The sequence below is a fragment of the Equus przewalskii genome, chromosome 2, assembly GCF_037783145.1.
Source record: "Equus przewalskii isolate Varuska chromosome 2, EquPr2, whole genome shotgun sequence".
Classification (NCBI taxonomy): domain Eukaryota; kingdom Metazoa; phylum Chordata; class Mammalia; order Perissodactyla; family Equidae; genus Equus; species Equus przewalskii.
The window spans coordinates 24,086,432-24,293,012 of record NC_091832.1 but is presented as its reverse complement, the minus strand read 5'-3'; the positions used below and the strand labels follow the sequence as shown (position 1 = coordinate 24,293,012).

At 42.3% G+C, this 206,581-nt stretch overlaps 5 protein-coding genes and 1 long non-coding RNA gene across 27 annotated transcripts; 4 read left to right on the top strand and 2 right to left on the bottom strand.

Annotated features, from left to right (window-relative positions):
- Positions 1-23,499: 23,499 nt before the first annotated feature.
- Positions 23,500-48,956, top strand: ZBTB8B (zinc finger and BTB domain containing 8B). Its single transcript, XM_070595753.1, has 4 exons — positions 23,500-23,611; positions 28,903-29,924; positions 38,376-38,554; positions 41,589-48,956. The coding sequence occupies exons 1-4, from the start codon at positions 23,550-23,552 to the stop codon at positions 41,904-41,906; spliced, it is 1,581 nt and encodes a 526-aa protein (XP_070451854.1). The 5' UTR covers positions 23,500-23,549; the 3' UTR covers positions 41,907-48,956.
- A 30,153-nt stretch (positions 48,957-79,109) lies between these two features.
- ZBTB8A (zinc finger and BTB domain containing 8A) lies at positions 79,110-141,158 on the top strand. 6 transcript variants are annotated; one of them, XM_070610377.1, is made up of 7 exons: positions 79,110-79,167; positions 79,428-79,526; positions 80,617-81,180; positions 90,996-91,098; positions 127,663-128,486; positions 131,834-132,003; positions 136,981-141,158. In XM_070610377.1, exons 3-7 carry the CDS (start codon positions 81,138-81,140, stop codon positions 137,311-137,313), a joined length of 1,473 nt encoding a protein of 490 aa, XP_070466478.1. In that variant the 5' UTR covers positions 79,110-79,167; positions 79,428-79,526; positions 80,617-81,137; the 3' UTR covers positions 137,314-141,158. The 6 variants fall into 6 exon arrangements, with proteins under 6 accessions (XP_070466478.1, XP_070466479.1, XP_008520087.1 ...); XM_070610379.1 differs by lacking the exon at positions 79,110-79,167 and adding an exon at positions 81,828-81,922 and having other exon boundaries at positions 79,208-79,526; XM_070610378.1 differs by lacking the exon at positions 80,617-81,180.
- On the bottom strand, positions 88,149-165,970 carry ZBTB8OS (zinc finger and BTB domain containing 8 opposite strand). 12 transcript variants are annotated; one of them, XM_070610382.1, is made up of 9 exons: positions 165,753-165,968; positions 155,402-155,426; positions 155,012-155,133; positions 154,711-154,793; positions 154,095-154,154; positions 153,754-153,806; positions 152,334-152,370; positions 97,746-97,777; positions 88,149-89,324 (listed from the first exon to the last, which is right to left on the bottom strand). In XM_070610382.1, the coding sequence occupies exons 1-9, from the start codon at positions 165,883-165,885 to the stop codon at positions 89,258-89,260; spliced, it is 612 nt and encodes a 203-aa protein (XP_070466483.1). In that variant the 5' UTR covers positions 165,886-165,968; the 3' UTR covers positions 88,149-89,257. The 12 variants fall into 12 exon arrangements, 11 of the variants coding, with proteins under 11 accessions (XP_070466483.1, XP_070466486.1, XP_070466487.1 ...); XM_070610385.1 differs by lacking the exon at positions 154,095-154,154; XM_070610386.1 differs by lacking the exon at positions 154,711-154,793 and having other exon boundaries at positions 154,095-154,177.
- Positions 165,971-166,361: 391 nt separating this feature from the next.
- On the top strand, positions 166,362-193,588 carry RBBP4 (RB binding protein 4, chromatin remodeling factor). 3 transcript variants are annotated; one of them, XM_008521857.2, is made up of 12 exons: positions 166,362-166,656; positions 167,237-167,384; positions 170,942-171,087; positions 176,763-176,936; positions 177,271-177,386; positions 177,504-177,664; positions 177,767-177,893; positions 178,025-178,102; positions 179,355-179,431; positions 179,541-179,598; positions 179,688-179,798; positions 191,519-193,588. In XM_008521857.2, the coding sequence occupies exons 1-12, from the start codon at positions 166,641-166,643 to the stop codon at positions 191,519-191,521; spliced, it is 1,215 nt and encodes a 404-aa protein (XP_008520079.2). In that variant the 5' UTR covers positions 166,362-166,640; the 3' UTR covers positions 191,522-193,588. The 3 variants fall into 3 exon arrangements, with proteins under 3 accessions (XP_008520079.2, XP_008520078.2, XP_070466482.1); XM_008521856.2 differs by lacking the exon at positions 191,519-193,588 and adding an exon at positions 184,111-185,089; XM_070610381.1 differs by lacking the exon at positions 191,519-193,588 and adding an exon at positions 184,111-185,089 and having other exon boundaries at positions 166,558-166,656; positions 167,237-167,540; positions 170,892-171,087.
- Positions 184,905-200,927, bottom strand: SYNC (syncoilin, intermediate filament protein). 4 transcript variants are annotated; one of them, XM_008521859.2, is made up of 5 exons: positions 200,701-200,927; positions 195,547-196,726; positions 187,688-187,812; positions 187,424-187,509; positions 184,905-186,292 (listed from the first exon to the last, which is right to left on the bottom strand). In XM_008521859.2, exons 1-5 carry the CDS (start codon positions 200,751-200,753, stop codon positions 186,282-186,284), a joined length of 1,455 nt encoding a protein of 484 aa, XP_008520081.2. In that variant the 5' UTR covers positions 200,754-200,927; the 3' UTR covers positions 184,905-186,281. The 4 variants fall into 4 exon arrangements, with proteins under 4 accessions (XP_008520081.2, XP_008520082.2, XP_070466477.1 ...); XM_008521860.2 differs by having other exon boundaries at positions 187,433-187,509; XM_070610376.1 differs by lacking the exon at positions 187,424-187,509 and having other exon boundaries at positions 184,905-186,299; positions 187,695-187,812; positions 200,701-200,885.
- Positions 200,928-203,491: 2,564 nt separating this feature from the next.
- LOC139081944 (uncharacterized) lies at positions 203,492-205,265 on the top strand. Its single transcript, XR_011537475.1, has 2 exons — positions 203,492-204,731; positions 204,844-205,265. It is a non-coding gene; the product is annotated as an uncharacterized lncRNA (long non-coding RNA).
- The last annotated feature ends 1,316 nt before the right edge of the window (positions 205,266-206,581 follow it).

Genomic DNA, 206,581 nt, shown 5'->3' with positions numbered 1-206,581 from the left:
GGTAGCTGGAGTGGTCAAATTCATAGAAACAGAAAGCGGAATGGTGGTTACCAGAGGCTATGGGGAGGAGGGAATAAGGAGTTATTTTTGAATGGATATAGAGTTTGAGTTTGGGAAGATGATAAAGTTCTGGAGATGGATGATGGTGATGGTTGTACAGCAATGTGAATGTACTTAATGCCATTGAACTATACACTTATACACTCAAAAATAGTTAAAATAGTAAGTTTTATCTTACGTATATATTACCATAATAAAAAATCTATGTAAGTCAGATCATGACCCTCCTCAAAATTCTCCAGTGTCTTCTTATTTCACTCAGAGGAAAAGCCAATTGAGTCCTCACAGTCTCCTTTAAGGTCCTACATGGTTGACCTGATCTCCAACTACTGGCTCCCTTAGTCCCCCTCCCCCAACTGTGTTGGCCACTTTGATGTTCCCTCAAAATTCCCAGCGATCTCCTGTCTCAAGGCCTTTGAACTTGCTGTTCCCACTGCTTAGAATGTTCTTGTCCCAGATATCCCCGTGCTTCAACCCTTCATCTCCCTCAAATCTTTACTCAGATATCATCTTATTCACCCTGACCACGTTATTTAAAATTGCAACTTGCGCCCCCAGCATTCCCATTGCTTGCCCCTGCTTAATATTTTTCTCCACACCACTTATCACCATCTGACATAGTACGCATTTTGCTTTTTTTTTTTTTTTTAATATCTTCCTCCCTCTGACTAGAGATGTGACTTCCGTGAAGATAAGGATTTTAGTTTGTCTTGTTTACCTAGCTACCACTAACACCTAGAACAGAGCCTGGAACATCATAGACACTCAATGTTTGTTGAGTAAATGAAATAAAAATGTAAGGAGAGCAAGGACAAAGACCGGACTAACTTAATGCAATCTGGAGTGGCTAAATTGAAAAGGGAAAAGCGAAGATGTTGGTGAGGCTGTAAATGTCGTTAACATCTAGATTCCTGAGAGCCTTGGATACAGGGCTAATCCATGGACAGAGGAGAGTCACCAAAGGTTTTTTTTTTTTTTTTTTGAGGAAGATTAGCCCTGAGCTAACATCTGCTGTCAATCTTCTTTTTGCTGGGGAAGATTGGCCCTGAGCTAATATCCATGCCCATCTTCCTCTACTTTATATGTAGGATGCCTACCACAGCATGACTTGATAAGCGGTGCGTAGGTCCGTGCCTGGGATCCAAACTGGTGAACCCAGGGCCGCTGAAGCAGGGTGCGCGAACTTAACTGCTGCACTGCTGGGCCGGCACCCAAAGATTTTTGAATAAGGAAATGACTTATGCTGTGAAGATGATGTGACCAAGTGACCGTGCGCTACTGTGAATAGGTCTAATGGTGCCATTCATTAAACAGGTGAGCATTTTACACAGTGTACCTTGTATGATCTTCCCAGTAGCCTTATGAAGTAGGAACTATTTTTAATCTCCATTTTATAGTTGAAGAAGCTGATATTCAGAGAGACAGAGTGACTTTCCCATGGTCACACAGCTAGGAAACGGCAGAACTCTAATTTGAACCCAAAGCTGTCTAATAAAATCAAGTTTTTGCACATCTCATTTGACTTAACTCCATCCAGCCTCGTGTCCTGCTTCTCCACCCAGACCATAAGCTGCAGACCGGCAAGGACTGCATCCCGTCCTTGACTATATCTGCCTTATGTCATTCTAGCACTCCCAGGGCTTGCTCATGAGGTCTTCGGTGCGTGTGGACTGAGTGGGACCCTCTGCTTGGATCTCTTCGGTCTTCCCCATCTATTCATGCCCACACCTTGACTCTTGGCTCCCTTCACTGGTATGACCACTGGCATCAAGCAGATGTGGATTCAAATCCCAGCTCAGCTGCTTCCAAACAATGTGGCCTTGGTCAAGTTAACTTCCCCTGGCTTTAGTGTCTTTGTTATTAAAATGGGGATACTACTGGTTGTCGTGAGGATTGAGTAACATAAAAAGTGTTTACCTAGCACATCATATGGCATAAAGTCTTTGATGTGGTAGTTATTATTGTCTTAGCCTCCTTACCCCTGCCCTCAGAGCCTAACACAATTTTCGGCACTGGCAGAGGGTTCATAAGCCTCTGTTGAATTAAAAGGCATGTTGAAAGAACACTGGATTGGGAATCAGCAGAGGTGACTTTAATCCTGGGTTCTAGGCATTGGTTACTTTTTCTCTTTGGAACTATTTCTTCACTGTCCTCAGGATCTCTAAGGTCTCATTTAGCTCTTAGGTGAAGTATGTATGCATAAATTCACCCCATCCCTGACCCTCAGACCCTCCTTTGATCCACATCTGCTGTCCTGCGCTGTTGGACCCCTCTTGGCTGGTGATTCTTGTCCCAGGATCCTCCTGGCTTTGGCTCCCAGGGTGCCCTGACACCCACGTGCCACCAGGTGGGGCTGTGGACTCATTGAGACTAAGCTGGCTCCCGGGTCTCCGGGCAGAGCTGACAGGAGAGGTCCTAGGATGCCCTTCTGGCTCCTCTGGAGAGGTTGGGCTTCCTCAGTGGAAGGCAGCCAGGCCTGGGAGATCCTGGGAGGTGAGGTTTCCAAAGCCTGCCCTAGTTCTGCTGTGGAGATTCCAGCTCAGAGTTGGCAGCAGGACCAGCTACATAATGTGTGGAACCCAGTGCAGGATGAAAATGCCTGAGTTGCTGGTAGAGGCAGCACAGGACATGCCTAAAAGCCAGCAAAGTGGTTCTAGATCAGCCTTCTAGAGCTGACTGTTAAAACTTCAGGGGTTTATGAGCTGGCTATTGAACACAGCCATTATAAAAAATTTAAATGATGTAAACTTACAATTAAATTATATAAAAACAAAGATACTAAATATCCCAAACTCATCACATATAATTATTTTTATACATATCACTACCATCTATGCTTTTGTAGTGACTTACACTTATTGTATCTGTTTGGTGGACATGCTGTGTGATGGTGTGCTACTTACTGTATATCTCTTCCCAACTCTGCACTCAGTGATGTCACATTGGTAGTTTAAAATCGATGAAGGTGGGGGCGTCTACATCATCAAAATCTACCAACACTACAAATCATGTTCTCTCTACTCAAACCAGTTGTTAAACTTTTACCAGTACACCCCTGGTCCTGGTCGCACTCCTAATGTGCCACGCCATGTGATCTTAGCAAAAAAGCCCTGTTCCTTCCAGCCTCCCATAGGTTTTGCATCACCCTTATAATTTGCAAAAGAGGAGCATCCTTTGTGTGCTGGGCGCTGTTGTCTCATGTAACTCACTACCATCCAGGAGGTAGATTATTGTGATCCAAAGAGAAAGGATACGGCTGCAGAAAAGCCGATGACTGGCTCCCCAGGGTGGCTCTCACCAAGGTTCCCAGAAAGTGGTGCAGCGGACTGGCTCAGGGAAGCAAGCCACAATAGCTTTCTGTGCCTCTCTCTGCATTGGGAAAATGATAATGACAATAATGTCTTTCTAGCCACCTCCAGCATTGTTCTTGGAACTTGTGCATCATAAGCCTGCTCCTTGGCTGTATCTGAGAGTGGGTAGAGGAAAGATCTAGCCCCCTCTGCTTCTGTAGAAGGACACAGCAGTGGGAGGTGAGAACTGGCATTTCCTTCTTACTGTGACAACAGACGTGAGGGTTTTTCCCAAAAGGGAGACTGGGGTTGGATGCTTTAGGAGTTCAGGAAATGCCAGCCCCGAAATATCCTGCTTTGGTATATTGATTATTTTGAGCTGAAGGCATTTGAAAAATAGCAAATTCAGGAAGATGCTTTCTCTGAATTCCCCTTATCTGCTTGACGACAGATCCTCCAAAAGGAACTCAGCTGTCCTAAATCCCCTCCCCTGGAGTTTCATCAACCAAGGAAGATTGACTTTTATCACAAGTGAGACTAGAAGTCGACACCACCCTCAGACAATTTTATCACAAACTATCATACCTCCCATCTATTCTTCTAAGGGCCCATTCATCTTTCCTAAAAATCATTTACTCTCTCCCCTAAGTGGTCCACATCTCCCTTCCTCTTCCTCTATTGAGATGGCATGTAAGCTTTCAAATCCCACCACTTTTTTGAGTATTTACTTTTTCCCCTGTGATGTCCCCATGCACGTAATATTAAAAATGAATAAATTTGTCTACCTTTCTCCTGTTAGTCTGCATGTTGTCAGTTTATTTCATAGACCCAGGTAGTGAATCTAGGAGGGTAGAGGGAAAGTCTCTCCTCCTCTACAACGTGGATGGCCCAAACATTGTGTCCTATGTATGCCACTTGCTGCCAAACACATACGCCCTGTTTCCCAAACTTAGACTTGCTTCCCACTTAGCAGAAAGCAGCTGTCGCTCCTATAATTACAAACACCCTTACTCCCCAAGGAAGGCACCACAATGCCTTGATGTTCCTCCTCTAGCTTTCTTGCAATCCCCTCTCAAAAATCTGCATCTATGACTAAACGGCGAAGTTAATGTCCCTATACAACCACCAAGAGACGATCATAGGGGAAAGGGAGAAGAAAGAAAAGGGGAAGTATTTAAAATACGTAAATATATACATCGAGGAAGCAAGTTCAAGTAGAGGCTACAATCCTCAACTCTGTAACCCATTCTAAGGCTGATCTTGTATTTATGACTTTCCTTCCTGACTATCTATTCCAGGTTCCTTCTGCTTTCAGTCAGCAACAGATGGTCAGTTTCTTCGCCCATGAAAGAGACGGAACCCTTCATTGCCCAGCAATCTGTGCTCTGGGAGATCCTCTTGTATAGAATTGCGGTAGTCTTGCAGTAACTTTGATCACAGGATTTGTGGTAGGAATAGGACCCTTAGGGAATACAGTTGAGTCTATTACTGAGCTTCCTTGCCCCCCACGGTGTGGTAACAACTTATTTCCTCTTGCCAGCCAGCAATACCCCAACAATACCTGGATTTCTTTTTTGCTTGTCTGTTCAGTGGCATGAGGTGTTCAAAATGGTTGAATGGCTGTTTTAACTTTCTGAAAGATGACATGAAAGGAGCCATATTAAAACAGAGCCGGAGCAGCCGTTTCGGAGGAATTGTCTTGCACGTCTTGTTTTCTTTATCTTCCAAACTGGACCAAACCACTAACATGCCAAAGAAGTCAGTAAGGACAAGAATAACCGGTTTGTAGGACTGATGAGACTAGACTTTGCTGGTGACCAATCACTAACTAGTCAATGAAGTACAAGTCAGGCCTTTTGCCTGATGACCGAATCTCGAGCCAATCTATGAAATACAAGCATAGCCTTACCCCGTGCAGGACCCGTGAACACTTCTTTAACACAGCTCGCCTCATCCTCCATTCTCCTCATAAAAACCCTAAGCCCGTCTCCTGTAATTGGGACACAATGTGGGTTTCTACCTGAATCTGTGCTCCCGGAATCGCAGTTCTTTGATCCCAAAATAAACTCTCCACTGCCTCTCATTTTGGCTCTTTATGTTTAGGTTAGCAACTTCCAGTTTGGTGGAAAAACTGTGTCACTTAGTGGAGGCATTCCTCCCTTGGACAGTAAAAGCTTTTCACTTACCTCCTCTTCCTGCAGTCATGGGGCCAAGAAGGAAATAATTTTTGAGTGAGTCAAAAGTTTCATTGTGAGAGGAGCCACTCCTACAGCCAGCCCCTTGGTCCCTGAGCTATATATCTGGCTAAAGGAGAAACAGCACACTGATTCAGAGCATTACCGCATCCTGTAGATGGCTCTCTATCTCACAAAGTGTTGTCTGACAGCTGGGACCTTACCTGGGCCTTCAATAGGCCTTTCCACTGTTCTAGAAGGCTGGCTGATGGAGCGCTCAGTAAGATGGGTGAATCCTGCAGGTGTCAGCTCAATGTCTCACTTCTTTTCTTGTGCAATGACTTCCATGTCAGAAACAATACCGAGACTGTGAATTAAGACTACAGATGGAGGTTCTGGCAGAGATATGTGAGGCAGGGGAAGCACAGCTAAATCCAGAGTAAATGCCCCTTCTAGGGAGACAAATTCCTGCCTCCTCCATGAGGGACTTGGTCTTATGTAATCAATCTGCCACCACGTGGTTGGCTGGTCCCCTCAAGGTACGACACTGAAGGAAGGGTCCAGGGCTGGTTGCTGCTGCAGGCTAACTGGGCATGAATAGTGGTGGTTGCCAGGTTGGCCTTGGCGAGGGCATGTCCTGTGCCTGAGCCCATGCATAGTCTCCACTTCCACTTGTTTCATCATAGGTCTTTGTCCATGAATCCCTTGAACAAGAGCAGGACTGGCTGGGGGAGGAGGGGAACGCCATCTAGTTAACATCTGCAGAACATCCTATTTGTTGATTTTTCTTTTTTGAGAAGATTAGCCCTGAGCCAACTGCTGCCAATCCTCCTCTTTTTGCTGAGGAAGACTGGCCCTGAGCTAACATCTGTGCCCATCTCCCTCTACTTTATATGTGGGACGCCTGCCACAGCGTGGCTTGCCAAGTGGTGCCGTGTCCACACCCGGAATCCGAACCAGCGAACCCTGGGCTGCCAAAGCAGAACGTGCGCACTTAACCACTGCGCCACCAGGCCGGCCCCCTATTTGCTGATTATTAAAAGCTTCCCCTACAGAGGGGTCCCATGGTCATCATTTATATGGCATACCTGCTGTCTCACTATCTAGAACCATTGTAAGAAATCTATCTTTCCTAAACCTCTTTGTCATGAACTTCCAATCTTTGTGATTCTGAGCTGCCCGCTGCCTGTGTACTGGTGTAGATCCTGACCTCAGGCCATCTCTTCTTCTAGGCAAAGTGGACAATGAGACATACAGCTTACAGTTCTGCCTCCTGAGGATTTTCCTTCTTCACTATCCTTTGGGGCCATATCACCATTTCCATGAAACCATTTCTTATTCTTTCATAATCTGCCATCTGAAAACCAGGCTCTAATATTTTTTCCTTCGCGGTGGAGCCTTGTCACGATCACTCACATAGCTGTGAACATTCTGACAGTCTGGGCTATTCCAGCAGATCAAGCCTCGTTCCTCTGACCCAGAATTTTCATTCCTAAACCTCTCATCCTTTTTCCTTCAGTAGCCACTGCCTATGATTCAGTGTCGATCCTGATTTCAGGCCATCTCTCCTTTGAGACAAAGTGGAAACTCACATGCCCTATTCAAAGTTCTGCCACCAGGGTGATTTCCTTCCTCTGCTCTCCTTCAGGGTCGTCTTGCGTGGGGTGCTCAAGCCACAACAATCCATTTATGGCTGGTACCAGCGCATCATATGGAATGAGGCATTAAGAAATTCCGCATTTTTTCCTTCTCAATCACCTGAGTTGAAGTCACTGTAACTGTGTGGCAAGAACTGGGAGTGAGTGAGAACAACCTGCTCATTGTCCCTTCAGGGCTGTTTGGGCCAGGTTCTATGTGGACCTTTTCCCCTTGAAAACTGCTGGGCGTAGGGGTCTGAAAACATCCAGTTCACAATGAGCTGCTCGGGCTACAAGGTCACCTGGTGCCCTGCAGTCAGGTGTGCAGTCTACTAGAAGCAGTGAAAATCCAGGAGCTAGTTCTCGAAAGAAAAATATTCACTTATCAATGAAGCATGACTTTGCTGCCAAACGCTTAAGGCCTGTCTGCAGTGATCCCTCGACTAGTGTTTTCAACAGGGTCTATGTAGCATCCTAATTTGCCTAAGGCACTTTGAGCCACAGATCTGTTCAGTCATTAGGGCCAAAAGGATGAGCTACTTGCACTGCAGCCTGGACCGGTTGGAGGGGGCTCTCCTGCCCTCTCTTGCTGCGTGCCTTCCTCAAAGCTAGGAACTGGAAAATAGGTAGGAGTGGTGCACCAATTATGTCGTATGTTGCCTCCAAAATCCAAAGAGACCCGCCACACATTGTGCTTCCTTCTCAGAGGCCAGAAGCCCAAAGTGCAGCAACCTGTCCCTTGCTTTGGAGGGAATGTCCTGATGTGTCTCAGACCATGTGACTCCCAGAATTTTAATAAAGTGTCAGGGTGCTATATTTTCACCAGATTTATCTCCTACCCTTTGGCACCATTCTATTAGCACAGAGCCTCCAGCGTGACACCCTATGCAATGAAGTGACAGATCCTTGGATTGACTCTTGACCTCTATTCCATCTCCATCTGTTTGAGGAGTAGTAAAGCTAAAAACAACATTTCCTGTGGCTGGCCCCATGGCTGAGTGGTTGAGCTAGTGCGCTCCATTTTGGTGGCCCAGGGTTTCACTGGTTCAGATCCTGGGCGTGGACATGGCACTGCTCATCAGGCCATGGTGCAGCGGCATCCCACATGCCACAACTAGAGGGACTCACAACTAAAATACACAACTATATACTTGGAGGATCTGGGGGGAAAACAACAGAACCCCCCCCCCATTTCCTGGACTCCCTTGCAGCTAAGGTTCTGGATGTGAATTAAGTTCCTTCAAGTAGATGCACCCACATGAGATTTGGAAAAACAGAAGTTAAGGCAGAAGTCAACTTTCTGCAGCCATGGCTGCTGGCAAGCAAGATCTGCTTGAAATACTTGGAGTAGTTTCTCTTTCCTGCACTGAACTGACTGCCACAGATCGGGGCAGGGTCAAGATTCCTGCAGACTAAGTTAGGGCACAGAGAAGAAGGGTTGGCTTTTCTTTGAGGCAGGATTATGAAGCTAATTGTTTCTTATATTCTCTGTCATAATAGAGACAAATGCATTTGCCTAATCACGTTTTGGGAGTTGTACTAATATACTCCCCCCCAAAAGCCACAGTGGGAACAGAATTTGCAGTTGAGGGAGTCACCGTTTGATTAAGTCAATAATATTCCTCTGCCTCCCTCAAGACCATCTGTCTTTTCTACTGTCCAAACAAAGACATGGATATGGATGTAACAGAAGTCACCATCTCTGCATATTTTAAGTCTTTAATGGTGGCATTAATCTTTGCAAAGCTCTCAGGGGTTTTTATTTTAAGTTACATTCTGGTAGGAATAAGGAACTTCCTTAACTTCTACTTTGTTTTTCTTGTAATAAAAACTTTAAGCGTAAGGTCTTGGAGCCAAGGTAGGATTCTGCCAGTAGTTTAAGATATTTATTCCAATTATACAAATGAGGACAAAACAAGCAGGTGGATTTGGGGGCTAGACCCTTGATGGACATTGGTCAAAACTCCATTTATCTCCTGACTCCTTATGCCTCATAATTGTCTCTTGGTACTTAGCCTCTCGACTGTCCCTCTGTCATCTCCCCTATACTGTCAGGGCTAGAAGCCCGCAAACTACATTTCCCAGACTCCATTGATAGTTGGGTCCCAGTTAGGTTCTGCCAATGGGAGCACTTGATTATATTTGAAGGTGGGAAGAAGGGAGAAGCCTTTCTGCTTCAGGAGGTACCTTAGATTTGGCAGCAGTGGGTCCTCCAGCATAGTCAGTAGCGAACGTGGGGTTGTAGGCTTCAGCCCAAGTGTGGTAGAAGTTTCCTGAGCTCTGGATAATACTAGCTTTTCCCCTTTGCTCCTCAGCATTTCCACTATCTTTGTGACCAAGTCCCTGCATTAAACTCCTCTCTGCTTGAAATATACAGGGTGGGCTCTAATTTCCTGACTGGACAGTGATGCGTCCGTTTCCATAAGCCCACTCTCTAGTGCAGTACAGAAGCATTCTGGGTGTCCAGAAATTAGTGTGGCCAGTATCTGATTGTTCCCAAAGGGTTGTGTTTTTCCAAGCCCAAGTTCTTCGGAGAAAGGCAAGAGAAAGACTCACAATATGGTCTTGTAGTGTTATTGTTGCATCTTTCCTTAAAGGTCCTTAACTTTCTTTTTATTCAGTGGTCTGTGAACCTGTGAATTGGTTCAGATATGGGTATTGGATGAAAGATCAAAATTATCTATTTTGTCAAGATAGGCCTTTGTTCACTGGGTATGGAGGTTTTTCTTTGTTTTTTCTGTTATTGTTACAAAAGTTAAGTGGGAACTTAATAGGCTGTCCATGATCATTTAGTTGATCCCAAAGATCTCTGTGGATCAGACCACTCTGATTTCATGCCAACTCTGCTGATCATTAGTAACGCTCCCCACTTTGTATTTGTTGGGTAACTGCCACCACCTGGGATCTACCACCATTGAATCTTCCCATCCTCCTTGAGATGAGAGTCCATTCAATTGTAGATCCATCTGCCACAAATCCTGGCTGAGAGAGGATGGCCAACAAAGTATTTTTTAATAATTTTGGCACTTCCTCCATAAATCACCATTTAGCTTTGCTAAAGGAGGTAAATTCTGGGCCTTTCCAAGGAATATAATTATATGGTTGGTTGGTCAGCAAGATGCATATATAGATTCAATAAGTCATTCTGCCTCCTGAGATCTTTGAGTTTATTTTTCTAGTTTATGCCAAGAGATTTCCACTCTTGTACAAATTAATGATGGGTCAATATTGTCCCCAGCTGTACATGAACTCACACTTCAAATTGCTTGAATAACAGCTGCCAACTGTCAGAGGGAGCACATTGGATGCAGACTCTCCAGTGAGTACGCTCAGATTAATAAATTCATTTTGAGCTGAAATTATATTCAGGCTTTCCTTAGTTAAGTACCCTTCAAATCCACCTCCATAGATATTCGCCTGCTTTTTCATTAAATAAAATAGGAAATTCCTGCAATTTTTTCTTTGGGAAGACCTCATTTTCCCTATTTTTTGTCTACTTTTCATCCTCCAGGACGAGTTAGGTTTGGACATTGGTTCTGGCCAAGGGGCAAGAAGGGACTTTTTAGTTTTCTCCAGCAATGAGGGTTCAATCTTCTCAGTTAAGGGAAGATCAAATTCTTCGGGTAAGGGAGGAGGGAACACTTCCTTGGAACTCAGTAGACAATCCAGTCTCATAACTTGGATTAAATTTATTAGAAGAACCTCTTTTTTTTTTTTTTTTTTTAGGAAGATTAGCTCTGAGCTAACATCTGCAGCCAATCCTCCTCTTTTTGCTGAGGAAGACTGGCCCTGACCTAACATCCATGCCCATCTTCCTCCGCTTTATATGTGGGATACCTACCACAGCATGGCTTCTCAGCAGTGCCATGTCCTCACCCGGGACCCAAACCACCCAGCTGGCCCCAAGAAAAACCTCTCTTAATTGATCTACACCTAAGTGATGTGCTGGATTAACTGATATCTCCATGACCACTTTTTTTCTCCACACCTCTTTAAAAAATTGAGGTAAAATTCACATAATATTCAATCAACCATTTAAAAGTGTATAATTCAGTGGCATTTAGTGTATTCACAATGTTATACAATCACCACCTCCTTCTAGTTTTAACACTTCCATCACCCTAGGAAACACCTCATCTTCATTAGTTACTCCTTATTTCCCCTCCCTCATCCCATGGTAACTACTAATCTGCTTTCTGTCTCTATGGATTTGCCTATTCTGGATATATAATATAAAAGGAATCATAAAAAATGTGACCTTTTGGGGCAGCCCAGCGGTGCAGTGGTTAAGTGCTCACGTTCTGCTTCTCAGTGGCCCGGGTTTCGCCAGTTCGGATCCCAGGTGTGGACATGGCACCACTTGGCATGCCATGCTGTAGCAGGCATCCCACGTACAAAGTAGAGGAAGATGGGCACAGATGTTAGCTCAGGGCCAGTCTTCCTCAGCAAAAAGAGGAGGATTGGCAGCAGTTAGCTCAGGGCTAATCTTCCTCAAAAAAAAATAAAAAAAGAAATCCTTTGTCTCCTCTGCTGGAAGCAGCCCCGGACACAGGCTGATGGGAAAATGCTGACCAAGAAGGCCACTGCCCCCTCCCTCACCTAAAACCCCAAATGAAAACCCTTACTTTTAGCTTTTCAAGGAATTTGGGATTTCAGCCTTAGCTGCCTTTTCTTCTTGCTCAGCACCTGTGCAATAATAAAATGCCAACTTTCTTCCACTATGCCCAGTGTCAGATACTGATATCAGGTGAGCGAACTCACTTCAGGTTCGATATCAGTATATGTACTTAAAAATAACTTCAAAACCTTTTGGCATCTTGAAACTTTAGAGTTTCGTTAAATTAAAAATAACTTCAAAACCTTTCAGTAACTTGAAACTTAAGAGTTTTGTTAAGTTAAATTAAATGGTGGGAAATTCACTGAATATCTAGATCATTTACAGATAAGATAAAATAGTAAAATGTTAATTACTGAACAGACATTTATCTACTTTTGGCTTCTTAGTAGAAAAAAACTAAAAGATAAATTTGGGTCTGTTAATAAACATGTTTTGTGATTTATTGAAAGAATGCACTATGAAGAAACATGTTTCTAGAAATTACAAAATGTATTCATAAATTTGCCAATCTAAAGAATATGGGTATAATACACAGTTCACAATTGTTTTACTTCTTAGTTTTCACTAGAAATTAAGATTTCTAAGGGTTAAGAATTCTAAATTAATATATGTAATTAAAACTGCTAAAAATAATAAGGAAAAAATCTCTGTAGGCAAGGAAAATAACATGTATATTTTTGGTAAGAAAAATTATGAGGAATGGAAATATACACTTCTGTTGAGGGAAAGAAAAATAATTTTGTCCCAAAATAAAGCTAGTTATTTCTGAATGAGAAAGAGAACAAGGGACAAACTAAAATGGAAATAGAAAGTTATAGAAGGTTTATAGAAAAGGAACCCCGAGAAAAGAAGTTTTATGCATAGTCAAGCTGGCTAAGACTGGAATGAATTTAATTAAGTAAATGCATTTTAATATCAAAAGTAAGCTGGTGCAAAATTAGAATTCAGTTTTCTCTCTGTTATAAGGACAAGGTTTTCTTGGGCCTTTAGTCTGCTTTGATAAAGAGATTATGAAAGATTTTTATTTATTTTTAAGTAATATGCCTAAAAAGCAGGGATTTTATCAAAACAATTTCCTGTGTTATTTTTATCAGGTTTTTAATCACAAGAACTAAGGTTTTTCTTACAGCCATTTAACTTTCTGTGTTTGCCTGAAAGTCTTTAATTGTCATTATGGTTAAATGGATAACTGAGTATTATTTCACAGTGACTTGTGATCCTATTTCACCAAGAGTTTTAAAACCTCCTTTTGGTATTTTTTGACAAACTTCCCCAAATCAGATTCTAAGTGACGTCTTTCTGACCTCTAGCTAACGCTGGGATTTTTTGGAGGATCCCTGAAACATCTCAAAAGATTTGTTCTCTTTCTTATAAAAAGATGGGTATTAAACTAATTAGGTTTGTTTTATATGTTGAATTATATGGGAAGCACTGTCAAATAAAAAATAACATTGTCTTTTTTATGTTGTACCTGTATATGTTTTAAGAGTTCCAGAAATTTTGCGAAATTCTTAGAAGTCTAATATGTCCTGATATAAAATGTTATCTGTCATCAAAATTGAGGGTCACACTGAAAGGACTGAATCTGAATATCAGGGAAATACCTTAGCTGATAGTCATGTAAAGGCAGCAACAACAGAATCTATAAAAATTGGCACGTGTGGATAAAGTCCATTCTGCTTCTGCAAAAAAAAAAAAAAAGACCTCTATTGCAAGACTTTTGCCATCCTGATATCCTTGTAACATGGCAACAGTCTGCTGAATCAGAGAAATTAAGATGAGTAGACAATGGCTGTAAATTAATTGAACAGTCAGTGATATGGGAAATCCAAACTGGCCACTTGGCTCTTCCTGGCTCCCTGGCAAACCCCATTTTTTGTTTTTTTGCATTCCTTCACTCACCATAGTGCTAAGAAAAGCTATTTCTGTCCCTAGATGCCTCAGACCTCCTCCATCTGTGTCCTTTGACCACCTGCTGCTAAATTTCATTCAATTGACACTTAATATGGGTGATCAATATGTTCTTGTTATTAGATGTCTGCTTTCCAGATGGGTTAAAGACCTCGCTTGTCACCAAGCTGATGCCCTCACAGTGACAAAGAAACTGTTAGGGTATACCTTCCACAGTCTGCAGTGATGGAGGCACCCACTTTACTGGGTAGATCATATGAGCCTTAACGAAAACTTTGCAAACTTCTTAGAATTATCACTGTCGCTTTTATCCTTAATCATCAAGCAAAGTAGAGAAAACCAATGGAAAAGCTAGATTCACACAGAGCAAGTGTTGATTACATGGAACTGTGTGAACTGAGGAGGATTCTCTAATTTTTCCAGATTTAAAGAAATCTTTTCTCTTTGGTAAGATAACTTTGTGAACAAAGATGAAACATTTACTTTTTCTCTCTACTTGATCCTTCCAAAATTCAGAAACTCTCATTTATATACATAATCAAGCTAACAAATTACTTTTACTGTGACTATCCTTGGTAAAAAAAAAAAAAAAAAAAGCGAGGGGGCAATTATAGAGAAAAGAATTATGTTTGCACCTTTGTGGGTATTAGATTCTAGTCTTGTTAATTGTCTTTGAGGTTTTGTTATATACCTATAGGCTGGACTCCCCTGGCCTAAGGTATTGCCTTTGGTCTTGCCGACTGTTCACAGTACCCCCTTTGGAAAACATAAGCTCATTCCATATGAGATAATCACCAGCAGACCAAAGTCTATTGGTACACAACCTTCTGCTGATCCCTTGTTGTCTTATGCTAGTATGACTAGCTACTGTAAGTCTCTAATGTCCTATGCTCAAGCCTATCATCAACAGGTTAAAGAAGCTTTCCCAGATTCCAATTTAAAGAATCCTTTTGCTCACAGTCTAGTGATTGGGTATTCTAGAAACATCATCAGAGGAAGACAGCCCTTGAGCCCCATTGGAAAGGACCTTCCCAGGTGCTCCTGACCACTGACACTGCTACAGAACTAGAAGGAGTTGCATACTATATGCCCCTTCTGGGAACACCTTAGTGTGGTTGCAACAGGGAACCATGGGCTTGTGAATGTCTAGACAGCTGGCATATGGCAGGACAATGCCTCTTAGGATAATATTCCATTTCAAGTTCTTGTTAAAGAAGAAACCCAACTGCAATCTCATAGGTCTGGGCGAGACTTGGCAACCCCCTTTTTATATCTCATCTGCTCTCCATTGATTACCATTACCATTGCCAAAGGATTTGTCCCTTGGATTGGTGTAGTCTATAATGACAAAAAATTGATAAAACATTTAACTCTAACTATAGCTAAACTGGCAAATTCTACTGCTGGAGACTTTGCTCAACAACCATGATCCCTGGATTCCCTAGCGAGGGTTGTATTAGATGATTGAATGGCACTTGATTATCTCCTTGCAGAACAGGGTGGCATTTGTACCATAGCCAACACCTCCTGCTGTACCTGGATCAATTCTTCTGGTGAAGGTGAGTTAGAACTTGGAAAAGTTAGAAAAATAGCACAGAGCCTCTCTGGTCCAATGTCTTTTAATGACACCCTCTGGTTCCCCATGGATGTTTTCAGCTGGTTTCCTTCAAGTATAGGTACTTGGATGAGGTAAGGACTTCAAATATTTTTTAAGATTATTATTAGAATTTTGCTATGAGCACTTTTATTTAAACCTCTTATGCTACTACTCACTCAGATCTGCTCCAGAACTTCCACAAAGACCAAGATTATGGTCACTCAAGATACTGAAATGGTAGATAAGGCTTACTCACCTGAGCCTTCAGGTAACCGGATGGAATTCCTGGGTGAGGAAACTGCCTGAGTCATTTCCTGAATGCCTCTTTGTTGCTCAAATGTGGCCTAACCCTTATGACACTGACTCCTTGGAATAACTATCAGAAAAAAAGAAAAAAATTTCCCCCCCTACATGGGACAGGACTTACTGGGTCAGGTCCATCCCAGCGATGTGGGACTAAACAAATCTGTGGTTGATTAGCGATGCTTTCAGAGAAAGATCTTGATCGAAAGGGTAAAATGTGAAATGTGAAACAAAACAGAGTCGATGATGTCCACGGGCTTTAAAATGGAGCTGGGGAGCCGTTAAACAAATGGATCTTATGCACATCCTGATTAGGCAGACTGCGAGCTTTTGAACTGAGTAACCCTGCAAGAAACCTGTGGCTTATGCCAGTGACAGACTTTTGCCCCCTCCAGCTAGCCTTAGCAATCCATTATGTTTAGCCAAGATTAGCTTTCTGCTGCCAATCCCAATGAACATTCTTTGTCTTTCGAGCCTCCCTCCTTTGCCTTTAAAAGCCCCTCCCTCTTACTCCCTAGCGAGATATTATTTGAGTTGCTCCCCAAATCTGTGTACCCTGAATTGCAACTCTTTGGTCCCAAAATAAATGCCTCTCTGCCTCTCATTTTGGCTCTTTATTTTTAGGTTAACACCTTGCACAGCTGAGGAAGCCACCTGCTTCTGTATCCCAAATTTGACAGGCTATCTGTGATGGCAGCAAAGTGGTTACCTTGGAAGGAGATAAGACTATGGCTCCAAGACTTTAAAGTACCTTTCACCTGCCAGCCCTCCAGAGTGAGCTCATATGTTGTTTCTTTGGCGGTGGCCATTAAGAGAGGGGTTGTGGGCAGAGCTCAGAGGTCAGCAACACAGAGCCAACAATTCTAGAGAAGAGTTTGGGCTAGAGCTGTTTATATATGAAGCAAATTTACTGGAAGCCAATTTGAGGGCCTTTATCGCCAAACAACATGCTGGGCCTGGCTGGTGCAAGCCCGTGTAACTCTTTAACCTTTAAGGCCATTCCTGGGTCCCGGGAATCTACACCACCAGGAAGTATGCTGTGCTCGTCTATCAGTCAGGATCCAATCAGGAGACAGAAAATGTATCAATCATTTTAAGACGGTTTAATACAAATAATTATTAACCAGGTGTTAGAAAACCGAAAATGTGTCAACAAGTAAGAGGCATAAACTGCAAGAGAAGCAAAAAGTTTATCTGGAGTCTTAAGAATTGGAATTCAGGAGACACAGATTTGAGTAGAAACTCAACTGTGTTCTGATTACAGGAGAGGAGCTCAGGGTTTTTATAGGAAAAAGGGAGGAAGATAGGTAAGTTGTATTAAGAAAGAGTTCATTGGTGCTAGATGCGGGAAGGCTAGGTTTGTACTTCATAGATTGGCTTGAGAGTTGGTCATCAGGCAAAAGACTTGAGTTGTACTTCATTGATTGGTTAGTGATTCAGTCATCAGCAAAGTCCAGTTTTATCAGTCCTTACAAACAGGATATTCTTATGCTTACTGACTTCTTGAAATGTTAGTGGTTTGGTCCAGTTTGGAAACTAAAGAAAACAATTCCTCTGAAATGGCTGCTCTGGCTCTATTTTTAATACGGCTCCACTCATGTCATCTTTCAAAAAGGCAAAAAGAGAAACTGAAGTGTCACCAAGAGAATAACTGCAAGAAGTAGCTACCACCTGTACTGCTGGGGGTCACAGGGAAGAGGGTGGAATTATTTCAATTTAGAAACTGGTTGGGTTTCAGATTTAGCAAAGGAAAACACTGGACACTCATGAAATTTGAATTCCAGATAAACTATGAATAATTTTTTAGTATTTCTTATGCAATATTTGGGACATATTTATACTAAAAAAAATTCATTGTTTATCTGAAATTCAAATTTAACTGATGTCTTGTGTTTTTCTTGCTAAATCTAGCAACTCTAGCTGGAACTCAGACCTCTGAGGAGAGGAGGCAACAACTGGTGTCTCAGAGCGGGGCACAATGAAACAGATTCTGTGAATGTTAGAAAAGTACAAACTGAAATCAGTAGCTTCTGTTGGAACAAACTGCAGCTGCCAGGGTGAAAAACTATTGCTGCGGTGATGTCGGCAGGAAGAGGAGCTAGACAGGAAGAAGGATATCCCTGTTCCCTCTTCCAGCTTGCCATCTCCCTCTGATGTCCCATATTGACAGTTGGCAATGAGAAAAATCTCAGCTCCGGTATCATAAAGCAGAGCATAGAGGGTGGGTTTGAAGCTGAGAGACAATAGATTAATAACCAGAACAGCTGGGCAGCTGCCAAGAAGGACATTTTCTTCAATGCCCACCTCCAAAGTGGACACAAAGAACAATGGACTAGAAAGATCCTTGCAGAGAAGAGGTCCAGGGGCTGGCTGACGGGCTGATCAAGAATTTACAGTACTGCCTGGGCAAGGAATCCTCAGTATTCCTGCCCCAGAGGTTTTGATAATTGCCATGGACAATGACTTCTAGGGGTTCACAATCTTTCCTCTTTGAATGGCAGTTTTTCTGTTTCTTCTTTACCGTTGTATATCAGGAGAGTTGAATGATAGGCAGACAAAGCTTTCTCATCTGGACTTGAGAGAGAAGATTGCACGTCACATGGAGACTTGAGCGAGATGCAGTATCTGGATTGTCTCTCGGCGAGGAGGTGAGGGTGTTTTATGTTTGAGAGGGAGTGTGGATGAGGGGTAGCCAAAGAGGTGGACTATGCAGAGATGGAGTAATTACCATCGTACACAGGTTGTTCCAGAGAAGAGGAAATGTGCGAACATTCTCCAATGCATTTTATGAAGTTGACATAACCATGAAGCCAAACCTGAGATGGATAGGACAAGAGTAAAAATAAAGATCCATCTCAACCATGAATATGGATGCAAAAAGCCCTCAAGAAAATATTAGCAAATCAAGTCCATCAATTTAGGAAAAAGAGAAGAAATCATGGCCGAGTTAAGTTGATCCCAGGAATGCAAGATTCATTTGTCTGTTAAAAAATCAATTAATATAGCTTACTGTATTTGCAAATTGTGAGAAAAATAATACATTCATCTCCTTTAAGGTAGAGAACATGTTTGCAAAATTGAATATCCATTCACGATAAAAAAAAAAAAAACTGAAGGGGTGATAATATGAGGAACTGAATTGTTGAATCAGGGCACCAGTAGTGTGGCTGCTCAGTGAAAGCTTGAGTATCATAAATTTTTGGTAATTGCCAAGGCTGTCTGAATGCTGATTGGAGAGGTTTTATTGGTGGCCTCTTCTTGACATCAGAACATGCTCTGTGACTTGCCAGGGTAGCTCCAGATATGGTACATTTGCAATTGTTCCAGCCCCTCCTGCTCTGGGGAGAAACATAGATGGTCTTAGTGAGAGAGTGTAGCCTTTTTTCATCTTCTCAAAACAGAAATCGAATATAGTTAACGTACAATCTAATATATAATCTAAGTAGCTGAGTATGTCCAGATGGGCTCCTTGGTCTTGCACATGCAGCCATGGTTGTCACTCTTTATTCTGTCTGGAGGAATATATATTGTCCTGTGGTTACTCTGTTCAGTGATTTCGTTGTACCCAGACTCTGGGGGTCTATTGGTCCCTGTGCATCTCTATCCACAATCCACATGGCACCAAGTTAGGAAAATGAACATCTTGCAAATGTATCATCCATAGAGAAGACAATCTAACTATAAAGGACCTGGGGGAGAAAGTTCCTGGATATCATCATAAAATGCCACCTTTACATTCCTTCCTAGAAATCTCTTTTTCACAGCCTATGGATCAGGCCACCTAAGACAGGCAAAATGTTGTTTTTAGTCAGCTGATAATTCCTAACCAGACATCTCCTGAGGGATACTCACAGGTCAGAAAAGGAGGCATCATACATTTCTCTCCTAGTGTGTTTTCACGAAGCATTGACATGCATTAAAAGGAAATCTGCTTCTCACTCTACTTGGTGTCCATCTAGGTGAAGTATGAAACCCTTGGCCCTGTGCATATACTAGTGGGAGGAGTATTGTGGTTCACTGAGGAATAAGTCTACAGTGTCCTATCCTGGGCCAGGCACTTGCACCATTAGTTACTCGGAGCCAGCCAGCATCATGACACTGTCCCTCCACCCAGCTGGAGCAAGTGCTTCTACAGGGCACCATCAGGCCAGAATACATCCTGATGTTAGGCGCAGGGATTTGCTTTTTCCTTTCTTATAGAGCAAAAGACACCCTGTGGGTATTCACAATTTGTCTCTAACCACTAGAGGTTTTCATGAATGTACCCTTTGTAGCATTCAAGAAAGAGGTCAACTTCTTGGCAGAAGCAGTCTCCCAACATCAGACGGTGCTCAATATCTTGTTAGCTACCAAAGAGGGGGCTCCATGCTGATACTTAAATCAATTGCTCTGGTGTGGTAGAAACTAGTAACAATCAGCAGCTCAAAATATCCTAATACCTTTTAAATCAAAATGATTAAGGAATAGGGAAGCGAAAGAAATGGTGCCAGCAGCATCAGTTTCTAATATTCCTTTGGGAAGATAGGGTCAATTGTCCTCTAGGAAATAATCATTTGGGAGTTTTTAAGTCTATATTTTTGCTTTAGAACTCCTAGGTTTTAGCTTCACGATCACGGTGCTATGCCATTCATGGTGCTGGGTGTGCTGGATATTGTTGATTGTCACTCAGCATCCTTTTCCGCCTCCTTTTAGTTTCCATTCCTGTGCTGCAAAAACTAGAAAGCTAAAACACCCATTTGGAAGACGAAAGTGAGGTGGGGGCATCTTCCTGCTCATTGTTGCTAATGGTAAGCTCGGCAGTGGAGGTGTGAGGAGTTTCTGTGCCAGGGTTCCAAGGTACCAGTCACCAGCCACGAGAGGCTGTTTTGGAGGGAGCAATGGTGGTGGTGACTTCCTGATCCCTGGATTACAGCCACAGTGGTTGCACAGGATTGCTGAACTCCACAGCTACGGTGGTCGCCTCCTGACTTCTCTCTTTTCTGATTGCAGCAAAGATCACAGCTACCCAGGTGGGAGAGTTTGGAGTCATTCCTACAGGGTCGACTTCTCTAGGCTTCACGGTAATTTGTATCACCTAATTCCTTGTATGAATCTTTTCCAAAAAAAAAAAAAAAAACCAAAAAACTAGCCAGGGCGGTTTCTGCTTCCTACAAGTGAACCCTGAATGATATACCAAGGTTGAGGGCATTTAATACCAAAGGTTTCCTTGGTCTGCATGGAGATAATGAGCCCCACAACAGACTAGATCAAATCTAGAGATCATAAGAATACCCCCTATGCCCAGTTACTAGGGATGTCCCCTACTCAGGCCACCCTAAAAAGCCCATTTATTTTAGCAGTCTGCAATGTTACCAAGTTATCTAGCACAGGGCACATGTGCCACAGTCATGAAATTCGATATCTTAAATTTGGATCCTAGATGCAGAAAATGTGGAATTAATCCATGGAATTAATCTCCTTACTCCTGATGACTTCTCCACCGCCATGAGGATCAAGCGTCCCTGGGACCTGAGCTAGACATTGAGAACTGGGTGGCAGTTTACTGAGAGTAAAGATATGAATGCTGTTTTCTCTCTCTGGGTATCTGGCTTTGAAAGAGATGAGTAAACTGCTTTCCTTTGGTGGACCGTACAGTGGTGTTTGGCTCACATGTTACCTCCTAAATTACCTTTATCTAAATTATCTAAGTTATCTTTAGAGTAAACTGCAGTTTAGTCTTTGACAAGCTCTAAAATATATTCCTTTTTTTTTAAGATTTTATTTTTTTTCTTTTTTCTCCCCAAAGCCCCCGGGTACATAGTTGTATATTCTTCTTTGAGGGTCCTTCTAGTTGTGGCTTGTGGGACGCTGCCTCAGCGTGGTTTGATGAGCAGTGCCATGTCCGTGCCCAGGATCCGAACCAATGAAACACTGGGCCGCCTGCAGCGGAGCGCGCAAACTTAACCACTCGGCCAAGGGGCCAGCCCCTAAAATATATTCTAAACCAACCTTCTCCAACTCTATCACCTCGAGGTGACCCTAACCCCAGCTATCAGCATCTTCCACTGGGACCACTACTGTTCTATCTCTCCCCTGCTTAAGATCCTTCAAAGGCATCTCACCACTTAAAAAAAAAAATCCAACCCTCTTCACTTGACCTACAAATTCCTTTGTGATGTGGCCTCTGCCTCTCTATCCATTCACATTTCCTGTCACCTAGACTGGGCTACATAATTTGTGGGGCCCAGTACAAAATGAAAATGTAGAAGTCTCTTTGTTCAAAAATAATTAAGAATTGCAAGAGGGTTACAGCAGAACATTAAACTAAGCATGGGGCCCTTCTGAGTGCAGGGTTCTGTGCAACTGTGCAGGTTGCATGCCCATCAAGCTGGTCTGCCTGTTATCCACCCCCTCACCCCAGTGGTCGTTCTCCTGTTTCTTCCACACATACCAATCTGTTTCAGAGCCTTTGCACCAGCTCTTCCTCTGCCCGGAATGCTCTTCTGTTTAATCTTAGCATGGCTCATTCCTCGTCATTAGGGTCTCACTTGAAAGGTCACCCACTGAGAGGGGTCATCCCTGACCCTCAAGCTAACATAACCACTAAATCACTTTGTTTCTTCACCACCTTGTTTTAATTCTTTGCCAGACATTTCATGTATTTTCTTTTTTTTTAGTTGTTTATTTATTTATTGGCCATCTTCCCCTGTTATGGATTGAAGTGTGCCCCCCTCCCCGAATTCCTATGTTGAAGTCCTAACCCTCAGTACCTCAGAATGTGACCTTATTTAGAAACAGAATTGTTGCTGGTGTAATTCATTAAGATGAGGTCTACTGGAGAAGAATGAACCCCTAATCCAATATGACTGGTATCCTTATAAAAAGGGGAAATCTGGGGGCTGGCCCCGTGGCCGAGTGGTTAAGTTCGCGCACTCCGTAGCAGGCGGCCCAGTGTTTCGTTAGTTCAAATCCTGGGCGCGGACATGGCACTGCTCATCAGACCACGCTGAGGCAGCGTCCCACATGCCACAACTAGAAGAACCCACAACGAAGAATACACAACTATGTACCGGGGGGCTTTGGGGAGAAAAAGGAAAAAATAAAATCTTAAAAAAAAAAAAAAAAAAGGGGAAATCTGGATACAGAGAAGTGTACAGGGAGAATGCCACGTGAACGGGGAGATGGCTATCTACAAGCCAAGGAGAGGCCTGGAGTGCTCAGAAGGAACCAACCCCGCCAACACCTTGATTTTGGACTTCCAGCCTTCAGAATTGTGAGACAATAAATTTCTGTTGTTTCAGCTAGTTTGTGGCACTTTGTTACAGCAGCTCTAGCAAACTGATGCACCCCTCATTAGAACTAAGCTCCCTGAGAGGTAACCCGGTTTGGCTTGTGCACAGCGTCCCAGAACGTGCCTATATGGACTGTTACTCAGCACCTTGTAGCGCTATTTAATTGTTTCACTTGTGTTTATAAACCTGAAAACCTCTCAAGGAAAGAGAGTATTGCGAGTGTTCAGTCAAAACCTGTTGAGTAGATTAAACCCTTTCACTGGTTTCTGGATTTTTTGCGGAGAGTTCTGGCAAGTAAAATGTGTGCGGACTGATAAGTCATAGCTCTTATTGCATTAAGATGCACGACGCGCTTTTAGTCATGCGGACAAAGAGACTAATACTTCGCAGGTCCCTCAAGTGGGGCTCAGAAGACCGAACCAAGCTCCAGCTTTTACAAGCGCTGATTCTTGTCCCTTTTGGCATCTTGGTACTTGTAGTTTTGTTCAGTATATCGTTGTCGGAAAAACGAACGCTGAGACTACAACTCCCATCACCCCGCGAGCGCTGGAGCCTTCAGAGCGCATCCTCGGGAGGGGGGGCGAGCACCATTGACTAACCTGCTGGCCGAAGGGCCCGCCTTCCTGAGCCCAGAAACCCCCATGATTGGTCAGCTGCCCCGCCTCTCATCGGAGGGGGCGACAGGTGAATGAAAGGGGGGCGTGTCGGTGCGTGTTGCTCGGCGGCGGCGCGGCTGGAACCCGCTGGAAGGTGAGAGCTGAGAAGCGGGTTCACGCTGACGCTTTCATTGGTTTGGGGCGGATTCAGGGCATCCAGGGAGGTCGGCCCAGGGGGCAGCGGGCAGGGATGCCCCCTTTCTGTCGACCTCCCTCGGACTCTGGGGACCCCCGCCGAGAGAACCAGTGCTGGATGACCGACCCCCTCCCTGCCGTCCAGCGTGGGGAGGGGTAGCGCGGCGGCAGATGCCCCCCACTTCCCTGGCGTTGGGTTGGTCCCCTGCCCCCGCGTGGTCCAGCCAGGTGGTCCCCGCACCAGCTCATTCTGATGGTGCCGGGTGCGAGGGCTCAGCCAGGCTGGGGCAATGCCCGCCGCAGCAATGGTCACTTTGTCCACGGGAGGCCGTGGGAGGGGCAAGGCCTCGGTTCCCCACCCTCGGGAGCCAAAGACCATCTCCAGTAACTGGTTCCTGTGATCTTCTCAGCGTCGTCTGGCTCTGGACGGGGGAGGATCCCCTTGTCTTGCGAACAATTTAGCAGGTGAAGCAAAGATGCAAATGACCCTGAAATTCTTTCTGTGGAGATGGAAATTCTCCCTTGTCGTTCACCTCCACTCCATGCGCTGGGGAACGGAGTGACATCCCCAACCCTTCTCACTGTGTCCTGGAGGGTTTGGGGAGTCTGGTTGGCATAGTGGTTAAGGAAGTCAACTTTGTGATCAAACATCTCAGTTGCAATCCTAGCTTGGGCGTGTTATCTGTAAATTTGAACCTCAATTTCCTTCTCTGAAAAAGAGGATGTAATGATCGTATCGACTGCACTGGGTTATTGTGGGGTTAAAATTAATTAACACTTGAAAGTACTTGGGACAGTGCTTCCTGAGGAGTAGTGCTTAGTAGATGCTGACAACTGAGTAGATTTTCATTATTCTCAGGTTGGTGAGACTGGAGGAGTCTTGTCAGAAAGAGTGGGTAGAATTCAAGGCTGCTTTTGGCGCCTGTATGAAGACAGCCTTGTGATCTGGCTAAGATTCCCTCGGGGGAATGTGAGAGTTTATTGCAAGTGGTAGTGTTGGCATCTGCCCTCTCCTGGAGGACATACACTATACTTGGTTTATTTTTCTATTCCTGGCATCTTCCTTGTGTCAGGCATTGTATGTAGCCAGTAACTGTTGAATTGAATTGGAACTGTGGGAAGGCTGGCAGGGTCCCTGCCAGAGTGTGGGTAAAGGCTGCAGAGCCCAGAGGCAAGCAGACTTGATGTGAATGAATATTTCCATGTTATGTATCAAATGCAGGATTGGGGAAAGGTGTGAAGAAAGTATGTGGATAGCCTTTTTGCAAAGTTAGGGAGTATTTTTACATGACCCAGTAGAATCTGGAGTATTTGCAGAAAGAAAGCCAAAGGAAATCAGTTTGGGGTGCTATTGCTGGAAAGGAGCATTTTCCAGTGAAAAATGCGAGTGCCCTAGGACGAGACCCTGTAGATAAGACTGTTCTGCAAGTTAAGAGTGTTGTGCTGGGCTGGCCTGGTCGTGTAGTGGTTAAGTTCGAGTGCTCTGCTTCTGCGGCCCTGGGTTTACTGGTTCGGATCCTGGGTGCAGACCTATCACTGCTTGTCAAGCCATGCTGAGGTGGCGTCCCACATAGAATAACTAGAAGGACCTACAACTAAGATATACAACTGTGCACTGGGGCTTTGGGAAGAGAAAAAAAGAGGAAGATTGGCAACAGTTATTAGCTCAGGGCCAATCTTCCTCACCAAAAAAAGCATACCGTTAAAGAAAAGAAAAAAGAAAGAAGTGTTGTGCCTACTTAGACATTTGTTTCCCTAGTTTGCTAACTCATTACTCCTCTGCCTCTCCTCCTTTTTATTTTTTGTTAAAAAGGAAAAAAAAAGAGCCATACATGCACATAGTAAAATATCATAACAGCACAGAAAGGTTGAAAATGAAAAGTGAAGGTCCCTCCACACACCTCTTACTCCTAGTTCCTTTCTTCAAGGATATCTGCTGTTAACTCTTGCTTGTTAACCTTCTAGAAAAAAATTCACACGTACACCAGCAGAAACATATACACAGATGGGATCATACTGTATATTTGGTCTTGCATCTTGCCTTTTTTCTCTTAATATATCTTGGTGACCTTTTCATATGACCACACAGAGCTCTAGCTCATTAAAAACGTAGTTGCATAGTGTTCCACTTGTGAATGTACCTCATTGATTTAACTTGTCCCCTATTGTGGACATTCAGATTGTTTCTACTTTTGTGCTAGTACAAAAATCTCATGCAATGGACATCTCTGAATTTACAGTTTGATGTATTTTTGCAAATACATCCAAAAGGGTAAATTTTTAGCAATGATATTTCTGGGGCAAAAGATGTGTATCTTTTAAGTTTTGATAAATATTGCCAAATTCCCCTCTAAAATGGTGTTCCAAACTACATTCCCATCAGCAGTGTGATAAATAAATGAAAAGCAGTAGGATATATTGGAGTATATGAGGAAGCCATGTGATTTAAAACTAATTTGACCTGACCTTGTTTTTCCAAAAGGGCCTGACGTGGCCTGTTGAGCATGCATTGTACATCTGCTTTACACGTTTACAGTGCCTCAAAGGCAAGAATGATGCCCTTAAAGATAAGGATGTATCTTCCCCCTTATCGGCATTCCCTTAAGGATAAGCAAGCAAACCGACAATCTTAAAAGTGAGGACAACTAGGAAAAGGTATTAGATTATTTAAAAAATAGACCTAGGAATTTTTTCGAAATATCAGCCTGAGGCCATTTAGCTAAAGATATTAAATGGTCCTAGTATTCAAAATGGCCTAAGGACATCACTAAATCATAGCCCAGGGCTATAACTGATGGGCCTAAGTCATCAAGAAGATTCTTATCTTTTTATGCTCCTTTCTAATTCAAGGAAGTTATGTCATAATTTTGGAAAATTTTTCATCCAAAGTAGGTAAAAACATTTTGGTTCTGCAAGGAAGAGAGCTGTCAGATATCCAAAAAGTTCTACTATTCCCAAATAAATCAACCCTGAAAGTTTTCCCAGGACTAAGCTTTCACCGCCATTCTCCCCTCTTCCAGCTGCTCCAATCAAGCCTCCCCAGCAGTTGCTACTACTGCCTTTGGCAATCAAAATATTAAGGGAAAATCAAGATACAGGAAAATGCTACATTTAAATGTCACATTCTATCCTTCCTCAGAACGAAAGAAAAACTATCAGACTGGTAAAATCACATTTTTCAACGTGATAATATCTACTTGTCAACATAAATAATCCATAATCAATCTATAAATCAAAATTGGGGTGAGTTTATTATGAGGCAGGTTCACTCTCCACTTCTCTCCCTAATTGGTTCTCACCCGTCTAAACTTAATGCATCACTTGTTAGAAATACTGTACGTATTAAATAGGTGTAACCTGCCGTTCAGTAAGGTTGTTGTGGGTCTTTTATGGGTAAAATTCATGCAGTTAGTACACAGGCCTTGGGGAATCTATTTTGCCCATGGAAGGACGCTTTTGGGGGCAGGGGATGCCTGTTTTCTGCGGGGGTGGGGTATTGTTGGTGCTCCATTTGTAGAAAGGAAGCGTGCTAAAGAGTAGTTAGCCGTGGTTGGCAGCTCTAACTAGGTGTTTCGTGATTCCAATAGAGGGAAATGATGTACTTGGTTGTAGAAACTTCTCTGAGCTCAATGGGTCAGTATGTAAAAGGGGTAGTTGGTGGATGGCTGTGTGGGTGGTATGACAGGAAAAGATGGAGGAGAGAGCCCGGGAAGAAGGTCAGTGCCTGTCTTCCTCACTAACAGAAGGATTTTAAACTTGATTTATACTTGTTTTACTTAGCAGTTAAGAAAGTATTCCTTTGGGGGCTGGCCCGGTGGCCGAGTGGTTAAGTTCGCGCGCTCTGCTGCAGGCGGCCCAGTGTTTCGTTGGTTCGAATCCTGGGCGCGGACATGGCACTGCTCATCAGACCACGCTGAGGCAGCGTCCCACATGCCACAACTAGAAGAACCCACAACGAAGAATACACAACTATGTACCGGGGGGCTTTGGGGAGAAAAAGGAAAAAATAAAATCTTTAAAAAAAACAAAAAAACAAAAAAAAAAAACAAAAAAAAGTATTCCTTTGTACTTAGCAAACCTACTTTATCCAAAGCACTCTGCCAGGTGCTGTGGGGCATATCAAATGAAATAAGGCATGGCTGATTCCTTCAAAGGAGTGACTGACAGACAAGGGCCGGGACATAAAAATACGGAGGAGTAAACCAGAGGTGGTGGCATCAATCAGTTAGGAGTCTCTCAACTGCAAGAGATAGAAAACCCAACTCAGACCAGCTAAAGCAGGAAGGGACTTAAGTGGTGTCTAGCGCAGCATGAGTTGGGGCTCAGATGCTATCCCCGGGGCTCTGTCTGTTGCTCCTGCCTGAGCTGGGCTGTCATCCTTGTTAGGCTGGTTCCCCTGGAGGTGTGGCAGCGGCATTCCTCACATCCCACAGGCCCACAGAGCAAAGACGGCTCTTTTTTGGAACCCCCAGCAAACGTTTCATGACTTTTCATTGGCTCTGACCAAGCCACATGGCCATCTCTGAGCCAATCGCTGTGATCAGAGGGTGGCCTGTGTTACATCTTACACACCTGGAACCTGGGGATGGTACCAGCATGATGCAAAGCACGTGGGCCAAGAATGGGGGATGGGTGGTTCCACCAAGACGAAAAGTGTGCTAAACCCCGTAAGAATGGTGAATGTGTCCTGGCTAGCCCAAGAATCCACCAAATTTTTCCACAAAGTGATGATAAGAGGTGTGAGCTGAGATTGCACTTGCCAGTCTCTAACTTCTGTATCAGGAGCCCGGAGACTAAACAGTAATTCTTAGATTTGGGTATTATCTATATTTTGAGGCTTCAAGAAAGTAGAGTGTAGTGCATAAGAGCACGAACTCTGGAGGTTCATAGACCTGGTGTTGAGTCTTGGCTCTGGTACAGCTGGGTCCTCTCCTATCTTCTCTGAGTCTCAATTTCCTTATCAGACAAATGGGGACAATATTAATGTTTTATCCTAGGGTTTTTATAAAAATTCATTGAAAGAATCCATATAAACCACTACATACAGGAGTGCAGTTAGCTCTAGTTATTTTTGTTGTTTTTCGTAAATTAACCCAGTTGGACAACCTCTAATTTTTGTAGCTCCAAAACAGCCCATATCATAAAGACACCATTGACCCATGTGTTTGGAAGAATTTTTTTTTAATTAAAAATGAGCATCTTATTTGTAAAGTTGGGATTTGTGAATTAACTTGAAAAAAATCTTGGCAGAGTTACAGGCTACCGCAGAACAGCAGCACCTGGTGGAGAAATGGAGATGCAATCCTATTATGCCAAGCTCTTGGGGGAGTTGAATGAACAGCGAAAGAGGGACTTTTTCTGTGACTGTAGCATCATCGTGGAAGGGCGGATATTCAAGGCCCACAGGAACATCTTGTTTGCCAACAGCGGCTACTTCAGAGCCCTGCTCATTCACTATATCCAGGACAGCGGGCGGCACAGCACTGCCTCCTTGGACATTGTCACCTCCGACGCCTTCTCCACCATCTTAGATTTTCTCTATTCTGGGAAGTTGGATTTGTGTGGGGAGAATGTGATTGAAGTTATGTCGGCTGCCAGCTACCTGCAGATGAACGATGTGGTGAACTTCTGCAAGACCTACATCAGGTCGTCCCTTGATATCTGCCGAAAGATGGAGAAGGAGGCAGCGGTGGCTGCAGCGGTGGCGGCAGCAGCTGCAGCGGCGGCGGCTGCAGCTGCGGCAGCAGCTCACCAGGTTGACAGTGGAAGCCCCAGTTCAGGCAGAGAAGGGACCTCCTGTGATACCAAGAGCTTGGTCTCCTCTCTAGTGGAGAGTGTGGACTGTCCAAGAGAGTCCCCTTGTGGTGACTGCAGAGGTTGCCACCCCCTAGAACTGGTGGCGAAAGACAGCCAGGGCAGTAGCTCAGCTGACAGTGACCTCTCTACTTTGCGCAAACAGATAGAGCCCAAGGTGGAGTTTGATGCTGATGAAGTAGAGGTGGAGGTTGGTGAAAGGCTGCAGCAATATGCTGCCCCACTGGGCCTGGCCCACATGGAGGAGGGTTTATCCAGTGGCCAGGCCGTCGACTTGGCTTACAGTAACTACCATGTGAAGCAATTCCTGGAGGCACTTTTGCACAACAGTGCTGTCCAGAGCAAAGATGATGTGGACCATGGCTTTTCTCGGAGTTTGGAGGGAAGACCAGATGGTGCAGGAGGAGCCATGAGTTCCATGATGGATGTCCAGACTGATTGGTATGGAGAGGACTCAGGTGAGCTCCATTAGCACTCATCATCTCTGCTGGTCATTTAGCACACACATCTGTGCCTTATAGTCTCCCACCATCATGAGCATGATCATTGTCATTGTCACTACCATCATCATTACCACCATCATCCTCACGAGATCGCCACCACCATCATCAACATATTACCACCACCACCACCACCACCACCACCACCAATAGGTGTTAATTGAGCACCTGCTGTGTCCAGGGCATTGTCTCTTTGCATATCTTAGTATTTTTACCTTTACAACTAGAGTATAATGGTGTTGAGGGCAGTTTGAAGACATAAAAATAATCTACTGTCTTCCACTAACAGCAGTGGAACTTTGGTTAAATCATTACATCTCTTTGAACCTGTTTTGTTCAGGAGATAATTATCCCTGAGTTGCCTTTCTCACAGGGTTGAGGACCAAATGGAAGGTTTTCAGAATTTTTTCTCATGTATGATAACATGGTCTAGACAGGTAGGAAATTTATACTTCTTTGTGTCAACCATGGTGTCTAGCACATAGTAGACACTCAGTTAACATGTTGTGGTTGACGGTGCTATCTACTTGAGAATATTTGAGAGTTGGCATTTGGCTTCATATGAGTAAATTTCTTATATCCTTTGGTAGGCTTTTCTGTTCTAGGAGAACTTGGTTGTTTCCCTGAACGATTCTGAGAGATGAGTTAACATGGTTAACTCTCTTAACAGGTGAAGTAATTGTGTTATAAAGTGTCTTATAGGAGACAGAAATAAACATGGCTAATAAACGTACCGTGTAGCTTCCAGAACCTCAAGCCAAGAAATAAATGAATCACATTTCTAATTCACCCTTCAGTTTTGAATAGTGAAAGTTTTTACATCAGAGGAGATCAGCTGCTGTTATTTGTTACTAAATGGCTGTCTTGAGACTTTTTAATTTCATTTTTTTTTTAAGCAAGAATGTTCTGTATGTCTGATTAAATCTGGACTTGAAAAACTGGAAAATGCTGTTTCTGGTCCTCAGAGACACTGGCTTAACCAGCGATTAGAAGGTAGTGGCTGTTTCAGTGAACACACTATGGGAATTTGTTGAAATCTCATTTCCGTGTATGTAATAGCACTTTCAGACTGTGACTGCCCTTTCACGTCCATTAGGTGTTGTCACGCCCCATGAATTTGTCAGAGGAAGTGTGGAGAAACTGAAACCCAGATGGGTTTAGTGAAGTCCCTAAGATTGCAGAGCTGGTAAGTGGTGCAGTTAACCCTGGAAACCTGGGCTTATTTCATTCATTAAACAAACTGTAAAGGCAGCCCACGTGGATAGAGGATTTCGGTGCAATGATTTTACCTTTCAGCCCCTCTGCCTGTCAGTACAAGTATCAGGAAATAGTAATTCAGCTCTGTGCCATCTTCATTCACGTCCGGTCTGTCAGTGTGTAAAGTCAGGTTTCCGACCATAGGTGGCTGTGGCAAGGCAGCCACCGTGGCCCCTGGCCATGTCTGTTGTCTGCCAGGTTTTGATTCCATTCACATGGCTTCAGGGTAAATTTATTCCAAGTGCCACGGCACAGATTAGGACTGATTTGTTTGGTCATTCACTTATTTGCTCAACTATTAAGCAGCTTCCTTGTGAAGATACAAAGATAAGTCAGACATGAATCCAGCCCTCAAACTGATGGTGTCTTAGAGGAGACAGGATGTGTGTAATTGGCAGCACATGGTGGAAAGGTACCAGGGCTGGGAGACAGACGGAGATGTGAGTTTCAGAGTAGCCCCAAAGCAGGAGAACCGGCTTCTAAACCCTGGGAGATAGGAGGGGACTTTATGAAACTGGCTTCTGAGGGTAAGAAAAGGAGACATTGATAGAAATTGATAGGAGTCAGATCATGGGAAATCTTAAATGCTAACAGGTAAGCTTTCATCTGTAGGCATGGGGATATTTTGCGTAGTTTCTGAGCTTAGGAGTAGACAGGATCTGTGCTTCAGGGAGATGAACTTGGCCTCAGCGCAAGATGGTGCGGAGATGGGAGACCAGGGCAGGGAGACCATCCGAGGCTGCTGCAAGAGTTCGCTGTCCGTGTTGCTCATCGCTGACATTAGCAGACACTGTCAAAGCAGAGGGTGCTCCTGTCATTGTTCCCCGAGACCTCCCAACCCCAGCTCCAGCACCTCCCGTTGCTTCTTGGAGAGTTCATCCACATTGGCTGCCTCCACTGTCTTGCTTCCTACTCTGTTCTCAGCCCGCAGCGGTCTGCCTTCTCCCCCCTACGCACCACTGAAACCACAGTCATGAGGTCGGCTATGCATTTCTAGAGCTGTTCCAATGAGTGGTTTTCCAGTGTTATCTCACTTGACTTTTCTTAGTAGTTGACTCTGACCTTTCTCTCTTTTTTGAAATTCTTTCTTCCCCTGGCTTCTGACATCACGAGTATCCACAGCTCTTCCCTCTGCCCATTCCTTTTCAGCCTCATCATGGGGTTATTTAATGTCAGTGTGTCCAGCATTCCATCCTTGGCTTGCTCCTTCAACATCTTATCATTCCTGTTTGTTCATTTATTTAACAGATATTTATTGAGCACTTACTACATACCAGACATGGTTAATCACAGTGAACAAAAGACGGTCCTTGTCTTCGTAGAGCTGACATTCTAGTGTAGGGAGACAGACAATAGAGAAATAAGTAAATATATAGTATGAAGAAGAACTAAAAGCAGGGAAAGCTTGATAGAGAGTGAAGGGGATGGTATTGTATTTACTGTTGACCAGGAAGGCCTTCCTTAAACCTCAAGGGAGTAAGAGAGCAAACTGTGCTGGTATCAGGGAGAAGAACATTCCAGGCAGAGGGAAGAGCAAGGCGCAAAGGCCCGGGTATAGGATCACACTTGGCGAGTGAGCTAAAGGAACAGCAAGGATTCTGGGGTGGCTGGCGTGCAGTGAGCAAGGCAGAGAGTGTTACAGGATGAGGTCAGAGAGTTTGGGTGAGGTCCTTGAAGGCCATGAGAAGACCGTTTGATATCACTCTGAGAAGGGAAGCCACTACAGGGTCTCAGCAGAGAGTGACTTGAAATGACATATATTACAAGGATCCCTCTGGGTACTGTGTGCAGTAACTTCCTAAGTGGTCCTCTTGCTTCTGCCCTTGCAGGAGGAATCACTTCGGAGTTACTGCAATAACCCAGGGGAGAGATGCGCTCCCCGAATCAGCGTGGCAGCAGCAGAGAGGTGAGAAGTGGTTGGATCAGGACTATAGTGCCTCTCAAAGGTAGAGCCGACCAGACCTGCTCATGGCTTACATGAATGGTATAAGAAAGTGAGGAGCTAAGGATGACCCTAAGGTTTTTAGCTTAAGCAATTGATTTAAACATGTTATGTTTGTGATGCCTATTGGATATCCAAGTGGAGATGTTTGGTAAGCCATTGCATCTGTAAGTTTGGAGTTCTGGGGAGAAGTCAGAGCTGAGATATAAATTTGGGAGTCATTAGTGGGTCCGTGGAATTCAAAACCTCTATATTCCAGGAACTTATAGATCTAGAAGGAGAAGATAAGAGATCTAAGGACTGAGCCCTGGGGAACTCCAACATTTAGAGGTCAGGAAAATAGAAGCCAGCAAAGGAGACTGAGAAAGGACAGCCAGTGAGGTAGGAGGAGAATCAAGAAAGAGCGATGGGTGCCAAGAAGAAAAAGTGTTTGAAGAAAAAGGAGAAATCAACAATGTCCAATACTGCATACAGGCACTTTGAGAACTGATCACTGGGTTTAATATTGGAGAGGTCATTGATGAGCTTAAGAGCAGTATCAATAAGTGGTGGGGCAAAAGCCTGGATGGGGAAGGCTTGAAAGAGAACTGCAGAAGTAGATGTGAAGATAGTGGGTCCAGATGCTTCTTTCAAAGAATTTTGCTGTGAAGAGAACAGAGAGATGCATTGGTGGCTGAAGGTGGATTTTAGGTCAAGGTTTTTATTAAGGCAGAGGATCTAAAAGCAAGTTTATTTACTGATGGGAATGGTCCGGGAGAGAGGAGGATAATTGCTGATGGAAGAGAGAGGGGCAGTTGATAGAGCAAGGGGAAATGGGATGCTGTGTACAAGTGGAGAGGACAGTCTCACCTTGGGAAGGACGAAGGACAATTCACTCATAGTAATAGAAGTGAAAGCAGATCATATGTGTTCGCACAGGAGGTTGGGGGATGGCTGGGAGAAGGTAGACGTTCTCTTCTGGTTGTTTCTCCTTCTCAAAGACATAAGAAGCAAGACAGCAGCTGAAAGTGAGGAGGGGGTTGGAGGTTTGAGCAGAAGGAAGACGTGAAACAGTCATGGAGAAGAGTGGGAGCCTGAATGACAGGGGAACAGTTAGGATGCCTGGGCAGAACCAAGGGCTCTTTTGATATCAGTGGTCAGGTGTGATGGTTGGATGGATGTAAAGTGAGACCGGAACACGCAGTTGTGTATTTTTCTCCAGTGATGTTAACTTACCTTCTTTCAGGTTTGGAATAGGCAGAGTTGTGTTTAACCAGAGTTTAGTTTTAACCAGGTGAATGCAGATAGAGGGAGAGAGAGGACCGAGGCAGTTGAGGGTCTATGCAAAGGAGTGATTTCATTGATGGACCATAGGCAGTAAACTGAGGAAGGCGGTGGGGAGGGCAGTAAAGTGGTGATATAGTCCATGGCTTGGAGGTCCTAGCAGAGAAGGGACATTTGGGATGAGCTGGAAAGATATGAGATGTTGATTGGTAAATGGATGCTTGAAATGTGGGTTATGGAGTGAATACAGTTATTGGCAGTATCTAGATATGGGGCCGTGATTCTCATCCCTGACTGTACATTAGAATGGGAAGGGTGCTTTAAAAACATGATGCTTGGGGCCGGCCCCGTGGCCGAGTGGTTAAGTTCGTGCGCTCTGCTTTGGCAGCCCAGGGTTTCGCCAGTTTGAATCCTGGGCGCGGACATGGCACTGTTCCTCAAGCCATGCTGGGGCAGTGGCCCACACACCACAACTGGAAGGACCCACAACTAAAAATACACAACTATGTACGGGGGGCCTTTGGGGAGAAAAAGGAAAAATAAAATCTTAAAAAAAAATGATGCTTGTGTGTGTGGTGATGGATTGTAATTAGTCTTTGGGTGGTGAACATGATGTAGTCTATACAGAAATTGGAATATAATGATGTACAGCTGAAATTTGTATAATGTTGTAGACCAATGTTACCGCAATAGAAAAAATTATGATGCTTGGGACGGGGATTGGACATTAGTATTTTTTCGTCATTCCTCCTGTACTTGCCTTTCCTCCTGTGTTCCCTGCCTCAGTTTATTCCACCATCATCCATCAAGTCAGCTAACCCAGAATCTGTGTCACTTAAAATCTTATCTTTCCCTTCTCTCCCTTCCCCCACGTGGTCATAGAGTCCTGTTAATTTTTTTTTTTCCTTTTTGTCCCAAAGCTCTCCAGTACGTTGCTGTGTATTTTTTTTTTTTTAGTTGTGGGTACTTCTAGTTGTGGCATGTGGGATGCCGCTTCAGCATGGCTTGATGAGCGGTCCATGTCCACGCCCAGGATTCGAACTGGCGAAACCCTGGGCTGCTGAAGCAGAGCACGCGAACTTAACCACTCGGCCATGGGGCCGGCCCCAAATCCTGTTGATTTAACTTCTCTCAAATGTATCTCCTCCCCTCCACCTGCACGGCCACTGCTTTAGTTCATGTCATCTCTCACCCCTCCCACCTGGACTTCCTGCCTTTAATCTCACCTCTCTCTTAAATCATTCCCTTGTCTTGTCCCCAGAGGGATCTTTCAAAAGTCAGATCTGACCATGTACTTCCCCTGCTTGACATCCTGGCTGCTTATGGAATAAAGTCCTTATTGCTTATCATGTCAGCGCACAGAGGCAGGGATGTTTGTCTTTTCACTGCTGTATCCCCAGGGCCTAGAACATAGCCTGACACATTGTAGGTGCTCAGTATAAATTTGTTCAATAAATGAATGAAAGTGGCCTTTACAGTTTGGCTCCTGCCCCTTCCTAGTCCTCATTCCCCTCCAGCCCACTTTATATTCCATAGTCTCATTTACTTCTATGCCTAAGCATGTGTTGTTCCTCTGTCTGAGATATCTTTCTCTGTCTTGGACTTCTGGTGAACTCCTACTCATCCTTCAAAACCTTGCTCAAAGATCACCTCTTCTATGAAATCTTCTCTGAACTCCTAGAGAGAATTCATTACTTTCTTGTCTATATTTCTTCATCACTTTGAACTTTGCATGTGTTACATTGTATCAGATGAATTTGTTTATGTGTCTTTCTCTCTTCCTAGACTTAACTTCTTGAGGGAGGAAACAGGTGTCTTGGTAAAGATGGACCTTGACAGTCCCTGGTGCATTAGGCACTCAAGTGAACTGCTGTGTTGTGGGGAATCACATCATGAGAGAGGAAGCAGAGTGTTGCAATAACTCATACATTTCTGATGGAGAAATACTTAACAGTTGGTTTTTCCAAGTACTAACAGTGGACCCATTTTATTCCGTTTTTATAGGTAGTTGGGAAGAAGATTTAGTACAGTGCCAGGCTGATGGGGATGAATGACCGTGACATTCCACAATGCCAGAGGAGTGAGTAGGGACCTGGCGTCTCGGTACCAGTGTGATCAGTGAGAAATAATCCAACACGTGTGCAGGGATGAGCTGTGAGCTGCTGCTTTTATTCTAGGAAACAGGTTTTGGAGTCACTATAGATTAGGCAGAGTGTTAGGCATTGTCAGGATGGGAGCTGGAAACCAAAGACGACCATCCCCACCTTTACACAGAATGATGGGTTCTCACCTGGAGTTCAGCTCGCCAGACTTTTTTGGCAGCCCCTCAGGAAAGACGAAGCCCATTTAGGTGTCCAGAGAAGGTCCCAGAGAAAAGGAGGTGAGAGAGACCGCAAGTGTGGTCTCCAGTGTTGAGAGAGACCACAAGATCCTGGCCTGCTTAATCAGTAAAGAAACACCGAGGAGATGATGATGGTGACAAAATGGCTGACATCTACGAGAGCTCACTGTGTGCCAGGTGCTGTATTTTATGTATTACTTCCTTTCATTCTTACCCCAATCCTGTAAGGTGGGAACTATTATCATCCCTATTTTACAGATGAGTAAAGTAAAGCACAGAGAAGTTAAGTGAGATGTCCAGGGTCACACAGTTGGTAAATGGTAGAGCCAGGACTTGAACCCAGGTTTCTGTGCCTGGAAAGTATGATCACTAGTGGCTTTATAGATGATATGATATGAACAAAGTCTGTAAAATCCTGAAGGGCATGAATAGAAAGAGCAAATCTTGGAATACTGCAATAAGGGTAACTCAGAAAATTTGAAGGAAAGGAATAGTTTCTGTAAATGTGGATGACAATCGTTTTGTCACCTTAGTGGTTGTATGAGCAAGGTAAAAAAAAAAAAAGGAGTTGGAAAAAAATTTAAGTGAATTCCTAGATATTTGATGATGTCTGATATATAGAGTTAATATGAATTCCAAACAGTTTAGGGTCTGCGTGATAGCAAACCTCTTCTACACATGCCTGGAAGCTCATCTTAGAAACTACTGTCACAGAAAGCATGAATCCTGGTCCACCGGTCGGCTGCGTCCTAACAGAGGTTTTCAAATTTTGGAGGATCTGTATTCACTTCCTTTGACAGGAGGTCTGTATTCATCAGCTCAGGCTGCCATAGCAGAATATCACAGACTCGGTAGCTTAAACAATAGAAATTTATTTTCTCACAGTGTTGGAGCCTCAGAGTCCGAGATCAGGTGCCAGCAGGGTTGGTTTCTCGTGAGAGCTCTCTTCCTGGCTTGCACATGCCTGCCTTCTTGCTGGTCCTTGCGTGGTCTTTCCTCTGTGCACCAGCAGAGAGAGAGAGAGAGATCTCTGGTATCTCTTCATCTTATAAGGAAGGCTACCAGGCCTATCAGATTAGGGCTCTACCATTACGACCTCATTTACCCTAATGACCTCCTAAAAGGCCCTATTTCCAAATACAGTCCCATTAGAGGTTAGGGCTTCAATGTCTGAATTTGGGGGGGAAGCAATCCAGGCCATAGCAGGGTCTCAATCAGTAGCGTCTTAAAATGAAATCAAGTAGAACAGATGCTATCAGAGTGAGCCCTGTTTTGGGAGGCTTTTCCAGTTGTCCACATGAAGGCACGTGTGTTCTGAGGTGGTTGTGTAAGCTGTGTTCCTAACTGTGAGTCACAGAGAATCTTAAAGCCAGTGCCTTATGGCATTCCTTGCAACTTTATATCAGAAGCCTGCTTTACCCTCTGGCTGATTGGGAGCCCGACACAGTTGAAATTTGCAGACAATCTCTTGCGGTTAGTTGGCGGTTGATACCCTCCCTCTCCATCTGGATGGTGGAATTCCCCAGCTCCGGATCCCATCCGTCGGAGGGTGGCTGGTATTGTCGCTGTTTACGGTATGACTGAATCAATCCATTTGGTTCCCCAGGTGATGTGCTGGTGGTCCCCATTAAGCTCCACAAGTGTCCTTTCTGCCCTTACGCTGCCAAACAGAAGGGCATCCTCAAGCGGCACATCCGCTCACACACGGGTGAGCGGCCCTACCCCTGTGAGACCTGTGGCAAGAGGTTCACTCGACAGGAGCATCTGCGGAGCCATGCACTGAGCGTAAGTGTCTAGGCTGGCAATTTTCTCGTGGTGGGTGGTGGGAGGGGGTGGTTCATAATATTTGTCTCATGTGAGGATAAAGCCAGCCTGTCTTTCACTTCTCTGTCCAGTCGGGTATTTTCAGAGAATTTTAAGCATATGTTTCTATTACTAAATTAAAGCTGGGTTGGTGGCACTTAGAGAAAGTGAGAATTTATATGGTAACAGACTAGTTTTCTTAGGAGAAGAGTCAAGAAAGTTTAGATCCTAGTTAGGGATGGTTGTCATATGACAGAGAACACTGGAGGTTGGACATGGGATTGGGGGTCTGTTCCCATCGGTGTGATGCCAAAGGTAAGCTGTATGCTTAGTTTCCCACCCAGCATCCCAGCACCTGGGAGTGGAGGAGGGCTAGACTGCCATTTATAGTGCTACCTGTGGGCAGCAAAGAGGGCCCCAGCCCAAGGGGACCTCCCCTCCCACTGGCTGCCCCCTAGGATTCTGTCTCCCATGTGAGTGAGTGATACCCACAAACTTAAAAAGCATTTAGGCCGTTTAGAAAGGCATTGCATTTAAGATCATCTTTGAGCAAGTCAATCAGTCTTTGGGAAATCCAACATAAACATGTGATTGGACCACAAAGGATGCTACCAAGAATGTGAAAAGACAACCCACAGAATGGGAGAAAATATTTGTGATTCATTTATCTGCTAAGGATCTAGTAACCAGAATATATAAAGAACTCTTACAGTTCAACAATAAAAAGACAACTCAACTAAACAATGAATATGAATAGACATTTCTCCAAAGAAGATATACAAATGGCCAATAACCACCTGAAAAGATGCTCAACATCATTAGTCATTATGAAAATGCAAATCAAAGACACAGTGAGATGCCACTTCACACACACTAGGGGTGTTATAATCAAAAAACAAATAATAACTGGGGCTGGCCTGGTGGCATAGTGGTTAAGTTCCCACGTTCTGCCTCGGTGGCCCAGGGTTTGCAGGTTTGGATCCCGGGCACAGACCTACACACTTCTTATCAAGCCAAGCTGTGGCAGCGTCCCATATACAAAGTAAAGGAAGATTGGTATGGATGTTAGCTCAGGGCCAATCTTCCTCACAAATAATAATAATAATAATAACAAAGTGTTGGTGAGGGTGTGGAGAAATTGGAACCCTCATACATTCCTGGTGGGAATGTAAAATAACGCAGTCCCTGTGGAAAACAGTTTGGCAGTTCCTCAAAAATTTAAGCATAAAGCTACCATAGGACCCAGCAATTCCACATCTAGGTATATACCCAAGAGAGCTGAAAACATACATTCACACAAAAACTTGCTCTTGAATGTTCATAGCAGCATTATTCATAATAGCCAAAAAGTGGAAAGAACCCAAATGTCCATCAACTGATGAAAGAATAAACAAAATGTGGTATATACATATAATGGACTGTTATTCAGCCATAAAACAGAATGAAGTTCTGATACAAGCTGCACCATGGATGAACCTTGAAAGCGTTATGCTAAGTGAAAGAAGCCAGTCACAAAAGGCCACATTTTGTATGATTCCATTTATATGAAATGTACAAAATGGGCAGACCCATGGAGATAGAGAGTGGATTAGTGGGTTCCAGGGGCTGGGAGGATGTGGGAATGGGAGAAGGATGACTGTTAATGGGTATAGGGTTTCTTTATGGGGTGATGAGAATGTTCTGAAATTAGACGGTTGCACAACCTTGTGAATATACTAAAAACCACTGAATTGTATACTTTAAAAGGGTGGATTTTATGATATGTGAATTATGATTTTGAAAGAATCCAGATTTAAGATAAAGCACGACGTTACCGATTGCCTCTGCTCTCGGTGCTCGCCCCAGCACACTGAGAATGGCCTCATCCTAAGCCCTTAAGTTTTTGTCTGTCTTTTTTTTCCTTTTCGTTTCAAATTATATTTTCAGTCTGTCTTGGAAGCAGTAGGTCCCTGGGTACCTCTAAGATGTTTCATTGGTTGGAATCCTCATTCCCTCTGTCTTTCCACATTATACATAGTCCAGTCTACGGCAGCCCAAAGAGGTGGTATTCAAAGGCCCTGTCAGGTTGCAAAGGTCAGATAGACACTCAGGTTGGCTCAAGTGTTGGGAGTTCAGTGTAGGAAGCCCAGGAAACCTCATGGAAAGGAGGGACACTGGTCAGGATGTAATGGCAGCTCCAGCAACCTGGGTATTGTGTTGCTGGCCCTTCTGCACCAGTTTCTCTGTGTCTCTGCCTCTTGTGGGTATCCTGCATCCAGAGCTCTCTAAAAGAGAGGCTCTGATTGGCTCACAGATCCCCTGTTGGCTGCAGTTCCTGAAGAGTGCATACATTAGAAGGAGAGGTCTTTATACAGAGGGGACCCCTGGAGCTGCTGAAAAGAGATCAGGCTTTCTTCCCTGGTATGCAGAGTTCTCATAAATAAGGAATGCATTTATCAACAGAAAAGCCAAGGATGAAGCATCTGCTGGCACATTTGGGGAATACATTATCTAGCAAATCTGCCTTCCTAGTAACTGACCAATCCAAGGTACATAAGCCATGCCTAAAATTCTAATCAGTTCACTGAGTGCCTTTTATATGCCAGGGACTAGGGATATAGTAACACATGTGACAGAAGAGAGAGAATGTGAGTAAGGAAGTCCCTGCCCTCTTGGAGCTTACAGTCTAGTGAATTTTACCAATGATTTGTTAGAAATACAGCAAAGGATAGAGTATAGGCGAGAATACATAGCTGGGGGACCTACCTGGTCTGGGGCATCAGAGAAGACTTCCTTCAAAGGCATTAGTAGGGGAATGAGTTGGCGATGGGGAGGAAGGCACGTTCCACATGTGTCCAATGGCCCTGGGGTGGAAAGGACCTTGGTGAGGCTGAGACTTGGTGAGAGAGAGCAAGGGGGAGAGTGGTGAGACGTGATGAGGCTGGAGGGTCAGCCAGGGGCCAGATCATGTGGGGCCTTGAAGACCGTGGCTCAACCCCCTTTCTGTGACATTTACTGTGTCTTCTTGGGACTTTAGGTCCACAGATCCAACCGTCCAATCGTCTGCAAGGGCTGCAGAAGAACCTTCACGAGTCACCTGTCACAGGGGCTGCGGCGCTTTGGGCTGTGCGACAGCTGTACCTGCATTACAGACACACATGATGACGAGGACGATTTGATACCCATCAACCTTAGCCTGGTGGAGGCTTCGTCCGAAAGCCAAGAAAGGAGCGACACAGACAATGACTGGCCCATCTATGTGGAGTCTGGTGAGGAAAACGATGCTGCCGGAGATGAATCTGACGACAGACCACAAATTCGGCCCTATTTCTCAGATCGAGAGACACTTACGTAGCAGTCGATGGATGGGGAAGAGGTTTTAAAATTTGCTTTTACTCATTCTGTGGTTGAAAGCCACCGTTTGTCCAGTTTTGTGGAACCCTGAGAAGAACATTCTTTCACTGTTAGTATCTTGCTTTTTTGTTAGACGACATGGCAGAGGTTGGATTTTGACTCAGAGGACTAATGACTTGTTAGTGTGGTGCCCTTGTTTCTGAGAGCTTTCTGAGTGAATCAAGCCGGCCCTGAGGCTTCCTGTTTTTTCCTGCTGTGCATCCAAACTCTGGTTTGGAAAAAGAGAAGAAAATCTTCATACTTTTTCTCACATTGTCTGAATCCTCTGCATTCCTTTGTCATCATCCTCTTTCTCTCAAAAGGTGGGCAGGAGTATATTACGTTTTGAGATCCATCTTGCCTCTGCCAAGCCTCTCCTGATGAATTCCGTATTTTAATTTTCTGGTGAAGTTTTAAAGAGAAAGCTTCATTGATATAAAGCAAGCAGGGCTGTCTGGCTACATGATTGTAAAAGCTAATTTCTAAATCTGAGACTGTAATTTTAAAGGCTGGAGGTATTATGTGCAGACAAGCATGGAAATGAGCTGAAAGACTCCTTATGGCCCTCTGACTTGCCCTGTTGAGTTAAATGTCAAGTTAGCCCTGGGAAGGGAGCCTGTGATCCCAGGTCTGGGTGGTTTCCCTGTCTGGTTTGATATTTGACAATTCTACACACATGGATAACCTGTTTTATGATGATAAAACAAGTCATCTGGGCTAAACTCAAAATGGTCCCCTGCTTTTTCCAGCCATTTCCAAGAGCCACTGCTGTGTAACCTGGAAATGTAGCCACTGCTGATGTTCTTTAACTGCATTTATAAATAGAACTTTAATTGGAGAGAGAGAGTAAGCGTATATAAACAAGTTATATTTCTAAATTGTTTACCTTTTAAAAGATCCTCTGGAGGGAAAGAGAAGGTTAGTAGAACAGGTTTTTAAAACCAGTCTGCTTTTTACCCGCTTTGTAGCTATACAATTATTCTAACAAAAGAGGTTATACTTCTTTAAGGGGCTAGAGCAGGAAATATTAGAGATTAAGGCTATTTAAGGCACTTTCTTAATTCTGTCTTGTGTTAAAGTATCCAAAGTGGCTTTTAAAAGAAATCCCTCTTCCTTTTAGCATAGTTTTATTTCAAAAGGTGGTAAAATCAGTTTTCTTTCTGCCTCTTGAACAAAAAAGATAATCAAAAACCTTATAAATTGGCTTGTGAACGTTGACCATTGAAGAGTTCAGAAGGTGTATAAACCATACTTCTCAAGAGGAGTTAGAACTCCAGAACAGTGCTCCTCAAACTGTGGCCGGTGGACAGCTGCTGGTTACAAACTGAAAATTATTGAGGACCAGAAACACTTTTCTTACCTGAAGTGAAAATATTAGCTATTGTTTTAAAAGAGGGATCTTGGCGAAAGGGAAACCTAAATGGATGCGTAGAAGATATACTTTGCCAGGAAGTTATGTTTGACATTTTTGCTCTGTTTTCATTCACTTCTGATGTTTAATGTGACTTTTCTACCTCACAGTTCAACTTCTCTGCCTGCTTTTCCAGCAGAGCAATGACCCTCTTCCATGACCTATTCTGATCACTGGGTGCAAAGTAGAAATTTACATTAGAGATTTCTCTGGAAGACGGTGATTCTCACCTGGGGTGATTTTGTCCCCCAGGGAACACTTGGCAATGTCTGGAGACATTCTCAGTTGTTATAACTCAGGGCAAAGTGCTGCCGGCACTAGTGGGTAGAAGAAAGGGATGTTGCTAAACTTGCTGAATGCATAGGACGGCCACTTACAACATAGTATGATGTAGTCCAAAATCCCTGCTGTCACTTAATTTTGTGTTATATTTTAGGCTACTTTTTACCTTCATACTGTTTAATAGGCCCTTATATTCCCACAAGTTTTGGAAAATAGTGGGGAGCTGAGGCCATACTGTTCACAACTTGCCCAAGATCTGATCAGGTTTGTGATGTGGAAACTTCAAATTCTGACTCTGATTCATACCCCTAGAACCATTTACTAGGCTCTGATCACTTTATTAAAGATTAAAGCAGCAGGATCCAGGGAGGAAAATGGAACATGAAGCCTAATATTTAAATGATTGTCTTTTTTCCATAATGTCTCAGATTGTTGCATTCCTGGTTGGCTGTTTGGAGTTTGTGTGCTGGCATTGGTAATAACTGGATCACTGAATTCTCTCATTTTTAAAGGAGATACTTCCTTTGTCTGGACTGTCCTCTGTTTTAAATTTATGTTCACATTTGGTGGTCAGTATTTATAATCACAGTGTTTTGAGGTTTAATTCATGGAGTTGGTGATATTTTTCTAAGTAGATTCACAGTTGGGCCCAACACAGACCATTAGTGATTTAGTTTATATTCTGGCATCTTTCTGGCACATTCAGTCCAAGTTCACAATGGGATGCTTCTGTCTTATATTAGATATATTGCATGGATGGGAACAGGATTCTTACTTGTAATGGAATTAAAAAATGGAATCCTTGGGAAAATGTTTCTTTTGAGGGTAGGGAACAGGCTTTCATAGCAAGGGTTGGGAAGGAATGTAAATAAGGCCCGTATCTGTAATAAATTAAGAAATGACATAGAGCATCATGACTTCTGGTCATTTGGCAGAAAGATGCCATTCTGATGTAAATACTCTGGTGGTCGCTAGACTTTGAATATCCCTTAAGAAAGCTACTGACCTAGTGGTCTGAAAAATGTTGTGAAATTGAGTATTCTGGAGGTTCAGACATACTGTGATGGGTTTCGTGTTCTTGTTGTTAATTGATGTCGTGATAAAGCCCACGGAGAGAAAGGCTACACAGAGGGCTGCATGTGCTCCTTCTGAGGGCAGCGGGGAAGGCTGCAGTGGCCTTCGGTCAAGTGAATTCAGACTGTTTCATTTGGACGTCTAGGTTTTTCTTGTGTGTCCCTTGTGCATTGACAATAAAATTCTCTCTGTGAAGTCTAGTGCAATGGCGTAGATGGGCAAAGGGTTGGGGTGGGTGGAAAGTTCCTATTAACTCTGTTTTAAGCATTACCACTATACTTCCTGTCGTTGGTGGTCTCTTGTAGCTTGCCTTGTGCTTTCACGTGGTCACACTATCTTCTAATCCCAAAAAGGAGGCACTTTATTCACTTGCTTATGATGGGCAACGTTTTCGTTGGATTTTGTTCAATATTTCCACCAAATATGACTATATTCCTCAAACCTCTCATTATAGCACTGGGAATTTGGATTCTTTTCTTCAAATAATTCTTCTGTAGAGATAAGTGAGAGCTTTTTGTTTGGCGGGAGTAGTTTGGTTGGTTTCTAACGTGCTAGTTTTAAAAGGTGACACTGACTCACTCCATTGTGATCAGATGACACGGAACCTTCATAACTTAGGGAGGACGTTTAGCATCTGTTCTGACCCTCCAGGTGGATAATTTTACTACTGCCAGTTCTTCATTGACAACTGTGGTTTGGGAGAGCGATTTTTATAGTCATCATTTGATTTTTGCACCTTTGTCAGTAAGCATATTAAAAATCAGTGGGGGTTGGGGTGGGGATTATGTGCTTGAATGAAGAAGGTTTCGTGGTAACAAGCCTGGGGATTTTAAGGGAGGGCATCGATTTGAGATACATGTCTTGGTGATGTGCAAAGGATGTGGATTATCTGTCATGCAGACAGTGAAGGGTATGATCAGGATTTTTTTGGAAGCAGAAAAACACGCCAGACCGTTTCACATCTTTCTACTATCCATAGTCCCCGTGGAGTGTCTACTACCACCAGAAAAAAACAAGCAAATAGCACAACCATGTTCTCCAGAGGTCTACTTAGGCTCAACTGACTGTTTAGAAACATTCAAACTTATAAACTGCCACACATGGTGTCAGATTCACTTAGAAGGATATAGGATGGGAAGCAGAGGTTGCCTGCAGGACAGAACCAAATGTTGCTCTTCTGTCAGTCTCTGCAGCTGTCCATGTGTCATAGCTCAGGCACAAGGAGATAGACCCTCATCAGGCACATATGGAAGCTATCCTGACTTAAAAGCCTCTTGTCCCACGGGAGCAAGCATCTCTTATAACAACTCCATAGACATAGTTTCCAGGGTCCCCGTAAGAGACATGTCTCTTCCAAGAGTCACTGTACTCAGGGAAGCCAGAACTGTGGCTTCCTATCAGGTATTTATAATTCTCCCAGTCCGGATGGAGTTTACCAATTAGGGGTCATTTCTACCATATGTAATGTTGCCTAGCAACGTAGTTGATGTACTACTTTTTATAAGGTTGCCAGGGAACAGAGCTAGAAAGATAACCAAAGGTCAAATTCTCACACAGAGGGGGAAAAGGTTCTGTTAATCCTTTACCAAACAGTATGCGAAGCACTTGCACAGTAGATGCCCCACCTAGTTCCTATAAAATATAGCCAGAGGAATTTCCTATTGAAATATAGCCAAAACTAACTCATTCCTCCTCCCTTGAAAAGTTGTCATTCTTTGTGCTTAGCTGCTTGTGATTAATACATTGTTTGCAAATTTTGCAGAGGTCCATGTAAGAGTTGGATAAATAGTCGAAATGGTCCCATCAAAATGTCATGTATCCTTTGGTGCCACTCATAGTAGGCTGGTATAGTATGACATACTGTAGGGACATTATTATTTTTTTAATTGCTTTTAAATGTTTCCTTTTTCTCCCCAAATTCCCCTGGTAAATAGTTGCATATTTTCAGTTGTGGGTCCTTCTAGTTGTGGCATGTGGGATGCCACCTCAGTATGGCCTGATGAGCAGTGCCATGTCCATATCAGGACCCGAACTGGCGAAACCCTGGGCTACCAAAGCAGAGTGTGCGAACTTAACCACTTGGCCACGGGGCCAGCCCCTGTAGGGACATTACTGAATGGAAATTTCTTTGATGGGAACCTGTGCCCACCTGGCAACCAGCAGACACTAGGCTCTTGGTAACAGTCCCTCTTATTGCTATGTCATGTGGTGCTGCTCTTGCCTGCTTCTGTTCCCCTTGGCAGATCAATAAGTGACAATAGCTGGTTATTTATTCAACAGTTATCCAACAATTACTTGCTGTGTGTTAGGCTCTAGGGGTACAGCAGTGAACACGCACAATCCCTGCCCTCAAGGCACTTGCAGTATGTCGTCAGGGACAGTAGCAAATAAGCTGATACAACACAGTTTTGGTTGTGACAATAGGGGCAAGGACAGGGTGCTCCGAGAGAGCTTGGGCAGAGCCCCACCCCCAGTCGTAGAGCCTCAAGAAGGCTTTCTTGTCTAAACTACTGTTATCGTGGTCCTTCCCATCCAGTAAACTTTTAGCTTTGGAATACAATTTATAAGCAACTTAAATAGCTTCTGACATTTCCTATTTTTCCAAATATGGTGGCTTTGGACCTTAACACTGTTTAAATTACCTGTTTTATTCAGGTATGTAAAAATACTATAAACATTTCAGAATATCCTTGTCTTTATAAAATATGCATTAGATGCTATGGTATTTTCTGATTTAAAAAACAACAACAATAATAAATAACTTCCCATTATCTTGATCCAATCTAATAAGACAGAACAAAGGTATTGTTACTATGACAGATGTGAAGAAGCTCCACTGCATCTGGATTGGGTCTTGGCTGGCCATGTAGACTAGTTAATACCCCAGAAATCAGGTAGCTATGGAACAGAACCACTAAATCAAAGGATTTGAGAAATAGAAGGGACTTTCGAGATAGTCTAGTCCAACTCCATTTTACAGAGAGATGAAATGACTGGTTCCTAATTCCCATACAGCTAGTTAGGATCAGAAACAAGATCCTGCCAGGCCAATGCCGATAACAAACAAACATGTTTGGGCAGGCAGCAAAGACCATCCTTAGGTGGCATTTGTTTCCTTGGGTGCCCATCAGACTAAAACCACGGAAGAGGAAAATGCTGTTTTAGCCCCATGTGGCTTTGCATGATCATGGCTTGAATTCTTGTAATGCTTGGACAGGGAGGGGGAAAATCACTTGTTGAGTGTGGAGGAGTCAATTTAAATTCTTTGCCTATAATACCCACACACGTTTGAAATAATATACACTACCATCAACACGCACATACAACAAATCGAAATCTTTATTGTCCACTTATTATGTATCATGTATTTGATTTTAATATATTCATTTTGTTTGTTAAAAACTTTCAAAATGAAAAAGTATACAACATTATCTTGAAATTACTTTTGCCAACCTCTCTAACTGATTTTTGATATAAATTTGGCATGATTCGGGGAAGCTGACAAGGATAATCTTATTTGAAACAAAAAGCTACATATTTTTAAGTCCACGGTCCATATCATATTATGGTATTGAGTGAAATGTATTTTAGGTATTTCTTGACTCAGTGGAAATAAACTTACTATGAAAAGCTAATTTTATTTAAAGGTCTATGATAATATATAACAGTTATCAGTAAAACAGATTAGCCACTTTACGATCTAAAAATACCTAGAAGCAGTGATCCTAGTTGTTAATGAAATATTTATCGTTTGGGATTAAAATGAATGCAAATCATCTTTAATTTGGTTAAATCAACCTGGGAGTAAACAAGAAATAGTCTCAAGCTAAATTTTTGTTTGATTTACATAAGTGAGACTGAGACATCCTAGTGACAAATTTAGAATTTTGCATAGGAACAGCCTCAGCCAAGATCAAGAAAGAGTCTTTTGTTCACTTATTGCTCATTTTGTCTTCAGCAACAAGTGCAATTGAACTATTTTCTGCACCTTCTGGAATTTAAAATTGACCTAAATTAGAAAACGGCAAATTTTAGAACGGTTAAGATCAAAATGGTTAAAACAGTTGCTTTGGAATGAATGAAATAAATTGAGGATTGATCACATGGATGAATTAATAATCTTTCATAATTTAAATTCAGTTAACTATTTTTCTCAGTGCAGTTAATTTACAGGAACTTCTAATGAGGAATTTTATTAATCAGATATTGGGTAACAACAACAACGAAAAAAAAACACAAAATAAAGAGAACTATTAAAGAGAGCTCTAAAGAGAAACAGCTTCCATCAAATATCTTTTCCCTCCTCTCTGTCCCGTGGTGTCAGCACTAATTATTTCCTTACATGAGACAGTTTCTGGGCAGAGTATCCCAAGCCAGGTTGTTTTAGATTCTGTGAAAGAAGGCTGACCACTGCTTGATGAATGGGCAATATTCGCAAAAAGAGATGGCAGACAACACCAAAATCAGAAAAGGCACAACGATTCTAAGCTCTGAGCTCTACAGTCACTTTCCAACAACTCTTACAAGAAAAATAGAAACTGGCTTTATCTTTGGCTCCCAACTTTCCAAGTAGATTAATTCCTCTTACAAAGGCACTTGTCAAAACTGCTATAAAAAAAGAGAGAAGATAAAGTTGGAAATGATCCTGACCGTTAAAACAATAGCAACTTGTACCTTTTTTAAGGAGTGGGAAACTTTCTGCTTTTTGGAACTGAGTTAATTTTTATGTCAAAGTGGTTATGTACCAAATCTGTTTATATGGTTCAGTGTTGTCCAGGTTGTGTGGTGTTTTGATATTTTTACTTTTTATATTTAAAGAACTAAAAATAAGAGAGAATAAAGTAATAAATTAGTGGCTATAATGTATATAATCTAGACCTGACTTCTCATTTCTGTTGTCTTGGCATCCCATTTTAAATATAAATCTTTAAGACATATGTGCATATTTTTGCTTTAAAAATTATTTCTGCTTAAATAACAGTTTGAAATATTTATCTTTTGAAGATAGGAAGTTGGTTCAGTTTTAGCAATATATTGATATAATTTTATATTTTTAAAAAATGTCGAGGCTGGGTTTATTTAAGATTGGCTGGGCTCACTGCCAGCTCTTGAGAAAAGCATTTATAGCCTATAGATTTTTTAGAGTCCCCATAATAATAAAGAACTGCTAAAACTAAATACACTTTCCAATTGTCTGAAGACTCATTAACTTCATTTAGTAATAGTAACTTTTTTTTCTATCTAAAATGGAGATTGGACCAAATCCTGCTTGCTGCCTGATTTTTGCAAATAAAGTTTTAGTGGAACACAGGCACACCCATTCCTTTCCATATCGTATATGCACTACAATGGCAAAGTTGAATGGTTGTGATAGACATCTTTCATCTGCAAAGCCCAAAGTAGTTACTCTCTGGTGCTTTACAGTTTGCCCATCGGTGATTTAGAATCTTGGTTGAGACAAGAGATCTGTTTTTCCTTATGTAGGGATGATGGAGGTGGGGTGGGTCTCACCAATTTGGTGAGCATCGCTAGGATTTAAACCAAGCTGGTGTATATGGACTGATCCGTGAGCATCCCTAAGTTTTAAACACGTCTAGTATGTATGAGGGTCAGTGGAGGGGCACAGCTGATCTGTATTAAGTTTTGGGGAGTTGCTAGGAAGATCTGACCAGGAGAAAAGGTGGTCACTTGGCTCAGCTCCAAGGAAGTGTGCCTGAGCCTTCAATGTGAACCTACAGGCTGGAACTAAAGGAGCCTGATCCAAAATCTTGGTGAGATGCTGGAAGCTCAAACTGCACTGCTCTGAACACCTCATGCCAAAGCATGATGCAGAGTGGGAGGGCAGGAGTACTGACTGCCCTGCACTTCTGCAGCTCTGTCCTCGGTGTATTCTCAGCACAGCTGGGGCTCACAGGCAGCAGCAAGAGAGGTTAAATTCTGCTGGATGGGCTCTAATGGTGAGCACGGGACACAGCTAGGATTTCAGTTTTTCCAGGCACCTGCGAATTGAGCAGCAGACATCAGAGCACCTGTCTTGGTCAGGGCACTTTTGGCTTTAAGGAACAGATACTCAAGCAAGCTTAAGGCTGCTTAAGACCAGCAGCATCCGCGTCATGCCCTGGGGGATTCTGATCCAAACTGAAATTTGAGAGCAGTTTTAAAAGGACTCGTTTCAAGATTGAAATGAGTGATTTTATGAGCATCCTAGGAGAGGAAATCAGGTCACCTGGAATTAGAAAGTAAGGACTGAGGCTGCTCCTGGTCTCTCGTGGTCCTTGTCCCTGCTCCTTGTCCACTTCTCTCTCTGCTTGTGCGACGTTCCCCAGCCACTTGCAGAAGACTAGCTTTCTTCTGCCCATTCATCAGCTCTAAATGGCTGACGCAGCCCAGACTTGACCACTGCCCTGAGCTTCAGTTAAAATCCTCCTAAGGCGAATACCTCAGTTTCTGCCCAGCAAAAGATGGGTTCTCTTGGGTCACATAGCACGTTGGGTTAGGCAGCAGAGGGCTCTCGCCAGAGGTGGAGGTGTGGAGGGGGAGGAGAGTGTTACTTGGAAGTTGGGGCTGGGTGGTGGGATGGGAGACAGATTTCCTGAGAAGGGGCCCTGGAGAGGGCAGGAATATTGACCTACATATCTCCTATATCAAGAAAATCACGGCAGACAGGAAATTTTTCGGGAGCATGCCTGATACACCTCCAGGAGTTCCCAGAGTGGGAGGAAAACTGCAGACGGCTGTAGAATTTTCCATTAGTAAGGAAGCCAGCCTTGGTGGCCTAGTGGTTAGGATTCTCCTGGTCAGGGAACCACACCATCGTCTGTCGGTTGTCATACTGTGGTGGTTGCATGTTGCTATGATGGTGAAAGCTATACCACCGGTATTTCAAATACCAGCAGGGTCACCCATGGTGGACAGGTTTCAGCGGAGCTTCCAGACTAAGACAGACTAAGACCTGGGCACCCGCTTCTGAAAAAATTGTCCGTGAAACACAGAATAGTCTGATAGAGCGCTAGAAATTGAGAAGATGGCGTGAAAGGACCAGGCAGGGTTCTGCTCTGCTGTACACAGGGTCGCTAGGATGGCGCTAACAACTAGGGGAGCAAAAACCTGTTTAGCTACATATACACAAAAGAACTGAATTTGAAAACAGGTGTTCGAACAAAAACTTGTACACAAACGTTCATAGCAGCTCTATTCACAATAGCCAAAAGGTGGAAACAGCCAAATGTCCACCAGCTGATGAATGGATAAACAAAATGGGGTAAATGCATATGGTGGAATATTATTCACACACTAAAAGGAATGAAGCTCTGATACATGCTGCAACATGAACTTTGAAAACATCATGCCAGGTGAGAGAAGACAGTCACAAAGGACATCATATGGTATAATTCCATTTATATAAAACATCCAGAACAGACAAATTCATAGAGACAAAAAGCAGAGTGTGGTTGCCAGGGGCTGGTGGGCAGGAGGGAATGACTGCTAAATGGGCACAAGTTTCCCTCTGAGGTGATGAAAAAGTTCTGGAACTAGATAGTGGTGATGGTTGCATAACACTGTGAGTGTATTTAATGCCACCGAGCTGTACTTTAAAATGATAAATTTTGTTATATGTATTTTACTACAATTTTTTTAAAAGTCTATTTTTTCCAGTTTTATTGAGATATAACTGACATATCACTGTGTGAGTTTAAGGCGTACAGCATACTGGTTTGATTTATATGTGTTGTGAAATGATTACCGCTGTAAGTTTGGTTAGCATCCATCATCTCATATAGATACAATAAAAAGACAAAGCAAAAAAAAACGTAAAGCAAAACATTTTTTTCCTTGTGATGCGAACTCTCAGGATTGATTCTCTTAATTTTCATACATGTCACAGAGCAGTGTTAACTAGAGGCTATTCAGTTACCGTTCCTGGGACTCCCGGAGGCATTCACGGGCGCAGGAGGGCCGGGCGGTCGCGGCACCCCCTGGACGTCCCCGGCCTCCGCGGCCCACGGGGAGGGGCGGCGCGGAGTCCCGGAGCCGGTGCGCCCCGGGAGGGGCTGCGGACAATGGCCCGCCTCGCCGCCCGCCCGGCCCGGCCCGGCGCGGGGAAAGGCGAGAAGGCGCGCGGAGTCTCCCGGCGCCGGCGCCGGGCCTGTCTGCACCCATCGGGCGCCGCGGGCTCCCGAGGGTCGGCGGCCGGGCTCGGGCTCGGGCTCCGGCTGCGCGGCGAGTGACGGGCGGCCCGCCCAATGGGGCGTCGGGGGATGGGCCAGCTAATTTGCAGACTCTCCCTCTATTTGTTTCATCTTGACCAGATTCGGGTTATGCATCACCATCGCAAGAGCGGCGCTGCGTTCTTCTCAGCGCATCATATCAGGTGGCACCCAATTTCAGCTTGTCAGCCTGCCTCATTACTGATGATGTTCACTTTGATCGTTGGTTAAAATGCTGTCTGACAAATTTCTCCACTGTAAAGTTATGCTTTTTCCTTCTGTAAAGAATTATATAGGGAAGTACTTTGAAATTACTTGTCACCCGTTTCTCATCAAACCTTTTAAATTTTATTTATTTATCTTTTTATGTCATATGGACTCATGGTTTCCTGTTTTGTTCATTGGGCTATAATCTGTTGCTGTCATTTATTTTAATGCTCAAATTGCCCCAGATTTGGCCAGTGGAAGCCCATCCAAGCCAGCCTTTGTGTCCATTTGACATGTCTCTATCGTTACTGAAAGGGTTCCTTTCTTGCACAAGACGTTCCAGGCTATCTTGTACTTTATCCCTGCCCCAGCCCTGGAATCAGATACTTCTCCAAGGAGTCTTGGTTCTTTTTAGTGGAGAGCAATTATTTAGAAACCAAGATCTGGAGGCGAGGTGTGCTCATTGCTTTTGAAATGTTGCTGCTTTCATGCGGTCTCAGTGGACATTTCCATAGATAGATAGAGTGATAGATTGATATCAAGATATAGATATCTAGATAAAGACTGATATATAGATAGATAACTCCAGGTCCAATCCCACACCACAGGATTCACTCTGATTTTCTCCCTCTTCATGATTTTTGGTATATGTGCTATTAAGGTGAACCCTACTATATTTATTCTTTCAAAAATTTTATTTCCATCATTAAAATAAAATATTTCCCTGAATAAAGTTTGAAACTACCAACAAGTAAAGGGAAGAAAATCAACCATGATCTCAGCATAAAAATACAACCACATTTTGTAGATTTACTTTCAGTCTTTTCTTTGTGTGTAGATCTCCTCTTTTGAGTTATAGGAAATCACACTGTAAATACAGTTCTGTACTCTTTTTTCACTCAGTTTGGAGGGGTAGGCAAATTACAGCCCACAGGCCCAACCTGGCCCACTGCCTCTTTTTGTCCATGAACTAAAACTGGTTTTTAAATTTTAAATGGTTGAAACAAAATCAAAAGAGGAATAATATTTTGTGACATGTGAAAATTGTATGAATTCTAATTTAAATGTCCATTAATTAAGTTTCATTGGAACGCAGTCATGCATATTCATTTATGTATTGCCTACAGCTGCTTTTCCCTACAACAGCAAAGTTGAATATTGTAAAAGAGACTGTATTGCCCGCAAAACATAAAATACTATTTGGCCCTTTACAGAAAAAGTTTGCCAACCCTTGAAATATTGTATCTTATCCATGTTATTAAATTGGCTGGTAATCTTTGAAATGTTATGGGAGTGACAATAATAAACTTAGCACATTTTAGGTGCTTAATGAAGGAATTTCTTCCAAATAATTCAGGAAGGGGAGGGAATAGGAGGAAGAAGAGGAAGAGGGATAATGGTTCTTAGACATGTATCTTTTCAGGCACCTGCTGAATTTATTATTCCCAACCAGTGGGAAAGACATTTTCTCACTAATCATTAAAAAGGAAGATGTCTTTTATCAATCTTTCATGGCTAAAACAATAGCTTCTGAAATGTGCTTTTAAAAAGTTATTTGGGGGGCCAGCCCCATGGCCAAGTGGTTAAGTTCATGTGCTCCACTTTGGTGGTCCATGGTTTCACTAGTTCAGATCCTCATCAAGCCATGCTGAGGCGGCATCCCACATGGCAGAACTAGAAGTACCTACAACTGGAATATGCAACTATGTACCGGCGAGAAGAAGAAAGAAAAAAAAACAAAAAAAGGAAGATTGGCAACAGATGTTAGCTCAGGTGGTAATCTTTAAAAAAAAAAAAAGTTATTTGAGAGCTGGCCCTGATGGCCTACTGGTTAAAGTTCGGCACACTCTGCTTTGGCAGCCCAGGTTTGGTTCCCCAGTGTGGAACCACATCACTCATCTCAGTAGCCATGCTGTGGCAGCAGCTCACATGGAAGTAGAAGGACTTACAACTAGAATATACAACTATGTACTGGGGCTTTGGGGAGGAAAAAAAAAGTTATATGGGGCCAAAATAATCTTGTGGCTACCAAATTAGTAATACATCTAATTTTAGTTAGCTTTCCCTTAGCTTTGCAGAAGCTTTGGTGAATTTTAAAAATGGCTCCATAACAAACATGGGAAGATGGTAGGGAGCTGCAGAGGCCTCTCCTACCTTGGTCCCTCCCCCAACCCTCAGCTGTGTGGTCTAAGCAGGGATAAATGCTGAGACACCTTCTATTTAGATCTCTTTGAACAAAGAATAGTCATGAGTTGATAATTTTCATTGTTTATGTCTGTAGTTTTTGAAAGTGGCAATAAATCATTTTAATACTTCCCCTATTGAGAGGTAGGGTCTTTGTCGTCTCCTTGAACCTAGGTGGGTTTGTGCCTGCTATACCCTGTAGAGTATGGCGGAAGTGTGACTTCTGAGGCTAGGAAAGGCCGTGTACCTTCCACCTCGCTCTCTTGGAATGCTGGCTCTTAGGATGCTCTCTCTGGGTTTGCTCCCCCATAGAACCCACCCATGTATGGTGAAGCCATGTCTAGGTGCTGTGTAGGACAGTTCCAGTTGAGCCCAGCCTTCAGCCTTTCCAGCACAGGCTCAGCCATGTGAGTGAGGAAGCCACTTTAGAGTGACTCCTGCAGCCCCAGCCTTTCTAGCTCCTAGCTGTTAGTCCCCAGCTGAGGCTCCGGACAGGGTGGAGCAGAGAAGAGCAGGCCTCACTAGGCCCTTTCAGAATTCCCAACCCACAGCATCAAGAAGCGTGATAGGGGCGCGCCTGGTGGCGTACCGGTTAAGTGCGCATGTTCCGCTTTGGCGGCCCGGGGTTCACTGGCCCGGATCCCGGGTGCGGACAAGGCACTGCTTGGCACGCCATGCTGTGGTAGGCATCCCACATATAAAGTAGAGGAGGATGGGCACGATGTTAGCTCAGAGCCAGTTGTCCTCAGCAAAAAGAGGAGGATTGGCCGCAGATGTTAGCTCAGGGCTAATCTTCCTAAAAAAATAAATAAAGCCCAGAGCTTTCAATTAAAAAAAAAAAAAAAAAAGCATGATAAAATGGATGTTGTGCAGCAGTAGCAACTGGAATAATATCCTCTCGATAAAGAACCTTATATATGACTTTATATTGTGTATAAAATAAATATGAACAATAAAAAGCCATGGAGAGTGGAGGGATAATTAAAGCTAAAGGTAGTTAGTATAACTGAATATTAAATATGGTTCTGAGTTTTCTAGCAACTAAAAGTATAAGCAGAAAGATTGCTAAATATAATAGTTCTCATTGTATAATAATAGGAAAGATGGCGATTTGTCAAGAGAAAGGAAGTTTTTCTGGCACTAAACTTTAAATTTATTAAACAGTTCCCTCTGTAAGGGATATTGAAAAATGTAATGGGCAAGTTCTTTATCAGCAGTTTTATAGAATTCACAAGGGCTGTTTCTGATATGGCCCATCAATAAACTCCAAGCACACAACACTAAATCATAAACTCATTTAGACTCATCTAAGTGTGTAGCTTCATTCAGGGACAGAGCTTGTACAATCTAGAGGAATGAATGGTTGTACATTCCTTTGATCCTATAAGCAATCCTATCAACCAGGCTTTTGGCAAGGGCTTGTCAGCAGCCAATTAATTAAAAGATAAGTTTTCTGGTGAATATCTGGATTGCCAGAATTCTCTCATGTTGATTGAAGGTAGTCCCTTACATGCTTTAAAACACAAGAAAAGAAGGTGGCAGTGCCAACAACACCTCAACATGGTGGTGGGGGGCGCCACAGACTGGAGCCAGATTAAAAAATAATCTTGAGGGGCGCGCCCGCTGGCTGAGTGGTTGAGTTCATGTCACACACTCTGCTTCGGCAGCCCAGGGTTTTGCCAGTTCGGATCCTGGGCACGGACATGGCACCGCTCATCGGGCCATGCTGAGGTGACATCCCACATGCCACAACTAGAAGGACCCATAACTAAAAATACACAGCTGTGTACTGGGGGGCTTTGGGAGAAAAAGGAAAAATAAAATATATATATAAAAAAAGAAATTATTAACAAGATATTTTACATTCTTTTCTTTTCTTTGTACTAAGTCTCGGGAATTTGGTATGCATCTTACACTTCCAGGACAGCTTAATTTGGACTAGCCACATTTCAAGTGCTCAATAGCCGCATGTGGCTAGAGACTATCATATCAGACAGTGCAGCTCTAGACCATGATCTGAAAAAAAAGTAAGGGTAGGTGTTTCCAGCCTTGAGCAGCTGTCATCAAATAAATAGTATAATATTTCCACCAAGTAGAATATACTACTTAATATGAGCAGACTTCTAAAAAATCTTAAAACAATCATAATGAGCAGTTGTAAAAATATTAACTCAAGGGACTCATATTCTTGCTAATGCATCCAAACTGGCATCATCTTCAAAGGTGACCTCACCCCCTCACTTGCATCTTCTGGAATACTCCCTGAAAATGCCATTCCCTTTCATGTTGCAGTTGCTCTCGTTTTCTCCTGCTCTCTTATCTCTTCCTCACTCCACACACCCATAAACACTTCATCCTGCTGAAAACTTACTTCTCCTTTAAAACTCATTCCCAGTGGACTTCCTTTTCTCCAATCCCTGCTCCAAGAGGGTGGGAGCCATACTTTATTCTTTGCGTAGTGGGCCCTCAACACTGTTCTTTCTTCTAACATTTATTGAGTATCTCTAGGTGCTGGGGATACCTGGGTGAATGGGATACAGCTCTGCCCCCAAGTATCTTGTGGTCCGGTGGGGATGATGGACAGATTAAAGAGGCACTTTAATACAGATTGCTAAATGCCGAAGCACAGTGCTTGGGGGCATCTAGGAGGGGAACCAAACCCAGTGCTGGGGAAGCCAATTTTTCTTTCACAACCTCTCTAGTCCCATCCTGTTTTCCTTCAAGAGGTCACTGTGGAAGTCAGCACGGGGCGGGCCTCCCCCTGTGCTTACTCAGCCTCAGCCAGCCATTGGCTGAGTTTTATTTTGGGGGCACTTAAGCAGAGCTCACTGGGAGAGTGAGTACAGATGTTAGGAACCCTTTCTCTCTTTTCCCCTAATACTAATAGTGTACTGTTAGTGCATCCCCAGCACTCTCGTCCCTTGCTGAAAACTCCCCAGTAGGCTCCTCCCTTGGTAACCTCTGCCTGTGTCACTCTGAAGAGACAATTCTCCCACAATAGCAATCCTGGGGGCCATGTCCCTGGGTGAGCAGCCCCATCTGCCAATCCTCTCAAGGCCTGAGCCATCGAATGACATACACAGAAATCAGCTGTCCTAAGCCCCAGGAGCCCCAGATTTGGTACTTCTGATATTCTTCCCAAGTTTGCTTTGGAAAGTGGGGAGATGCAGTAAGACGAGGCTGCAGGCTAAATGCACATACTTTATCTCTAACTCCGAAGGAAGAAAGGGCGTTTCTGAAGAAGGGAGGAAATAGTGTTGGAGATCGTCCTGGTGGTTGGCAAGAGTGCTCATCCCACCCCTCTACCAATTTCAGAGTGATTTGTGTTCAAATATCTCTTCTTTTAAAATGCAAATAAATTTGCGGGAATTTACTCATCATTCCTAAATCGATGTGAAGCATTATGGTGAAATATCCTGAGTTAAGGAATGAGAGTCCCACCCGTTCCTATTCTACTCTTGCAGAGACTGAGGCTCATTTGAGAAAGAGATCTCGATGAAAATATTCCAGTCATCTTCGTGGCACTAGTATCTAGCTTAGTGCCTGATATATAAGAACTGCTTCATAAATGTTTATTGAATGACTGAAAGACCTCCCCATGCTCACCACCACAGAGCTGAGAAGAGTGATGTGGCAGACGTGGAGAGATGTGCCACTGAGATCCCCCTTCATGAAAGTTAGTGCTTTCAACAGCTTTCCGGAAGCCCAGCCCAAGCGTCGGACTCCTCCATCCAGCGATGTTTGCTCTGGGGATTCCGAATGGGCTGACACAGACTTTGTCACTGACTGCTCTCTTTCCTCAGTCCTGCTTCTGCTCGCTTTCCTTCACGGGTGTTACTACCCGTTAATTCTTTTATACTCCCAACTCTGTCTCAGCATCTGCTTCCCGGAAAACCCAGCCTGCGACAAGGGACTTTAACCACTGTAGACTAGTGTAAAAATCCCACTCAGTGTGGCAATAAGCCTAAGTCGGTTGACTGCATAGGAGGTAATGACAATAGTAAACATTTTCTTGGTGCTTTTGTATAAGGTTACTTGCTGAAATTATAAATATTAATTTTAATGTAAAAATGAGTACCAAAATGGCCAGAAAAGGAAATGTACATTATTAAGCCTTAATAAAAAGCTTATTCCACTTAAAATTAATGTTGTAAAATATAATACAAAGCTACAGTAATTAAAAGAAGTATGGTGTTAGCACATCAATGGATAATAGAGGTATAGAACAGAATATCACATCCAGAAAAAGACTCTTGAATATATGTAAATTTAATATCTGATAAAAGTGGCTTTTTAAATGCATAAGGAAAGGATGACTTATCATATAAATATCATTGGGACAACTGGATAGCTATATTGGAAAACAAATTAGATCCTATACAGCAAAACAAAATTTAGATGGATCAGAGTTCTAAACACAAAAAGACAAAGTTATAAAAGTATCAAAGGAAAACAAAGGACAATATTTTATAATCTTGATGTGAGGAAATCTTTCCTAAGGAAGCATACAAAATCCAGAGACCATAAAAGAAAAGGATGGACAGGTTTTGCTACATCAAAATAAAATCTTTTGTAGGGTGAAAGATATCAGGAAAGCTAAAAGGTGAGAAAGATTGTAGTCATATATTTGCCATATATAACAGAAAAAGGATTAATATCGATAACACATAAAGAACTCCTTAAGAGAAAGCCCAAATATCTCAATGAAAAGAAAAGACAAAGGCTATTGACAGGAATTTACAGAAGAAGAAATGTAACATCTGTTATCATATGAAAAGATGTTCAGCCTTACTGATCAGCAAGGATGCAAATCAAAACAATAGATAGTTACTATTTTTTAACCAACTTAGCAAGAATTAAAATGATTCAGAATATCTAGTTGTGAAGAAGATGCAGGAAAATGAGCAAGCTGATACATCATTTGTGAGAGTGCAAGTTGGTAGAGTCTTTCTGAAGGGCAATTTGTCAGTATGTTAAATTTTTAAATATGCACCCCCTTTGACCTAGCAATTCTCCTTCTAGGGAATCTCTTTTACAGAAATGCTGGCAGGCAATGGGGAAGGGAAGATGGATGTAAATGGGGAGATCAGGAGCAGGCTGAAGCCTGCTTCACCCCACAGAGCTAGCAGCCCACAGGGATGGGATGGAACCCACATCAGTTTTCACTGCTTCCAGTCTTGCTGACGTGGGTGTCATGCAGAAGCCAGGGCCCTTTGTCAGAGAGCAAAATACATGCAGGGGACCCAAGAGATGGAGAAGCTGGAGGAGGATCCGGGCGAAGGTAGAGACGTTGCAGGTCCAGCTGCTGCCTCACCTCCAAGGTGGTGAATCGGCAGATCACCACACTGTGTGTGAACCACAAAACGCTGCTGCTTCCCTCTGCCCTCCAGATCTCTCCCAAATCTCCCTTATGGCTCACTCTAAAGGAAACACACAAGAAAGGAAATTCTGGAAAATGTAGTTTAGCCGAGCCAAGTTGACACATTACAAATTAGACATATGAGTAGATCCATGTCCATGCAGCATTGCTTGTGATAGGAAAAATTGGAAACAACATTACTGTCCATTGACAGGGGAATAGTCAAGAAAGTTATGGTATACATATACCATGGAATACTAGGCAGCCCTTAAAAGTAATGAGAACCCCACAATGCATTATCCCTACACACCCACCAGAATGTCTAACATGAATAAAAACAACACCACCAAATGTTGGCATGGATGTGTCATAACTGGCACCCACGTATGTTGTTTTTGGATAGTATATAGTATAGCCACTTTGGAAAAAAGCACAGTGGTTTCTTACAAAACTCAACATACACCTACCCTATGAACCAACAATTCTATTCCTTGGTATTTGCTCAAGAGACACAAGAACTTATGTGAATAAGAAGACTTGTACAAGAATGTGCATAGCAGCTCTATTCCTAACAGCTCAAACCTGGAAACAGATCAGGCGTCCATCAGTAGGAAAACAGTTATGTAAACTCCTGTATTCGTACAATGGAATACTACTCAACAATATAAAGGAGTGAACTACTGCTTCATCCAACAAGAGTGAATCTCAGAAACATTATGCTGAAATAACTCTTACACAAAAGAGCACGTGTTTTATTATTCCATTTATATGAAGTTCTAGGACAGGTAAACTAAACCTTGATGGAGTAAAATTGGAACAATTATTGCCTATGGGGGATTAGGGGCAGGAATTGACCTGGAAGGGGCATGAGGGAACTTGCTGGGGGTGATGATAATGTACTATGTCTTTATATGGGTTTTGGTTATACAAGTGTATGAATTTTTTAAAACTCAGCAAAAGTAGACTTAAGATTTGTACATTTCATTCTATATAAATTTTACCTTGAACGAAAAAAAGTATACGATATTGAACTCTAATTAATGATATATATGCTGATTTTTTAAAGGAGGAAATGTACTGATGCCTGTAATTTACATTGGAATGCACTGAAGGAAAATGAATGGATGAATGGACAGAGGGATAGGGAGATGGACAGATAAGAGATAAAGCAAGTCTAGTAAAATGTTAATGATAAGGTCTCTCTCTCTCTCAACCTTTCACTAGTTAAAAATTCTTTTTTTTAAAGGACTTTTTATTTATTATTTGTGTGTGTGTGTGAGGAAGATTGGCCCTGAGCTAACATCTGTTGCCAATATTCCTATTTTTTTCCTTTTCTCCCTAAAGCCCCAGCATAGTTGTACCTCCTAGGTTAGGTCATTCTAGTTCTTCTATGTGGGATGCTGCCACAGCATGGCTTGATGAGCGGTGCACAGGTCCACACCCAGATTCCAAACCAGTGAACCCCGGGCTGCTGAAGAGGAGTGGTGCAAACTTGACCACTCGGCCACGGGACTTGCCCCAGTTAATAATTCTTTATACTAAAGTTTCCATGTTTAAATTTGTGATAATTCATACATGATACAGGGTACATCCATGAAGATGATTATAGTAAAACAAGATAAAATGCCTGCCCTGAGTAGTCGAAAGAAGTGGACAGAGGGAAAGTTAAACATTTCATGAGAACAGCAATGGAGATGTTTGTTGAGGGCCATCCAGCAGCAGAGAGGCAGGAGCACTGACCTCTTGGGCTATCATGAGGCTTCACAGGAGAGAAGATGTCTGAACGGAATCTTGAGGGAAAATAGGAGTTTTCCAGGCAAACAAAGGTAGAGAGTAGCATAATGCAGATGGGGGGAAGAAAGCATGTGCAGAGGTGAGAGGAAGCACATTGCATTTTGCAGAGTGTAAGTGGGGTGGTTCCATGAGGCTGGGGGAGAGGAGGCTGGAGAGTGTGGTAAGGAACATGAAAGACCTTGTGAGCCACTGTAAGTGGTTTGGATTTAGGGCTCTAGGCCAGAGATTTTCAACCTACTTTGCACCAAGACACTCATAATAGATAATGGTCATATTTATAACAGTTCCATTCCTGTGCCAGGTTTTTGCTGAAACACCCTCCCTTAATTTGAGAGTGTAGCAAAGCATCTGTAATTCATAGTTCCTGCAATGATAAAGGAAACCTCAGTAATGGTTGCTCATTACCATCCATGGCATAGATAAGACAGGCTGTATGTTACACAAAATTCATGGATCTAACTCTAACTCTCTCTCCCATTTAAGAAAACATATCAGGATGCATACATTCCCCTCTACCTTCTCTGACTCTCTGCTGGGACAGCCAAACCACTAAATAACTAACCAACTATTGGAGTCTGGAGGAGATCTCAGGTACATCTAAGACCCTGAGTTTTGGGGAAGAAGGCATAGACCATCAGTATTTGCAGAATGGAGTACAGCTGGGGGAGAGGTCAAAGGATGCAAGGTTTGAAAACAGAATTTCCTCTCAGGAGGCTGCCAGGACAAAGATACTGACACCTGCTTGCTGCATGCAGCTCTGGGAGAGGCTTGCTATGGCCCAGGTGCAGGCAGCATGGAGGAAGCTGCTGTATTGGGCTGAGCTCAGCTCTTCCTGCTGGCCCCCAGCAAGTAGAAAGAACGCCTCCACATACTTCAATAGAGAGATCCCAGATTGCCAACTGTTCACTCTAAGCCCACTGGAGAAAAAACCACACACCTTATATTCCACTGTTACTCGTTCATTCAAAAAACACTTGATAAGACTTGGCCTGTATGCAAAGGATACAATGTAATCAAGACAGACAAGGCGTGAAACATACATTTCAGTTGAAGATAGAGAGGAACTAAACATACGTAACATAATTTTCAGATGGTGATAAGCTTAGAGTATTCGGATAGAGACTTACCTGATAGGGGAGTGCTGCTTTGGTGAGGTGGTCAAGGAAGGCTTCTCTGAGGTGGTGGCAATGGAACTATAACCTGAATATGAAGAAGCCAGGCAGAGGGAACAGGAGTAAAGGGCCCTGATGAGGTATCTAGAATAGGCAGATTCATAGACTAGAGGTAATTAGATGGGGCGGGGGCAGTGGCGGGGGGAGGATGGAGAATTTTTGTTCAATGGGTACAGAGTTTCTGTGTTTCTGTTTGGGATGATGAAAAAGTTCTGGAAATGGATAGTGGTGATGATTGCACAACATTGTGAACATCCTTAATGCCAATAAATTGTACACTTAAAAATGGTTAAAATGGTAAATTTTATGTTGTGTGTATATTTACTACAATTTTTAAAAAGAGTGAGTAAAGGCCCCTGAGGTAGGAACTGGCTTTTCAGACTGAGGGCTAGTATGGTGGCTGGAGTCAAGTGGATGAGGAGAGAGAGGAAACAGACAAATGACAAAGGACACACATCCAGACCAATTCTGGTGAAATTTCTGACCTCCAAGGATCAAAAGGAAATTTTACAAGCTTCCAAATAGAGAAAATAGTTTTCTTACCAAGGAAAGGGAATTTAACTGGCATCAGACAACTCATTAGCAAAACTGGAATCTAGAAGACAATGGAACATTACAGTCCATGGCGAAATAAGGACTGTAATCCAAGAATTCTAGACCCAACCAAGATACTATTTATATGTGAAGGCTCATACATTACCTTCCTCCTGGTCTGTTCCAATACCACATTTTTATTCCATTTCCACCATTTGAATTTTGTTTCCCTGGCTTAGTCTTGAATGTTCTCCAAGGATTTGGCTTGGAATCATCTTTGACTCTTTGTAGCTCCCTTGGGTGGAATGACCTACCATAGTTCTGGATCCTGGAGCCCAACCACAGGCACCACCATTGCTGGCTGATGGTCTGGCCAGCCTTCCACCGAGACTTCTCTACAACCAGTTACACTGGGCAGTGAGGTCACTCATACAAGATGCCTGCTTCTTCAATGATGACATCGTAGCAATAGGACCTGGTGAAGAGAAAGGAACAAGGACCTAGATGCGCTGGTAAACCACTAAAGGCCCAAAGGATGCAAGGTAAACTCCATGATAATTCACGCCACTTCGATGAACCTTCTAGGTTCCAATGGCCTAAGGCATGTAAGGCTATTTCCTTTAAGTAAAAAGCAAGTTGCTGCACTTTGCAGCACCTACCATTAGGAAGCACACTTGTAGGAGTATGAATTTCAGAGGCAATGTGTAGCATATTGTGGTCCTGCTCTGATCCATTTACCAAGTAACCCAAAGGACTGCCAACTTTGAGTGGGACCTGGAGAAATAAAAAATATTTTCAACGGGTTCAGGCTGCACTACGAAGAGCAAAAACCCAGGCTGCCAGTACTGACCAACTAAATATCTGAGCAGCGCCAAGTCCTGCTGGGGGATTCAAGATGGGAGGCGGGCCTTCTCTCTGCTAGCCTCTCCTCCAGATACTCAAGGCTAAGAAATTACAAGGTAAGAGACCAACACTTCCCCGTGCTGCTTCTCCCAAAGAATTGAGAGGTAAAAGCTCAGAAGGGCCACCAGTCTACAGTGACAGCAAATGGGAATGATCCAGAGTTAGTTCCGTGGTGCCTGGCACTCCCTTCTCTGCAGCTACTCCCCTCTCTCTCCTTAAACTCATCTTGACCACATTAGTCATTTTTGCTGACTAACCTCGGAATCTCTGTAGCTTACTACAGAAGCTGGCAAACTTTTGCTGTGAAGGGCTAGACAGTAAATATTTTGGGCTTTGTAGGACATATGGTCTGTATTGCAGCTACTCAGCTCTGCCCTTGCAGCATGAAAGCATCCACAGACAACACGTAAATGAATGAGTGCGGCTGTGTTCTGATAAGGCTTTATGAACACTAGAATTTGAACTGCCTATAGTTTTCACATGTCACAAAATATTCTTCTTCTTTTAGTTACTTTTTTAATTGAGATATAATTGACATATAACAATATATTAGTTTCAGGTGTACAACATAACTTGACATTTGTATACATTGCAAAATGATTACAACAATAAATCTAGTGAACATCCATCACCAAACATAGTTACATTTTTTTTCCTTGGGGTGAGAACTCTTAAGTTCTACTCTCTTAGCAACTTTCAAATATACAGTACTGCATTATTAACTATAGACACCATGCTGTACATTACATCCCCGTGACATTTATTTTATAACTGGAAGTGTGTACCTTTTGACCCCCTTCACTCCTTTCACCCACTCCAAACCTCCCCACCTCTGGCAACCAGAAATCTGTTGTCTGTTTTTGTTTTATTTTGTTTTGATTCCACATATAAGTGAGATCATATGGTATTTGTCTTTCTCTGACTTATTTCACTTAGCATAATGCCCTCAAGGTCTGTCTGTGTTCTTGTGATTGGCAAGATTTCCTTCTTTTTTATGGCTGAATATTATCCCATAATATATATACCACATTTTCTTTATCCATTCATCCACTGATGGGCACTAGGTTGCTTCCATGTGTTGGTTGGCTATTGTAAATAATGGTGCAATGAATTTAGGGGTGCATATATCTTTTCAACTTAGTGTTTTCATTTCCTTCAGTTAAATACACAGAGGTGGAATTGCTAGATTATAATGTAGTTCTAATTTTAGTTTTTTTTTCTTTTAAAGATTGGCATCTGAGCTAACATCTGTTGCCAATTTTTTTTTCATTCTTCTCCCTGACGTCCCCCAGTACATAGTTATATATAGTATCGTAGGTCCTTCTGGTTGTGCTGTGTAGGACACTGCCTCAGTATGGCCTGATGAGTGGTGCCATATCCGCGCCCAGGACCCAGACCAGTGAAACCCCGGGCTGCCAGAGTGGAGCGCATGAACTTAACCACTTGGCCATGGGGCTGGCCTCTATTTTTAATTTTTTTTTTCCTTCTGTTAGTTTAGGTAAATTATATTTTTATTTTATTTTATTTTATTTTATTTTTTATTAAGATTATGATAGTTTACAACCTTGTGAAATTTCAGTTGTACATTATTGTTAGTCATGTTGTGGGTACACCACTTCACCCTTTGTGCCCTCCCCCCGCCCTTTCCCCTGGTAACCACCGATCAGTTCTCCTTGTCTGTCTATATGTTAACTTCCACCTATGAGTGGAGTCATATAGAGTTCGTCTTTCTCTGTCTGGCTTATTTCACTTAACATAATACCCTCAAGGTCCATCCATGTTGATGTGAATGGGACGATTTTGTCCTTTTTTATGGCTGAGTAGTATTCCATTGTGTATATATATACCATATCTTCTTTATCCAATCATCAGTTGCTGGGCACTTAGGTTGGTTCCACGTCTTGGCTGTTGTAAATAATGCTGCGATGAACACAGAGGTGCATGGGACTCTTGGAATTGCTGATTTCAGGTTCTTAGGATAGATACCCAGTAGTGGGATGGCTGGGTCATAAGGTATTTCTATTTTTAACTTTTTGAGAAATCTCCATACTGTTTTCCATAGTGGCTGCACCAGTTTGCATTCCCACCAACAGTGTATGAGCGTTCCTCCCTATTTTTTTTTCTTATGTGTTGTTCCTGCTCAATGTCAACAGAAACTGTCATGGCCTGTATACACACAGACGCGCACGTGCACGTGTAGAACACCAGCCACCCCCGCAGTGAGACAAAATTGATACTGCAGTGGTCCTAAGAGCGGAGGTGAGGCAGACATTGGTAGCTGGTTGCCTACTCTACATGCACTTCCTCTTCTCCCTTGTTAACAGAACCCCATTTTATTCGGAGTGACAAGGTATGCAGCTAGAAGGCAGCCTCCCAGCTTCCCTGGGAGGGCTCGGCTCCAGCCCATGGAATGTCAACAGTAGTCTGTGTGGAATGTTCCAGAAGGCTGCTAAAGGAAGCCTGACTCCATTGCAAGGTCTGCTCCCTTTGGCCGTCCTCCCTTCCTTCTTCCCCTAGATGAAAGTCATCTTGATGGCTGGAGCTCCAGTAGCCATCTCGGAACTTGCAGTGAGCTTGAGGATGGAAGCCACAGGCCAGGGTGATGGAGCAGAATGAGAAAGAGGCTAGGTGCCAGATGTCGGAGGAGCCACAAAATCAGCCCCAAGGCTTAGTTTCCAACTGCTTCCAAAAAGGTGTACTGGTGTGCTAGGGCTGCCATAAAAAAGGACCATGGACTGGGTGGCTTAAACAACAGAAATTGTCTCAGTTCTGGTGGCTCAAGTCCAGGATCAAGCTGTCAGCAGGATTGGTGTCTTCTGAGATCTCTCTCCTTGGCTTGTAGACAGCTGTCTTTCCCTGTGTCTTCACATGGTCCCCTCCCGTACACGACTATGTGCAAATTTCCTGTTCCATGTCTGTGTTTAGTCTTCCGAGATTTCGACCGGAAACGCGTGCTGGCTCTTCTGTGTGCCCTTCCATTCGCAGACGGTCTTTACAGCTGGAACAGCATCCGTGGAGTTTTCTGCTCAGTTTTCATTTGAGATGTTAAGCCTGTTCCTCCCTATTTTTAATTTTTTTTTGAGGAAGATTAGCCCTGAGCTAACTACTGCCAATCCTCCTCTTTTTGCTGAGGAAGACTGGCCCTGAGCTAACATCCATGCCCATCTTCATCTACTTTATATGTGGGACTCCTACCAGCTTGGCATGCCATGCTGTGCCATGTCTGCACCTGGAATCCGAACTGGCAAACCCCGGGCCGCCAAAGCAGAACACACACACTTAACCACTGCGCCACTGGGCCAGCCCCTATTTTTAATTTTTTTGAGGAAACTCCATACTGTTTTTCATATTGGCTGTACCAATTTACATTCTCACTAACAATGTATAAGAGTTTCCTTTTCTCCACATCCTTGCCAACACTTGTTATCTCATCTTTTTGACAACAGCCATTCTAACAGGTGTGAGGTGATATCTCATTGTGGTTTTGATTTGCGTTTCCCTGATGGTTAGTGATGTTGAGCACACTTTCACGTACCTGTTGGGTGTCTGTATGTCTCCTTTGGAAAAATGTCTATTCAGATCTTCTGTTCATTTGTAAATTGTACTGTTTTTTTTTTCTATTTGAGTTATGTGAGCTCCTTATATATTTTCGATATTAATCCCTTATCAGATATGCCATTTGCAGCTATTTTCTCCCACTCAGGAGGTTGCCTTTTCATTTTGTTGATGGTTTCCTTTGCTGTGCAGAAGCGTTTTAGTTTTTGTAGCCCCACTTGTTTATCTTTTGCTTTTGTTGCCTTTGCTTTTGGTGTCAAATCCAAAAAATCATCACTAAGATCCACGTCAAAGAGCTACTGCCTATGTTTTCTTCTAGAAGTTTTATGATTTCAGGTCTTACATTAAAATCTTAATCTATTTGAGTTAATCTTTGTGTATAAGATAGTGGTCTGGTTTCATTCTTTTGCATGTGGCTATCCAGTTTTCCCAGCATCATTTACTAAAGAGACTGTCCTTTCCCCATTGCATATTCTTGACTCCCTTGTCATAAATTAATTGACCACATATGTGTGTTTTGATTACTTTTCAACCTTTCAAAAATGAAAAAAATTCTCAGCTTATGGGCCTTACAAAAACAGATAGTAGATTGAATTTGGCCTGTGGACTATAGTTTGCCCACCCTTGTTGTTTTACAACAACTAACATATATTTCTTGCTGACATTACATGTTGGTGATTGCAGGTCAGCTTCTGTGGCTCCCTGTGCCTCACTCTAGGACCTGGGCTGGGCGTAGGAGCAGCCCCTATTTGGGTCATAGTATTCTTAAAGCAGAGAGGAAGAACAAGAGACCTGGTAGAAATGCATGATGCCTCCTAAAGCTCCTGCTCAGAACTGGCATTGCTGTCACTGCCCATATTTCATTGGCCCAAGCAAGTCACCAAACCAAGCTAGACAATAGGGTAGGGAAGTGCACTGTCTCCAGAGAGGCACTGAAAGTCACATAGCAATGGCTGGTGACGTATAATCCTCTCAGAGTGAAGGAAAGGAATAGTTGGAAAGGCTAGTACAATATACAACCCTGAACTAATATCCTTTCCCAAGATACATTAGGACAATACTAGTCAAAGTGTGGTTCAAGGACTGATGTCCCTGGTCTATAATAAGTACAGAAAGTGAAAGTAGGCATTTAAAAAGTTTTATACAATAAACAGGCCTGCAACAGATTGGGAACAAAAGCAATCTGGTTCTTCACCACGGTTTGGGAAGCACTGCATTAGCAGATGGAGTTCACAGGCCAAAATAGAACCACCGTGAGAAAAACAATAAACTATGTACCACCCACACACACACACACACACACACACATTACATTAATCTAAGAGTCATTGGACTAGAAGGATCAAACTTACAATAAGAATGATAAATATACTTAGAGAACAGATTATATTAACAATATGAGGCAATAATGAGAATTCACAAAAAAGAATCATGAAGAAATATTAGAACTGAAAATGTAATAGTTGAAAGAAAGAACATGGAGATAGAATAAATGGAAGGATACATATGACTGAAGACAAAATTAGTAAATTTCAGGATCATGTTGAGGACCCTTCCCATGAGATAGCAAGACAGGACAAAGACATAGAGAATATAAAAAGAAAAGTCAAGAGATATGGAGGATAGGAGTAGAAATCTTAACGTCTGGAAAATTAGGGGTTCCAGAAGGAAGGGGAAAAAATAAAAGAGAGTAAACAATATTTTAAATAATGAAGGTAACCATCCCAGAATTAACGAAGGATGAGGGGCCAGTCCTGTGGCCAAGTGGTTAAGTTCGGACGCTCTGCTTCAGTGGCACAGGGTTCGGATCCTGGGTGCAGACCTAGCACTGCTCATCAAGCCATGCCGAGGCGGTGTCCCACATGCCACAACTAGAAGGACTCACAACTAAAAATACACAACTATGTACTGGGGGGCTTTGGAGAGAAAAAGGAAAAAAAAAATAAAATCTTTAAAAAAAAAAAGAAGGGGGCTGGCTCCGTGGCCGAGTGGTTGGGTTCGCGCGCTCCGCTGCAGGCGGCCCAGTGTTTCGTTGGTTCGAATCCTGGGCGCGGACATGACACTGCTCGTCAGGCCACGCTGAGGCGGCGTCCCACATACCACAACTAGAAGGACCCACAACCAAGAATATACAACTATGTACCGGGGGGGCTTTGCGGAGAAAAAGGAAAAAATAAAATCTTTAAAAAAAAAAAAAAAAAAAAGGATGAAAGGTCTTAGATTAAAAGGCCCATAGAGTGCCAAAGAGGAGCATTAGGGAAAAAAATCTACACTTAAACATATTATAAACAAAATGTAAGAATATAAAATGTAAGAATTTCAAGGATAAAGAGAAAAGTATAAATGTTCCTATAGAAAGAGCAAATCGATATCATGATACTCAGCAGCAACACTAGATGCAAGATAAGAATAGAGCAATATGTCTTAAAGAAGAGAACTTTGATTCTAGAATTTTATATCCAAATTGTCATTCAAATGTTAGAGCATAATAAAAAATATCCTCCATCACACAAAGCCTTAGAAGCTTTGCCACGCAAAGACAAACATTGAAAACAATCTTGTAACAAGGTACTCAGGATGAGAAATAAATCAAGCAGATGCTCCAAGAGATAGGAGAAATAAGAGTGTTCAAATAATTTGGTAAAGTTTATCTTTGTCTTTAAAGAAAAGGTTTAAAGAAAAAGGTTTGTAGCAAAGAAGATAAAAAGAGAAAACACATTCATAACAAATAATATCAATATTGGATCAGGGTGGAGAAGAAGAGACATGAGTATGCTTAAGTACTTGTTAAGGGGAAGAAATAGATATTGACACTTTTAATTATCCATAAGGGTAAAAAAACGTGAATATAGGTAATAAATTAAGGGCAATCACAATACAAACAAAATAAAAACATACATCTTTTAAATGAACAGAAGAAAACTCAATATAGCCAACGGACGATAGGGAAGGACAACAACAGCACAGAAGGCATAAAACTTGAAGCAAATGTAAAATATAAAGTAATATGACAGGAGTAAATCCCAGTTTAATTGTAAATACAATAAATGTAATTATGTTAAATTCAAAACCAAAAAGGCAAGACTCAGACCCGTTTTTAAAAATCCGACAACATGATTTATTAAAGCAGATAGAAATGGAAAGGTTGAAAAGAGAATAGAAAAAAGCTACGCCAGGCATATACAAACCAAAAGAATTCAGAAGATAGTAATCCTAATAGCTAAGAAAATAGGATTTAAAGTAAAAAATATCATGAGACAAAAGATACTATGAAACATAGAATAGGGAGTAGAGGAAGGAAATTATAAATGCCAACTACTGCCTTGTGATCAGTTTTAGAAACAAGGATTGTGGTTACTACCCGCATTTTCTTTCTTTTTTTTTTTTAAGATTTTAATTTTCCTTTTTCTCCCCAAAGCTCCCCAGCACACAGTTGTGTATATTTTTAGTTGTGGGTCCTTCTAGTTGTGGCATGTGGGATGCCGCCGCAGCATGGCCTGATGAGTGGTGCCATGTCCTCACCCAGGATCCGAACTGGCGAAACCCTGGGCAGCTGAAGTGGAGTGTGTGAACTTAACCACTTGGCCATGGGGCAGGCCCCTCTTTTTTTGTCTTTTTAAGATTTCCTTTTTTTCTTTTTTTTTTTTTAATAGCCACTCTTTTTTTTCTCCTCCCCAAAGCCCCAGTACAGAGTTGTATGTTCTAGTTGTAAGTTCTTCTAGCTCTCCTATGTGAGCTGCTGCCTCAGCATAGCTACTGACAGACAATGGTGTGGCTCTGAACCCAGGCCACTCAAGTGGAGCATGTGGAACTTTAACCACTAGGCCATCAGGGCTGGCTCGCACATTTTCTTTCTTGATTACAGAATGTCATATCATGACCGAACAGATGAGACATGAACATTTCCCAGAGATTGATGCAGTCCTAATGAAACATTTGGATTCCCTTTCACAAAAAGGGTGAAAGATTTTTTTTCCTATAATGATAGTGGAATTATATTACATGGGAACATTTTGTTGCTATTGTTTTTTGAAGTTTAAGTGTGGAAAGTTTGTATGGATAAGTAGTATACAACATGATGGACCGTGGCATATACTGTGTATTGGATCACTCAACACACTTTCCAATTCCCTTCTAGTATGCCTTCCTATACTGCATAGGATGGAAAGCTAAAAACTACATTTCCCAGACTCCCCTGCAGCTATAGTTCAAATAGATAGATCCACATGAGACTGGAAAGGAGGAAATAAGAAATGTGAGGCAGAAGCCACGCTCATGGGTAGATCAGTTTTTCTTGCAAGCATAGTCTGAAGGTACTTGGTTTTTTGGGGGCAGCTCCAGCAGAGATGTCAGTGTCTATTCCTAACATCAAGTATCAGGAGGTGGTAGCATTGGGGGTCCTATGACAATAGCCATGTGATGTGTTTGGGAACTTCTCCTGGCTGCTTTTGTCCTGAACTTCCAGTATCTAAACATGATTCTCTGGAGATTCATAAGCCACCTAATATTGCCTAATAAAGCTCTTTCTGTCTAAACTACCTAGAGTGGATTCTATTCTCTACAAGTAACAATATTGACCATAGAAGATTGTTAGCTATCCTTCAATACCTTTTCTCTTTCCCCCTCAGTAATAGAACATTTAGCTATACTTATTACTACCCCATATAAAGATTATATTTCCCAGATTCCCTTGCAGCTAGATGTGACCATGTGACTAAGTTCTGACCAATGGGATGTAAGTAAAAGTGTGATGTTGCAGATTCCAGCAATCTTTGTTAAGAGACAAGTACATGTTGTCTCTTTACTCCTTTACTCCTTCTTCCCCCTTCCTCTATCCTTCTGCTTGGAATGTGGGGTTGGAGGTCCATTTTAGAATAGGAGCATGAAGGCCACACATAGGGATGGTGGAAGAGAAAGTTGGTAACAGCCTGGATTCCCAAGGGCTTCATAGAACAGAGCTCCTATACTAGCCCTGGATCATTTACTTCTGCATTTTTACATGAGAGAAAAATAAATTTTTTGGTTTAAAATTTCCTATCATTCAGTCTCTGACCACTATAATCCACATCTCACAATAACTCCCAAGGGTATAGTTTCTTATGTACAGCTCCTTGAGTACAATTCCTCTTGATCTGAAGACCTAAGGACTAAAGATACAAGTTATCTACCTTATACACACCTGAAAGACAATGATGGAACATGTAGGATAACAACTATAGACATTCCTGTTCAAAAAGGGCAGAAATGAAGGTACTCATGAACCACTGGTCCATAGCAATTCTGAAATCTAGCAGGGCAAATGTTAGAAATTCCTTGACTAGGACTCAAGACCTGGGGATAATCATCCATGGTTCTTGGTTCTACCCTCTGGGCCCTTGGTTCTGCCCTTTGGGTCATCCTTCTTTTTGTATGAAAGACAGCCCATATTTGCAGTAGTGTAGTTTTCACAGATTGCATCCTACCAGTAGGATTTTGGGGGTCACAAGACATCTTTTAATTTTGTATTGCCTTTGACCCCTTCAATCCAAGCTGGCAGTGTTCCTCTGAACCCTTTCTTAAAAATGTTATGGGTCTCTTGTGAATCTTCCTGGGGTTCACTCCATTAGAAAAAAGCCACCCTCACAAAGCTCTTCAAGATAAGCCTTTCTCTATCTTGGGCTTCTGCTGAGAGTCAATGCTCTGAAGCTTCTTAGAACTCTACTGTTTGAGAAGATCCATGAATCATATCCTAAAACCTTTAGAGGACTTTTAATCTAACTGAACAGTACTCTGAGGTAGCAACTTAGATCTTTCTTAGGTCTTAACAAAAGGTTTCACAGCCACTCTCCTGACTTCGTCTTTAGACTGTGTTTTCCTTGCATTGCCCTAGATTTAATCTTTGCATAGAAACCATTTCTTGACTTTAGCATCATTTGCCACCTAGAGAGGCTGGGAATTTTCAAAACCAGTAAGTTCTGGCTTCCTTTCGTTTAATAGTCCTTCCTCTAGCTTATCTCCCTCCTTTCACATTTTACTACACGCAGCAAGAAGAGACCAGGTGACCCCTTCAACACTCTGCTTGGAAATCTCCTTAGCTGGATCACCCAATTCATTAGGGACAGTTTCTACTTTTCCCCTTACTGCAGGAAATAGTGTTGCTAAACTTTTGACAACACATAAGAAGGAACCTCTTTCCTCCAGTGTCCAATAAGAATTTTATGATTTTCCTTTAAGCTCTCACTTGCAGCTTCCTCAAGGGCTATCAGGACTCTACTATTTTGTGTTTTTTTTTTAAGACTGGCACCTGAGGGGCCAGCCTGGTGGTGCAGCAGTTAAGTTCACATGTTCTGCTTTGACAGCCCAGGGTTCGCCGGCTCAGAACCTGGGTGCGGACCTATGCACTGCTTGTCAAGCCATGCTGTGGCAGGCGTCCCACGTATAAAGTAGAAGAAGATGGGCACAGATGTTAGCTCAGGGCCAGTCTTCCTCAAAAAAAAAAAAAAAAGATTGACACCTGAGCTAACATCTGTTGCCAATCTCTTTTCTTCTTCTTCTTCTTTTTCTTTTTCTTCTTCTCCCCAAAACCCCCCTCACGTATATAGTTGTATATTCTCATTGCAGGTCCTTCTAGTTGTGCTATGTGGGACGCTGCCTCAGCATGGCCTGATGAGCGGTGCCATGTCTGCACCCAGGATCTGAAACAGCAGAATCCTGGGCCAGCTGAAGCAGAATGCACAAACTTAACCACTCGGCCATGGGGCCAGCCCCAGGACTCTCCTATTTTTTGAATGGCTCAAACTTTCACTAACACTCATCTCAAAGTCCTTCCAGTTTCTACCCAATGCCCAGTTCCAAAGGCACATTTTTAGGTTTTTGTCATGGTAGCACTTTTAGGGACCACAATCTGTAATAGCTATCTATGGCTGCATAACAAATTACACCCCTCCTACACACAACGGCTTAAAACAACAAACACTGATTACTTCACAAGGTTTCTGAGGGTCGGGAATCAGGGAGCAGCTTAGCTGATTGGTTCTGGCTCAGAGTTTCTCGTGAGGTTTCAGTCAAGCTGTTAGCTGGGGCGACAGTCAGCTGAAGGCTTGTCTGGGGCTGGAGGATGCATTCCAAGATGGCTCACTCATATGGCTGTTGGCAGAAAGCCACAATTCATCTCCACATGGCTGCCTGAGTATCCTCAGGCAGCTGGCTTCTCCTAGAGCAACTGATCCAAGATAGAGAAACAACAAGCAAGAAACTGCTTTGACTTTTATCACCAACACTCTGAAATCACACACCATCATTTCTGCCTTATTTTGTTCTTTAGAAGCACTAAGTCTGGCTCACACTCACATGGAGGCGAATTAGGACCTACCTCTTGAAGGGAGCAGTGTCAAATAACGTAGGCATGTCAAAGCCATCAGGCAGACCTATGCTCTTCTCTTTGCCCTCCAGTTTCAACGGGGATAATGGAGTTATCACTTTTCCTATTTAGGGGCTGTTTGTCTATTTGAGATTTTGATCTCCTTCTCCCTGAATTTGCAGAAATTAAGCCACTATCAATTATTCCTCTGATGTATTCAATATCTCCCTCTCGTCTTCATACTTTCCATCAGCATTTAAACATTTTTAAGTCTTTTATCCGTATCTCCTTCTAGTTAATACCCTCTCTCTTTGCCTGTAGCAGTTTTAAACATAGCCTCAAATTCTCTGACATTTTTCTCATTAACAGATAGCAGCTATGCGCCCTTCTCCTTGAATCTTAGTAGGCTTGTGACTACTTTAACCAACGGAATATGGCAAGCTAGGCGACACAGCTTCTATAGATGGGTATGAAAGATCATGCAGCTCCTTCCTAGTTCTCTTGGAATACTCCCTCTTGGTATGCTCTCTCTCAGGACACTCTGCCTCAGGATCCAGCCACCATGCTGCAAGAAGCCCAAGCCACATGGAAAGGCCATGTGTATGTGCTCCAGATAACGGTGACGGCTGAGCCCATCTTTCAAGTGATCCCAGTTTTGGTGCCAGCCCTGGGAATGAACAAACCTCCACGTGATTCCAGTTCCCAGCAGGTCAAGCTATCCCCACCTATTTAAGTCTTCCCAGCTCAGACTCCAGACATCGTGGAATAGAGACAAGGCATCCCTGTTGTGCCTTGCTAAATTCTTGACCCACAGAATCCATGAGCATAATAATATAATATAATAATAATTTTGTTTTATGCCACTAAGTTTGAGTTGGTTTGCTACACAGCAATAGTAACTGGAACATTTCATTTATAACTAAATCTCTCAAAAGAGTTGTCTATTCTCATCACCTCTATTTCTTCATCCTCCACTTATTCCTCTAATCTGGATTTTGCTCCCTTCTTTCAAGCTTAATAATGTTCTCTGAAATCAATGATCTCTAAGTTGTTAAATCTAATAGACATTTTCCCTTAGACTGCTAAGAGAAGGATTTGACACTTGTCCAATTCTTCTTTCTTCTTCTTCTCCCCAAAGCCCCCCAGTACATAGTTGTATATTGTAGTTGTGGTCCTTCTGGTTGTGCTATGTGGGACGCCGCCTCAGCATGGCCTGATGAGTGGTACTAGCTCTGCACCGAGGATCTGAACCAGCGAAACCCTGGGCCGTCAAAGCGGAGCACGCAAACTTAACCACTAGGTTACTCAGCCAGACCCTAATTCTTCCTTCTTGAATTACTCTCCTCTCCTAGTTTCTATAGCACCACATTACCCCAGGTCGCTTCCCTCCTCTCTAGTCACCTCTCAGTCTCATTAGTAATTTCACTTTCCTCTAACCAGCCACTAGATGATGAATTTCCTCAAACTTGGTTCTAAGCCTTCTCTTCTTTATATTCTCTCTCTCTCTCTATCCATATCCATGGTTTTAATTCCCACCTACAGGACATCGATGACAACATCTTGTCTCAAACAATTTTATCCATTAAGCTCCAGGTCCTATGTCCAAATACCTTCTTACCATTTTGCACTAGTTAGGGTTCTTAGTTGGACAGAGACTGGCCTTGACAGATTCAAGCAGAAATGAATGTATTAAAAATTCACAGAATCGCAGCAAGAGCAGAGCACAGGGGCTGAGCTTGTAGAAACAACAGCCAAAGTCATCACACAGAGCTGCCTGGTGAGGATATCAACACTGCTTTCCACAAACAGAGACATGGCGGCAGGCACCACTGACCGCATTGGCACTGCACAGTGGATGCTGCCACCAGCAGCACTGCCCCTAGGGCACCTGGAGATATTATCTTGCTGCAACTGCCAGAAAAGATCCTTTGAGGTTCCTGCTTTCTGGTGTCAGAGCTCTCTCTTCAAAATCCCTGGGCACGTGGATCTGATTATCAAAATGCAGACCATGGCCATTGTCCTAGCTGCAAGAGAATCTGGGAAATCAAGTCACTAGCATTTCCAGATTCTATTGCAGAAACCTCCCGTCAATTAAGGGAGGAATTTGTAAGGAATTCTTCAAATATATAAATGAGCTTCAGAAGCTAGGAGGGGGAAAGTGAGGAAAAAACTCACATTATTTCTTCCTGGCAACACTGAGTTTATCACCAATCTGATGTGCTCTCTTGAGGAACAAGTTTATAGAACTCTTTTGCATGATTTTAATTAACTAAGGCTAAAATAAAACCTTTTGCTAGAACAATGCCCAGGTCTTTCTGAGTGAATTCTCAGTGCAGATGCTAGCAGAGGAGCCTGAGTACCTCAACACTCCTGATACCCAGTGGTTTTCAAACGTGTTTCCACTTACCTGTTCAGAATGTGAGGAAATGCCACTCCAGAGGAAAACACCTCAAGAGTAACACAAAAGTGACACTAAGAGAGAGTTCTGAATATTTTGTATCCTTCTGATAGACAGTATGATCTTCAAAATGCATAGCTAATTACTGACGATACCAAAGTAATGAACTTTATCTAGAATGACTGAGTACGACATAGGAGAGGAATCTATCAAAGAACTAAATGTTTTGAAATTTTGAGTCTTTTTTTCAATTTTACACTATCACAGTACTTTTCAGTACCTGACCCTAGCATAAGGAACCAGGAAACTAACTTGGTTTATAGAATTAATGTTTCTGTAGTAACAGTGAAAATTCGGCGATTTAAGAGTTTAGCAAATATACAACCTGTTTGTACTCTAAATATTAAGGACATAAATATGTCAGAAGAAAGGCTTGATGTACAATGAATTTCGGTGTTTGAAAACACAAAACCTGCTATTTTTACTAGTTTTATACTTCCTCTGAACTTAACCAAGATTTATTTTCTCTCATCTCAGCCTCTCTGGATTTTCCTCTTCAGATAAAATGCTTGTGGCCTGTAGAGGTTTAGAAAAGGTTATCCCAGACTAAAATAAGTGTCGCAATAAAGGGAGCAATTCGGTGGAAATCTCTTACATTTGACGTTGCTAAACTTAAGTACAATAATGTCACATGGACTTATACAGTAATTGTGGGCACGCCTAAGTCCCTCCCTCTTTCCTAAACCAAATTCCCCAGATCCTAGAAATCCAGCCCTTCTGCCCTCCGGAGGCGCCTTTCCCAACGTAAAGTACAATTTTAAATTTCAGCTCCTGACTAAATGATGATTCCGTAGTCAGCTGCCGGGGAATCCGGGCGCCCCGGGGCCTGCGGAGGGTGCCGCGCGGGGTGGGCACGGGCAGGGGGAGTGGGCGACGCCGCTGGTTGGTGCCTGAAATCTGTGCGTTGCCCCTTTAATTGTGTCCCCAGCCCTCGGGCGTTTCTGTCCAACGCCCACGTCAGCAAATACCTTTTGTTTCTCTCACGTTGGGGCTACTTGTTTTAGGGCGCCAAGGAGCGGCTGCGAAGCGGGCTGCCTCGCCTGCGGGGACCGGGATCGGCCCCCAGCCCGCGCGCGCGACCCGCCGGAGCGCCGCGGCCCGCGGTGAGTGCTGTGCGGCGCGGCGCGGCCGGAGGGCGGGCGGGGCGTCGGGGCTGCTCGGGACCGGCCGCGAGCCCCGCTGCGGGTGGAGGGCGGGGGGCGGCGGCGGCGCGGGCTGCGAGCGCCCGGGCGGCGGGCGGCGGGCGGCGCCCCGGACGTCCCCGGGACGCGAGAGCCGGCGGGCGGCGCCGAGGCGCGCGGGCGCCATTTGCAGCCGCGGGCGCAGCGGCGGTGGCGCGCCGGCTCCGAGGGGCTGGAGACGGTCACAAAGGAGGCGCGAGCGGCGGCGGCGGCTGCGGCGGCGGCTGGCGGGCGCGGGGAAGGGGTGGCGCGGAGTCCCGGAGCCGGTGCGCCCCGGCGCCGCCCGCCCGGCCCTCCTGCGCCCCGGGAGGGGCTGCGGACAATGGCCCGCCTCGCCGCCCGCCCGGCCCGGCGCGGGGAAAGGCGGGAAGGCGCGCGGAGTCTCCTGGCGGCGGCGCCGGGCGTGTCTGCAGCCGTCGGGCGCCGCGGGCTCCCGGAGGGTCGGCGGCCGGGCTCGGGCTCGGGCTCCGGCTGCGCGGCGAGTGACGGGCGGCCCGCCCAATGGGGCGTCGGGGGGCGGGCGGGCGGGGGGCCCCGGGCTTCTCCCCCGCCGCCCCGGACGCTTCCTCGGGAAGCTGGCTCCCCGGGCAGTGGTCCGAGTTGTCGGTGCATGCTCCATGCTTCGGTTTTGTATCAGGATGCGACAGATCCGCGTTAGAACCGAAGACGGACTCAACTGCACCGAACAAATACTGAGCTATAATTATTTCATGACAGGAGCGCACAGGCGCCCCTTCTACCCGTGTAGACGGCCCCTTTTGTAAGTTAGCGCTTTGGCTCCTTCCCCTTCAGATACGCTCATTTATTCTCGATTGTGCCAGGAGCCAGACTCCACATCTTTCAAAGACGTCTTTTCCTTCGATTATTGCTTTTTTTTAAATTGAGATGTAATTGACATATTGCGTTAGTTTTAGTCCAAGACGTGTTTGGAAGCGGGAGATTCCCACCTAGTGGGCTTTTAACCACACACGTCAGTATTACTTCTATTCTTAATAAACGTTTATATTTGCAGAACTTTATTTAGTAAACGGAGTGCTTTCGCCTGTATGAATTGTTTCACATAAAACAACCTCCCAGTCAGACCGATGGTTGTTGAACTTTCCAGATGAGGGAACTCGTTAAGCGCCGAGTTCAAGCCTTAAGCCAGGAGGTGGACGATGGCAGCCTCCCAACCGCCTTGCTTCCTGGTCTTGCTCTTCATTCCCTCCTAAAGGCACCTCCGGAGTCTTATGCAAAGCAAGTCGGTCACATCGCTTCCCTGCTCTGAAAACCTTAACTGAGCTTTATCAGAAAAAAAGTCCAAAATCTTCATCAGAAGAACCAAGGCCCAAACTTCCTCTCCAGTCTAAGCTTCCGCAAGCCTCAGGTGTGGATGGGTTTGTGGGAGCCCAGGAGCAAGAGCCATTCAGTGATCACCGGGGATCTCATGTCTTTTTCTTGGGAACCTTCCTGGCCACACAAGCAGTAAATGGAAAGTGAGGATTTAACCTGCAACCCTTGGCCAAGCGGGTACATGTCGGTTAGGCTGTATAGATGTCAGCAGGAGGCATCACGAGTGCCTGGACTCCCAGGTCAGGTAAATTTCTGACACCGTTGAAGAGAGCACCTTGCTAGACCTTATCTCATGTCCTTGAAATTACCAGCCCTGCTGTTGATAATGATTTGGACCCAGCAAAAACTTTGTAAGACAGGGTAATCCTTGATTCATCCTCTATCATTTAAATTGTATTTTCTAGATAAAACAATTTCTGTCTAATAGGCTTAACCCTTTCAGTGACATAATTATACATTTATAGTATTTAAAGGATTGGATGTAAGTTTTTTGATTCCCCTTGAGGGAAGTTTTTGTCACTTGTTAGCTCGAAATTAGTCAGTGGCTTCCCATCTTACTCAGATTAAAAGCCAAAGGCCCCCAGATAGTCTACAAGGCCCTACAGAAACTGGTCCCATGATGTCCTGCCCGCCCTGTCAATCTGCCCTTCCTTTCTGAATCTATCTCATTGCTCTTCCCAGCCCTCTCTGGTGTTCCTCCAACCCTGCTTGCCTGCTGCATCTCAGAGCCTTTGCACTTGCTGTTCCATCTGCCTGGAACACTCTTCCCCGGGATACTCACATGATTGTCTCCTTTGGACTTTACTTAAATGCCATCTTCTCAGTGAGACTTTCCCAACAATGGTTTTGATTCTCTTAAATGTTTTTATACTTAATTCTAAATCTTTCCAGGGTTAAAAGATGTTTATCCACGAAAGAATACAACTCCCGTTCAGTTAGCTGAAGTTGCTTCTGACCCAGGGATTTTTGCTAAGGAGAATAACAAGGTTTGTTTTGGTGACCCTGATGGGACACACTAAATTCTAGATTAATGACTATATATTTTAAAAGAGATGGTTTTCTAGCGCACAGCCTTAATTAAAGTTACACTTGTTACCTAAATCTTCAGTCTACTCATAGAAATACTTGTCTTTTCCAAAGGCTTTTGAACTTAATGCTTTTTAAAATATGTAATTGTCTTTTCCATTTACCTTTTTAAAGGTCTTTGAAGTTGATGAGGATCTTGATTTCTTTAATATTCTTAGGATTATTGTAGATATCTAGATCTTACAGATATTTAAAGTGTTTCTGATTGAATTTTGGATGTCCCACATGAATTAGGATAACTTGCTGTTTCAATTTATAAGGCCAATCTATTGCAGGAAGAAAATTTGAAACTATGAGCCATTTCCGTGACCTAAACACGTATTTTGAGAATAACCTTAAACCTAAACCTTTCTTGATGACTCAAGAGTACTACTATGAGTGCAAGTTATGTTAATACCCAGTAGATGTAAATGTTATCAAGTTGTAAATGACTCCCATCTATAGGACAGTTCCTATTTTCTTGGAAAAGTTTCTATTTTTGCTCCTTCCTCTCTCTGCGCAATCTATCATAGTTCAGTTTCTCACCATTTCTGCCTTGGACAATCTCATTAAGGCTTTAATTGGTCTCCTTGGCCCTGCCTCTCCCACCGTTTCTCTTCCTCCGTGCTGTCTCAGGTTTTCTTCCAGGTATGCAAATTGAACCATCATCACGATAATCCCTAATATTTATTGAGCCCTAGCTGCATGCCAGGCATTGTGCCTACATTATAGCCAGCAGAAGAGTGCGAGACTTAGGAGTCAGCCTGAATTCCAATCTGTTCTCTTGCTCCTCGTACAATCTTGGAGATTCTCTTTTAATTTCTCTGTGCCTCAGTTTCCTTTTCTATACAATGTGGATCACAGCAGCAATTACCTTCTTAGGCTGGTAATATCTTAGGTATATATCTTAGGACTGAAATAAGATGAGTGTAAAGTGTTTAGTACAGTGCCTAGTAAACTTTCAAATATTAGCTATTTTGATTGAGATATAACTCATATGCCATAAAATTCACCCTTTTAAAGTGTACAATTCACTGTTTTCAGTGTATTCACAAAGTTGTGCAACCATCACCACTATCTAATTCCAGAACATTTTCACCACTTCATAAAGAAGCTCTGTACCCAGGTATTAATTGTCACTCCTCATTCCCGCATCTCCTTGGCTGCTGACAACCACTAATCTACTCTCTGTCTCTATCCCCTGCCTGTTCTGGACATTGTGTATAAATGAAATGATAAAATATATGGTCTTTTGTGACTAGCTTCTTTCATTTAGCTTGAGGTTTTTAAGGTTCATTCGTGCTGTAGCATGTGTCAGTACTTCATTCCTTTTTGTGGCTGAATAATGTTCTATTGTATGGATATACCGCATGTTGCTTATCCATTCACCAGTTGGTGGACATGTGGTTTGGGACATTTTTTGGTTACTATGAATAATGCCTCTATGAACATTTGGGTACAAGTTTTTGTATGGACATGGGTTTTCATTTGTCTTGGGTATATATCTAGGAGTGGACTCAGAGAATCATATACCGGTTTTTTGAGCGGCTTTATTAAAATATAATTCACATACCATGCAGTTCAGCTATTTAAAGCATACAATTCAATGGTTTTAGTATATTCATAGTTAAGTACAGCTATCACCACAGTCAATTTTAGAACATTTTCATCACCTCGAAAGGAAACTCTGTACCCTTTAGCTATCACCTCCCGCCATCCCTTCCCCCTCCCCTCATTCTTTCCTCCCTAGCTCTTGGCAACCACTCGTTTGTTTCTATAGATTTTCCTCTTGTGGACTTTCATATGAATTGAATCATATAGTATGTGGTCTTTTGCGATTGGCTTCTTTCACTTTGCATAGTGTTGTCAAGGTTCATCCACATTGTAGCATGCACCAGTACTTCCTTTTCACGGCTGAATAAGAGTCCATTGTGTGGATATACCACATTTTATTTATCCATTTTCCCATGATGGACATGAGGTTGTTTCCACCTTTTAGCTAATATGAATAATGTTGCTATAAACATTTGTATACAAGTGTCTATGGGGACACGTGTTTTCATTTCTCTTGGATACATACCTAGGAACTGAACTGTGGGGTCCTGTGGTAACTCTGCCTTTAATCGTTTCAGGAACTGCCTGACTCTTCCTAAATGGCTACACTGTTTTACATTCCCACCAGCAATACATGAAGATTCTGATTTCTCCACATCCTGGTCAACACTTGTTATTTTCTTTGTGTGTGTGTGTGTGTGTGTGTGTGTGTGTGTCTGTGTTTATTTTACCCATCCTAGTGGGTGTGAAGTGGTATCTCATTGTGATTTTGATTTGCATTTCCCTAATGACTAATGATATTAAACACCTCTTTATGTGCTCATTGCTATTTGCCTTACTTTATTTCTTACTGCTTTTAATCTTATTTATCTTAGCTATTATCTTATTTAATCCTCTTAACAGACTTCCTCTTAACTGTCACTATCCTCATTTTACAAAAAGGAAACTGATTCTTAGAGTTAAGTAACTTGACTAAGTCACGCAGCTAGTCATTGGTAGACCTATAATCATGCCACCCTTCAAATCCTTTAAGAGTACCCTGAACCTACAAAAGTTGGAGGGGCCCCTCAGGATCTGGTTTCTAAATACTTTTCTCTTTTCATCTTCCACTGTCCCTCCACGGGCCCTAAGTCTCTAGGCATGTACCAAATTTTTTAAAAAATTATTTTATTGAGGTCATATTGGCTTGTAACTTTGTGTAAATTTCCCCAATTTTTTATCATCCCTGAAGAGGTCATGCTGTTTAATACCTGTCTGTGCCTTTGCCCTTGGTGCTCTGTCTAAAATGCCCTTTGTCCTCTTTTTCATGTATGAACTTCTACTCATCCTTCAAGACCCAACTCAACTGTTACTGCCTTTTGGAAACTTCTGGACAGCTGTGGATACAATCGTTTGCTTGCTTTTACAATTCCCTTCTACTATGAGTGTTTTCTTCTTTGTATTGTAACTTCGTTTAAAAGCCCATCTCTCTCCCTTTCTGTTTCTCTCTTTCTCTGATTCTCTCTCTCCTGATAGACATTGAGGTGTTGGAAAGCGCTGACCTTTGACATGTCATCATCTTTGTATTCCCAGGGCCAGTGATAGCCTGGCACAAAGTAGGTGTCCAATAAATCCATATTGAATGAATATATTTCACCTTTCAGTTTGAATATCTGCCCTCTCATAAAAAATAGAATAAAAGATTTTTGCTTTAAAAAAATAGGAAAAGAAAACATGTATGGCTTATGAAATTCATAGCAGTGTAAAAGTAATTACTGAATCAAAGGGTGAAGTTGCTTTCTTTCAGTTGTTTTACTCACCCTTCAGAAAACCTCCACTGCTTCAAGTCGCTGGCTCTCAGCAGCATCTGAAACATCAAAGATGTAACAGACACCTTTGTATCAGCTTCAGTTCCCTCTTTCGCACTGGTGCTGATGGATAAGGTGCAACCTATGGTTCTTACAATTTCACAATATTTGGGGGAAGCTTTATTCCAAAATCTACAATGTATTTTTCATCATCAGAAGACACTTAACTGATGTATAATACTGTACATCTGAAATTATACAATGTTATAAACCAATACAACCTCAATTAAAAAAAGCCAAAAATATACCATCTTTAAGAGAGTAAAAAAACCAAAACCCAAAGAATAATTTTTTATATTTTTCCAATTTTGTGTGACGAGAAATTATGACTTTATAACTAGCTGAAAAGAAAGAAAAGTGCTCTTTTCTTTCAAATGCCTATTGTCCAGGCCTATTTCCAGTAGCATTAAATATTCAGTTGGGGAACTTTCTGAATGATTTCTCTGATCAAAACAAAACATTTAGAGGCAAGCCCAGTGGTGCAGCCGTTAATGTCGCGCACGTTCTGCCACTCAGTGGCCCGGGGTTCGCCGGTTCGGATCCTGGGTGCGGACATGGCACCACTTGGCACGCCATGCTGTGGTAGGCGTCCCACATATAAAGTAGAGGAAGATGAGCACGGATGTTAGCTCAGGGCCAAGTCTTCCTCAGCAAAAAGAGGAGGATTGGCAGATGTTAGCTCAGGGCTAATCTTCCTCAAAAAAAAAAAATTAGAACCACCCATGAAAATATAAAGTAGGACGACTCTAATTAAGCCTCCTTCCCAATTTTTTCTTTAATGAGTAACATTGTACTAGTGATGGTGGTGGTTTGAGTCATCACATTGACAGTTCCCAATAACTCTTGGAGAGTTCTATTTCATTCAGCTTGTATACCTTTCCACCTGATCAGGGTCATGTGTATTTTTATCTAATTGGTGAATTTTTTTTTTTTTGAGGAAGATTAGCCCTGAGCTAACATCTGCTGCCAATCCTCCTCTTTTTGCTGAGGAAGACTGGCCCTGAGCTAACATCCGTGCCCATCTTCCTCTACTTTATACATGGGACACCTGCCACAGCATGGCTTGCCGAGCGGTGCCATGTCCGCACCCGGGATCCGAACTGGCGGACCCTAGGCCGCCAAAGCGGAACATGTGCACTTAACCGCTGTGCCACCGGGCTGGCCCCTAATTGGTGAATTTGATTCTCTTTCCTTTTACTTTCTGCATTGGTCAGAATTGAGTAAATATTTGAAATTACCAAGAAAAAAAAAAAAAAGACACCAGCAAACCAAACCAGGTCAGAATTTTATCAAAGACCTTCTTAATATGTACATTAGAATAGTATTCTAATCCTAACACTAAAATTTTAGACTTTCAAGATTTATAAGATTACAAATCTTACAGACTACAGATTCCATTCTCATGAAATCTCCTCTGTCATAACACTTTAAAAATCTGAATAACGAAACAACCTAAGTGTCTCAAGGGATGAATGGGTAAAGAAGATGTGATATATGTGTATAAACTAATGGAACGATATTCACCCATGAGAAAGAAAGAAATCCTATCATTTGCAACAACATGGATGGACTTTGAGAGCATTATGCTCAGTGAAATAAGCCAGACAGAGAAAGACAGATACTGCGTGATACCACTTACATGTGGAAACTAAAAAAAAAAAAAGTCAAACTCATAGAAACAGAGAAGAACAGTGGTTCACTGGGGGTGGGGAAAATAGGGAGAGGTTGGTAAAAGGGTACAAACTTTCAGCTACAAGATGGATAAGGTCTGAGGATAATGTAAAACATAGTGACTATACTTGATAACACTGTATGGTATAATTGAAATTTGCTAAAAGAGTAGAACTTCAATGTTCTCATACACACACGAAAAGATAAATATGTGAGATGATGGATGTGTTAATTGACTAGACAGTGGGAATCCTTTCATAATGTGTCAAATCACCACGATGTAGACTTTAAATATCTTTATCTTAGGATTTTATATGTCAGTTACATCTCAATAAGGCTGAAAAAATCTGAATAACAAACATTATTTGTTATTTGTTACGTTATTACTTGTTCATAGAGCATAATTAATGAGGTAGCATTTTTGAAATGGAAAAATGGCAAAAATTGCTTCTAAAGAATAATTCTTCCTTAGAGTGAGGTCTACCATAACTAGTTAGAGTAACTCCAACTAGCTGACTAGTTAGAGCAGAGCTTTGCTATCCTCTAGTACACTGCAGTTTGAAGGGATCACACAAATAGGATGTAAGCAGTCGATTTTTTTGTGTGTTCACCTTTGTATAAGTTAGCATTCTACAGGCTACAAGAAAATGTGTGGTAATAAAATTCTAAAATGTTTACATTTTGTTCTCAGTTAAAATAGTGTTTTAAAGGGGTCTGCATAATTAATAATAATAATAGTGATTATTATTATTACTATAATGATTGCTAACATTTATCAAGGGCTTGTTATGCGCCAGGCACTATTGTAAGTACTTTACTTAGATTTTCTTTCCATTTACTCTCTCCCACACCTCTGTCAGGTATTATTACTATTCCCATTTTACAGATGAAGAAACTGAGGCACAGGAACGTTAGCTTCCCTTGCTACCCAGGCAGGCTGATCCCGGGGCCTGTACCCCTGAGCACACTGCCCAACACTACCACTCACAGACTACTCACCCTTTTGCTTAGATTTTGAGGTAAATGATGTACTAATATGTTGTCTGGATCTCGCTGCAGGAAAGAGAAACCACTCTGGTGTTTTCATGTGTTTACTGAACGGAATTGAGTGCTTACAAAATCATTGGAAGGGCTGGGAGGAGAGGGCTCCAGGCTGGGCCTTCAGAAGTGCTTCCCAGAACCAGACTGCCAACCAGGCCTTCCAGGCGAGGGAGTCAGGGAGCCACCACTGGCACTGCCTGAGTTCCAGATGACGTTGTTAGCTGTAATTCAAGGGTCAAGAAATTGCTGCCCCGAGACTGCCCCTGAACACCCACCAACTAGTGATGGTTGTCTCCAGCAAACTTGTCTCTTGACAGCCGTGAGGCTCTGGACACTGGAATGCTGCTGCAGAGAAACCCAATGTTTCCATAAACGTGCTTGCCAGTATTAACAGCCCAAACAGCAGAAAGATGGTTTCCGCCTCGTTTCTGCTTTCCAAATCTCACAGAAGAACGTCTGGTGGTTGGACCCCATTTCCCATGAGGAAACTTAACTGTAAAGGAGTCTGGGAAACGTACTTTTAAACTTTCCAGAAGGATGTTAGAAAGGTTGCTGAGGGTTGATACACAAATCTACCCTGATATCTGCTAGGGTAGAACTTGGTGGTTATCTCTAACAATGACATTTCATCCGTATGTGAACACTGTTTAAGGCACAGACTGTGTTCAGAAAGCACGGAATTAGCTCTTGCTTGCCCCTGCACAGACCCGGGACACTGGATGGTTCTAGTTCTTGGGAGCACTGTCAAAACAGTGAGGCTGAAGCTATCAAAGTGAATACCCTTTCCCCAGTGTGCTCCTAGCCACTGGGGCTACGTGGTAGATGAGCAAAATTACTAATTTTGTTTTCCCAACTACAAAATCTTAGTTTATCCCTAAATTTGATCCTGCTGTTTTAATTACGGGTGTTTCTTAAAATCCTTTTCATAGCCAATTCTCCTCTTTATTGTACTTTAAATGTAATACTTAAAAAGTGTTGGTAGGGGCCAGCCCAGTGGCGCAGGGGTTAAGTGCGCACGTTCCAATTTGGTGGCCCAGGGTTCGCTGGTTCGGATCCCGGGTGGGGACATGGCACCGCTTGGCAAGCCATGCTGTGGCAGGCGCCCCACATATAAAGTAGAGGAAGATGGGCAGGGATGTTTGCTCAGAGCCAGTCTTCCTCAGCAAGAAGAGGAGGATTGGCAGCAGCTGTTAGCTCCAGGCTAATCTTCCTAAAAAAAAAAAAAGAAAAAAGAAGGAATCACATTACATTTTATGGAATACTCAGAATACAGTATAGAATTCAGGTCATCTTGGGTATTTTCTCTATCGATTTTGAATGATTTAAGTTGCCAGAATTCACACTGCGTTATGAGTGGGTGGTTGACACATTTGTTTTCCTAATTTAAGTATATTTGAGCAGTTCTCCTTTCTCTGCTGGTGTTTTCAGGATGCTCATTTAAAAGTTATTTCAACTTGTTTTCTTCTTTACACTTGCCTATATTTTCTAAATTTTCTATAAGTGTATAATACTTGTGCAATCAGAAAAAAATACACATTATTTGAAAAGGTGATTCCATTAATTTAGTCAAAATTATTTTGGCGGGAAGTCTTAGCTTAACTGAATTGGTTTAAAAGCATCAAATTCATTTTTCCGCTGCCAGTTGACATACAGCCTTAACAGTTTCTATGTTAACAAAACTTCATGGTCAATGAAAAAAGTACTTGAATAGATTTTTTTTATTTTTGTAATTAAAAAAATTTGGAATACGTGTAGTAGAAACTGAAACTTCTTTATAACAAGAGTGAATTGTTACAGCTGCTGTTTCAAATTGTGGTAGACTCTGGGACAATTTGGCAAATCGAATAAGAGTCATAAAAAATTGGGTGACTGCAGTGTTCTGCACATACATAGTAGGATTTTTTTTCCCCACTTCCTTCTTTTTTTAGGGGGGCGGAGATTAGCCCTGAGCTAACACCTGCTGCCAATCCTCCTCTTTTTGCTGAGGAAGACTGGCCCTGAGCTAACATCAGTGCCCATCTTCCTCTACTTTATATGTGGGATGCCTGCCACAGCATGGCTTACCAAGCGGTGCCATGTCTGCACCCGGGACCCAAACTGGCGAACCCCAGGCCACTGAAGCGGAACGTGTGAACTTAACCCCTCTACCACCGGACCGGCCCCCCACTTCCTTCTTAACCATACAGTTTTAAAGACATGTTGAATTTTTCAAGTTGAATCTTTAAAGCTATTCTGTTTGGTTTTCTTGCAAATCATATTGATGCTACTTGCAGGAAAAGGGAAATAGTACGTATGTTGCTGTCTTGGTATCTCATCTGCTAGCCTGCCTTTGAATAGCTGTTGTCTTAAGAAGTCTATGTTATTGTCAAAGTTAAGAAGTATGTTTGCTTTCAATTTGCCATTATATATTTTAATATCAGAAACCTCTTCTTGCAGATTTTAATATTGAGGTTCAGGTTAAAAATAAATAAATGTCCATTAACTAATAATCTGTGCCAGATTAACTATTTTTACATGCTAAAAAATGATACCTGATAAGTGGTCCCATTTAATTTATCTAAATAAATATTATGGGGGCCCGGCCCAGTGGCGGAGCCGTTAAGTTTGCACGTTCCGCTTCTCGGCCGGCGGCCGGGGGTTTGTGGGTTTGGACCGCTTGGCACGCCATGCTGTGGTAGGCGTCCCACGTATAAAGTAGAGGAAGATGGGCATGGATATTAGCTCAGGGCCAGTCTTCCTCAGCAAAGGAAGGGACTGGCAGTAGTTAGCTCAGGGCTAATCTTCCTCAAAAAAAAAAATAATAAATATTATGTACCTTAGCCAATGTTTCTGTCTTTTATTACAAAAATACATTGTAAATAGCTATTTTCTCTCTCTACAGGACAATCCTTCACACACAGACTGTGTTTGACTTGGAATCTTCCCTTTTTCACTCCATTCAATTGGCTTAGCAGGATTTCAAGAGCAGCATTTGTAATTTCCAGGTATGAAAAATTTTCATTCTTGATATTACATCTAACTTAAATACATAGATAAAAAGTAGAATTTTGCAGTTGTAGATTTTATAGAGCAGAGAATGGATTTATTACATGCAAATTCACTATAAAACATTCAGCATTCTGATCTTCCTGGCCACGTCTCCCAGTTTGCTTATTGCTACATTTTTATTCATTGCCTCTCTTGTGTATGTATCTCTTCCGTTCTACCTTAATCAAAGACTCATATTACCTCAGGGCTGGAGACTATCTAGACCAATCCCCTCAATTTGCAGAGAAGGAAAGTAAGCCTAGAAGGGTAGATACTGGTCCGTGGATGGATAGCTAATTTAGTGGTAGAACCACCGTCAGAGCTCTGATCTCCCAGCTCTCCCCGCGACAGTGGTGACGGAGTATCGCTCAGCAGTTACGTCCTGCAGCTTTGGACTCACTATCTGGGTTAATACCCTTTTCTGTAAGATGAGGCTAGTAATACCACCTACCTGATAGGTTGTTGTGTGGGGGGATTAAAGGAGACAATGCATATTGCCACTGTCATTGTTGCCTGTGGCCCTTTCCTTTCTCACCGTGTTGACCCCGTCACTGCTTCTTGAGACTCCCCACCCTTGGCTGACGTGTCACGGTGCTCTCCTGAGTCTCCCTGTAATTCCGTGTCTGTGACACTGGCTTCTCTTCCCCATCCTGCTCCACAGCTGTGGGCGGTCCTCCAGGTCTCGTCGCAGCCCGTGTTTCCTCTGTGCCCCTCATCTCTACTTGCAGATATCTCCCATATCTGCATCTTCACGTCTGCCTTCCCCTCTGAGCTGCAGATCAGCATTTCCAGTGGCCCAGTGGCCATCTCTACCTGATTTCTCACTCACCTCAAACATACTTAAACGAAATACTTAAAACAAAAGTCATCGCCTTTCCTCTAAACCAGTTCTTCCTCCTGACTTCCTAATTTCTGTTAGTGATACACCTAGGCTTTAAAAATCACTGTGTTCTCTTTATATCTCCCTAGCCTTCCATAGCCCATCAGCCATGAAGACCCATGGATTTATTTCCCATTCAAGTCTTTTGCATCTTTTTCTTCCTTTCCATTCCTGCCGTCATCACCGTGTTCATTCAGGCCACTAACCAGACTGACAATTGCAATAGAATAGCTATTTGGTCACCTGGAAGTAGCTTGGTTAGTTCTCTTTCTCTCTTTCTCCCAAGAAATACAACCCTGTTGATTTTTCGTAATGGAATGTCAACTTGTCACTTATTCATGTTGCACATGAATCTTGATTTAAGTAAAGACACAGAATATCATTACTCTGGGAGCTCCCAAGATATGTTAATCTTGAATTACAACCTAAATCTGGCTAAATGTGAGACTGATAGTTAATATTTCACCCACTTGTTTGACAAACTTTAAAAAATTTTATTTTTAAATATAGTCATATGACTCAAAACTCAAAATATTGAAAAGTATGCCATGTAAAGTCTCCCTCCCGTCCTTGTCTCCTGTCTCCCAGCTCCCACCTCACCTCTAACTGGCAACCACTGTTCTAGATTTCTTGTTAATCCTTCCAGAGTTTCCATTATTTTTTCCCTTATATTACATATGTAGATATGCTCTATTTCTTGCTTTTTAAAAAATTAGCTATGTATCATAGCCATCTTTCCATATAACTATCCCCCATTGATGGTCATTTTTCTAATCCTTTGCTATTGCAAACAGCGCTGCAGTGAATAACCGTGTACACGTGTCATTTCGATCATGTACCAGTGTACCTGCAGGATAAATTCCCAGAGGTGAAATTGCTTGGTCAGAGAATATAGGCATTCATAATTTTGAGAACTATTGCCAAAATTGCCCTCCATGGGGTCATACCAATTTATACTCCCACCAGCAATGATTGAGAGTGGCTGTTTCTCCAGTCTTATCAATATTATCAAATTTGGGGATTTTTGCTGACTTTGAGAGGGGAAAAACGATACATCAGTGTGGTTTTAATTTGTATTTATGGGGTTTAGTGGTTGGGTTTGCGCACTCAGCTTTGGCGGCCTGGGGTTTGTGGGTTCAGATCCTGGGCACAGACCTACGTACTGCTCATCAAGCCATGCTGTGGTGGTGTACCACATATAAAGTAGAGGAAGATTGGCACGGATGGTAGCTCAGGGACAGTCTTCCTCAAGAAAAAAGAGGAAGGTGCACGGTAGATGTTAGCTCAAGGCCAGTCTTCCTCACTAGAAAAAATAAAATAAAGTAAAATAATTTGCATTTGTGTTTTTATGTCTGAGGTTGAACATCCTTTCAGATGATTAGGGACATTTGTATTTTTCTATGAACTGTCCTTTGTCTTATTTTGTCTTAGGTTATTGTTCTTTTTCTTGCCAGTTTCTTAGAAGCTTGGTGTATAGGGAGATTACCCTTTTCCCTGATAGATATTTTTGCCATATTTTTCATTTGTCTTTTGCCTTTGTGGTATTTTTTTGCCATAGAGAATTTTGTTTTATCTTTATGTAATCAAATGTATCAATCTTTCATTTTGTGGCTTTTGTATTTTGAGTCATGGTTATAAAGCCTTTTCCATGCTGAGTTTATATTCTCTCTTAGAACTTTTATGTTTTTGTTTTCATATTTAAGTCTTTGATCCGTATGGAATTTATCCTGGTATAAGGTGGGAAGTGTAAATCGAGCTTAATTTTTTTTCTAGAAGGCTAAAAATTGTCACAGTGCCATTATTAAATTGCTCCACTTTTCACCACAGTTTCATCATATATTAAATTTCCACATATATTGGGGTATATTTCTGGATTTTCTGATATATTCCACTGGTCGGTCTTTGTTACCAGCATCACAGTTTTAATTTTTGAGGAAATATAATTTTTTATCTGTTGGTGCTAATTCCTTCTCTTTATTCTTCTTTTTCAGAATTTAACTGGTTGTCCTTGTTTATTTATTTTTCCATAAAAACTTAGCATCAACTTTTATTGATCTTAAAATAACCTGGTGGTATTTTTACTATGATCATGTTGTATTAGAAAATAACTTAGAGGGGCCGGCTCCATGGCCGAGTGGTTAAGTTTGTGCGCTCCGCTGCCTCGGCCCAGGATTCGGATCCTGGGTGCGGACATGGCACCGCTCGTCAGGCCACGTTGAGGCGGCGTCCCACATCCCACAGCTAGAAGGGCCTGCAACTAAGATATACAACTGTGTACAGGGCGGGTTTGGGGAGATAAAGCAGAAAAAAGATTGGCAACAATTGTTAGCCCAGATGCCAATCTTTAAAAAAAGAAAGAAAAGAAAATAACTTAGAAAGAGCTGACATCTTTTTTTTTTTTAAAGATTTTTTTTTTCCTTTTTCTCCCCAAAGCCCCCCGGTGCATAGTTGTATATTCTTCGTTGTGGGTCCTTCTAGTTGTGGCATGTGGGTTTGATGAGCAGTGCCATGTCCACGCCCAGGATTCGAGACCAATGAAACACTGGGCCGCCTGCAGTGGAGCGTGCGAACTTAACCACTCAGCCATGGGGCCAGCCCCAGAGCTGACATCTTAATATGTTGAATCTTCCTTTTCAAAGGGCTTGGCTTTCCATAGTCTTCTTTTGTGTCTGTTTTCTTCATGTGACTCTTGTGCATTTCTTGTTAAATTTATTCCTAGGTATTTTATATTTTTTATGCTATTATAAACAGGAGTCTTTTATTCCATTATATCTCTTACCTAGTGTGGGGTATTTTGTATATATGAAGGTTATTGATGTCTAATATTCTATGAGCTCCTTCCCCCTGTGAATGCTGCTCTTGTTTGTGGTGATTTTGCAGTTGATTCTCTTGCATTTTCCAAGTATACAGTCATATTATCTGCAAATAATGATAATTTTACCTCCTACTTTCCAGTAGTCCTTTCTCTGATTTCTTTCTTAAGTCTAATCGCATTAGCCAATGCCTCCAAAATGGTGTTAAATAATGGTGGTAGTAGTGGGCATTTTTGTTCTGTTGCTAACTTTACTGGAATGCTTCTGTGAAGATTTTGGACTTAAATAGATATATTTTATCACCAACAAGCTTTTATTGAGAACAGATTATAGACGAGATTCTATGCCATAAAATAGATACTAAGAAAAGAAAATGGGTATGACTCCTCCTGCCTTCAAAGAGCTTACAGGAGAAGACAGACACAAACATTAGTGTTACAGGTGTCACAGTAAATTATGTACAGGATACAATGGAGACACCAAAAAGGAAGATAGCTAAGCAGCTTGAGCCTCATGTCAAGATAAAATTCCAAAGAATGATGTACTCGAAGCATATTAACTTAGTTTGCCATTGAAATGTTTTCATTGAATTAATTACAGAATGACCTTGACTTTAGAAGCAACATACAGGGAAAGTCATATAAAGAGCCTTTGTTAGTTCAGTAAGGACACTGGTGAAGACATTTATTGAATGCCTCTGACGTACCGAACATTAAACAAAGCCTGGGCGTACACATAGACATGGTCTCTGCTCATACGGATGTTATAGTGTAGCAGGGGAACATACATTAAAACAGGCAGATGAAATGCAATCCAGCGATTGCCATGAAGTACATATAGAAGGTGCAGTGGGGGAAATAGCAATTAACGTCAGCCCAGGGAAGTCAAGGAAAGCTTCCCAAAGAAGGCCCTGTTTGAGTGGACTCTAAAGGAGGACTAAGGGTTTCTCAGATCGAGAAGGATGGAACAATGTGTATAAAAGCTTGGCAGCATGAAGAGTATAGCATGCCTGGGAACTGCCATATAGTTTAAGAATGGGAGGTGAGCCCAAGCTCCCGACTGCTTCTCAAACCTTTGTGTTTGTCTATGCTGCCGCCTTTGTTCTTAGTGGCTCCCAGGAGATTAGGGTGTGCCAAGACCCATCAATGTCCCAAAGGCATGAGAATGCCCACACACCTGTTCGGGCTCCCAGAGGACTACTAATTTGCCTGCCCCTTCAGCTCCCCATGCGGACTAATTGGAAGCCTGACCTTCAGGCAGCCGTGAAAGTTGGAGTGCTAGATATGTGGACAAGCTCCTTCTAGGGAGAAGCTGGAAACTTGGTTTTTCTATTGTAGCAAGCCAGGGGAGAAGGTGAGGGCTGTGCCCACCAGCTCTTTCAGGCTGCTGGGAGGATTCCAGGCAGCACCCACATGCTGATTAGAAGCTGGACCCTCAGGCAGCAGCTGGGAAAGTGTGAAGTCAAATCCCTTCCAGGGAGAAACTGGGAGATGGGGGTTTTTCCTGCTCCCTCTGCACTGGGCCTGGGGAGTAGGGACGCAAGGGAAGTGCTGAGTGCCTGTTTAAAAACTGCTTCTTTGTTTAGTAGAATCCTGTGGGACTCACGCATGCAAGCCCCTTTGACCATCAGAGCTAGGAGATTTGGGGGCCCCTCCTTCAGGTGGCAGCCAGAAAAGTTGGGGTGCTAGATGTGTGGACAAGCTCCTTCCAGGGGAAACTTGCAACTTGGTTTTATTAGTGGAGTGAGCTAGAGGGAGACAGAGGGGGAAGTGTTCACCAGCTCTTTGGGGCTGATTTGGGGGGCCCAATCCTTGGATGGCAGACTTAAAAGTTGGAGTGCGAGATGTGTGGTCCAAATCCTTTGTTCCTCCGGGAGAGTCGTCCAATATGGAGTCACTAACTCGTTTCTGGATTTCTGTTGGGGGAATTGACCCACATGTAGCTGTCTATTTTGTGCACCTGTAGGAGGACGGAAAGTCAGGCGCTTCCTCTTCTGTCTTGGTGACCTCCTCTGTAACTTCTTTAGCTTCGGGCTGCAAAGGACTTTTTTGCTTTAAGTAGGTTTTCACTCCCTAGAAAATGGTGCTACCAGAATGATTCATCCCTAAGAATTCTAGACAAATGGGATTTTACCATGCCTACTCCATCACAGTGCCAGAATCTTTACTGCTTTTTTAGTATGATTGGTATGTTAGAATTTTTATTTTATAAACTGTGATGCAACCATAATACCCTTTGGCCCCTTTAAGGCTGGAGCTCTGTTAGCTAAGTGGAAATGCAACACAGATGTCTAAGTAAATGAGGCAAAGTGCCTGTTTTCAACAGAATTATTCAGAAGCAAAATGAAAATCTTTCTTTATTTGCTGTTTGCCAGATATATCTGACAAATCCCCTAACCCACCCAGGCCTTTGGCCTATACTTCTTTAGGAAAGAGGATGCATTCCTCTGTCTATAATCTCTTCACATCCAGAAAAGGCTAAATATATCATAAGTACGCATGTTCAACAGCAAAATATACCTAAAACAGTTGACACGTACAGTGAAACCAATAGTTTCTATCATTTTGAGAATGAAAAAAAAACTTATACTGACATCTTATAACTTGATTTATTTCAGGATCTTATTGTAAGAAACATGAACATATATAGTATAATATTTAATTACAGCAAAATAGTTTATAAGTGTAGAAGTTGGAACAGTCCTCAGAGATCCAGTCCACCGCTCCCCGAGTGCAGTCACCCTAAATCAGTGACATTCTGCCTCTGCTGCGACAGCAACATAGAACTTGTTACTTTGCGAGGGGGCTTATTCTGCTGTTGACCAGCTTGACTCAGTATTTCCCAATTTTTTTTTTTTACCAAAACTCACAGTAAGAAATACATTTTACCTCATGACCCAATACAAACATACCTGTGATTCTGCATGTTAATCTCTCTCTTTATCTGAAACAAAAAATCATGCAAAAATTCTTATACTTGCAATATAAGCTCTAATATTTCAAATTTTAAATTTTATTTTGTGTTCTTTAAAATCCTAGTTGTGGCCCACTAACCTGATTTCAGAACCCACTAATGAATTGAGGCAGCACTGTGATAACTGTTGACTTACAACTTACCAAACCTTAGTTTGCTTGCGTATACATGTGAAGGGCGGCTGAACTCAAAAAATCCCATTAGGTTCTCATTTTTAAAAAGCTGTCCTTGGGGCCATCCCCATGGCTGAGTGGTTAAGTTCATGCCCTCCGCTTTGGCGGCCCAGGATTTCAATGGTTTGGATCCTGGGTGCGGACATGGCACCGCTCATCAAGTCATGCTGAGGCCGCATTCCACATGCCACAACTAGAGGGACCCACAACTAAAAATATGCAACTATGTACTGGAGGACTTTGGGAAGAAAAAGGAAAAAATAAAATCTTTAAAAATAATAACAATAGGGGCTGGCCCCGTGGCCGAGTGGTTAAGTTTGCGCGCTCCGCTGCAGGCGGCCCAGTGTTTCGTTGGTTCGAATCCTGGGTGCGGACATGGCACTGCTCATCAAACCACACTGAGGCAGCGTCCCACATGCCACAACTAGAAGGACCCACAACGAAGAATATACAACTATGTACTGGGGGGCTTTGGGGAGAAAAAGGAAAAAATAAAATCTTTAAAATAATAATAATAATAACAATAAAATGAAATAAATAAAATAAAAAGCTGTTCTTTATTTTGAGCTAACATCTGTCTCCCTTTAGTCCAGTCCGTTGGTCCATTTTGCTTTTCAGAATCACGCTGAACATTCATTCAACAAATAGTGATTGAGCACATGTGCCAGACATTATGCTCTGTACTAGGAATGCTGAGGTGAGCAAAACAGAGTCACGGCCTTTGTGGAGCTTACATGCTAATGCTCAGGCCAGAGGACTAGTCTACTGAAGCTACTAAAAGAGTAATTCTGCTTCCTCTTCCACAAAACTGCCCTGCAGTATGGAAGAGAACTATCATGTTTCCTTTTAATCCTTTTCCTCGATTTCTAAATGATGCCTCATATGACATAGTTTCTATGACAATAGCTATTGAGTTATGGGGATCAACTAAAACTTCCCATGTTAACCATGAGGTTGTCAAGATAACCTCTGATGAAGTGACATGGAAGCAAAGACTTGTATAAAGTTGGGGAATAAGTTATGTGAAGACCTGGGTGAGAAGTGTTCCTGACGCAGGGGCCATCAGGGGTTAGTTTGGTGCTGTGGGAAACTTCAAAACTAGTGAGGTTAGGGGCTGGCCCGGTGGTACAGCGGTTAAGTTCTCACGTTCCACTTCGGCTACCTGGGGTTCACTGGTTCGGATCCCAGTGCGGACATGGCACCGCTTGGCAAGCCATGCTGTGGCAGGCATCCCACATATAAAGTAGAGGAAGATGGGCACTGATGTTAGCTCAGGGCCAGTCTTCCTCAGCAAAAAGAGGAGGATTGGTTGTAGATGTTAGCTCAGGGCTAATCTTCCTAAACAAAAACAAAAACAAAACAAAACTAGTGAGGTTAGAGCTGGGGTCAGGGAGAGGGGAGGAAAGGAGATCTTGCAACCCTTTTAGACCAGGGTAAAGATTTTGGATTTCTTTCCAAGTGAGGTGGAAGCCATTGGAGGTTTTGTGTAGAGGAATCATGTGGTCTGACTTACATTTGAATAGATCCCTCTGTGAAAGCAGAGACCAGTGAGGAAGCTCATACAGTAGTCTGTTTACTCAAGTGTTCTTTTATGATTCCCAGTAGATTTTTATCATTTTCTTTATAAAGTTCCTGCATATTTCGTATTAAAATATTTAATTTCAACTATTTTTTGTAAAAGGGATCTTTGACTGTATCTGCTGACTAGCTATTCATTTTTGTGTATTAATTTTAGAACTGGCTATAATACCAAATTCTGTTGTTTCTAGGTGTTTTATTTAATTGACTTTATTAAGGTATAATTTACATACAATAAAATGCACCCATTTTAAGTGTACAGTTCAGTGCACTTTGATATGTCTTCATGTGTATCACCATAAATAAGATAGAACACTTCTATCACCCAAATTTCCTTTTTTTTTTTTTCTTATGCCTTTTTGTAGTAACCCCCATCCCTATTCCCAGCCTCGGGCAATTACTAATCTCCTTTCTGTCACTGTAGATTAGTTTTGCCTGTTCTAGAATTTCATATAACTGGAATCACACAATATGTATTCTTTTGTGTCTGGCTTCTTTTTTTGGGGCTAAAGCTTTTGAGATTCATTCATGTCATTGCGTGTGTCAGAGGTTTGTTCCTTTCTATTGCTCAGTACTGCTCCATGTTATGGATGCCCCACAATTTATTCACCAGTTGATGGACATTTTCTTTCCAGTTTGGAGCTGGTATGAAAGAAGCTGCTATGAAAATTCTTGTACAAAAAGACTTGTACTGGGTGATAGGGTAGATTTAACTTTATTGGAACTACTAAACAATTTTCCAAAGCTATGGATTGTACCATTTTACATTCCCACCAGCAATGGATGAGATCCAGTTTCTGTTTTTTTTTTTTTTTTTAAAGATTTTATTTTTTTCCTTTTTCTCCCCAAAGCCCCCTGGTACATAGTTGTATATTCTTCGTTGTGGGTCCTTCTAGTTGTGGCATGTGGGACGCTGCCTCAGTGTAGTTTGATGAGCAGTGCCATGTCCACGCCCAGGATTCGAACCAACGAAACACTGGGCCACCTGCAGTGGAGCATGCGAACTTAACCACTTGGCCACGGGACCAGCCCCGAGATCCAGTTTCTACACATCCTTGTCAACACTTGGTACTGTCAGTCTTTTTAGTTTTAGCCATTATAGTGGATATGTAATAACATTTCATTGTGGTTTTAATTTGCATTTCCTGGATGACTAATAATGTTGAACATCTTTTCATGTGCTAATTTGTATATCTTCTGTTGTGAAATATCTGTTCAAATTGTTTGCCAGTGGTTTGTTTGTCCTATTATTGGGTTGTTTTGAGTTCTTTATATATTCTGGATACAAGTCTTTTGTAGATATATATAGCAAATATTTTACCCTAGTTCATGGCTTGGCTTTTCATTTCCTTAATAGTATCTTTCAAAGAGCAGAATTTGTCAAATTTTTCTTTACGGTTGATGCTTTTTGTGTCCTAAGAAGTCTTTCCCTACTCTCAGGTCCTGAAGATTTTCTTCTGTGTTTTCTTCTAGAAATTTAACTTTTACATTTAATTCTATGATCTATTTTGAGTTAAAATTAGTATGTGTCAGGGTTCTTTTTTTTTTTTTTCTATAATGGATATTCAGTTGTTCTGGCACCATTTGTTTGAAAATATTATTTCCTGCATTGAATTACTGTGATACCTTTGTCCAGACAAACCTGATAAGGGGCCAGCCCGCTGGTGTAGTGGTTAAGTTCTCATGCCCCACTGTGGTGGCCGGGGGTTTGTGGGTTCAGATCCTGGGTGCAGACCTACACACTGCTCACCAAGCCATGCTGTGCTGGCACCCAACATACAAAATAGAGGAAGATTGGCACAGATGTTAGTTCAGGGTTAATCTTCCTCACCAAAAAAATCCCACAAAAAACAAACCCAAAAGCCTGATAAAATGAACCTGACTAGAAAAATTGATTGATAATATATTTGTGTGTCTATTACTACACTCTATTCTATTCCATTGATATAACACTGTCTTGGTTACTGTAGTTACAGTAAGTCTTAAACTCAGGTGTGGTAAGTTCCCTTTATTCTTCTTTTTCAAAATTGTTTTGGCTATTCTAGTTCCATTGCGTGTCCTATAAATTTTAGAATCAGCCTGGTAATTTCTTTTTTTTTTTAAAGATTTTATTTTTTTCCTTTTTCTCCCCAAAGCCCCCTGGTACATAGTTGTATATTCTTCGTGCTGGGTCCTTCTAGTTGTGGCATGTGGGACGCTGCCTCAGCGTGGTTTGATGAGCAGTACCATGTCCGCGTCCAGGATTTGAACCAACGAAACACTGGGCCGCCTGCAGCGGAGCGCGCGAACTTAACCACTCGGCTACGGGGCCAGCCCCCAGCCTGGTATTTTCTAGAAAAAGAAACTTGTTTGGATTTTGATTGGAATTACATTGATTTTATAGGTCAATTTGGATAGAAGTGACATATCTAATTCACATACACGGCCTGTCTCTCCATTTAGTTAGGTCTTCTGTATTTCTCTCAGCCCATTTGGGAGTTTTCAGTATACAGAGTTTACACATATTTTGTTAAATCGGTCCCCAGGTATTTCATGTTTTTGATCCTTATGAATGCATTGTTTTTTAAATTTCGTCTTCCAATTGTTCCTTACTAACTTAGAGAAATAGAATTGATTTTCATATGTTGACCCTGTATCCCATGACCTTCTTAAATTCAGTTTTTAGTTCTAGAAGAGTCTTTGTAGATCTCTTGGGATTTTCTATGTGCACGATCATGTCATCTATAAACAGTGACAGTTTTTCTTCTTCCTTTTCACCCTCTTTGCCTTTTCTTTCTTTTTCGTTTCTTTTTTTTTTTTTTTTAAAGATTTTATTTTTTTCCTTTTTCTCCCCAAAGCCCCCTGGTACATAGTTGTATATTCTTTGTTGTGGGTCCTTCTAGTTGTGGCATGTGGGACGCTGCCTCAGCGTGGTTTGATGAGCAGTGCCATGTCCGTGCCCAGGATTCGAACCAACGAAACACTGGGCCGCCTGCAGCGGAGCGCACGAACTTAACCACTCGGCCACGGGGCCAGCCCCTTCTTTTTCGTTTCTTATTGCCCTCACCAAGACCTCCAGGACCATGTTGAATAGAAGTGGTGAGAGCATAAATCTTTGCCCTGTTCTCTATCTTAGGGGGGAAAGCGTTCTGTCTTTCACTACTAAGTATGACGTTAGCTGTAGGCTTTCTAGAGATGCCCTTTACCAGGCTGACAGAGTTCCCTTCTATTCCTGTTTTGCTAGAGTTTTTATCGTGCCTGGGTGTTGAATTTTTCAAATGCTTTTTCTGCATCTGTTGAGATAACCATATTTTTTTTCTTATTCGTTCTGTTAGTACGGTGAATTGTACTGATTGATTTTCAACTGTTAAACTATCTTGCATTCCTGGGATAAACCTTACTTGTTATTATCCTTTTATATATTTGATTTGCTAATATAATGTTAAGGATTTTTGTGTCTGTGTTTACAAGGGCTATTACCCTGTAGTTTTCTTTTCTTATAATGTCTTTTGTTTATGTACCAGAGTAATACTGGCCTCATAAAATGAGTTGGGAAGTTTTCCTCCTTCTCTGTTTTCTGCGTGTTTGTATGGGACGGATATTATAATGTCTTCCTTAAATAAATGTCTGATAGAGTTTAATGCTGAAGCCATTTGGCCCTGAAGTTTTCTTTATGGGCAGGATTTTAAATTACATTTTCAATTTCTTTAATGGATACGTATCTATTCAGATTTTCTATTTTTACTTATATCAATTTTGATCATTTATATCTCTTAAGGAATTTTTCCATTTCATCTGAGTTGTTGAGTTTATTGACATAGAATTGTTCCTAATAGTCTGGGTTTTTTAATTGAGGTAACATTGTATATGTTTTTTCAGTGTCTCTAAGATCTATGGTGATAGTTACCTCTTTCATTCCTGATACTGGGAATTTCTGTCTTTATTCTTTTTTTTGTGATTGATCTAGCTAAAGATTGATCAGTTTTATTGATACTGATATGACTTTTATTGCTATTGATCAATTTATTGATATTGATGTGGAGAACCAGCTTTTGGTTTCATCCATTTTTCTCTGTCATTTGCTCGGTTTCTATTTCGTTCATTTCTGATCTTGTCTTTATTACTTAATTCCTTTTACTTATGTTGGGTTTAATTTGATCTCCTTTTTCTAGCTTCTTAGCTAGAAACTTAACTCATTGATTTTAGAACTTTTTCATTTTCTAATATAAGCATTTAAAGCTATACATTTCCCTCTAAACGTTGCTTTAGCTGCAAACAACAAATTTTGATATGTTGTGTTTTCATGCAATTCAAAACATTTTCTAATATCTCTTGTGATTTCTTTTACACATAGGTTATTTAGAAGTTTAATCTTTTATTTCCAAATATTTGGGGATTTTCATTTGCTTTTGACTTCTAATTTAATTTCACACCATCAGAGAACATGCTCTGTGTGATTTCAACCCTTTAAATATATTAAAAACTTGTTTTATGGCCCAGCCTCTGATCTAGCTTGGCGAATATTTGAAATGCACCTAAAAATAATGTGTATTTTTTTGTTGTTGTTTAGAGTGTTCTATAAATGTCAGTTTGGTCCAGTGGGTTGATAGTATTGGTCAAGTGTTTTATATCCTTATTGATTTTTCCATTTATTCCTTCTAACAATTACTGAGAGAGGAGTGTTGAAATATACAATAATAATTATGAATTTTAGTATTTCTCTTTTCTTTTCTGCCAGTTTTTGCTTATGTATTTTGAAGCTCCGTAATTAGGTGCCTACATACTTATGGTCGTTATATTTTCTTGATGAATTAATCCTTTTATCATTATAAAATATCTTTTTAGCTCTGATATTGTCTTGAGCCTACTTCATCAAATATTAATATAACCATTCCATCTCTCTTACAATTAGTGTTTTCATGGTATACTTTTTTACATCTGTTTACTTTTAACATATTTGTATCTTTATATTTAAAGTGCATTTCTTTAGGACAGCGTGTATTTTAGTCTTCCTTTTCATCCAGTCTGATAATTTCCTTTTTAAATGGTGTTCAGAGTGTTTGCATTTAATATGATTATCAATAGAGTTGGATTTAAGTGTACTATCTTGCTGTTCGTTTTCTATTTATGCCATCTGTTTTTTGTCCTTTTCCCACCTTTTCCTTATCCTGCTTTAATAAAAGAATATTGAGTAATTTTTAGTATTCTATTTTGTCTTCACTATTGGCTTTTTTTTTTTTAAAGATTGGCACCTAAGCTAACAACTGCTGCCAATCTTCTTCTTTTTTTTTTCCTTCTTCTCCCCAAAGCCCCCAGTATGTAGTTGTATATTCTAATTGTGAGTGCCTCTGGTTGTGCTATGGGGGATGCCACCTCAGCATGGCCTGATGAGTGGTGCCATGTCCGCACCTGTGACCTGAACCGGTGAAACCCTGGGCTGCCAAAGCGGAGCACGCAAACCTAACCACTCGGCTATGGGGCCAGCCCCTGCCACTATTGGCTATTAATCTCTTTGTTTTATATTTATTGGTTGCTCTAAGGGTTACAATATGGATTTTCCTTCATCACAATATGCATTTCACTTGTAACTCATCACATATTATAGCACTCAGATATAGCAGGGGTTGGCAAACTATTGCCTTCAGGCCAAATGTGGATCACAACCTGCTTTTATAAATGTTTTTTTTTTTTTTAAGGAAGATTAACCCTGAGCTAACTACTGCCAAATCCTCCTCTTTTTGCTGAGGAAGATTGGCCCTGAGCTAACATCTGTGCCCATCTTCCTCTACTTTTTATGTAGGACGCCTACCACAGCATGGTGTGCCAAGAGGTGCCATGTCCGCACCTGGGATCCGAACCGGCGAACCCGGGGCACTGAGAAGTGGAATGTGCACGCTTAACCACTGTGCCACTGGGCTGGCCCCCCTACAAATAAAGTTTTATTGGAACACAACCATGGCCATTCATTTACATATTGTTTATGGCATATTTTGTGCTACAGTGGCAGAGTTGAGTAGTTGCAACATAGACCACTAGCCTGCAAAACCTAAAATATTTACTATCTGGCCTTTTACAAAAAGAGTTTGCCAACCTCTGATATATAGTGCAAGTACCTTAAAACGTATATTTCTGTTTCTCCTCTTTTCTTCAAATATTTTTTCTGCCCTCCCCTCCTTTTCTGGAACTTCACTTACAAACATATTAGACCACTTGATATTGTCCTGTATGCCATTGTCTCTGTTAATTTTTTGTCAGTCTTTTTTTTTTTAACTTCAGTTTAGAAATTTCCATTGCTATATCTTCACATTCATGGATTATTTTTCTGCAGTCTATAATCTGCTATTAAGCCCATCTAATGAATTTTTAATTTCACATATTGTATTTTTTGGATCTAGAAATTTTGTTTGATTATTTTTTATATCTTCTATTTCTCTCAGTATGTTCGTATTTTTCTTTAAATCTTTGAATATATGTATAATAACTGTTTCTACAGCTATTTTGCTAAGTCTAGCAGCTCTTTCATTTCTGGGTCTATTTCTATTGACTGAATTTTCTTTTGATTTTAGGGTGACTTTTTTTTTTCACATGTCGAGTAATTTTTGGTAGAATGATGGACATTGTAAATATGTGTTTTTGTGTGTCTGAATTTTATTATCTTTCTTTTTTGAATTTTGGTTTACTTGTTAGTTAAGTTGCTAGTGGATCAGCTTGATGAATTTGAGGCTTGTTTTTGAGCTTTGAGGCAGTTCTAGAGTGATCTTCACTGTTGAATTAGGTTAGTCCTACTACTAAGGTGTTACTCTTCTGGGGTCTCTGCTAAATGCCCTGGGTGTTCAGTGAAGAATCTTTATTCTGGCTATTCAAAACTTAACTGTCTCCCAACCCTGCGTGTTCTCTGGGAATTTTCCCCAATAGTTCTTTACCCAGACTCCTGAAGTTTCCCTCTACCCATGCACAAATTAGTGTTCAGCACAGACTCTGGAATACTCTATGCAGATATATTGATCTCTTTGCCTATCTAGTTGCCTCCTCTGGTGCTTTGCTCCACAACTTCCAGACACCTCAGCCTTCCTAAACACCAACTCTGCTCAATCCAGTTTGATTTCCCCTCCGTGTGTCACAATCCAGAAAGCCAAAGTGATAATAGGCTTACCTCATTTGGTTCCCCTCCCTCAAAGATCACAGTCCCGCTTTGCATGTTTTCATTGTCTGAAAACAATTTTTTCACGGTTTTTTCCAGTTTTCTAATTGTTTATAGCAGAAGGCCAGGTCTAGTACTAGTTATTCCAACATGGCAAAAGCCTAAGATTTTACTTTAGTTATCTAATTTTACTTTTGCATTTTAAAGATATATAATATTTGCAATAGCAGTAACTGTTTCATTCTTTCCAATATTCATACTTCATATTTAATTATCTTGCCTAATTCATTGGCTAGTACTTCCAGGACAATGTTAAATAATAGTATTGATATTTTCCTGATATTTTTCCCTAAGTGTAGATGGGAAAACATTTTAAAGAGGTAATTATCAGAGTTAATGAAAGTGTTGGAGGAAAAGGGCACTATCGTATGCGGTTGGTGAAGATATAAATTGATATAACAATTTGGGAAGGTAATCTGTCAGTACCCACTTAGCGAGTCTATTTCTAAATCAAATTATTTCACAAATGCTCAGTAATCTATGTGCAAAGTTATTTGTTGCAGCATTATTTATAATAGCAAAAAATTGTAAAGTCATCACCCACTACCAGGTTTCAAATGAGAACAGAGGAATTATTAAATTTTAACTGACAGGATATGATAATAAAAGATTGCGTATTGATTTGATTATTCTCTAGCAATATTCCCAGATGTCTTGCTACAGAAGTTGTCTGACATAACCCTGAATGTATTTTACCCCTGTTAGCATAGTATCTCTGGTTTGTCTGTACTCAGGAGACATGGTCATATAAGGACTCAGCAAAATCTAGGTCTTTGGGCACATAATGAGACTCTGCAGTCCCCAGTCTCTAGCCAAGTGATTCCATCTTTTTTATATAATAATTTCTTGGAGGTTCGGGATTTTGAAGCCTACTATTAGCTAGAACCTGGATTACATTAAACATGGAAGAAACTTCATTATAAACATAACTCCTTGAACACTAATTTATTATAGTGCTCTTCATCTCTCTATATGTTCATATTTATAAATTTGATACAGTACTGAATTGTAGTTAATGCATTTTAAAAATAACTGCTCAGCCAGTTCAATCCAATTAGCACTAATGAGAGCTGACTTAGCAAGTTGTATGTTCCTGAATCTGAGGGGCCTCGCTAATCTGTTTGTGTTTCTAGGCCAGGATCTCACTTTCTGTTATTATTTATTTTCTACTGAATAATGTTCATCCATAATGACTTATCCCAAGTGTGCAAGTGTTCAGGCGGAAGTTACTAAACGAAATTATTACTTTGGAGGTTAAAATCGATATTTTACGGCGGCTTGAACTAGGAAAACACCTTCAAAAAACTGATGGGCTGTTAATTAGAGTTTAGCGGAAGACTTCTGACTTCATGAAAGGTATCATAAAAGTTATTTAGCCTGAGAAGAAATGACTCACAGCTATCTGAATGGGCAAAGTTGAAAGAAACTTTTGCCTGGAGGCATGCCAGGACTTGAGGGTATGAAGGAAGAAACACCTGCAGTATAACAACAGAGAAACTCTGCTTTAGTGATAGGATGACCTTAATGGCACTCCGCTGAAGTTCCCCTTTATAAAAATGTGTTCTCCCTGCTAAATAGAGTATTCTGGAATGGACGATAGTTGGAGCTGTGAGAGTGTCACAAATCAGGAATAAATGACTCTCGGTCACACATAATAGAAATCCAACTTAAATTTAAGCAGAAAAGGAAATTTATTTTTTCACATAACTAAAAATCCAGAGCGAGCATTGGCTGTAGGCACAGCTGGAGCCAGGAGTTAAAATAATGTCATCAGGACTCTCTCTAAAACAGTTTTGTCTGGCTTTCTTCTGTGTTCGCGTCATTTCTAGGTGGGCTTTCTCACTTGTTGAAGGTAACATTTTGCAGTTCTGGGCTTATATGACTCTTAAGGCCCATGTTCTCATGGAGCGAGACCTTCATCTCTAGCGTCCATGACACACCCCAAAGAAGGACTCAGACTGCCAGTGTAGGTCATGTGCCCATGGGGTCATGGAGGCCAAGGGATGAAGAGCACCTCCAAATTCTAGAAGGCAGTTCCCAAAGAGAAAGAGGAATCCCATGCTGAGGAGGCGGAAGGGATGCCGTGCAGGCAAAAGACAACAGAGGTCCAGCTGTGTGACAGAAGTGCAAGGAGGCTCATGTAAGAAGCACACCTGAAAGATTGTGGGTGAAATAACCTGGTGCCTGGGATTCAATTTTTAAATATTCTTGGGGGGAAAAGTGGAGGCAGATGGAAGACACAAAATTGACAAAAGTGATCAGTGTTAAAGCTGAGTCACAAGTACATGAGCATTTCTTATATTATCTCTTCTGCTTTGGTGAGTGTTTAAAACTTTGCTTAAAAAGTTAATGACAAAAACAGAACACCAACAATAGCAGAAACAAAATTAATTCAGTTTATAATTGTCTACGATTGTTTACAGGAAGTAAGAGGTAAGCGAGAAGCTGAGAGGGAAGATTATATGTCATTTGTCCAGAAGGGCAAGTCTCAGGATAGATCCTTTTCATAGAAAGCTAATTTATCTATTTGTGGTGCTGGAAACATTATCAGTCAGTGTCTACTCAGGAAAAGAGAGCACTCTGAGTATTTCAAAGAGAGGGAATTTAGAATATGAAATTGGTTCCAAAAGTTTAAGAAGGGCTGGAACAGCAAAAGGGAAAAGAGGGGCCAGTGGGAGCTAGAAGCATTCTAATCATAGATAGAAGCTTCTGTAACCCTGAGCTGGAGCCACAAGTCTGTGCCAGCTGCTCTGCAGTTGGAATTTCAGTTATGGATCTGCCAAAGAAGTACCACTTCTATCGGTGATAGAAAGCCCAAAGGATGGAAAGGCTATTGGAGCCCAGATCACCCCACTCCTGCTGCCACTACACCAACAGCCAGCAGCCACCAGCAACTGTGGCATTTCCATTGCCCAAAGCAGGAAACTTCTTTTCCTTTTTCTAATCTCCACTTAGTGCCTTCTATTGATAAAATCTAATAGGAAGCCAGCTGCAAGGAAGGAAGCCTGGGAAATATCATTTGCGTTATGATTCCATCAGTAGAGGGTAGACTAGAGTGTGGCGGGTGTTGAGCTGAGAGACAATAGGTAAATGACCAGCATAGTCCACCCTTTTGGCTACTTGGCATCTACACACACCGCTCTTCCCATATTTAAAATTCTAAACAACAAGTTTGTGAGTCTACCTTACAAAATGCAACTATCCTTCATACAACCAAGGGCATCCTCCCCTCTCACCAAAATGGGTGCTGTTAATTCTTCTTTTAGGTCAGTCACAATCCAATTTAATGGAACCATGCAATGTTTTCCTGGTGCAAGCATTCCTATCTTGGGAGCTAAGACCTCTGCAGGGACAGAAAACAAAAATTCTGTGAGTGGGTTATTAGAGGTAAAAGTGCAAGGAAGCACTGCCACCTTCATCCCTTGATTTCTAGAAGTGGGTATTCTATCTATGGGGAAAAATAGCGTCATATATTGGTCAGTGGTTAAAAGCACATACCATATCCATTTGGACAGCACCCCAATCTCTCAAGGTCTTATCTCTCAGATGGGGCCATGATGGAATATTCAATTGGTTATTCTACCATTTTAACAGGCAAGTTGCTTCTGGGTGATGGAGTACATGGCAAGCTTCGTGGTGGCTAGGGAAAGAGTCAGCTGACATCCACAGAACAGGTCATCTTGTCCAACTGATTTCTCAGAACCCCCTCTGCTTTAGGTACCCTTTATTAAGTATTCACATGGGACACTAAAACCTTGTACCCTGTTCCCATTCTAAGAGGAATATCCACCTGCCTCTTCCCCATATGCCTTTTGGCTACCAATCTTTCTATCTGGTTCTTTCTGAATCTTTGACCATTTGGCCAACTTGTTAGCCATTGTCCTTGAATCAGAGTAAAATCTACACCTGTGTCTATCTCTATGCAAAGCAGACAACCAGATACCCAGTGGGGAGATTTCCCTTCCCAGTGTCTTCCAGAAACACTCCTGATTGGAACTGTGATGTTCCAGCCATCCAGTTCCAGCTGGTGCCAGCATATCGTGCAGAACCATCTCTAAATCAGGCCTTAACTTTTTCTTCCTCGGTCAGCTAGTTGTAGCGAACTCACCATGGGGGCATATGTGCGAGTTGAGGAAAAGCAGCAGTGTACGAGGAATAGGTGCTGTGGGAACTGTGCCACCTGCTCATGAACTTATTTGTGGGTTCAGGACCTGTTCAGTCCAGTCTTGTTTGTCACACTTCCTCTTGATGATGGAGTGCTGCTGCACATGCCCACATGTCCCATTTGATGCACTAGTAACACCCATGACAGGCAACTGAGTCGTGGCCACTTGGTGTCCCGTGGTCAGTATCAAGCTCTAAGAGAGCCTGGTAGCATTCCAAAAGCTTTCTTTCAAAAGGAGAATAGCTATCTGCGGGGGAGGTATGATGATTAATTTTATGTGACAACTTGACTGGTCTACAATGTGCCTAGTAATTTGGTCAAACATTATTCCGGGTGTTTCTGTGAGAGTGATTTGGGTAAGTTTAATGTTTAAATCAATAGACTGAGTAAAGCAAAGAGCGCTTGTTAATGCGGGTGGTCCTCATCCAATTAATCGAAGGCCGGAATAGAACAAAAGGCTGACCCTCTCTTGAATAAGAGGAAATTTCCTCCTGCCTGACTGCATTGAGCTGGGACATTTTTTTTTTCCTGCCTTTGGACTCAGAACTGAAACATTGACTTGTCCTGGGTCTTGAGCTTGCCAGCCTTCTAACTGGAACTACACCGTCAGCTCTCCTGGGTCCCTAGCTTGCCAACCAGCAGATCTTGGGACTTTTTTTCTCCATAATCACGTGAGCCAATTCCTTATAATTAATCTCTTTTTATATGTATGTGCATCCTATTGGTTCTGTTTCTCTGGAGAACCCTGACTAATACAAGAGGTCATGGATTTTCTCCCAAATTTGGGTTATCATTCCCCTATTTGGACTTGCCAGAGGCTCCATACAGCATCCCCTATTTACCACAGACCTCTAACATCTTTGGAGTTACTATGTCATAAGATCTGTGTAGCAAAGCAGTTTTCACTGCAACCTGGACCTTCTGCAGAATCTTTTCTTGCTTTGGGCCTGTTAAAACTGGCCATCTTATGAGTTACTCAGTATATACGTTGGAATAGCACACCCAACTGAACTATATAGTTGTCTCAAAAATCAAAAGATTCCTACAACTTGTTGTCTCTCTTTTTATGGTGGGTGGTACAGGGTACAGCAGTTTCTCTTTTGCTTTGGATTGGACTAATCCCAACATATCCCAGATCATTTGACCCCTAAAAATTTCAGTGAGGAGGCAGGACCATTAATCTTCATGGTGTTTATCTGCCACCTTCTAACATGCTCTGTCTTACTAAGGTGTCTAAGATAATTGCTACTTTCTGCTCATCATGTCCGGTCAGCATTATGTCATCACTGTAACGAACTGCTGTCCCTGACAGGCAAAAGCAAACTGCTGCTCGTGTGTCTTGCTAATCCATATAGAGACAAAAGCATCTCTCCAGGTCAATGGCTGTATTCTAAGCGCCAGGTTCTATGTGGATTTGTTTCAATAGAAGGATCATACCTAGAACAACAGCTACAATGAGAATTACCCACTGATTAAGTATACTGTAATCTGCAGTCAGTCTCCTAAGACCCATCCACCTGCGGCAGGGGCCAAATAGGCGAATTAATTGCAGAAGTGATAGGAAACACCACCCTAATATCTTTGAAGCCTTTGGTGGGAAACTAATCTCTGCATATCCCTGAGAGATGCAATATTGGTTTTGGTTCACCCTGGTAGAGAGGGGAGGTTAAGAACTTCTGTCTGTTCCTTTTTACCATAATAGCCCTCACACCATGATCAGGGAGCAAATATGGGGCTTCTGCCTGTTGCTAAGTAGGACTTTCGGACCTGTACTTCAGAAGCTGTGGAAATAGCCATAGGGTGAGATGGACTCAGACCAGAACTCTATCCGTCACTTGACCTTGATAAGCCGCTACTTCGGTGGATCCCAGTGGTGTCTTGGGTGCCTGGGGAGTAGCCGCAATTTACAACGAATGTCTAGCAATCCCTGAAATGTCTAGATATTTCCCTTTTCCCAGTGTTCATTCATCCTAGAAAATGGCTTCATTTCCATTCGTTTAGTAATGACTTACTAGGACATTATTTCAGGTCCCTTTGAGGAAGACTTGAAGGAAATTTTCCAGTATGTACTTGTGGTAGTGTACACAATCAAAGGTTCTAGAAATTCAGTTCTGGGGCCAGCCCCAGTGGCCTAGTGGTTAAGTTCAGTGTGCTCTGCTTCGGCAGCCTGGGTTAGGTTCCCGGGTGCAGACCTACACCACTCGTCTGTCTGTGGCCAGGTTGTGGTGTCGGTTCACATACAAAAAGAGGAAGATTGGCAGTGGGTGTTAGCTCAGGGCAAATCTTCCTCAGCAAAAATAATAATAATAATAAAAATTCAGTTCCATAAATTGGCTTAGATCTGAGGTATGGATGACAGGCTCTCATGCTCCAATATGACAAATCAAGTCAGATTCCTGCTCAGTAGACCTAGAGTTTCTGTTTGTTTTTGCTTTAGTTTGTTGGTTGGTTTTTTGGTTAAACAATCAATTTCAAACTTTAGTTGGATGTTCATCTAGACAAGTCCCAGAAACAACGCGATCAATTAGCCATCACCAAAGATGCACACCTCCTATACCTATGGTAATTGTGTATAGTTGTCTCTGGCATTTAACCACTGTCACCTGGCCTTTGCCATGTGGGGATCTCGTCATCCCCATTTTAGTGAGGACATCTGCCTTTGTCATCCCCATCCTACAGATGAGAGCCACAGCATCTCAGTGAAGGAAGTGTCCTCTGGACATGTGAGTTTTTTCCTCCACATTATACCAGAAGTTCTGACATCTCAACCTCATTGAATATTTTCTACCCTTGAGTTCAAGTTACAGTCAGCCAGTGAAACAACTTTTTAGAGCCATTCCCAATTGAACTGACACATAAAATCCAGAATGTCTGGTCAGCGCACCCGTATCAGTAAACCCAGCCTATTTCAGCATTCTATCCATCAGAATCCGTTACCAAACATATTCTCATGTTTGTGCCAAGGTAAATTAGAAAAATCTAATTTTGATGTATAAATTATCTCCTCTTGCATGATATTTTTGCATTTTCCCCCCTGGAAAATACTGGGATCTGACTCTGGTTATAGTCTCACGGCAATGAGGGGTGGTGACGTGTGTCTGGAGGGAAATTGGCCTCCCCTTGCAGGGTAATTGTCTTAGGTGAGTTATTACAGAGTCTTCAAGAAGAGGAAAGCTAGTCTCCCCAGACAAAGAAGGAGAGGCTGCTCCTCTGGCAAGGGAGGCTCATGGGAATTTAGAGGTGCGAGGTTCTCAGATTGTCTGAAACTATTCAAATATTCATAGTCCACATCTCAGGGTCTCCTTCACACAAGAGATGCGGTCAGGATGTAAAATCCACTTATGCTGTAATCTTGCAACCCACACAATTACATTTGGAGTCTAATTTTTTACTATATCCACACTGTGACTTCACAAAGAGGTTCCTTTAGGGCCACCGTCAAAGTTCTCGGTTCTCTGATGGTGACTTGAGCTGAGAGTTTAAAGCCTGGAGCTTGTCGTCTCCTTTTTCTAAGTGCTGCAGCACAATCAGAAGCAGCTAGCCTCCCGAGTCCTTGTAGTCATCGTTACTATCACGATGGTCCATTGCAGCAGCCACTTGGTCTCCCAAAGCTTTGCCTTCAATAGGAATTCATCCTAAGCAAACTCTGGTGATAAGGTAAGTAATCATAATGCTGCTATGTGACACTGATTACCAGTATTTCCATTTTCCATTGGCAATAAGGCCATCACTCTCTTCAAGCTCAGAAAATCAGCAAACCATTCCCAAAATTTTATTTTGCAGAGTCTATTTCCTGGGACCTTTTCTGTCACCACGATTATGTAGTAAGAGTCCTATTCAGAAAACAGAAGCCATTCTAGATATTCCAGACAGAGATCATTTAATACAGGAAATTACAACGGTGTGGGAAGGCCTGGAGGAGCACAAATGAGGCTGGGGTCTAGAGAAACAAAGAGAAAGAAGGAAATGATACTCAGAGATCACAATTTGCAATGCCCCTTGAAGCTGGAGCCGTTGAGCCTGTACCTAGTGCCACACTGTTGGAGACATGGTCAGTCTTGGATCCGCTGAAGAGGTGCCACCTCCATCAGAGGTGGAACCACCAAAAAGATTCTGCATCTGCCAGAGCTGCTGTGGTCCATTCTGCTGCTACTCCAGCAATCACCAGAGCTAGCAGCAGGAAATTTCCCTCTTTCTTTGGTCTTCTGATCTCCCACTACTGACCCATTCAGCATATCTTACAGGAAGCCAGCTGATGAGAGATGCTGGGTAATGTAGTCTGCAGACTCTCGGCCTCATCAGAATAGAGGAGAATATAAAAGGGCAGTTGTGGGGCTTAAAAACAATGAGTAAATAAGAGTACAGAAACCAAAACCAAAATCAGTTGCCTTATTTATGAGAGCCCTGCTTCCTTACAAGAGCAAAGAACAAACTTATTCAGCCATAGATGGGCAGGTTAAAGAAAAATGGCACCTTCTGCCTGTCAGCTGCTATAGTCTATCAATGAAACAGTTTCACTAATAGAAACCCACTGAATATTTATTGAGTATCTGCTGTGGTTCAAGCTCAGCTTGTGCTGTGATACTTGTATGATTTAAGTGAAAAGTATAAATCAGAGTAGATTAAAGTCAGATATACACTTTTATATTAACTACTGTAATTCTACTCCGTTTTCCCCATCCTCATCATTTTCACAAATAATTATATTTTACGTAGAGATCAAAGGCATCTGAAATGAGCTTCCATCTGAACAGCCCCTTCTCTGAGCTATCTGTACACGTTTTCATTCTCTCTTCTGGTTGCAAAGAGGGTACCCTCTCCTCCCACCGCTCACTGATCCTTTCTAAGGGTAACCGTTTTAGTTGTGTTCTTAATCTCATCCCTTCTTGCTTCATTGGAAACTTCTTTCTTCAGCTATTTTTTGATTTTTTGGTCTTGATCCCACTTCCCCTTACTTCCACCTCCTTGCTTATTCTCTCTTTACAGTAAAACTCTTTGAAATGAGTTGTGTGTACTTTTTTCCCATGGTTTCTGTATCCCATTCTCCCTTAAATCCACTCTAACACACACACATATCCCACTAAGTCTGGTGGTCAACTCTTGGTCCTCGTCTTACTACAAAACTAACACAATTGATCATCCCTTCTTCCTTGAAGCACTTTCTTCAGTTACAGGATATGTGTTTCTTCCTTTCTTTCTGGCTTTCCTTCCAGGTACCTTTGCTTATTCCTCATCATCTCCCTGCCCTCTAAATGTTGGAATGCCAGGGACTCATTCTAGTCTAAGCAGCCAGTCTCCTTTGGTAATCACATCTAATCTCATGACTTTAAACACCATCTATATGCTGATGATTGCCCATCTTATATCCCTAGCCTAGATCTATTTCCTCAACTCTACTCATATATTCAGCTGCCTACTCTTTATCTCTTATTGGATGAATAGCAGGACGTGTTAATCTTAATATGTCCACAATTGAGCTCCAGACACCAGCTCTCACAACCTGCCCCTCTCCTCCTCTTCCCCATTTCAATACATGGCAGCTCCATTTTGCCAGTACTCAGGCCATAAACTTTAGGGCCATTCTTTTTCTTTTGTTTTGTTTTCTGCTTTTTCTCCCCAGATCCCCTCAGTACATAGTTGTATATTCTAGTTGTGGGTCCTTCTAGTTGTGACATGTGGGACGCCACCTCAACGTGGCCTGATGAGCGGTGCTATGTTCGTGCCCAGGATCTGAACCAGCAAAACCCCGAAGCAGAGTGTGCGAACTTAACCACTCAGCCATGGGGCTGACCCCAGGGCCATTCTTGATTGTTCTCTGTCTCTTCCCTGCCGTACATGTGTTCCCTAGTTGTTTGTGTGTGTGTGTGTGTGTGAACCATACGTTTGCTCCCAGTTGTTCTCTCTGTGTGTGTGTATGTGAATTTCCTTTTCCTTTTCCTCTATTGGAGTCCTTCCATTAAGCCCCTTAAACTCACTCTTAATCCTATCTTGAAATTGTATCCTCCTTTTCAGGACTGGAGTATATAGCACTAGGAATTCAGCTGCCAATTTTGGGTATTTCACTTTAGGGAATAATCTTGTGACCGCTGTTGGACATAGCCTGCTGCTGATGTCATTCTCCACAGCTCTCAGCCTTTCCCTTCAGAGGTCCTCTGTTGCTCCTTCCCCTTGTCAAAGGCAGCGCCCAAGTCTCTCCAGTCAGGAGAAGATAATTTTCTATTTTGCTTTCACTGTTAAACATCCTCCCACTCCCTATCAACTCTCAGTTAGAAACCTGTTTAAATAAATTTGTACACACGGACTACCGTTTGTGACTCTTAACAATACTGATGCTCACTTAGAACTTCTACAGATTGCCTGGAAAGCAAATTCTTATTGAAACTTGAGCTAAAAAAAAAAGTCTGTGTTTTCCCCCAACGAATTACTAAAACTTCTAAGAATAGAATTAAAGTGTTTAAATAGCAGTTTTATGTCTGGAAAAGAATTGGCAATGACTTGGACATCAATTAATCATTCCTCTATGAAACAGACTTTGTTTGCTTTCAGGGTTAGGAGTAGATTTTCAAAGAAAAGTTGCTCTAGTAATTAAGATGGAAGTTACCCCCAAAACTTCAGAGTCTTCAGAAGTCACTTATAAATTGGGATTCTCTGTTTACAAGTAAAGGGTAAGCCAACTCAAATTGGCTTAAGGAAAAGGGCATTCATTGGTTTGAGTAACTGAAAAGTCCAAGCTTAAGGCATGGCTGGTTCTGGGGCTGGAGTTGGCAAAAGGTGGCCTGTAGCTGTTTTTGTAAATAAAGCTTTATTGGAACACACCCATGCCCATTCCTTCTCATCTTGTCTGTGGCTGCTTTTGTGCTACAGTGGCAGAATTGAGTGATATAGTGGAATCGAGTAGTTGTGAGCGAGATCTATAGCCCACCACCATGTGTGAGTTTTACCCCACACCTAGCGATTCTCCAACACTAATTCAACTCAATTCTGACATTAGTTATCTGGAGATAGCATCTGACTCCATAGGTTAAGGGCTCAGTCCCGCAAGTCTGCTCCACTTCAGATGCCAGTCCAGGTTGGTAGCTGTGCTTCTGACTGACTGGCTATGATCAGAAGTTCCCACAACCCCCTCCTTGGGTTTGATTAGTTTGCTAGTGTGGTTCACAGAACTCGGGAAACCACTTTACTTACTAGATTATTGGTTTATTACAAAGGATATTAAAGGATATGAGTTAACAGCTAGATAAAGAGACACACAGGACGGCGGCTCCCACGCGGGAGGATCTGTCCCTGTGTAGCTTGGATGCATTCTGGTTCGCCAACCTGGAAGTTCTTCAAACCTGTCTTTTTGGGTTTTTACATAGGGTTCACTGCATAGGCATGATTGATTAAGTCATTGGCCATCGGTGATTTATTCAACCTCCAGCCTCTCTCCCCTCCCCAGAGGTCAAGACTTGGGACTGAAAATTCCAACGCTCTAATATAATCTCATCTAATTAGTCTGATCTAATAGAATGGTTGGTTTCCCTGGCAACCAGTCCACACCCCCCCCCCCCCAATCTTTAGAGGATTTCCAAAAGTCACCTCGTTAACATAAACACAGTTATGGTTGAAAGGGACTTCTTATGAATAGCAAGACACCCATTTCACCTTTAAGGCTCTGAGCATTTCAGGAACTGAGGACAAAAGACCAAATATAACGAAAGAGGCTCCCATTGCTCTTATTGCTTAGGAAATTCCAAGGGTTTGGGGAGCTATGAGCCAGGAACCATGGATGAAGTCCAAAATATGTATTTATTATAAATCACAATTTCACACACTCACAAATGCTAAAATATTTCCTGTCTGGCCCTTTACAGAAAAAAAATGACCAACTTCTGGTGTGGGGAATAAAACAATGTCCATGGGATCTTCTGGCCTTTCTCTCTTTCTCTGCTCTGCCTTCCTCAGTGTTGGTCCTTTTACATGTAGGCTCTCTCCTCACAGTGGCAAAACAGCTACAGTTAGCCACAGGCTCCCATCCTCACACCTGTGCAAGAGTGGTCTTCTTGTCCAGTTGCTCCAATAAAAATGCTAAGATTCACTTTGATTGAACCTCCTTCACTTGCCTTGCTTGATGTGTCCATCCCAAAACCAGTAACTGGCCATGGGAATGCAGTGCTCTGATTTGTCAGGTCTAGGTCACAGGTCAGCCTCTGGAGTGATTACTTGAGTCAATATCTCCCAAATTATCACAACCCAAAGAGGTGAAGGGGTGATCCTCTTAAGAAAAGTTGGGGAGCTATTACCAGAGAAAGCCATTGAGTGAGTAGAAGGAGTATTACGAATAGAATAATGAATAAACAGAAGGGAAATTATGTAACAGGCTGGCAAACAAAAATGTCCACTGAAACAAAATGACAGCTTTTAAATAGCAACAGCTTCTGTTAATACAGAAATAAATATTTTTCCCTTTCACCTATTCATTTTAAGTCGAGATTTTGGGGGCCGGCCCCGTGGCGCAGCGGTTATGTTCGCACGTTCTGCTTCGGCGGCCGAGGGTTCTCCGGCTCGTATCCCAGGTGTGGACATGGCACCGTTTGGCACGCCATGCTGTGGTAGGTGTCCCACATATAAAGTAGAGGAAGATGGGCACAGATGTTAGCTCAGGGCCAGTCTTCCTCAGCAAAAAGAGGAGGATTGGCAGCAGATGTTAGCTCAGGGCTAATCTTCCTCAAAAAATAAGTAAATAAATAAATAAAGATTTTAGGTCAACTATTTGAAATTACTATTTTTATTGGTCAAAAACAGTTGAATGTTGGCAATTACATGCATTTTGTGTTAGCTTCCTAGGGCTACTGCAACAAAGTACCATAAACTGGGTGACTTAGAAACAACTGAAATGTATTCGCTCAGTTCTGGAGACAGGAGGTCAGAAGTCAAGCTGTGGGCAGGGCCTTGCTCCCTCTGAAGGCTCTAGAGGAGAAGCCTTCCTTCCCTCCTCCAGCTTCTGGTGGCTCCAGGTGTTCCTTGGCTTAGAGCTGAATCATGCCAATCTCTATCTCTCTCTTCACAAAGCTCTCTTTCCTGTGGGTATTTGTGTGTCCTCTCCTCTTTTTATAAGAATACCAGTCATTGGATTTTAGGGCTCCCCCTAATCCAGCATCTCATCTCAAGCAGTTATAGCTGGAACGATGCTATTTCCAAATAAGGTTACATTATGAGGTTCCAGGTAGACGTGGATTTTGAGGGGATACACAGTTCAACCTAGAATTACTGGAGAATTGAAAAACCAGAAAATTTACCTTTTTAGTCTATGAATAAGTAGAAAAATAAAGGTAAGGACTGGGTTAGAGTATTTCAGGAATGCAGAGATCATTCAACATCCAAAAAATCTATTAATGTAGTAGAGCATTTTAACAAATTATTATGGATTGAATTGTGTTCCCCTCAAAAAGATATGTTGAAGTCCTAACCTTCAGTACCTTATTTGGAAATAGGGTTGTTGCAGATGTAATTCGTTAAGATGAGGTCATCCTAGAGTAGTAGGGTGGGTTCTTAATCCAAGATGGCTAGTGCCCTTGTAAGAAAACATTATATGAGGAGAGAATTCTTTGTGAAGACACAGAAACACACAGGAAGAAGATGACCACGCGAAGATGGAGGCAGAGATTGGGGATATGCTGCCACAAGCCAAGGAATGCCTGGGGCCACCAGAAGGTAGGCAGAAGCAAAGACGCATCGCTCCCTTACGGGTTTCAGAGGGAACGTGGCCCTGCTCATCTTAATTTCGGATATCTAGCCTCCAGAATGTGAGACAATAAATTTCTATTGTTTAAGTCACTCAGTTTGTGGTCCTTTGTTACAGCAGCCCTAGGAAACTAATACACAGATTAAGAGGAAAAAACATACAAATACGGAGTAAACATTTAATAAAATTTAGCACTCATTTATAATAAAAAATTTAGCAAATTGGAATTAAAAAGTACCTGTCAAACTTCTACACTAAACATCATTCTTAATGTGAAATTTTAGCAGCATTTCCATTCAGTCGATGATGCCTGCTATCGTGGTTTCTATTCCACACTTTATGGGAGATCCTTGCCCATGTGTTAGGACAAACACAAGCAATAAGATGAAAAATGGAAACAGATGAAATAAAACTGTCCTTATTGGCAGGCATATAATTATCTATAGAGACTATTCCAGAAAGTCTTGGATAAATTATTAGAGCTAATAAGAAACTTTAGGAAGGTTGCCAGATACAAAATTAATATACAGCTATCAGGGGCCGACCCCATGAATGAGTGGTTAAGTGCGCACCCTCTACTTCGGCAGCCTGGGGTCTGCTGGTTCAGATCCTGAGTGTGGACCTACATGCCTATCATCCAGCCATGCTGTGGCAGTGTCCCACATAGAAGAACTCGAATGACTTACAACTCTGCACTGGGGCTACAGGGAAGAAGGAAAAAGAAAGAGGAAGATTGGCAACAGATGTTAGCTCAGGGCCATTGTTCCTCACCAAAAAGCATAAAAAAATTTTTTTAGAGGCAAAAAAAAAACCAAACCCAGATATCAATAGCAAGCCTAGAAACCGGTAATAATGCAGTAGAAAAAAGTACCCATTAACTATAGCAATAAAACCTATAAGCAGTAGAAATAAATCTACCAAAAACATGCAAGATCTTGATAGAGAAAATATGGAAACACTACTAAAGAATATGAAAGTAGATGTGAATAACTTGAGAATTATACCATGTTCATGGATGGTAAGACTCAACATTACAAAGATGTGAGCTCTCCCTAAATTAGTCTATAAATTCAATTCAATTCCAGAAAAAAATCCCTATAGAGTATCTTTTTATTTTTTTAGGGAAACTTGATAAGCTTATCCTAATATTTATATGGAAGAACAAAGGACCAATCAGAATTTTTAAAAAATGTTATTTGAAGAAGAACTAGGTAGGGGGATTTGGTTTTTTTTGTTTTTTTTGTTTTTTGAGGAAGATTAGCCCTGAGCTAACTACTGCCAGTCCTCCTCTTTTTGCTGAGGAAGACTGGCCCTGAGCTAACATCTGTGCCCATCTTCCTCTACTTTATATGTGGGATGCCTACCACAGCACGGCCTGCCAAGTGGTGCCATGTCTGCACCCGGGATCCAAACCTTCGAACCCGGGCCGCTGAGAAGCGGAACATGTGAACTTAACCACTGCACCACCGGGCCAGCCCCCAAGGGGATTTGTTTTAAAGTTTTGGTAATTAATACTGTGAAGTATTGGTGCAGAGATAGGTAAATAGACCAACGAACTGAACAGACAGCTCAGAAATAGATCCATGAATTTGTGGAAACTAGATGTATAACAGAGGTAGCAGTTACAAATTAGTGGGGAAAGGATACACTGTTCCATAAATAGTGCCAGAAAAATTGGTTATCTATGTGAAAAAAATTAAATACCATAAGCAAAATAAATAGTAGATTAAATCTTCAAAAGTGAAAAATAGAACTTTAAAAAATATCTTTGTGGGGCCAGCCTGGTGGCACAGCAGGTAAGTGCACACGTTCACCTCTGGTGGCCTGGGGTTCGCCGGTTTAGAGCCCGGGTGCGGACATGGCACCGCTTGGCAAGCCATGCTGTGGCAGGCGTCCCATATATACAGTAGAGGAAGATGGGCATGAATGTTAGCTCAGGGCCAGTCTTCCTCAGCAAAAAGAGGAGGATTGGCAGCAGTTAGCTCAGGGCTAATCTTCCAAAAAAACAAAAAAAAAAACTTTGTGTCCTGAAGATAGGGGATTTCTTAAACAAGATACAGAAAACATATGCTATCAACAGATTGATAAATTTGACTATATTAAAACCAATCTTCTTTTTAATGAAAACTACCTTAAATAAACTTAAAAAGACAGAGTGGGAGAGGATATTTGGAAGGCGTATAGTGATAAAGGATTAGTATATAGGATATATAAAGGATACCTGTAAGTCAATAAGAAAAAGAAAACCCAATTGAAAAAATAAGATATTGTGTAGATAGCATTATTGGCCCCAGTTCATCACCCCTGCTTATATTCACACCCTCTCTTGCGTGACTTTTCAGTTCTTCCTGCTAACAGAGCAGAGGATCTTTCTTCTTCCCTTGACCTTGGATTTGCCCTGTGATTCGCTGTAGTCTAGGAGACTATGTAGGTACGGCAGTGTGCCAGTTGCAGCCTAAGCCTTAAGAGGCCGCATGTGTTTCCACTTGGTCTTTTGTACTTCTGCCATTGTCGTGAGAAGAAATTGTCCAGGCTAGCCCCACTGGTCCCAGGAGGAAGATGTGAGGCTGTAATAACACAACCACCCTAGACGAGCTGTCCCATCAATGTCCAGCCTAAATCAGCTGACTCCTAGAGATGCGAGTGAGCCCAGGCTAGATTAGCAGAGCTGCCCTCATAAGTCCAGCCTAAATCAGCCAACCCACAGGCATGTGAGCTAACTAAATATTTGTTATTGTAGAACATTGTTTTTGTGGTTAGTGTTATGCAGTGTTAGTTAAGAACAATGTAATGAGCAAGCAATTCACTGAATCATGATCAACAAACATTAAAAGTTGTTCAGTCCGTGCAAATAAAAGCAGTGATATACCGCTTACACATCCTTAAGACTGGCAAAATTAACAAGTCTGCTAACACTAAGTGTTGGTAAAAATGAAAAAGTGAAAATTAATATATACTATTAGTGAGTGTGAGGGCACATTTAAAAATCAGGTGACATGGTTCTGAAGATTGAGTTGCAAGTGTAAGTCCCCTGGATGAGGCATTCAGGCAAGCTTTTTTTTTTTTTTTTGGCCTGATAAAAAAGAAGACAGACTGGGCTGACAATTGCCTTTTGTCTTTTTGTCTTTTTCCCGCCAGGATTGTGAACATGAGGCTGGAGATGGGCAGCCATTTTGCAACATGAGGCATTTTAATTTCATTAATTATATTTTTCATGTATTAAATACATTCAGTTCCTCTTCACACCTGCCTCTTCTTTTTTTCCTGGTTTCTTTTCTTGTAGATAATAATAATAAAGCAAAGTAAAAGGAGAATGGCTAATGTTTGTGGAGTGTTTACTACATGCCCAACTCTGTTTTGAGTTCATTCAGTCCTCACAATAATCATATGAAATAAGTGCTGTTTTTTGTTTCATTTTACAGATGAGGAAACAGGGATACAGAGGGTAAATAAATTGCCCAGGTTCACACAGCTAGTAAGTGGGGGAGCTAGACTTGCAAATCAGGCTACTTTTGTCTCGTGTCTATGTTCATAACTGTGTGCTAGTCTATATCAACTTTTATCTCTTTGACCATTTTAAACATACTTATGTAAGAGTCTATCAGATTTTCGTTCTGTTTTCTGAAATTCTTGGGGTTCTAATTCTCCTGTTATGCCTGCTAATTGTTCTTCCTAAAGAATGGTTTCCTTGTATGTTTTAACATTTTTGATTTATTCATGCAACAACGTTGGCTGAGCATCTACTGTGTGCTCAAGTGCTGTTCAAGGAACTGGAGACATATAACTAAACAAAACCTTTGTTTTGCCAAGAGGCAAAATCTTTGCTCTCTTGGACCTTAAATCCTAGTAGGAGAAAACAGGCAATAAACAAATCAATAAGGGGATAGAGAGTGGGAGGGTGCTTATACAGGATGGTAAAGGCAAGGCTCTCTGATAAGATGACATTTGAGCAGAGACCTAAAAGATGTGAGAATGTGAGCCACATGTATATCTGGGGGAAGAATTTCCAAGCAGTGTGAAGGGTGAGTACAAAGGCTGCGTGGCAGGAACACGCCTTGAATGTTCAGGAATGAGCAGAAGGCCTTTAGCTGGAATGCAGTGCATCAGGGTGGAGCAGAGGCTGTGAGGACAGAGAGGTACCGGGAGGGGGGAGATGCAGGACATGTAGGGCCATCTAGGTCATGAGAAGAGCTTCAGAGTTAGGTGGGGAACCAAGGGAGGGCGTTGCATAGAGGAGTAACGTCATTTCACTTGTTTTAGAAGGGTCGCTCTAGACTGAAGTTGCGGGGAGACTAATTAGGAGGCTATTGACGATAGGTGACGGTGACCTGGGTCAAGATGGTAACAGCAGTAAGGGACAGAAGTGGCAGAATTTTGTATTTGTTTTGAAGGTAAAGCTCACAACACGGAGTCAAAGATGACTCAGTGTTTTTGGTGTCAACAACTGGAATGGAGTTACCATTTCCTGAGATGGCTAAGAGATAAGAAAGGCAGGTTTCAGGTGAGGGTGAATGGAGTATGGTTTTGGATATGTTGAGCTTTAGGATGCTTCTTAAACGCCTAAGTGGAGAAGCAGGTAAATAGACACATGAGTCTGAGGTTCAGGGAGAGGTTGGGGGTAGACATGTAAATTTGTGAGTCATAAGCTCAAAGATGGTATTTAAAACGGTGAGACTGGATGGGCTCCTCTAGGGAGTGATATCAGTAGAGAGGAGGAGGTCTGAGGCCTGAGGCCTGGGGCGTTGCAGCTGCAGAGGAGGAAAAATTTTCTTTCACTCTCTTCCTGGCTGGGTCTGAAAATTAAACTAACAAAGACAGATTAGCAGGAGAAATGCAAACAGATTTACTTAATATAAGTTTTATGTGACATGGAAGCCTTCATAAGGAAATGAAGCCCTGAAGAAACAGGTAGACCCGAGTATTTTTATGCTAGGTTTGAGGAAGAGTCGACAGTCGTGGAGGAATGTGGTAGGTTAAGGAGTATGAGGTAAGTTTAGTAAACTGGGGGAAACTCATCTGTGTTTGTTCAGATTCTTCTCAGCATCCCTTTGTCTCTGAGATAAGGATGCTCCTTCCTCTGGGTATAAGGAGGGCACCTCTCACAGGAGAGATTGTGACCTGTTGCAGGGGAGAAGGGTGGAGGGTGTCAGAGTGACCTTCCTGCTTCTGTTTTCTCAAACTCCTTCAATTCAAAATATTCAGTATGCCAAAGTGCCACATTTTGGGGTAGCATGTCCTGAATCCCACAGCACTTAGAGATTAGGAAAATGAAGAACCAGCAAAGGAGACTGAGAAGGAGTGGCCAGTAGGAGAAGAACGGTGAAGAAGTGGTGTCCTGGCAGTCAAGTGAAGAAGATGTTTAAGGATGAAGAGAGTGATCCACTGTGTCAGTAAAATGAGGACAAAGAAATGGCCAATGGATCTGACAACATGCAAATTACTAATGATCTTAGAAAACTGGTTTTGATGCCTGGGGATGCAAACCAGATTGGCATGGGTTCAAGAGAGAATGGGAGAAGAAGTGAAGAGGGCAAATGAAAACCACAAAACAAAAAACTCTTGCAACGAATGTTGTGTGAAGGGAGCAGAGAAATGGAGTAGTAGCCAGAGGGAGATGTGAAATCAAGGCAAAGTTTTTATTTGCTTGTTTGTTTTTAAGATAGGAGATGTTAGACATCATGGTGGTGCGATGGTGGAAACGATCCACTTTGTATAAAGAGGGGAATGATTTTGAGTTCAGCTTAAGCAGAGTGTATTTCCTACCTGGCTTGGGTTCTGAGTGTCCCTCCTGATAGCTTTGGATTTGCTCCTGCAAGGTGCCCCAGGGACACCCCCAGCCCAGGACTAATTCTCATGTTACTTTTCAGCTTGAGGTTTCCCACATCAAGCAGGTAAATACATTGGCACTCCAGAACCTCACAGAGTACAATCTGGGGTTTGAATATCTCATCTAGGGACTTTTTTTTTCCACCGAAGACCCTGCAAAGACAAACTTTCTTTACCCTTTCCCTGGACTTACAGGCAAAGGGTACTAGTCCCTTTTCATTAAGGTTGTGGTCCTTGGAGCGTTCCAGCTTGTGTTACTGATATAAACCCAAGCCCATGTTGCTCCTCCAGCTCTGTTTCTTCTCCACTTCTGGCACCTAGAGATTTCTTTTCTTTTTTTTTTCTTTTTTTTCTTTTTTCCCCCAAATCCCCCCAGTACATAGTTGTATATTTTAGTTGTGAGTCCTTCTAGTTGTGGCATGTGGGATGCCGCCTCAGCGTGGCCTGATGAGCGGTGCCATGTCCACGCCCAGGATCCAAACCAGTGAAACCCTGGGCCGCCGAAGTGGAGCGTACAAACTTAACCACTTGGCCACAGGGCCAGCCCCACCTAGAGATTTCTTATTCCTTCTTGCGAGCCCAGCCATACATTTAAAAAATTTTGCTTATATTTTAGCAAGCATCTCTAGAGATTTGTGGCAGGAAAGTTTCAGCACTTTCTAGACCACCATTTTGCTGGGACCGAAATCTTTCCCTTCACTCTTCATTCGTTTAATTCCTGGTCATCTTTGAGGTCTCAAGTCAAATGTTACTTCTCAGAGGTATTCCTTAACCCTCTCCATCCCAATCGAAACTAGTTTACCCTTGTATACTGCTCATAGGCCCTCTTTCTGTCTTAGCACTTCACTTGACATTTATAACTTCATCTGGCTATTTGTTTAATCCCGATACCCCCTCTAGATTGAAAACTACACAAAGGGAAGAATCAAGCCTGTTTAGTTCAGCATACAGCCACAGGCTCGATTGATAGAAGATGCTCAATAAAGTGTACTGACTGAACAAATAATTGTCTAACAATCTAATAACCACTGGGGTAGTCTTAATGATATCTTGAAATCTATTGTCTTCGTGTCTTGGAGACTATATTCTCTGAGAAGAAAGTGGTTTTAATGGAGAAAAGATAGAGGTTTCTGATGATTACTTTAGTTGACTCGTCTTAGAAGAACACTGTTGCTCCGTTTGGGTAACCACGTGTGTCTTCCTCTGCAGAATGGAGATCTCCTCTCATCAGTCGCACCTCCTGCAACAGCTGAATGAGCAGCGCAGGCAGGACGTGTTCTGTGATTGCAGCATCCTCGTTGAAGGGAAGGTCTTCAAAGCGCACCGGAATGTATTGTTTGCCAGTAGTGGCTACTTTAAAATGCTTCTTTCTCAGAATTCAAAGGAGACGAGTCAGCCAACCACAGCTACGTTTCAGGCTTTCTCCCCTGACACTTTTACAGTGATCCTGGACTTCGTCTATTCCGGCAAACTCTCTCTTACTGGTCAGAATGTCATAGAAGTGATGTCAGCTGCTAGCTTCCTTCAGATGACCGATGTCATTAGTGTATGTAAGACCTTTATTAAATCTTCATTAGACATTAGCGAGAAAGAAAAAGATCGCTATTTCAGTCTCTCCGATAAAGATGCCAATTCTAATGGTATAGAACGTTCCTCTTTTTATAGCGGTGGCTGGCAAGAGGAAAGCAGTTCTCCGCACTCTCACCTAAGCCCAGATCGAGGAACAGGTATAATAAGTGGAAAATCTTGGAGTAAGTATAATTACCATCCAGCCTCCCAAAGGAATACTCAGCAGCCGTTGGCCAAGCATGAGCAAAGGAAAGATGCCATTAAAAAGTCCAAACATTTGAGGTTGTCCCAGCCTTCTGAAGTTGCTCATTATAAGTCAAGCAAACGAGAAGCACGGACATCTGATTCTTCCAGCCACATTTCCCAAGCTGAAGAACCAGCACAAATTGATGCTGAAATGGACTCTACTCCTGTTGGCTATCAGTATGGTCAAGGATCTGATGTCACATCCAGAAATTTTCCAGGTACCCAAAAAGAGAATCACTCCCTCAGTCAGGTTCCAAGACTCTTAGATAAATCAACTTATCTCAACATGGCCTTACTTTTAGGTGTTATGGGCAGTTGAACCAAGTGATTTTTTTTTAATTTAATTTTTAAAAAAATTTATTTCAAAAAATGTAAATTTAAAATTTTTATATTAAAAATAATATTGAATAAATTTAGTAACAGTCAAAACACTAGAGTTCTGAGATTCAAAACCCATGATTTTCTAAACCTGTGTCTGTGGGTGATTAGATTACGGTTAAATGTTTAAAGCTCTTTTCTAAATGGTTCAATTCCTAAGACACATATTTTCACTTTAAGTATTTTTTTTCTGAGTATTCCCTGGGGAAGGAGTATTTTTATATGGAAAAATTAAATAGAGCAACCATGCATATTTGCAAAGGTTCCCAGACACAAGATCTAACAGAAATTAGACTACATCTGGGGGCCGGCCCAGTGGCATAGTGGTTAAGTGTGCACATTCTGCTTTGCTGGCCCGAGGTTTGCTGTTTTGGATCCCAGGTGTGGACAATGGCACCACTTGGCAAGCCATGCTGTGGTAGGCATCCCACATATAAAGTAGAGGACGATGGGCACAGATGTTAGCTCAGGGCCAGTCTTCCTCAGCAGAAAGAGGAGGATTGGCAGCAGATGTTAGCTCAGGGCTAATCTTCCTCAAAAGAAAAAAAAAGACTACATCTGATTACATTAAGATATAAATACATAATTTAAAAAAACAACACATAACCCATAACACTGATGCTGTAATTCTATGTGCAGCAACAACGTGAGACATCTCATTTTTATGATAGTGGCAAAATGCAGAGAGATTATGTAGGTTGACACTTTCAAAGTCATCCTCTCCTCACCCCCATAAGACTGAAGTAGAAAATAGGGATAAGAACTGCATGTCACCCGATTTCTCCCCCAACTAATCAGTTGGCAAATTTGCTTAATAGTTTACATGTGAATTTAAAGGAAAATTATGATAAAATGAAACTCCTGCAGATTATAAGATTTAGATTGGATATTTTAAAATTTTTACTTTAGAAAAATTTCAAACATATAGAAAAGTAAAGAGAATAGTATAATTTACCTCCACGTACCCATTACTGAGTCCCAACGACTTTCAACTCATGGCCAATCTTATTTCATCTGTACCTCTACTCCTAACCCCTCCCTGTATTTAATTTAATTAATTAATTAATTTTTTTGAGGAAGATTAGCCCTGAGCTAACTGCTGCCAATCCTCCTCTTTTTGCTGAGGAAGACTGGCCCTGAGCTAACATCCATACCCATCTTCCTCTACTGTATATGTGGGACGCCTGCCACAGCATGGTGTGCCAAGTGGTGCCATGTCTGCACCCGGGACCGAAACTGGCGAAGCCGGGCCGCTGAAGTGGAACATTCGCACTTAACCACTGCGCCGTGGGGCTGGCCCCTCCCTTTATTATTTTTAAGCAAATCTCAGACATCAGAAGTTTTCATCTGTAAGTATTTCAGAAGGTATCCTTAAAATATGATCTTTAAAAAAATCCACTACAATACCATTATCATACCTAAACAAAATTAACAATTCCTTAACAGCCACTAAATAGCTAGTCAGTAGTCATGTTTCCCTGGTTGTCATATAAATTTTTAAAAATAATTTCGTTTAGCTAATGTATTTTAAAACAATAGGCACCCTGATTATCTTTACTAATCACATTTTCCTGTAGGTTACTAACTTGAAAATATGTGAAATTGTGCCATATTATAGAGCTTACTGAAGGTCCTGCTCCAACCATTGATGAAGGCAATGAAAGTGCATAAATGGGAAATCTTTGTTGCATTTTAAAACAGCAAAAAAGTGGTCTTTATTTGGGCTGTGCACTTTTATAATTCTAGGTTATTTAAATGTAACTTCAATAATGACCAGCTGAATGTAACAGCTGATAAATTGATGAAGTTTTCCTCCAGTCACAACGAATATTTTGAAAACATATGAGTTTTAAGACAAAAATTAAAGATCCTTGAAATTTTTTCACGTTTAAAAGAAAAATATTACAAGTATATGAATAGTACCAGGGGATAAAAATATGTAAATAAAACAAGTTACTTAAAAGCTTAAATATTAAATACTTTTACTTTTTAAATCTGTCTACAGTTTTAAAATCCAGTATTACCTTTTTGCATTTAAAATCTAAATGTTTAATGCTTAAATGCTAAGGAAGTGGAATCAGTAGAGAGGGATTAGTTTATGATAAATATAATTTATAATCACTAATATAAATGTGAATGTTCATAACACAGCCAAAAACTGGAAATGTCCAGAACCAGGTGAATAGATAAATTGTGGTTTATCCATACAAAGGAATATTACTTGGCAATAAAAAAAGAATGAACTACTGATACACAACAACATGGATAATTCTCAAAGTAATTATGCTGAGTAAAAGAAGCCAAATTTTTAGAAAGGAGTATATATTGTATGATTCTCCTTATATAAAATTCTAGAAAATGAAAACTAAACTATAGTGACAAATCAGTGGTTGCCTTGGGACGGGGGTCACAAGGAGAGATTGGAGGGTAGGATTACAGGAGGAGGAAAAGGAAATTTTGGAGGGTGATGGATATGTTTATTACCTTGATTACAGTGATGGATTCACAGATTATATATAATGTCAAAACTCATCAAACTGTACACTTTAAAGGTGTTCAGTTGACTGCATGTAAATTACACCTCAATAAAGCTTTGGAAAACAGAAAAAAAAAATCTAAATGTTTAAATTAATTTTAAAAACATTAAAAAATGTTTAAATCTAAAATTTTAAATGTGACTCTGACATTATATAAAATGATGAGTGTGACAGTCTCAAATTTACCCAGACTTTGTAAATATATCAAACATGGAAGTTATTGTTCTGTACTTACAATTACATTGATAATCTAGTCTTAATAACATTTCTTTCTTCTTATTTTCTCCTACATTTCCTAGATTCGATTCACCAACTCCTTTTGGATGCTTTATGTTATTAGAATTGTTATTATTGGGGGCAGGCCTAGTGGTGCAGCGGTTAAGTGCGCACGTTCCGATTCTCGGCGGCCGGGGTTCACTGGTTTGGATCCCGGGTGCGGACATGGCACCACTTGGCACGCCATGCTGTGGCAGGCGTCCCACATATAAAGTAGAGGAAGATGGGCACGGATGTTAGCTCAGGGCCGGTCTTCCTCAGCAAAAAGAGGAGGCTTGGCAGCAGTTAGCTCAGGGCTAATCTTCCTCAAAAAGAAAAAAAAAGAATTGTTATTATGAACTTTCCAGTGATTTAATCAAACTGTCCCCTGACAGATGATCTGCCCAGGATGCGATTCAAGTGCCCATACTGTACGCACGTGGTGAAGCGGAAAGCAGACCTAAAGCGCCACCTTCGTTGTCACACAGGAGAAAGGCCGTATCCGTGTCAAGCTTGTGGGAAAAGATTTAGCAGGCTAGACCATCTAAGTAGCCATTTCCGAACAGTATGTATATGACTTTTCATCTTTTATTCCTTAACAAATATGTGCATTTATCTGCTTTAGGATAATCTAATTTACTCAGGAAAATCTTTTCACACAACTCTACCATATTAAAAAATTTTCCAACTTAATGTTTTTACCTTGCACACAATGCATAATTTAATATACATATATTGATTTTTATTCTCCTTTGAGACCTTGAAGGAAGAGAGATTCTTTTGAATATCCACTTTAATACACTTAAAATCTAGTATGTTTTTATATACTGGCCTTTTCAGAGCCAAAGACGATGTAAACTGTGAAAATGTTTTAACTGTCTAGGTCAGAATCACCACTTCAGAGACTCAGCAACTACTAGTGATTCTTGAGTCCTTATCTGGTGGGTTTTCAGTCTAGTTTCTGCTGTCCCACCTCTCTCCACCACGCCCCCTTTCTAGTCTCTCATTTCTCTATAATCTCCCAAAGAAAGGGAGCAAGGTGAGCAAGAGAGCCGATCTAATTTGGTTGAAAAAACAAACCCGAGGCCAGCTGGGTGGCATAGGTGTTAAGTTCGTGTGCTCTGCTTCGGCGGCCTGGGGTTTGCAGGTTCAGATCCTGGGTGCAAACCTACATACCGCTCACCAAGCCATGTTGTGGCAGGCGTCCCATATACAAAATAGAGGAAGACTGGCACAGGTGTTAGCTCAGCAACAATCTTCCTCAAGCAAAAAGAGGAAGACTGGCAACAGATATTGGCTCAGGGTCAATCTTTCTCACCAAAAAACCGCCCCAAAAAACCCCATATATATATATATATATATATATATATATATATATATATGCACATGGTAAAGTATTAAGAATGGTAATATCTGGGGGCCGGCGTGGTGGTGCAGTGGTTAAAGTTCGCACATTCCACTTCTCAGTGGGCCCGGGGTTCACCAGTTCGGATCCCAGGTGTGGACATGGTACCGCTTGGCAAAAGCCATGCTGTGGTTGGTGTCCCACATACAAAGTAGAGGAAGATGGGCACGGATGTTAGCTCAGGGCCAGTCTTCCTCAGCAAAAACAGGAGGATTGGTAGTAGTTAGCTCAGGGCTCATCTTCCTAAAAAAAAAAAAGAATGATAATATCTGGGTGGTAAAAATATGGTATTTTTTCCTAACTTTTACTTTTTATAATACATTTTCGTTGCTTTTGTAATAATAAAAGGTTGTTTTTAATTTTTAAAAAATCTAGCTTCGTGAGATTAATGAAGGCAGAGATTTTGTCTGTTTGGCTCCCTGCTGTATACGTAGCACTTAGAAAAGGGGCTGCACAGAGGTGCTCAAAACATATTTGTTGAATAACTAACTATAAAGCAACTCATGAAGAAATCAGCTTAAGTGACCCGTTGTCCTTTAATTAAAATGACCCATATAAATGGAAGAGAAGGATGAGTAACAGAACATAGATTTTGGAAAAAATTCTTGCTGCAAGATGAACAGCAGAATAATTCCAGTGTCACTACCTTATTAAACCATCAGAGCACTGAACAGCAAATTCCCTGAGCCTTTTCTGACTGCTGACAGTCCAGTCTCTGACCGGGAGTGTCATACCGTACAGGCTATTTTACTTTATTTATTTATTTATTTTTTGCTCAGGAAGATTCGCCCCAAGTGACCATCCCTTGTCAATCTTCCTCTTTTTGCTTAAGGAAGATTTGCCCTGAGCTAACATCTTGCCAGTCTTCCTCTGTTTTGTATGTGGGTCACTGCCACAGCATGGCTGCCAGTGAGTGGTGTAGGTCCGCGCCTGGGGGCTAAACCCGGATGGCTGGAGTGGAGTGTGCCAAACCTCACCACTAGGCCACAGGGCCAGCTCTGTACGTGCTGTTTTATAACCTGTTTGCTTTAGTGACCAATCTCTACTTTCCCATCTCGGTAAAATTTTATATACCACCCAGTTCAATTTTCAAATTTTCCCATAATCCCCCAAATGCCTTTTTTAGCTGGTTTGTCCAATGCGGAACCATGTATTCCATCTCATTGTTAGGTCCCTTAAATGCTTTTTAAACTACCATAGTTCCCCCCCCCCGCCCTTTTTATTTTCATAACACTGACTTAACTGAAGATGTCGAGCCAATTGTTTTACAAAATATCCTACCTCTGGATTTCTCTGCTTGCCTCCACATGGTGCCATTTAGTTTGTTCCTCTGTCTCCCCTGCATTTTCTATAAACTAGAGGTTTTATCCAAAGGCCTAATGGATTCAAGTTAAATACTTTCGGCTACAACACATTAAGGGTGAAATTGTGTATTTCATTTTGTGTCACATTAGGAGACACACAATATCTGGTGGACCCATTATTCATATTGTTCATATTGATCACTGGATTAGGGTAATACCATGATCTCACCATTGTACAGTTAAAGGTGCTGCCTTGTGATTAGAAAGGAATCTGTGTGGAGCTATTTTGGTATTAAATGACTATCCATTTCCCCATCGACCATCCCTTTAATGGTATTAAGACCTGGGGGCCGGCCTGGTGGTGCAGTGGTTAAGTGCACACATTCTGCTTCGGCAGCCCGGGGTTCGCCAGTTCCAATCCCACGTGTGGACATGGTACTGATCAGCAAGCCATGCTGTGTGGTAGGCATCCCACGTATAAAGTAGAGGAGGATGGGCACGGATGTTAGCTCAGGGCTAATCTTCCTCAAAAAAAAAAAACAATGACATTAACACCAATTGATAATCTCTGTCCTGATTATTAATTTTACGTGGAGTTGTGGGATGATTTGCTAATTTTATCCTTCCTTCTTCATTATCAGCTGGAATTCTATAAAGTAAAGCTTTCCCTCATCACTTTGGGCTATTTGGTTACTCTGAAATAGGGTTCCTACAGGAGAAGCAGGATAAATGTTTAATTCTTTCCCTTTAACTACCAATTTTCAAAGAACAGAGTTGATTTGCTAGTAGCCTCAAATGATATATGAGTTTTTCCTGGCTTTGTTTTTTAAGTAGCATACGGTCTCATGAATTTTCATTGGTTCATTGTGTTTGGATCCATAACAGTTATTCTTTTGGATACTCAAATTTTCAGTTTTGTCCAGTGGGAATACCTTGAAGCTGGCTCTTGTGTCCTTCTGTCACAACTTCATTAAATTTTCAAAGTGTCCCTGTTCTCTGGCTCCAAAAGAGCCCTAGGCTCACCTTGTACTTTCTCTGCCACAAAACTGGAGTCAGCCATCTCAAAGGAGTTGTGGATCCTTTTAGTGGAGAATAAAATTAGAAACCAAAATTTGGACAGCTAGCGTGCTCATTGTCATTAGGGTGTCATTCTTTTTACACTGTTTCAGTGGACAGAGCTAGAAGATCTATATTTTTTAAACAATGAGTTCTGATGATATTTTCAATTTTAACATTATAGTGTTTATCTTAATTTTTTTTTACAGATTTTATTTTTCCTTTTTCTCAAAGCCCCCCAGTACATAGTTGTATATATATTTTTAGTTGTGGGTTCTTCTAGTTGTGGTACGTGGGATGCTGCCTCAGCACGGCCTGATGAGCGGTGTCATGTCCTCGCCCAGGATTCGAACAGGGGAAACCCTAGGCCACCGAAGCAGAGCTCGTGAACTTAACCGCTCGGCCACAGGGTTGGCCCTTAATTTCTTTGACTTCATAATTGTATTGGAGTTGGGAGGGTGAACATGAATTTTGTCAGAACTTTGTAACAAAAACAATGCCTCCTATGATAACCATAATATTACTATCTCAGGAGAAATAAGGGCACACTCAAATTGTGTGCTTTCAGTATTTACCGACTGATATGTCAGTGGTTAGGCAGAAGATAATTGTACTGAGTGGGGTAGTCCCATACATTTTTTAGATATTTTGCCAGACCGTTGTTAGTTTTCTTGGTTTTTTTAACTATTTGTATTTGGTGGCCTACTTCCATCCATACCGTTCTGACTTTATCTAAATGAATATACCATAAACATTAATTCAGCATTATACAATTAATTGTAATAATTTTTAGATTAGAACCTATAATCTCTTGCTCTGACAGCTACTGAACAAAGTTTTTTACTACTAACTATAATATATAATTATTCATCAATTACAACTTTTTCCTAAAGCATTTCACACATATTAACTCATTTGGTCTTCACAACCTGAGTTGCAGCCCTGTTAAGGGGATTAATGGGGATTGTATTCCCCAATAAGGAGGCAGGCAGGGATAATAATAGGCTGATATGTAACAGAACCACCATAGTGGTTGTTTATAACCAGTGTCCATTCTGATTAGTGAGGCTTCTGTTCAGTTTGGGTGGTGCCCATACCTTACCAGTGGCTAAATATTTTGACTATCACCCTGGAAGCAGGTTTATGTTTTAAATTACTTGGTTCAAGATACATGGTTAGTAAATGACAAGGTTAGTAAATGACAAAACCAGAACTAGAACCCCAGCCTTCCAATTCGTAGTCCAGTCCTCTTTCTTCCAGATCTTTCCTTAATAAAAGTGGCAAGCAATCCTTCTGTCCAAAAATATTTTGTGATAAATTTAAATTTGGGACAATATTTTTTTTCTTTCTCTAGCAAAATAACAAAAAAGTAATACTCACATGAAATGAGAGGGTTTTTCCCCCTGAATTAAGATATATAAAGTCCTTAGACTAGAACATGGCATATATTAAGTGTTTGCAATTATTGTTAGTCTGCGTAGGTTTCCCTTGTTACCGCAGATATTAAAATATTATTGGATTAAGGAATATGTGAAATTATCAAATATGTAATATTAATCGTAAAAACATTATAGCCATTATTTAGAGAAAGCTGGTGTTAATATTTCTGTGACATCAATTTATCGCCAAAACCTGTGATCTTTTTCTAAAAACTAGATGTTAATTTAATATTAATGCTTGGCTTTGAACATCTTAAGTTTATGAACCAGTACCTAGAATATCAAACTGTCCTGCTTTTGAAAAATCCTTTTGTTTCACTCTTTAAATCTCTACACAGATTCACCAGGCATGCAAACTAATCTGCAGGAAATGCAAACGCCATGTGACTGATCTAACGGGTCAGGTGGTCCAGGAAGGAACCCGGCGCTACAGGCTGTGTAATGAGTGCCTCGCTGAAGTTGGCATAGACAGCCTCCCCATTGATTTGGAAGCTGAACAGCATCTTATGTCCCCATCAGATGGAGACAAGGATTCCAGATGGCACCTGAGTGAAGATGAGAATAGATCATACGTGGAGATTGTAGAGGATGGGTCTGCTGATCTGGTCATACAACAGGTTGATGACAGTGAAGAAGAAGAAGAAAAGGAAATAAAGCCCAACATTAGGTAGTTGTAATGTGAACCGACAGAGCTGGCATGTCTGCAACTTACACTGACTTTCTGTCTCTCTCCCTTTCCATGGTCAGAGTCTGGTTAACAGATTGATCAGACTGACGTAAAAGTAGTGACCTGATGTAACTTGCATGCTTTCTGAACAGGCCATTGTGTCCATTCTGAACTTTGTTGCCCTAAAATGTGTTGCTGCACTGGGAAGAAAGACCTAGCTTGAGTTGGTATGATGGAGGAACAATTAATCTTCTTACTTTTACTACACAGATACCTTTTTTCTTTTAATATTGGAAGATCTACTTAGCAAACTCTTTTCAAAGGAAATATTTTAAATAAATTTACCACAACCAAAGTTTACGTAAGATAATTTCAAGGTGTTTCAAAAACACATAAACTACCAATATTGAGTTTTCACAGGAGACCAGGTAAGAGCACATTTAAAGGCCTGGCACCCCCCCTGACTGAACTGTTAAGTCTTTCTATTAACTTCAGATCTAAAACAACCTATTGTCATTCCAGTATCCTAAATGTTTTAGGATTATGGCAGAAGACAAATCTAAAATGTTTGAAATTGTTCATTTTTGAAATTTTTTCATTAAGTTAAAAATTACTCTGATGTAGTCAGTATTGTTTAAAAAAAACCCCAAAACCTAAAGTAGAGTGAAGAACTTTTACCAGTTCTTAAGAGTGATTTCTAATGTTTATGTACTGCTATATTATTTATAAAGTGCTCTCTCTCATTTTCTCACCTAAGCAGCAAGGTAAATATTATTGTCTCTGATTTACAAATGAGCAAAGTAAGGTCAGAAAGTTTAAGGGGTGGGATTGGACAGATTTTGATTTTAAACAGTCCTTTTTCAACTTTCTCTCCCTGTGTTGTCTCCTGAAATGGCCAAGAATTGAGGTCAAACCTTAGCAATCAGCAGTAATCATAAAAAGAAGCCTATCAGAATTAGAAAGTGTAAAAGAGAAAGAATTTCATCATCTTCAACAATATATAACATCTTGAAGTAGTTATTCAAATAATCCTAAATAATGTCCCTACAGTATCTATTGACATGTTTTTATGTTATTTATGTGTAAATTTTATATATAAAACTATATGAACAAATTATTCTCTTAAATGCTTTATGCATTTTTGCTTCTCTTGTTTATATGATTTTTCAACAAACTTTTCTCCTAGGATACAAAGTTAAGTTTAAACTCCTGCCCTGTATGAATTAGGAAACATTGCAAAATTACAGTTAAATTGGAGAAGGATTATCTTAATTCTAAAGATAAAATATAAATACCAGAAGAACTGACCTTCATAAAGGTCTCTGCAAGATATCACAATTAAGCTTGATATAATTTAATTTTGATAGGGAGAGGCTCCATGAGTTATACTGTATTTTTTTTTTAGGCTGACTTTTTTTTTTTTTTTTGAGGAAGATTAGCCCTGAGCTAACTACTGCCAATCCTCCTCTTTTTGCTGAGGAAGCCTGGCACTGAGCTAACATCCATGCCCATCTTCCTCTACTTTATACATGGGACGCCTACCACAGCATGGCCTGCCAAGCAGTGCCACGTCCACACCCGGGATCCGAACCGGTGAACCCCGGGCTGCCAAGAAGCGGAACGTGCAAACTTAACCACTGCACCACCAGGCCAGCCCCTATACTCTATTTTTAAATGCCATGACATATACCTCAAGATGATACTTTCTATGTTATTATCTTCTCTTATTCTTTAATGAATGATTGTCCTTGATACCAATTTGTGAGCTAAAATGGTTAATATCTTTAAAATTTTTTATAAATAGATGAATAACCACTTTGTTTTATGGTACTTAATTCTGAGACTTTTTCAAGATTCCCTTGATAGTAAATTTCCAGTTGCTTCAAGACTGGATGATGAGCATGAGTCCATTGTTCTCCCAACATGACTGTTCCTGAATCAGGAGTGTTAACAATTAAGTTGTATCCAAATGAGGGAGGGAACACTTGTCATACTCTCGTCTCACCAGATGATGGTAACATCTTTCAAAATTATAATCTGATTTTTAGTCATTGGAGCCCATAGGAAAAATGACTGATTTGAGCTTTATTCATAGAAATGAAGTAGTGCTTGCATGTGTACACTCTAACGCACTTTAGTCTATGATCTAAAAAATGTTTTTTTATGCTATTATCTTTTGCATGCAAATTTTACATATATTGGCATGAATGTCCACAAAGTCCACTGAACACAGTGCCACCAGCACTTGTAGAGCCTTATCAGAAATAATGCTTTCTCATAATTGTTTATAACAAGCATCAAGCAATCCCCACAAAACAGCTATCAAGTTCACCTAACTAGACAGCACATCTGTTCTATTATTTTAGGATCATAAAAGAACATTTGCGATGTTTGTAAGTTGTAAATAATAACTCCAGTTATCATATCATATATATCTAAGACTTTAGAGACCAGTTCTTTCCTAGAGTGAAACTGTCCATGAATGGTTTCTAAGAAAACCGAATTCTTTGGCTTTTAAATGTGGGAAAATATTACATAGGGGTATAATCTGTTAATATAAGCTTTATTTATGCCAAGGATTTCTTTTTTGAATTTTAAGAAAATAATAAGTTGGTTAGACCAAAGTTTGCTCTTACGGTAATGCTGTTTATCAGCTTCTGAACGCCCTTCTAACGCTGGTCCTCGAGTGTCTGGTTGATGGGATGAAGTTTTGTAAAAATAAAGCACCAGTGCACTTGTGCCTCGTGTGTGGAGGAAGCGTAATGGACTAGATCAGCAGTTTAAAGGCTTTTTTTTTTTTTTTTTACCCAAGAAACCCTTTCTCCAAATGAATTGTTTCATAGAGAAGTTCAGCATTTAAGGGAGAAACTCTAAAATCAGAGGTGCTCTGGTTAAAGCTCCCTGCGAGCCTTTCCCCAGACACCTTTGCAGAGTTCAGGAGCACAGCACTGACAACTGTGGGACAAGGTAACTGAATTCCCTTTCAGCACTGCAGTCTCTCTGCCTTACTCCTCTGACTGTGCTTACGAGCCAGTAACCATAGGGTCTCTTAGAGCTGCGAATCACTTCCTTGGTAGACAATGCTACTTCTATAGTTATCATATCTTAAGACTTTTCAAGAAGAAATTTTTCAATATTGTATTTTTGAATAATGAAATCAAAGCAAACAGTTACTGCTTTTATATGGCCAAGTTACTGCTCAATGGATGAAAAAGTTTGGTGTTTCAGTTACTTATGAACTCAGAACTCAAGTCATTAAAGTTATTTTGCCAAGTCATGCTAAGATATATTGAAACTTCCACTCATATTGTGTTTTTGTATATATATCTATTTTTTTGAGTCCTAAAATTAATGCTGTGGTAAATCACTAAAAACAGTACAGCGTAAGATGTGTTTAACTGGGAAGGGTGATAATAATAGGTACTGGAGGACCAAACTTTAGATTCTAAATGGAAAGTTCTATGTTATTTTATATTGGCGTGGATCAGTATTACTATTTATCATTTATATAGCATTTTATATTTGAAAAGTATTTAATAATTTTTGTTATTCTTTACATATCTATGAAATAGGACAGTTATCCCACATGAAAGGTAAAGAAATTGAGGCAGAGAGTAAAGCAACCTACCTAAGACAACCCAGTGAAACCATGGCAAAAATAGGAATAATTAGAATGATCAAGTTTTCTGAATCCTAGAAGATCAGCTTAATTCACTGAGGTGTGTTGTGTATTATTCTATTTTGTGAGATGACTTTATGCAAGTAACAGTCAATTGTTTTAAAACTGACATTATTGTATGTGGATAAATCCTATACAGAATAAATATTATGTAAAGGACGAGACTTTAATTACAAGAGTTTCCATGGTAAAATTCAGATTATCACAGAAATGGCACTATTTAGCCAGCGGCTTTATATATTGTGAAGTATAATTAATATTTTCTTTTGATACGGGTGTTTCTTTACTATTCATGCTAATGGAACCATGAATAGACCAGGAAAATGAAATCCACAGAGGGATCTATAAACTTCACTTTCTGACATGTTAGCCTTTTCCCTACAGAACTTGTATTAATGCCAACAAGAAGTCAAATATGTTAATAAGCAATAAACCACACACAAGAGAAGCCAAGGGCCTCTTAACTTTTAAAAGCAAATTATTTTGAAATGTACATACTTAAATAGCATGATAAACACTTTTCGCCATCCCTTTTTGTTTTATTCACACCAGCAAAAGCCTTTGGACATTTTATCACCTTTAGATAGGAAACCAGTGACCAGGATAATGCCATCACCTCTTTACCTTTGAGTTTGATTAGATCATTTACAAACAATATTACATTGAATACAGATTATAAGGGACATCTAAGAATTGATTATACTTTGCTTTGCTCTTTCAGATTTCTAGATACTTAAATCCATTACACAGTTTCTTGATGTTCCCATTGGGAAAATCTTTTAATTCCTTATTAATATTATTTACAACTACTCAGTTCCTTTATTAAAGAGTAACATTTTATTCAGCCCATAAGAGAAAAAAAATGGAACATTTCTGCCTAAACCATAGTTCTCAACCTTGGCTGCACATGAGAATCACTTGTGGAGCCTTTAAAAATACAGATGCCTAGGAAAATCAGACTCTGGCAGATGGGCCCTGGGCATAAGTATTTTTTAAAATCTTCCCAGCATTTTTTATGTGCAAAATAGGTCCTCCATGCAAGATTTCCTCCTGTCCTCCCCACATAGAGGCTAGGGATGGGCAGTTGGACCATTTGACCTTCCAGGCCACTGGATCTCAACCCTATCAGTATGGAAAAAATTTTACGACATGAAGCCCAGTCCAAGAAAATATTGATTTTTGTGAAATTTCAAGATACTATGTATGTTTCCTGATTGAAAGTTGTTTTTTTAAAAAAAAGATTGGCACCGGAGCCATAACATGTTACCAATCTTCTTTTCTTTTTTCCTTCTCCCCAAAGCCCTCCAGTACATAGTTGTATATTCTAGCTGTAGGTCCTTCTGGCTCTGCTCTGTGGGATGCTGCCTCAGCATGGCTTTATGGGCGGCGCTAGTTGCGAGCCCAGGATGGGAACCATGGAAACCTTGGGCCACTGAAGCAGAGCACATGAACTTAACCACTCAGCCACGGGCTGGCCCCCTGATTTAAAGTTTAAAAAAAAAAAAGAAAGAAAAAGGAGCCAGAATACACTCTAAGCACTATGGAGCGTAACTGCTACACGTTATAAAGCTATCAATGAATTGAATTAAATCTTTTTTTTTTTAAGATTGACACCTGGGTTAACATCTGTTGCCAATCTTTTTTCGTTTTTTTTTTTTTTTTTTGCCCTTCTTCTCTTCCCCAAAGTCCCCCAGTGCATAGTTGTAGGTCCCTCCGGTTGTGCTATGTGGGACTCCGGCTCGGCACAGCTTGCCGTGCCACGTCTGTGCCCAGCATCGGAACCAGAGAAACCCCGGGCGCCGAAGCAGAGCACGCTAACCTAACCACTCAGCCCAGGGCCAGCCCTCTAAATCATTTTTTTATTCAAGTTAAATGTCATACTAGAGAAGCAGGACTCAGTTCTAAGAGGTGTTATTGAAAGAAGCGTAGAGATGTTATTGAAAGAAGCATTCGGACAAATTTGGAAACAAAAGTAAATTTCTTCTTTACCTTTTCAAGTTATTGTCATTAAAAATTTGTTTTAAAAATAACTTTAAACGACTTTTGAGTACCATGCTCCTTTCCACTTTTAAGGTTATGTTTGCAATTCAAACACAAGTATATTCCTGTAGCAGTATTGTATATACAGACACTCCCTCGCTGTCTCCTGCAAAAGAGAATTTCATCCAATAACGAAGTGGCTCTTTTTTACATAATTCAAAAAAGTTAAATGCTGAAATAAAATAGATACTGTGTCCTTTGTTGCGCATTTGAGTTGACTTAAAGCGTTTTCCCCGGAGGAAAAAAATCCACACGGAACTTAGTGGAAAACGACGCCTGTAAGTATTGGCACCAGATGCTCTAGTATTTTGGGGCCATGTTAAAGAATGAAAGTCTGGGTTTTTTCCTAGCCAGCAGTGACACACTCTCACGCTCAGGCGGGTGACCGGCTTGGCTTTATATTTTATTTTCCGGGATGAGTACACCAGTGGGTGGGATTAAGGAGTAGGACCCTTTGTTTTCCGCTACACTACTTCTCCTGGAAGTTATCGCAGAGTCAGGCAGCTGGCCCCCCGGAGAGACCCCCGACCTACCAGACACCCCTGAGGCTACACTGGGGCGGGATAGAAGTTTTCTGTCCTGCGTAGTGAGCGCCCAATAAGGATCCCACATTCGCGCGGTACCTATTAGATCCCAGCCCTCTGAGGTGGGCACTGGCGCTGTCCCCATTTAAAACAAATAACGTGAGGCTTGAGAAGTTGAATGACCGACTCCAAAGCCACCCACGACTCAGAGCGCCGCAGGGACTCGAGTCCACGCAGGATGCGGTAGCCGGTGCCTAAAACCGCTGCCCTACAACCAGAGGGCTAGTCGACTTCATCCCGACTCTCGGTTAGAACACTGTTGTCCGTGCCACAAAGCGCTTCCCTGCCTGGGGCGTCGCCGAATTCGCCGTCGGCTGCCCCTCCCACACACAGCGGGACCGCGCCCCGGGCCTCGCCGCTCCGAGAGGTGGCCTGGGGGCCAATGAGAGCCTTCGGCGCTCCCTGCAGCCAAGCCAGCAGGAGGCGGGAAGACACCCGGGGCGGAACCTGGACCCTGCGTTGGAGAACGACTCCTGCTCGGGAAGCTACTGCTGGTCACATTCCGCCAGGGGCACCTACCTCGCTGGCGGTCTCAAGTTTACCCAGAGTGCTTGCCTTTTCTTTCTTCCCTTCTTCTTCTTTTTTTTTTAATTGCTTTTTCTCTCCCAATCCCCTCCGTACATAGCTGCATATCCTAGATATGGGTCCTTCTAGTTGTGGCCTGATGAGCGGTGCCATGTCCGTGCCCAGGACCCAAACCGGTGGAACCCTGGGCCACCAAAGCAGAGCGCACGAACTCAACCAATCGGCCAAGGGGCGGCCCCCTCTTCCTTTCTTCTCTTCCTGCCCTCTCTTTTTCAGGGGCTCATAACTCTTTAAGAGAAACACTGAGCAACAAGTGTTTTAACCTGACAGCCCTGCAAAGTAGGTACTATAACGGCAGATGAAGAAACTGGCTTAGAGTGGTGAAAAGAATGGGCCAACAGATAGAGAAAGACAATCTCTGTATGACTCCACTTACACGTGGAAGTTAAACACTGGACAAAGAGAACAGATTAGTGGTTACCAGGGGAAAGAAAGGGGGGGCACAAAGGGTGAACTGGTGCACCTACAGTATGACTGACAAATAATAATACACAACTGAAATTTCACAAGGTTGTAAAACTATCATAACCTCAATAAAAAATAAAATAGAAAAAAATTAAAAAGAAAGAACCAAGATCAGAGTTTGGAAGTTTCATGAAAAACTGGAAGCCTTGGCTCCTATCTTTATGTAACACACACAGAAATATCCACATATTGCAAACTGAGGCATTTATAATGACTTGAGGAACCCCTATCACATGCAGGCAGAGCAATGAAATGAAGCCCTGGAGGAACTTTACATTCCAGCTGGGGAGACAGACACGGCCAATGATGAAGGGAGGTGCCAGGTGCCAGAAGTACGTTTGGGCAGGGAGAGTTTTGTTTTTACACAAAAATGAATATAGATAAAAAGGGTTGTTAATCTCAACATGCAAATAACCTATGTTGATTTTTTTTTTTTTTAAAAAGGGCAATTACAAGCCATGCCTTGACAAATGGAAAGAACATCCAATTAGGAGACACAATGAAGGAAGAAGAAAGTCGGTCAACATAACTGAGGAAAACTAGCAAATAGCTGAGTGCAGGGAACGGAAGTGTGAGAGGAGTCCAAGGCAATTCCAGTCTGGAGAGTGGGCGGGTCAGGGCGCCACTGATGAAAATAAAGGAAGTGGAATTTGGATATGAAAACATGACAATAAGGGTCTCTCCCTAAGAAGCATGTCACCAGGGGCTCTGGAATCAGGAAGACCTGGATTAGGTGTCACTGAAACAGACCACTAAAAGAAGGTTCAAAGGAGGTGTATATAAAGCAACCAGAAGCCAGTTCCCTCGCTCCTTAAAGTGCTTACAACTTCACAGGGGAGTTGCGGCTACATGTATTAACTGACTTAAGGAACTTTACGTAGCAATGTATCAGTAAATTTAAGATGTTGTCTATGTATTTCATTGGAACTGAGAGGACCCAGTAAAGCAGGGATCGAGCAGGTGGGATGAGTCCAAATAACTTCTAAGAGGTGAGTTTCCAGTTACATATATTGAAAAAGGACAAGATTGGCAGGTAAGAATCTGGGCAACAGAATAGACAGATCTACAAAACAGAAAGCAGATTAGGTTGCCTAGGGCTGGGAGGGCTGGGGGGAGGGTGACTGCTTAAAAGGTAGTGTGTTTCTTTTTGGAGTGCAAATGCTCTAAAATTGATTGTGGCGATGGTTACGCAACTGTGAAAATACAGCAAAAATTGTTGAATGGCTGAATTGTATGGTATGTGAATTATATCTCAATAAAGTTGTTATAAAAACAAAGAGAAAAAGAATCTGGGCAAAAATTCAAAGGTAGTTACTGGTGAGTTATTGTGTGAACTTGCCTGGCGGGTGATAGTGGGTGGGCTGAACTGGTACTGAGAGAAGACTCTGGAGAGGCCATGGGAACAAGGATGAAGGCAGAAACACAGTCAGCCAATGATTTGTCTTTCTTCTCACTGTGACACATCCCTTGAATGTTTAATACTGTGAGCTGCAAGGGAATCAGCAAGAGACCATAAATGGAAGGGAGCCCCCTAGAAGGGCAATTGGTTTGTCATAAATGGACAGGCACAGCTTTTGAAAACAGATGCTCAACTCAGATATGGAAGAAAGAAAACTAGATTAACACAGGAAAGACTTGGAGTAGAGAAGCAGGAAAGGAAAAGAAGACAGAAGAGAAAGAAGAGAGGGAAAGGCAGAAAGGAGTAGCTTTGTTTGCCCTTCTTAAAAAACAGAGACTAGCAGAAGGGCACTGGCTACCAGTGATTTCTAGGCCGGCGACACCCGCTAACCAAGCACTGTGCACTTTTTCAAAAATTAAGGAGGAAAAGGGAGCTGTTAGCTTTTCTGCTTGTTCCAATAATAATACCAGCCCTCACTGACAGCATTTACCATGTGTCAGGCACCGTCCTAAGAGCTTTAAGTGTATACCTCTTATTTAATCCTCTCAACAACCCTACAAGTACTACAATCACGAGTTAAAATGAGGATATAAGGCACAGAGAGGTTAAGCAACATGCCCCAAATGGACAGTTAGTCAGTGGCAGAACCAGGACTTGAACCCCAGTGATCTGGCCCCAGTTTGTGCTATTAACCACTACATCCCCAAAATCCTCGAAATAAAAGTTAGCACAGTAGCGTTTAAATTCCACAGCTCCAAGTGTAATTCCAAAATGACTCCCTTTCTCTTCATTTACAAAATAAAATTCTTAACTATCCTAGCAATGCCAGGGACACCTGGTCTGTGAGTAGGCATTACCTCCATTTCAGAGTTGAGGACACTGAGCCTCAGAGAGGTTAAGAAAATGTCCCAAAGTCATAGAGCTAGTGAATGACAGGGTCAAGATTGAATCCATGACTCTACTGTCCTTAAAGTCTATACTTGCAGGTAATTTTCAAAACACATACAGTTGTATATTTATTCGGCAGTGGGAAAAAACAATAGAAATCCACTATTCTCTACGCTCTTGTCCTAAGAAATCATATATTTCTGGAATTTAAGTATTTTTCCTAAATATTAGCTTTTGAACTTTTAGAATAAGTGTCAGGGAAAATGGGACAGTCTTTGTCAGTCATCTTTTTTAATAGAAATAAATATAATTTGGGGGCTGGCCCCGTGGCTGAGTGGTTAAGTTCACGCGCTCCGCTGCAGGCGGCCCACTGTTTCGTTGGTTCGAATCCTGGGCGCGGACATGGCAATGCTCATCAAGCCATGCTGAGGCAGCGTCCCACATGCCACAACTAGAAGGACCCACAACGAAGAATATACATCTATGTACCAGGGGGCTTTGGGGGGAAAAAGGAAAAAATAAAATCTTAAAAAAAAAAAAAAATAAATAAATAATAAATATAATTTGTATTGCATAATTACATCTGACTTGTTTTTACGGAGCCCCATTATATAGCACTGGTGGCAAGAGATACAGCTATGCTTTTTTCCCTAGTCAAGTTTGTACTTTACTTGGCTTAATACATCCCAAGAGCTCTTCTTACTCTGGATTCAGCTCTTCCAGTGCCCTCATGGTAACCCATTGTTCATTTCACAGTCAACCCCCCAAGCAGCCCATGATGTGCAAAGGGGTCCACAAAAAACAGAGCCCCATCTCAGCCCCACCTGAACAAAAGGCAAAGAGGTTCTTCTAGACATTTTTTGCGTGGAGGGTCACAATTCAAATTTACAAAATATGCCTGAGAATAAAGCAGGCTAAGAAGCACACTACCCCAGTGATCCTGCTATGTATTCATGTGAAGAGTTACTGTTGAAACCACAGGCTCCTGGCCTAGTCTTCCTTACCCTTCTTTGTTAAATACCCAGGGAAAAAGAATGCGGTGCTCAGAAAGAACACCTAGAAAGCTCACAGACAATTTCTTCCTTTTAGGTTAAGCTCAGCAGACTATCAGATATTTGGCACCACCCAGTGACAATCTTTTCTCATGTACCTGTGAATAAACAGCAACTTTGCAAACTCTTGTATCACAAGAAAGAATACCTCAATCAAGGAAGAGAGAATAGAATAATGTTGCAAATCAAATGAAAGCAGTTTCATTTTTTAAAAGTTATCTCCTTTGAAAAGTTCAGATCATTTTAAAGATGTTTCCCTGGCCTCCTGTCTTCTTAGAAATGCAGGGCTTAAGTAATTTAACAAAACCTTTTTTTAATTCTCCTTTTCTTCTCTAACTGTATAAATATACTGGCTTTATTATAAAATTACATGCTAGAAGGAAAGACCCATTTGTAAGGGCATCAAATTTTTCTTGTGGGAAAATAGGAAGGTGTCAGTACAGATGCAGTGCTTATAAAAAGTGAGAGAAAGAGAAACTTGGGGTTCTTCCTAGAGAAGTCTTCCAATTGTTCAACCAAGTATTTCTTCTATGAAAACCAAGTAGGGGCCTGGCCTGGTGGCACAGCGGTTAAGTTTGTGCGGTCCGCTTCAGTGACCTAGGGTTTGCTGGTTTGGATCCCAGGCGTAGACGTATGCACTGCTTATCAAGCCATGCTGTGGCAGATGTCCCACATATAAAATAGAGGTAGATGGGCACAGATGTTAGCTCAGGACCAGTCTTCCTCAGCAAAAAGAGGAGGATTGGCGGCAAATGTTAGCTCAGGGCTAATCTTCCTCAAAAAAAAAAAAAAAGAAAACCAACTGGACTACAGAATGGCTCTGTCCTAGGGCAATCTAAAACACAGCCTCTCTTAATGAACATATAGAAAATAGATGTCTTAACCAATTTAGAAGAAAAGCAAACTCCTGGGTGTAGGATTTCTCAAATTATTATTTTTTTCAAACTGGATTCAGTAAGAACACAGAGGCTTGAGTCTCTTGGGTTGCTGCTTACATCAATGCTCCCTTTTGGGACCAGGCTGGAGAGCCTGCATTCCACTGGAAGAGAGGGACGCACCTGCTGTTCCATCAGGAAATTAATAAAGGAGGAACCACACTTGCCACCTGAAGAATTCCTCAAAGTTTGAATATTTGGGTAACACAGATCAAGGCTGTGCTCTGATTTGCCATTTCTGAAAGTCGCACTTTATGTTACAATGTTCTCCTCTGCAAATCTCCATATTTCAACAGATACTGTAGTACAGAATTTAAATCACGGTATCTTCTCAACAGGAAGAGAAAAAACAGTGCTTCATAGGAGTCTTTTTTTTTTGGTATCTTAAATGTCAATGATCACAAAAACTTCTGGCTTCTCTTCATTATAGACCTGCATTGCTGAATATGTAATTGCCTTGACTTCAGTTCCCTAAAGTTGGGGTCAGAGAAAAAACAAATAGGAAAAAAAGGATATTGAAATCAGAATCATTAACTCTAGCAACAATTGGCAGAAAGTCAAAATGTTAATGTTATTCTGAAAAACTCAAAACTCACATAAAACAATTGGTTATCGAATTAGTACAGTATTAGACACTGATCCAACAAAAACGAGCAGCAACACGAGCACAGCAGAAAGAGCACTGAACTGGAGTTAGGAGATGGAATTCTAATCCTGGCTTTGTTTCCACCTGGATATGGAAGCTGTCCGACCTCTCCTTCACTTGTCAAGTGGGCTGAATCAAAGAACACGAAGCTTTCCTACTGTTCGGCTCGGGGCTCCTTCTCCAGACTTCCTCCCTGCAGCCTAACCTGGGTCCTAGGAACTCGGCCTGTCCTCCTTTCCTCAGCTGTCGATACTCCCTCTACCTCGTGGGGCTCTTCTCCCTCACGTGTTTCTGATGTTCCCTGGCCCAGTTTAGAACCACACGATTAGATGTGCTCTTAGTTCCTACCAGTTCGAGAAAAGAGTCTACAATGATTCTGTGCACCACAAAAGGTATCAGAGAATAGCTGACTGGCATTGCTGGCTCTGGAGCACAAAAGAAATTTGAAGATTTCACAGACAATTGAATGGCGCCCACCTTCGCTTGTTCCCCCTCTGTCAGAATCACCTGAAAAAACTACAACCTAAATCAAATTCAGCTTTCTGCCTACAGGAGCACCATGCTAGCTGGTATCACCTTAAATGTATGTCCACAAATCTCAAAAGGCTACTCAGCACTGACCAGTAATCCTACATTTACCACTAAATTCGCTTTCTCATTGTCTGAGCAATTATTTCACATCTTCACCTCGAGCGCCCCTCCTTCCTCCTCACTCTCGATCAGCCGTGCTTCCTCGAGAAAAGAAGAGCCATCAGTAAGAACTGACGCATCTTCCCCATCACACCTACCCTCCGCCTGTACGTGGCCTCACAGTAGCCTCTCCTCCTGTCACAGTGAATGGCCTGTGCCTGCTCATAGCAGAAGGCAGACTTCGCCACCTCAACACTCTATCCCACACCCCTCCTTACCAACTTAAAGTCTTTTGCTCCGAAATTATTCTCTCCCTCTCCAGCATGATCAATTTTCCCGATTTCTAGATTATTTCCACTTAGCACACAAGGGTGCTACAAAACCTCTTCGCTAAAACAAGACAAAACACTTCTACACTCCTCCCCGACTGGCCACATTCCCCTCTAGCTACTAACGTTCTAGCCGTATGTTCCACTTTTCTGCAAACTCTTCAAAAGAACTGTCTCCACATACTGCTTTTACTTTCCCACCTCTCACTCCCTCCCTAATCCACGCCAAGTATTTATACACATCTTTCCACCATTAGTAAATCCATGCTCAAGTCCCAACCCTTATCTCACTCAACCTCTGGGCAGTCTCAAGAGCATTACATATCTGGCTTTTAGGGCACCCCTCTTCTTTTGTCCCCTCTCACTAGGCTCTCCTCCCTCTTTTCCTTTTTTTTTTTTTTTTGCTGAGGAAGATTTGCCCTGAGCTAACATCTGTGCCAGTCTTCTTCTGTTTTCTATGTGGGTTGCCACCACATCATGGCCACCCACGAGTGGTGTAGGTGCACGCCTGGGATCCGAACTCAGGCTGCCAAAGCAGAGCATGCCGAACTTAACCACCAGGCCATGCAGCCAGCCCCCCTCTTTCCTTTTTCCCTTCTTCTCTTCCAAACTTAGTACCCCAGGGCTCAGTCCTTTCTACTACTCTCTCTTCTTTACACTCCCTCCTTGGTGATCTCATCTAGCCCTATGGCTATAAATATCATCTATTCAGTGGTGACTCCTAAATTCATATTTCCAGATACACCTATCCTCTGAACCACAGTCATCCCACAAGCAAATGCCTATTATCTGACATCTCCATTTAGATGTCTAATAGGCATCTCAAACATAATAAGTTCAAAAGAAAATTCCACTGTCATTTGTATTATAAAAATGATTTGTTTTCAATTCACACTCCCCCCCTTACTGGTTTCCCTTCTTTTTAAGCTTCTCTCCCCTGAGACTCCCTCACCAGGCTTCATTTCATTATACTGTGGTTGAAGAAATGACACTGCAGCCACTGGAAGCAACCAGGATTTCCCAGTCACCTCCAACTAATTTAAGTCTCCTTGGCCTAAACACAGGGGCCAGCAAACTACCAATCACAGGCCAAATCTGGCCTGCCACCTATTTTTGTACAGCCCCACAAACCAAGAATGGTTTTTACATTTCTAAATGGTTGAAGAAAAATAAAAAATAATAATATTTCACATTTGAAAATGAGATAAAATTCAGATTTTGATGTCCGTAAATACAGTTTTACTGCAACACAATCACATTCATTCATTTATTTATTGTCCGTGGCTACTTTAGTGCTATAATAGAAGAGCTGAGTAGTTGCTCTTCCATCACTCTCTGCCCACAAAGCTTAAAACATTATCTTGTCCTTGACCGAAAAAATTTGCCTACCCCTATTCCAACAGATTTGACTAGTATAGAGTGAAGCCACACAGGCTCGCAAATACAGAATCTGGAGAAGCAGAGAAGGTAGCAGGGACTTCAGAGAACATCCAGTCCAGCAATGCATTCCAGGGGAAGATGTCAAAGCTGGAAAAGGCAAAGGGGCTTTTAAGCCCGACAACAATCCTTAACAAAACTGCCCCTAGAACCCAGGGCTGACTCCTCACCCACCAAATCACATGTGTGGTGAGATCAGTGTCTGAACAGAACAAGTCCAGACAGGGCAGAGAAGTCTGAGAAAACAAACCACTTCACACCGATTTAGGAGAACCCGCCAAAGTTTACTGCTGCGTATACTGACTTTACGGTGAGAAAGTATGAAATGTTTTTAATGGCTGGCTTAAAACCTTACCTGAGGGTGTTTGGACAATGAGAATTCTTCTCCCCACCTTGAGAAGGAAAATTAAAACATGATTAAGATTGCCAAGATTTCATATTTGTTCTCTCTTCATATATTTTAAAATAAGCCTTATAAATGTGGTTAAGATACTGGAAAGCCAAAAGAGATGGGAAGGGTAAGGAAGCTATAAATTTCAGTTTGACTGCCGGCAGATACAGCTGTTGAGGGACTTATGCACCACAGCCATTGTGACAAGGTTGATAGCTGCTCTAAAAAAAAAGTACCCTGGTATAGTGTGCGTATGGTAGAGCCTCAATAAACATTATTTAATAAATATTGTTTCATAATGAGTGGCATGTTCAAATGTTCAGTATACTCAGGGCTATAGACTTACGGTCTGAACTTGACTTATATTTTATAACTTTTAAAAAAATGTCCATGGTCTGTATAGAGAAGGCCCTAGAAAGGTACCTTCCTAGGACCTGGGATGAGCATCCTCTCTCCCGTCAACACTAATGTGGCTGAAGATCACAGCAGTAGCAGAAGCAGTAGCAGGAGTAGAGAGCAAAGTTTAAAAATTCTCTTTGACCATTTATTAGCTAAGTACCCTTGGATAAGCCTGTTTCCTTACCCATAAAAAAAAAAAGGAGGGGGAGATGATGAAAGACCTCACTTTATAAAAAGAAACAAATAAAAACGAATAAAATTCAAGCTATATAAATAGCTTTATATAGAAATAACCTAAAAGATATCACTAAGTGACTGAAGAAGCTTGGGGAACACCAAGTCCAATCGAAGTGAGCCAATCAAATGTTTGGAGGGCAAAGTATAGTCTGTGGAGAGGAGGGACTGGTTTGAAAGGAGTCCAGGGTGAGGATGCATGAGAAAGCAGGCATCAGTGTTCCCCAGCGCCAAGCTGGGTTTTATGCAAATATCTGTGCCATCTAGCAATTACATATTTTTTGTGCTAAAAATCACCAAATAGGGAATCAGGTTTAAGAACCCACATCAACTTTGTTCTGAGAAGTTTCTGGTCTTCCAAAGCTGAGGTGAGCCCTTGCTCCTAGATGCCTCATGAAGCTTAACCTGCAAAGCCCCATGGGATGCAGTTGGTCCTCTGACTTAACATTTCTGTCCTCCTGGGAGGACAGAATTTTCTTCAGTGAAGAATATAACTTTAACATCTTTCATGACTTGCTACTTAAAAGATTTTCAGGGGCCAGCCTGGTGGCAAACTCACTGGGTGCACGCTCTGCTTTGGTGGCCCGGGGTTTGCGGGTTTGGATCCCATGTGTGGACCTACACACCACTCATCAAGCCATGCTGTGGCAGCGTCCCACAAACAAAATAGAAGATTGACACAGATGTTAGCTCAGGGTCAATCTTCCTCACCAAAAAGAAAAAAGGAAAGAGAAAGATTTTCAAAACTTACCCAATGGACCGTAATTTGAAATTTCTTTGATCAATATTAAGCACTTTCACTTCCTAAGAGGAAAAACATTTTTTTAAATTTTAAAAAATGTTCATAACAGACCATCTATTAAAACCTGCCTATGTTACCATCTTTCCTACAAAATAATACAACTTCTCTGAAGCAAAGAAAATTAAAATGTTAATTAAAATAGGACAATGAACTAAATATATTTCAAGGTAAGAAAGTTTTTTCTTATATAGTCAAGGAAGGCATTCTGAAAAATGTACAATCTAAAAACATGAGTCAAAAGAATTTCTCTGTAAGATAGACAGAGTAGGATGATGTGGGATTTCACTCACTCTCAGTCTATATTCATATAATACTGGAGGCACTTGAACTTTGTAGGATGAATGACCCAGCTGGAAGAGCAGACGTAGTGGAGCTGGTAAGGGAGAGAACGGAGGGGTATGGAAGCAGGGAGGGCTGCGTGTGTTAGATAACAAGGATGTTGGAGAGGTGTTCCCTTTTAGACGTTGATGGCAACAAACAATCTCCATTTGGCTTTTCCTTTTCCACGTCAAGAAAAACTAAAAGCAGCAATTTTTTAACTTAGGCCAACATGGCAGAGCTGCTAAGTTTCAAATGAGACAAAAGGAACATATGGATGGACATAAATATAGCTCAAACTTGGGAGACACAAAAAGGGTAGATGAAGACAGTAGGTGCATTCCTATGACACAATCCTGATTAGTGACAAGTTAATAAGACATCTAAATGCAAAATACATATACATAGGCAACCTCAGCTTAACCAAGAAGTGCCTATGGATTACCATTTCTGCAAATCAATGTCGTCTTATATATCTGTACGGCTGGTCTTGCACCACATGTTCTATTTGAAATCACTTGTTCTATTTTAAAATATGCACTAAGAACCCATTTGCTCAGTAAAAAACAAAACAAAACCCTTGCTTACCCTGGGTATGAAGAATTCATCAGCACTAAACTTATAAAGCCACTCATCCAAAAAGTGAAACAGAAGAGATTCTAAGTCATCTCCTACATAGGATCAAAAAGAACCATAAGAGTACGATGTTTGATAATTCTTGTCTCTAAAAACTTGTTTGAATTTAAAAGTGCAATGAATTTCTTAGACTAGTGGAGGGAAGAACAGGCTCATAATCAATTTTGTTGTTCTTAGTGCGAAAATATACTGAAATTATGTAGAATGCTGCACCTTTGTGTAGCAATTTCTTCCTCGTGAATGAACTGGTTACCTTGGGTTTCTACTTCTACTGTTTGGAGGGGCTCCACAGTCCCGGTGTCTGTCATGTAACCGAACATGGCCATTGCACATTGCTCAAATGCTTCCTCCAGAGTATCTCCCCACGCGTGTAACCTAAAGAGATGCATTCATGTCCTGTGGAATACAATCCACTGCAAGAGAGAACACCTGACAGCACAAATAAAATCAACATGATCAACACAAAACCAAAGGCCTCAATCAATGGAACGGCACTGAAACCGGGCACTTTTAAACTTCATTTTCGTGTTCTAAGGACGCAAAACAGGAGGAGAAAAATGAAAACCAGGGACATCAAGACCAAAACATCAGCTTTCCTATTTAAGCACATGGTTTCAAAGGCATAAACTCCAGCTATACTCACTGGACATCCGCAGTATGATCCAAATCTGAGGGAGAGAGGGAAAAACACTTATAAGTCACTAGATTTGACTTGTAAATCCCAAGAAAATAATTCTAGTTTATTATTAACAATGTCATCCTTGGGCTGGCCCCGTGGCACAGTGGTTAAGTCTGAATGTTCCACTTTGGCAGCCTGGGGTTCACCGGTTTGGATCCCGGGTGTGGACCCACGCACCACTTGTCAAGTCAAATGAGGCAGGCATCCAACATATAAGGTAGAGGAAGATGGGCACGGATGTTAGCTCAGGGCTAATCTTCCTCAGAAAAAAAAGAAATGTGTTTAATTAAAAAAAAAAAAGAACATCATCCTTGAAGAGCAAGAAAATGTGGAGCAGACCATACCTTTTGCTATTCATTTACACAACAAAGTTAATTGCTTTGTTAAGGGTTATTTTTTAAAAAGCCAAGATTTATTTTTTATTTTTTTAAAGATTGGCACCTGAGCTAACAACTATTGCCAATCTTCTTTTTTTTTTCCTTTCTGCTTTTTTCTCCCCAAATCCCCCCATTACATAGTCGTATATTTTAGTTGTGGGTCCTTCTAGTTGTGGCATGTGGGATGCCGCCTCAGCATGGGCTGATGAGTGGTGCCATGTCTGTGCCCAGGATCCAAACCAGCAAAACCCTGGGCCACCGCAGCGGAGTGCGTGAACTTAACCACTCAGCCATGGGGCCGGCACCCAAGATTTATATAAATGAAAGACAATTTCTGGAAGGCAGCAGGACCACGGCCTCTGGGTGATCTAAAGAATGTCTAATATGTTTTAATTTCTCAATAAACAAATGCCATTTCCTGACATTAGTTACTTTTCCTCAATAAAACAACAGCATCTCTTCTAAATATCTATTGTGTGAAGGATCAAAATTCTAGGAACGACATCATCAAAGATATAAAATTCCAGATTTCTCTGTCTTACCCTTTTCACGAACAGCTAGCCAAATCCTAGATAAAATAGGAGTTTTTGTGTGTGTGTGTTTTTTAACAGCCAAGTTTTTTATTTGTTGATTTCTTGCATTTGAAGTACTCCTTGATGACGTCCTTGGCTGATAAAATAGTTTTAGAACATAACCTCTACCATACGTATTATGAGCTTTTTCCTGATGTTCTCACAGGAATACCAGAAATTCTCAACTGCTACTACAGCAAGCTCCCATTGGATGTGTTATCTCAACATTTCTGAGTCTGTTCTTCACTCCTGTCATGATTTCCATCAATCTTCCCACTCAGGACCATGGACTATTCAGGTTAGAAGTCTTGGAGATCATTTAACATAATTCCCGCACTTATAAAAAGAAAGCTGAGGGGCTGGCCCCGTGGCCGAGTGGTTAAGTTCGCGCGCTCCGCTGCAGGCGGCCCAGTGTTTTGTTGGTTCGAATCCTGGGCGCGGACATGGCACTGCTCATCAAACCACGCTGAGGCAGCGTCCCACATGCCACAACTAGAAGGACCCACAACGAAGAATATACAACTAAGTACTGGGGGGCTTTGGGGAGAAAAAGGAAAAAATAAAAAATCTTAAAAAAAAAAAGAAAGCAAGCTGAAATCCAGAGAGACCGTGTGACTTGTTCAGGACTACACTGTGGATTAGAGGCAGAGTTGTGACAAGAATTTAGATTTTCTGACTCCCAATTTAGTACACTTTGCACCATAACAGAGTTTGGGTGGCACTCAAGGTTCAAATTCTTCTCTAATTCATTCAAAAATATTACTGAGGACTTAATACATTTTAAGCACAAAGGGGCTCAATGACCAGCAGAGACGACAAGTAATTTAAAAGAAAATGACAGGTATTAACCCTAGAGAAATCAAAGTATGTGTCCACAAAAGGACATACAAGAATGCTCACAGCAATTTTATTCCCCAAAATTAAAAACTCAGTGTTCATCAATAAAAGAACAGCTAAGCGAACTGAGGAATAATTATACAATGCAATAGTACTCAGCAATAAGAAAGCAGGAACTTCTGATACATGCATTAACATGAATCTCAAAAGTGTTAAGTGAAAACTGCAGAACCCCGGCACGTGACAATTCCATCCACGCCCCTGCACTAAGAGACTTGACCAAACTCTAGCATGGCTTCCAGCAGCATAGGGCTGTGTTCCTAGATCAGCCCAGCTCCCCATTACAACGCCTGCCTGAGAAAGCTCCACGCTGCCTGCCGGGAGAAGCTGGTGTTTGTTCTAGCCACCACCTGACAATAGGCCCTTGACCTCCCTTAGAGCATTTACTGAAAAGGCTTACAGTTGAGAATATTTATCTCTTACAACTCACAAGTGTCTTTCTCAAGGACTCGAGAGCCATTCCTTTGAAATGTAATCATCAGGAAGGACTCCCAGTCTCTCTGGGAGGATAGAATCCTAACCCCCTAACTGCCAGCTAGCAAACATAGCTGGCCTAATCGAATTTACACTGACCAACCTTTTGTAATTTTTCATTTCGCTGACTCTGCTGAGCCCCGTGCTCTCCTCTTTCCCTCATTCTCCCTTTTAAAAGGCCCAATCACCTCGGCACAAATCAGAATGGAGCTGAGCTCTTTCCTCTACTGTCAGTAATTACTGAACAAAATCCATTCACCACTTTAACGTCTGGTTATGTTTATCTTTGATATTGAAAGAAGCCAGACATAAAAGAATCTATACTATGTGATCCCACTTATGTTGTTGTTGGCGCAGTCGTGTCAATTCCAACTCCTGGTGACCCTGTGTCCAGCAGAACAGAATCCTGTCCAGTCTTTTTGTACCATCCTCTCACCTCCCAGCGCTATATGAGACAATGCTCTGCTGCTATTCATAGGGTTTTCATGGCCAATTTTTTCTGACGTGAGTTGCCAGGTCCTTCTTCCTCATCTGTCTGAGTCTGGAAGCTCTGCTGAAACCTGTCCACCATGGCTGACCCTGCTCGTATTTGAAATATCAGTGGCATAGCTTTCAGCATCACAGCAACGTGCAGCCACCACAGTAGGACAACCGACAGACAGGTGGTGTGGTCCCTTGACTGGGAAATGAACCTGGGCCAAGACGGTGAGAGCACTGAATCTTAACCACTAGACCACCAGGATTCCACTGACAGGAAACTCTAAAACAGGCAAAATTAAGCTATGGCGATAGAAATCGGAACAGTGTTTGCCTTAAGGTAAGGGAGTAGGAGATTAACTGGAAAGGAGCAAAAGGGAACTTTCTAGGGTGATGGAAATGTTCTGAAGCTAGACTGGAGTGTTGGTTACGCAGATGTTATCAACACTCAGTGGACTTTACATTTAAGATCTGAGTACTTTTCTATACGCAAATTACACCTCAAGTTTAAAAACAGTTTAAAAAGACAATGACAGATTGCTACAGGGCAGTGGTTTTCAAATTTCTTGGTTTCAGGAACACTTTACTCTCTTAAAAATTACTGAGGACCCTAGAGCTTTTGTTTATATGGGTTGGATCTGGCAATATTAATGATACTAGAAATTCTAACTGAAAAAATTTTTAAATATGTATTAATTCATTTAAAAAAATAAACCCACTTTAACATAAATTGTACATTTTTACGAAAAATAACTATTTTCCAAAAAACTTAGAGAGTGGCACTGTCTCGCATTTTTCCAAATATTTTTAATGTCTGACTTTCAATGTGTTGCCATATGTTGATTTAGTTGAAGTACATAAATCAAATCCAACCAAGGAAAAGGAGGAGTATTTTAATAGCTTTTCAAAAAATTACACAGTCTTCCTTGATAGTACACCAAATCTGGAAATGTAGTTTTTTAAAGGTTAATCGCAATGTGGAATCTGGAGCTGTAACAATGAACTTTTCATACTCTGTACCATTAAAACCCATTGCTCTATCTTGTGCTTAGAACGGATCTTATTCATGCCTGATTGGATAACATCAAGCATTGGTTTTTTGGAAAACATTAGTTCAGTGAGTTATATGATACTGTTGATAAATTTAATTATATAGAATTTGCTAATATCACCACCAATATCTCATCAGAAAAGTCTTTATTTAGGTACTGGGAAACTGTCAAGGTCATGGTGGAAGATAGAAGTTTTCCAAAATTCTAATTTCACCTGAAAGCTTGAATTTTTTTTCTTAAAGATTTTATTTTTCCTTTTTCTCCCCAAAGTACCCCCGCCATACACAGTTGTATATTTTTAGTTGTGGGTCCTTCTAGCTGTCGCATGTGGGATGTCACCTCAGCATGGCTTGATGAGTGGTGCCATGTCCGGGCCCAGGATCCAACCCGGTGAAACCCTGGGCCACCGGAAGCAGGGCACGCGAACTTAACCACTTGGCCACGGGTCCTGCCCCAGAAAGCTTGAATTTTATCATTGCCAACAAATATTGTATTATTTTCACTAATGTGACAGATCACTTTATTTTCAAGAAAATGTATGCCAAACACCCAAGTCTGAATAATAATAGTATGTCTTCCAGTCAGTATTTTGGGAAAAAAGCAGTATTTAGTGAAAAAAAGCAGCTCACAACTCAAACAGTTACAGAAATTCTTTTCCTCAAGGTAATCATCAATACTTTGACACATAGCAGAAACACTTACGCATACTTCCCATTTTGTTACACAGAATATCAAAAAGGTATGTACTCAATGGTCAAGATTTAACAAAATTAATAGTTTCTACCAACTCATCAAGGGCATTTTTAAGTAAAAATGACTTTTCCTTTTTTCTTCTTTTTTTCGTGAGGAAGATTGGCTCTGAGCTAACATCTGTGCCCATCTTCCTTTATTTTATATGTGGGACACCTGCCACAGCATGGCTTGACAAGCAGTGCATAGGTCCATCCCAGCGATTTGAACCAGCAAACCCTGGGCCACTGAAGTGGAGCGTGCACACTTAACCACTGCGCCACTGGGCTGGGCCCTCTCTCATTCTTTATTGCTGTTTTTTACTGAATGTCTTTGAAATATAATAAAAATATATATTTTATCTTTGTCCCTGGTTCCTGGCACAGAGGTCCTAAAACCCTTGGAATTTCCTGAGTGATAGGAGTGTCTTTCATTATTTACAATGATCTCCCCCTCTCCCAACCTGAGTCTATGCTAATGAGGTGACTCAGGATGGGGCCCCCAGATAGCCTGAGAATGAGGCAGTCACCAGGAAGAGAAGATGAAACACAGATTAAAGGGTGGGACCCTTCAGCCCCATCCCCCACCACGGATGAGTGTGGGGTGTCGGGCAGATGGAGGGTGGAGCAGGGGATTGGGTTACAAAAACTCTTCAACACAGAGAATAGGAGAACATCTAGATTGGTGATCTCAGCAAGGTGCCGGGAGGATGAAAGGCCCAGAGAGGGCATGGACTCTCCAAGCTTGCCCTATGCATCTCTCCCCATATCTTGCCCTGTGCATCTCCTCCATTTGGCTGTTCCTGAGTTGTATGCCTTATGATAAACTAACTGGTAAGCATAAGTAAGGTGTTCACCTGAGTTCTGTGAGTTGTTCTGGCAAATGATTGAACCTGAGCCTCAGGAAGGGGGTCATGAGAACACCAGAATTTGCAGTTGGCTATGCAGAAGTGTGGGTAGCCTGGGCATTCCATTTGGGGCTGGCATCTCAAGTGGGAGCAGCCTTGTGGGACTGAGCCCTTAACCTGTGGGGTCTGCGCTAACTCAGGGTGGCAGAATTGAATTGCTGGACACCCAGGTGGTGTCAGAGAACTGGAGAATTGCTGGGTTTGGAAAAACCACACATTTGGTGTCAGAAGTGGTGTCAGAGGAAAGCAAAGACAGGATTATAATGCATATATTATGATAATACAGAAGAACATACAAAACTCAGAGTGTGCAATGAAAAAAGCTTGGAGATGACCGACCAAGAGGACCCCACCTACACTGGTACAATTTTAACGACTTTTTTACTCGATCTTTCCTTTGTCTTGTAAAGAAATAATTCACATACCTATGCCTTATAAATTTAGCCCGACCTTCAACCCATTGCTGCTCTTCACTGCCCATGGGTCCTGTCCCCATGCTATTCTCTGAACAAAAGAGCACTACTGTCAGACCTTGAGAGTCCAAGAAATCTTTCTTTGGACTCCTTGGCTCACCTAGCCTGCATCAATATGATTGAAAAAATACTAACAGCTACTTTTTGTCTGTGGTTTTCTTTAAAGTAACAGGAAAGAAGGTGAAAAGTAGGAGAATATACTACCCCAAAATATGCCACTTTACCATAAAGATTATTTTGAGCTCAAGACAACTGAGAGAAGCAGATACAAGGAAAATTCTCGGGGGCCGGCCCTGTGGCCAAGTGGTTAAGCTTAAATGCTTTGCTTCGGCGGCCCAGGGTTTTGCTGGTTCGGGTCCTGGGCACAGACATGGCACTGCTCATCAGGCCATACTGAGGCGGCATCCCACATAGCACAACCAGAGGCACTCACAACTAGAATATACAACTATGTACTGGGGGCATTGGGGAGAAGATTAAGAAAAAAACAAAAACCCAAAAAATGAAAAACAACAAAGAAAAATTCTCTGCCCTCCCACTATTTGCCTAAAAGTAGGACACAAATTTGTAAAGTTGTTCCCCTTCACCTCTCTATCAACAAGGACAAAAACTAATCACTGAAGAAAACTCTAGACTCATCTGCCCAGAGTCAGCACCTGAGGAATCTACATAATGAACTTAATGACAGCCCTTATCTTCTATTAGTTCCCCCATATATTTACCGTCCCACAATTTGCTGCCCCAGACGTGCAAAGTGCGGGGCTGACCCAGTGGCTAAGTGGTTAAGTTTGCGCGCTCTGCTTCAGCGGCCCAGGGGTTCGCCGGTTCGGATCCTGGGAGTGGACATGGCACTGCTCATCAAGCCATGCTAAGGCGGCATCCCACATGCCACAACTAGAAGGACCAACAACTAAAAATACACAGCTATGTACCGGAGGGCTTTGAGAGAAAAAGGAAAAATAAAATTTTTTTTAAAAAGTGCAAAGTGCTTTTCCTTTGTCTTGTCACTTCTCTACAGAATTGTTTCTGTTAAGATGCTATATAAGCTCAAGTTCTAAACAGCCCTTTGAGTTACTCATCACTGAGTACTCCTATGCGTATGTGCACTTGTTAATGAACTTGCGTGTTATTCTCTCATTAATCTGCCTTTCGTCAGTGTAATTTGTAGTGCCCCAGCCAATGAATCTCAGATGAGTACAGGAAAAAGATTTCTTTTTTATCCCCCACAGGGGAATCTGGCTAGTGGTAAAGATGAAAAAAGATACGCTGATAGCTGATAAATGCTGAAGCTGGGAGATCTGTACACAGAAATCATCATCCTATCTCCCTAGTTTCGTATACATTTGGAACTTTTAAAATGAAAAGTTAAAAAATACCAGTAGTAATTTTTATGGATCTGAGAAGCTGATTTTTAACTACACACAGAAAAAAACAAAGCAAGAATGGCAGGGAATGGGCAAGTACTAAGGGGGAGATTGTGCTACAAGATATGAAAAGATAGAATTATCCCCTAATAATTAAAACTGTGGCACTCGCACATAAAAAGAGGAACAGAATAGTAAGTCCAGCTATAGACCTAAATATAGACAGGGATATTATATATATGATAAACATGTCGCATTTCTTTTTTTTTTTTTTGAGGAAGATTAGCCCTGAGCTAACATCTGCTGCCAATCCTCCTCTTTTTGCTGAGGAAGGCTGGCCCTGAGCTAACATCCGTGCCTATCTTCCTCTACTTTATATGTGGGACGCCTGCCACAGCATGGTTTGACAAGCGGTGCCATGTCCCCTCCTGGGATCCAAACCGGTAAACCCCGGGCCGCCGAAGCGGAACGTGCGCACTTAACTGCTGCACCACCAAGTCGGCCCCTTGAATTCCAATTACAGGGGAAAAAGACAGACTGCTAAATAAACGATGTTAGAATATCTGGTAAGTCATCTGGAAAATAATTAAATTGGATACTTAATTTCCACCTTACCCTAATCTTGACATATTCAAGATTTAAATGTTAAAAAAAAAAACATAAATACTAGAAACAAGAAAAATCTATATCAGCAAAAATATGCTTCTCACAAATATGAGGGGAAAAAAGCCAAACACAAAAGGAATACATATTGTATGATTCCATTTATATAATGTACAAAAACAGACAAAGCAAATCCATGACGTTAGAAGTCAGGCTAACAGGAGAAGCAGGGAGAGTGATGGTGATTGGAAAGGAGCATGAGAGGGGCTTCTGGGACGCTGTAATATTCTGTTTATCGATCTAGTTTCTAGTTATAAAAATGTATTCAGTTTGTGTAAATTCACTTGGGATATGTGCACCGCTCTTCTTTTTTTTTTGGTGTGGAAGGTTGGCCCTGAGCGAACATCTGTTGCCAATCTTCCTCTTTTTGTTTGAGGAAGATTGTCACTGAGCTAACATCTGTGCCAACCTTCCTCTATTTTGTATGTGGGATGCCACCACAGCATGGCTTGATGAGCAATATGTAGGTCCACGCCTGGGATCCTAACCTGCAAACTCCAGGCTGCTGAAGCAGAATGCACGAACTTAACCACTGTGCCACCAGACTGGCCCCTGTGCATTCTTCTATACTCATATTGTACTTCAATACAAGTTTTATTTTCAAATGTCCCAGAAGAAAACACAGGAGAATTACTTTACAATCTCAGAGTGGGCAAGGCTTTCCTAAGTATAATATCCCAGAAGTCATAAAAAGGGTTAATAAATTTAACTACATAAAAATAAATTTCTGCATAGTAAAAAAGACCAACAACCCAACAGAAAAACGGGTAAAGAATATGAATATACACAACCCAGAAGGGAAAATACAAACAGCTCCAGACGTACTAAAACATGTTCAACCCAAGCCAGCCCTAAAGGCCCAGTGGTTAAAGTTAGGGGCTCTCCACTTTGGTGGCCAGGGTTCAGTCCCCAGTGGCAGAACTCCACCACCTGTCTGTCAGTAGCCACACTGTGGCAGTGGCTCACATAGAACTAACAACTAGAATATACAACTATGTACCGAGACTTAGGGAAGAAAAAAAAAAAAGAGGGACATTGGCAACAGATGCTAACTTAGGGTGAACCTTTTCCAGAAAAAGAAAATTCAATTCCATTTATAATAACAAAAATGTAATTAGTATGACAAGACACAACAAACTGGAAAAGACCAAAAAGTATGGCAACAGTAAATTAGTACAAGTGTGAGGAAAGAGGCACAATACAATGCTACGGAGAGTATAAATTGGCATCTCAACCGAGAGCAATTTGGCAATAATTGTTGAAGTTAAAAAAGCACGAATGCTTTGACAAAGCAGTGTAACTTTTGGAAATTTATTCTACAGATATGCTTGCACATGTGCAAAACAATGGCTGTACTAGTATACTCCCTGCTGCATTGTTTCTAAGAGCAAAAGAACAGAAATAGCATGTGTGCATGTACACATAAGAAAATGGTAAGGATGGTTGATCTAGAGAGGAACACTAGATGGCTGGGGAATCAGAGCTGAAAGACTGACTTTTCACTGCATACCTGTTGTACCTTTTGAACCTTGAATCATACATATGACCCTTAAAAGTAATTTTTAAAAATTGTTTTAAGTGAGAGAAAGGAGAGCTAGGGAGATATGCAGGATCCACAAAGTACGGAGCCTAGGATGCTATGGTAAATAGTTGAACTCTGTACAGAGGATAACGGGAGATTAACGAAAGATTTTAAGCGGGGAAATAAGAGTCTGATTTGTGCTTCCCAAACCACAGCAACCTTTAGGGATAGTCGTCTACCGTTTATATTGAACTTCAGACTCTGCGCTATACTTTCATAATTATTATCTCATTTATTGCTCAGATAAAGGAACTGGGATGCAAAGAGAGATTATATGATTTGCCCAGTTACTAAGCTAATAAATGGCAAAACTAGGTTGTGGTTTTTTCCCAACAACACGATCCAGGCAAAACACCAGGTTAGAAGTTCCCCACTTAGCTCTCCGAGTCCTCTAACCTACCCACACTCTTAACTAGCCCACTCTTGGAGATCCCTGGCGGCGACAACCCCGCAAACACTTGGAAATATGGCTATCTTTAGAATTAACACACTAGTAAAATTCCCACAAAATAAATGTGATTAAGCATATGTGGGAAAAAGCTCAAGAGACTGTAAATGTGGGAGCCCAAGCTTCCCGACTCTTAGACCAGGTGGCTTCTTCCATCAGCATCCCCCGGACAAGTACAAGAGACTACAATCCAGGGCGAAATGGGATCGTGCCTTGAAGCACCTTATGGGGCAGAGCAGAAGGTGAGGCCGGAAGCCCCGGGCAAGGAGAGGGGATGAGAGAAGCGAGCCACCTACTCACACTCGTACTTCCGATTGACTGGAGGATACTTGGCCTTGATCGCCTTCTGCTCCTCAGTCAAATTGTAGTCTCTAACATCTTCCCCTTCTTCCGCCATGATTGCGGCACTGGATACTCCCCTTCCGCCCTTCATCAGCCTGTCTTCGGCCCTGACTTACAACTTCCGCTCTGGACTCCGCCCCTAGACACACACCCTTAAAGAACCAGGACTCCATTCACGCGGACGACGTATTTGATCCCCTGCGGCTTGCGTTCTAGGCCCCGCTGCTTGGAACACATGTTTCAAAGGCGAAGGCCCCATTTTCTGCACTTGCTTCAACAATGGTTTTTCTAAGGACTAAGGAAATAAATTGGAGGACCTAGGAATAGAGGACACTTGAATTAGACACCTCTAGGTTTGAGTGACAGAGGCCTCTTCTCGCCGCCTCACCCCGAGTGGACAACTAGACCTGAAAGCATCCTAGACTTCGTATCTGTGTACTTTGAAAGGGTCGTTAGCTTAACAGCCTTTAAGAAAATGGCTGCCCCCAAGAGAGTGCGGACTAAACCGCTCACGTGACCCCGGGCAGGCGCACTACCCCGAGACCCGCGCGCGCGCAATCGAAGGAAGTCGGCTCCGGGCCGTGTGGGGGCAGGGGCGGAGCGCGCGCCTCGGCCCCGCGGAAAGCGACTCCGCGCGTCGGGATAGGCTGCGATCACGGCTTCCCCGCCCACTTCGCTGTTCGGTGCGCTCCGATTGGCCGGTGTTGGCGCGAAGGTGCGCGAGTCGGCCCTCACTCAGGAGCGGCAGGAAACAATAGAGGCCGCGCGCGCAGAGCGAGCGCCCGCAGCCTCCCCGCCCCTCCCGCAACGCTCGACCCCGGGATTGCCCCGGCTCGCCTGCCCGCCATGGCCGACAAGGAAGGTGAGGGTGCCAGGGCCGCCCCAGGACGGCGGGGGGTGCCGGGCTTGCGCCGCGGCCTCGACACGGCCTAACAGTGATGGCAGGCCCGACAGGGCTGAGTGCCGTCCCCACCATCGACGGCGTGAGGAGTCGCCGCCCCGCGGGCCGGGCTAACGGCGCGCCAGCTCCTCGGGAGCGGAGGCCCGTCGCCGCGGCGTGAAGCTGGCGGCGGGGCCCCGGCGGGGTTTGGTTCCTGCCCGCGCTCCCCTGTCGGTGCCCCCGCGTCTCCCGGGGCTGCCCGCCCCGCTGCCTCCCCCAAGGGCCGGTGCTCGGGCCTCCTCGCCGGGTCCGCACACTTGGCGCGCAGGGAGCGGGCTCCCGAGTCCCGGGCCGTCGCCCGAAGGGCTAACGGAGCGTCTGGCCCGGATGCCCGGAGCGGAGTTCCGGGCCCGCGAAGGTGGGGAGCGCGGCGGTGCCTCCGCCTCGAGGGGCTTGAGACAGATGCTGCCATTTCAGAATCGGGACCCGTGCTGGCAGCTTTGGATGGGTTCCCTCGGTTTCCATTCGTGTTCGCTAACTTCATTTGTTTTTAACTTTTTAGCAGCCTTTGATGACGCAGTGGAAGAACGTGTGATCAACGAAGAGTACAAAATATGGAAAAAGAACACCCCTTTTCTTTACGATTTGGTGATGACCCATGCCCTGGAGTGGCCCAGCCTGACTGCGCAGTGGCTTCCAGATGTGACCAGGTAACAGGAATCCCCGGAACGTTACTTTGTGGTGTCCTCAGTGTCGATTTCTCCTTGATTTTCCCTGTTTTCCTCTCGCCAGTCACCCGTAGAAGGCACGCGATCAAAACAACCTATTGGTGACGTTCTCTTCTAGGCGAAATGTGAAATTATTTTGTAATTAACCTGATAAGAGAAAGCTTGTCTGCTTTTTCTGATGCTGAATTGAGTAACCGTATTATAACTGTAGTCTGTCGGATAATAATGGAAACCGTGTCAGCTTTCACGAAGTCTAAGGGTGAATCCAGTTCTTTTGACAAAACGTGCGAATCTCGTTGGTAGTAGCTGGGTAACACACAGACGACTGTAGATGTGGTACCCGCCTTCAGGGAACACACGTCTAGTTGGAAAGGCAGATGTAGACTAGTGATTGTAGTTAGATGTGCTCAGAGCAGTTTTAGAGAGATGCTTAGACTCACACCTGAAAGGAGGGATGGTTTACGATTAAGGGGGTTTGCCTATTTAGAGGTCAGTCACGTGTATTTCTTACACACAGGTAGCTTATTTCTAATAGAAAATATTATCTAATTTACCTTGCGTTATATTGAGGGTGTGCTAGGTGCCATGTATCAATTTAGATGTATAAATTTACATAAGACAGCTTCCCTGCTGTGACTTCGTGCGTATAACAATAAAAATAATTAGTCTAAGAGTGGCGCAGATAAAATAATCAGAGGAAACAAAAATTACCTCGACTTGGGATATCAGGAACGGCTTCCAGGAGGAAGTGACCATGCAAAGATGAAGGTGAGTTTGGATAATAGAAGTTTTAGCAAAACCAGTGTGCCTGTCGGAATAATGGATTTTTTAATTATAAAATTGCTTCACTGTTCAATTCAGATTAACATTTAAAAATTGTGTACTAAATAACTAAATCCCTTCAAAACTCAGATCTTTAGAAGTCAAGGTATTTGCAAAATATGGTTATTAGGCTATTCTTCAGCTCGACAAGTAACAGATTTTTTTTATTTATTTATTTATTTATTTTGGTGAGGAAGATTAGCCCTGAGCTAACTGCTGCCAATCCTCCTCTCTTTGCTGAGGAAGACTGGCCCTGAGCTAACATCCATGCCCATCTTCCTCTACTTTATATGTGGGACGTCTACCTCGACATGGCATGCCAAGCAGTGCCATGTCCGCACCCAGGATCTGAATTAGCGAACCCTGGGCCGCCAAAGCGGAACGTGCGCACTTAACCGCTGCGCTGCTGGGCAGGCCCCAGTAATAGAAATTTCATATAAATTTTATTAATTCAAGAATGAGGCTGCTCCTTGCATAGTGGCATTTAAGAAAGAAGAAGAAATCTGTCCTAAGGGTGTTAAACAACCGCAATAAATTCCTAGACGTAAGGTTGGAAGCTTCTTTATCACGACCAAGAGTTCCCGTCTTCAACTGATCGTCAGAATTACTTGAGTTCAGGATAAGTGGAGGGAGTCATTTCTGTCGGGAGTTCAGTGAGGGTTCAAACACTTTAGGAACCTGTGGCAGAGTCCTTGATGAGCAATGGTTGAATGGTGATTCCAGATTTACTGTAGTCACATGCTAAATTATGTATATTGGACCAGTGGATCCCAGCTATTGGCCCAGATTATGTAGTGATTGGAAAGCAGTGGATTAGACTGAAGCCCCCAAGGCTGGAATCTGCGCTGTCATCTTCGTAGCTTTCTCCTTTAGCAGATCTGGGTAAATAAACCTTTCTGCGAGGTTTGACGTTAGTCAGATACCCTGCATTTTTTCTTTCCTTTTTTGGTATTCTCATGTAACAGTGTTAACTTTTTTGAGATGAGGATTACTTATAAACAAGCATCCCTAATGCCAAGTGTTTAGTTTCTTGTTTATTTGTGTGTTTTTTCATATCTTTTTTAAAAACAAAACACAATTGTACGTCTATGATACTCAGCTTCCCTCCCTCACTTCCTTTGGTTCGTTAAGCTTCTAAGCGCAGCCGTGTCCGATTTTCTGTTGACAGCCCACTTTTCTCCTTTCCTTTTTCTATGTAGGCTGTAGATGGCTGTTAAATCTCTCCCAAAAGGAATTCCTATTAGTGTCTCTAGATCCAACGTCTGAGCTCTGTTGAACTTTCAAGTGCCTACTGGGTGTCCTTGGAGTATCTTCCTGGCTTCCCCAACGTAACATGTTCCAAACTGAGTATATTCTTTCTTTTCATGGAGGTCCCACCCCAGCTTTCTCCCTATCATAGCTGACTTTGGTTTGACATTTCCTAGGTTTTTTCCTTTCGTCACTTGACAGTCCATTTATAAGCCCCAATGAATTCTACTTGTGTAGCATCACAATCAGCTAGAGAGATTGTGAAACAGATTGTCAAGCTCCTCAGGTGCCCACCCCTGAGTTTCTGATTCGGTGGGTCTGGAATAGGTCTGAGAATATGCATTTCTAGTAAAACTTCCCAGGTGATGCTGACGCTATTGCTCCTGATACCACACTTTAAGAATCGCTGCTTTACACTGATAGATTAATCCATCTGAGATAACTCAAGTGATGCTATGTCCCTTAGAAATTTTCCATGGTCCTTTGTTGCCTACAGTATAGAGTCCAGAATACCTTAAGCTGGGATTCAGTATGCTAGAGTCTCAATCTGTTTTCTAGCCTTTTCTTCTGCTGTGTTTTCTCATATGCAATGTCAGATTTGGTCTTCAGTCCTAGTTCTGTTACCTAGTAGTTGTGTGATCTTAGGCAAGTTGCTTAATTTTCCTAAACCTCAAGTACCTTCATCTTTAAACTGGAATAATGCTTCATAGCATTATTAGGGTCTTCAAAGGATATGTTGACTTGTATTTTAGTTATTTTTCTATGTGACTGCCAAGTTGCCCCTGGTTTTTTGATGACAGGAATCACATCTTAATCTTGCACTTCTCTAGAATTTGGAGTAATGTGTCCATTGATTAAGCGCTGAGTAAATGTTTGAACAGTTAGTTTACCTATGTTATTTCCTTTCCTTTCCTTTTTAGTGAAGTAAACCTAATGAAGTAACCTAAAGTATTAGTATACCTAACAATTGTTTTCTTTCATTCCAATTCATTGTAAAAAAGTGAGTAATCCACATTTTATTACATTAGACTTTTTCCCTAAAACATAAATTTTTGGCATAGTCAAGAAATACTTAGAAAATTAAGTGCTATATAGTTCTCCTTATACTGTGCTCTGTGGAAGATTAATTAAAAGTAGAAAATGTGGGACCAGCCCCTGTGGCCTAATGATTAAGTTTGGTGTGCTCCACTTCAACGGCCCAGCTTCAGATCCCAGGCACAGACCTGCACCACTCGTCTGTTACCAGCCATGCTGTGGTGGTGGCTCATGGAAAAAAAAAAAAAAAAAGGACTATTGGCAACAGGTGTTAGGGTGAATCTTCCTCAGCAAAAAGCAGAAAATGTGACTCTTAGTGACTTTCTCCTCAAAACCTGGTTGTAATAGTGCCTTTTGCATACATTTATATCACTGACTTTGTAGTCTTTCTTAGTGTTGCTAATTTGAATGGTGACCGTATATCTCTGTTACAGGCCAGAAGGGAAAGATTTCAGCATTCATCGACTTGTCTTGGGGACACACACGTCGGATGAACAAAACCACCTTGTGATAGCCAGTGTGCAGCTCCCTAACGATGATGCTCAGTTTGATGCTTCACACTACGACAGTGAGAAAGGAGGTAGGAATCTTAAAGATGAAAAAAGGAATGACGTATGGGTTATGTCTTTGATATCTTTGAATTATCGTAAAAACGTTGTGTAGGTTAATAAAATAGTCTCTCGAGTTAGAAACAAGATTTTAAGGTTTGGAAAGCCTGAATTTGAATTATAGGTATTAGATGTCAGAAGACGTACTTAACACATGCTTGGTTCTGTACCTTTTCTATAAACCTTTCTTTACTAAATTTGGTGGCGGGGAGTTTCTAAACTTGAAAGAAGCGAAGATCCACCATGTATTATTGCTGTGCTTGCAGGCATTCTCAACATGGGACATGTTCCCCCTAAGGAAGTGAAAAGTGGTCCTTAGGGGGAGCGGGCTGTATGTGACTACAGTCTTACTCTTTGAATGTCTAAAGCACAGATACACACAGCATACATAGGCTCTCTGTGGTATTAAAATTTCGTCTGGGGGAGGGTCAGAAAAAATGTCTTACAAGGTTTCTTAGAGGGGCAGTAATGAAAAAAAGATTGAGAAGCACTGGCTTAAATTACTCTTTCCAGGTTTCAAGTGGTAGAAATGACTTAACCATGACACTTGCTGTATATAAAAAAAAATTAAATGAACTGTTTAATTATGTCCTATTTTTACGAGGTAACCTAAGGGTTTGACTGTTCATGAAATACTTTATCCCTTTCAGAAGAGGTAGAAATGAGTGAATTTCATTTATTGTTGTCCTTAAACTCAAGTTCTTAACAAGAGGTGGAAGATGAGCCTTCATTATTGAGATTTGTGCTCCAGAAAATGGTTGTTTAATGTTTATCTTAGATTTCTCCTGATTAGCGGAATCCATTCCTTTATCTAAGTTCTTTTGGGCTCCAGTTATTTGCCAAGATTGTAATGGGCAGTTAATCTTTTGATCATTCCATTTTTAGCTTAGGATGATGCAGAATGCAAAATAAGGTCTTAGGATAAAGGTCAGCAAACATGATTTTGTGTCGCTGACCCAAGTGTGTAACTATAGGATATGGTTACCGGAAAGTTATTCTCTGAGTAGGCATCAGTGATGGAGGAAAAAGAACGCGGAGCTTAAGTGTCAGAAGAGCTGGGCTTGAGACCCTGTTGTGCCGCTCACGAGCTGTCTGGTTTGGGGTAAATCATTTAGCCTCTGAGCCTCAGTTTCCTTTTAAGTGAAGATAAATTGTCTTTAAATAAGGTTTTTGGTTATTTAGGCACAAAGCAAATACTCTGATTGGTAATGTAATAAATTACTTTAAAAAATCAAAGCAAATATAAAACAACATGACCCCTCCCCATAAACCCATTCCCTATAGGTCACTATTAAATTGATAAATAGTTTTCTGAATGATTTATCCCATTTACTGAATCACTCATTCAGTAAATATGTTAAGTATTGTATGCCACGCATTTTTCTTGGTACTGAAGACAAAGCATGGAATATGCTTTTTCAGCCAGACGTATCTTATATATCTTTCTGTGTAAGCATTTAGAGATCTGCCTCCTTTTGATGGCTATTTACTGTGCTGCAATTAACCATTCCTTATTTATTGACATTTAGGTGGTTTCCAATCTTTTGGCTACAAAACAGTTCTTGTACATACATCTTTCATAGTTTTGCTGTATAATAATTTCCTAAATGGGCTGATCAGAGGGCAAGAACATTTTCAAGTACAATTGATACTGCTAAGTTGCCCTTCAAAAAAGATTCACAATCCCACCAGCAGCAGATCTGCGTGTCTGTTTCTACATGCCCTCGCCAACATTGGACTTGATACTACAATCTTATTTTACTTTGCTTTTTAAGTTATTTGTGGTGTTGAACTTACGTTAAAATATTTGTCGGGCCAGCCCAGTGGCACAGCGGTTAAGTGCGCATGTTCCGCTTCAGTGGCCCAGGGTTCGCTGGTTCGGATCCTGGGTGCGGATATGGCACCACTTGGCACGCCATGCTGTGGTAGGCGTCCCACGTATAAAGTAGAGGAAGATGGGCGCGGATGTTAGCTCAGGGCCAGTCTTCCTCAGCAAAAAGAGGAGGATTGGCAGCAGTTAGCTCAGGGCTAATCTTCCTCAAAAAAAAAAAAAAAATATATATATATATATATATATATATATATATGTCTTTTGTCTGCCTCTCCATTTAGCTGCCTATTTATGTGTTTTGCTCATTTTTTGTTTTGGGTTATCTCTTTCTGTATGAGTTATCCCCAACAAATAGGTTGCAGATGATTTTTTTCCCAGTTTATCTTATAATCTTAAATCTTATTTAGAAGCTGTAAATTTTTAATTGTCCAACTGTCCTCTGATGTCCTTGAGATTTTGTGTCATTCTTTGAAAGGCCTTTATCATTTCAAGATTTACAAATATTTAGCTGTTGTTTTCTCGTATTTTTGTTTTGACCATTAAAGCTTTAATTTTCTGGTATTTGTTATGGTGTTAGGTATGGAATAGGAATCCAAGCTTTTTTCTAAGTGGTTAGCAGTTTTTTTTTTTAATACCATTTGCTGACTAATCCGTTTTCTCCACTGGTTTTTGAAATGGTATCTTTTAAATATATACTTAAAACTTTTTCTGGTGACCAAGTTGTTTGAGTGGCATCAAACCAGTTTGCTTTTATGTTCTGATAATACCTTTATCCCTCTTGCTAATGCTTAATAATAGAGGAATAATTAAAAATACCAGTAATATGTATGATATATTGTACAACTATATGTCATCCTGTTTAATCTTCACAAGGAAATTGATACTCAGAGGTGTTTTCTAACTTTCCCTAGGTTTACACAGTGTATCTCCCATTTGTTCCTCTTCCTTTTACCTCCCCCTCCCAAATATTCTTCAGATTACTGGGTAGGTTTGGTGCTTAAAAGGGGTAGGGGGGCCAGCCCAGTGGCACAGTGGTTAAGTGAGCACATTCCTCTTCGGCAGCCCGGGGTTCGCCAGTTCAGATCCCGGGTGTGGGCTTGGCACGCCATACTATGGCAGGCATCCCACGTATAAAGTAGAGGAAGATGGGCACAGATGTTAGCTCAGGACCAGTCTTCCTCAGCAAAAAGAGGAGGATTGGCAGCGGATGTTAGCTCAGGGCTAATCTTCCTCAAAAATAAATAAATAAAAGGGGCACGGGGGTGCTCTCTCCATATAATCTCAACAATGATGGAAGTGGATATATCCTGATGTCTCTCACTTTCTGGGGTGGTTGTTAGGTAGATGGCTTCCTAGTCTTTCCTTGCTCTCAGATAAAATGTCCTGAATTCTCAGATTGAGCCATTGATTGATTACCATCTACTTGACCTTCTACTTGGTTTGAGGTAATTGGTGGCAGACAGCTTCAAAAGATCATTGAACTTTCTAAGTAAAAGAACTAAAAACTGGCTTAGACCTGTTTTGACATTTTAAAGGATTTGTATGTTTATATTAGATTCAGTCTAGCTGTAGTTATATTTCAAGCACTGAAAATAGATTAGATGTAAAATTTTACTTCAGACTCTGTTACCAAGATCTTCAAATATCAACAAGTTTATTTTTAGCAACTTACATGGGGGAATTGTTTTATGTTTTTTTAAAAAAGCTATCTTTAGTCTTTTGTCTGAATTATAAACTATTAAATCGTGATGAAATAATTGAATGTCTGGCTCAAGATGTTAGAACTTATTCTTAGTTCCGAAATGTGTATGAGCTCAAACGGTGGCTCCGTAGAAATTGGAATGCTGGTTACTTAGTTTATGGAGGGAATGTTGGTTGGGAGGGACATGATGGTGCCTTCTGGGGGGCTGGAAATGTTCTATATTTTGATCTGGGTGGTGATTTCCCCTGGTGTATACATATGTAAAAATTCATCAAGCTGGATACTTTTACTGTTTTGTTATACCTCAGTTTTTTAAATAGTGTTTAAATGGAGAGAAGCGAGCAAAATAGAAATACGGTTGGACCTTGGTAGTCATTCATCTTATGGTACATTGATACCTCAATCTTTCCTACTTCAGATTTGGCCTTTTGAATGTCAGCTTCTGAACCTTTAATTATTTTTTCCATAAATAAATACTCATCTTCATAAAAACTCAGTTGTGAATTCTGTAAGCTGACTTCTTATTACTGTACTTTATCTGCAGTTAAGGAGTGTATGCTTTAGTAGATACTCAATACCGAAATAACCCACATTATGTAACGATTACCCCCTGTCTGTGGGCTCCATGCCAGCTGCTGCGCTTCCCTTGTTATTGGTGTCTCATTTCTGGCAGTTAGGTTTTTTTGTCATAAGTCGTCTATAGTTGTGTGCTTCTCTCCCTGTGCTTGGACCAAAAGTTCCTTGAGATCACGTATAATATTGTGCCTTCTTTTTTTACATTGTAGATGCTCATGGTCTAGAGTTCTGGAAGAAATTCCTTTAATGTGGGTTGTTTGGGGGTTTTTTCCTCCTTTAGAGACTATTTTGAACTTTTTATTTTTAGGTTTTTAGCCTGTTTAAAACATTTGCTTTTCAACTTATAAAAGTTATTTTGAAGTTGAAAGTTATCTAATATGCCAGCCATATTACCCATCTACATCCTTGCTTTTAGAAAAGATTTTTGTCCTTCGAAGTGTAACCCTTGTATAACAATGCCTTTGACAGCATTTTCGTTTACAAGTTACTCTCACAACTTTGCTTTATGGATAAGGTATTTGAGGCTCAGAGAAATGGAACGCCTTCCCCAAATCACCAAGACAATAAGTGGCAGAGTCAGTTAGGTCAAGGCTCTTACTTAGGTACCTTATCATGCTACCTTCTATAGTGTTGGACTAATTATTAACTACCTTTGTTTATACATTGCTCTGCCAAGATGGACATAATCACAAATTATATTATACATTTTATAATGGTACTTGGGAGAACCCTCTGAGTGCATACAGTAGTCAAATGTGAATAAGAAAATGTTTTTGTCTAGTCCTTGCCTACCTGGTTTATTTCAACCAAGGCCTGTGGTTGGCAAGTGTAAGTGAGAGGTCAGGAAAATGGAACTAGCTGTTGTAGCTCTGTTTTTCCTCACCTGACTAAGAGAAATGGTGTAGGGAGAAGAATGGGTGTGGTGGTATTTTGGAGAGGTCATTCCAAACTAGAGCTTCAAATAAATGGTGGAAGAGGGACTGGTTAGTACCTAGCACGCTGTGTACTTAATAGTCATTAAGATAGTAACTTAGGTTTAATTTATTCAGCACACTTTTTTGTTACTTTAAATGAGGTTTGAAAACTGCCTATTGAGAACCTACTTTTGAAGTGGAGTTGGTCGTGTTCCCTACTTTTAGGTAGTAATATAATACTTTTTATTAGCTATGTAACTACCTAGAGTCATTGTAGGTATAGCTGAAAGTGAACTCCCTGGGAGTCAGAAAGATAGGGATTCAGTTTAGGTTCTGCTGTAGTTGTGTCATCATGAACAAATTAATGTAGGTACTCTGAGCTTTGGTTTCCAGTGTAAAGTTTTTGGAGGAGATATAACCGTCTTCCCTCCTATGTAGGGCTGTGGTAAGAATCAAATGAAATAAGGGGTATGAAAGCACTTTATAGTGCTAACAAATGTCTAGATTACTTGTAGTATTATACCAGTTCACCGATAAAAAGCCTTGCCTGGGTCATACGTTTGAGTGACATATAGAGTGAGTAGCTCTTGCTTTGTCCTCATTTGCAATTTATCTTATTTACAGAATTTGGAGGTTTTGGCTCCGTTAGTGGAAAAATTGAAATAGAAATCAAGATCAACCATGAAGGAGAAGTAAACAGGGCACGTTATATGCCCCAGAATCCTTGCATCATTGCAACAAAGACTCCGTCCAGTGACGTTCTTGTTTTTGACTATACGAAACATCCTTCTAAACCAGGTACCTGCCCTCTTCAATTCAAATACAAATAATGAGTCACTATGGGAATACATTGTTCCACTCAGTCCGAGTTTAGCTGCTTGTTAGTTTTTTGTATAATTTAACATTTTATGATCTATATTGATATGTGTGGACATTCTTCCTTAGGTGGGGAAAAATGCTTCTTTACATAGAACAGAATGATAGTGCAGCTTAACCATTACATATTGGGTCATAATGGGTCTGTATTGCTAGATATTCAGAGCTTTAGACTTCCTGATCAAAATTCCTTTATGCTTAGTAGTCTCAAAGAGGCAGTGAACTGGATAGTCTTGATGTGTCTGGTACTTTGCAGACCCTTCTGGAGAGTGCAATCCAGACTTGCGTCTCCGAGGACATCAGAAGGAAGGCTATGGGCTTTCTTGGAACCCAAACCTCAGTGGGCACTTACTTAGTGCTTCAGATGACCACGTGCGTATCCTTCCCATTTTGAAGCAAAACTGGCCTGGTTATCAGTTGGTTTCTTTTCTAGGGTGTGTGGGGGAGTGAGAATCTTCCTTTTATATAATAGTTAATTTTACATTTAAGACCATCTGCCTATGGGACATCAGTGCCGTTCCAAAGGAAGGAAAAGTTGTGGATGCGAAGACCATCTTTACAGGGCATACAGCAGTAGTAGAAGATGTTTCCTGGCATCTGCTCCATGAGTCTCTGTTTGGGTCAGTTGCTGATGATCAGAAACTTATGATGTGAGTAGAATCCATTTTTTAATTTTTTTCTCCATATATTATCTGATTTATATTTAGTTGCTCCTTTCAAGCTTTTTTCCTCTTTTTCTTTTTTTCCTGAAGCTGGGATACTCGTTCAAACAATACTTCCAAACCAAGCCACTCAGTTGATGCTCACACAGCTGAAGTGAACTGCCTTTCTTTCAATCCTTATAGTGAGTTCATTCTTGCCACAGGATCAGCTGACAAGGTCTGTTTGATTTATTTTAAGAGAAAACAGTGAATTTCTCTGGCTTCTTTTGAATGCAGAGATCTTTTAGTTATGGGTGTTTTCTTCTGATTAAAAAAATTGATTGTTCTTGCTTTCCTTTTTGTACATAGACTGTTGCCTTGTGGGATCTGAGAAATCTGAAACTGAAGTTGCATTCCTTTGAATCACATAAGGATGAAATATTCCAGGTAAGAAATTAATGCTGCTGTTTATTTTTATTTTTTTTAAAGGAAAGCCTGGATGTGTGAGTGGGCACATTTGTGCTTTATCTTATTACTATAAATAATGGAAATCTTTTGTATGCCTATGCTAATCTCTCTAGGAATTGGGATTACTTTTTCTCCGTTATTTCTTTACTTTCTCAAAATGGTCATTGGCTGCTTACATTCTTAAGGTATTAAGAAAACTAGTGCCTGATTATTTTATCAGCCTTGTTCCTGCCACTTGTCTCTTCCTTCATCCTTTATAACTTGCCATGTCTGTTGATTTCACAGTTCATGCCTCAAGTACTGGCTCCATGTTTTCTGCTTGATCAGTTTAAGTTCCTTTCTTAACATACAAAGCCCTCAGACTCAATTCAAGAAGTAATTGTTATACTGTGTTCAAAGCTCATTGTTAGGGCACTATGAGGAATACATTATAGTCTTTGCTATCGAAGTGCCTAAAATTTTATAGTGAGGAAAGGCCCATTTAGAATCAGTATAATAAAAAATTGTTTTGTCAAGTGTTAAGAACCTAAGGGTAGTCAAAATTAATTTTTGTGTACGAATGTGGCATTTGAACTGGGCTCTTGAGCCATACTCATATGCATTTAGTTTTTTAACCTCATTTTCTACTCTTCACCCTACTCCAACAAACATTTTGTTTTCACTCTATCTTTGTCCTTTCTTGTAATGGTGTTCTTGCGTGGAGGGTATCCAGATTCTTCCCTAAATACTGGTCGCTAATGCTCGCTTATCTGTACTGTGAAGCTAGGACTTTCTTACCAAACAGTGTAACAGTATGTGACTGTTGCATGTGTAGAGGTAACTTTTATAAAATCATTGTTGGAAGGAGTCATTTTTAATCAGTCTTACGTGTGATACTGAATTCATAATAAGTACTTGGGAAAATAATTTGTGTGTGTTTGTGTTCTGTACTTCACTTCTTAGGTCAGAATTGGATAACATTTGCCTAGAGGCCAGAATTAGACAATAAGAACAGATAAGATGAGATCCCAAAAATACAAGATGAACTAGAACAAAAGCTGATAGCCTAGGTCTAGTCGTGGGTTATTTTCATACAGGAAATTATCTTACTTAGCTGTCAGTTTTAATTACGTCTGAAATACTTTTTCTTCCCATTTATTTACAAATTTTTTAAATTACATACAATTTTAGGTATTTTTTCCCCTCAGTTTTCTAATTTATGGCTTTCTGTTTCCTTCATTCTTATGTGTAGGTTCAGTGGTCACCTCACAATGAGACGATTTTGGCTTCCAGTGGTACTGATCGCAGGCTGAATGTCTGGGATTTAAGGTAAGTCTTGTATTAGTTACTCTGTGGAGTTATTTTCTTTATTTTTACTTTCCAAAATTAGTTACTCAGCATAACTCTGTTTTAACTTTTAAAAATCTTCTTGTGCTAGTAAAATTGGAGAGGAACAGTCCCCAGAAGATGCAGAAGATGGGCCACCAGAGTTGTTGGTAAGTTACAAACGCTAAGCAGTATTGAAATAGCCTGTAACTTATTGTCCTCTGTCTGCTTTTCATATCTTTGTTTTCCTCTCTTTCAGTTTATTCATGGTGGTCACACTGCCAAGATATCTGATTTCTCCTGGAATCCCAATGAACCTTGGGTGATTTGTTCTGTATCAGAAGACAATATCATGCAGGTGTGGCAAATGGTAAGTGTTTAGTCATTTTGGGGGAGATTAGATAAATGAGATGTAATATCATTTCATATTTATATACTTCATGAATGCAGTTGGCATCCCTGTTCTGTTTATTCCCAAGTGTGCCTTTAGTACTTGTCTGCACGTTATCATTTTCAACTGCCTGCTTTTTATCTGGTTGTCCCCCTGGTATCTCAAACTCAACAAAATCAAACTTTTCTTCTTTTCCCTGTCTCTTTACTCCCCTTTCCTCCTGCCTTTCCTGTTTTCTATATTGCTCCAATGCTTTCCCAGCTCGCTAGATTTGAAAACTCAAGATTTCTCCACCATTGTCTACTCGCCTTGCCTCTAGGTCTATAGGTCTAGTTTGAGTATCAGATTTTGTGTTGTCTATCTCATTTCTCCAGTCTGTACTCATCTTACAAATACAAACGTACATACCCAACTTCCTGTTTCTACTCTACTCTCTCATTTTCTGGTCAGGTTCTCATTACCACTTGCTGGACTGTTGAAATAGCCTCCTCACTGTTCCCTTGCCTCCTGTTTTTCCCTCTTTGCTGGCAGTTGAATCTTTAGGAATGGTCATTCCCTTGAAATGACTTGTGAACATGCCTTGTACAATTCCTGCCACAACGTCACAGTATTAAATACTACCATTTCTCCCTGAAACTTTACTAGACTTTAGAAACATTCCCTGCCTTTTTAGTACTCCAATTGGAGGTGATTGCCCTTTTTTGAATTTTCATAGCTTTTGGAATTTAATAAAAATAACTAATGTCTCATATAGAGCAATATAAGAAACTGTCACTGTGTAGAGATGAATGGTGGTGATAGTTGCACACAAGGTCAATGGACTTAATGCCACTGAACTGTACACTTAAAAGTGGTTCAGGTGGTCAGTTTTATGTTGTGTGTATTTTAACACAATTTTAAAAAAATAATTGCATAACTTTTGAATGCTGGTAGCCTGATAAATGAAAAAGAATTCAAAAGAAACTTGTGGTGTCTCAGGGTAGATCTAGAGCCAGGAATAAGCTCCAGGGGAAAGTTTTTGGCTCAACGTGAAGGAAAACGTTTTAATAATCAGACCTTTCTTACAGAATGGCACTATTAAAGGTAAAATGAGCATATTTGTGGGTGTTTTTTTGTGGTTTTTTTTTTTTTTTTTTTTTTTTTTTTTTTTTGAGGAAAATTAGCTCTGAGCTAATTGCTGCCAATCCTCCTCTTTTTGCTGAGGAAGACTGGCCCTGAGCTAACATCTGTGCCCATCTTCCTCTACTTTATATGTGGGACGCCTGCCACAGCATGGCTTGCCAAGTGGTGCCATGTCCGCACATGGGATCCGAACTGGGGAACTGCGGGCCGCCGACGTGGAACGTGTGCACTTAACCGCTGCGCCAGCGGGCTGGCCCCTGTGGCCTTTGAGATTAACAAATTACATACTACATCCATACTTTGGAAAATTTGGATAAAAAGAAGTACACTTAGTTTTATTAAGTAGGGAGAAAACATTGCAGAACAGCGTGATTGAATCCTTCATATTAAAATTATGTGTATCTAATCTTGTGTTTAATTATGTCTAACTATCTGGAAGGCTGTTTGCCAAAATGTGGTTGGTACATTAAGGGGTTCTTGATTTCTTCTTTATACCTTTCTGTATTGTAATTTTTTATAATAAGGGTGTGTTACATATGTAAACAGAAAATCCACCTCACCCTTTTCTTCTTGTGATATACCCATACAAAATTAATATAAAAAGTTAAGAATTCTGACAGAAAAGTGAAATAGGCTGCCTTGGATAGCCTGTCAGTTAAAGGTATTTTAGTAGTTGGCCATGGGAATGTTGTAGGAGGTTGAACTATACCACTTTCAAGGCCATTACCTCCAGGCCAGGTTGTTATTTTACTCAATTTTTTAAGAATTATTATGGTATAAGAAAAAGTAAATATTTGGTCTTTGTCCGGATTCCTGCCAGAGTTCCTAAAACCGTTGGGATTTTCAATAGGAGTCTCTATTGCTATTTATAAGGAGCCCCTTTTGGTCACACCAGAGTTTTAGGCTGAGGGAGGTGACTTAAGGGACCTCTATACAGGCTCAGGGTGGGACTAGTCTCCAGAAAGACCAAACACTTGATTAGAGAGTTGGAATTTTCAGTCCCACTCACCACAGGCATAGGTTTGGGGTGGGATTGAGCTCTACAAAAACTCTTGGAGGGGCCAGCCCCGTGGCCGAGTAGTTAAGTTCGCACACTCCAGCTGCCCAGGGGTTCGCTGGTTCGGATCCTGGGCGTGGACGTGGCACCGATCATCAGACCATGCTGAGGCGGCGTCCCACATAGCACAACCAGAGGCACTCACAACGAGGATATACAACTGTGTACTGGGGGGCTTTGGGGAGAAGAAGAAGCGGGGAAGAAAAGGAAGATTGGCAACAGTTGTTAGCTCAAGTGCCAGTCTTCTCCCCCCCGCCCCAGCTTTTTTCTCCCCAAATCTTCCCAGTACATAGTTATATATTTCAGTTGTGGGTCCTTCTAGTTGTGGCATGTGGGACGCTGCCTCAGTGTGGCCTGATGAGTGGTGCCATGTCCACACCTAGAGTCCGAACCAGCGAAAACCCTGGGCTGCCAAACCAGAGTGCGCAAACTTAGCCATTCAGCCACGGTGCCATCCCCTCAGGTGCCAATCTTTAAAAAAAAAAAAAACTCTTGAAAAAGCTCTTGATTTGATGAGCCTCCATCATGTATCAGTGCTACACAGAGGGTATGGAAGCTCTGTGCTCCCTCCCCACCTTGCCTTATACATCTCTTCCATTTGGCTGTTCCTGAGTTGTAGTCTTTATAATAAACCAGTAATAGTAAGTAAAGCAGTTTCCTGAGTTCTGTGAGTCATCCCAGCAAATTATCAGACCTGAGCGGGGCTTGTGGAAACCCTCAAATTGATAGCCAAGTTGGACAGAAGTGTGCAGGTATCTTGGGCACTCAGGGTTTGACACTGATCTCTAAAAGTGAGGACAGTCTTCTGAGACTGAAGCCTTAGTCACAGCCCTTAGACCTATGAGGTCTGATGCTGCCTCTGGGTAGTTAGTGTCAGAACTGAATTGTTAGGCACCCAGTTGGTGGCAGGGAGAAACATACATCTATTGTCAGAAAGTACCACACATTTGTATACATCCATTATCCCTGCAGTCAGATCACAGACTCTTTGAAGACAAGACTATCCTGTCCTCTGCAGCACCAGCCTAGCGATTTGTGCATCGTAGATGCTAAGAACAGTGAATTTTGCCCAAATAAAAGTGATTTCTGTGTTGAAGATTATGCCTTGGGAGACAGGTATTTCATCAAGTGATAGGAGTAGAGTTTATTTTAATGCAAGAGGAGTTTTCCTTTAAAAATAATTATAGGGGCCGGCCCAGCAGTGCAGCAGTTAAGTGCGCACGTTCCACCTCAGCAGCCCGGGGTTCACTGGTTCAGATCCCAGGTACGGACATGGCACCGCTTCGCAAGCCATGCTGGGTGGTAGGCATCCCACATATAAAGTAGAGGAAGATGGGCATGGATGTTAGCTCAGGGCCAGTCTTCCTCAGCAAAAAGAGGAGGATTGGCAGCAGATGTTAGCTCAGGGCTAATCTTCCTCAAAAAAAAATATAATAAATTGAGATTTGGAACATGCGATTTTGAGGGGGTTCTCTCTCTTTTAAATGCACAATTCAGTGATTTTTAATATACTCACAGAATTGTGCACCTATCAACACAGTTACCCCAAAAAGAAACTGCATACCCATTAGCCACCACTCCCCATTTTCCTCCAGTCCACCCAGCAATAGGCAGCCACCAATCTACTTTCTCTATGGGTTTGCCTATTCTGCACATTTAATATAAATGAAATCATACAATACGTAACTACCTTTTTTTATTGCCAAACAGTATAGTATTATATGGATGTATCATTTTATTTATCCATTCATCAGTTGATGGATATTTGTGTTTTTACTTTTTGACTATTATGAATAATGTCTTGTTAAAGAACTCAAGAAGGTTGATTATCAAGACAAACAGTAACCATACTTAGTTCTGTGGGAATGTCCTCCCCCAGGGAGCTTGGCCTGTGGGCCAGCTGCCCGCTTTTATTGGAGCACAGCCATCCCCATTCACTTGCAGATTGTCTGTGGCTGCTTTCATCCCACAACTGCAGCGCTGAATAGTTGCAGCAGAGACTGTATGGCCCACAGTCTGCCTTTCTGGCCTCATCTGTTTGAAACCTTCACTTCCAGAAGTAGCCTTTATGTTTACTAAATACTCTTTTCTCTTTTTCTTGTTTTTGGGCAGGCAGAGAATATTTATAATGATGAAGACCCTGAAGGAAGCGTGGATCCAGAAGGACAAGGGTCCTAGATATGTCTGCACTTCTTGTGATTTTAGACTCCCCTTTTTTTCCTCTCAACCCTGAGATTGATATAACACTGGTTTTGAGACACAGACTTTGTTTGGCTACCCCTCTCTGATAGGTACCCTCAACAATGCTATTAGCCCAAACAGAGGGTGTTTTCTAAATATTAACTGGGGGACTTGATTCAGCAAAGCCACAGACTTATATTTAAATTTTCTTCAGGAATTTTCTAGTAACAAATGTTTAAAGTAGCCCCAGAAAGGGGAACATTGTGTGTGGTTATTTTTCTTCTTAATGCTATATCCCCAAGTTTTTCAGACTCATTTAAGTAAAGGCTAGGGTGAGTAAGGAATATTGCCAAGTGAGGTAGGTGTCTGAGCCATGAAGTATAAATCCTGCAAGGTGTTGTTTTTATTCAGGAAATAGGGGAGATTCAAGTCATACAAATTCCTACTCTAAAATCTTCACACCTGACTTTCCAGGATGCACATTTTCCTATGTAGACCTCTCAGTTTCTCCAATTAAGTCAAAACTACGTGTTCCTCTTTCCCCATATATTTTTGCTTGTTAGTGTATTTCTTGAGCTGTTTTCATATTATTTCTTTCCTTTCTGTGAAATGGTTTTTTTTTAAAAAAAACTTGGGACCACCAAGTTGTAAAGATGTATGTTTTTACCTGACAGTTGTACCACAGGTAGACTGTCCAGTTAAGTTGAGAAGAGTGAATCAATAGCTTGTATTTGTTTTTAAAATTAAATTAATCCTGGATAAGAGTTGCTTTTTTTTTTTAGGAGTTAGTCCTTGACCACTAGTTTGATACCATCTCTATTTTGGGTGACCTGTTTCACCAGCAGGCCTGTTACTCTTCATGACTAACTGTGTAAGTGCTTATAATGGAATAAATTGCTTTTCTACATAACCCCATGCTGATGGGTTTTATTTAGTATATAACTTCCATCAAACAGCAGTCTCTGGCTTCTAGAAAAGTTGCTCAGATGACAGTTATTTTCTGTGGTCTTCGACTATCAAGAACCGAATTAAATATAATAGACCCAGAGCTATAGAAAAGAGCTTTACTCCTTCCCGGGGAAAGTGGAAGACATAAAACACTGAATCAGAGGTGCTCAGGTTAGTCTTTGATAAAATAACATCTTTTTGAAGTCCATCCCTAGAGAACTACCTTCACTTTCAAGAATCTCAAAGGCAATGTGGCAGAAAGAACTTAAGGCAAAATTTAAATTTGGAAAAGGTGTTTGAACCTTTTCTCTTAGAGAGGTTGAATCTCCGCAGTATGTGTTTCACTAGAGCCTGTACTTAGACGTTAGAAATAATAGGCTCTTGATAGCCTTTGTCGCCAAGTCCCATAACCAGATAAAACGCCTGGTTCTTTGCTAATCACTCAGTTTAACTGAGTAGATCACTCGGACCCCAAATCATTTTCATTAGGTAATATCTTTGCAGAAATCTGAAAATCCGTAACCTTTAGGTTCAAATCTGGATTGGTTCTTTTTTCCCAAGTCAGTAGTTCTTCTAGAGTATGGTGAGAATTATCTTGACACAATTAAGAGTAAACTGTATGAGTGAGCATAGACTTAAAGAAAAGTAAATTTTGTAAAAGAATTCATTTAAATTCTAACACTCATTGCACAAAATAATTCAAATTGTGAACCCATATAATGAAAATCGGCTGCCTTTTTGACCCCATCTGTGCTCCAAAAAAATGTTTTTCGTTTGGATCAACACAAGGCAAGATAGATTCTTCACAATACTATAAGATGTGTCCATACATTCATCTTTTCCGCAGTCTGCATGTGAGCGTTGCTGCTGGAGGACAGGAAGCTCATTTTTCCATTCCTCAGTACATTGAGATCAGTACCAGCAGCCTGTGAAATGGAATCCAGCTCAGAGTTGACTGATGGTGTTCTGCATCCAGCCAGCCCTAGAATCTTTTTAAACAGGTCAGGCAGTATTTGTAACTTTCCAGGGTGAATTGCTTGCCAAGTCCCTGGCACTCCCTTCTGTTTGGGGGAAAAAAATGTCCAAAGGGTACTTAGTGATCCTTTGCTAAGAAGTCTTTTTTGTTTCTGGGTTACAGATTTGGCCATACCTTTCTAAACAGCCCCTGTAAGGTTGAGAGAAAAAAAAATAAGTTTACACTTTCTGCAACTTGAAATAATACAGTGTAAAGTTTTTAACAGTGAACTTCTAAAGTTTAGTTAGTGCATGCTGTGTTGGAGAGAGATTGCTAGAGTGTGATTTTTGTATGATCAGGGATGACTTTCCCCGAGCAAATATTTGAGTGCCTCCTATTTGCAAAATAGAATAAGTGGTAAGCTATGTGATAGTGATAGGAGGGGCTAGCTAAAGTACTTCTCTGCCCAGGTTAACTTTACACAGGTATTAATTACAGTGCATGAAATCCTGTAGGTTCTTTTCTTTGGATTAATCATTGCCTTTTCCCTATTGCGCTTTTAATCTGATCCACACAAAGGTGTTTAGCAGATCATTTTCCTCAATTACAAGGTTCTAATTTCCCAAACAATAAGTGTAATCATTTATCCCTGGATAAAACAGTAAAAGAAAATACTAGTAATAGAGGAAAAGCATCAGTTATAATAGTTATCTGAGAATTTGTATCCAAGATGTAAGATTAACTAGGAAATTAGGAATAAAATTAATGGGCATCTGTCTACTCGACACAGACCTTTTTTATCCTTAGTTTCTTTATCCAAGAGAATTTAAGACTTTATAAAGAATATGAGACCATATTGGTATATAAAGAAATTAATGGATAGGCATGCTGCTGCTTTCACATATTAAGCAATAATCCTGTCCCTCATCCTATAAACAACACCCTGTTCAGCTTTGTTTATGACTTACAGATTAATTCAGTTTTCTTGGCCTCCTTTGTCACAGTCTGAGTAAGTCTTAGGTAACATTACTGCCTTCTCTGCTATTCTAAGGAAACTATTTATGAACAGCACATTGGGTTGGGGGGTGGTGAGGAAAGTAAGAATGCACAGAGCCTCAATGTTTTATCCTGTTACAGAATTCCGTGATAATTAGGGCATATTTTGAGTCCTACTAGAAGTTGAAACATTCCAGGTGAACCCTGAATGCTTGAACCAGGCAATTTGGAGGTATGTGTTATCCCTAAGTGACTTATTTGTCATTAGACACACACTTAAATTTTTTTAAGGCATTAGTATTGTTAGGAAAGCAGCAATGATGCAAACACCACTCTTGTACCCACAAGGATCACCTTGAGACTGTGTCTCGATTCCACCTGTCTGAGAAGTGGGAGCGTTAGCCTGTTCCAGGCTCTTGAGTAGCATAGCCCTTGAAAAAAAGAGAGCCATTTTCTGTCTGTTGATGGATGAGCACATTTGAAAATAATTTCCCAAATCATTTTTGTTGTTTTTTACTGTTAAGTAAAATATCCCCTGAGCAACATCAGCCCTCCCCGTCATCCCCTGAGCCAGTGTTAGTTGAGATTTGGGTAGCAGCAAAAACTGACCTGTAAGTTGAGAGCTCTTCAGCAAGGCTGATTCTTAGCTGCTCCATCTCTTTGTTCTTCTGTTGCTGGAGTTGCACCCCACTTCTTAACTGCCTCTGTCGTTCTTCCATTTCCTCCAGCTGTTCCTGCATGAGAGCGCCAAGAACATTTCTAATGAGCCAAACAATAAAAACCTGACATTGTCCATTATCGTTTATAAAGCACTTTCTTGTTCAGTGTTTAGTCTTCGTAGCAGTACTGAGGTTGAGAGACTGAGATTCACAGAGGTGGTGTTTTGACAAAGTGATACTGCTCTTCAAAATGGTGGCCTGAAAGGAGTCTTGTCTGTTAACCACAGCTTCTTAACAGAATCCCGCAAAGGGTGGACAGGTACTCAGAGGGACTTTGTAACTTTACAATTTTAAGAAGTGTTGGGGAGGGTTTTGATCCTCTAGTCAGTGAGCTGAGAATTTTCTAGACCTCTGGTTCCATATGCATGTTTGTTTCCACTAAGATAGTAAGTCGTCTGTAATATCCTACAACTTAATTGAAGTTGAAAGAAACCAAGTCTTTCTGTAAGCAATTATTTTTAAATATTAACTAGAATTCTAGGAGAGTTGTTCAGCTACCAGAAGTCCATGTTTAGAAGATATTTGAGTTGTTAGTTTACAGGGAAAACAGTAAATACAGTTTTGTATTTGAAGCTCCTTGAAGTCAGAGATAGCCACCTGGTACTTATTGGAACATCGTATGCAAATAGATGGCTTATTAGGATGTTGGCTCTCATGGTTGTTAATTTCCTGTATCTTTAACTCATTACACAAAAAGGCTGAATTTGTTCAAAAGTGCTAAGTTGGAAGATGAAGATGCTATGCCCTGGAGGCCCTCAGGAGCCTTCAGGTCACTGTCCCATTTCCCATTCTCTGAGATCCAGGCGGGATGCTTTCTGTAAATTGTCTCTGCCTAGGATTAATGCCTGAGGGATGAGGTAAGGAAGATGTGAGCAAATCTGTCTCTGGCTTAGTTGCAGCTGGCATGGATCCTTAGGAAGCAGGAGGGAGTTGGGAAGGGGAGGGAGGGTTGAAGTTGGAAGGCCTATTTTAAAGGGGCAATGACTTCACCTTAGATTTTGAAGAATAAGAAGATAGGAATCCAGTTTGGGAACATGCTGTTATTAGAAGGATCTAAATATTTTGTTCTCTGAGTCATCCTTGATATACCTGTGGCACGTCAGTCTACAGTGTTTGATACTCTGACTGAATCTCAACTTTCGTCAACACTGTCAAAAGGCCTTTTTTAGTGCCTAGCCATGCTTTAGCACCACACAGAGATGCAGCCTCACCACCTAAGAGCATGTCATCTGAAGGGAAGCATCTGCATACTTCCGTGCCCCAATTTCCCAATCCTCACTATCTAGAAAACCTCTTCTTTTGGTGAGGCACAAAAGGACATGCTGGGGAAGGCACCCTGCGCTGTTCACGCTCTGACAGGAAGTGTCACGGAATAAAGGGAGTATTGCTACATTGACTGGCATTAAGGACAATCTCCAGTCTTAATCCTATGTAGCACCACTAGATTAACTCTAAAAACTGATACCGTCCCAGTCTTTGAAAGGCTTTCTGCTCTCTTTAGTCTGGCATTCAGACCCCCTCTAGTTTGACCCCTACCTCTAACTAGAACCTCCATTACTTTTCACGTGACTGTTTTCCTCTAGCCTGCACTGTCCAGTATGGAAGCCACTAATGACGTGACTTGAAATATGGCTAGTCCAAATTGAGATGTGCTGTAAGTATAAGCAGATTTTTAAGACTTGGCACCAGAAGAATGTAAAATTCCTCAAATTTTGATATTAATTACATGTTGAAATAATATTTTTTATATGCTTGGCTAAAAAAATGTATTTCACCTATTAAAATTTCTTTTAATGTGGCTACTCAAAATTTTAAATAAAATCTATGGCTTGCATTGTACTTCCATTGGACAGCACTTCTCTAGCCTGACCAGCTCACAGATCGGTGTGCCTTCTTCACCCCTGCCACTTCTGTCACCTAGACAGTATCTGCTTTATTATATTGCTATGTATCTTTTTTATGTCTAACTCCCAATCTGATTGTAGGTTCCTGGTTCTTAGTATGTCCAGCACCCTACACATAACGCTTATCAATGTGAAACAGGCAGACAATAAGCATACTCAGCATTCACAATCTACCAACTTCAAGCTAAAAACTTGTGAGATCATTCTCAGCAAAATCCTCCGCCACGCCCCTACCCGCCCCTACTCCCAGCCCCCCCCACCCCCCCCCCACCCCCCCCCCCGCGTAACCAGTCATCAAATCCCAACCATTTTACCTCACATACCTCATATTCTCTCTCATAAGGTCTAAGTGGTCTTTCCAGGCTCTTTCAATCCACCCTCCACACTTTCAAGAGTGCATACCTCTGTGCCAGGCACCATTGCAGATGCTTTACAAATAACTAGTTCATTCCTTGCAACAGCCCTATGATGTGTAAGTAGTAGTATTACATGTGAGCGGGCTGTGCCACAGACGTTAAGTAGTTTGTCCACGGTTTTCCCAGCTAGGAAATGATAGAGCCAGGATTTGCTACTGGCTTAGAGCTCATGTTCTTAACTGCTTTGTTGCCTTCATATATATATAGGCTCTTTAGTGGTCTTCAAACTGTTTCCCATGAAACCCCAGCAGGAGGCCAAATTGGAGTGCCCCTGCCACTCTCATCAGAAGCGAGCTCCACTTTTACCTGTTTTATGTATTGGCATTTCACATAAAGCTCTGTTTGGGGAAAAGAGTCTGGCTTTGGGGAAAACCACCAACCTAAAATACATAAAACTTGACAGTGTGGTCTCAGTCTACCTCTCCAGCCTCATCACTCTACTTCTCACATTCCTTATAATCCAGCCACACTAAGCTGCTCACTTCCCATAACAAGTCTTTGTGTTTTCGTGCTTTTGTATAAGCTGTTCCCTCTGCTTGGAATGCCTTTCCCTTGTCTACCCAATGAATTCGTTCTTCAAGGCCCAGCTCAGACACCTTGTAGTGGTTGAGTGTGGACTCGAGGTGGGTTGCACAGGGTTGTATCCTTCCATCACCTCCTAGGTGTGTAACGCTGGAAAATGACTTGACGTTTCTGTCTTACCTCTGCTTGCTCGTTTTTCAAATGATGACAGTAGTTCGTACCTATCTTTTAGGTAAGGATTAAATGAATTACAGGTAAAGAACTTTAAGTACGTGCTAGCTATTGGTAATCCTCTTATGAAGCTTCCCCCTTGTTGCCCTGGGCACAGGTAGTTTATACCTGCTTCATCGGTACAATGCCTTATTCCTACAACTATTACGTTGAAGTGTATTATCACTTGAAGTATACTGAAGTATACTATTTCATTGACTCTGAGTTTCACATTTTATCATCTCAGATCAGGATGCATCTTACAATCAAAGAGGCAAAGTTTACAATTTTAAGAGTGGGGTCGGCCCAGTGGTGCAGCAGTTAAGTGCACACGTTCCACTTGGCGGCCCGGGGTTTGCCACTTTGGATCCCAGGTTTGGACATGGCACCACGTGGCAAGCCATGCTGTGGTAGGCATCCCACATATAAAATAGAGGAAGATGGGCACGGATATGAGCTCAGGGCCAGTCTTCCTCAGCAAAAAGAGGAGGATTGGCAGCAGATGTTAGCTCAGGGCTAATCTTCCTGAAAAAAAAAAAAAGAATGAAGTGTACCCTTGAAAAGTAATCGGATGCCATAAATGACCTTTGGCAGACACAGTTAGGAAGCCATTTCAGAAAGAACAATTAGCTCCTTCAGACCTTCATTCGTACTTCTGTCATGGTACAGTGACAGGAGACACTCTTCAAGAGCGTCTTCATAGAATGATCTTTGGAAGGAGGCGCGGATCATCAAGTCAGAAACAAGTCCAGTATAGCGATGAAAATCACTGGGGAGAAACATCCTACGACTCTGATACTGTGTCAGAAAACTAGTACAGAGAATTCCTGATTTGTGACACGACCATACTAGTTCGCCTTGCCTGAAATCTCAGCATCCTCTGACTCCTTACCTCTGTCGCATCCATTCAATCGCCAAGTATATTCCCCATTTGTTCTTGCAGCCTCCCCCTTCCTTTTATTCCCACACCATTGTTTCCTCTTACCTACGGTAGCTTCATAATTAGTGTCCCTTGCCTCTGGGTCTCTCGACCATTTTACACATTGCCACCAGTATTTTTTTTTTTTTTTTTTTTGAAGTAGAGAATCATGTTACTCCCTTGATGAAATACCTTTAATGCTGTAAGTAACACTGAATAAAGTCCAAAATCCCTAGTGGATTTCAGAGTCCAATGTGATCTGCCCCAACCTACCTTTACAGTTCAACTTACCTTTCAGTTTTTCACCTTTCACATACAGCCAAGTTACTAATTATATTTTGACTATGTTGGGTTAAATAAAATACATTAATGGAACAACAAAAGACCCCGAATAGTCAAAGGAATCCTGACAAAAAAAGAACAAAGCTGGAGGTATCACAATCCCTGACTTTAAAATATACTGTAAAGCTATTGTAACCAAAACAGCATGGTACTGGCACAAAACCACACACAGATTAATGGAACAGAATGGAGAGCCCAGAAATAAACCCACGCATCTACAGACAGCTAATTTTCAATAAGGGAGCCAAGAACATACATGGAGAAGGGAAAGTCTCTTCAATAAATGGTGTTGGGAAAACTGGACAGCCATGTGCAAAAGAATGAAAGTAGACCATTATCTTACACCATATACAAAAATTAAAATGGATGAAATATTTGAATGTAAGACCTGAAACCATTAAACTTCTAGAGAAAACAAGCAGTACACTCCTCGACATTGGTCTTAGCGGCATAATTTTCAAGTACCATGTCTGACTGGGCAATGGAAACAATAGGAAAAATAAATGGGACTACGTCAAACTAAAAAGCTGCTGCACAGCAAAGGAAACCATCAGTAAAAAAAAAAAAAAAAAGATAGCCTAACAACTGGGAGAAGATATTTGCAAACCATATATCTGATAAGGGGGTCAATATCCAAAATATACAAAGAACTCATACATCTCAAAAACAAAAAAATTGAAAAATGGGCAAAAGATCTGAACAGACATTTATCCAAAGAAGACATACAGATGTCCAGCAGGCACATGAAAAGATGTTCATCATTAACTATCAGGGAAATGCAAATCAAAACTACAAGGAGATATCACCTCACTCCCATCAGTTTGGCTATCATTAACAAGATAAGAAACAAGTGTTGGAGAGGATGTGGAGAGAAGAGAACTCATACACTGCTGGTGGGAGTGCAAACTGGTGCAACTATTATGAAAAACAGTATGGAGATTCCTCAAAAAAATTTAAGAATAGATCTACCACATGATCCATATTCCACTGCTGGGTATTTATCCAAAGAAGATGAAAACACGAATGCGTAAAGATACATGCACCCCTATGTTCATCGCAGCACCATTCACAATAGCCAAGACTTGGAAGCAACCTAGGTGCCCATCAAGGGATGAATGGATAAAGACATGCTATATATACACAATGCGATACTGCTTGGCTATAAGAAACGATGAAATCCAGCCAATTGTGACAACATGGATGGACCTTGAGGGTATTATGCTAAGTGAAACAAGTCAGAGGGAGAAAGTCAAATACCGGATGATCTCACTCGCAAGTAGAAGATAGAAACAACAACAAACAAATACATAGAAACAGAGATTGGATTGGTGGTAACCAGAGAAAGGGGGAGGGAGGAGGGCAAAAGGGTGTGTAGCACCTGTGTGTGGTGATGGATTGTAATTAGTCTTGGGGTGGTGAACATGATGTAATCTACACAGAAATCAAAATATAATGACGTCCACCTGAAATTTATATAATGTTATAAACCAGTGTTGCTGCAATGAAAAATAGATACATTCAGGGCCGGCTCCGTGGCCGAGTGGTTAAGTTCACGTGCTCCGCTGCGGCGGCCCAGGGTTCGGATCCTGGGCACGGACATGGCACCGCTAGTCAGGCCACGTTGAGGTGGCGTCCCACATCCCACAACTAGAAGGACCTGCAACTAAGATAGACAGCTATGTACCCGGGGGGGGGGGGGTTGGGAAATAAAGCAGAAAAAAAAAAAAAGGTTGGCAACAGTTGTTAGCCCAGGTGCCAATCCTTAAAAAAAAAAAAAAAGATATATTCAAGTTACGTACACCTATTTCTCTTTTTTTATGTGGCTATTAGAAAATCTAAAATTATGTATATGGTTTTATTATATTTCTTCCACGAAGGGTTCTCTGATTTAACCCATGGCTAAAAACAATCTCATTATCCATAGCACTCTTTCCTGCATCTCTCGTAAATCACATTACTTACTACCCTGGGTTACAATTATTTTTTTAATCTATTTTTTTTAAAAGTATGCCTTTTGGTGAGGAAGATTGGCCCTGAGCTAACATCTGTTGCCAATCTTCCTCTTTTTTCTTTTATTCTCCCCACAGCCCCAGTACGTATCCCAGTTGTAAGTCATTCTAGTTCTTCTATGTGGGATGCCACCACAGCATGGCTTGATGAGTGGTGCGTAGGTCCACACCCAGGATCCGAGCTGGCAAAACCCAGGCCATTGAAGCAGAGCATGCTAACTTACCCACTTGGCCATAGGGCCAGCCCCCTGGGTTACAATTATTAATGTAATGTCTGTCTGAGTATAAGCTGTTAAGGATAGTATTCATGCAAAAAAATAATAAGTGCCCTTTCATTAGACTATGGACCAATAAAAAAGCAGTGAAGGGAGTTGGGTGGGTGAGGGTAGTACACACATGCATTCTTTGAAAACACTGAATATTATGACAAAAAACCCACTGTTTTCATCATACAGGCTACAGAAAGCTTGACAAAACCTTGAGTGAAGTGAATGCAGCCATTTTCAACAGAAGACATGTTCCCTTGGGGATGTATCAGAATCTCTGGGAGGCATAGGGTTTTTAAGTTTATCCAAAGGAATGTGTTTCAAAAGACAAATACTGCTCGGAAAGGCACCACATTGTAGCCTTCTCATAGTGTCCAACAGCACGTAAATCAACACTTAACTGATGTGTACTCTGAGCCTGAGTGGCAGAGAGAAGTAAAACTTACTCCCTACTTCTGAAAGCTCAGTCTGTGGGAGAGACAAACATAATTGTTTATTCACTTAGTGTTTATATCCCACTTAGTTCTATAAAGGGATTAGAACTGGCTCACAATCAGGAATAGCTTGAATACAAGGGAAATGATGACAAATGCACCAAAAAGGAAAATGAGGGCTAGAGATTTATAGGTTTCATCCCAGTTTTAAGACTGGAAAACTTAGGACCAACCGGGTGGCGCAGCAGTTAAGTGCACACATTCCACTTGCGCAGCCCTGGGTTCGCCGGTTTGGATCCCGGGTACGGACATGGCACCACTTGGCACGCCATGCTGTGGCAGGCGTCCCACATATAAAGTAGAGGAAGATGGGCATGGATGTTAGCTCAGGGCCAGTCTTCCTCAGCAAAAAGAGGAGGATTGGCAGTAGTTAGCTCAGGGCTTATCTTCCACAAAAAAAAAAAACAAAAAAAACAGTATTTGACCTGGAGGATTAATGAGATCATTGGTATAAAAGTGCTGTGTAAACTAAGTGCAGATAATTTTCAGCCCCTAGCCCAAGCCTGAATGAATGAAATGAAGAATGGAGTGAAGAAGTGAGTGAATGGCCCCAAAGAAGTTCTTCCTGCGGATGATAGTATACTTTAGCCCAAAAGACATGTGACCCGGTCACGCTTCCTGCCCCAGGCTAAATGACCCTGCTTCCTTTCCTGCCCAGTGGGCCTACCCTGTACTGCTGCACCTCCTCGTCTCGCTTTTGCCTCACAAGCGTGATCTGGTCCTCCAGGTTCTTATTCTGCAGGTGGAGCTGCCGGGCCTCCGCTTGCAGGGGTCTCAGAGCCTCCTTCATCTCCTGGATCTCGGCCTGCGTCTTCTGCAGAGCTTTGGCAGCAGCTTCTTTCCTCTCTAGGAGCCGCAGCAGCTGAGGCTCATACTCCTCCTCCAGGCCCTGACGGCTTTCTGCTATGAGGTTCTCAAACCGGGCAGAGAGCCGCCGGCTCTCCTGGAGGAAGTGCCCGTCCCTCTGGCTTGGAGGTGCTTCTAGTTGCTGCCGTAACTGCTCCTTCTGCTTCTGATAGGCATCCTGGAGTTGGGCCAGTTCCTCCGAGAGCTGGGCTGCCCGTTTAGTCAGCACTTCCCGGAAATCGGCAAACTGGGCCACATCCTGCCGGCGGCTCTCCAGCTGGTATTGGTAGGCCACACACTCCTTCATCACCTTGAACAGCTTCTGCTTGACCAGCCGGATCTCCTCCCTCAGCGCATCCCTCTCCAGCTCTGCTTGGGCATGCAGTTTGTAGGCAGCCAGGATGTCCTCATGGACTTGTTGCACCTCCTGTAGGGCGGGTTCCCGGAGCAGCACAAGCTCATGGATGAGCTGATCCCTCTCCTCTTCCAGCTGGGCCACAGCTTGGACACATTGCTGGAAACGGCCGTCTAGCAATTCCAGGTCCTCGACGCTGAGGCTCTCTGTGCTGGGCGTAGGCCCGGCTCTGAGGCTCTCCTCAGGGTTAGGTTTCTCTTCACTCATAACTGTCTCGCCCCCATAAACAAGCTGCTCTGGGCTTGTGGTCTTTTCTGGCTTCACGGGCTCTTCTACAAACTGTATCTCATCTGGCTTCACAGCCTCCTTCACGTGCAGTGTCTCCTCCGGCTTCACAGGCTCTTCCACATACAGCGCCTCATCTGGCTGTCTGGTCTCCTCAATATACAGTGTCTCCTCAGGCCTCTCAGTCTCTTCCAGGAACAGTGTCTCATCAAAGTCATCCGTGTCCCCCAGGTACAGAATGTCCTCTAAACTCAAGGTCCCCTCCAAAGATAGAGTAACTTCTGGGTTCAAGGTCCCCGCCTCATCCAGGGATTCAGAGTTCTCCTCCTGAAGAGGAGAACTGGCCTCTGCTTCTGTTTCCCTGCAAGAGAAATGACCTAAAGTGAGAGGGTAGCCACAATCCCAGGATGGTTCGTGACTGGAGCCATCGGGCCACAGGCCTAGATTACGTCAGGTTCTAACACTTGTCTGTACCCTTCCCTCCATCGATCTATCCCCACACAGCCCATTGCTTAGATCCCCTGACAACATCCCCATGATGTCAATGTCACTCTCCGCTTACATACCTTCAAGGACAGGAAACTCACACCTGAGCCACCACTATTTGTTCCACTGTCATAAGAAAATTCTAGTGTTGTGGTAAAGCCTTCTTCCCTGCAGCTCTTACCTGGACTTGATTCTTCTTTCTAGAATCAGACAAATCTAACTTCTTTGACATGTAAGTTCTTTAAACACCTAAAGAGAACTAACTTTCAATTGTTCCATGCATGCCTAGTGCCCTCCTCATCTGGGTCAATTCCTTTCAACCAGACTCCAAATTGTCACTGTCTCTTAGGGATGGCTATTGAAAGCAGTACCCAGGTGTGCTCTGAGCAGTCAGTCTCTGGACACTATACTCCTATTGATGCAGCCAAGGTTCCCTTAGCATACAGGGCAGCTCCATCATGTGCTTGCCAAATGCAGAGTTTGACTAAAATCCTGAAGACTTTTTCACACCAAGTGCTTTTGAGCTACACCTCTTGTTCCAATAAGACTTCATTCCTCTTGTTAGAATCAGCCCATCCTCCGAGCCGTAAAAGGCTCTTGAATTCAGATTCTGTGATTCTAACGTGGAAGCCCCTTAACCAGCTGCCTGTTGCCTGCTAGCTTAATCAGTTCCTCTTAAGGAATGCTCTCCTGTTTCTTTGGCATTCAGGTGGCTTTGGTCTTTCCTGTTTCAAATGCATCTTACCTACCTTGGATCTCTCAGCAATTCTTTGAAAATATAAAATACCATGGAAATAATAATAACAAATTACACTTATAAAGGTGTTATATGTGCCAGGCCCTGTTCTAAATGCTTTACGTGTATCAACTCATTTAATCCTCAACAATTCTACGAAGTAGTTACATCTATTATCCCCATCTTACAGACGAGGAAACTGAGGTTAAAAGAGGTTAATTTTCTCAATTACTCAGATACTCAGTGTGCACCAGTCATATAACAGACTCAATTTGAGTGTAGCTTTCAAGAAACTTTCTTTTTTTTTTTTTAGGTATAAAGTATAAGTGAAAAGCCCCCACGTATCAAAGACTTTAACTATCTTGAAAAGGCCTACTTGTGTGCAGGTTTTAAGCTCTATATCAACTCTAAATTCCTAAAGATTATTTTTATTCTGTCATTATGTACTCTGTCCTTGTCTCTAACACCCCAGGAATCCCAGGCTTCCCTTCCTGTGTCTCAGGGTGGCCCTCTGGAAACCACAAAGGTGTGGCTTCACCAGGCCCCAGACATCACTGGCCTCACTCAACCTAGCATGAGCACCAAAGCTTAAAGCTTGAAGACAACCTCAACAATCACCTAGTCCATTCACATCACTTTACCAGAGAAGAAGTGTTTTTTAGATATCTTCACCTGATGTCTCCTGGCCCCTCAAACTCAACTGCCCCCAAAATATCCTCCCCAAGCTTGCTGCACTTGTGTTCTCCAGCTCAGAGAAACACATCACTCTACACCAGGTTGATGAAGCAAGAAACTTTTCAACAGCTTTTTCCCTCCTTATATAGCCAATTCACTGAGAACTGGCCTTTCTATCTCAGAAAGTCTCCAGTCTCCATCCGCCTCTTCATTCCAGGGCGCCGCCCCTAGTCCAAGTCATTACTCTCACCTGCACTTTCGTACCGGCCTTCTAACGCGCCTTCCTCCTTCTCATCCTGGTCTCTTGTCTACAGTGCCACAGCTTGTACAACATACAGCAAACCACGTCGCTCCACTTCCCCTGTAGATAGCCAACTGCTTAGCGCAGATTCAAGGCCCTTAAAGATGTGGCCCCAACATACCTTTTCAGCCTCCTCTCTCATTACTCCCCACAACCCAGCCACCGTTTGACAATCTGGAACGTGCGTTAACTTTTTACATCTCCTACTCCTAGCCCACAGCGTCTAAAGGATCCAGCTGAGAAAATACAGCTCACTGTAAACCTCCTGACTAGGGAACAGTCCTGCACCACCCGGAAAGGTAAAGTTCCCACTGCCAGGAAGGAGGTACCTGCCCAGCCAGCCAGACCCACCCTGATGGTCAACAGAGTCCTGCTTTCCCAGCAGACGACTCTCACATTGTGCGCCTGCTGAGTCCTCCACCCTGGAACGGCGTAACCATGTTCAAGGCAATATTCTAAGCACTTTACATGGATCCTCATTGATATAATGTTGGTCTATTATCCTCATTTTATAGATGAGGAAACCAAAGCACAGAGTAAAGAACTCACTCGAGTGTCCACGACTGGTAAGTGGTGGAGCCTGAAGGCTGGCACAGCCAAGCTCCTTTTTACCACTCTCCTCCTAGGGTAAGTGTGAGGTCTAAGAGAGGCACGACAGCGTGTATAATAGGGCTGGGCACACAGCATTCAGAATATATTTATATCTATTTACCTAGCAAATTTCTACTCCTCCTTCAAAGCCCCCTCAAACTCCACCCCCTCTGAGAAGTGTTTCCCAGACAACACCTATTCTTGCGTTCTCATGGGCACTTTGTTTGCAGCTCATCTTTGCACATAGCGCTTTGTGTTACGCAAGTGCATGTGTCTGTCTCCCCTGACAGCCAATTCCCTAAGGACAAGTATAGTTCTTCTCTCTGTCTCCAGGGTGGGGCTCTGTGGAAGGCAGGCAGGCAGAAACCGGCAGATCCAAGGAGGAAACTTGCCCAAGGTCGAGTGACAAAGCTGGAAGTAGAACCCAGGCCTCCTGGCTTCGAAGCAGTGCTGTTACCACACACCATGTCGCCTCAGTCACCCCACCTGCAGTGCCAGGCCACCGCTAGACGCTGCCCTCACACGCCTGCCTCTCTCTAAGGAGCTGGAGAAAAAGTAGATTATGGGGGGTCTAGGGGCAAGGGAGCCAGCTCGGCTGGGGCCCTTGACCTCAGGCTTCCTTAGGCCCCAGGCAGCAGCCTGCCTCTGCCACTCTGTCCCTGTCCCCAGAGGACTCCAGCAGCTCTGCCCATGAGGGCTGTGGCTGGGACACTGTGCAGGCCTGAGCTGGTGTGTGTCCGACTCGTGTGTACCTGCATGTGTGTATGGCAGTACAGGTAGTGTATGTCTAAAACTATGCTCAGCTTTGTGCTGTGTGCGACAGTGAATGGGTGTGAGGGTGTGTGTATTTGCATCTCCACCTCTTGGTACATTGGGAAGTCCAGGGCTACAGTCCGACCTGGGACGGACATACTCCCTACTTGTCCCAAATCCTTCAGCCACAGGTCCCTTCCCCCTAAGCAGAGGTAAGCTGACAGCGTGGACCAATGGGAGATGGCCTCCCCTCCACAGTCCCTGGCCAGTCAAGGCCCTCCTGCTGGTCTGGGACAGGAGACCCTGTCCCCCAACCCTCATCCCAGACCACAGACAGGAGACAAGCTGCCTGCCTGAACAGATTCTTAACTCCAAGCTGGCAGACGCCCCACCTTGCACCAAGTATACTCCACACAGCGAGTTCAGCAACTGGAGGCCTCCATCTCCAGTTGCATTTGGGGTGAGGAATGAAAGAAAACAAGTACCATCTTTGGCTACTATGGGCCAAATGGCATGTGACGGTTGATGCCCACTAGTCTGAAAGGGTTAATCCCACACAGCCCGTGAGAGGGTGAGGGGATATTATAAAAAGCCACAGACAAAAGGAGGTGCCAAGGACCCCGGGCCAGCACTCCCCTATCGCAGGGTGGCTCCGCCCCGTGCCCCACCCCGGCTGGACCACTATCCACCCCCACCCCCCAGCAAAGCGAAAGGTTCTCCCGGGTGGGGGCAGGGAATTCTTCCAGCGCCCCTTCCCCACGGGGACGGCCACGCGGGCCCTGGACGGTCCTACCTCGCGGCCTGGGCGGCGCCGTCCCCGCCGCGCCGGGGCTCCAGGCTGGCCATGGCTGAGCGACCCCAGGCTCGGCGGCCGCGTTATTAATAGCCGGCCTGCCGGCCGCCCGCTCCGCACCCGCGCCCGCCGCACTGCCAGCTGCAGCCGACACCGGATCCCGGCCGCCCCGGGCCGGGCGCGCCCACTTGGCCTGGGCTCCTGCCCGCGGGAGGAGGGAGCGGGCCGCGCGGCCGGGGGCGGGGAGAGGCCGCCCCTCCAGGGACCAGGCTCGGGGGTGGGGATGGGGGGTGATTTATCGGCGTCTCCAAAACTAGCCAGCCCCGAGATCTTCCCGAACCTTCTTTCACTCCACCCTTCCCTTCTAGGGGTCCCAGTTGCGGGGGCCAGGGCAGGTGGGTGGCTCTGCAGCCCCGGGAGAGCAGTTCCCGTGCCTGGCTGGCCGGGGTGGGGGGGTAGGGGACTAGGAGGGACCCAGCACCCCCGCGGGCCGCTGCTCATCGCCCTGAGATCCCCACCGGCGCAGGGGTGGAGCGGGCCCCGCGCCCTGAGCACTGTGCCCCGCAGCTGTCGTGAAGGGTTCGGGGGGAGGATGGCTAATGGCCACACCCCGTGCGTTTGGGGACAGTCGGGAGCCTGGGAGCCTGTGGCCGGGTTATGGAAGGGCGGTAGGAAGACTGCGTGGGAGGGGTTTATGCCTGTAAGGTTGAGTCCATATTTAACTCGCGTTCCGCCCCCACTCTGCGAGGTTTCCTGGGGTCTCTCTGCTTGCTCCACCTGTCAACCCACCCAGCCCTTCTTCCATCCACTCCAAGGCATGCCCCTCTCCCAAGTCTTTAGCTCATCGGTGTCGGAGCCAGCTTCAACGCTGAGGTCTTTCTCCCGAAGCTAAAAGCTGCCGGGCCTCGAGCATTCTCCCTTCTGATGCCTTTTTTCCACTGAGCCCCTCCGTCTGGAGCGGTCTTTGACTCAATCGCGGAAGAATGTGCACTATAACAAGCAAGGGGCTGCCTGTGTGTTTAATCGGAGATGCCGAGTACGGGGTGGGGTAATGGTGCGGCTGTGCTGAACGTGTCCGGACTGTGTGTTGTATCCGTGGGCCCACTGCTGGCTGTATGAACACCACAGGGTTGTGTGTGTGGTGTGTGGAGGGGATATTGTGGGACTGTGTGCCCACTGCGGGGGTACATGTCTGTGTGTGGGCATGTGGATGTGTGATTGTATAATCCTGGAGGCAGTGATTAAGAGTGTGGTGATCGTGCCCGCTGTGGAGTGTGTGTGCATGTAGTTGACTGTGACTGTGTTTGTGGGGTGTGTGCATGGTCCTGTGTGTGTATGCCTGAGTGACTGGGGGTTGATGTGTGTGAGTGGGGAGGGTGCTCAGAAGCAGATGTGTGACATGTCCTCTGTGGACAACTGGGGCCTGAGTAAGTGTTCATTAATCCACGGATGTGTGTGCGCTGCCTGTGGCTGTATATTTATATCTCTCTGTCTAGAGCAAGGGGGTGGGAGATTAACACCCAGGGCAGCCAAATACACCCTTGTAAGGTAAGCATGAGAAAAAGTTGGATTTTGGAGGCTGCTGGTCATTTTCTGACTTACTCTTGAAATATTCCAGGGGAGGAGGTTGGCAAAGCCTCAGCTGCTGGTCATTTGACAGCTGCTGCCAGTCAGAGGGGAGCTGAGGGAGCAAGGGTAAGGCCTGCCAGCAGCACTGTTTGCTGACGGCACTAGGCAACCGGCAGCATGGGTGGCATTAAGAAGGGTCATCCTTTCCCCACCAACCCCCTAGCCCAGGAGCTGGCCCTGTGCAGTCCCCAAGACTGAATTTCTTCACCCCTTCTAACCTCCCCAAGCCCTTCTTTAGGCTGAAACCCTGAATCCCTCAGGGTCCCTGGGACTCCTTTACCTCCAGGCCTTTGTTCTTGCTGTTCCCTCTGCCTAGAATACCCTTCCCAGCTCTTCACATCCCAGTTTCTACTGTTCCTCAGGTCTCAGCTTACATGTCATCTCCTCAGAAAGGCTTTCCCTGATGTGTCCCCTACTCCCCCACATAAATGTCCACCCATTTGCTGTTAACCACATCACCTTGTTTATTTTCTGTACAGCACTTACTACAATCTGCAATAATATTATTTTCAATTCCTTCTTTGCTTCCCCCGCTAGAATGGAAGCCCCATGAGGGCATGGACTTTGTATGTCTCGTTCACTGCTGTGTCCCCTTCACTGCTGTGTCCTCAGGGCCTAGCACAGGGCCTGGCACACAGCAGGATCTCGAAAAAGTTGTTGAGTGAGTGAATGAAAGAAGGAAGTTCCTCCCTAAGCCAATTCAGGCAACGTTTGATGCCTGCTGTTTGCCAGGCCTGGGCACTCCCCGCCAAGGAGCCCTGTGTGCGCAGGGAAACAGACATACACCTGTGCCCAGATTGTGTCTACCAGGGCAGAGTGAGGTAAGTGAGGCCACAGGACTCAGTTCACTCGGCAAACATTGGCACTTGCTCTGTGCTGGGCCCTGTGTCAGAGCGAACAGCCTTACTTGGCCCAGACCCCTGCCTGCAAAGAGCTCTCAGGGTAGAGGATGCTAGACTGTCTCCTGGGGAGACGAACCCATGCAGAGAATAATGCCCAATCACTGAGCAGAGAGATGGGATAGGCATTGAGACCCAGGGAAGCAGGGGGTGGGGGTGGGGGGAATTTATTCTAGAACAGTCTTGTGGACAAAGCAACCTGGGCCTGGAAGGATGAGAAATGGTGTTCTGGCGTCAGGCACAGACTGCTTTGAATGAAAAATGCAACCATTCTGTCTCTCAGCCCCTCCACAAAGCCTGAGTCCAGGAAGAGAAGGAGAAGCCCCTGGGCCAGCTCCTCTGCCTGACCTGACCTCTGTTCCCCCTGCTTCTCTGCCCTGCGCGTGTCCTGGGGCCAACTCCTGCTGACACTCTCACCTGGGCCCCCTTGCCCATGGCTTCAGGTGGAGTTTGGCCTAGGAGACGCTGGCAGGAGCTCAGAGGGAGGGAGGAGAGTGAGATGAGGATATGTATACGCCCTCCTCCGGGATTTTGACACCTCCACCAAAAGCAACAGCTCCTATTGAGTGGCCTACACCCATGGGTACAACCCTCACCAGGGTGGTTACAAGACTTCCTCCCTTTGCCCCTTCAGGCCTGGGGGCAGTGACTCCATCCGACGGTCGCGAGCCCCAGGGTGCTTCACCATTCCTGCCCACACCTCTCTGAACAGTCCCTTCATTAAACCCTCTTCTGGCAAACACTTTGAGTGTTCTGTTTCCCACTGAGACCCCTAAAGTGAGAACTAAACCAGGGAAGATGAGCCCTTGGCAGAGAATTTGGGGAGACCCTCTTTCCAAATCACCACCCAAAACCAGAATTGGAAAAGTTGTGAACAGGTGAAAACTTCATCCTTGGCGAACAGGAATGGGGGGTGCCCTGCGGGGGGATGAGTTTGGAAGTAGGCACCAGAGGGCAGCGGCGGGGGCGCGGCCTGGGCAGCCGTCTCCACTGTGCCGCCGCGCGTGCCCTCCGTGCCCTCGGGCAGCCAACCTCCCTGAGCCTCAGCTCCCTGCCTGTGACGTGGGCGAGAATACTCTGCACAGGGTCGCGGTGAAACGCAGCCAACAGTGAGGCTCAGCACAGGAGCGAGCGAGGTGCACTCGCTGCAGAGCTGAGAGGAGCGCGTTCCCCGTTATTCCTGCTGCAGGGGGAAGCCATTCTGCTGAGTTTCCGCGTGTCAAGAGCTCCAGCAAGCGATCTAGAGGGGCGAGGAGGCTGGTGAGGGATGCCAAGCAGGGCTCTCCGGCACACTGCTTCAAGGGAGCCAGGGGACAAATCCAAGCTGTGGCGGCGGCGGGCCTAAAACCTGCCTCTGCACTAACTCACCGTGTGACCTCAGGAAAGTCACTCTGCCTCAGAGATGGTTTTCCTCTCTGTCGAATCAGATAGCACTGTTTACCTCAGGTTTGCCGTGAAGATGAACTGAGAACACAGAGCATTTAGTAGAGTACCTGATGCACTGTAAGTGCCCAAGAAATATTAACGATTATTTTTATTTTTTTTAATTAATTTATTTATTTCAGGAAGATTAGCCCTGAGCTAACATCTGCTGCCAATCCTCCTCTTTTTGCAGAGGAGACTGGCCCTGAGCTAACATCTGTGCCCATCTTCCTCTACTTTATATGTGGGATGTCTGCCACAGCACGGCTTGCCAAGCAGTGCCATGTCCACACCCGGGATCCGAACTGACGAACCCTGGGCCACTGAGGAGGAACGTGCACATGTGACCACTGTGCCACCAGGCTGGCCCCTTAACAATTGTTTTGAAAACTCCCTTTTCTCCCTCTTACTCTCCCTGAATCTGCAACTGGGGACTGACTTACTGCCGTGTGTCCCTTCATTCATTCATTCACTTCAACATTTATGAAGCCAAACAGTGTGCTAGATCCTAGGAATACAGAGACTAGGAAGTCATTAAAGCAAAACAGTATCTGTTTCTTTGTTGTTGTATCCCTGGCCCCTAGGTTTTCAATAAATAGTGACTGAATGAGTAAATAGATGTTATTTTCTTGAGCAACTACTACATGCCAGGTGCTAAGCTCAGCATTGTAGCTGCATTGTTGCAATGAATCCTCAGAATCACAGCCCTATCACACAAGGCCTGTATCCTCCAATTCAGTATCCTGCCTCCACCAGTGACTGAATTATTTTTTATCTTCATCGTCGTCATTATGCCTGACCTCCAGAGGCTTATCTTTTTTTTTTTTTTTTTTTTTTTGAGGACGATTAGCCCGGAGCTAACATCTGCTGCCAATCCTCCTCTTTTTGCTGAGGAAGACTGGCCCTGAGCTAATATCTGTGCTCATCTTCCTCTACTTTATATGTGGGACGCCTACCACAGCATGGCTTGCCAAGCGGCGCTATGTCCGCACCCAGGACCCGAACCCGGGAACCGCAAGCCGCCAAAGCAGAACATGCGCCCTTAGTGGCTGAGTCAACGGGCCGGCCCCCAGAGGCTTATCTTATAGTCCAGTGAGAGTCAGGTAGCCTTTTCCTCCACGGCCTTCCTCGGGAGGGAGCCAGGCATGGCCGCAGACTTGGGTTCAAATCCCCAGGTGTGCATCTCTGGGCAAGTTACTTAACCTCTCTGAACCTCAACTTCCACTTCCAGGAAATGAGGTTGGGAGAACGTTAATGAGAAAGTGTGGAGGAAGTGCCCAGCGCCTTGCGCAGCATACAAGAGTCGCTTGATGAATGTATTCCCTTAATTTCCTCTTTCCTCCCTGCCCGCCGAGGCCGCTGTCTGGGGGCCACCGGCCTGCCTGCGGACCGGCGGGTGCAGACGACTCGGCGCTCAGCGGTCGGGCCCTCGCGGCAATGCCGAGCGCTGCCCCCAGGGGGCGCCACACGCCGACCCCCGCGCCCCGGGGGTGGCTGTTCCCGCTGCGGCCGCGCGGGGCCGCCTGGGCCCGGAGTTTTCTGGGACCGAGGGCGCGCGGGCGGCAGGGAGGTCCGAGCCCGAGCTGGATCAAGGATGTTTTCGGATTACAGTGGTAATCGATAATAAACAATAATAACAGTAATAGCCCCAGATGCTCCGGGAACCCGCTGCTACCGATTTGGGAGGCGTCTTCGCGTGCCGGCCGGCTGTGGGACTCAGGGAAGACGCCCGGCTTAGTCTCAGACCGGGTTCCGGTCCCGACCGCTGCCCCTCACACTCCGCTCTGTAACCTGGGCCGCTCTGAGCCTGCTCCATCAGCTTTAAAATGGGAAACATAATCATATCGTTCCTGAGGGGAGTAAACAGGCTCCTGGAGAGCCCACTGGAGAGCTTGGGCACGTGCATTTATTGTAATTCCCACCTCTCCCCT

Bases quoted from the DNA above. Each gene is read 5' to 3' on its own strand.
- RBBP4 (XM_008521856.2), top strand. The intron at 167,385-170,941 runs GTAACAGGAATC...TCTCTGTTACAG, and splicing joins TGGCTTCCAGATGTGACCAG to GCCAGAAGGGAAAGATTTCA. The intron at 176,937-177,270 runs GTACCTGCCCTC...GGTACTTTGCAG, and splicing joins GAAACATCCTTCTAAACCAG to ACCCTTCTGGAGAGTGCAAT.
- ZBTB8OS (XM_070610382.1), bottom strand. From the start codon at position 165,885: ATGAAGGGCGGAAGGGGAGTATCCAGTGCCGCAATCATGGCGGAAGAA. The intron at 154,794-155,011 runs GTAACCAGTTCA...GATCCTATGTAG, and splicing joins AGTAGAAGTAGAAACCCAAG to GAGATGACTTAGAATCTCTT. The intron at 89,325-97,745 runs GTATGTTTGTAT...TTTTTTTTTTAG, and splicing joins ATTAACATGCAGAATCACAG to GAAGATTAGCCTGGAGCTAA.
- SYNC (XM_008521858.2), bottom strand. From the start codon at position 200,753: ATGGCCAGCCTGGAGCCCCGGCGCGGCGGGGACGGCGCCGCCCAGGCC. The intron at 196,727-200,700 runs GTAGGACCGTCC...TTTCTCTTGCAG, and splicing joins GGCGCCGCCCAGGCCGCGAG to GGAAACAGAAGCAGAGGCCA. The intron at 187,510-187,687 runs GTCAGTTTTTGC...CTTTTTTTCAAG, and splicing joins GAAGAGCTCTCAACTTACAG to GGCTATGCTACTCAAGAGCC.
- ZBTB8B (XM_070595753.1), top strand. From the start codon at position 23,550: ATGAAAGGGGGGCGTGTCGGTGCGTGTTGCTCGGCGGCGGCGCGGCTG. The intron at 23,612-28,902 runs GTGAGAGCTGAG...AAATCTTGGCAG, and splicing joins CGGCTGGAACCCGCTGGAAG to AGTTACAGGCTACCGCAGAA. The intron at 29,925-38,375 runs GTGAGCTCCATT...TTGGTTCCCCAG, and splicing joins TTGGTATGGAGAGGACTCAG to GTGATGTGCTGGTGGTCCCC.
- ZBTB8A (XM_070610377.1), top strand. From the start codon at position 81,138: ATGTCAGCAGGAGGCATCACGAGTGCCTGGACTCCCAGGTCAG. The intron at 81,181-90,995 runs GTAAATTTCTGA...CTCTCTCTACAG, and splicing joins TGCCTGGACTCCCAGGTCAG to GACAATCCTTCACACACAGA. The intron at 132,004-136,980 runs GTATGTATATGA...ATCTCTACACAG, and splicing joins TAAGTAGCCATTTCCGAACA to ATTCACCAGGCATGCAAACT.